Below are 288358 nucleotides of genomic sequence, written 5' to 3' on the forward strand. Positions count from 1 at the left end.
GGTAAATCCAGGCTACTGACCACCAGCAGTTTATCGGCTGCTGCATATTTTAGCTATATCAAACACACTTTCCATTTTCACAATTAAAAAGAGGCAATGAGTGCGTTCTGAATCACAAACTTTGTATTTTACTTTTAGTACTGCAGCTGCCCTTAAAAAGTCTGTACTGTTGCATGCTTTTTCAAGTAAACAATTAATATTACTATTATCCATCCATCAATGAGACTTCTGACAGTCAATGTGAGGAATCTTTCACTGAGCAAAGGATTATGGGTCAGAATGGCCAGAAAAGCATGCTGGCTTGCACACTGCAAAATCAGACCAGAAGAAGGAGAACATCCTGACATTTTTTGGCATACTGCATTCGACACACTATGTATTGAAACATACTAAATGTTAATAGTAAGGTAGAATGGGTATTGGAACACACAGAATGTTTTGTAGGTGGCCCTGAGAGCTCAATACACTGTCAATCTGGGAAACAAATAGACACAATGTAAGCAAATGAAGAAACATAAATGCGACAACACGTGAAGCATTGGGCCATAGATGTTGGATAAAGCTGACTGGGCCTACAAACATCAATTTGACGAAATATTTGACGCAGCATTTAGAAAAAGCTGCCAAAATCTTACCAAAGAAACAGTTTCCGGGGTACGATAAAAGGTAACGCACCGGCCTTTGTTTATGTTTGTGGCTTATGGAGTTAATGACATCTGTCAGTGCTGCTGGATAATCACCAAAAATGTAAGTTTTCTTGTTTGTTTGTTTTTAGTTTAGTTTTGTCCTAATTTAACATTGCTAGCACGCTAGGTTAACAACAGGTATCTACTGTAACACCTGAGGATGACTGCAGGAATGACGTTCAGAAACTTTTCTGCCATGACACTGCAGTGTTGTCAGAAGTAGAAAAATTAGATTAAAAATTAAATTGAAATATTAAATTTTGCCCACATGTATTCATTGACCAGAGATACCCACTCAGTTTGTCCATTAAAAGGCTTGCAGACATTATGTAGACTGCCTGTCAGACTGGAAAGTTTAATATTTAAAGAGTGACCAACTGGAGTAGTTCTAAGGGTGACTGTGTGATAGTTGAATCCTACTTTGCATCCTTTCTTTGGGGAAAAACACGCAACACCAGGTAGGTTTCCAGGGTGTCTACGGGTCCCCAAAAAGTCATTTAATAGTCTTAAATTTAAATGTATGAGGTCTTTACTACTACAAACATTTTATCTAATTGCATTTATCAACTTTGTTTTTGTTTTTTGTGAAAATGAGTGGAGCCTTTCAATGTAAAAGTTCACATCTCTAATGTTAAAAATCTATATTGCTGCCATTTTACTTAATACTTGGACTTCCTGTTGGCAAAATGTAGATTGACTTAACTCACTCTAATAACCATATTCCTAAATTACACCTACTTCTGCACAAGACCACATATACTACTTGCCTGCAATGCTTACCTGTGATGCTTGAATAAGTAAAACATGATTTTGTTTAAAAAAAAATCTGTCCTAAATTTGGTTCAAATGTGTCTTTAATGGGTCTTTAAAAGCATTAAATTCAACTGTCTGATACCTGTAGGCACCCTGACTACTCATTGATTGATTTCTCAGTAACAGGCCCAGGCAGCAGACACAGATTAATGACCCTTTTTTCCAGCTGTTGCTGTTGTATTTCTGCCTCCCATTGGGTGGCACTGTTTCTTGTGTATTCAAATTTAAATCCTTGATTTCTTGTCCAGGTCAAGCAGCTTCCTCACCTGACTTGTTTCAGTAACTTTAGCTGACAATGGCTCAGTATTTGGGTTCAACAGGCCGTGAGAAAAGAAAAGACACACAAGACATGAATGCATAGACGTTGATTTTAATGAAAATATTTTTTCTTCACAAATAAAGGATTGTATAATAAGAAGCTATAAAAATACCAGTGAAAGGAAAGCATAGAGTTAAACCTGTAGAAGGCTTATACATAGATATTCTTTTTTAAAAACACAGACATGAAACATATAAAACATAATTGGCCCAAATTCAGATTAAAGCTACTGTATAACAAACATAGGTCTGATTTCTGTTTGTTTGTTTGCAGCTATTCATTTCACTGTATTGACCTATTCAAGAATAACATTGCAACTCCATTTGTCCAGCAGTCATACAACACAATAAACTCTTATGTGGAAATCAAAGACATAAACAGGCTGGAGAAAAAGCAGTACCCACTCTACTTTCATTAACATGTCAGCGAAAACATCAATTCAGATGCCCTCAGGCAGCCTGCTTCAGGAGGTTCGCCTCAGTGTCTTGCAGGATTATCGCTTCCTTTGGTGGCTTTTTGGAGTTTCTCCCAGTTCCCCTGTGGTTAAAATAGAAAATGCAAATAGGCTATGGATAAATCTGTTTTCTCTCTCTGTCTGTCTTCTTCAAGTGTCTGCCTTTTTCCTGAGTGAACCATGATGATGGACTTAGTGTAAATGCCTGACCTAGAACCCACCTGTGTACTGTTTCTAAAATGTATTGTCGGCTACAAAAGGAATGCTTAGGGTGCAGATTTCAGGCTATGATTCCCTTAATTTAAAGGAATACTTGACCTGCAAAATTGTTATATCTATATCAGTTACTTACCGCATTTTATCTTGAATTCACAAATTTGTTTTTCTTGCGTGCCTCCAAGGTGATTGGAGAATCCAAAAAAGGCAAACATTCTTCATTAATGAAAGTAAACTGGGTCCATGTTTAACATCAGCAAAACTATATCTAAACATCCATTTACAAACTGTCACGCAACTTCTGCAGTAAAATCCAAGTTTCATTTATCCAGTTGTACACTCAGTACTTCTCAAACACATGCATTTTTGCCATAACATTAACATTAAAAATATGTCTGTACAAACTTAATTCAGAGCATCACACTCAGGTCTGCCACTCTCAGGCGAAAGTGCTTTATATCGTAATAAAAATGCATGTGTTTGGGAAGGACTGGCCATACGACTGGTTAAATGAGACCTGGATTATACTGCACGAGTTGTGTCAGTGTTTGCAAACAAATGCTTTAATCTAGTTTGACTGTTGTCAGACGCAATCCCCCTTTACATCAATTCCTGAAGGATGTTCACCTTTTTTGGATTCTCCTTTCAGAGTGGAGGCATGCAAGAAAAACAAAGTTTTCTTCACAAATTCATTATAAAACATGGTGAGTAAGTGGTCATTTTTATGGGTTAAGTATTCTTTTAATCTACCATTAGCTCTAGTTCCTGATGGGCTGCATATTATTTATGTTTTGATTTGGGGACAAGCAGAGAATATATGAAGAGGCACGTCAATTTTACCTCTCCTCCACGTCTTGTATTGTGTCAGGGAGGGGTGAGCCAAGTGTTTCAGGAAGAAACATTCCAGCCACTCCGCTGAGAATGGGAGCTCCTCCGTAGATTAAACCCGGTATCCAAGGTTGGTAGTCACCCAGGAGAAGCACCATAGGGGCCACCATGGCTCCTACACGAGCCATCATTGATACCCAGCCCATGCCATTCTGACTGAAAGACATGACAAAAAAAGAAAAAAAAACAGCCATAAGTACACTCATCCTTAAAACAGTGATTGGTGGTGATTGTAGTGTAGTATGAATACATAGGTAAACTGGTATAGGTTTAGAGAAGGGTTGGGAATCAGCAGAAGATACGATATCATCACCTTACTTAATTCACGATACAATATTATCACAATTTTAAAAATGTGCTAAAATGTAACGCGATATATGGCGATGTATTACTTTTTCAATAGGGGTGTAAATCACCTGCTTCATCACGATACGATATTATATCTATTTGTTTGGATGATGATACGATGTTTGCCGATATCACAAAGTCTGTCACGATACAATTTCGATTCGATTCGATTCAGGAGCCTGCGACCGATAGGACGCAATATCATATGCCCATCAAACACAATCATTTACATCAACTCACAAAAACAACTAGAATATGATTTGACCATTTTATTTCTGAGCTCTTCCAGATATCAGGCATTTAAATGAAAAACAGTATTCTTCTGTAACAAAAAATAATAAAAAATAGACCTATTCACTAAAATGGTGACACAGATGTGCTATGGGAATTTCAAAATAAAGATGTATCTTTAAGATGACGATATGGATCGATGTTTTCATTTTGCATCGATGTAATTGGATCATTAATCAATGAATCGATGTATCGATGTGGATCGATGTATCGTTACACCCTTATTTTTCAAATGTAAATAATGTCTCCAAACAGGACCTTTTTTTGCAATAAAATGTATCTAGTGGACTGAAAAAGCAATCAATTATATTATATTATTAGGCTACCTGAAGTTTAATTTGTATTGCTAATATTAATAATCTATATAATGTGTTACAATGCGATATTGCCAGACAAAAAATATCGCGATACTATGCTGTATCGATTTTTTCCCCACCCCTAGTTTAGAGGCCCCTCTTTGATTTACTAAAACCATTGCTGAAGATGAACAGTAGATACCACATCAGAATGGTCAAAATTGGACATTGAACTTTTTTTAAACACTAAATTGAAAAACTCAAGTAGACGTTTCACAGAAAAAGCTATAATTCAGTAAAGAACGCCCAACTATATAAGATGCTTAAACTGTTGGCATCACATCTCAGATAAAGATGCCTTCTTCACAGTCCCTGGAGCCTCCAGAAAATGGTATAGCAAGCAAAGACATGCAGTCAGCAGCGCTTCTGCTGCAACACATTCTGTGAACGGGAGAGGACAGCAAATAATCACCAGACAATGTGTAAATAACAGCTAAGGGCCAAAGTGATATTGATCAGATAATGAGCAGAACACGATGAGCTGCTGCTGCTTGTAGTAAAGTCCTAATAAATTCCACAAACACGAACTGAAAGACCTCAGATTTTTCGAAGACCTTGATATATTAGTCGTTTAAAGAACATTTGAAGGCAAAAATTTACGTGTTACAAAACAAGCATTAGAAAGTGGTCAGCGAGTTTCTAATGGTATCACTGTTTAGCCATGACATAATTTGGGTAGAAGGTCACTGTTTGAAACCATTAATCTTTATCTACCCATCTGACCTCTGACAATGAACTACAGACTAACAAAACACACATCACACAACCAACCTATTTCTGTCTCAACACAAAGTAAACTCAACTATGCCATGTCATTTGGACATTGACATCTGATTTCCTCAAACACAAACTCAAAACAAACTCACGGACACTCAGTTTTTGCCAAGTAAGACCTACCGAATGATGGTTGGGTACAGCTCTCCAGAGTAAAGGTAGCAGCAGTTGAAGGAGGCAGCGAGGCAACCTTTACCCATTACAGCCATACAGGTGCGCACAGTCTGTTTATCTGCACAGGAGTGGAACATGCATCAGATCACTGTGTTGTTTCAGCAGTATATTATTTAATTTGTATGCATGTGTTCTGGCAAGACTGTCCCCTCAAAAAACTGACCCCACAGGAGGTTTTTACAAGCAGCTGATTACAACCCATATTTACGTATATTGTTAGGCAGCGACCTTTAGTGGGCGAAATAATTATGATGGGGGCAAAAAAGCAAGTCAGGTGATGTGTATATAGTGTAAAGAGTGACAAAGTCTGGTTGAGGAGGAGGTCAGGGTGGATGGATTGGTCAAACAAACGCAGGACTTTGACTCAGGAAGACTGCTGTTTGTGTGCCAAAGAAAGCCAAAGTCAACATTCAGTGATTTTAACTTGTTTACATACGTTTATTTACGTAACCTACTTAAGTCTCATATGTAATGCAAGTTAACTTACGTACATAACTTAAGTTAAAAGATATACCTATTTTAACCCAAAGCATGATCTTTTCCTGAACCTAATTTTGGTGCCTAAACCAAATCAAACTGTGACTTTTTCACAACCTCAACCACATGTTTAAAACAGCAACAGATAGGGACTTTAGAAAACGCAACTGTGGGTCGTATGAAGACTCATTTATATGCCCTTTACATATATGTTAATTTTAAATGTTGTAAATGTCACTGCCCCTGTTCTTCCATGCATACTTTATGTTGGCATATATACATCGATTAGATGGCACTACAGGGCAGAATCAAACATTTTTGACACCACAAACAAGGCGGCATTGCAGGAAGTTGTAATAATGTACCTTTTAACTAAGGCAGCGGTGAACCGTGAGGCCAAAATACATCGCGACATATGAGCTGTGTCTCAGTTCAGGAGCTGCAGCCTTTGAAGGACACCGCCTTTGCGGTTAAAGAAAATGGCCACTTTAGAATGAAAATACAGACAGTCCTTACTGACCCTCATGCCGACAAGAAGTCCAGTGTAGTTTTTTAATCCACAAAACTCGTTCGGGGTATCAGAGGATAACAGCTAGCTGGAATAACAGCTACACTTGAAGTGCATGGAACCCACACTTTGAAAATGTAAATAAAACTCTGCTAATGCATGTCAAAAACCTCATGATGGCTTGTCTGTCGTAATCCAAGTGCCCTGAAGCCGTGGCATGCAAAATTGACTTGAAAAGACGTAATTTACTCAACTTTTATAGCATAAATTCTTGCCACGTCCTTTGAAGCCCGCATCAGCCAAACCGATCATTCTCTGAAATGGAATGGTCAGGTCTGCGGAGGATTTCCTGGTTGAATCACCAATTAGAGAGTAAGCTAGTAGGTTAGTTAGCCCCAAATCATAGACCCAGAGATTGGTATTACATATATATTGTTTTATTTGATACTTGAGGAGATGATTCGCCCCTGGAGACACCGCCGAAATAGTTCAGGCTGACGGAGGACTGTTTTCAGGTAAATTTGTTAAATTAAGATTGTTTAGGCTGTCTGCTTTTAGCTAATAGCAATGTTACCAACAGTTAACCGTTAGCTAGCTACTTAACAGCTGTTAGTTAACTTAACTTAAATAGTGCGCAATGCATCTTGGGACAGGCTTGGCCACGAAGGATTAATTTGTTGCATCCTCCAAAGGCCAGGAAAGAATTTCTGGGCCTTTGAAATAGGACAGCCTTGGTTGTGCCAATGTGACGCAGTCAGTCTTCAGATGCAGGCTTTGAAGGCTGCAGCCACTGATTTGAGACACAGCTATGGACAGACAGTTCTTTTCACTATATTAAACATTCGGCCCATTGTCTTGTCCTATTGTCATATCTCACTTGAACTACACTATGCTGCCCCCACCATTTTCGGTGGTTCTACTTTGTTTTGTCCGTATCTGTAAGCTTTTAGAAAATGTGCACAAATATGGATGAATGAACGCAGAGTACAGACAGAAGGCTCTGTCTGTGTCCGTATACATATCTAATGCTGAGCATAAATAAACCCTAAGAGGGTAGGGACAAATGACCTATGCAGTTGTATGGGTTGGAGAATTTGTTAGTTTTAACATACCATTAGGTACCAGTAGGTTGATCAAAATAGTGATTCCAGCGATGATTAGAGCACCACATTGTGATGGACGCCGGCCAATAAAACTCATAGACACAGTTATAACGACTTTAGCAGGAATGTCAACAGCTCCAAAGATCACTTGGATTAAGTAGATGTCCACCCCAAACTTTTGCAGATCCATAGCAAGACCATAGTAGGCAAAGCTCGTTGATAGCCTAAGGTATGTTAAAAAAAATATACATGGTGTCACTGCAGTTTTATAGAAGGCACTTAAAACTGTCATTTGGTTTTTCAAGAGCGGGACATGTACCAGACAGCACTGAGGCAGACTGTCATAGTTCTCATTACGGGTGTGCGAAACAGATCCAGGACAGAGTAGGACCCTTGTGTACAGGACATCTCTTTCTTCATGGACTCCTGTAGCATCTGTGTAAAAAGAGAGAGTTCTCTCAATTCAGATTTATTTTATACACAGTTATAAACCGAGATTGTGCAATGATACAAACCTGCCATGTTCCCTTACTTTAATGTCGATTTTATCTCCCTCATCGCTCCGTCCGTTAAATTTGGCCACACTTTTAAGGTTCTTGATGGCTTGTTCAGGCTTATTACTCAGAGCCAACCATCTTGAAGACTCGTGAAACCACCTGTGTGAGATGTTTGTTTAGTTTATAAGTGCAATAACTATATCTACTGCTGCTATATCTACTAAAACTTTAAGCATTATTCAGTTCTGGTTGCAACCTTAACTTCTATATGCATGTGAGTTCTTGGCATCTCACCATGCAATGAGGAAGAAGACATAGAAGGGCAAAGACACAGCCAGGGTTAACCACCTCCAGTCCCGGATATAGTAGGCAATGACTGCCAGGAGCAACTGTCCTACTGTGTAACAGTAACCCGTTATTGTTCCCACCACAGTTCGCACACGAGTCGGAATCCACTCGACAACTTGAAATGATAGGATCACAGAACAAGAGATATTTTATAGAATTTCATCAGCATGCATGCAGACTGCGTTGTTTCACACTGATTTTACGCTATCCAACTAAATATCTTACTGAGTGAGAAGGTGTTGAGGCCCAGGCCAGACAGAGCCATGCCACAACCAAAGCGGGACAGGCAGAAGAGGGAGAAGGAGGTCGAGAAAGCAGCACATGTTCCTGACACTGCCATCAGCAGGTTAGAAATGATCAGGAGCATGCGTCGACCATATCTAGGAGCCAGGTGGATTTGCAAAGAGTGAGGTCAGACTATTGAATAAGTTAATATTTTTGAACAATACTGTATTAAGAAGTGGCAAGTTGTCTTATGAGATATTCTGTCATGTTTAAAAGTTACATAGATTACTGACTGCACCAGCTAATTGCCTTATTAATGACAAAATTCTACTATAACTGTAAAATTAGTTAGGGTAAGATGAACGTTACCGGTCTGCAAGACCTCCAAAGACAAGGGCTCCCACAAGCACACCTCCCATGTAGACCGTTTGTCCCATTTCTTTCAAAGGCCGCAGATCACACACCAAGTGCCACTGATAAAAATGTAACAGAATTTAACACACATGACAGGGAAAAATATACACATGTGAGAAGAAAAAAGATATGTAGTCCTACATCAGATATGATTGTGGAACTCATCGCAGTCATATTATAGGACCATCCATCTGTGCATCCCTGCAGATGAGCATCCAAACCATCCTGAGTGTCTCCACCGGCCCCTGAACCAGAGGTCCCATTCTTAGCCAGAAGGTGCCACTGTGGAGCAACGTAACGCTGGCACCTGTGGGGCTTCCCATTCTGGTCTAGCGGCACTGTGACCAGCAGCATTTCCTCTGGGCTCAGCTGGGTCTGGGAGAGGTTTGTGTGCGCGCTGCAGAAGTGAGGAGGCACCGAGGCTACAAAGTTCTGCAGCAGGTTGTGACTGGCCATCATCAGGACGGGCACGCAGAGAAGGAACACATGCAGGATCTGGAAGCGTCCTGTGCCCCCCACCTGCTCTAGGAGGTCACCAAATGCCATAGTTTTGCACAACCAGAACTCCACAAGGTGACTTGATGTTTATGGCACTAGATCCTGTTGTTGTTTGGTTCCTTGATTCTTGGATGTGCAAAAACAAAAAGAGATGTTCTAGCCCCTGTTAAAATGTTGAAGAAAACATCAGTTGCAAAAAAAACTAAACAGTATTTTTGTTGTTAGAATTTAAAGGTGATAATAATACACAATTTGAAAGACTTACCTGCTGAATTAATCTTCTCTTATTTCATAAAATATCTACAAAATACAGTAAGAATGCTGGCTCGCAAAGTGTAGCACCTTCATTAAAGCAATTAAGATGATACCTTCAATTCAAATAAAATCCTGGCAAAGTGTTCCAGAAAGTGGTCCTTTTCAAAAAAGCACAACAACAAAAAAAAAAAAATCAAGAAGTGAAAGTCATCTCGTTGCTGCAGTGTGTTAAAGCGAGTAATCGGCTCTCAAAATTCCAACGGCTTTTCAGAACTTTGGATTATTAGAAGTGCAATGTAACCTCTTGAGGTATTAGCAGCTCGTTCACTGAACACTGAGGTAGAATGCTGAGTCCTTACTGTGCAGGAACAATGTCTGGTTGAAGGGTTTCAGTGCAAGTGAGCTCCAGCATCAAGAGTGGGCACATAACTATGCTGAGCTCTTTCCCTCTTAGCATCGAGACGCACTCCCTGCCCTTTATTGGTTACTTAATATGAAGGACAGGGTGATATAGGGTCTGTGTGTGAGTGTGTGTGAGTGAGTGTGTGTGTATTTGCATGCACACTTTTGCATACACATTTGAGGTCAGCCAAACTAAGTTGGTTTCATTAGTTTTCTTTGTCAGTTTTCAAATGTTTTATTTGTCCACAAATGAGTACAAATAGGTTTATTGGATTATTTTATTAATTTGCATTTTAACAAATAAGATTGTAATACTGGAGTTATGGATCGTAACAAAAGAGAGATAGAGACATAAATAAAAATTTAAAAAAGAAATTAAAAGAAACATAAAAAGAGAAAAAAATTCAAATAAAATAACTAATCGCATAAATAATAGTTCATAGGATACAACTAATAACTGATAAGTTCAAGTCAGAGGATACATCATACTAACATAGGTAACAACACACACATACACACACACACACACACACACACACACACACATTTCTCTTTACAATTAACACTTGAAATCATTAGGGCACTTTCAAATGTTAAGGTAACCTCTGTGTTTACCGTGTTCACATCCAGTCATCAGTTGTACTTTACTGCAAACCAAGTTGGCCATTAGCTGGCTCCCCCAGTTAGTTAGCTAGCACTGTTGAGACGCGAGTAATGCAACAAAAAAATTCCTTTGCATCCAATTTGAGCACACCACAACAGAAAGGTCAGTGGAAATATTGTATCTTGTATAGACCCTTTTACTGTTAGTAAACAATATGGTGTTTTTTGGTGGGCGGGGCTTAGCTGGAAGCAAAACCGTTTTCCACAGACATCAGTTAGCACTAGCTAGCAAGTTCTGTTGGCTTGTTTTAGACAATGGAAGAAGATTAGAAAGTTAGCATTTCGGAGAAATCCAATATTTCCCTCAGTACCTCCCCAGTTTCTGATTAGGTGGACATGATAACCTTTAAAACACATAGCGTTATTGTACAATAGTAAATACTTTTTCCGTAACCTGATATGAAGTGTGCACTGCGCATGCGAGCATTTTCGATGATCACCTCCGTCCAGTCCTTTCGTCTTATCGCATTTAACCATAGTGGTCCTCGTTTTTGTTGATGGGCAGTGGCGGCTGGTTTGTGATAAAATTTAAGTCTTGAGCTACGACTCCCTCTATTATGGCTCCCAGTAAGACCACATTTTAAGACGCCTATGTAGCCTACAGCCCTGTGGTGGCGAATCGAGTCTTGCTTCCAGCTAATGAAATGACATCATTGTTATGTCAGCCCTTACCCATTACTCCCGTTGTTCTTAAAAGATGTGAACTTGATTTTGTTCATTTTTCCATTCAGGATATTTAATTTACAAGATTCTTCCACTGGAGTTTTCTTGTTATCTTCCATCAGTTCCTTGTATTTTGTTTAATTGATGCTTCCCTTATTACTTGGAGCAAGTGAGAACCTTTCTTCATGATCTCTTACTCATACTGCAGTCGGACGAGGGGGGATTTAATTAGAGAAATGCCAAAAATATTTCTAATAGAATTTTTCCAGAAGCCTCTTATAGCTTAAGATCACTGGATTAAAGGTAAATGAGACATTCAGCCAATTAAAAAAAAAAAAAAAAAAAAAATCAGAAAGTAAGTGTTTAACACATACATTGCAAAAGATGCTGATAAAAAATTCACCATGAAATAACTCCATGACCTCCACTGCTCCTTGGTCACCTTTGTGAAGATTTTGCAGTAAATAAGTGACTATGTGACGACAGTTCAGTCATCAATAGCTGTAGGAGCTCTGGCTCAGTCACGTTTTCATTGCCTGAGCCTTATGAAACAGAGCCAAGAATAAATGGTAAAAGTACAGCAGAGTACTCCAATTATTTTTATTTCACTTTTATAATGTGAGCACATGTAGCTAAAATCAGAGACCATTCTGCCTGGTTTTGTGTCCTGATGATTAGCTTTGAGGAATGTGCGCTTGTGTAATGATCAGCATGAGATGTCAGGCTGAATGAAGCTGCAGCTGCACCAAAGCACAACAATAAACTTTCAGTTTTTTCAGCTGCGAGACTCTGATCGAGGAAAGCTTTATCTTTTTAAAGTCATTAAGTCATTAAAGTCAGTCTTTAGGATGTTTTGTAGTTTGAGCCCTGAAAGCACGGGTATTTGACAAAATATTTGAAAGACTGAAGTAAAGACACAGAATCACATACAGACCTTCAAGGGGCTCTTTTTTTGGTGAGATTTGTTCAACAGAGAAACAGTAAAGTTGAGGGTGAGTTCAATGTTTTACAGAGAAGGTCAAGACCATGACAATGCTCTGAAACCAGCTGATATCTGTCCATTCTGGATTTGAATGAGTAACCAAAAACAGGAGAGCAAACAAGATAGTAGATTCTAGTACCGAGATCAGGTGTTCTCTCATGCAGTGCTTTGTAAGGCTGTGAAAAAATCATGTAAGAGTAGCTGTGGACAGAAATCAGAGTAGTTTTTAAATGGTCAAATTGACACCACTGGAATGGCATTGCTTCACTCATTAATTACCTGTAGTTGAACTGGTTTGGGTACAGAGACATGTGCATAACTCATGTTATCATATCATTACAGGAGGAACTCCTGTTAAATAGAGTTATACTGCAAAAGAGTAATTTAACACCAGGCTGAACTGATGGCTGTCACTTTAATTAATCTCAGCTCTTTCCTAAATGTTGCTTTCAGGAGCTTTGTGAACTGATCTTAAGAGAAAACTCTTAGCTCGGAACTTTTAGCCCCATTTTGGCTTAGCTCTGACGTACATGGGTGTTTTTCAAAACATTTTTCCTCCTTTGTTAAAAAAAGCATTGCTTTAAAAAAAGAAATCTCCATCCAAATGAAAATGCAAGAACACAGCTGAAGTGCTGTCAAAAGCACCTGAAACCAAACAGCTGCTATGTCCTCCTGAGACCTAAACTTTTGTTTGGTATGCATTTTTAATTTCTCCTAGCTGTTTGGGATTAGAAGGACTCCATAAGTATATATATATATATATATAAAAAAAAAACATTGTCCCAATATCCTCAAACGAATACTTCCTAAAAACAGCGTCTTACCTTGTTACTGCCATATTAAACTACAAACATTATTAATCAAGAAACTGGTATCAATGATAAAATCTGATAAGGGTTTGTACTTTGTCCACTTTTGTGTCAGGATCGGATGCAGACTGACTTGGCAAAGATGGCTGCCATCCTGTTTATACATGAATTACTATATTGTGCTCCTACTACCACTAGGTGGCACAAAAAAGTGCCCACGAATGAGGACAACAGGTCTAAGTTAAATAGAATGAATTCCAGCTCCTCCTGGGCGACCCCAAGGCGTTCCCAGGCTGGATGAGATATGTAGTCCCTCTAGTGTATCCTTCCCCAGGGCCTCCTACGAATGGGACGTGCCCAGAACACCTCTAACAGGAGGCATCCTGATCAGATGCCCGAACCATCTCAGCTGACCCCTTTGGGTGCAAAGGAGCAGCAGCTCTACTCTGAGCTCCCTCTGGATGTCCGCGCTCCTCACCCTATCTCTAAGGCTGAGCCCAGCCACCCCACGGAGGAAACTCATATCGGCCTCTTGTATCCGCGGTCTCATTCTTTTCATTCTCTCATTCTCATTCAGTTGGAGTGCATGATGGTTTTGAAGCCGACTCTACTCCGAAAGCGCAAGGGCAACAAAGGCTTTCTTGCAGGCGTCCGTGTTTTTTTTCCGACTTGTCCACCATTGTCAACTAGAATGCAAAAACTGTTGTCAACTCAGAGGTGACGTCATTCCCACTTCCGACCTCTGAGTACAAAACGAACACCCCAATTGATGGACCAGTAAATCAAAAGCTTTGCCTTCCAGCTCAGCTCCCTCTCCACCATGACGCTCCGGTGCAGTGCCCGCATCACTGCAGAAGCCGCACCAAACCGCCGATCCATCTCTTGCTCCATCTCAAGTGAGGGAGCTCAAGTATCTCGGGGTTAGCATGCTAATATTTGTTATTCAGCACAAAACCCAGTACAACTAAAGGTGATGTGAATATCATTAGTTTTGCAGATATTTGGTCCTAAAACATAGTTTCAAAATGTGAATATATTAGAGGTGGGACGATTCATCAACGTCATCGATTATGGAAATACGTGGATGTGCAAAACCCATGTCGGCGCGCAGCAGTAAAGTAAGCTGGGGCCGATAAAAGCATGGATTCCTCCGGGGAACAAGCTGCAGCTAAAAAGCACGCCTACAAAGTGAAAATTTCTTCTCACAGGAGTATAAGTGTAGCGAACAGACACTTGAAGAGAAAGCATCTCAGAGCGCTTTGCTAAGATGGCAGCTAACAGCCCTGTCCTGTTTACATTTTGTCTCCATCCAGTCATGATATATTAGAATTATCAACACGCTGAATGTGTTTCTGTTTGTATTGCTCACTTAAACTTTGTGCACCACTGCTAACCTTATACCAGGCATCATCTGACGTTTGGATTTGTGTATTTTCTGTTTACTTCAACAGCCAATTGTTTCAGTGACTTTCCTTGCCCCACGCTGATGCAAAAATACATCGGCCAGCTATTATCTCAACTGCATAATACAATAGTGATCAAAGGAATCCATGTCATAAGCATTTAAAGTTTAAAATTAACACATAAAATCATTATTGATTATTGTTTATATTATCACAGCACAATAGTGATGTGGAAAACAATATGCTGCTATGGTAATTGTTTTAAAGAGAAGATGATTGAACAAAGTATTCAAATATGCATGAGACAAGTTTTTAGTTATTTAAGTGTTATATTAATCGAGTTGTTAAAAAACAATATTAAAAAAACAATTATTCTGACTAGTCGACTTGTCGAAAAAATAGTTGTTCTATGATTAATCAATAAAAAATTAATCGTTAGATGTAGTCCTGTAACATATCGACCTGATGATGCAGCTGCGAGACAAGAAGTTAAGGGATCACCAATTTTTCCGTATAATCTAGATAAACACAAAACTGGCGGAAAGAAAAGTCAATTTTCTGTTAATTTTTTTCCCACACCACCCACATCAGCACCAACATTTCCCTTCTGCTGATGCCTACTGAGCTGCAGACAAACCCATGCAGCTACAGTATTTTAAATTTGCAAGGAAGGGCCCTGTCACCTCCATTTCTCCAGAACCTGAGCCCCAAGACGCCTCTGCGTTAAGTAGCTGTCGGGTACTACGAATATTTTAGAGGTGAACTGCATTTTCCTGGCATATGTGGGCTCAGCTTACCAACACCCTCAACTCATAACATCGGACACATTCTTATGATAATGGACGTCAGTACCTTTTTTATCAGCAGACAGCCGTGAAGTGAAAAAAATTGTTTGGTGTGTCTCCGTTACTAAATTTCAGCTCTCTAGAGACTGAATACTAAAAGAGATTCCTTTAGGAATCCATTTACAGACTCACAAAGACTTTACAGTGCAGCAATGTGCTGTTTAAACAATTGAAGGCTATGGCTTCTTTTACCTCTGCAGTTATCTAAAGATGTCAGATGTTTGATGCGAGTTTGGACTTTAAACTCGCTAAACTGTCAGACAGGCCCTGAGGAGTTATCTTACCGTTTATTACACCAGTAAACCCTTGGTTAAACGCTGCAATCACGTTGAAAACAGTGAAACATTAAAACATCCTCTTGCTTCAACCCTCTTGCTCTGTTAATAGTTACAAACAAACACAAGTGAACACATAACACTTTGACCTTTTATCTCAAAGCAGAGGAATACTATAAATGTTGAGTTGGCAGTGCAGGTTCAAAAGTCTCTGTTAAATACCAAGAACTGTTTTGATATTTATCCACAAGCTAGATATGTGATGCTTCATCATTTGCTACTGAAAGACAGTCTGGTTTAAGAGTCTGTTACAAATCAGTCATTTATTTCTCAGTATTTGCAATCATTTACTTTAGTTCGAGTTTTCTTTGATGAAGCTTTGTGTCGTGCTGCATTCACATGCTCCTCAGGTGGTCCCATCTCCTGAGTAGGGAAGTCGATCTTCCGACTTTCATGTGTTTATGAGCTTTAAGTCATCAAGTGGAGACAACATGGAAGCTACAAAGAGGATGTGTTGTATTTTATTGCTCATAACAAGTTGAGAGCAGTTTAAAGCTGTAGATTATAAAGTGACTTTGCCCCAGATTTGTTCTTGCTGACCAGTGCTGATATGTGACTCTTCTAACTAATCTTGGTCACTCTACGTGAACAGCAACTAATAATTACAACCTAATACCATGTTACAAATTACATGTGAGCAGAATTTTGACATGCAATATGTGAATAATGAAACACTTTCATCCGCCATGTTTCTGCATATATGATGTCAACTCGCTGACTTTTCGCTGACTCCCAGAGTCTTTGTTTCAACTTGAGGGGGCATTTATGTGAACTAATTTTTCCCATTATTCCGACACCACAGGAATGCAGGGTTAGTTCAGGCAGAGCACCGAGGTCGCACTCATATTGGCTGTTCAGTCATACATGCTTCACAATCACTGGCTCGTTCTCAGCTGTGTGGCTAGCCATTCTAACCTGACACATCACACTTCATCTCCATTACTCTGCTCATTATCTCACGCCAACGCATTGTGTTGTTGACTTTATTAAGTCTATTAGGATTGATGTCATTGGGAGTTTTATAAGAGCTTAGTCATAAGAACTCCAACAGTCTGTGAAGGACTTCTTGGCAAACACAAAGAATACAGTAGTTCTGTATTTGGTGTAATAACAAAAGTACATGCCAAGGGCAGAGATTTTGTTTCAACATGACGGGGGCACATATGAAACAGAAAGTTTGGGGGTTCTCTGCAAAACAGCTAAACATTTTGAGGATTATTTTCCTGCATTCTGGTGAATTTTAATGTACCAATTAACATATTCTCACTCTGACCTTGTCACATATCAACATTTGGTCACTTTCCACGCTGACATGTGACGTGCAAGGTACCCTGGGTGTGCTGGTTGTTGATGTTCTGGGACGCAGTGTCAACTTCAGCCTGTTATAAGCGTTGTCTGTTTTCAAAGAACACTTCCGTTTTCACAGGAAATGTACAGTTTGCATTAGGGATAGACCGATATGGATTTTTTAGGGCCGATGCCGATACCGATTTTTTTCCATCACCCTTAGCCGATGACCGATTATGGACTGCCGATTTTCTTGAGCCAATATTTGGGGCCGATACTGCTTTTGCTCCCTCAATTTACATCAAAAAAATGACACCATGATAACAAATATTACAGGTCTCAAGTTTAAATAAGAAACATTTATTGAACAGTAAAAAATACTAAAACAAGATGGAAAGTTGAGGTAGAACAGGTAGAATATTATTATTATTATTATTATTATTATACATTCAAATAAAAAAAAGAGTTCAGTGCTCTTAAATCTTCCAGTAATGTCTTTATAAAATAAACAAATATTTAAGCTGAAGCATAAATAAAACAACAACTACTGTACACAGCAGGATTCGCTGCATGTGCACTGCAGGGTCTTCCGGCAACACAGAGCTGCCTGTGGATGCCTGTGTGTAAATCATGCCAGGGAAAAATAAATCCGTGAACCCACACGCGTATCGGCCGATGCCGATACAAGTAAAAAATTCAAATATCGGCCCGATATATCGGCCGGCCAATGTATCAGTCTATCCTTAGTTTGCATGCAGTCTCTTTCAAAATAAACACACTACGTCAGTCCAACACCGTGAATTGGCGTGCTTTTCCCTTTAACAACAAAAGCACATGGTTACATTTCACCAACACACACACGTGGTTGTGTTAAGAAAAAATGAACATGTCCTTACCGCAGCAGCTGCGGGTTTAAATCCAGCCTACGGCCCTTGCTGCATGTCATCAGCTCTCTCTCCCCCTTTAAAGCTTAGACTGTGTTATCTAATAAAGCCAAAAAAAAAATCTTAAAAAGAAGAGAAATAAAACAGAGTTTGGTTTTACAATCATACAGGAAGCAAACACCGGCCTCTTGGGTGAAAGCCGGTGGTTGTTGGATCCATCCACCGCCTCTCCCACTCGCCCTACTCGGACTTTTACCCCGTAACTTACATTGTTGTCCCGCTGCATTTCCCCCTGATGCCGCCAGGTGCCGTTACACAATAACAGCGTGAAAGGACAGCTTTTTTTGTCGTTGTCTGACACCGGAAGTCACTACCCAAGCGCCGATACTCAATGACTTCAGAGTGAGACTGAGTTGCAACAGTTTGTGCTTTTACTGCATCATTTGTGCTTTTACTGCATCATTTTTGTTGTATTTATTTTAAGTTTTGTCAAATAAAAGTCCTCTGATACTTCCATGTTTTTTTGTTTATCTTCTAAATATCGCATCCCCCCTGCCTGAAATCTGCGCCCATGGTTCATGCTCATTTCTGCAAGTCCAGCGTGTGTCAAAACAAAGGGGTTATCACTTCAATACTATCCTACATGTCTCCTATTTGCTATCTTTATTTGTTACTTGAGTTTAATTTATTTTTTTGAAGGAAAATTGACAAAAATTAACAAAAACAAAACAACACAAAAACAAAAATCAAAACAGCCCAGACTAAACAGAAGCACAGCGTCATCTTTGTGGTGGTCCTGAAATTAATGATTCAGAAGTCCATCAGCACAGCACACATTCTTAAAGTGTTTATCGAGTGACCCGATCAAAAGCAAATAAATTCGTCAAACATCCATTGTCTCGTTCCTATGACATGTTTACTCCTTTACACAAGACTAAAACTCATTCCAGGTAAGTAAACGCTTATGCATGTTGGCTACCATTAACTCAAATGACATTCTCTGTCATCAATTACACCCATCTTAGATCTTATGTAAACATGATCTGGTCCCTGATAGACAAAGCTGAACTGATTCAGGTGCAGGTACACCCAACCACACATTGTTTTAATTATCTCTCCCCAGAAAGGCAGAAGTAGAGGGCAGGCCCACACTGCACACACAAAGGTGCCCTTATGCCTTTTACATCTCCAGCACAAATGATTTTCTAGTGAACCCATCGTATGAAGACAAAATGATATTGATGAATTATCTTATAGTGTGTGAATTTTCCCTGAGCTCCTCTTGTAACCCAGCCTGCACTCAAAAAGATCTTTTCCCAAGAGTCCTTTTCAATGTTCAAATTCACATCCCTCCCGCCAGATGAGCCAGAGGTTCTCACAGTTGCCATATATTGCGTTAGCAGTTATCTTATAGCGTTTGCTATTATTATTATTATTATTATTATTATAAATTTTACACATACAGCAGTGAGGTCTGTGAGATCCCTAGCAATGAGGAAGAAAGCCAGTGTCAACAAAACATGAGGATTAAGAAATCACATTATTTCAGAAATTAAACGTCAGTGTTTTTTTTGGATAAAGCTCAATTTTATCCTTATTTATTTATCCTCAGTAAAGTGAATTTTAAAGTAAAGACTCTCTTTTTGTCTCTGTGGAGCTGTGTTAGTAATACAAACTACAGGTTTGACCATTTCTAAACCCCCTTCTCCTATTTTTTTTTTCTTTTCTATATATAAGACACATCTTCCAGAACCTTCCTGTATTACTCCAATGACGAAGTACCCTTCAATATATGGAATTCTGACTTGCAGATGTGGCTAGAGGGGGTGAGGGACGATTGGGAGAAGATTGCATGTTGTGTTAAATTGATGCCTCTGTTGAACACTCTTTTCTGCACTGGCTTGAGACAAACTTGATCTGTGAAAATATTTCCATCTTAAGAAGTACTTCTTCACGTAGTTTCCATCATTATTAACAGGGAGACATTGTGTTTGTGTGTCATGACAATCATCTATGTTTTACTGTCACCAAAGGAACCACTGAAGCATGAAACTAAGTCACAGGGTAGCAGGGCAGAGTGTCACCAGGTCTGGTTGGTTTTGTTCCACCTGCCTAAGGCAGCAAGAGCTCCCCCAATGGGCGACTTAAAGAAGTTATCACTCAAGCTGCTTTCTATCTGCAGCACACATGGGAGTGTTTCATTTCAGTCACTGGAAAGATTTCAAGATCTCTCACTAGCAGAGGTGTGTTTAAAAGTGTTTACAACAACTTCAAATAACCATAAATAATATCTGTATTACCATCAAAAATGTATTTTGCCAACCATGAATAACCTACTAGGTGACACTTGGGCTAATATGCACGTCATGATGCATTTTTCTGCCCCGGTGACCCTGATAAACATCTGTGCAAACAAAACATTTTCCATGTAATTTAACACAACGCCTGTTATTCATGGTGGCATTGTGATTGATTGTTTTGGAGTGAAGTCTCCTGGGTGGATACTGTACTGCGACAAAATGTCTGTGTGTTATCAGGACGTGCCCGTGATAACAGTCAGCATTCAGACTTACTTTAGTGCGTCTGACTGCGTCCTGTCACCAGTTCAGTGGATAAAGGTGGTGCCCTCACTGACACAGTGCCAAAGTCCTGTCCAAAGTCTGTGGCTGAACTGGGTCTCGTGTTGGTGTTGTCATCCTGGAACGGTGACCTTGTTGTTATCAAACACTCTTATCACTCTTTTTTGTTTTTGTTTGTGTTGCACCACTTCAATCTGATCTACAGTGTCCTGTTATTAGCTTGATTCAAAGCTACCTTCTTGGTACTTAGTCAACCCGGTCTCACTCTGAAGACGTCAAAATACGGCGCTTTGGCAGTGACTTGTGGCGTCAAACACTGATGAAAAAAGCCCTCCTTTAATGTTGGTGTGATAGGCATCCTTTCACCTATAGTTAAATGGCGTCAAGGGGAAACGCGGCAGGACAGCAACGAAAGTTAAGGCAGTGACTGTCACCCGAGAGAATGGTGTTCACGTCCCGAAAGATTATAAAGCCAAACCCTGTTCTTTTTTTCTAAACCCAACCACGTGTGTTAGTTGTTGAAAGAAAAAAAACATCAATTTGCAAAGAGACTATGTAAACACACAATTCATGTAACAGGCAGAACCTGACACTGCATCCCAGAACATCAACAACCAACGCACCCAGGTTACCTTTCACATCTTATCTGGTCGTGGAAAGTCCATGACCAAATGTCGATATGTGACGAGGTCAGAGTGACAATGTGTTGACATGTTGACCTTCCCAAGATTTCTTGCTGAATTTTTGCGACCTGTTAACCAACAGTTCTTAGCTGGTTTCAGAGGAGGGGAAACCATGATGTCACAATCTGTAACTGACATGCAGATAATAACTGCATTTTCTGTGCACATCACATTTTAGGATTACTTTGGTTACTTAAGTTTATGATGCTAATTTATGTCTTTACAGGATACCGTAGAAAGATATGTATTAGTAGCAGACTTACAGTATTAAGTTGTGTTGCTACGTATTGTGATTAATCCATTATCATAAATATCCCTTGAACTATTGTTTTATTTATATATTTCCATGTGTAACATTTAAGTTACTACTCAATGTCCCCTGAACTTAAGGGTAATTATAGTTCCTACCTGTCATTGTTTGCAGGGACAGGTGTGAGCGTAGCAGTCACCTCGGTTGCACACTGTCTTGCTGTATAGGTGTGAATTAAAGAAGATTATCTAAACACAAGGGAAATTGTAACCCACGTATTACCCACAGGCCAGGAGGGCTGGAGACTGAGAAAGTAGGGTTACAAGATAATGAGAAAAGGTTAATGTCTTACGTAGGCTTATATACATAAAATAGGTTGATCTGTATCTGAGGATTATGCAGATATGAAATGAGTGTTGACTTAACACTCAGCTCAGGCAGCCTGCAGCTTGGTCGCTGCTGTCCGCTGATCTGACCACAGATTTTCTGCTTCTTGAATCTCGCAAATTTAATTTAATTCTAAATGAGATCATAAAAAAAAAACAACAAAAAGCCTATCTTTGACTAACTGCATAATCACTTGCATTCGGGATAATTACAAATAATCGCTGATGAGGACGTGTTGCACAAGAGTAGTGAATTTGGCTTCACCTTGACAGATCATCCATCATCTGAGAACACAGTCAACAACAACCCCACACAACAGAGCAAAACATGTGGAGGTGTGCATTTGCACTGACATCACTGTTTCCTAAATTACAGGCTGACAGAGTGTATTCTGTTTTTCAAAAGTATATAATTACACTTTAAACATGTTATTTCCCCTTTTGATTTTTTTTTCACCCATCTGTTGATGCCGTCATCAACCAGCACTGACAAATATTGACCTTCCAAATATGGTAAAAGACCTGATTTAGGTCTTTTGCAGAGTCCAGAAGTGTACTGTCCTCACACCATGGCATTAGCCCAGATTAGCCTTTCCTTTATAGTCAATATACCCAGATTGGATTGCAAAAATATTAAAACCAAACTTTTGTTTGGTATGCATTTTCAATTTTTCCTAGCTATTTGAGATTAGTAGGACCTAATAAGTATAAAAAAACTAAACATTGTCAACGATAATAAGTAAATAAAGTCCCAATATCCTGAAATGAGACAACAATAAAGCTCTAATGTCCTCAAGGGAGAAGATGATAAAGTCCCAATGGCAATCACCTAGCTGATGAGAAATTCCCAATGTCTGCAAACGAGTATTTTCTTATTGACAGCATCTTACCTTTTTACTGTTGCTATAAGTGGTCGAATGTGTTTAGCATGTCAAGTGAGAAATGTTATTAATCATATATAAACAAGTTTCAATCATAAAATGTGATCAGGTTTTGGATCAGGATCAGCTGCAGACTGACTTGGCAGAGATGGCTGCCTTCTTGTTTTTACATGGATGAATGTATTGTGGTCTTACTATCATTACTTGGCACAAAAAAAGTGTCCATGAAGGAGGATTAGAGGTCTGAACTGAGCAGAATGACGTATAAGGTCCAGTTCACCCAAAATGTAATGTCCTTATACGAGGACACAAGGTCTTCGGAAGTTAAATGTACGTTTGATTATCAGAGTGCACTGAAGAGGGTTTTCAGGCTGTAGTTCAAATGGCCATTGCTTGAGTGTGATGATTGGAAGTGCAATTTTACCCAATAATAGTTTGATTTGCAACAAAATGTATTATGTGTATCTGTATTCTACAATACTTTATTAAATGACCTGAAAATACCCGGCTATCCCTGAAATAGAACACGACCAGCTGGAAGAAGTCACCCAGGCTGTCATGGTATTTAAGATAGATTTTATGCATAATGGGTCTGAGTGGAAATACAAGAGTTTCTGTTTTTTAATAAAAAAAAAATCACCAACAAATTCACAAAGCCCACCACAAAGCTCTTTTATCCACTTTATGGCAGCTACACAGCAGTTTCTAGTTGCAACAGCAGTTTTGTTAACACCAGTCTGTAACCTGGATAGTGTGAATCTGTAGGTATGAAGAATGTAAACTGAGCCGGAGCCAAGAGTGTGTGTGAGACACAATGTAGTCATACAGGAGGCATTTAATTCTAATCCCTTTTGGATGCAGGTTTGTGGGGGCTTTCACCAGACGCACATGGAGGTTCTTAAGGCATCCGTGTTATGATGGAAGCGGGGGAAGGCTTGGATGGTGGCTGTCATGTGGACAGTTTACAAGTTGCCGTCAGGGTTGGGGAGTTTCTCGAGCGTAGGCTCCATGCCCCAGATCTCACGAGCGTACTGGGCAATGGTGCGGTCACTGGAGAACTTGCCACATCCGGCGATGTTGTAGATCACCTTCTTGGTCCATTCCTTGGGGTTCTGAGGTGAAGATGAAAGTGATTGATAAGTGAGTAATAAGATGTGTGATTAAAAGGGATTAGCAGCACTGAGTCCCCTTCCATTAGCTGTGGTGCTCATAATATACCTACACTAATTAAGGTCTTACTATAAATGCAGGAGAGACTTCTATGAACCATGTGGCTTATGTGGCTCTTTAATGAACATACCTTGTAAAGAGCGTTGACTTTCTCCTGGCATTTAATATAGTCTTCATAGTCAGCAAAGACCTTAAATCTGTGCAGACAAGAATGCAATTAACTCACTGAAAAAAACAACAGATAGTGCAGTGTGAATGCATCTGTGTTTGTAAGTGCATGCATGTGTGTATTCTCATACTGAATGTTGGTGTGCATGCAAAAGGCTGCCAGTTGTTTTCTTTTTTTTTCCCCCCGCCCCAGCATGCAAGTTCATGCACGTTCTTATTTGTATGTGTGTACGCATGTGTGCGCCTCAGGCTGCTAATGTTAGATGTGTCTTTACCTGTCATGATGCATCAGCAAGTTGACAATTTCTTTAAACAGGTCAGGCTGCTTTGGGCTAAAGAAGCCTCCAGCAATCTGGTCAATAGCCTGTTTCAGCTCAGGCAGGCGGTTGTAGTAGTCCTCGGCGTGGTATCTAAGCAGGGCCGAAAATAAACAATACGCACGTTGAGAAAAAACAGAAGCACAAGGTTGTTGCTGTAGTAACTGGGTCATTAATAATGGAAGTGTAGTAGTCGGTGCCTGCACAGGTTCCCCAAGGCCACACCTTTTACTGTGGAAACCCTCAGCTTGAGTAAAAGAAAAAAAAACAACAGCACTTGGGAGTGTTGAAGTGATCATTATTGTGAGAGAGTGAAAAGGTGCTGGATAGTGAGAGCGCATGGAGCACAGTGAAGTCTTGACAGTTGGAGGGTCTTGGAGGTATTTCACCAAATGGATCTGACAGGTAGGTAACAGTGTGTTCTTGTACGCAAAGACATTCCATACTGTAGTGGCACAAATAAAAAGGCAGGGATGAGCCTTTTTCCCCGTCTCTGCTCCCTTTCATGTCCCCCTAAGGGATCAAGGTCAAACTGTTTCTGAGTTTGTGGAAAACATATTTGGGGACTGTGGAAAATGTGTGGTACAGAGGAAATATCACTCATTTTACCTGCAACAGAGGAGAGTATGTTCGAGGTAGAAGTAGAGATCAACTCAAGCCTTACCCGATCTTGTCCATTGCATCGACGTCATCCACCCTCATGCCGAAGATGAAAAGGTTGTCCTCGCCGGCCTCCTCTGCCATCTCAACGTTGGCTCCGTCCATGGTACCGATGGTAAGAGCACCGTTCAACATGAACTTCATGTTGCCGGTGCCAGAGGCCTCAGTGCCGGCTGTGGAGATCTGCTCTGACAGGTCAGCTGCGGGGATGGCTGAAAGATGACACAAGTAGAGGGTTGATGACTCTAATAAGCGTTTGTTGCATTTGTGTTTATGCTGCGTATCAAAAAAGTCCTTAACAGGATGAGAAATGTGATTTTGTAACTACCTCTCTCTGCCAGTGTGACTCTGTAGTTCTCCAAAAAGATAACTTTGAGGCGGTCTCCGACCACTGGATCATTGTTGACCACCTCTCCGATAGCAGTGATCAGCCGGATAATCATCTTGGCAGTGTGGTATCCAGGAGCAGCCTGCATGACAGGAGCAGTTTGAGAATGAGTTTGTGTTGTGACGGTGAATTTGCTTTTGAAGCCCAGTTGCATAAACTACATACCTTTCCTCCAATCATGATAGTTCTTGGGGTCCACTGCTTGTTGGGCTCCTTCTTGATGCCTGGCAGAGATATGAAGAGATTACAAGACCGAATCCGTTTGTTTGTGTGTGTGTGTGTTCAGGCTGTGACACAAACACAATGTGCCCTGAAATCATCTCAGTATTTGAATTGGAGAAAATGTGTGAGGCAGAAGACTAAAAATGTGCTCTCACGGTTATAGTAGGTGATGATGTGCAGACAGTTCAGCAGCTGTCTCTTGTATTCATGGATTCTCTTGACTTGAATGTCGAACATGGAGTTGGGGTTAATTTTCACCTTGTAGTGTTCCTCCAAGTGCATAGCAAACTTCATCTTGTTTTCCTACTTCATCAAAACATAGACTTAATTACATAAAGGTCAACAAGTTCTACTTCAGATTGTTGGTTATATCTATATAAAACACTCAGAAATCTGATCAAACTCTTCTGTGAGATACAAAGGGAAAACACACAACGACACTAGGAATGAAAACAACATATGCCACGTGTCAGAGAAAATAAACTCCCTGACATTTTCATACAAGCAGACTCCTGGTGCAGAGGCTGCAGTAAAAGCTGTTAATTGAGGTTGTGATATTGATCACAGAGCCCTGCAGATTGGCTCTGCTGCCATGTGAAATATCTGTGTATGTTATCATTAAAAGGCAAAGATTGCTTTGTGCTATCACCAGCTACAATAAAGCCCGGTTATCTATTCACACGCATCTCCAAACTGACACATAACTGTAACTAAGTTGATATAAAGTAATGCACAAATTACTTCACCTGCTTCACTTTGGCAATATCACGAATGAAAGCGTCATCATTCACAAACTTGCGGAGACCCTGCAGCTGGTCGAGGTCACGGATGAAGTCCTCACCAATCCTCTGATAGACAAAAATGACAAAAAATCAATAAATAAAAGGTATTTACAACGGTTTTTGGTGTGTGTGTTAAAACACAGCTAACCTCGGCGATGACCTCAGCCAGGCCGGGGTTGCACATGACCAGCCAGCGGCGAGGAGTGATACCGTTGGTCTTGTTTTGGAACTTATGTGGCTCCATTTCATAGAAGTCCTTGAAACTGCAGGCAGAGTGAAGCATCACATGAAATCACAGAGGCTGGGTGTGTATGAAACAGACACTACTACATTTACTACACAAACATTTACTGTATTTTGGTGGTTTCACCACTGTAGAGTGTTACAGGCGAATGAGTGTTTATTTTAGGGACGTACACAGTAGCTTTGAGGATGTCAGAGTGTATCTGGGCCACTCCGTTGACAGCATGGGCACCCACAATACACAAATGGGCCATGTTGATCCTCTTCTGTCCTCCTTCCTCAATGAGGGACATGCGGCGCATGCGATCGACATCACCAGGATACTTGGCAGCAACTCTCTGCAAAGTGGAAAAAAAAATCATGAGGCTAAAAATAGCTCATAAATTGGATTTTTTTAAAATCTTGCTGCTGAATCGTAGATTTCTCTTGTCACATATTAAAGTAGGCCAACACGGCAACTCTACAATCAATCAAATGAGCAGCAACAGGACAGTTTCCGTGAGTATGTAGGTAGATAAATAAAACCCAAGTGTTTTATTGAGCTACAGCTCATATAACCCACCCATAATTTCACGTCAGGAATATTTTGCTTTCCATTCAGCAGGAACGTGGGCCATCATGGAACTTAGCTCTGACAGATGTTGCAATTAAAAGCCAATAAAAGCCATTTTGTTTATGACTTACAACATTTAGGTCCTCGTGCTGATCTCTAAAGTCATTCCATGCATTTTAATAGGTTTTTCTGTAGTCGCTTACGACAGTCACAGCAATCTAAACATATGACTCGTAATCAAGAAAACATCAAATATCTGATTTCTAAATATTGTGCTGCTTCTATTTTTTTCTGCGTTTCTAGTCACATTTTTCTCTATACTTTTAAATGTAGTCCTCAACCAAATAAATTGATTGCACCAAGCTATGACATCATCCACCTTCCTTAACCTACATTAAGTACCTTTATCTCAACCAGGCAAATAAAGGTACAGAAAGCTTTTCTATTCCAAGACTTATTTCTATATTGGCACTTAAATACAGGGAACAGCATGTGCTTCCTCTGCTGCCATAAATACACATTGTAAGCAATGCATTATGGAAATGATTACATGTTGCAATGTGCAGTACCGACCTCCAGGTGGCGACGGTTGATCTCATAGATGATTTCCAGGTGACGAGGCAGCAGATGAGCAAACAGCTCGACTGGCCAGCGCTCCAGAGCTTCAGGAAGGACGGTGTGATTGGTGTAGGCACAGGTGCGCACACAGATGTCCCAGGCCTGGATACATATCAATATTTTAGCCTACTGTATGATGATGGTGGTAAATGGTTCAATAAAATGATGATGTCACAATCAAAAACACTGCAGCAGGAAGTAAGAAATGGTTTTAAGCACTAGAATAATTTCTAGATTTGAAAAATAGGTCTCTGAAGCTATGCACAGTATAGTGCTGCTCTTCCTCACCTTGTCCCATTCAAGTTTCTCCTCATCAACCAGAACCCTCATCAGCTCAGGGATAGCCATGGCTGGGTGAGTGTCATTCAGCTGGATGGCAACCTGAACATGCAGAACATTAACAAGTCAATACAGAATTAGAATACACCATATCGTTCTTTGTAGATACTGTTCATTTCAACTATTCTCCTAAGATACAATAAAACCCACCTACAACCTGTTCAACACACTGACAGAGGCAATTTAACAAAAGCACAGAGAGAACATCAGAGGGGAATCTTTTCATTTCTGACAGAAACTATTTTGTTGAGTTTTTCGCTTCACCTTGTCAGGCAGTTTGCTGAAGTCTGTGCGAGCAATCTCCCTGGAGCCAAACTTAGAGACCTTGAAACGACGGATGATGTCTTGCAGGGTGGCAGACACCACAAAGTACTCCTGCTTCAGACGGAGCTCCTTTCCTTCAAAGAACTGAGGATAAAGACACATATTTGTCTGTTTCTGCACTGCAGGCAAACATGAAGAGCTGTTTTATTCATTAAACATAGCCTCTTGCATATTAGTGACTTGCTTTCATGCATGGACATCAAAAATCTTTCTACTGTATTTTACTAAAATAATCACCCAAACCTAATGAAACACAAAATGGTGGCACCAGTAGCTTTATATATCTGTGGTATAATTATCATGCAATTCTGATCATTTTACTGTAGTATCAAACACCTGTATATGATATATATACCTGTATGCTAATACAGTTAATCAAAGTATTACATCTGTGCATTGAGTAAATGTTCCCACTAACAATTTTTTGAGATAATTATGGAAGTTGAATTTCCTGTTTGCACCAGAGTATCCTCAAAAATTCATGTTTTTTCCTCCCAAAAAAGTGATTTTTGTTTAAATTGTCATTTATTTAACCGCAAAAACAGTACAAGTGACCAGTGATATGTTGAAGACAATGTTTTGTTACCAATTAAGGTGATTTTTAAAAGACAGCTAAGGAAATATAACCTTTGCTCCGCCTACTGGCAACAGAAAAATTATTGTTTTAGTGGTACGGAGTGATTTTTAGAGCAGTGGTACATTATAATCATGGGTTGTTTTTTTTACCAAAGATTTGTGCAGTATATTAGCTATGACAATTTTATGACCGTATGATGACAACTAGCTAAAGCTTATGTGATTTTCCTCGCCTCATGCATTGCAGGGTCACCTTCCTGTTTGAATCTTGCCCTACCCACCTATGTAAAGTCACACCTTTGAGGGCATGCAATTTTGATTATGTGGTTTCACAGCGATGGTTTTTTGTTTTTTTTTTACTCATCAGGTGAGAAAATAAAATCTGTAGTTTAACTGTCCCATTTGACCTTATGTCCCAGTCACCCTTAATTCACCCTATATTTGTTGATCAAGGCAGTGGTTCTCAAATAGTGTGCCGTGGGATTCTGTGAACACCACACACTATTATTGCAATATTCAACTGGGCAAACTCTACCTAAAAAATGTAATTTACTTTAATTCAAAATTCTTCACAGGGAGCCTACTTGTCACTGTTTGCAATTGAGAATTATGCGTGTGTGACGAATCACATTATCTCACATTATTTCCCATTTAAATTGATGTGTTATTGGTGCTTTGATGTAACTTTAAAAACTTTCAAATGAATTCTTGAATCATTTTGTTAAATATTTCACAAGTAATGTTTGGTTGTTATTCTATGTTAGTCAATAAAGACAAAGACTTCTGTTGTGATAAGAGTGATCACACACCACCTAGGGGCTTTTATGCACAGATATACACGTGTGCACAGAAAGTTTGAAAACCATTGGATGAAGGTATGGTATATATATCTTTGGTTGCTGTTATTTATCATAACTCTATAATTTAAGGTGAGTGGTTGGATGTAAAAGTTTTGAAATAGGGTTTTTATTTGCCTCATCTTCATATTGGCAAGTGTCCAGTGTGGGGAAAACAACAGTGCGCATGCGTAAAGCCATTTGATGCCAGGTGTAACTGATTACCTGTTGCCCCGCTGCACTCTGATTGGCCATTTGCCAAGTCCTGATGTTATTGGCTCGTTGTTGGCAGACGTTAGCGTGCTATTTATTTTAAAGATGATAATTGCAGTCGAGATGAAACACCGCGGTGCCGACCACCGGATATTATTATAAACCAAACCTCTGTTAAAAATGATCTGATTTAATGAAGGGCAGTGCCAGCTCGCCAGAGAGGGTGCTTCCTGTGCGTCCCCTGTGTGTTATTTTTCGGTGGAGATGAAAAATAAAGACTGTCAGAAACTCGAGCATCTCTTTGAGAGGATGCAGCAGGACAACGCTGTGAAACTGGGCTTTTGGCAGCCATGTACAGGCAAGCTAAGGAAAACAGGTATGTGCTCTGTCACCTGTTTTCACCTGTGCAAAACTGCGTGGGACATGTGAAACAGCAGTCAACATTTGTATGTGGGACACGTGGGCAGTTAGCAGGCTAAAAATAGGCCCTGAATGGGACTGTTGCCAACCATGCCAACTGCCCACATGAGTAGGTTTACCCAAGTGGGCCCCTGGGAAGATGCCCATTTTTGGCCCATACCCACTTGGTGCCCAGGTAGCCCTGGCATTACCATGTGGTGCCTGCTTGGGCAAAGCCATCAGTATGGACAACTGGCGTGAGCCCAATATGGAGCCCATGGGCACTCCCATATGCAGTAGGACCATTTACTACCCACATGGGCCCCATATGCAAATGCTGGCTGGGGCATTATGTGAATAGAGTAGCAATAATCATAATGATAATTTTGTTTGCAGTATGCCTCTCTATAGTATCTGCCTTTGCAAGGCAACACTGTGTAAATTGTTCTTACATTGTTTTTGATTATAAAACTACACACTATGTGCAATTATACTGTACAGCTGTCAATATATACCCATACATATATTCAAATATACTTATTTTTTATATGTGCATAAGTGAAATGTGTATATAGTGTAAATAGTATTGGGTGTATAGTTGTGTCTTGATTTAGTGCTTTATATTTTTTCTAATTCTGATATATATCTTTTTGTATTTTATCTTTATTCTATAAGTAAGTACTTGCTTTTCTATCTGTGTTATTTGAGCTGCTGTTACATGTGAATTTCATTATGAATTTATCAATTGGTTAGTTAAAGCAGTCTATTAAAATAAAATACATAATGGGAAATTAATCTGTTAAATTACCAGACCTTGATTTGATGTCTTTAATGATGTTTAACAGAGAAAGGGCACATTAGAAAAAGTGAAACCTTCTGATTTTTATCAGTGAAATGTTTGTAGCCTATGTTGCATTTTGATGAGCTAATCACTCAATAGACTTACTGTTCGAGCATGTCTGTATTAATAGAAATACACAGTAGGATAGAGCAGCAGTGTGACACTGACTGAACCGAGTTCAAACAAAGTGGGAATATAAAGTCCACCGCTGCTCCTGCTCTCACTTGCTCAGACATAAATTACCAGGCCTGACGTGAGTTATAGCTGGAGCGAGATGGTTATCATCCAAATCCTCCTTCTTGAGCCTTCAGGGAGTCAGCACATGGTGGGCAGTTCTTATGTCAGCTATAAAAGACAGCTTCAGAGGAAGCTGAAGGGGCACACAGTGGTTCTAGCTGAAGATAAAGGGCACTAGTTGGGGTCCAAATTATGGAAATCCATCTTGAGTTAAGACAAGCCCTTCAGTCATAGAGGAGCCATACAGTCCACAGCTCCTATATACCTTTCAACACTCAGGTATTTCCTCTAATCCAGGTTTACATGTACATGGCCGTCCTATGAGTGCAGTTCTGGTGGATTAAAAGATAATGTAGTCATTATTCTTACGTTGTCGTTGGGGTACAGCACACGGGAAATGTTCTCAGCCAAGTTTCTGTCCAGAACAGCCTGGATGTAGCCACCAACATTGACTGTAAGAGGAAAAAAGACAATCTCCTTTCATTCGAAGTTATGTAGCAGCTGTTGCATGATTTCAAATGTTTGATCTGTGCCAGACACGTACAGTCTTTGAGGTTAAACTCGCAAGGCGCCTTCGCTGACCACAGCCTCATGGTGTTGACAACGTTGTTTCTGTATCCAGGGACAGGGGTGTCATATGGCAAAGCCAGCACTACCTGTCAGTACATCACAGGGAGAGACGTTAATATATCATCTCAGGAAGCATATATTACTCTTCTTATTACTTTAAATCACATCTTCACCTGTGTGTCAACCCATTTGACACCATCGGGGTGATGCTCGGTCCTGCCATAGAAGTGCACTGGACGCATGTACTCAGGACGTGCCTTCTCCCAGGGGTTGCCAAAGCGCAGCCAATCATCAGCCTCCTCAACCTGGATAATGACACATATTTTATATGGAGAGGAAAAAACACTCATTACTGGCTTCTGTGCTGGTCTAGACATAGCGAAAAATAATGAACCTGAGATCAGGAAAATGATAAAGGAAACTTATGCAGCAGGGGATTTAAGGTGAAAAGGAAATGGCAGCAGCTAGTCTTACTCACTGAGACAAGAACATAAAGCTTTACATTGTGTAAGTTTCTAACCTGCCAGCCGTTGATGATTTTCTGATTGAAGATACCGAATTCGTAGCGAATGCCGTAACCGTAGGCAGCCAGACCCAGTGAAGCCATGGAGTCCAGGAAACAGGCTGAGAGAAATCAATGTTTGACAAGCTCTTGTGTAAAACGATGCATTATTTAAGTCAGGGGTAAACGTAATTCGAATTAAACGAATTTGACGGGTGGAAAGATGTTTACCGGCAAGACGTCCTAGGCCACCATTTCCCAAACCAGCGTCTTCTTCCATGTCCTCCAGTTCCTCCATGTCCAGGCCCAACTACAGAGGACAAACAGGAAACAGTCATTTTGAGATGCTGCCACTTTTACAGTAATTGGATAAGGAAACTTCACAGTTATAAGAGGAATGAATGAAGCGCCTTCGTCTCACCTGGTACGTGGCCTCATCACAGGCGTTCTCCAGAGCGAGGTTCACCATGGTGTTTTGGAGGGTGCGGCCCATGTAGAACTCAAGGGAGAGGTAGTACACACGCTACAGTTGGGGATGAAGGGGCGAAATAATCAGTATCAGGCTTATACAGTCTTATGAAGACTATAACAGAGATATTTAAGGGTGTCATTGTGTGATTATTACAGACAGGTCCCCTGAAGTGTACAAATCTGTGACATCATACACCAGATGTCACACTAACATCCACCCCAGACTGTCAACGAATTCTTCAAGTTTAATTATTTAGCGTCATGGTTGGGAGCGCATAAAAATGTGCCACCTGAGCCTGTGTTTAGCCTTTGCCATTTAGTTGTTTTTTTCTCCGCTGACACGGAGGGGGCGGACACAGGCTGAGGAGGAGAGGCAGAGGAGAGGAGAGAGGAGAAGGGACTGGGGGACAGATTGCTTTGGGTGTTACATAACACCAACATTTTGGCCCGGGCAAAAATAGCTCCTGTAGAGGTCGCTGTAAAGGTCAGCCTGAGCCTGATACCCTTTCATTGTGGGGTTCATGTCTGGAGCGGAGTGGTTCAGATAGTGAAATAATAATGACTACAACTGACAGGGCCATATCACTGAGTAGCTAACAGGATCTCTTGAATTATATATGACTGCATGTTCCCAATCTTATCGGATTCAATCCTTCTTTCGTCTCATTATGCTGATTAGCTGGTTTTTTTATTCCGAGAATGCATATGAGCTATGTGGAAAATGAATCTTGTTGCAGTAACACTCACTTTGCAGTGTGTGATCTTACATTTCGTCCTGCCCTCAGATTTCTGTTCAGACCTTTAAGGGACTCACCTTTGACCTTTTCAGTCTGGAGCACCGGAACAAGGTGATACAGTTAGGAGGTCAGATGGTTTGTGAGTTAAAGGGTTGCAGCAAACCAACATCTGATCAAACAGTTTCTGAGAACGAGCTTAATGTGAGAAGTACACGTCCCCCTGCAGAGATTAATATGTAAGGGCTTTTGCACTTAAGTCACAGAACAATGACCCTTCGGAGAAAGCCGAGAGGTGCAAAGAAATTTTCTACCCATGTTAAGAAAAGAAAAATCTTCCTCTTTATTCAGCAGAGTTATTAATGATCTTGCAGGGAACATTTTTCCTGCTAAGTAAATGCAATTTTCCCTCTGCCTCTGAACTCTCTATTGTGATTACACACAGTTTTGTGTGACATTTACAGGCAATAATGTGGTGTGGTTTGCTGCTTTAGCTTAGTGACGCCAGCCTCCCCATTGTTGTTTTAAGGTTCTTTCTGTAGCTGTTGGTTACTAACGACGCAGTTGCTGAGATACGGCTTCTCTCATAGACTATGTGTCTGTTTATATATGAACTTGGACGCCCTCGGAGGCATGTGCTCCTATGACATACAGTAAGGGCTATGTGCTTTATGGTGATATGGGATGGGAACAGAAGGTCATGGGTAGGGGGTTAATGTTTCAACACACTATAAGAACGGCAGCATACCAGCAGAGTGCTAAGAAGCCCTGATGAAGTTTAAATGCCACGACCTTACACTGACATCAGGCTGTTCAAAGTACAGTGGAAGAATATAAATCCCTTGCTCTTATGAAAATAAGTCATGGCCTTTATTCTAAAATGTGTCAGATGTGCTGAGTTAGTTCATGAAACCGTATAAGAGTCAGGTTATGGCACAGAATTCTAATGAAAACAATGACCACTGTGTAGTGCTGGGCAGGCAGGGAGTTCACGATGCAACAGGCATCCATAAATGTCACCATAAAGGTGTGAACCAGTTCTTAGATGAAATATAGTCGCCTGTATTCCCCCTGTGCTGTGTGTGTGGAAAACTGTGATGGAGTACAAAATGTACTCTGTATCACAAATGCAAGATGTGACACTGTTTATGCTGTCAACAGAATTGCGCTTTAATTAATTTAAATCTATATATTCATGGAATTTCATATTTCTGAAAATCTTTCACTTGCACTTACTTTGGGATCTTTCTCATAGTAGTGCTGCTGGGTTCTGATCCACCTGCCAATCAAGTGGTCCCGCACAGTGTGGGCAAGAGCAAAGTAGTAATCCCTTCTGGTAGCCACATTTCTGTCCTTGACCAACGTAAAGTGGAGATGTCTGTTGAAATTCTGCTTCAACTCGGCAACGTTCTCAACGCCAGCGAGGCCTCGCACTGAAATCTGTTTCCTTCTGTCATGGTCAGACAAGGGCTTAGACATGGTGGCACGAGTTGTGGCAGCTCAGGGCTCCGACTCTGGCAGGATGTAAACAGTAAGACAGCCGGCACACACACACCAGGCCCAGACACACAGCAGGAGAGGCGCCCACACTACAGGCTCGAGTTCAGCTTTTTAAAGGCACGACTATGAATATTAAGGAGAGGGTGGAGCAGGTTGTATATATTAGGCAAAGGGTGGGTCATGTGTGGAGGATAGAGGTTGCCACTTTTTAATTATGTAACTCGTGACTAGCTGAGGGGCCCATCTTGGATTGAAGATGTAAGTGACAGCACTACATGGCATCATAGAGGATGATGGCTCATTCACAGTTTATGTATTCATCATTTTTCAGTCGTCACCTTCTGTGACCTGACCCACCAGTGGGGTCTGTGGGGAATTCATAGAAACATATAAAGTGGCCATTTTAGAGCATTTTGAAACACAAATCTTAGATCTTGGGTTCTCAAAGTTGAAAAAAGTACTAGAGCCAGTGCTACTAATACTGGCAATTTCTTCAGTTTATTCATTTATTTCATATATGTTGGCTGCCGATGTGTGGTTGCCTTTCGTAACACAGCAAGAAAATAAATAATATTTTTTCCTAATATGTGAGGGCATATTATATACTATATATTAATACATATAATGTAAATGACTAATCATTTCTAGCCAGCCTGATCAAAGCAGTGAGAACAATCTGTATCTTCTTACTCAGAAAATTTGTATTCTCTGCCACTCTTGTGTTTCACTGTTACATAAAGAATGAATGTGACATTTACCAAGCTGACAACCTACAGTGATTTGAGTAATCTGGCATTATTCATTATCATCATTAAAATAATGGCATGACATAAAATCTTGCCCGGTTGTGTAAAGCATTGTCTGATGCTGTAGAGAGAAACACATGCTGCTGATAATATCTGGCAGCTACAGTGGCTAACTTGTTTTTCTTCCCCATACTTGGCAGGGGTGTCTTGGCCAGCAGATGGTAACACTGTATTAGATTTTTAAAAATTGTATTTTGTTGCACCTAAAAAGCAAAGCACTGCACACGTCAGCTAATTCCCATATTGCAGGATGACACGTTATTTATAAGTGTCTGCATTAGAGGGCAGTTACAGGACGTATTTTGTTTTAGCGCTCCACACTGGATCAGGATGCACTTGTACCTTAGCCTGCTCTGAAACCCGAACAGCGGTACTGCAACGTTCCATGCTACTGTATCACTTTACAAGCACAGTAAGTAGCGGTAATGTAAGTAGTTATAAACCAGTGATCCAGAGTCTATGTAGATCACATCTGTTCAAGAGCCTGCAGCAATAACAGACACAAAAGCAGCTGCAGAAGAGCTACTTAAACCCGCTCTATTTTCAGTTATCACTGTAGCAAGCCAAACTATCATGAAGTCTTGACCTTCTATAAATAGTAACTCTGACCCAGTCCCAAAGGCCATGATATTTGAAAGGCATATCTTGTTAATGTCAGCAAGAGCCGGCAGACAACACTAGTATATTACTATGAATCGGATGGCGGCATAAGGGAGAGGGCGGTGTTTGCTGAGCTGTTCTCAGTGGGATGCAGTGCTCCACGCTTATCATTAAATTGTTAAAAAGGGGGGTTGTGCTTTTGGACTGAAATTGGTTAAAAGCTGGATGAAAGAGTGACTGTTACTTTAATGTCAAGATGTACGAGATTGCACTTTGCATAAATGTTGACAGGAAAAGTACTGGGAGTAACATCATCACGTCTCTCTAACCATTTGCCACTTTGTTGTATGATTGAATAAGATGCAAAGAAGGGTGGGGTGGGTGCAGAGGGTGGGGGGCGGGGATGGAGGGACAAAAGATGCTACTGTCAAACACCACAAGAGCTAAATAGAAATCAAATTGCCAGTGGTGGTTGAAGTGGTTGGCAGCGTTTGTGGCCGTTTCTGCATCATTTGAAGAATTTTTAGAACTTACACAGTATATAAATGCTGTCTACACCATTTCCTGTTATGTTTCCTTTTAATATTCCCGCATGCCAAATGACCCCCAGAACAGAGGAACCATCACACAACAGATGACAGAGATTGAAGCTGGCATGCCCCCGATTTGTCCATTATGATGAGCAAATTATGTTCTTACATGTCTACTGGCTGTTCTGTCAAATGGTACATCAAGCATTTCAAGACCACACTGAATGAATGCGCCGCCTGATGGAAACTGTGAGGGAAAAAAACAACAACAACAACAACAACAACAATAATATTCTTGATGTGGAGGCAAATTTTCAACAACAAACGGAGTTGGTACGACAGTCTAGCCACTGAGACACGTCCATGTGCCAGCACGCAACGTGACCAGCTTTTTCCTCGTTATTTTCTATATCTGCAGTATGTGTCTGTCTCGTCAGCCAACGCAGTTATTTATTATCTCTCTATCATGTAATCATGAAGACGCATGGAAGTTTGATTAATTTTAATTTTTACTCCTTGGAGAATATTAAGTCAATTAACTATGATGTTAATGAATGATCTGATTGCCCAACTGTAACCACAGTTATTAAGGCACCTGTGTTGTCAGGCAGGCATTACAAAAGGGTGTAGACGGCAATTGACTGATGCTGGCAGGTAAGAGCTTTGTAGGCTGGTGCACACTAGGATTTATGTGACAATTTACAGTTTCTCACTTTTTTCCCATCTTCAACATGTATGTTGTTTTGTGGCTATAAAAATAGATAGACAGTATGCATGTAAGCACAGCAGTGAAATATACGGAAGGAATAATGTGTTGATTGGTCTCTGTTGACATTTAAAGGGATAGTTCACCCCAAAATCGAAATACTTGTTCTTCCTCGTACCTGTAGTGCTATTTATCAATCTAGATTGTTTTGGTTTTAGTATTCAAGATAATCCACCCTTCGCTAGGTCCCGCCCCTGGACACAGACTGGCCAATCATAACATAGCATCGGGTCCAACAACAACACAGCTGTGCTCCATTGACTTTAATGCAATCTTTTTAGATTTCCTTCATGTTCGGGCTGGTTTTGTGAATTTGGAGCTAAATGTTGTGCCTGGGGCACGTCGTGTATTAATGATACTCGTTACCTGGAGAGGTTGGAAAAAGATATACGTTTCTTCCCTGTTCCAAAACCAAAATCAGACCCTGAAAAGTGTAGGGTTAGCTAGCTAGCTCCTGAAGATATAGCCTACTGAATGTATACACATGCTGCTTTTGCTATTTAATGATTATAACAGTGAAAAAAAGGCTGACCCTGCTGTACAGGAACCAGTGAAGGGAAGCAGGGAAACTTTGCTGATATTCAACCAGCTGTGCGTCATCGCATTGTGTGCAGATGAACGTTGTTTGACTACCTACAGAGATCCCTGCCCGTCTGGTGGTGGAGGTCAGTGTGCCAAACACTGCTCATCTGCACACACTGTGATGCCACACAGCTGGTTCAATATCAGCAAAGTTTCCCTTTATATTCATTGTCTTGTGTGGCGATCAGCAGTGATGTGGTGGTTCACTTTTACACTGTGATCTGTAGCCTATAGTTCGGCTTTAGCTTCTAACTATCTTTGTCTTTTTAACCTGTTGTTGCTGCTGAGTCAGTTTGACATCCTGGATATATCCTTCAAACACAGACTGTAGACCCCTCTGTCTGCTTCTCTCTGGAATCACTGTTTTATTTTTCCAAAAATATGATATTTCTTCAGGGAGTGCAGTTAGTTACAGTGTGGGCTCCATGCTTACTCTGACATCTTGTCAGACCATCACAAAGGGGCGGGACTTGGGCAAAAGGTCAATTCACAGACATTGCATTGCATTTGTTTTGAGCAGTTTCAACGTAGGAACCATTACCTTTCTACTGAACTACCCCCACCAATCACAGCACAGGGCAGAAAGAAGCTGGCATCTACTGCTAGCTCACCTAGCACCACTGAGCTAGCTAACATTACAGCCCAGCCGAGGAGGGCTCCATTAATGTTTACATCTCATACTGCCACGAGCACTAGCCTCTTGTCCATGAGTAGATGCACACCTCCTTCGACAGTATATTACACAGCATACTATGCTATGTTGTTATTAAAAGAAGTGAACGTTGAATTCAAGGCAAGAACATTGGTCCCCTGGGTGAAAGTCCTGTGCTTGTTCAACCCATACACGATTTATACTCCGTCACCTTGCTTCCCCCTCTGCTTCTATAATAATTACAGCCATAAGAGTGCACTGCCTCACATAAACATAAGTATAGGTCGTAATCAGCTTCTTGCACAGTTGAGAGCGGCCTGGCTTCCTTCTGTGCAGTGATTCGGTTGGCGAGTGTAGTTCGTTAAAAAGAAAATAGTTCCTACATGAAACTGCTCACAACAAGGTCTGTAAATTATTTGAGGACGTGGGTCCTGATTTATGTAAAGAGACACTGTTGTTGAGTGTTTAAAAGTTGTTGGTTTTTTTTGGCGTTTTGAGCAACACAAACAGAGTCATACGGCTCCATTATATTCAATAGAAGGCTGACGTCTCTACTGCTGTTATCTCCAGCACTCTGCAACTCACAGCAAAACAACCTAGACAGATGAGTCGCTCTACAGGTGAGAGGAAAAACATGTATTTTTGAATTTGAGATAAACAGTCCCTTTAAAACATCAAGATTAAACGTGCGTTGTGCAGAGGCATCTGGATCTTTTATTGATGTTGGCCATATACCTAACTGAGCCTTTAAAGCACATTTTAAAATATTTTTTGGGTTCTTTATTTATTGATCAGGCCCGTTGTTTTCTTTTCGCCACTGAACAACAAAAGCAGGGGAGATTTTTGTTCTTTTTCAATACTTCACTCTTCAGAATCTGAAGCTGACAGTACAGCAAAACCTCCCTTCACACAGCCATTAATGTATCTGAAAGCTGTCACGCAGAATAATGTGTTACATTTTCAGGTGCAATCTGCGTCTGGCACCTCCATGTCCTAAACATCATGTTGCACTGCATCCTTTTCATAAGCATTCGATTTTTTCCTCATTGATTTCTTTTTTCTTTCTTTCTTTCTTTCTTCTTTTTTTACCTCCTCTCAGTTCTTTGGGATTCTTGCATCTGGCTAGGGGGTGAATTCAGCTCTTTCCAGGTGAAGAAAGGAATTAATTTTTCATCTCAACAACATCAGCATTCAGGAGTCATGGGATTGGCTCCAGAGGAAGCAAAGCGTGAAAAAAATAGAAATGAGACTTGTCAGATTTATGTGAGATCCAGTAATAAACTAAAAGGTAGCACAGGACACGTGGTTCAGGGGAAATGTGCCAACACACTCTGAATAAGGTCAGATGGATATACAGACTGTGTGCCGGAGCCAGTTCAAACGTCCCTTTTTTATTTTAATGGTTTTTCTACATTCAGCAAAAACACCCCGCTGCTGTCCAAACATACACTGTACAGCAGCTAAGCAGACAAATAATTACATCTCAAGTTGATCTGGTTGTAATTTCTCTCTTGCCTCATTCACACATTGACTTCCAGGCATCCTCATTGTTACACACAGTCTGTTGGTTGGAAAGCTGTTTCGCCTCCATTGCCTGAAGGGAATGAGCATCTTTGTTTACATCTCACCAAAATTATGGACTTAAGGTATTACACCTACTACTTGGCACACATTCATTTTTGCACATGAGGCTGCGGCAAGCAATTGTTCCCCGGCCTGAGTGTGTTCTTATTATATTGTATTCCATTTAATTAAGTTACATAGTTAAAAAATACGTTCTACTAAAGTGTAAAATCGGAAATTGCTGAATTAAATTTCATGCACTGTGAAATCATTTATCTCCAGTTTCCCAGCAATGATTTCTAATAGTGACAGACAAGATAAGTATTATTGTTTTTTTGTGTGCAATACAATTTTATCTCTGATGGTAGGAAAAAAGGCATTTAATTGCATCCACACTGAACATTTCTGTTGTGTGGAGTTAAAAGGCTGCTGTGTTTGCAGAATACCAATCATCTGATTTGCATTGCCTTTCTTGATGGCAATGAATCACAGCACAGTTGGTTCAACGGGGACGCTGATAAGTTGCAGTTTACTCAGGTCATATGCTTTATTTTGCCTCCATGTGAACCTGTCAACATGGGGCCAACACAGGAGGAATACTGTCACCTGGTGGTACATCTGGTAACGTCACTGAAAACCACTAGCTTTGTTGTGCATCAAGTAGACTGGAGAGGAACAAACAGCACTAGTGAGTGCACCTAATGAGGAGTGAGGATTGTTAGCTTATTAAATATTTTGACTAATTAACTCGAGATGTATTAACTAATTAATGAGGATTTTACACATTAAGTTCAGTTGACTCATCACAAGGAGTGCCCACTTAGCCTGTGAAAACAGATGTCGAATGTTGTCTGTGACTCCGATAATAAATGCTCTAATAAATAGTCCTAACGATGAATGAATTCCATTATAGGAAGTGTAAGATAGTTCAGGACTAAAGATCAGGGTATCTCGGCCTCTGCTGCTTCCATTTTGACCATGCTGTGTTTAATCTTTCTCCTGTGAGTCCCCCAACGTTTTGAAAGTGCGATTTGAAATTGCTGGAGTACACCTTTAACACAGAGAGTTATCAGTGTATCTTGTATCATGATATTTTATAAAGCTTACCAGCAGTCAGTCATATTAGCAGATTTTTTTCTCATTTTTGCAAAGAAAAAAAAATTGATTTTCCTCTCAGTTACAAATAATTCTCTCACACATTTTGTGATGAAGTCAATTTTTGTAAAATACACACAAGGAAAATGTTCAATTGATATGAAGGGAACAGGTGAGAATTTGCAGGAAAGCATCAGACATCATTCTTTGACACCTTTTCAGAAGCAGAATCACTTTAATTGGCCAAGTATGTGTACACATAAAGAATTTGACTCGGTTAATTGCTTTACTAAGAGAATGATCACACCGACACACATTTTAACTTTTACCCGATTAGTCTTCAGGACGGTGTGGATGTGTAGACTGTGCTCGATGGACAGCTCCCTCACTCACCTGTTGCATCTGTTAAGGCAAGACAGACTGTCTGCTAGAAAAGATCTGTGTATAAAAACTATTTACAACAGCAAACACATTTTGGGGGAAATGTAATGTAGAGCAAATAATGTTTGCTATGAACATAATGAGGAAATGTTAATGTACCTGGCACGTCGCAAAAATGTTACTTAACATAACAACATATTTCACTTGATATCCACCAAAATAGGCAATTTTGCAGTACAGTGGTGACTCATAACTACAGCATTTTTTTTACTACCTTTTTGATTGACATTAACCAAAACCATGATCTTTCCCTAACCTTGACCAAATGCTTTTGTTGCCTAAGAGTCTTTTTTATTACGTTTTTAATTAAAGGTCCAGTGTGTAGGATTTAGGAACATCTACTGGTGGAAATGGAATATAATATTTATAAGTTTGTTTGCCCCCTAAGTGCAGTTTGTTTGGACAGGTGTGAACACAGCAATGGCACTCAGGTGCGCACAAAAACAATTGGACCGGGACGTTCTTGAAGAGGTGGTTTCCCAAACTCTGGTGTGGTTTGTTTGCGGTAAGAACGTGTTCCGACCTTGATCCGAACCAACTGCAGTCACATGACACATTGTTTGGGTTAAACATGAGCATGTTACAGTCCTGGAGGATTATTAATGTGCACCTCCTCCTGTACTGCCTTAATATGCACATTCAGCACATCCAATGCATCACAACATTGTTTTCTAGTTGGAGCCGCGCCTCGTTTTCAAACTGTATGGTTTGACTAAAATTAAACAATGACAGCAATATAGTCCACGATGAGCAGCGCTAAAATCAACCTGCGTAGTTGTCCCTCCATTGTGACATTAGAAAGTGTCACATTTATCTTGCAAGTGTACTCTTCTTCAACATTGTGTTTACTTCCTGGATTTCCCACATGGAAATTCTGACCAATCAACAACATCTTTCTTGCACTTGTAAATGCTGCCATGAGAACACAAACCAACTCTAGGCAATTATGCAACTGCGAAACAAAATGAGTCCCCGATTCGGACCAAAGCAAGCAAACTCTAGGTCTGAAAGCAGCCTAGGATCATGTTTTTGTTACCATAGAATGAGCCTTTTATATGTGAGTATGGAGCGGGTCCTCTTCCACTGAGTCGGCCCAGAATGATCAAACCAAACACTGGCTTCACATAGGGCCGTTTCAATTTTTGCATTTTGGTTCTGCAACCTCACCACTAGATGCCGCTAAATCTGACACGATGGACCTTAAAAATGTAACCCAAATCGTGAGATTTACTTAACCTTAACCAGAGTGATTTTGTTGCCTAAAAATCAGACAGGATTCTAAATTTAGATGTTACCCAGGGATTCTGGTGTTAAGGTCCTGCACTTTGTACGCCCACTATCCTTCATGCGAAGCCCACGCGGTACATGAAAACAGTGTTTTGTTCCCTGAAAGACACATCTCTGAACATAATCCAGGCATCAATTACATTGCTACAATAATGTTATTAAGAAAAAAATTAAGTAATGTGCAAATTTAATTTCTAGAAGACAGGGCTGAGCAGGACAATTTATATCTTCATCACTGTATTTCCAACATAGCTCCACCCATCTCTAACCTGGGGAAAGTTTTAATCAACCAGAAGCTGGGCCTTTTTGCACATCACCAACATAGTCCACCAATAACACACACTACCTATAAAATATAATAAGTTGCAACATTGGGGCCAGGTATACACTCTAGTATTTAAACTCTAGATTTTTGTTTTGCTCAATAGGCATTCCACAGCTGGTATTTTGACTATAGCATAGGTGCTACCAACAGTATTATGCAGCTGTATGAAATTCAGCCAGCATGAATCTTATTATTTTCACTGGTGCTTTTCCTATGATGTTAAAATGTCCTCAATGGAAAACAGCCTATTCTTTTTTAATTTTCATTTGTCTATAATTAAGTCCTATTATTATCATATATCATTGTTAAATGTATTTTCAGTGCAATGAGAGGAGCCAGTGCAAATAGTAAAATGAAACCTCAATAATTAATGTTTGATTACGTGCCATGTTATTAAGAGCTACAAATATATTCATAGTATGAGCGATACTGTACATTGGTATGACTTAAAACGTGATCTGCTACACAAATCCAACATTAACATGAATAAGTCATCAATATTCAACCCGTGTTCACCCATTCATCAATATTGCACGCTACTGTGAAGCAATTTATACAAACACAGATTAGCTTTTAGTCAGTTGGGTACTCCCAGACTTACTATGAGACCTTGTTTACTTGCACCGCACTTGTGCTGACTATATGTTATCTGGTTTGTTTTGAATATTAACTGCTTGATTATACTGAGCAAACTGCTTGAATTGCACAACAGAGCGTATCACAAGAAGTGCACAAGCCACAGGAATGTTGTGAGCCGGTGGACAAGTTATTCTTCAGACTCAAAAAGAATAACTTGCAGTTTGCTGCCGAATCCCAGAAAGCAGGTTCAATAACATGCATGCTTTACTTTAGTCCCCAGGGCTTTCTCATAATACGGATGTTGCTCAATATTTTATTGCAATTGTGGATGTGTATCTCGCCGCACAACAGATGAGCACCTCTATTTCCTCATGTAGGCCGCAGAGCTTCACTCTGCCTTAGACCAGAACAAAAATCAATAATTGCCTTAGACAGGTCACTAAAACACACACAACTGTTTGGTAAGGTGTTTTGGGGGCAGAAATACCACTGATGTTGACAATAAAAGTGTGTATTGGATGGAATATGATTGTATCCCAGAGGGAGGGACAAAAAGATAACAGCTCGGTGATATAATTATGATTTAGCGCATTGACGTAAAACACACATTTCTCTTGTACTTGTATTCTCTTTTCATTTGATGATGCTGCATTGCACAATAGATCTGCTGTGCAGGTTTTGTTTAGAAACACAACATATGACCAAAGGCCTCATATGAAGTAATAAGCCTAAGAGTCTACAGACATGCTCTGTAGGGCTGTAAGGCATGTTGTCTGATGCATGTTAGCATGCTACATTTGCTAATTAGACACAAAGTACAGCTGGGGCGGATGGGAATGTCATTAGTTTTGCAGCTATTTGGTCAAAAGCTGTAGTATTGAGCAAATTAAAATTTTAACGTGTCCTCATACAATAGTTCGAATGATATCTAACAAATTAGTGCCTAATGAATGCCATCATCACGCTATTTACTTGACTTAAAGTTATGTACTTAACACAAAATTACTTACAGTAAAACTTCAACTACAAGCCTAGTCCTGATTAAATGCCTTGTCCCTGTTACTAGCCTGGTGTGGCTACACATTTTGACAATTAAATGCCTGTCTCAGTTAGAGGCCTGGTCTGGTTGCCAAGCAGTTCATTTTTTTATAGAAGGTCTTGGGATATATGAAACCATGCTGTTGGCTATCTTGAATTATGTGTCCGTTCCTCGATTACCCTGTAAGTTACTCATATTCCTTTAGTCGTCCTCATATTAAAAGAATCAAAATGGTTCTATGCAAAAACTGTTTTAATAGGATAAAGTAGTGTCAAGTGGCGTTACTGTCTCTCTCTCGGATGCCTTGTCTGTCGGAGCTAGACCAAATGACTGATTTGTAATTGATTATATTATTTGAAGCCTAATTTTGATAGAAGTAATATTCATACTGGTTTGAATAAATAATTTGATTATATTTCCCGATCTTTGCTGAGCAACAGTTTTGTGTGAAGGGAAATAAAAGCCTATAAAAGCATATAGACGCCTGTCCCAAATATAAGCCTGTTGATTTCAGTGATTTAAGCAAATAATAGCCCGTGCTACTAATTGAAGTTTTACGGTAGGTTCAGTGTAGGCCAATAAAGTTACATAGGTTATGCTTAGGAAAAGAAACATGGTGACGATATACCTTAAAATAATTAAAGGTTTACTTGGTTCCACATGGGACATGACCATCAGTCTCCTGGGGGAAAGCCCTGTGTTTGTTTGCCTCCTTATGTGGAGTTTTGCACTTTGTACTACTTCCTTGTTTACTACCATCAGTGCATTGGTCACGTGATCACAGTCTTCCCAGCCTCAAAGTTTTTGCCCTGATGGGGGAAAAAGTGAGGACAGCAGAAAATTGAGGGACCACCAAAGGTACCAAGAATAATCCTCTGGGAAACATGAATGTCTGAACTAAATTCCATGGCAATCCATCCTGTAGTTGTTGAGCTATTTTGCTCCAAATGAAAAAAAAAAGTCAAGCTGTTAGGGAATTAGTAAAGTCAGTAGGAGTAATCCTCTGAGGACAATGAATGTCTGCACAAACTTTCACCCAATAATTGTTGAGATATTTCAGTCGGGACCAAAGTGGTGGACGAACTAATCATTAAACTCTTATAGAGCTGCATAGAGAGATCCATAGACCTGCACTGCTAGTGTGGCCAAAAAAGAGGGGACAGATGGCCAGAAAAGACAGAGAGTGCCTCACTTTTACATGAAGAGAAGTCTTTTAGAAAAAAGTTTCACTGTTCCCATATTGTGCATTGTTTTGTTTAACAGCTTGCTTAGGAAATCTACAAAAATACAGCAGAGGCTGTGTGTATAATTCAGGCAAAGCCACATGCTTAGAAAACACACCCATATTAACACAGGAAGTCGCTTGTGTTTTCCACATTTTCCCTGCAACATGCTGTATATGTGATAATTGCAGGCTAGGTGCAACAAAGTTGATATAGCAGCTTTACCAATTTCAGAGGCCTATGTGTCGGAGGTGTGGCCCTGATTTCATCTTTAGACTCCATTAACGACTAGTAAAGAGAGAAAACATTTGAAAATGTAGCATAACTAACCTCAAACTTACAATTCAAAGTGTGTACTGTACAGTAACTGCATAACACATTCTCTGTAGTCTGCACTGTCAAATTGCAATACAGAGAGAACAGTCACAGCTGAATCATTGTACAGATATTGAAATGCAAAAGGCTGAGGAGGGAGGCTTAAGGTAAGATAAGATGACCACGATGAAGACAGGAAATTCATAACCACTCGACCTCTGTGCTAAGTAGCAGCAGCAAACCATCCACGGACAGTTAACCTCTAAAATGTGTATGAACTTTACTCTTCAGAGGAGGATTTGAAACAATCAGCTCTCTGATGAGGACATTGTTTGGATTTCAGTACACCATCTCTGCTATGTGACCAGCAGGCAGATGGGCTGTGCACATGCTTTTAGTTTGGAAATTTCCTTATGGATGCTCGGCTGAATTTCTAATTTTGAGATTTTTGCTATTACTGTAATATTTTAGTTTTGAATATACCACAAAATAATGTCGAAATATTTCTACCCCTGTTTTCACAATATGCTCTTCTCTATCATATTGGAATGAAACACTTTAAATTCCCACCAGTGTTAAATTATAAACACTGGTGTTGATTTTTAGCAGTGAGGCTTTTGAAATGTGGCTGTAAAAGTATTCAACCCCATTTACTCGCTCAGGCTGAATTGTTTCACAGGCAAAAAACATTTCAGAACATTAATTTTTCATACCTCATCCTCAGATTCAAGATTGGTTTGATTTTATCTCTCTCGCGAGGAAGGCTTAGACCCATACTGGTTCACCTTAACAGGCTTTTAGAGGGTTTTGTACGGGTGAGTCAACTGTCACTGATAAGTCAAATATTCTACACTGACTGCACAGCGTATCCTACACACCAACATCCCTTTACTGCATCGACCTTGTACAGTATAAGACAGTGAATGTACAATGTTCTCAAAAGATAATACATTTGAAATGTTTCTGGATGGTTTAGTACCAAAATACATCAGTGACTGAACATCTCTCAGGGTTGTCTCAGGACATCTGGTAGAAGTCTGTTTCAGAGTCCAAACTAAACACTGAAAAGCAGCTCATATAAAGCTGGAACAATCATCCAAAACACACAATTCCCCCCAAACACGACCAGGTTCTACACACCTTATCTTGAACTCTTTTATTTCTGCATTTTTATCTCGCACATTTCTTTTTGAAATTAGTTTCCATTCTTCCTTTTCTGTGTGTTTTAAATCTTGTTTCCCATTTTATGCATTGCCCTGTGTGAATGAAATGTACTATATAAACAACCTTCACTTGCTTCATGAATAACTTAGAGTTTGAGCATGATTTACAGGAATAACAAATTTGCAGCGATGTTTGTTTGGTCATAAAATTTTACCATTTCAGATTTTACATTTCTACACTTTTTATCATTTCAAAAATCCGAAACATTAATTAAATTAAATTAAAATAAATTAAATGGATACTTTGCCAATTTTCAACCAAGTTTATGTGACCGTGGTGTGGGAAATGTGTGCAGATGAATGGTGTTTGGCTTCCTCCCATGCTGGTGTTGATTTATGCTGCCTTGTCGCACAATGCTACCGTAACAAAAATCGATAGTAGAGTCTCACTGCTCGATTGAAAAATAATTTCAAATAGGGGTACATGTACTGTAAGAATGGAAAGCAGTGTTTACATTAGTGGACAAATGTCAGCTTTTTGCCAGTATCACATGTAGTAATTCACTGATAGCATATCAAATAGCGTAGTATTGTGTGCTATATATGTATATGTGCTATATGTTGCCAAGACAACTTGAAAATAAATTCTTATTATGAAGACAGGATTTTAAGTACTGATGGATCTATTTATCCACCAAAGCCATACAGGCTCTGTCTCTTCAGAGCATAAGCCACAACCATTACAGTCACGGTCTTCCTCTTAGCGTTCTCGATGCAGTTAGGTGACGCCATCATGGATCACATTCTCCAGGAAGACATCCAACACACCACGGGTCTCCTCGTAGAACATACCAAAGATCAGCTTCACTCCACCACGGTGAACCAGATGGCGGAGAGCGGGTTTGGTGATCTATGGTGACGCTTGGTACAGCAAGTGTTTTTCCTCCATTGACTGTACCACCAAAACTGTGATTTGTCACTCTGTTCAATAGACTGCTTTTTCATTTCCTTTTAATTTGAGGTGTTTTATTGCAGTTGAAACGTAGGCTTTTATATGGTTATTTAAAACACATGTGCAGTAGTTGTTCTAAATGTCAGCTATTCTAAATGTCTGGAATATTAACAGCTGTATTGGACATTAAGAAAAAAAAAAGTGCAGCGTAGACACCGACTGGGAGCATATTTTGATACTTGAATATACAGTCAGGTCCATAATTATTTGGACAATGATACACTTGTCGTCATTTTGGCTCTGTACACCACCACAATGGGTTTTAAATGAAACAATGAATACCTGCTTAAAGTGCAGACTCTCAGCTTTCATTTAAGGCTTTTTTCAAAAATGTAGTATGAACCGTGTAGGAATTACAACCATTTCTTCACACAGTCCCCCGACTTTAAGGGCTCATAAGTATTTGGACAAACTAACATAATCATCAATTAAACAGTCAGTTTTAATACTTGGTTGCAAATCCTTTACAGTCAATGACTGCCTGAAGTGTTGGACACATAGGCATCATCAGATGCTGGGTTTCTTCCCTGGTGATGCTCTGCCAGCCCTTTACTGCAGCCGTCTGCACTTCCTGCTTGTGTTTTGGGTGTTTTGCCCTCAGTTTTGGCTTCAGCAAGAGAAACGCATGCTCAATTGGATTCAGGTCAGATGATATGACTTGTCCATTGCAGAACATTCCACTTCTTTGCCTTAAAAATGTCTTTGGTTGCTTTTGCAATGTGCTTCAGGTCAATGTCCAACTGCACTGTGAAGCATCATCCAATGAGTTTTGAAGCATTTGGTTGAATCTGAGCAGATAATGGTGCCCCAAACACTTCAGCTTTCATCCTGCTGCTCTTGTAAGCAAGACATGACTTCACTAGAATAAATACAGAGGGTTTATCACAAGATGCAAACCATTGGTTAGCCTTAAAAATGGAAGGCCAGATTAGAGTTTGTCAAAAACCATCTAAAAAGCCTGTACAGTTGTGGAACAGCATACTATGGACAGATAAAACAAAGATCAACTACCAGAATGATGGGAAGACAAGAGAAGGAAGAAGGGAAGGAACTGCTCATGATCCAAAGCACACCACCTCATCAGTGAAGCATGGTGGAGGTACTGTTATGTCATGGCCATGTATGGCTGCCAGTGGAACTGGTTCTCTTGTATTTATTGATGATGTGACTGCTGACAAGAGCAGCAGGATGAAAGCTGAAGTGTTTGGGGCACCATTATCTGCTCAGATTCAACCAAATGCTTCAAAACTCATTGGACGATGCTTCACAGTACAGTTGGACATTGACCTGAAGCATACTGCAAAAGCAACCAAAGACATTTTTAAGGCAAAGAAGTGGAATGTTCTGCAATGGTCAAGTCATATCATCTGACCTGAATCCAACTGAGCATGCGTTTCTCTTGCTGAAGCCAAAACTGAGGGCAAAACACCCAAAACACAAGCAGGAAGTGCAGATGGCTGCAGTAAAGGGCTGGCAGAGCATCACCAGGGAAGAAGCCCAGCATCTGATGATGCCTATGTGTCCAACACTTCAGGCAGTCATTGACTGTAAAGGATTTGCAACCAAGTATTAAAAGTGACTGTTTAATTGATGATTATGTTAGTTTGTCCAAATACTTATGAGTCCTTAAAGTCGGGGGACTGTGTGAAGAAATGGTTGTAATTCCTACACGGTTCATACTACATTTTTGAAAAAAGCCTTAAATGAAAGCTGAGAGTCTGCACTTTAAGCAGATCTTCATTGTTTCATTTAAAACCCATTGTGGTGGTGTACAGAGCCAAAATGACGACAACTGTATCATTGTCCAAATAATTATGGACCTGACTGTAATTACACCATTATTTGAGATTTCAGGTGTAGCATATTTTGATATCAATATCCTCTATTTAATAATGCTCCCATTACAGAATCATTTTATGTACACCACTACTCAGTCCATCTAAGAATGCACAGAACCATTGAGGAAGCACATATCAACAAAATGGCAGCAGCGCTAGAAACTCCCACCCTGGCTGTGAGTAGAAATCTGCAGGATGACAGCAAACTGCTCATTTCGCATCTTCAGTGACGCATTTCGAATCATCTAGTGGATTGCGGCTGGGGGACAGATGGGGATCTCTAGGAACTGGCAGCACTGGGGCGCCTTAACACCATTCGTCTACACACACTGCCTACACCGCGGTGACATAGACCTTGTTGTAAATTGGCAAAGTATCTCTTTAAGTGCTACAAATCTTAATGTCAGCATCCTCCTTGATCCCTTTCCTGTCTTTATTGTGGTAGGTGAGACCCAGGGGTAGCTACACTTCCTGTCTTTGTAACTCTGTGGGCCATTACAAATAGCACATCTCACTATTACAGTTATGTGTTGCTCTAACAAATACAAAAAACCTACATCACCTACCTGCTATTGGGATGATTGGAACTAGAGATACTATGTCATTTCTTTGTCAGAATTTCAAAGAATGTTCTAACGATATAGTTTCTGATGAAACTGATGTGGTTGTAATAAAGTTGAAACACAATATAAACTTGAAAACAACACAAATTTTCCCCTTTTCAGTTACACCCAATGAATAGGTAGGAACAGGGTGTCTACAGTTCCCTAAAAAGACTTAAATTGTCTTAAATTCAGGTTAAATATGTTCGGTCCCATTACTGCGAAAATTTCTCCAGCCTGACAGACCCAATGACTGTTTACAATCATCAGACAGACTGAAGAATTGCAAGAACTGACAGCAATGAGATTTTGTTGGTGCCGGACACTATAGGACACCACCCAGAGGTCCTGTGTTCATGCCTTAACAGGTCAGAGCCAAGTCCGGTCCAAGGAGGACCCACCGTGGATCGGTGGTACCTCTGGGGCACCAGCACGTCCCTCAAATGTTCAATCAGGTTGGGATCTGGGGTGTTTGGAGGTCAGGTCAACACCTTGAGCTCTTTGACACGTTCGTCGGGTCATTTCTGAGCAGTTTCTGTGGCGTGCCAGGACCCAAGGTTTCTCGCTGGAATATTGCAAGACGCTCAATATTATTGACTTCACCCGCCAGTGGTTTTAATGTTTTGGCTGATTGGTGTAGCCAATAGATAGATAGATAGATAGATAGATAGAAGAATGCATAAAGGGCTCTACATCATGGAGACACACCTTGTGGAAAAGGTTACAATTACAATTCACTGTACAAAAGATCCAGCACTGTGAGTCACTGAAGCATAATGGACTTGTCTTCATGGGGAAGTTTTTGAACATTACCTCACATGCTCAAGGACACTTAGGCAGCATTAGGAGAGGGCAGGGTGGGGCTGATGAACCCGCGTCTGTGTTACCTCCAGGTCCCCTCTTCTATCCGCCTTTTAAATGAGACGCCACTCCTATGTTGAGATGCTCCTTATAATCTGATAGCAGGCTATATATACCTGCTTTACTACCAAAGGTTACGATTGTGTGGTTAAACGCCGCTTAATCCTCCATGGCAACGCTGCTGTTAGTTTGATGGGGAGCAGGATTGGTCAACGGCAGCTGACCGCGCCCTCAACCCATATAAGCTACCTACCAAACTATTACCATCAAGTGTCGGGGGAATGACGGCTCTGCTGCTGCTGCTGCTGCTGCTGCCGCCGCTGCTGCTGCTCTCGGTGCGGCGGAGGAGAGAAAGCATCTTTGTCTGTACGGAGGAGCTGTGGGCTTCCCTGCCTGCCTGCCTCCATCGACACAGCAACATCTAAAAGATAAGAAGACTATCCTTTCTGAAGACAGAGGTCGCATATTCATCTGCCGCATTCATCTCTGCTCAATTTAGGATTTTTTCCCCCCTCCTTCCTCTTTTGTGCTTGTGTTTGCCTGGCTGGAATAATCAAACCCCTTCGCGCCGTATCCATGTGTCGGATCGCTGGATGATGCACAGGTAAATGACACCGCACACCTCCTACACAGAAACGACCTTATGGATAAGGTAATTAGCTTTAAAGCGTGCTGCGGTAGAAAGCTACAAGATAAGCCGAGCCGTATCTGTGTGTGTGTGTGTGTGTGTGTGTGTGTGTGTGTGTGTTTTTCAATGTCAGTGGTCCGGGATTGTTTGTATTCCAATTCGGGGGATGTTGGAGCTGCTGCTCACCAATTATTGACCCTTGTCTTGAGGTGTCTTTTGGAGATTTCACTTAATGCAGTCAGAGATAATCAGCTTTCAAACCAACCATCTTTGGTGTGAGTGTTTACAGTCAGTTGAGGTGGGTGGAGGAGAGGTATGGTTTCCAAATTCAACACGGTTGCGGATGAGGTCGCTTAATTGCGTGCCGGAAGACATGTCCTGTGGTTGGGGTTACAGCACCTACAGTGGTGGCTTTCCCTTTGAATAAAGGGCTGCAGCCCAGGCACAAATATGGAAACGAGACCTATTGTTTGATTCCGCCAGATGCCACATGCCGGCTCGGCTCTGGATTCATTTTTAATATATGTGAAAGTGAAGTTAAGGTGGTCTTTGAGTCATGCAGCATGCAGGGCCCTTGTCTCTGAGATGCTTGAGGTAGCCTATTTATTATTGAGAGGGATTTCATGTTCTGTGCCAAAGGATTGGGCAGTTTAAAGATAGGAGGCAGAGAGACAGACGCACAGAGGGAAACAGAAACAGTAGTTGAGTCAAGCAGATGCCACATCACCTGCAACAAAGGAGGCTTCGCCGTCTAAATATGATCCTTGAAATCAGGAGGGGGAAAGTTGTGACTGGGAAGGAAAAAGGTTTCCTACCTGTGTGATAAGATGATGCTTCTTAAAACCTGCAGCTCACTCTCCACGCCCCCATAGGAAGCTGCTGCTGCCTCCATACAGCAGATTATCTGGCACCAGTTCAGCAGGGTTGACCACTGAGGAGGTGGTGTGGTTTAAATTAAAGCTCCAAAACACAAAATGTTTTGAAAGAGACACAAATATCAGTCAGTCCTTCACAATCATTTGTAACACTGCATATTTTAAGTGGAGGGATGTGAATGAACAGCCGTCTTCAATCATTGTCTATTGTTCATGGATTGCATAAACTGGCGTGGACTTTTTATTATCATAATATCATTCAATTGTGTGTTTTGTTATCGTTATTATTATCATTGACTCTGTCTTGTTTTGTTGCTTGAAATGGAAATGAGTCCATGGGGGGAGGTGCCCAAGATTCTGAGCTGCACCCCTGCACATTTCGCATACACACTGCTGCCCTTCCTGCACCTCCTGTAAACCTATTTGCTTTGCAAATTCTTCTCCAACAGTAACACCGCACGTTTTGTCACTGACTTCTCTGAGTAGGGAAACCTCTGCATTCACAGGCAAAAGCACTACCAGCTCAGATTTCCTGTTCACCTGAATTAGGTGGCCACCTCTGCTTGGCTGTTGCTCGCTATCTTTCAGCACCCCACTTGTGGACAGCACACAAGTGTTGCGTCTCAGATCCGTTGCACGTTCTCTCATTACCACTCGCTGTTTGGCTGCACTCTTAAATCCCTGCCGGTTCAGCTGACAGACTCATTTGAATGCTGTTGCATTCTTTGGTAAGCCACTTGGTTTCCTAAACGAGAGCCACATTGACAACAAGGAAGTCATGGCTCGCAATGCTTAAAACACTAATGATATACTCATGCAATGCTGAGCAGGACTTTATGTGCATTATAGTGTTGTTATGGCGATATTTTTAGGCAGCAATACAACAGCAGGGTGTGTCACAGTCTTGGCTTTTTTTTTTTATTTCTTTCTTTCTATACTGCATTTTATTTTCCCTCGGTCATGCTTCAGTTATGCGTGCAGCTGAGTGTAATTCACGTTTATTTTTATTTCTCATCTGCTCTATTTTGACACAGGAAACGCCACTGCCAAGATTTTACTCACCACTTAGTATTTTTGGTGCCTTCAGTGCCATCTCCACCACACTCGTGTTGCTATGGTCTGACTCACAAGACATCTGTCTCCATCACTGCTTCCAGTGAGATTTAAGGGTTTGGGTAGAGTTAGCATTTCAAAAAAAGAAAATGGTGTCACAGCTGCCACGACAACAACAACTAATACATCACTACTAGTAATAAATAATATTACAAATAATTCTGTAGCTCTTACTAGAATGAAGCTGCATTACATTACTTTAATGATTGAAATTCTTTAAGCCTTTGTCTGGTAAAGCTGCACTTTTATATGAACCCTGCAGCTGCACAGAATGAAAAAGAAATAATATTTGGAATTAAGATATCTGGTACAAAGCACCAGCCAATATGCAAAGAGAGATGGATGATTGGATGACAGGAAGGCGGAGACTGCTTGAAATAACGACAGGGCAGGAGTTGACATGGTGTGTGTGTATGTGTGTCACAGCTCAATAGCTTCAGCATGCATGCTGGGGAAGTGGAAGGTTACAGATATTGTGTGGCATTGCGAATCGTGTCGCTTCCTCTCTATCATACCCCATCAAGGTCATATCCACAGACTGAAAGTGGTGGCCCTGGCCTTTTCCACTCCTGGCTCTGGCAGAGGAATGGGGCCCGCGGACCACTGCTGCTTCTAATCAGGGCTGACGCGTGACTCAGTTGCATGCCAGCTGCACAGCCAAACAGGGATTATGTCCCTGGATGGTGAAGACAAAAAAAAAAGGTCACTGTTGAGATCTTTGTCTCTCTACACCTTTGGCGAGTTTGGGTTATTTAATTATTTGTGCGTTGTTTCAAATGAAAACGAAATACTTAAATAACACACCATACCAGTCATATAGCTGGGAGCCTTATAGTCAGAGTTGTGGCACTGACGGCACACTGTTGGTTAAGTCACAATCTGGGTCATTGTGCCACTTGTTTTGTAGAGTAGATAGAAGGTTGTAAAAGAGTGTTAAAGTCCAGATATGGGCACCCACAGTTCTAGAAAAAAAAATCTGCATATACAGTGGCAACCGTTTCGGAATGCTTGATTGATATTGTTATATATCTGTGAAATAATAGTCAGTAAAATTGCCAGTTATTTTCACCACAGGTGGTGCAGTAGGTGGAATGAAGCGGAAGGTGGTCTATAATTTTCTGTAAGCAGAATGCTACTCAGCATTCAGCGCAGGTTGCTACATTGGAGCCTGTCATACCGGGAGACACAGTGACAGAAATGTTCTTTGAAAAGCTCAGCTGTGATTTATTAAATATGTGCATGACAAAAAGGTACCAGATCAAATTTCAGCTTGAGACAATGAGCCATTATGAAGAACGAACAGAGTTACTTGTGTATTTCTTTCACAGTTTTTCGCTTAACTTTAAATATCCTTTGTTATCTCAGTGGAGCAGGACAGTTCAGGAAGTAGAGTGAGGAGAAGAATGAGGAAACGTCAAACCTGTGATATTATGATTTCACACATAGGGCTGGGGGATAGAGAGAAAATAAAATATCACAGTATTTTTGACCAAATGCCTCGATATCAACATTGCAACGATATTGTAGGGTTGATTATTGGTGCTCTCACAAAATATTCACACGATGAGATTTTTGATATATGATCATCAATAATGTGGATATAATGAATAAAGCCTTGTTCTTTTTTTTAGCCATATCCAGATAGTATCCACATTGTTTTTAGGAGGTCTGGACAGTAAAACAAGAACACGTGAAATATGATTTTTGAAAATCTGATCCAAACCACAGTCTGAGGTGGTCTGAAATGTGATTCCAATCAGATTTCTAGATCAAGTTGTGTCTCAGTGCAGCTGCTTTGGCCGCTCAAATCGTATTTCAAAGTGTCTTTGAACACAACACACAATGACGACATCAAATCCAGAGTGACCGGCGTGCTGAGCAGATCCATGCTGCTACGAGCAGAACGCCAAATAAGACAACATGATGAACAACAGTCTGTGGACAGACTCCAAAATAAATTGTTTGCAGGGCAAAATGATGGACCTCTCTTTCTTTTGTTTCGGTGTTGGAAAGCCCCGTCACAAGCTATGAGCTGATGCCTTTGTTGTTACCAGAGTAACCCATGCAGATACAGTGATGATGTCTGGACACACAAATCCAAACTGATTAACTGCAAAAAACAGTGTGCATAATCTGTCTATAAGATCTGATTTGAGAAACAATGCCTGCAGTCTGAGCGTAGCCTTAGTGGGTACGCCGCAAGTCGCAACATCGGGGGCTGAAAAATGAAGCCGACACGGCAGTGCCAAATACTGCAGTTCCTTGAACAGCCACTTGAGGATGGCTCCAGAGGCGAGTCAATGCCGAAAGACCCTCCATGTTAAAATGCCCAGCTTTACAGCCGACATACACATGTTTACAGCCTGGTACAAAAAGGTTTTGGTGTCTATAGCTAATTTCTCCCTTCATGACAACTGTACAGAGGGTGAATTTTTATTTAACTCACCAGCTGACATTTTAAGGCTTAAAGTTATGCATAATTAAGGGTGAGTTACAGACTGTCTGCTGATAGTGTCTTCGGCTCCTCAGTCAGATCCACCCCTCGCTCCCCCACAGCACCAGCCTCTCGTCCAAATATGGTCACTTCTGGCTCCAAAAAAACCAAAATGGTGACGGCTGAATTGTGAAACTTGAGACTTCAAACGGGCTCCCATAAACCAATGGATGATGTCACGGTAGCTGCGTCCATTATTAGTTCACGGTAAAGCCAAATAAGACAAGAGCAGTCTGGTAAGCTCAGAAAATAACATCACTTTATTGTCATGCAGCCCGTAAGACCTGAAAAAGACAACACTTGCAAAAAATGACATTCAGAATCTAAGACCATGTCTAGTCTCATATCACATCACAATATAATATCGATATATTGCACAGCTCTACATATAATTGAGAGACTAGAGCATTAAGGGTCTTTCCATCAGGAATATTGGCATATTCTCTGCTGCTCAAGTGACTGTTACTATAGATAAAAGCTCATTTGGGTACAGCAGAAACAACAAGTGATGGTGAACTCCTCAGTCTCCGAATAGCTTCTATATTTTATTAAAAGGATATTGTAGACCAGTAATAACAAAGGAAAACAGAAATGAAGAAATGTAAGTGTTCATAATCACACAGTTTAACGTTGCGCAGCTCTGTTGTAATTCGACCCAAATAGCATACAGAATAATGAGTTCTTAGAGTGCAGATAAAAGCCCCTGAAGGTGATATTTCTAATAAGCATTCACTATTAAACTTAAGATACGTGACCCAGCAGTTAAAGAAAGTGGGGTTGTCTTTCTGCTCCGTTCAGGTGTCTCACACACTCCGAAGTGTTGCATTGCATTGCAAATGTAAGTATTTCAGCTCATCCATTGTTGTTACTGTGTGACAGCATGAGAAAAGGAAGCTGAAACTGCACTGTTAACCAAAATATGCCCAGGCAGCATAATCAGTGCCCTTAGAGATATAAAACACAGTATCACCCTGTCAGGATATACATTATGCAGTTACAGTGCTCAGAAGACGGCAACGCAACGAGGCCCAAATCTTACAACACAGCACTGATAGGGAAAATCTGTACAACTCTGTGTGCTCTAGTTACTGTATCATCTTGAATCTGCATTTTTACTTCAATACAAGCAGAGCTAAGCGATGTGCTGTAGGACTAGATACTGTCTGGGCTTCTGGCAGTGGTACAGTAACATCATGATATACTTTGTGTGTGTTTTTCTCATCCCAAAGGCTAAATTACAGCTAAGTGGCCCAAATTGGGGAGCTTAATTGACTGTGAAAGAACCAGTCTTTCCCAAAATATCACATTACTGTATATTGATATACTGTACAACAATATTTAAGGGGCAGTTCAACACCAAGTGAAAAATACATGTTTTTACTCTTACCTGTTGTGCTATTTATCAATCTTGATTATTGTGGTGTGAGTTGTCAAATGTTGGAGATATCGGCTGTAGAGATGTCTGCTTTCTCTCCAATGTAAGGGAACTAGAAGGCACTCAGCTTGTGGTGCTCAAATAATAAAAACTCTAAACATCTGAAAAATGTCTCAGAAATCATGACCTGGTTACTCAAGATACTCCCCAGACCTTGTTGTGAGCAGTTTCACATAGGAACTATTTTCTTTGTACTGAACTACACCTGCCAACTGTATCACTGCACAGAAAGAAGTGTGCATCTACTGCTAGCTCACCTAGCAACACAGAGCTAGCAAATGTTACATCTCAGCCAAAGAGGAAGCCATTAAAGTCGAGGTAAAGTAAAACCAGAGATTTCTTTCTTAACACATTTTACATGTAAGAAAAAACTGGGAACTATACAGCAGTGGTTCCCAACTGGTAGGTCACGGTCCGCAAGTGGGTCCCTGGTCCATGCTAAATGGACCACAAGTGACTCGCCAACGTGTCAAGTTTGTAAAAAGCACACTTTATTTTGAAGTACAGTGAATATCTGGCACAAAGCTTTTATTTTGAAGTGTTGTTACCTGCTGTAGAGTGAGTGACTAACAGACAGCTACTTGACAGAGACAGCAAACTAGCTCGGCCAATCACAATTATGATCCTGTGTGGAACGTGAACTAATGACTAATGAGATGTCTGGACCCTGTGGCTGGACCAGTTGGGAACGTCTGCTACACAGTATTGCTCACCATTTTCATGTGGGCAGGTTTTGGGCGGGCCTGAAATAATGGCTTGATGATGCATTGTAACAATCCGTAACATAACCCCTCCAGAAACTAACGTTAGAGCGCATTGATAGCATCAGTGTCATTTTGTTCCACCCCATGTTGGTAAGCAGTGAGTTTGGCATGTTCTACAAGCTCTTTAGGCTCTCTCAGGTGAATACATGAATAAACCACTCTGTTAAATGACATTGTTAAAAGAAGATGAGCAAAGTAGCTGTCAGGAACATACCTTACAGTCTTTCAGCCCAGTCAGGCAGTTGCTGCTCACTGCTGTGGGTGTGAACTTTGTGCTAATGTTAGCTGATGAATGAGCTGCGCAGCACCTCACTAGTATAGGGGTGTGTGTGCTCTATGCCATTGGTTAAGCTGCTAATGAGAGTCTGTTGTTTTGTGCCATCAGTGGCACAGACCCCAACGTTTCAGAGCAAAGAATACTGCGTATTTTTCATGACTTTGAAACCTAATTTTATATAGGCTACTCAGCAATATTTTTAATTATTTCATTAGGCTTGGTGGTCAAAAACACACATTTTTGTGATTTTACAAACTCAGAACACATTTTTATTTTTGCTTCACCTGGAATATAATGTCTACATTGCACCCTGTCATGAGCATGAACCTCACGTTCATGAGTAGATGCACACTTCCTGCTGTGCTGTGATGCAGTTGGCAGCTGTAGCTCGACAGTTCCCACATTAAACTGCCAACAACAAGGTCTGTGGATTATCTTCAGTAACCAGGTCATGATTTTTGGAAAGAGACGTTCCTGTTGAGTTTTTCAAATATATTTTTCGGGCGTTTGATAAGCCGATGGGCATCTTGTTCCATTATGTTGTAGAGAAGGCAGACATCTTTACGGCTGATATCTCCAACACTCAGCAACTCACATCAACTCAACTAGGCTGATAAAAAGCACTACTGGTAAGAGGAAAAATGTGTCTGTTTGATTCTGGGGTTTCCTTTTAAGGTATTTGATCGAGAGTGCTGTGATACTTGGGTGTCTCTAGTTTCATATTTGGTTTTGCCATCCCTAAATGCAAGTTGTGCTTTAGTAAATGAATGCCAGTTCAATAACAAACTGGATCATACTGCAGTATTCATAACACCGCAGTTAGCTTCTTTTATGGTGCATCAGTGTCATCTTTAAAGAAATGTGTGTATAAGCCGATTTCTTTTACTAAAACGCCGGTGACATAAGGAAGGTCAAACATTCACCTTTACTGACTGTCAGCCTGATAATACGCTTTATCTATATCACCTCAGCAGCCGCCAACTTTGGAAAAAAAAAACCTCGACCACAGTTTGGCCAGTTGAAACGTTTTGATTGAACTTTCATCAGATCTGTTGCCAGGGACTTCTGACGAGGCTGCTGAGGTCTTACACTATCTTAGTTGCAGAACGCTCAATGAATCTTTCTCTTTCATTCCAGACATTGCTCTCACCGGCGCAGGCATTCATCTTTTCGGTGGAAATATCCACGGGACTCTCACATGGGAGGCGTGTGAGGGTTCACGATGAAAGGTAGCTTGTGTGCAGGGGAAAAAATAAGAGCAAAAAAAATCTGGTCGGCCATTGTAAATTGTTGTAAGACTTGAGGTTAAAGGAGCCACAGTCCTGTGAGCATTCTCCCTTCTTATCATGTCACATTAAGGCGGATGGCAGATTTACGTGGACGCGATTGATCAGTGAGTGGCATATCAGGCTGGGCGTGGATCAAGAGATTTTTACCAGCTGCCTGGCTGTCCATCCATCACGCTGATCTCTGCCGTGCCTGAACCGGGCCTGTCACACTTAGATGGCCAACTGAGTGCAGCATAGGGGGATGGTGTGGTAAACACTGGGACAGTCATTTATTTCAATTCACTCTGTGTCTGCAGGCATCTCTCATGGGGAACAGATTCATGCTAATTCGTTATAGTATGCATCGGAAATCTCATCTAATACTGCATTGCAAAATCAATCTTATCCTTGCCCGGGGCTGCTCCATCTATAAAGGCGTTTGTCTCGTGTGTCCTACCTGTGTGAGGAGGCTCTGTGCCGTATCAGTGTCAGCATTCATTGGGTCTTAGTGGAGCTCTCTGATCCCGGCCAAGGAGCTGTTACCCAAGATTAACCCAGGCTGTTCTGTTGCATAGCTGCTGAAGAGGAGCTGTGTGTGTGTATGTGTGTGTTGATGTGTGTATGTGTGTGAAAAGAAGAGAATCAGAGAGAGTAGGATGCTTGCTCGCTCCCACTCTCCGTTTTGTCTGGTGGCATCCTCCTCAGGATGAGATGTGACAGCACTGGATGATCTAATCATGGATGTCATAGCATAGCTGCTTATTAACTGAGATTTCAAGGGCAAACATTTCCATCATTAGGAGTATACTGTATAGTTCTGAATGATGGCTGCTGCTAATGTCACTGAAGCACAGGAGGGACTAGTTGTCTCATTAAATTTTTGGTGCATACATTTTCAGAAGTGCCTTTACGAGGTGCTAATTTACAGAACACACAGTGATACGTAGTGTTCAACTAGAGGACACAGTCTTAGCTGCTATTTAAGCATTCTTTGAGAGTTGCGGTAGAGGGAACTGTCATTTGTAGTAAAGATCACTTGCTTTCATGATGGGTATGTTTTAGGGTATTTGCATATTCCGAGTCCTGAAGAGGCAGTCTGAAAGATGTGCAAATTTATGAAGTTTCACAGTAACAGAGGGGCTTCATTGATCTTTGATATGTGTACTGTAAATGTTAACTCCCCGCCAGTGTATGTCCTCTTTATTGCTTTTGGATTAGTGTATGTTTTGACAGTTTAAATTCAAATATAAAGAAAACCAACAACTGCACATCTCCTTTTGGGGTGTGTGTGTGTGTGTGTGTGTGTGTGTGTGTGTGTGTGTATGTAGTTGCTCGAGTTCATCTTTTAGAAGCTTCAGGGATCTCCCTGTGAGATGTTATCCCACATTACCTCTCTGTGAGCCGCAGCATACTGGTGTGAACTGACTTAACGAGCTTAATAAATGCTCTCAATGTATTTGATTTTGTCTTGTGAAGTTTTTTATTTTTTCCTTTGGCACCATACGCTAACCTCTGTTACATGATAAATGAGAAGAGCAAGCTTGTAATAATTAAAAACCACCTATCAACAAGAATCTCATTAATTTTTTATAATCTTTGATGATAGAAATTCACTGTGCTGTCTTTTTTTTCCACAGCCGTTCTGGTATCATGGCTTTATAGAAATTACAGTCAGTCAATCTGTCGGTCCAACACTTTGGTTTGGAGAGAAATATCTCAAACAGTAAAGTCATTTTTCAAACACAAAGAGGGCCAAGAATAAGAGATAGTTTTATATTCTCAGATGTGGGATTTGCTGTTTTTCATAGTCTAACATTCTAATAAATATTAGGTGTTGGACTGATATTTAATCAAGTCTCTTTGGGCTCTAGGTTATTTTGTGATGGGATTTTTGCACTAATGCCGTTTTTTTTTAAGACAAATCAATTAAAAGCACAATATGTAATTTTCTGCTACAAGGGGTCTCAATAAAGAAACAAAAACAAGAGATGGAGCAATGCCATCATAAGTGTCAGTTTATACTGTTTAGAATTCCTTCAGTGTCAGTCGTTTAGGAGGTTTTTACTGAGAGCCGAATTATCTGCAGAGGTTTCCTCCTCTCCAAAACAAATGGATCAGGTGAATAAACACGGGTAAAAACACTGAATAAAGCAGTGTCAGGTTAAAAATTAGTGTTTCTCCGATGCTGTTTGGCTCGCCGCAGAGGGGCTGCTAGCAGCTTAGCTAATGTGTGCTCACCTTTTCTGTGATGACTTGAGACGTTCAAGAGGTTTTGGTCTGGACACAAATTATCTGCAAAGGTCTCTTCCTTTCTAAAACAAACAGACCAGGTGATTTAATTAACCAAAATCTCAAAAGTATACAATAAAAAAATCAACTTAAAACTGGATGAATAGTTAATTTATGACAGCTTCAACCCTGACACATGCGCAAAGGGGATATGACACCACTGACAGGACACGGCGACCAAATGACACAGACTTGGTTAAAACAACCGATTTTTCTGGGTTTGAACATTGTTGGAAATGTTTGGGATAATGTAGGTACACAACTCAATACATTATATAAAACTGGTGTAGTCGCTTTAAGGCATTTTAAAATATTAAGTAACTACAGCCATAATTCTGGCATGAAAAAAGGCAACCTCCTTATTGATTTCAATGAGGCAAATCTGGCAGTGCAGCGGGGGTGCCAACACAGAGGGGTCTAGCAAAAAAGCTGAACTAAACACAGGACAACGTCATCTAGGGCTGCCCCCACACCAAGAATTTTCCTTGTCGACCATTAGTCAGCATTTATTGCCATTAGTCGACTAGTCGCCCGCATGTTTACCAAATTAATTTAATTATTAAATGATATATTTTGGGCGGGGTGTGAGAAAGAATAGTATCAGTAACATTGTCAACACTGTGCTACATTACAGAGAAATACAAAACTGTACTAATGAACCTTCATTAATATAGGCCTATATTTTATCTACAAGTGCACGTCACACACTGAGCGAGCCGCCTGTTAATGACGCTGTTGGCAAAGCAGTAATGATTGTGCTAAGAGGCTAATGGGCATGTAGCCCGATGTGTTATTAACTAGCCTGTGGAATAACCACAGGTGCCAGCCCTGGAAATTAGGGGCCGTACACATGTTGTCTTTAACCACCTGGAAAATGCAAGGTCGGGTGCTGGGTGCACTGTATAGCCTATTTACCTAAAATCCTGAGTGCAGAGCTGATCTTCTTCCAGGCGCTGTTTAGTGTGTAGACCTATCGTCTGTGGGACAGATGTAAAGCTCTGGGTAGCCCTGCACTAACATGATGAACTTTTCCGTGTTTATTAGCCTGAGTATTTACAGAAGAAGGGAAAAATACATGTCGGCTGTGATTGATTTGTAACCTGACTCCTGTCTGACTGCTGAGCGTGGCCTCTTCCTGTGTCTGTCCCTTCAAATTAAACTCCCACATGATCCAGTCATATAGATTTTGATTTGTTTGACAAGGTGCAGCTCCTAATAGAGATTCACATTTGTTTGTTTTCTCTTTCTGCAACTAAGCGACCAATGAAATCTTGCCGACTAATGACCTTTCTGGTCAGCTAACATTTGGTCGACTTTTAGGGGGCAGCCCTAATTAATTCTAAGAAACGCTATCGATTTTTAATTTATAGTTTATAGCCAAAGATTTGTGGCAGTGATTCATGTGTTGTGTTAAATCTCCTAGTCGCTAGATGTTCTATGTTGTTGTAGAGGAGTTGTAATCTTATCTTAAACCATTTGACTCTTCCACTACCTCATAACAACATATCCTGAGCATAAACACAAAGAAGATCAGCCTATCAGTCATAGTCATAGGGCGCACCGCTAGCTTCTAAAATTACATTAAACGAGCAATACATCACCTTGCTTACAGTATCGCAATAGATTGAATTGTAGCCCCTGTATCGGGATTCGCATTGTATCGCCAGATTCTTGTCAGTACTCAGCCCTATTAATAGCATTATATGCCACCGCACAGTGTTATCTGAAGAGCAACACACCCCCTACAGAGCAGCCCCATGTGTTGCGGGCTGATTTGGATCTGAACACCTGCAGAGACAGGAAGCATTTTCCTGATATATCAGCACACTATCATGAAAACATCAAATGCATTTATGAGGCTAAAAGATTTTCCCACTCATTCCTACTTTGGCTTACCTGTGTGAGATTGACAGCCTCTGACTTAATTGCGCTCCACGCCATCCTCTGCTCGTCCACACACATCACTCATGCCATTGTGCTGAAACAGAGTTGAGTGGGTGGCAAGCGGACAATGTCAGTCTTTTTTTTTTTCTTTTTTCTTTTTTTTTTATATATATATATAAATATATAGCCAAGACAAATAGTTCTGTTGAGTGGGGATCATGTTCTGTATGTAATAAAACACTGAAGCACGAGTGAATAAATTCAGTGTTGACGGTAGATATGCCTGTGCTGAGCTCTGTCTAATGATGTTTGGGAGCCTTTGTGCCTCAGCTGAGCCCCTGATAGCCACCACCCGACCTCCACCTCTGAGTGTGATAAGGGTTGTGCTCTGATCCTGCCGGACTGGACGGAGACTTTGATTATGGCAGGTTCATTTTGCAGCGCCCGACCATGAATGCTGCCTGCTGTCTTGTCACTTAAATCACTATTTTTTTTTTAGCTGTGGGAACTCGACCAACTTGCATCTCTGAGGAAAGCATTTCAAATGGCATTACAGCCACAGCTATGTAGCAAACAGATGTGCATGCATTTCATCCTTTACTACGCCTACAGTACATTTACGTTTAACTAATGAGGGTACTGTTTGCAGCACCATGTTTATGCTTGTAGCTAGTGTTACGTAGTTAGCTACCTAATTACCTGCTTGCTGGTTTGTGGAAAATGTCAGCTGTTACAGTGCCCTGTGTCACTGAGAAAATGGAAACTCCTGTTTTGTTGACATGCACTCACTGTTACGTATAGTATAGATGCTTTAAATTGGTTGTTCCGCCTGAAGTTCACACCACAGCTGCATATCTGCTCATATTTATCACACTTAAATCTACAGGTGCAGTAAAACCACTGTTTTTCTCTGTATCTGTGAGCTCTCTCTGCAAGACTAATTGGCAGTTTGTGAAGGAACAAACATACATAAATCAGCAGCACGACCATGACCACAAATGTTGCAAAAAACGGTTTACACAATTGTTATTGTTGAATATCTACAATTAAAACCAATAGCTTCAAAAAGGCTACTTTCATGTGACTGGTGAAAACAATTTGTGCAGCACACAGTGTGAAGAGAGTGCCAGTACAACATCTCATTTTCAGTACTACAGATATTGGAAGGGTTATACGTCTCTCTGTGTATTACGCAACGTATAAATCATCAGGAGAACAGCTGATGCAGAAATATGAGTTAACGGTCAAGGAGAGGATCAAGTGGATGATGAAGATGAGGATAATGTCGGCTGTGTGCTGATGATGAAGACTGCAGGCCTGATGGCAGGGGTGATGATGCTGCTGATGCAGATGTTGACGAGGCTGGTGATTATATCTCTTAAGCTTGCAGCTGAAATAAAAAGCATTCGACAAATCCAAACATGTGAAAATGATATGCAGAGAAAATCACGACTAAAAGCAAGTGTTTATAGCTAGGTAGGTATGATTTGTAATTTTACTGAGGCAAAGCTCTTGCTTCTGTGTGTGTTGGGGGGGGGGGGGGGGGGGTGTTTACAAATGTTTACAATTACAAATTATACCTCATACTTTTTCTCATTAATATTAAACCATGTTGTTCATTTGTGAAAAATGATTAATCTTTCATTAAACAGATGTAGAAACATATGGCACTGACCATGGGGCAAGATCCCATCAGGGTAGCGTCAAAACTTTCATCTTCTGTTAAACAATGACAATGTCCAGCTGCAAAACCCCCTACTGTACTCTGCTCCTACTGTATCAATTCATCATCACTGATGGAACAACTTGGCCAGCTCCCTCACCCCTACCTGCCAAAGACGGCACATTCACACCCAAAGAATAAATAGTAAATGCCATCTACGAGTAGTTAAAGTTTCAAGTCTCACACCAGCCACTATGCAGGAGTGCGTGCCCATCATAAAAGATTGAGCTATTCCAATGAAGCTGCCTCCAAAAAAAGACTGGGGACTGAGGAAAAAGTAGGAGCAATAAAATGTAAGATTCATAAAGCCAGGAGAAGAAGAGAGTGTTGTTTGCAACATGACATACATTTGAAGTTGGGACACTGTAATGCACTGTGGAAAATACCTCACGACAGCCACAGAGAGCCTGAAACTGTGCGGCAGATGCCCGCAGGAATCCTGAAACAACATCAGCGTGTTCTAATTACAACCTCTACCAAATAATCACGCTTGCCTACATGTCAGGTGTAAAGGTGGTAGTGTTTACTAGGTGAATCACAGCATACAACAGAAGCTGCGTGACAAAAAGTCAAGGTGACACATGTGAGGAGGAGTAGCATCACCTTGGTGTTTCATGTGCACACGGCTGGAAGGAAAAGTGGATCTGATAATTGGGTTGATAATTGGAATCCAAATTAAAAGCTGGCAATGTTTACACTTGTGTTGCACTCAATGAATGTGAAATGTATCAGTGCGCTATAACCTTTGTTGTTGATAGCTAGACAGGAAGACAAGATGCCAAAATAGTCTTGTTTTGCCAGATCTATTTTAACAATTTATTTTAGAGCTGTACCAGCGCTGGAGAAAGGTCTGGCTGGGTTGTTTGTATGTCTTTAAACCAATCACAATCGTCAGGGGTGGTGCTAAGCCCAGGATGCAGCAACTAAGCCCTTGCAAAATAATGTAGGGAGGGAACTAATTTTGATGGAAAATTTGTACGTGGGGAGGGAGGCCCTGGCATTATAATGGCTAAATTTTCGCAAAAGAAAACACCACATAAAACATTAAAATACCTTTTATCCATAGACTGAACAAGAAATATTGGATGTAGCGACCGTGATGTCACCCCTTGGTCTGTGGACACCCATTTTGAAGCCTTGAGTTTGGCACTTTGACTGTCACCATCTTGGATTTTGGAGCCAGAGGTGACCATATCTGGATGAGAGAGTGGAGCTGTGAAGGAGCAAGGGGTGGATCTGACTCACAAACTGTGGTGATGCCTTGCACACAGCCTGTCACTGAATGTAGCCATGCCCTTAGTTATGACTGTGAGCCCTAATAAAATTCAAACCGGTGGGTTATATAAAAATTTACCCCCTGTACTGTTGTCATGATTGTGGAAATTAGCTATAGAGACATAAAAAGAGTGATTTTTTTTTGTACCAGGCTGTAAACATGTTTATTTCTGCTATGAAGTTGGGCATTCCAACATGAAGGTCTATAGGGATTGACTGACTTCTGGGCCTCAAGTGGTCGTTCAAGGAGCTGCAGATTCTCGCACTTCCACATTGGCTTCATTTTTCAGCCCGGAGGTTCCTGCTTGATTTTAGCATGTAGGTTGCTAGTTCAGTGGTTGTAGATTCATATACAGCACTAAAATGAAGAGTGGAGTTTTTTCTATTTTTTTATTTAACCAGAAAAACCTTGAGATTAAAAAGCTTTTTTTCAAGTGTCTTGGCCAAGACAGCAGCATAAGCAACATAAACAAAATAAGATTCCTAAAAAGAAAAGCCAAAAAGGATGTTATTATTAGAAGGGAACCATAAAAACGCAAAAAAGGCAACTACACATGGTTACAAAGACCAGCTAAGACACACCGTGACATTGGCAAAGATCCTGCAACAGTGCTTTGAAACAGGAACCAATGAGTGCAACTTTATGTCCGTCTGCACAAGACTCCACATATAAGGAGCTGCATACATAAATGCTTCTCTGCCAAACTCCATAATGTACCCTCGCTACAGACAATAAAAACATGTTCTGATAGACAGATTTGGCTATGGCATTTTTAATAACACGCAGAGAGCAGAAGGGTCGGAGAATTCCGTCTGAAATAGGCCGCCAATGGCAGGGTTACATGCCCAGTCTACATCCTGTGAGTGAGACTAATTAAAAACAACAATAAAACTTTCTCGGGTTTAAGCTGTGCTTCAGACAAACTGGGGAATGATCATACAAACAGACTCTATTCAGACAGCTTGTCTTTTATTGATCAAAGATGAGGACATCCCTACAGAACTCCCAACCTGTGAGTGTGAGAGAAAAGAAACAAATCAACAAGCGACATCCTTGTCAAATTACAGTTAAGCACAAATGACAAATAACCTGAACTTACTGTTGTACACAAATATTGCAAATTACTTTAAAATGACCTTTAAAAGAGAGTAGAACTGCTATTTACCATGAAATCAAGGCAGGGTTCGAGTCAAACAATAATTTATTAACACAAGCTTTGCTTTTATCTGGAGAGTTGAGATTAAACAGATGATATTAAATTACAGTGGGTGTAATTACAAATGTCTCAAAAATGATATCAAAAATGATAGTTTAGTTTAGTTAGTTTATTTTATTTACTTTATTAATCCCCCTGAGGGGAAATTCAATGTTTTCACTCTTGCTTGTCAATTACACACAGGTCCGAAAGACACACACATGCACAAACAGGACCTATACATGCACAAAGTGGAGAGATGTCAGAGTGAGGGGGCTGCCCTTGGTGAGGCGCCCCGAGCGGTTGGGGGGTTCGGTGCCTTGCTCAAGGGCACCTCGGCAGTGCCCAGGAGGTGAACTGGCACCTCTCCAGCCACCAGTCCACGCTCCATATATTGGTCCGGACGGGGACTCGAACAGGCGACCCTCCGGTTCCCAACCCAAGTCCCTATGGACTGAGCTACTGCCAATAGTAGCTTTATTAATAGCCATGCTAGCATCGTGGCTCTAGGGATTGCAAAGTCTGTTGGTTGGTTGGGCTGTCCATCAGTTTGGTCTAGACCATTCTCGGAACCCATCGGCTGTATTCAGCGTCTGACTTCCGGCAGACGGCGATACAGCCTCTGGGGGCAGACCCCTGACTTTTTGTATATATAAGTAAATATGCTGAACCATTGCGATGGATTCAGATTTTGCAGTAACACCAGTTATATTCCGCCTCATTAGTTCACCGCACGGACTGTTTAACCTGGCAACAACTGCAGCTGGCTCAAATGTGATTGGTCAATATCACGTGGACTACAAACAGCCTACAACCGGAAACCAGGGCTCTTCCGCTCTTCTTCCGGAGGCAAGATCTCCGGGGTTTGCCTACAGACTCTACATTCACTGAATGTAGAGTCTGTATATAGAGACTAGGTCTAGACTGAAATAACTCCATAGTTTTTGGATGGATTGCCATTAAATTCTGTACAGACGTCCATGGTCTACAGAGGATGCTTCTGACTTTGGTGACTTTTCTCGTTGTGCCACCATGAGGGTGGCATTTGTGGGTTTTTTTGTAGCTCGAAGAAACAAAGAACATCAGGTTGTCATGGGATACAGTGTCACACTCTTCTCAACGGCATTTCTACACAATCCATTTTTCCCAAAATGTGTACATTTTTCTAGGGCAAGCCTTAAAATAAAAGTCTTTCCATACAGTATATTTCGTTTATAATCCCCAGCCTTTGGGCCAGTGTTGCAGTCATTTGCGAGTTATGGCTTTCTTGCTACTTGTATCTTTGATAAATATTTACCTTTGTGTGGGGAAAAAAAGGCTTCAGGTATTTTTCCTGAGTATGATATGGAAGATGAGTAGGAAAAAAATCCATTCCAATTATCTTAAGAGGCGTTTGTGGTTTTGAGTGAAATGTCTCAGCTATTTGAGAGATTGCCATGTAATTTGGTTCAGACATCCACGTCCCCATAAGGATGAATTACTATCACTTTTGTGATGTCGTACCTTTATATCTAGAGCTATTATCAGGTCAGATATTTAATTTGCCCAATATTTAGTTTTTGACTCCCATGGCAGTACCATCAGCCTCAGCTATATTGAGTTACTGTAGCCAGCATGCCAACACACGAAACTAAGATGATGAACATGGGAAACATTATACCTGTTTAACATCAGCATGTTACTGCTGTCACTGTGAGCATGTTTGCATGCTGACATTAGCATTTAGCTCAAATTACCACTGTGTTTAAGCACATCCTTGCAGAGCTGCTAGCATGGCTGCAGGCTCTTATCATGGCTGTTGATACATTAACATTAACAATACTGAAATATTTTGTTCAGCCTGGAAATAACTGCAGAGTCTACATGTTCTAATGATCTCTTAAATGTGGTGGGCGGTGGACGGCCACGATTCTTCACCTGCACACAGCATTACATTTTGCATGTAACAGCATGTATTCAAAATAAGGGCATCACAGACAGTGAGAACAAGTAGAGATACTGGGTGTAACTTGAAAGAGAGCAGTGGTAACATTCATTATCCAAACTTTTCTTCTGGATTCAGATCACACTTTAAAACCCAGGTGTAAAGGCACTTTACCTTTCATTCCGTTAACAGCTACATTTTTTCTGATGGAAAATCTCAGCTTTCAAACACAGTGCAATACTTTACAGCTTCATGACGTCTCCCTTTTTAGACTCACTTTTATACCAACCTGTAAGATTTTCCTATCACTCAAGGAAAACATTTCAACAAAATTATCCGCAGAGTAACTTGAATGTTGTGTCCTCCAAATTTAGAAGTCTTAAAAGCCTTGAGGCTGTATTCAGAGAAATCTGTGAAATTAGTCCACCTGGTTGATCTATCATGACATATTCTGCCTTGAAATGTGGTAGGGATGTCCCGATCCAGCTTTTTCACTTCCGATCCGATAACGATATTACAGCCTTGAGTTTTGGCCGATACCGATACCGATCCGATCCAAGCACGTATTATACATATTCACTTATTTTGTTGTCAGTCATGTTAGAAAAGGTTTGATCAAGCAAAGAACAACTACTTAATCAGGTTAGTTAGAATGATCCACAACAGTTGGTATGAGAAACTGACCTATTTATTGTTAACAGGGTTAAATAAACAAACTTTAAACTTGAACATTAACATTAAATAAAAAATATAGCTGGTTTGCTTTGGCTGCTTTGGCCCCTTAATAAATAGAAAATGAATCAACACAAGAAATCTTTAAAATGTCTAACACTGAAATTAAAATAGCAGCAAGACTCCACACACTTGTGCTTTGGCCCCCTAATAAATAAAAAATAGATTAACACCACAAGACATTGTTGACATTTAACAAACAATGCAGCCTTTCCTTTTCAGTTATTTTAGTAGTGTTTTTGTAGTCCATCCATGGCTCCAGTTTCACTAATTGTGCCCAAAACAATGCCATCAGTGCTCTTTACTTAAACAGTACGAGTGTAAACCAAATAAAAATATCACTCTCAAAAAACCAGAGCAGAAAACAAATAGTCAGTTAACTAAATTGACCGCTACTCTTCCTACCCTCTGTGTATCTGCCGTCTGCATGCTGGCCTGGTGGATTGATAGTAAGAGCTGGAGCGATCACTGGAATGGACTGCTTGAATCGCGGAGCGCTGGGCTGGCCGGAAAACCTGGCACGGAGTCCGTGAAAAACTGGATCGGAGTTCATGGATCGGCATTTTTCCATGCAGTCCGATCCGATGCCGATGCCCGTTTTTTGCTGATATCGGCAGCCGATACCGATCCGAATATCGGATCGGGACATCCCTAAAATGTGGACTTGTAGATGAATTGTAGAGGAGTAAATCCTGAGATGTGATGCAGCTTGTAATAATGTAGAAGACAAATCAGTCCAATGAGTTTAATTTATATTGTGCGGATAAGATTATGAAATTAAAACAAAACAAATAACAGCTTCTTGCAAATATGCAAACAGAGCTGGGCAAAAATAAAAAGTATCATTCAGTTTAATCATAACCCGATTTGATAATTATTTCTCAAAGATCTATCATCTAAATCACTGATTCCAAGCAAACTAATAAAAACTAGAGAAGTACACTCAGTAGAGTGCAGATCTCCACCAGGCATGGCGCGGCCACTCTAGACCAGTGGTTCCCAACTGGTCACCAGTCATGGGTTCCAGATTTTGCTCTAGTCATTAGTTTAAGATCCACACATTGAAATGCATTTAGTCTTGTCAATCATGCATTTGTCCATGTGGTCAAGCCAGTTTGCTGTCTCTGTTAAGCACCTGTCTGTTATTCACTCACTCTACAGCAGGAAACGGCACTTCAAAATAAAAGCTCTGTGCTGGAAATTTACTGTACCTCAAATTAAAGTGTGTTTTTTACAAACTTGAAACATTTGCCAGTCACTTGTGGTTCATTCAGAATGGACCCGTGACCTACTTTTGGACCACGACCCACCAGTAGGGAACCACTGCTGTAGAAAATGCACATGGAATTGTCCCTCCTGGCTTCCTTACAGACAAGATAACGGTGAAGATAACAAAAAAAATTGTATTTTTTCATCTTGTATTGTGCCTTACTTAAGTGGATCATAATATACTAGGTATTGAATTAATCTGCTGATTCCCTGGTTCAAAATTAGATCAAACTTTTCTATGGATGTCAGTTTTTTAACCAAGACATGGACCAATATGTTGCCTGCAACAGACAGCAAGACTTCTTGTTTTTAGTGGAGAAGCTTGCCAGAAATGCCTTTTGCTCTGTGCTTTTACTACCTGACCTTGTCGATGACTTATGGACCTCACCAGCTGGTTAGGAGGAGCGACGAGTCAGCAGTTAGTGACGGTATAAAACAGTAAATAAAATAGGTTTTTCAAAAAGTGTGAAGCGCAGCAAACACAAGAGATCTTTCAACATACAGTCATACATGTGCACACAAAATATTAGGCTTATTGTTCCAGTAGTTTACAAGATTAAGTGCTGACAGACAGATAAACACACACACACACACACACACACACACATACACATATAAGCACATACGCAGACACATAAGCAAATGCATGTTCCCCTCCAGGCTTATGCCTGGTGCATAACTAACAAAATTAGTTAAAGATGTATGAAGATATTTGTCTAATATGATTCATAACAGTTGAATGCAGTTTATTAGGCTACATTGCATTTTATATCTTGCATCCATCTGCTTATCTTGATATTTATTGATAGCAGAAAAACATAATTTTCTGTGCTGTGTTCACTCAGCCCAGTGTTCAAAGCATAACTTCAGCTCTGCTCTGGGTAAATTTACAGCCCTCATATTTTTTTGCGTAATTTAGATGGTAGAGGGAAAATAAGAGGTTGAATTCAAGTCTTGAGATAGAATTGCATTTAAGAAAACCCCTCTTCCAGGCTGGATTCACTAAGGAGTCGCTGGCATGGAGAACACAGACAGAATTTATTCCGACCTAAAACCCAGCAACAACAGCTCACTGAGGCTGCTTTTATAGGCGCCTAGTAAACAGTGTAAGAAGCTTCAGCTGGGCCAGACTGAGGTAGCAGCTTGTTAGAGTGATCCCACACAGCTGAGCAGCCTTCTGTGGCTCCGTCCTGGGTGCTGCAGGGTGGAGGGCGGGTGCTGTCCTTGTAACGGTGCTGTAGGTCCCCAGGCATTATCAGCGTCTGAGTGACAACCCCCTGCTGCCTTTCGCTCGATTATATTTGCATGCATATTCTATTTATAAACCCTACTTTCAAGGCAGCAGAAATCATGCTTAAATTGTTATTTTTTCAACTGACCAGAGCCTCCCTGAGCTTGTATATATATTATTTGTGAAATAAATTACAGTCTCAGTCAACTGTTTTTTCTATTCATTGTACATGCATGGTATATTGTTTATCCTCATATATTTTTATGCAGTTGTGTTATTGCACACACATAAAAGATAGACATGCTTTCATTCTTTAAGATGTAGGTAATATTTTGCTAAAATCATCAGTGAATCTGCTGTTTAATTTCTTAATTCACTGCTTTGTCTATATAGTAAAGAAATAGTGAAAACACTGCTTCCTTAAAGGAGCAGTTCGTAAGATTTAGGGAGGTTTTTGTCATCTAGCAGTGATGATTACAGATTTCAACCAGTTGAACTTCTCCTGATTAGAATTCTTTCAGTGTTTATCATTCAGGGCGTTTTTACTAGGAGCTGAATTATCTGCAGAGGTCCTCTCTCCATAGCAAACAGATCATTTATTTATTTATAATTTCATTTTTACAGGGACAGTGCGCATTAATAGACATTGCTGTGAACGTGCCACTGTTAGCCAATGGCTAATTTTCAACTGTGTTAAAATAGCCACTAAAACAGAAAGACATAAAAGCATGCAAACAATTAAAAGCATGAACAAAAACATGAATATGAAATAAGCAAACAGCATTTTAAAAGCACATGAAGCAGGCAATTCTACATGACAGATCATAGGCAATTAGCCAACAGACACAGTTATATACAAGATATAAAAATTTGCAGGCAAGAAACAGTTATGCACAAGACATAAACATTAACAAACAAAGCAATTAGACAACAAGACAGAAGCATTAGCAGACACCACACAGTCAGCAATAAAACAGTTTGAATTCATGCAATAAAATTATAAAGACAGGTATTAGAGCGAAGACTATACATAAACCTGACACACACAGATAGTTAGACAGACAGATGAGGACAGACAGTGAAGGCATGTGGAGGCTGTGTATGATGACATGCGTGGTTGCTTATTAGCCAGGTTTTCAGATTGTGTGAGCTGTATGTGGTTCTACATCTTAAATGTACTGGAAGTGTGTTACACATCTGGGAAGCGCTCACTGGAAAAGCTAACTGGCTGAATGAGCTTTTCCTCCTTAGGACCACAATGTCGCCAAGGGTTGTAGATCTGGTTAACCTGTCATTGTGAGTTTTACTGTATTATGTGCTAGACCATGAAGTGTTTTATAGATTAGGCAGGTGTCATGAAATTTAGACAAGTTTTCCCAGCTCAGGAGATCATACTTAGACAGTGCAATGATGACAGGTTTTGGGTTTGATATCTAAAACTTTAAGAGCCTGTTTATATACAGACTATAAAGATTTCAAGGTGGTATCACTGTTATGAGACCAGATAGTTGGACAGCATGTATTATGTGGATGAATCATGGCATGGAAATAGCAGCTTCAGATGTACGAATTGAATTTGACTTTTGCTAGAACATTTTTCACTTCCTTTTTTAAATGAGGGACGTGAATATGGCATTATACCATGGTATTTGGGGACTACTTAAAGCGTCTCACCTGATAAGTAGATAGAAAGTTTTGGAAAAGCAGTCACCCTTTTGGAACCACTTAGTGTCATGGACCATTGTTTCTGTAAGATCTGTGGCAGCCCCTTCAGTGTTTTTTTCCTGTACATATAGTACTGTGTCATCTGCATACATGTGTATGTCAACCCCAACATATGCTAATGGAAATATCATTTATGTGCAAGCTAAAGAGGAGTCCCAGAATAGAGCCATGTGGCACACCAACATCACAATTGAGAGTGGGTGACAATTTACACACTGGGCTCTATTTTCAAAGTAGGATTTGAACCAGCATAAGGTGTCAGAAGAATTAAATTTTGCCATTTTTGTCATTAGTATAGAATGATTTACAGTATCAAAGGCTTTCCTTCAATCTAGAAATACAGCTCCAACAACTCCCCCTTATCCAGTTTGGCTTTGATATTTTCTGCAAGAAAACAGTTTGCTGTTGAGGTGGACTGATGGATTCTGAAACCAAACTGCATGAGGTGTAGTGTAAAGGGGCTGCTGTCAAAATGAGCAATTAGTTGTTCTGCCAGACATTTCTCAACGACCTTGGTCAGAATTGGGAGAATGTTTATTGGCCTGTAATTGCTGACATTGGCAGTATCACCTGCCTTAAAGATGGGTGTAATTATGGCCATCTTCCAGACCCCAGGATGTCTCTTCTGATCATAAGACATATTAACGGTCTTGGTGATGGGAATATGAAGGTGACTCTTTGAACTTCTTAAAGAACATAGAGTTTAATCCAAACACTTCTGAGGCTTTTGAGTTTTTAGAGAGCCTAATAAACTCACATGCAAGTGTTTCTGAGATAGGTGTTGAGTTAATGTTTGGTGGGGCGTCGGTGGCTTAGTGGTAGAGCAGACGCCCCATGTACAAGGCTGTTGCCGCAGCGGCCCGGGTTTCACACCAGCCTGTGGCCCTTTGCTGCATGTCACTCCCTCTCTCTCTCTCCCCCTTCACGCTTGTCTGTCCTGTCAAATAAAGGCTAAAAATGCCCAGAAAATATCTTAAAAAGTTAATGTCTGGTTGTGCTTTACCCACAGGTGGGCCCAGTGCTTACATTCTGAGTTAAAGACTTCGCTTTATCATAAGTTTTCCCATAGGTTTTACCCTTTACTTTACTTACTTTATAAATGAAAACATTGGCTTTGACCTTTGTAATTTCTTGACCCTGCTCCTCAGCATAACAAACGTAAGTCTGTCAACAGCTAATTTAGACCTGATGGCAGTTTTGATTCTACTAACCTTTTCTTTCATGAATTTCCATATGTCCTTTTTGATGATTACAACAGGTTAAAACACTGAATAAAGCAGTTTCACATTACAAATCAGTGTTTCTCCAATGCTGTTTGACATGTGCGAGATGGACGGCTAGCCTAGTATTTGCTAAAGTATGCTCGCCGTTTTTCTCTGATACCTTACCTTTCAGACATTCAGGAGATTTTACCAGGGGCAGAGTAATCCACAGAGGTCTCTTCTTCTCCAAAACAAACGGACAAGATGATTGAAACCGCTAAAAACCACTGAATAAACAGTTTCATGTTAAAAAATCAGTGTTTTTCTGACACTGTTAGTCATGGAGGGGATTCTTATTTTGGTGGCTGACACAAAAATGTAATCCAGTCAGGAACACTTTAGTAAAAGAAAACTTTATTTCCACTGGCAGTATTATATTTGGCAGTATGGCTCTGTTCTGGGACCCCTCTGTCTTTGCTCAGGCCTATGCAGAAAGCCTTATCCACGCACCTATGTGAAAAGCCCAAGGCAGAGAGAGAACACCTCTCTGCCCTTCTGCATGCCTACGTGGAAAGCCTGAGGCAGAGAAAGCACACCTCCCTGCCCTTCCATGCGACTATGTGGAAAGCCTAAGGCAGGGAGAGCAGCAGCAAAGACCCTCCAGGAACAGAACAGAACCAGCATCAATGACAAATAGAAATCACACTGATAAGTCAGACACAACATGAAAAGAAGGAGCTGGGGTGGAGACAGGTTGCAAAGCAGCTTGCAGAGGAAGCAGCAACAGTAGGCAGGCCAGAGCAGTGAATGGGATACGCCAACTGGTTGCATAGAAAAGAATCATGTGATCTATCAGCTGACTCCCTTCCATCAATCAGCTGCTCCATCACTTGATCAGGCTGTTTGAGATCAGCTGATATAGCTGGGATGTGAGCTGAGCTTGACATCGTGTCCTGCCTCACCCAATACTATGCTCAGTTTGGCCCTATCTAGGGCCAGTCTTTGTTTGCCCGCTCCCTTTGTAAATGTAAATGGTTCATACCCCTTATTTTTAGGTGATTATACATTACAGAAAATGTATACTTATATTTAATTCCTGCCAATATATCACCCCTAAATCCTATGCATAGGGCCTTTAAGCGTAAGGCAATATCTCCAAGTCGCTTGTTTTGACGAATCACCTGCCCAAAACCCAAAGAACATTAGATTAACATCATATAAGACATTGACTTCCCTGAAAAAATACATAAATAAATAATTGGTGATCAAAATAGTTTTTTAGATAATCAATGAATGGACTTGTCTTTGCAGCTCCAGGGTATATGTGTAGTAGGCTGTTCTGCTTAGTCAGTACCTTGGCTCAAATCAATCTGTTAACTCCTTCAGAAATATTTTTAATTCAATCAGGCTGCTATATTGCTCCTCATTCCTTTCACTGATAACCAAATTATCATAGAATTACATGCAAACTCCTGCTGGTTGTGTGACCTAGTGTGATGACAGAATATGATGTGTAGGAGGAAAAAGAAGGTGGGGATTAGTGCAGTACCCAGAGAAGGCATATTTGGCACATCCCTTAAGGCAAACAAACTGTGACCTGCAAGTGAGATATCAGATCACATTTATGGCATCAAGCTGCTTCACCCTGATTTTATCTCTGTGTTGGTGTTGATGGCTTTAAAAGTCTTGATGGGCTTATACCAGGCATGTCTATCTATCTGTTTATCAGTCTTTTTATCTAATAGTCCATCTGTCCATCTAGCTATCTGTGTGTCGATTGTATTTATCTAATCTGGGTACAGATCAACAATGCAATACACGTACAATCGACCATGATGAAAAAAGCATAGTCTGTCACTTTGAAAGGTGGTCGAAAAGATTATTGGCATTCTTGCTGTACTTCATTGCAGTTTCTGCAAAGTCTGAAATATGCAAATCTTTAATACAAGTGACAGTTTTTTCTATCGGAGGCCAAAATGTTTGGACTTACGGTTTGATGGAGCATTGAAAATCTCCTGGTCACTCCCTTTGTCTGCCATGCATCAGTGCCTCTCAGTGTGCTGACCCAGGGTCTCCTGGAGGCGAACAACCTGAATAAACCAAGTGTTTACAGAGTTACTCAACTACATTCATAATAAATATCATTAGGTCTGTTATTCTAAATACACTGTATGTAATTTCTGCAGCTAGTGGTCTCTAAATCAAAACCATGGATGTATAAAGAGAACTTGGCACAGCATGGGAGGTTGGGCCCCGTTCATTCCTATGAAAGTTGCTCATTGGTGCATGACGCCAAAAAAAGTTCAACTTCCAGAGTATAAAATTCCCTAGACCTTCTGCATATTGGGCCCACAGAGCAAGGGCACTAGAGACTTTGCCGGCTGAGCAGCTAAGGTCCAGTTTGGCGATCCAATAACTTGAAAGAGAATAATTGAATCCTTTCGAAATATTATTTAACCAGATGGATCAAATCTCTCTGGTGAAATGAGTCATTGTGTTGGGCTTGTGATGCTCATAAAAATAATTGCACTGATTTACAGATGTCCATTTCACAGTGCAAGTCTATGGGGAAAAGTCTTCATGGGCCCCATGACGTCACAAGACAAGTTGTAATTCCACTGTTTGGCCAGTACGTCAAATTGGCGTCAAAGCCCAGCACTGTCTCTGGGGGTGTGATCAACAAATGACAAAAGACTGACTCTGATGATGTTGTCGCATGGGATCATGGGAGTTGGTGTTTTCGTTGTTAAACAACCACCACTGCTGATGATAATCATGTTTTCAGATGAGTTAATACATTCAAATTCTAGTCACGTTACATTTCGTTACATTTATTGATTTCATTCTAATGAACGAGCTGCAAGTAATGTTACCATATGTAACCTTAACCCGCTAACTTGCCATTAGATGAAACGACCACAAATGCAGCTATGTAGCTAACGCTGTGGGGCACATTCAACCGTGGGGTAGCCCAGTGCTGTTATCTGTCAAAAACAATCATACTATAAATACAGTTAATGAGCATGTTGAATGTTGTTACATTAACGTTTAACGTGGGCATTGGTTTGATCAATATTGAAATGTCATATCAGAAAAATTAGGTCTCAGCTGGATTGCTGTGTTGCAAAATGGCATGCATTCACTCATTTTCCGCTTATCCTCTTGAGGGTCACAGGGAGGCTGGAGCCTATCCCAGCTGACATTGGGTGAGAGGCAAGGTACACCCTGGACGGGTCGCCAGACTATCCCAGGGCTGACGTATAGCGACAGACAACCATTCACACTCACATTCACACCTACGGGCAATCTTAGAGTGCATGTCTTTGGACTGTGGGAGGAAGCCGGAGTACCCGAAGAAAACCCACACTAACATGTGGAGAACATGCAAACTCTGCAATATAGGGCCTCCCTAACTCCAGGGTTCGAACAAGGAACCCTCTTGCTGTGAGACAACAGTGCTAACCACTACACACACCATTGTGCTTCCTAAATGGCATGCAGTCAATTAAAATAATATTCTGTGTGGCAGAAAAAATTAGGGGTCGGAATCACCAGAAAATCCACGATACAATATTATCACGATACTTAAGTCATGATTCAATATTATTGCGATTTTAAATATGTTGCAATATGAGGCGTCGGTGGCTTAGTGGTAGAGCAGACGCCCCATGTACAAGGCTGTTGCTGCAGCGGCCCGGGGTTGACTCCAGCCTGTGGCCCTTTGCTGCATGTCACTCCCTCTCTCTCTCCCCCTTTCACACTTGTCTGTCCTATCCATTAAAGGCTGAAAATGCCCCAAAAATATCTTAAAAAAAATATGTTGCAATATGCTGAGTATTACGATATAATATAGTTTTCAGTCTGTTCTTCTCACTTCCCATTTTTGCAGCAGTAAAATCTATCTAGTGAACTGAAAAAGCAATTGATTATATTATTGTAGTAGGCTACCCAAAGTTTAATTTGTATTGCTAATATTGATAATTTATTAATAAAAAAAAATGATACTAGGCACTGTGTGACGATATGATATTGCCACACAAAAATATTGCAGTACTGTGCTGTGTTTATTTTTTACCCCACACCCTAGAGAAAAAGCTGTATTACTGCTATTGAGTGAAATTCTGTGACATTGTATGATTAATAGTGACATATCATCTGGAGTTTTCCATGTTTCCTGAGAAGTCAAAGCAACTAGAGGGAGTCAAGGTGATATGACACCATTGACAGGTTACCTTGAATAAAATGACAGATTTCACTGGGTTCGAACATTGTTGGAAGCATTTTGTATAATGTCAGTTCACAACCTAGTAAAGTATGTAATATAGGTCCAGTCTTTTTTTTAGAAATTTAAATGTGGAAATGTTACACTATACCCTTAAAGGTTCATGACTAACCATCTTTGTACTCTGTCCATAGAGCAGAAAATTGTGGATGTAGTTACTGGAAGTGAGATGTACCCTACTGTCTCCTGAGGAGCACAGATTAAACATGAAGTAAATAAATTCTGGACTGATTTGGAGCCAGGATCATGTTTCACAAGCCATCCCCTATTCTGAATTATCAGCAGGCCTCTGGACTCTCACATGCCCTTTACACTACAAAAATAAACACTCCAAAAACCATGCATGTAAGTGTGGCTCTGGGTTATTTGAAGAAATCAATTCCCAGTTATGCTCCATAATTAGTGAAACATGCAACTAGACAGATTCATAAATGATTCATTATGAGCCCGCAAACAAAGCAAAACAGTTTGTTTTTTGTTTTTTTTTTTGTCTTTGTCAGCTCCATCGTTAATGAAAGCATGAGCTTAAAAATGTTGAGGCAGTAAAAAGAGAAATTGATCTTAAAAATTAGATTAAAAAGAAGCATTTGATCTCAGAGACAAAGTTCCAAGGCAGCAAACCTTAACCATGATATCTTTAATCTCTAATCCAATATTTCCATCAAAGAAATCATCCCTTTGTATGTAGGGCATGACCATCTTTGTTCCATACAAGACCAAATTAGATTTAATTTTTAAGTGGCTAATTAAAAGTGTGTATCAATATTACAGTCATTGTTTCCATCTGTGATTAATAGTAATATCAAGTTCTTTTCTTATTTGACATGAGATGTGTTTCAAAGATTCAACAGACTGTACTATTTGTCTGTGTTGTCTCACTCAGAAGACACCTCTGTAAATGGCACAAAGGGCTGTGTTCTTAAAAGGCATACAACAGAACTATATGACAGCGAGCATGCCTCCAGTACTATAAACACATAAAGGTAAAGCACTACAGACTGTTTAAAGTTTACTGATTGGCCATGATGTCACAATCACGTCTGACCAAACAAATTCAAAAATAATTCAACGGCATAGTCTCACAGTAAAATCTGCATTAGGTCCTGATCACACAGAAAGCGTTTTAGCAGCTGGAGGCGCCATTTTGTAATTGTTTTTAATGAGATTTTTTTTTTTGCCTGTGGGTTTTGCGTTGCCACGTGCCTCACATTTCTGTGTTCTAGGCGCATGGTGTTTTTGCTGGAGAGCTCTGAACTCCTCAAGTTAAAAAAAACCCCTTCAACTCAAAATGGAAAACTGCCCAGTGTCATCTCTTTTTTTTAATCATCTCTTTTCCCATTGTCCAATTGGATGATTTGAGAGGCGGGCCTTCTGTGGTTGTCACGACAGCAGGTTTACAGTTGGTGGTAGCGGTTGCTGGATACCCAGAGTTATATGGCCCAAGGATTGACAGCAGGTTGTCAAACTGCCCCTGAGTCATCCTAAAATTGGCCTGGAAACGGCCATCATGGAGGAGAAGCTCATGGACCAAGTGGTGTTAATCCCTGTGATCCACCATCTTTATTAGAGTCTCATGCACCCACATAGATCTCAGTTTCCCTGTGCCTGACAAACTATTTGCTGACAGCCTCTCACTCTCAACCAGAGCTACAGCAAGTTACCCTCTGCCATAGCATTTGAGGAACTAGATACTAATTACTGTCAAATTGTTTACATGGGAAGGTTAGACTAAGGTCAGTCTGTGGTTGCCTGGCAACAATAAAAAGGCGCAGCAAGCATCTTTTTTTTCACTTGTGGCATTCAACAACAAAAAAGGCAGCGCGGCGCACTTCAAGTTTTCTTTATGATCGGGGCCTAAAGCAGTATTTATAATAAAGTAACATGAAATCAAATGTTTGCTGTGAGTGGTATGTTTGTATCGCTAAACCCAACAGAAATAATTGCCACGTGCTGCAGCTCTCTGCAGTGTTTTCTGCTTTTATCTTATTGTTTTGAATGGTTGAGTCTCATTGCTCTCATCAGCACTCACCATGAACCTATAGACAAAGATTTTACTGAAACCCTAAACTTGAAAGTAAACCAGTTTAGAAAACCACTTTTCTTTAGTATATGTGGAAAATGTTTACCAAGTGAGCTCAAAGTTAGTAAGATAGTGCATAAATTGTACACTGGGGAAAAAACAAAAGTCAGTCCATAAGGCATCATAGAAAATTCAGGGGGAGATCAGAGCATTCTCAACAACAACAAAACTGGGACGGCTTTGCTTCTATAGGAAGTTTATTATAATTTTCAAGAGCTGTGTTTCACCGTAGAGGTGGACAGTAAAGGTTATTTCTGTATTATATCATAGATACATCAGTAGAGATGTGTACTTACCTTGGCAACTAACATCCCAAAACCATGGCCTGTTTTGCTTCCAGCATCCCTCAGACTGTGAGCACTAAGGCTGAGGGGGTAAAGGATTACAGACGTGAGGTGGGAAGTCGTTACCTGCAGAACAACTTTTACTCAATGCATAGACCCATGACAGACTCATGCCTCAAGTAGATTGGGCGTGCATATTGAGCACAGTTTTCCTTACGTTCCCTCCTATAGGCCTATTGGAATTGCTTTTATAGTCTTGCAGGCTCCATTTAGAGAATGATGAGGTATTCAACCTCCACTGGTCCTCTAATAGGAAAATTGATGAGTGGAAAGAATAGACCTAAACAGCTGGTGAACAGTAAGCATGTGGTACATTGGGTACAAATGCTGCATTTCTTTACAATGTAAGCTCAGAACCTGCAGAAACTGCTACAAGACAGAGGACCTTGAGCTTTGTCTCCTATACAGACTCAAACAGCACACTGCAAAATGCCTCTGCAACAAAACCTTAAAGACCTCATACATGATTTAATCCAGCAGGTATTATATTCAAACATAAGATGTGTACTGTAACTGCCACAGCAGCCGTGGAAGAAGTATTCAGATCTTTGACTTAAGTCAAAATAGCATTACTACATTGTAAAAATACTCTGTTACAAGTAAAAGTCCTCAATTCGACACCCTACTCAAGTAAAAGTACACAAGTATTATGATTAAAGTACTCAAAGCACCGCAAGTAAAAGTACTCATTATGCAGAATGGCCCATTTCAAATTTACATATATTATATAACTGGATTATAATTATTGATGCATGAATGTAGCCTTGGAAGCAGACAAATCTTTGAGCTCATGCTTAATTTGCTCTGGCAGATGCGTCTGTCCTCCCTCCCATTCACACAGAGTTCCAGTGGGTGGTTGGGCCAATCACAATCTTTCATTTAATATGGTACGTGTTTAAAACGATGATCGGCAACTTGCGGAGCCCTCACTGAAATGTAATGACGTCATTTTTGGCTCATGCGCCCTCATGCAGGGGACACTAGCATAAACCGATTGCTTAGTAAAGAGGGTCGCCGTTGAGTCATTTTCAAAACCAACCAAGATGGCCACTGCAGATGATGTGGAACTTTCTGTTGAAGCACTCGTTTCAAATTCTGATGGCAAAAACGGCAGCACTCATTCACACACATATTTACGCTACACCATCACAGTTCATCTCTGCACGCTGTAGTCTGTTTACATTTGTCCATCGTTCAGTGCTACACCACGTTTCGTTGCTCTTGGTTGGTTGCAGGTCTATCCAAATTCATCCAGAGACAATTTGATCTACACTGCTGATAACGCTCCTTGAAAACTGCAAATTAATCAAGAGGTTCCAAACTAATTTACACTGTGATTTGGTCTGGTGATGTCAGGCTACAATGAATACATATGTTCATCACTTTAATGTTGCAGCTGATAAAGGCAGAGCTAATTTGAACTACTTCATATTCCTCTGGGTGTCTTTACCTACCTATAACCTATAATATATCATAAGTTATTAGCTGATTTTAATTTTGCATTAATAATCTAAATCTGCAAAGTAACTGAAGCTGTCAGATAAAAAAGGTACAATATTTGCCTCTAAAATGTAAGAGTGGAAGTATAACATAGCATAAATGGAAACACTCCTGTAAAAGTATCTCATAATGGTACTGTAAGAAGTATTGTACTGCTGTAAAGATGGCACTTTCATAAAACCTGGCTGTCCATGCAGTAAAAAGCGGCAAATACTGTATAAACTGGTCCTACAGAACCAGAGGAAACAGAGGAAAAGAGCTGTGGCCTTTGCCTTTGCTCTGAAGGTAGGAAACCTTCAACTACCACAATGCACAGCCCTGTACCAGATCAATGAACTCTCCCGCTGGTGGGTGATGTAGTGCAAACTCAACTATTTGACACAATGGAGACCAGCTGATAACAAAGGATCTTGTATTACAGTTAAATGATGAGCTAAAGCAGTGGTTCTCAAATTTTGTGCAGTGGGATTCATGATAACCACACATTGTTATTACAATTTTCAACTGGGCCGATACAAAAAGTTATGAATGAATTTTAAATTGATTGAATCAGTATGCTGTGCGCTCTGACTATTTGTTTCTGTCCAGGCATGAGAGTTATAAGTGTGTGACACATCAATGGGGTGATAACATTTAAAAGGAGAAAGCTGTGAGTGGGGCAATGGATTGCTTATTGTGCATAAATTACAGCAAAGCACCAGCGAAGACGACCTACCACTGTCAGTAGACAGTATCACGAAAGCTACCCGTCTTATTTTTCTTATTCCTATTGTCTAGTGTCATGATAGGAGTGATAGATAGTGATATCCCACTAACCCACATAGGAGCTACTGTGCACAGATATAAATACAGGTGTGCCTTGACATTTTAGCTCGCCCTTTAGTGTGCCCTGAACACAAAAAGTTGGTAAACCACTGAGCTAAAACATGTATCTGAAAACACTTCAGGCGAGAAATAGGCAATGCAGTACCACAATCTTGGTTTGTATCTAATCAGCGCTGCCTAGTTTTAACGTTTGATTGGTGTTTGATCTGAGTTTGAGAAATAGACAGACAGGTCTGTCTCTTGATCTGCCTCTATACTCTTTGTGTATGTGGTGTCCATGGGTTGGGAGGGGAGCAGGGAGATCTTGGCACTTGTTAGATAGATGGAAGTTTACCATAGTTAATTTGCACATACTGCCCACATTGTTATGACACAAAGCTGGTTGAAAATAGGTAAAGTATCCCTTTAAGTACAGCACTGGAGTAAATGTACGTAGTTACATTTTACCACTGTGCCGCAGTATCACATCCTGCAGAAACACTATCACTGTGATGCTGCATGCACAGTCCATTACAACAGTTCATTATTGCAAATATCTGTCAGATCTGTCAAGCGCTCTCACCACAATCGAGTGAGTTTGTCATTTCATCCACAGTCCACTTCCTGTTTTGCTCCCTCACCTGTTTATCCACTTGATTTTACCGAGCAATACTTTAAGAACGCTCACTGTGTTCACTGAAACGTTGCTGAGTATCACATCACGGTCCCTGTTGTTCGGCGTCAGCCATGGATTAAAGCGAAAAGTGTTCACTCCCATTTCCTGCAGCGTCGAGTCTGTGTGATTTCCTGCACATGCACAATCAGTAACTGTTGAACCTCCGGCCCCTCTGTCCTTCCCCAGGGTAGCAGGTTGGCTCTTAGGAGCTCATTCATGCTGAATCACTTCAGCAGGGTAATGCTGCTTCTGAACGGACAGATCCTGAAAATGTTCCATTTAAGAGAAAATATTGATTGAGCGCAGAAAGTTGGATGGTTGAAATGGTATTAGGTGGAGAGCCCTCCACTCTCACTTTTTCAGCGGCCAGTTGTTAAGGTACCATATATTCAACTGTAAGGGCTATGCCTCCCTTTTGACACAGCACTTACTTGGAGCCGCTGTTCCTTGTAGAGGAACAGTAGCTGTGACGTCCTCACATATCTTTCATAGATTAAACATTTCATATCTGATCCTCATGTTTTGTAATTAAATGTGTGCCCCTGAAGCACAGTTACCTAGTACTTACAGCAGCACTGGCATATCTTACCCTTGCCTCTGTTGCACTGGATACATAAAACTGTGTTGTTATTGTATCTGGGTGGTATTTTCACAATCACCAATATGCATTTCATTTTACAATACAAACCAGGGCTGCCCCCAAGCAAGAATTTTCCTAGTCCACCAATAGTCGTCATTTAGGGCCATTGTCGACTAGCCGCCCGCATGTTTACAATATTATGTTAATTATTAAGTTGTATATTTTGGGCGGGGCAACACAATGGTTTGAGTTGAAGGTGTGAGAAAGAATAGTATCAGTAACATTGTTAACACTGTGCTACATTACAGAGAAATACAAAACCGTACTAATGAACCTTCATTAATATAGGTCTATATTTTATCTACAAGTGCACGTCACACACTGAGCGAGCCGCCTGTTAATGACGCTGTCGGCAAAGCAGTAATGATTGTGCTTACTTACATAGAGTTTACATATCACCTTGGGTTTGTCCTTCACCTTCTCAAAATGATCCCACACTTTGGATTTCCTGCCTGACATCTTGTTAACTAGCCTGTGGAATAACCGCAGGTACCAGCCCTGTAAATAAGGGGCTGCACACATGCTGCATCTTCAACAGCCTGGAAAACATAAGGTCGGGCACTGGGTGCTACTCTTGTGCCTTTTTGTAACCGCTTTCAAGAGTGCGGCGGTAGGTTGCGGCTGAGGTTGCTAAGCAGTCTTAACAAGCACAGTATCACAACCTATTTACCTGAAATCCTGAGTACAGAGCTGACTTTCTTCCAGGCGCTGTTTATAAGTGTGTAGGTCTATCATCCGTGGGACAGATGTAAAGCTCTGGGTAGCCCTGCACTAACATGATCAACTTTTCTGTATTCATCAGACTGAATATTTACAGAAGAAGGGAAAGATATCTGTTGGCTGTGATTGGTTTGTAACGCGACTCCTGTCTGACTGCTGAGCATGGCCTCTTCTTGTGTCTGTCCCTTCAAATTAAATTCACACATGGTCCAGTCATATAGGTTTTGATTTATTTTGACAAGGGACAGCTCCTAATAGAGATTTACGTTTGTTTTTTCTGATTTTTTTTTTTCATCAGCGACCAATGAATTCTTGCCGAAGAATGACCTTTTTGGTCGTTTTGTCGACTATTAATACAAACAACGAATCATAGTTCTCATGTATGATATAAAGATTCATATATCTTGAATAGAGTAAAGAACATACAATAGCACTAGCTGAGATGTAAAAATACATGATGGTATAAAAGGTGTACTATGGTGCAGCAGTGTAACAGTGACTATAGCACTACAGTATGTGTCCTCTTGCAGGTGTATTGGTAATTGTATCAACATTGTGCGGTGTCATTGTACTTGGTACATAACTATGATATGGGTATGTCATGTTATTTGTATGCCCATGTATGCAGCTGTTTACAGTCATAACACAATCTGCATTCTTGCGGTGTGTGATGTCACTGTACACCAATAGGCCTGAAAATTGCTGTATTAGGTAAACTACTGTATTTGTGTCATTTTTGTGGTATTAAGCAGATAAGGCAGTAAAATATGGGCCAAGCGAAAAATCTACTGCTGTGTTCTGCAGCGTTAAGCAACAACTAGGCCAACCGACCTGCTAAATTCATATTTTCAGGTCTTTCTCACTGGTAGAAGATACACAGCAGTGTGTAAGGAGGGGCTGGCGGGGTTGGAGCAGGCCCCCAGTGATATCAGATTAATTGGCCACCCCTGGTGTATTCCCACACACCACCACCACCACCACCACCACCACCTTATTCTGACCATGATGGGTAATTGGCCTGTTGTTTGTAATGATGAAACAGCGTGTTACCTAGTGAGAAAAGCCATTAAACGTTGAGGAGACAGTGTTTTATTTTACAATAACAAGTGTAACTGTAAACACCTTACTTACAACTGTTTGATCAATGGTGAGTCCTGTGTGGAGAGGGGAGCAGCTGATGTAGGATCCACACACAGCAGAGGACCCCAGTTTGAGCTCTCTATCATATTTCGTTGGATTGTTGGTGCTAACTATTAAAGAAACGTAATGCATTATCATTTCAGTAAACCATCCCGTCAAAGCCTGAACACATCAAAATTGTTGTAGACAGTGCAACATTTTCCTTTTCCTTTCTGTAGTGATGGATTTCGGGTGGGCTTTGTAAGCTGCAAAATGTCAATTTCAGCAGTGCAACTGCGATATAAATTCCCTATTACAGTCTGAATGTTAGGAGGGGTTAGAAGCCAACATTTCCTCCCAAAATCCCACGACAATGCCTACTTAAGCTCAAGATGTTTGCTGCATCAGGTTAAAGGTTTTTTACAAGTGCAGAGAAGCAACATTGCCCGAGTAGCATCACAATGCCTATTGGAAAACAGGCCTTTGTATGTTAAATCTGCCCTGTGTGTGTGTGTTAGCCTAATAGTCTAATAATATCTCTCTGAGATATTCAGAGAGTTAGTGAAACTGATATAAACAACAACAACAAAAAAGAAAAGCTACACCAGGAGTGGGTGATGACTACCGGAAATGTGGGGGATGTCAAAGACAAAAACAAAAATAAATACAGAAGAATAAATGATACAAACAAAACACTAGAGTTTTCAGTGGATTTAATCAGTCTGTGTGGCCCCCTGGTCATCTGCGCAATTTCTTGTTTTGGTAATTAGAACTTATTCATGTCGGCTTTTAAACAAATCCAGGCGGCAGGCTGTGCTGGGTCATGGATGCGTTGTTTAGCATTTAGGCTCGCTGACTCAGCATGTGGTTCATATGTCTGTGTAATAGTAAACATAAATGATAATACTGTATATTTCACACTTTGAAATGGGCCCTGTTTCATCTGGTGTCAGCTCATTGTGACTGAAAATAAACTTGACCTTAAGCTTTCCCAGCAATGCAAATCCAGTGACTGTAAATACAGTTGGCCATAACTTAGAGTGTTCTTAGCATATTATAAGTGGTATATTATTAATCATTAGCAGTACAGTGCTGTTATAAGCACTCTCTTAATGAGCATCTTAATGGGAGTTTCTGCAAAACAGTTATCATGTGGCGAGGCCATGAAATTGAAAGCACCGCATGCCTCCCCGTCTTCTCACGTACAAAAATACTAATATTTCTTTTAAAATCTAAATGAAAGCGAGCTGAAGTCGACCACTTCTATCTACAGCTGCAACAACTTCTGAGAAGCATTTCACACACCGTACCTGACCCTGGCAAATTGCAATTCATCCTGTGAAGAGGGTGTCAGTTTTTTATGACCTTCCAGGATACAGCTATTCCCATGATAACCCTGTCTATCACAAGGGTTTTCTCCTAGCCTGGAGCTTTCTGATACTTTGAGGAGAAACTTTGATTTATTTGCTGTGATGCACTCTTTCTTGCGACATCTACCTTTTGCGAATAAACCCAACTGTGGCAGTCCCTCATCAGCAGGAGGCTGTAATTCCCTGCAGACTCAAACACATATTATATTTCTCTCTGTGGCAGAGATGAAATTGGGCCAAACTTGCATGAAATGCCTCTGCTCCTAGTTGAGAAAGGCCTATAAATGAGAGGGAACTCGGTGTAACGTAACATAAAGACTATTTCTTGCTTCCAGACAAATTAGCTCTCTTTTTTTGCAGGTTATTGCAAACCCCAGAGCTTTAACTTGACGTCGTATTTACAGCGGTGTGTATTTATTGTAGACTGAATGATTGAATCGGAGTGGATCAATACCTTGTATGTAAACTGCTACACTATCTGTATTCCTTTCTCTTTTCCAGGAGACGGGGTGACATTGGAACATTTTGTGAATGTTAACAGCAGAAAGCTCAACATTCACTATATGTTCTCTGTTGTAAATCAAACATGTTGCGAGTTTGATCAGATGCATTGTACGCAGTATAAAGGCATCCCCGGGATCTACAGTGTTGTTCCCACTCTTTTGTGCAAATTGGCTGTAATAGATTACAGCTGCTGATTTTGTTTCTGATCACTTAATTGGATCACACAATGGTATAGCTCTTTTATGTGTTTTTAATAGGTTTTGGACGGCAGTGGAGTTCTTTGGCACAGAGGCGTAAGCTATAACAAGCTGGGGCTTTATAGACAGTATTGGTTTTGCTCTCTGGAGGGAAATTGTTGGTAATAATGTAAAGATAAATAAATGCCACCATCATCCTCCCAATACAAATTTTGTCCCTTAGAATATGTGTAGCTTCCACAGGATGAGTGGCCACCAGTTGTAGTTTGTAGCCTCTGTAAATGGTAATAATGAGCCTGGGCAGGTTCCCATTTCAGCCGAAGACTGATGCATAACTTTGTGTCCTCAGGGCCGGGAGGTGCACCCTCTTTTGTTATCACAAAGTATTGGATTTTCTGTTTGTTGTTTGTTTGTTTGTTTATAACACAGACCTCTTCCTTTTCATCACTCCCAGCCTCTGGCCTGCATGTGTTGTTCAGCTGTAATGTCTTAGCTTGATCCCAGGAAGCGCGGAGGGCTTAAGGGGCTCAACATCACTGAAGTTAGTGAGGCCATGGATTGTACCAAAACATCTGTGGGGGTGCTTACAAATCACACTGTTTTCCACCAGCTTTTGGAAAGCAGCGCCGGTCTCAGCACACCAGCGAGACCCTCTGTTTGCTTTTCTGCCTGGATGCTAAGACACGAGGTGGGGAGCCAGGATTGAGATGCTTCTTGGCCCGAGTATCGTGTCGAGGGCCTGTTGCTGGAATCTCCAGCCTGCAGCCAAGATCTTAATGATAAGCAGCAGTCAACAACAAGTTGCTGGAAATGACCTATAAAAATGTGAACCGCTGCTAACTGCTGAATTCCTCATAACAATTAAACCTCTAACACGCTCATTTCCATATTTCCCCCCTCTGACATTTTAATGATTTGTTCAATTTTGTAATTAATTTTCCAAGTCATTCATAATGACTGTAGATTATTTATCCTTTTTTTGTACAATCAATTGTTGGTAATCTTTGCAGCTATTCATCACACACTCTTCTTTTATGTCGTAGGATGTTGGGAGGCTGAGAAGAATGGAGGCTGCACCTAAGCTGTGTGCCTAGCTAACCCATGGAGAACTGACAGGAACAGTGCTGGATGGAGGCCAAGACACTGGATGGCGAAGACGAGGAAGCACACAGTATTGTGGATCACTTGTGTCGTTTGTTCTCTTTTCTCAGCCGATCCAAAGTAGATGCAAAGTATTCTGCAATGTGCCTCATTTGTTCACTCTGTCACGTGTCGCCCATGGAGAGATGGCAAAAAGAATCAGGATAGACTGTCAAGGCTAAAGAAAATCATTTACTGCATGCAGGAGTTGCAGTCTTATCTCTGCACATTTTAGGCTGATAACAAAAGAAGTGTAGACACTAGATAACATTTCCTGCTCACAGCTCTGTTGGATTCATATGAATTAGAGACCACAGGGGAGACAGTTGTTGTAGATAGTAACCATCATGGGCAGGTGCAGAGGCAAGGCTTCCTGCTTACTATTTTTAGCTGGGCTGGTGCTAACAGGAATAGCTTTGGAATATGAGGGGGTTCCTGGTCAGTGGACACGCTACGGCCAGTGGGATGCCAAAGCAACAGGTGAGCTCAGCTTTATTCTGAAAACCAACATCAGCAAAGCCCTGGTGCTCTATCTGGACGACGGAGGGAACTGCGACTTCCTGGAGCTCCTGATCGCAGATGGGAGGCTCCAAATGCGCTTCACCATCCACTGTGCCGAACCAGCCTCCCTGCACACAGAGACACGAGTCAGCGACCTGCGCTGGCACAGAGTCCTTCTCACCCGAAATTACAGAGAGACCCGACTGGTGGTGGACAACGAGGAGAAAGTGGCCGAGGTGAAGTCCAAGAGAAAAGAGATGGTAGTGGCCAGTGACCTCTACGTCGGGGGAATCTCGCCGGATGTCCGTCTATCTGCCCTGACATCCAGCACTGTAAAATACGAGCCACCATTCCAGGGCCTTATAGCCAATTTGAAGCTGGGGGAGGCGCTACCATTGCTGTTGGATGGCCAAGCTGTTCATAGTGATTTGGAGTACATATGTGACATACACTCTCCGTGCAGCAACAAAGGCATGTGCTCTGTCAGCCAAGGAGAGGTCCTCTGTGACTGTATCAATACCAGCTACAGGGGAAGGTACTGCCATGAAGGTAAGAATCTATCCATCTGTTTGTAGCATTAGTATTTTTGCTGCATGACCCTAGGGACAGAGACTTGATTTTAGTAGTTAAATGTGTTGCTTTCTGTTAATATAATTCACCGAATTCTCTCACCTTTTGTCACACTGGTGACAAAAGAGAATTGCGATACAGGATTTTCTTCAATTAACTGTGTTGTCCTCTATGAATTGTTCATCACATGGCTTTTTTGTAATGCTAATGTACTTCTGCTGAAAATATTTGCCCTCCTTATGATCAGCATCAGCGCACAAATGGTTAAAAGCCCTTATTAATATACCATTTTAAGCATATGGTCTAAACCCTCATTAGGCTCCAGAAAATAATCAATAAAGCCCACTTTAAAGCGATCCAGGTCAAAGTATACCACAGCAGTACTAAAAGGCTGCTTGGGTGTGTGAGTCCAGCTCTCTCAGCAATTATCTTCACGAGTCATAAAGGATAACAGCTTCCTAATGTGACAGATGTTTGCATGTTTTCAACACAGAGAAATTTAACGGGCTCCCAAATGGGTGTCATTTTCTATTTCTGGAGAGTCTAAATAACAGTAAGGACATAACTTGGCATTTTAAAGGGGACCTATTATGCTCATTTGAAAGGTTCATAGGCTGCTTGTATTTTGGGTTTCTACTGGAACATGTTTCTATGCTGTAATGGTCAAAAAAAGCTGCATCACCTGCATTTACCCTCTGTCTGAAATGCTCTGTTTTAGAGCCTGTCTTTTTAAGCCCCCTTCCTGAAAAAGCACAGTCTGCTCTGATTGGTCAGCATTTCAGGGTCTTCCATGTCCAGATCTTCACAACAAGGCATGTTCCAGCAGGATTATGATCCCAAATCAGGGAGAAATTAACAGAAACATCAACAAACATGATTACACGTTTCCCTGAGGCAAGCGTGTAGCTACATGTAGCAGTGTCATTGCAATGACTGTTGCGATGTATAGTGACACTTTCTACCGTGAAAAATCACCAATAAAACATGCAACATACAATCAAACATGTCCCAGTAGGAATCTAATGCAAAATCCATAAGAAATAACCAACATCTGGGATCAAGATTACATTTTTCCTTGAAGTTAGCATGTAGCTACATGTAGCAGTGTAAGCTACATAAGGCACAGTGTGCCTGGAGCAATGGAGAAATCCGTCCTGAGCTGATGTCATCTTGTCTTTAAAATACAAAAAACAGGTAGAATCAACATTCAGAATGGTCTGAAGCCTGAGGTTTTGGCTCGCGGGGAATACTTTTACATAGCTTTACCTCATTATTTGAAACTTTGGCCACATTCGACGTTCTAACATTATGACACGGGAAGCATGATAATTCCCCTTTCAAGTGAGCTTTGAAACTCCTTGTTATGCATAAAAAAATGGAAATAAGTGATGAACTATAAATCTTTTACACTTTGCCAAAAGGTTTTCCTCTTATTATGACGTTTGGTTTGGGAGCTTGACAGCTTTCCTCCACGAGGTCAGGGGGTTAAGGAGGTTATGTTCCTGGCCAAAAAGACACGGACATCCTGGCAGGAGTTCCTTCGTTTAAAAAGTGGACTCACAACCTGCAAGCCAAACACTCTTTTTATTGCATGCATTAGAACAGCTTACTGCTGAGCCGTACATCATTAAATTAACCACTTATACAGTCTTAAATCAGAACCTGTGACCTTTAGTAAGTATGCCTTATTGCAAGGTAATGAATGCAAGCAACATTCACTGGCAAACCATTGAAAGATATCTAACATGCACTGGAGATTAACTGTGATACAATACCACTATGTTAATGCTACAGCTAAACTGACACAGCAAATGACCGAACTCACAGGATAATACCTGTGTCCGTCAGCGTGCATGTCTTGGCATGGAAAGAAGCAGCAAGGTCAAGCAAAGCAACATTAAATATGTCTGTTTGTCTTTATTCTCCTGCAGCTGTCCAGAAAGAAGTAGAAGGTAAGACAATGCATAATATGCTGAGCATAATGATGCTTATAGTTTGTTTTTTCGTGATGCTGTTATTTGCAAAGGCTATTACCACAGCATCAGTGTGCGTGTGTGTGTGAGAGTGTGTTTCGGTTATTATCAGGTTGTTATTGTCGGTTTGGACTGCAGTTCTGACATCCAACAAATTAAGCTGAAAGGAGATATACTATCACTGGTCACGAGGTCACTATGGGAAAAGCGCTTAATGTGCTGAATGCTCATTGTATATAAAGTCAGTGTGCACAAGGTGACTGGAGAGGTCTGCAGAGTGCGTGGGTGTTGCTCAATATGGGGAGCATTCATATATTGCATCACAGAAAAAAATGACTGTACAGACATGCTTTGTTTCATTATTTATAACTCCTGTATTGTTCCTCTCTCTGAAGCGCACATTTTCCTCATCTAAACTACTGTTTAATGTTAAGGTTTACTAAGTCATCATGCCATTTTATGCCATTATGCTCTAAGGTCAATATGTGGATTACACTCAAACGTGGTGGCATCCTCTGGCATAACATGGCTGATTGCTGGGGCCTTGACATTCATTAAATTGCAATATCATTTGCACAACGATGTTCTTCTTTTATAGGTGCATTTAAAATTACTTTCTTAAGAGGAACAAATCTGCTTTGGCAGGAAAAGAGACATTTCTCTCGTTATTGGCAGCATTTTAAGGTACGGCGATTAAACAGGATTGGTTTCTAATGAGGTGCACATACTGAACGTGAAATGAAGATTGAAAGCAAGGAGGGAAATTTGTTTAGTCGGCATCAGAGCGAGACATCCATCTCCCCCAGTAAGGACTGCTGGTTCTGGTGAAAGGGCAGCCAACAGGCTCAGGAGACCAGCGCAATGTGCACTGAACCACTGCACATTATAAATCACTGTTACAGACTCAAAATGCACCGACCCATGCACACCTGCTCTGCGAAATCCTGCCTGTGACACCTACGTTTGGCGTACGACAGCAAAAATACATATATTGCAAAATGTTATTGTCTTCATGTATAGAGCCTTTGCAGGGTGCAAGCAGAAAGAGTGGCTTTTATGACAGCGGAGAAAAAATTAACATCACTGGTTTACATGATATTACAGCAGCTGTAGTATTTTGTGAAAGATGACACATGTTCTTGGTATAGATTCTGTGTTTAAAACAGCACATAAGTAAGACTTAGTGACTGTGGTATATGGTTGTACGCTTCAGTAACAGTTAATAGGTTTCATCTCGGCACTATTTCCAAAAACAAGCATTAATCATTCTTAATAAGAGCAAAGATGGCATGGCTCTGCTCACAGCAAAAAGGCAGGCATTATTAAATGACATGCTGCAAAGAGAGCACATCAGAATGTTTATTGGATTAAAGCTTGACATGGAGACAATCCCCAATGCAGAACGCATGAAAACAACAATGACAACAGCAAAATCACTCTCACCAGATGCCTTTTTTTCCTATCCTTCATACAACTCCATGTGCTATTCGCCAGCAAGTCTTTGATGTCCTTGCAGCGACGGAAATAGACGAGTCTATGCGTTAGCTCCTCTCCCCAGAGAAGGCAAAGATGGTAACCCGTATGCTATATTTGGTTTTGGCTGTGGGTTTTAAGTGGTGCGGGAATTATCTTTATTTGTCTGAGGAACTGCTTTAAGGCAGTAAACCTCGGGAACAGCAGGTGAGTCTTCTGAGTTGTTCATCCACAGTATGCAGCACGTGGGCTCCCGGAGATCTGTGCGGACAAAGGCCATGGTGGGGCATGCTCTAATGCCAAAAGAGTGCAGCGTCCTCTGATGTTTTGTGTGGAAAAAAAACAGGTCTGTGAAAGAGAGATAAGGACAGCCACCTCACAAGGATACAGAAGAGAGAGAAATATCTCCAACATATAGGAAAAACCTCACACAACACACACGTGTCGAGTGCAAACACATTGTTTTGTTGGTTCTTTTTCCTTCAGGTTTTCATGTGTAAGCACACAGCGATGAAGCGATGACACACTAAGAAGTACAGGGATAACAAATAAGTATAGAAATCTTCCAAAGAAAGGACACAGCTGGTCCTGGTGGGCTTGCATCTTTCAGCAGCAGTGACCTTGGTCTAATCCCTCATTACAACAGGCTCCATAATACTGTACTTTTCACGGAAAAACAAATTTGGCAAATCCTAATCCTCGTGCAATGGCTCTTTCTTCTTAGATGCTCGCTAATTAATGTCACAATAATGACTGAGAGGTCCCTCCACATCTGCATTTGTTTTTTTTCTCCCCACTATATTTGTTTAATTAAAGTTACTTAGATAGCAGTGTTTGCCTTGTTGGAAGTTCTTCCAAAAGTTCACACTGTCATAAGCGATTAGAAAAAATGAAATCAAGATGCATTTAGCTGCTTAAGTAGGCCCACTGACTCTCTTTCTCAATTTTATTCACAATAAATATTTGTACCATATAATTTTTATAAATCATGGTAGAGTTGCAGTGGCTATACTTTTAAAAAAAACTTAAGATAACTGCAAAAGGAAAAAATGATTTTAAACTTTGATGTAAGGGTTAAATCTGTGGATAAAAAGGAGGATAGGAGGTTAAAAAAGGTCAACTAGGGGTGTAACGGTTCTGAAAAAGAGACCTAAACTGTGACGCAATTGCCCATGTGTCGCGGTCCCGTCTTCCGTGTTGTGAATCCACCACCACCACTCTCACACACACACACACACGTCACGAGGCGGAGCTCTCACAGTGTTTGCCACATATTGAATGTCAACATTGAGCACCACATATTCATTTAGACATTTTTTTTAACTATTTAAAATGGGAAAAATCATATTCACCGGTTTTTCCAACAAATGAAACAAGCTGCGTTCTCATGGGAACTGCACGCATGCTGGTGTTGTGAAATACATTCTCTTCAGCGTCTGACTTCCGGCAGACGGCAATACAGCCTCTGGGGGCAGACTCACGATTTTTTGGCATTCTGGTTTGATTTGGGCGGAGGAGGCGAATTTCCGTTTCCAATTTCTGTTTATATAAGTAAATATGCTGAACCATTGCGATGGATTCAGAGTTTGCAGTGACGCCAATTATGTTCCGCCTTGTTAGTTCACGGCACGGACTGTTTAACCTGACAACAACTGCAGCCCGCTCAAAAGTGATTGGTCAGTATCACACGGACTACAAACAGCCTACAACCGGAAACCAGGGCTCTTCCGCTCTTCTTCCAGAGGCAAGATCTCCGGGGTTTGCCTACAGACTCTACATTCACTGAATGTAGAGTCTGTATATAGAGACTACGTGAAATATGACAGCTACAGTAGTTTGGAAAACAGTGGTATGTGGCACGTTAATTGATCAATTAACTGTTTATCAGATCACACAACGGGCACTTTGAAATCAGTAGATGTTGATTTAGTAAAACCCAGATTTTTTGCCCCCCGTTTTTTGTTATTCAACCCTGTTCCCAAAAACTAAAGAAAAAAAAACAGGTATGAACAAAACCATATCTCAAAAAACTAGGTATAAACCAAAACCGTGAATATGGAGAATTGTTACACCCCTATCAACAAACTATCATGAGGAAACGCATGTTTTATTATTAATATAGTGCATTAATATAATACTTAAAACAAGTAATTTAATTCATGCTGGCATGGCATTACTCTTAAGAATATTATCATACTTAAATACTGTATTTGTCTGTAATCTCCATCATTCTGGTTTCAAACCAGCACCAGCATCATTATTCAGACTGTTACCAGTACTGCAATATATTTAAAGGTTTGAAAACACAGAGTCAATTCATTATGGATTCACTAAATGTCAGCAGATGTACTGTAGAGGACTAAAGGCATATTTCAGTACAGCAAACAGATTACTATAAACGATTGCTGTTCTCAGTCCCTTACGGAGTATCATGCTGAAATGATCAATAACATCATATCCACAAGGTAAATCAGCCAATTTACACCTTCCAAAACGCTCCAGCTGGAACAGGGCTTCATTTTTATTTATTCCAAAAACTGCTGGAACGTTAGATGAAGAGGCAAAAGGTTCATAAATGCAACATGCTTACATTTTAATAAAAAGAGCTTCCATCCACTGGTTATAAATTTTTCTTTGCACTGAAACCCTTCTTATACTGCCTCTTATCTAAAAATAGAAAACTGGTAGATTATAAGGCGGTTTAAATTCATACAGGCTCCCCGTTCCAATGGGACTCTACAGGTCTAGCCAGTTATCTCTGCATTTCCACACACTGAGATTTGGATGTAAGACTCGGCCAAGTAGGATGAGCACATTCAATGGGTGGCTGCCCCTATACAAGGGCAGCAACAACACCACTCCTCATCCACTTTTCTTTAACTCCTCCAATGACAACTACATAGTCACAGAAGTCTTTGTTGGCTGAGGCGCTTTTTAAGTGCTGCCTGCCCTCGCCTGTTTTGGTCACCAGCATCAGTCTCCATTAGTCAGGGATGGATTAGTCAGGATGCGGGTCAGTTTTTTCTCGCCCCAGTGCTCGACAAAAATCAGAAGTGTGTGGAGTCATCATAGCTGTGAATCCTTTGGGTCAAAGCTCCTTTCTGCGGCTCCACAGAAATCACCAGAGTGAAGGGTTAGGCCGGCCATTCCCCACTCGACAAAGCGATGGCCTCTGGCTTTGTGACCGCTTCTTCTTATTAGTTGGATAATAGGAAACCTACCTCTCCACCTCCACACACAGAGAAAAGACAAAGAAATGGAAAAAGATTTTCGCAGATATTCCTCCTGCTGTCTCCGCTGGTGGTGGCTTACAACTGGGTGCTGCTGGGTGTTATCTTTGTCACTGTTAATGATAAACAAGCTTCCCTTTTAGCCCCTTGCTGCCACTGCCATGTGATAGTTGTGCTGAGTGATGTGCTGTGTCTTTCATAGCAGAGGGATGGGCAGAGGATAGAGATGCCAGAAGAAGGGGAGCTCAGGTATAGGTCTGGAGAGAATGAAATCACCTCAGAGGTGATGAGTGGAAAGGAGATGTACCATAACACTGTTTATGCCTTGTTTATACATGTTCATATGTTGGCTTGTTGTGTAGAATGCAGAGCCACAGTGGGGGTGCGCACAGCAGCTCTTTGTCTGCTGCGTAGACAGGGTTGTGGTTGAATCCTGTCTAAGCAGAGGCTCAGTCACAGGCTTTGCAATGACACACTGTATCAAAAGCCTACGTGTTGGCAGGCAAGGACCCTCCCAGGGGTAATCATGTCCATTCCACACTGAGATCTGCAGCACGAACAGCCTTGTGCGACGGAACGTGTGGAGGAGATTTGTGTCGACCGGCTCCTTCGTAAGATTTTTACCTAATGACTGAATGGGGACTTGAACTGTGAGTAAGTGACTTGCTGCTGTCTTAGAGTGCTGATGCACTGATGAGAGCTGTTTGTGTTGGCTGGCACAGTGGGGCTCATGTACTCAGCAGAAGTGTTGCATTGTGTCATCCCCATCTCCTTTTTGGCAAGAGGAGCAGCTGAGGTATGCCATATAATTTCTGGCTGGACTATTGAGATATTTGTCTGTGTTTCTCTCTGTCTGTGCCGAGCACGGGACACACCGTAGGAGTGCGAGACTGAAGCTTTGATCGCCGCACTGAGCGCAGGTCGTCACCTGCAACTGCTCAGCAATATCATGTGATTGATAGGCTGCAGTGTATTTTCAGTTTGCTTCTATAGATTTACACTCTTAGAAATAAAGGGGCTAACTACAACCATGTAGGCTTCTTTGGCTTGTCTTATAGGCGCACCCTTTGGGGTTATACCTAAAACCATCTGTGAAAGGTTCCACCATGAACCCAAGGAAACTATGAAAGGTCAGTAACAGCAGTCGGATTTTACATTGTCGAAGACTTCGGTGCCACTTCTGTTGGAGTTTCCAAACAGATCATGGCTCTGTCCGTCATTGTGGGAGAAGAATGGGACTGCAATCTCCGAGTTAGTTAGTTGTCACAAACAAAACAAAAAAGATATGATGGGTAACAGTGTGATTTGCCGTGCCTGACCCCTTCACTTCAATGGAAGTGGCACCAAAGTCTGGCTCCAGTACAAAATTGGAACGCTGTCACTGATGGCATGACCTTTCCTTCAGGACCTTTCTACCTTCTAAGGCTTTTCAAAGCCCATAGATCTGATTAGTGAATCATGGTTGTACACAGGTTAGCCTGTGGCCAAGAGAACCACATCAGCAGCCTTGGGCTTCACGAGGCTCTTTGATGGCCAGGGTTGATGTTTTTCCAGTGCATCCCACAACAGTCAGATTACAATCAGGATTTTGGGTAACGGAGATTTTGGAAATCACTACTACTGCTACAGCCTTTACTATTTCAATGGTGCAGTAGGTTTAGGAACTGAAATTCAGTTCTAAAACAGAACTGGATACAAAAATGGGTCATACTTGATACCCATTAAAAAAGAATTTTAGCAGACCATTTGGTACTTTATGGCATGAAATGATGGTTAAGATATCCACTATGGCAGAACACAAGTTAAGCCCAGTTCAGACCAATGATTTGCGACGAGACGAAACCGTTTGAGAACATCGCAGAGAGAAGTTGCAGTGATGTGAACTGCCTGTCTGAGCTCGACTCAAGACGGCTGATGGTGTCACCTGCAACTCAGCTGGTCAAATCACTGGCAGCTGGTTTTATAACGTGAGGCTGGTCACTTGTTTCTACAGCCAGTCAGCCTGTAGTGAAGTCCGCCAGTCAAGTCAAGATGGCCGCTTGCTTGCTGCAGGGGTGCTCCATCCCCATTGAGCCCTCTGTTTCCATCCTCACATGTGCCGGTGTCAGACGGTGGGTCGCTATACACACACACATTTTCATTGGCTAAATAATTGCAGCTGGTTATTAATATTATTGTGGCGTATAGCTTATGAATACAGTCCTTCTGATGCTCGTTTTGTTCATGTTTTTCGCCATTTCATCTCTGCTACGAACGCAACTGTAGCCAGTATCACACTATCACTATCCTCATTCGTATTTTAAGAAGTTACAAATTTTATTCAGCCACAAAATAAGCCTGAAAAGCTGCAAACAGAATGGAGGTACAGAGAGTTGTTGCATAGAGATGATGCGCCATCTCATCTAGTTGCATTGGTGTGAACCAGCAGGTTTTTAGAGCGTTACAGAACAGCACATTGCAAGTAGTTGCATGTTTTAACTCATCGCACATCTTTGGTCTGAACTCGGCTTTAAATGAATAAAGTGAAATTCTAGATACATCTACATTTAAAAATACCATTTGAAACATGGGGAAATATCTGACTATTTGATGGTGAGTTCTTTTAACACCCATGCTTTCAACAGTTCTTAAAGAAGTCTTTATTCCACAGAGGTTTCCTTGGAAGAAAAGGGTTCTTAACCCTTTTAAACCCGGATTTCTTGTGCTGCGTTCAGATGCCGTTCATAGGCCTTTAAAATATCCCAACAAACTGGTTTGGTGTCGACAGAAAATATAGTGTTATCAGAAAATTATCAAAAAAAAACAAAAACAAAAACAGGAAAATGTCATGTTCTAATTCTATATTTAAAATTATGTCACAGAAAATAAATATAGATATTACTTAGTTTAACTGATTGCAATTTTTTTCAGGTATTTTTTTTTTTTTTTTACTTTTTTGTTGCTTGTTTTCTGGTGATTTTCTATTTTTTGTTTTACTTTTCTTTGTTGCTTATATTCAGATAATTTTGTGGGTTTTTTTTCTCCTTTTTTTTTATTTTTTGCTAATTTTTAGGTAATTTACTTGTTTGTTTTTGTTTTGTTTTTTACTTTACCTTTTCTGGCTTGTTTTTGGGTAATTTCTTAGTTATTAAAGTATAAATACAATATATATGTTTTTTTAAAAAATCAAGCCAATTCACTCAGGTTTTAAAGGGTTAAAGAAACCTCGTGAAGAAAGGGTTCTTTGTGAGGTTTCTTTAACCCTTTAAAACCTGAGTGAATTGGCTTGATTTTTTAAAAAAACATATATATTGTATTTATACTTTAATACATTTTCCTGTTTTTGAGGTCGTTCCTTGAACCATAAGCTTCAAGGTACGACCTCAGCCATTCAGGAAGAACCCTTTTGTAACCCTTATTTCTAAGAGTGTATTGTTGCTTTTCTTTTGGTTCCCAATATAAGTATTGCAATGCTGTATACTCATCAGCAGTCTAAGAATGCTTCAAGTTGCATTTAGTTTGGAGTACACTCTTTGTCTTACTGTGCAAGAGTGTTACACCGTTAAGTCCTGCATGTGTTGGCCAGTGCAGTTAGCCTCTGTGTTCAGCACAGCAACCGCGGTGCCGCCCCAACAGAATATGGAGGTGGGATGTAGCATTTTTGTCTTGGCTGACCTGCTTTATGATAGCTTTTAGTCAGCAAGGCTTTAACGCAGTGCAGCACCAAGTTGCAGCTCCATTCTGCTTTTCTTTTTTTCTTTTTGAGAATTAAAGCATTTAGGTACAGCAGATCATAAGTGGCTGACCTGTTACATGATGTCATTACATCAGTGTTCCACCACCTAAACCTATTGAGCTCCATTAGATGGTGAATCCTCTGTGAAATGGAGTGATGGCTGCTAAAGATTAAGTGGATAAGGAATGGTGTAATTTCTGCCCTTTTATACAGTAAAGCGCTGCCATATTGAATGTTTAATAGGGTCAAAGGGATTGGCCGGACACTTACATGCAAATATCACTGCATAGAGATGAGTGGCTAAGCCTATAGAGTCCTTTAAAAGAACTAGTGTTACCAACGTACTTAAAAATGATTACATAAAGTAGGATTTCTGTATATCTGATACATCTCGAACGCTGTCTACATCAAGTAAACATACAGTATGTGTTCCATTTCGAAAAAAGCATCTTTGTGAGCAACTACCTATCAGGGTTGCACCGATCAAGATGTTTTTTTCTCTCCTTGCCTTCCCTCTCCTCCCTTGAGATGTTTGTCTGTTTTTAGTTTGATTTCCCCTTTATATTTAAGTTTGAACTTTGACATCCGTACCTTCCCCAGGATGTCTGTCACAAACTGCAGTCCAACATTGTGACAATGCTTTTGTTCTCCCGAACCTCTTTATGAACTTCCTGTTTTCGTATCCTTTTTTCTGTTCTTTCCCTCAAGGTCTGGCGCACCTGATGTTAAACCGCCAAGGTATGGGGTCTATTGGTTTTGCTTTTCCTTCCCAGCCACCTGATCATTTCCCCTTCCCCTGAAATCATTTTAGTTGACTGTGCTGCACTAATATTTCCTCTCCTCTTTTTCCATATACTTGCCTATTCGTTTTTGCTTCCTGTCATGTTATGCTCACTACTCACTCAATCTTTGTCCGTCAAACCCTTGTCCTGACCACTGACTGAGCTACTGGAACATCACCTTTGACCTCTGCAGTTTTTCGCCAAGGTAATGCATCTATGCTCATAGCATCTCTTCGGTTTGGTTTCATGGTGTTTTCAAAGGAAAAAAAAACAACAGTTGTCAAAAATAAAGAATAAAGGTATTTCATGCCAAAGATGTCTCACAGGTCCGCACAGAGAGCAGTTTATTGACTCTTCCTGTTAAAAAAATAAGGAGTGTACACAAACATCCTGGGTTATCAGAGGGATTTCTTTTTATTTTTTTTTGCATTCTCAAGGCTATTGTATACAAAACTTTGATTTTCATAAAGTTACATGGTGATTTTTCAAATGTGTGATCATTTGGTTGCTTATAACCATTTATCAGCGTGCTGCAAATACCATTCCCTTGCAGCAATGTGTTGAATGTTCATATAAGCACCGATTCAAGAAAATACAAGGTTTGCCAGTAAACAAAGAAGAGTCATGAAGAGACACAACCGTGATGTTCTGTTCTTCAGAAAAAAGTCATTTTTGCACACTCTGTTTTAAACTCAAGTACTGGTGCTGAAAAACATCTGAATTATAGTCAAGCTGCATTAACGTGATGTAAAACCTTGGAGGAAAAACATTCAGTATTCTCCATGCAATAATAGGTAAAGCACTTGGACATTAGAGCAAAAGGGCATTTTGACTGGAAAGTACAGGTGCCACTGACCTGCATGAAGTCTGCTGTATTTATGCTCCCTGTTTTCTGCCACATTATTGTGAGATTCAGACAAAGGTTACCATCTTGTCTCCATGGCAATCAGTGTTGTCTCTAAACATACAGACTCGGCTTTAATGACCCACTCTGACGGCGTGATACACTGCACATCAGCAAAATGTTACTCGGAGTATTAGATGAAATATTTTCTCACATGAACATCTGACACTTTTTTCCTTTAAACTACTGAACATATTTGTTTGTTTACAGCTCCTGTTTTAGTGACTTTAACAGGTTCATAGAAACTCATTCATAAGGAGATTCTGTTTTTATGTTCAACCCAGTCGTTGCTGAAAATGTTCTATATGTATTCCCATAAGACATCGTTATAATTGCCCTGCTGATGTACAGTAAACAGGCTTTGTATATCAGAGTGTGTGGCAGTACCCTGGGTGTTCTCATACATGTCCTGGTGTAGTACTGATAACACTAATATTGGGGTCATTTACAGTAGATGAAAAGGCTTAAGCGAACACTTCACAGTATGATTACACCAGTTTTTCACCCACTATAAATGGTGCCGCTTGAGGCTATACGTGACTGTAACATCATAGATTAAGGTCTGGATTCTTCTGGCTTTGGGACAAACTTGTTCATGTACAGAAGTAGTAATCGGTCTTTACAAGGCTAAAAGATAATGTTCAATTTCAGCTCCTAGGTTAAATGATGGGTATGCTGACAGAACAGTGCAGTTGGATGCCGACACCGCCTCAGCAAAGACTGAGGTTGTCTGCTGTGTTAGAATAATACTGCGGTATGAAATATTTAGTCATACAGTAACTGTGTCCCAGAGGCCAAACACAGTGTGATCTGTCATGAAATTAGGCCTAAATGTAATTGCTCCATTTCATGCATCAATAGGAAGAAGAAGTTGGTAATTGATTGTGGAATGAGGATTTATAGAAATAAGCCTCCGAGCAACACTCAGGCGTAACACAGTAACGATTAGTGACAAAGGAAAGTGCATCTGACTTCATGGGATATACATGAGGCATCAAAGTTTTATTCAGTGATGTTGTGACAAACGTTTTTTATTAACTTTGACAATATTCCAGCTTTAGCCTGAGGGGACACTCAGGGGAGTAGTCGTCTGATTTGATCTGATTTATTTGACCACGAATAATCCCAATCAAACATACACCACAGTCGCCCTCCTCACACTTTATAAATGAATCAAAAGCTTTTCTCAGGAAATTCAGAAGTGGCTGCTTGTGTATGTGCTCCAGTCCAAGAATGCTTTGCTAGCGTGCACACACAGATGCGCAGTAAGCGGTGAGATTATTCAGGCACAGGTGTAGCTTCACTGACTGCCTAGAGTGCTTATGCACATCCCTGCCTCCAGACCAACGGTAAACTGCTGCCCCGCTATCCACATGCCCACACTGCCTCGCTTATGTTTGGGTGCAACCAGCCGACAACTGACTCCTCCGCCCCCCGAGCAGGAGACGGAGTCAGCAACTGCCATCTGGGCCCGGGGCTTTTGGACCACTAGAAATTAATCAGATGTAAAGCTTAATATTAATGAGCGATCCACATGTTGGCATTTTCATGAGGTGCAGCCACTGCAGCATAGCATAATTGCAACAGAGACTGGAACAGGTGGGCTAATACGAAGTAGTAGCAGATAATTTCTTCCCACCTGATGGCAAGACCCTCTTCCTCTACAGTGTTTGATGTGCATCATGCTGTGACACATAGCAGCTAATATATAGCTTTAAGCAGTACCTTTACAGATAATCCTGTTTGGACATGGGCATGGGGGTAACACGGGCTGCTGTAAGTTATTTTAAAGTTAACTTCTTCAATGTTCAAGTGGCACCCAGGATGCTGTAGATCCCTCCATATTTTGTATTCCTCCATATTAGCTGCACACGTCATTGGATTGGCCATGAACAGAGCCCCAAGGACTCACCAGTATGAGTATCCTGAATTTAGAGGGATGGGGTGCAGATTGGATGATGTATAGTAAGACAGTGAGAGGGGGAGAGGAGGCACAGAGCAGCAGAATGTGACAATGAGAAGAGTAGCAGGAGAGGCATGCAGAGATTGTTGGCGCTGCCATTGTATTCTGCTGAGCTATTGTTTTCTGTCAATACGGGTGCATTTGCATGGAGAGATGGTTCGGCGCTATTGTCTTATAGCTGCAGCCAAGGTAGAAGGTTGATGGCTTTGCCCCCAGTCAGCTGCAACATGCATAAAGTGCTGAACTGCTCCAACAGCATCTCTTAGGTGGTGTACTGACTGCAGCCAGTGTCTCTGATGGCATTTCCTCTGAGTTAGAGCCAAAGTCTATCTGGTTTCAGAGCAAACACAGCCAGTATTGCCTCTTTCACAAGCTGGTAAACATTGTTGCTGCAGACAATGGGCCACCTCTTAGGTAAGCAGGAAAGCACAGATAGAGCCCGCTGCCTTTCTAGCCACCCACACACTTCCAATCCACACGTCTGCTAGTGACGTCTTTATTGAGGGCTGGGAATGACAGATGCACAGGATATGATGCAGATCCTCTGGACTGATATCTACTAAGAAAACTTCTTAGGGGTTAGGCTAGCTGTGCCTGTGATATTATTAACTGCACGTGTATTGTAAGCACTTAGCTAAATTAGGCCACAGAACTCCTGTTGCCCCACAATCATTTTTTTCTCTGCACTTGTGCTCAGGTTTACATTTCACCTACAACATCTGTCTAATGCCAAACATTCACATTTAGGCTCCATAACAGTAGCTGAACAAGTTGCTGTCTGCTCAGTAGTTGAGTAAGTACACTGCTCAAACAATAGAGACTAATGGGACCACTGATCCTGTTGGCTTAAATTGGCCCCGGAGTTCAAAAGCCGACATTTACTGTACAAACAAACATAGGCTTAAGGGACAGCTTATCCTTCCAGCTCAAAACAGCTTGTTCAGTAGCTTTGACGCTGTGTCTTTCAAACAAGCAAGGGAAGAGGTGCCTATACTGGCTTGAAACAGCACATACAAGAGTTCAAGAACTGTGTTATACAATAGTTAACATCACCCCTGTGGTTCAATGTAAATGATCACAGCTACAGCACAGAAATCATGAAGTCTGCTGGATTTCAATATTGTTAAGTTGTTGTCAGAATGGGTTGAGTACATGTGTGCGAGGCCTCCGTGAAGTTTTATTATTCAGTATACAATAGGGCTGAGGCAGATCCCACAGGACGAGTCTGCAAAATCACAATACAACATTTTACACAAAGCTGTATGACCTTTTGTCACTGTGGTGTCGGATTCAGTTTTTTAAGAGTGCTGCTTTCTCCACTCTGTCTATCTATCTATCTATCTATCTATCTACTCTACCTATCTACTCTAAATATCTACCCTACCTATCTACCCTATCTATCTACCCACCCTATCTACCTACTCATCTACCCTACCTATCTACTCTATCTGCCCTATCTATCTACTCTATCTACCCTACCTATCTACTCTATTTGCCCTATCTATTTACTCTATCTACCTTATCTACCCTATCTGTCTACCCTATCTACCCTAAATATCTACCCTACCTATCTACTCTATCTGCCCTATCTATCTACTCTATCTACCCTATCTACTCTATCTGCCCTATCTATCTACTCTATCTACCCTATCTACTCTATCTGCCCTATCTATTTACTCTATCTACCTTATCTACCCTATCTATCTACCCTACCTATCTACCCTAAATATCTACCCTACCTATCTACTCTATCTGCCCTATCTATCTACTCTATCTACCTTATCTACCCTATCTGTCTACCCTATCTACCCTACCTATCTACTCTATCTGCCCTATCTATCTACTCTATCTACCTTATCTACCCTATCTGTCTACCCTATCTACCCTACCTATCTACCCTAAATATCTACTCTATCTACCCTATCTACTCTATCTGCCCTATCTATTTACTCTATCTACCTTATCTACCCTATCTGTCTACCCTATCTACCCTACCTATCTACCCTAAATATCTACTCTATCTGCCCTATCTATCTACTCTATCTACCCTACCTATCTACTCTATCTGCCCGATCTATTTACTCTATCTACCTTATCTACCCTATCTGTCTACCCTAAATATCTACCCTACCTATCTACTCTATCTACCCTATCTATTTACTCTATCTACCTTATCTACCCTATCTGTCTACCCTAAATATCTACCCTACCTATCTACTCTATCTGCCCTATCTATCTACTCTATCTACCCTACCTATCTACTCTATCTACCCTATCTATTTACTCTATCTACCTTATCTACCCTATCTGTCTACCCTATCTACCCTACCTATCTACCCTAAATATCTATCCTACCTATCTACTCTATCTGCCCTATCTATCTACTCTATCTACCCTACCTATCTACTCTATCTGCCCTATCTATCTACTCTATCTACCCTACCTATCTACTCTATCTGCCCTATCTATCTACTCTATCTACCCTACCTATCTACTGTATCTACCCTATCTATTTACTCTATCTACCTTATCTACCCTATCTGTCTACCCTAAATATCTACCCTACCTATCTACTCTATCTACCCTATCTATCTACTCTATCTACCCTACCTATCTACTCTATCTACCCTATCTATTTACTCTATCTACCTTATCTACCCTATCTGTCTACCCTATCTACCCTACCTATCTACCCTAAATATCTATCCTACCTATCTACTCTATCTGCCCTATCTATCTACTCTATCTACCCTACCTATCTACTCTATCTACCCTATCTATTTACTCTATCTACCTTATCTACCCTATCTGTCTACCCTATCTACCCTACCTATCTACCCTAAATATCTATCCTACCTATCTACTCTATCTGCCCTATCTATCTACTCTATCTACCCTACCTATCTACTCTATCTGCCCTATCTATCTACTCTATCTACCCTACCTATCTACTCTATCTGCCCTATCTATCTACTCTATCTACCCTACCTATCTACTCTATCTGCCCTATCTATCTACTCTATCTACCCTACCTATCTACTGTATCTACCCTATCTATTTACTCTATCTACCTTATCTACCCTATCTGTCTACCCTAAATATCTACCCTACCTATCTACTCTATCTGCCCTATCTATCTAATCTATCTACCCTACCTATCTACTCTATCTACCCTATCTATTTACTCTATCTACCTTATCTACCCTATCTGTCTACCCTATCTACCCTACCTATCTACCCTAAATATCTATCCTACCTATCTACTCTATCTGCCCTATCTATCTACTCTATCTACCCTACCTATCTACTCTATCTACCCTATCTATTTACTCTATCTACCTTATCTACCCTATCTGTCTACCCTATCTACCCTACCTATCTACCCTAAATATCTATCCTACCTATCTACTCTATCTGCCCTATCTATCTACTCTATCTACCCTACCTATCTACTCTATCTGCCCTATCTATCTACTCTATCTACCCTACCTATCTACTCTATCTGCCCTATCTATCTACTCTATCTACCCTACCTATCTACTCTATCTGCCCTATCTATCTACTCTATCTACCCTACCTATCTACTCTATCTGCCCTATCTATCTACTCTATCTACCCTACCTATCTACCATATCTATCAATGAAAGTTGGGGAAACTGTTTGAGCCATCAGTTATTTCCATTCATTTAACATCCTCACTGGAAATTCTTTGAACTGAGGGTGAGAATTAGAGGTTGACACATTTATATTGGTATTTTTGAAATGTCACTGTTGAATAAAGGATAAGGCTGGCATTATTCTATGTTTTTCTTATCGTCAACAGATATTATGAAAACACCCAAAAAACAACGTATTAGCCTGTCTCTTAATGCTTTGCAACTTCCTTACCCTGTTTATGATCCATTTTTTTCTACTGAAGCTCTTTAACAACAGGTCCTGAATATATATTTTACATTTTTAAAAGCCAAGTAATTCTTTAAACAGCTGGGCACTGTAGTTTTTATCAAACTTTACTCAAATAGGAGTAATTTGTGTATTTCTTGGGGACTCATTTCAGCTGCAGATTTGGTGTGCTAGTGAGCATAAACATCACCAACACTAGTATGTGGGCTTGACTGACTACGGTGCTCATGTTCATCGTAATAACCTTGTGAGACCTGGACTTTTGTTTGCTATGCATCTTTAATTTCTCCTGGCTATTTGGGATTAGTAGTACCCGATAAGTATAAAAAACAAACATTGTCAACAGTAATTAAGTCCTAGTGTCCTCAAATGAGACAACAATAAAGTCCCAATGTCTTCAAAAGAGTACTTTCTAATTAACAGCGTCTTAGCTTGTTACTGTTGCTAAAATTGGTCAAATTTGTTGCCATATCAAAGTACAAACATTATTAATCACAAATAAATGAGGTTCAAAAACACAGTGTGATCAGGTCTTGGACCTTGGCCACTGCAGGGATCGGCTGCAGACTGATTTGGCAGAGATGGCCGCCATCTTATTTTTACATGAATTACTGTATTGTGCTCTCACTACCACTAGATGGTACAAAAAAGTGTCCACAAACAAGGACAACAGGTCTGAGTTGAGTAGAATGAAGTATAAGGTCAAGTAAACCCAAAATATGATGTCCTCATATAAGGACACAAGGTCTCAGGAGGATATAGGAACGTATCGCCCATTGTGATGTTGTGGATCACGCATATGATTTTATAGTGGTCTGCAGTAAACAGGAGGAAGCTACACAAGGCTCTCGCTGCACAGACAGTAGGATCAGTGTATTGTTGGTTTTGGTCTTTTCATGGGATTTGTTGACAATCAGAAAAATAAAGAATATCACTTGAATTATCCTTTGCATGCAAACACGCAACATGCATCCTCCATTTGTCCATCAGAACGTACAGTGATTTTGTAGCATATGTGAATAGCTCCACAAATGCGTATCTGTTCTGTTCAAGATAGTTTTGGTGATAGACAAATATTTGTCAGAAAATACTGCACTGTCTTTTCTACTCATTTTAGTCTTGTTTTGCTCACCAAGGCCTTAGCTATCTCAACATGTCACTAAAGAAGTGGATATACTGCTGTAGATGAGTCAAACTTGGGCCTGAAAACTGAAACAATTATCTAAGATGTTTCTCCTCCCCTCTTAGGGCAGGAGGAGTCAGTGGCCACCTTCAAAGGCAATGAGTTCTTCAGCTACAACCTGTCCCAGACTCCCATTCAGAGCAGTTTGGATGAGATCACACTGTCCTTCCGTACCCTGCAAAGGAACGGCCTGCTGCTTCACACGGGGAGGTCAGCCGATTATGTCAACCTGTCCCTAAGGAACGGGGCTCTGTGGCTGGTCATCAATCTGGGCTCCGGTGCTTTTGAGGCCCTGGTGGAACCGGCCAAAGGGAAGTTCAATGACAACGTCTGGCATGACGTTAGAGTGACGCGCAACCTCCGCCAGGTGTGTATACATCCACCAGCTGTGGCTTGCATGCATCTTGCTTGTATCTTTAAGATTCACTTAATGAATACATACATTTAAATCCAGGTAATACCAGTCTCACACAAACAGAGTTTAGATACTATATTCCACTATCACTGTCAACACTAACAAAGCCTGTTGGCTTCTGTTGAATGTTTAATATTTCTGCTCTGCTGGACTCCCTATCTCCCATTTTCCACATTCTGATAGATATTACAAGCTCTTATTAGGTCATTGCCCTCTTTGTCATGAAATAAATTGCTTTGGTGGAAATCACTGAGTCCTTTTATAATAAGGCAAGTTAGTTTTTTTTCTGCACCCACAAGAATGCTGTAAAGGTCTTTATGCCTTATTGAAAGAAAGACTCAACTCATACAGCAATATCCATCACATTCATGTATCCTGCGGCACTGATGAAATCTCTGCAGTCTGGCCTTTTTTTCCTACAGTAATTGTCACACAGATTTTAGATCACAATCGACTCCACTCAAACATAAAGCCAAAAACAAATGCAACTTTGCAGCAGTGTCAGAGAGGTCAGGGAAGGAATGAGCAGAGCGTTTATATAATGAATACAGTCATTCCATGTGTCCAATATTGTGCTGCTGTACCTACTGTACTGTGCTCCGGCCAAGTACATTTCAGCCCTAAGGTTTCATATTCATTAACGTTGTCCACTGGACAAAGCACAGTGCTGAATTCCCAAACTAATTTACAGGCTGCCAAGATGTGTCTGTGCTACATTAAATGTTACCCAGCTGGCACTCTTCTTTGACTGCAGTCATTCTGCAATTAGTCCAATAATACAGTACATTAAAGCTCCACTAATCAATGTTTTTTATATTAACACTGAATAAATGTGCAATGTGAAAGGAGGTGCTTGGATAAACCCACAGATAATTACTCATATCTGCAGGTCTATGGAGTGTTTTAGCTCACAAATTTTGTTTTGTAATGTAGTTAAAGACACCTCCAAATACTAATGTTGCTCATTTTCTGATAACTATTTGCCAGTGCCTGCCAGCTTGTAGTGGGGTTTATGCCACTTTAAACCTGCAATAAGCTACGTTTATCACCTGTTTAAGGGACAGTTCACCCCAAAATTGAAAATACGTACTTTTCCTTTTACCTGTGATGCTGTTTGTCAGTCTAGTTTGGTTTGTTGTGAGTTGCTGAGTGTTGGATATATCGGCTGTAGAGATGTCTGCCTTTTCTCCAATATAATGGAACTAGATAGCACTCAGCTTGTGGTGCTCAAAGTGCCAAAAAATACATTTCAAAAACTAAACAGCAATGTCCCTTTCCAGAAATCATGGCCCGGTTATATATAAGATAATCCACAGGCCTTGTTGTGAGCAGTAGGAACTATCTTTCTTTCTTTCTACAAGCCGAGTGCCATCAGTGGGACTTCTCAACAGTCATGTGCTGGCCTGGCTCGGCTTGGCTTGGTTTGGGCCCTCAGCCCAGCGCAGCAGGGATTTGCATTTCCATTTCAATAGGGCTACCTTGTTGTAGGTGTGTCTTTAGCTAATGATGGCTTGTCTTGAGTGATGACGTTTAAAAGCAGCAGGCTGATCCATGGCTAAAGTCCACTGTTAGTTTTGCTGCGTGTCTTTTTCCACAGCAGGGCAGGTGCAGTTACAGCCTGTTGTCTGCAGCTCTTCATCATCATCTCACTGTGGCTAATTCTGCCTTTACTCTTCCTCCTTGCCCTATTATTAAATTTGTCTTTATTGAAGAGAAGCTGCTAACGAAGCTCCACTAATTCACATTATTATTCACATTACATTTCCTGTAGATTCTTCACAATAAAAGTCCCGTTATTTTGTTGTGAAAAAACTTTTACTGTGAAGCAGCAAAATAAGGAGGTTTTCGAGCAGCAACTTCACACAACTTCTAATACGGCTGATAGCGAACATGAAACAGTAAAATAAAGCAGATATCTAAAGTAAAAACATGACACAGAACAGAAACTAAACTTCAAATCACGGAGATTTAGTTAGAAGCAACAAAAATACTGAGAGCCAATCTCTCTAGCAGGGTCGTAGGCTGCGGTCAGCAAGACATCACCGCTACCCACTTTAGGGTGGCTACTTCGTAGGAGGTCCATATTTACTGTAGCACAGCTCAGTGTGACACGGCGTGTTTTAACTGATAATGGAATCGCAAATTGGTGCGGCATGGCTTGACTCGGCGTGGCCAAAAGTGACAGCGGAAAAGGCCCACTAATGCCATTATATTTGAGAGCAGGCAGACATCCCTATGGCTAATATCATCAACACTCAGCAATTCGCACCAAAACAATCTAGACTGATAAAAAGCATCACAGGTAAGAGGAAAAATATGTATTTTTGATTGTGGGGTCACCTGTCACTTTAGGTTGATATGGGAGAACAAATGCAGTTGCTTATTTACACATCCAGTAGTGTCAGAGCAACTCTATCATTCCTTTGGAGTTGTGTCTCTGGCCATCTGAGAAATGTAGGTCTAATTTTGACTCTGTTGTAGCTCTGTTTTTGGTCTCCTCCAACTCCTGAAAGAAAATATCTGTCCCTTTAGAAGCTAAATGCTCTGCTTTTGTAAGGTTTCCATCCAAATGTTGCTTGAATTCTAACTTTTTTTTTTTCTCCCAGAAAATCTCCAAAAGTAAATGCAAATTTATGCACAGATTTCCATCTGCTGTTATGCTAATATTCAGAGCTGGATCTCTGAGATAAGCAGCAGGTAGCGCTAACTTTCCAGTAAGGTGCCATTGTAGCACTGCAGAAGAGGGTGCGACAAGATAGCATAATTAAAAGAGTGTCAAATTGTGGAAAAAATGTAGAAAATGAGATAAAATTATGGTGTTAATGTTTGTTTCATGCATTAATTTGAACAACGTTACAGTGTCACGGCTCCAAACAGATCTGGTGTTTTCATCTGCTTCTGTTGTTTTTGTCACTTTAGTAGAGCAGAAGCTTCAGTGGCTGCTTAAATCACATGCCACATGTACATGATTAATTGGTTTGTTTGTATTGTACTTTGTTGCAGTTTGCAATACAGAAACTTCACTAGACTGGCCAAGCGTTGAGGGTTTTTTTGTTTGTTGTTTTATTCCATGCTGCTTGCAAACTGGAAATGTGCTTAAAACACATGGATGGAAATGCACCTTGTGTTGCAGCCCTGTCTATGACATTTGTATATTACTAAATAGCATTCATAATTACATTGTGGTGACAGTGTAATTGCAGGTTGAATTATGTTCACAAATAACATTTCTTTGAGTTAATATATGCCACATTTATGTAGCTAAAGCACTGGACTCGCAGGGAGGTGATTAGAGAGGATGTCGACAGAACGTCTGAGACACCAGATTCATGGGTTCATGCCCAGACTCCTGTCTTTGGTTAAGGCACCAAATGCATTGCTCAGAGAGCTTAATCTTCAGAAAAGATTAAGATTCCGGTTAAATGTTAGTAGATTTTAGTGGAAAACAAAATATGTTGTCAGTATACATTTTGCTGATAGATTCAGACCAAATTTGTGACTTGCCAGGTACATTAATTGGCAACATTTCCTCATTTTGCTACACCATTTTATTTCTGCACTGCATTTCCCTCAAAAACAAATTTGCTGCTGCAAATTAGTTGTATATAAATGTAATATCTAGGTGTCAGGGCAGTGTGTTCACCAGCTAGCTGCTCTCTGTGTCTGTTTGCTGTTTGGTGCTGAGCAGGTAGTGTACAGTGGCTTTTTAGAGTGTTTTTGCTGAAAACAGCAAACAACATTTTACCCCCTAATATCACTTCTCGAAAAAGTCACAAATTGGCACATACTGGGGGAGTGTGTACAATATGTCGAGGCACACAAATTGTATCAACTCAAGCAGAGCTCCTTTTAGCCGAGGTGCAATGTAATATTCTTACCTTAGAAGTGCATTTAAAAAAACACTACAGGAGACAAGTCATACCACTGAGCCCAACAAGATCCCTGTGGATCATTTCTAGCACTATATTGAAACCTTTCGGAAATTGGGCTTCTGAAAGCAAAAAAGTCCTCACAATTTTGTGCCAAATAAAGTGATCACTTAGTCAATTTACCTGAACCATAACTAAACTAAATATGTTTCTCTACAATGAGCTTTGCCACGCGCAATGCATTTTAATGTTTGATTTCTTTGCTAAAGTAGGACTCATTTTGTATCTAACTCTCTCATCATCACCAATATATTCTGAACCTGTCACATTAAGCTGCATATAAAGTTGCATCCTCCTCCACATCTATTTCCTTACCCCGGTTTCCAGAAGAGCGGCAATCCAATGCTTACAACGTCACTTATGCTTTCAGCCATGCATTTGATCCCTGTGTAAATTGCTTTCCCTTCAGATAAGTTACCCCACTGACATGTAGATAGGGGGAACTGTAACTCCCAAGAGAGTGCTGGTGGAAACATTTTATTAGATCCGGTGGTGCTTTTCAGGCTAGAATTCCTCCTATTACTATCTCCCCCTCCATCTGTCGTTTCTGTTACTGTTGTGGGCAAGCTGATTGGTGCTTATTCTCTCGCCTTTTCTGACCCTAATTAATCACGCAGGCACCTATTCATGAGCCTGAACTGCACATACAATATACTCACATACATGCATATTCATCGATGTACGTATTTAGCTTCTCTAACATAATATATATGTCATAAATATATTTTCCCATTAGTCATCTCAGTGTAACAGCTGCTGTGTGGAAATCCAGGAAAAATTATGAGGAAAGGTCAGTCTCAAAATGTAGCAGCCCAGACTGGAACCTGAATATTATCCTGCTGTGTGCTTCTAATTACTGATGTTTTTGCCTAAATCACTAATTAGCATCACCTGGGATTTTGAAATGCCATTCAGGCAACTATCTGGGGTGTCATGATGTGGTGTAATGCTCATTATTAGAAGCTGGTGAGGCTTTTCTGGGTGTTGCAGAGTGGAAGAGAAGGCAGCATCAATCAGTTTTCAGGCATGAAAGCACTCTGGTTTTCTGATGTGCAGTATCATCAACCCACAGTCAAGCCCCGGTATTGTCCACTGTCTAAGCCAGAGATACTGAGGGCTTCACCACGAGATAGACAGAAATCAATACCTGCCAGTACTAGTGAATGGTGAGGCAGGACCTTGTTTTATAGACCTGACACCTGAACACACCCTGTCAGGTCATTCTTTTGTCTCTTATCCTTTCGCTTTCAGTATACCAGCCATTTTACAGAACAGACACCACACATTTCACAAAGTGAAGTTCCGGAGATACAGCTCAGGGATTTAAAAAATCAAATCACTTGATCATAGCTCCCACATTTTAAATGATTTGTTTTGTGTATGCTAACTGAGACCTGGCAGGGTTGTTATGATCAGTATGTTCTGAACAAGGCCACACCACTTCACTGCTTTTACCTATAAGTATTTCACAGCTGGTAAAATGTTCTTTTTATAAAACTGGGCTGTCTATGCAGTAGAGAGACACAAATACATTTGACGTTGGTGCTTCATGACCAGAGTCAAAGGGTTGTCACATTCGAGTTTGCTGAAGAGGTAGAAAATCTACAACTACCAGAATGCACTGTGGCACACCAGACCAATAAACACTTCCGCTGGTAGATGACCTAGTGCGAGCTTGTCCGTTTTGACGCAGAAAACAATATGGCTGCTGGCTGGTAACAAACAAGTTAAACAGTAAATTAAAATATGTTTCTGAAAACATTTTAGGCAAGAAATAGGCAGCACAGAAACAGAATCTTGGTTGATATTTGTTCAGCACTGCTTGGTTTTAGGTTACTCTAACTTGCTTGTAGGTAGGCTCCAGCTCTAGCACCCCCCACGCAATCTTGAACCACAATACACAGTTAAGGAGAATGAATGAATGCTTACTGTTTGATGGCAGTTTTTCAAAGTTCGTTTTTACAATACGCTTTCTCTGTGTGAGTTGTAATCTGAGCTTATCTGTTCTTTGTTGTGGCAGCCGGACCGCACGCACATGCATGTTAGTATGATTAACGTAGCTAATCACTGCTGCCCTGCACTGTGCTCATACAGCAGTTACCGCTGATAATGTTGTTTCAACCCACGGTGGCAGGACAGTATCCTCGTGGAAGTGTAAGAGCCCCCACAACCACCATGTTAACCCTGTCAGCAACACTTAACATTGTCAGCAGTGTTAGTGCTGTTAGCACCATTAGCACGGCTAGCACTGTGAACCCCGCAATTTCAGCCACTTTCATGTATGCTTGTGACGTCAGAGGCTCTGAATGTCGTTTATACTGATAATAACAACAAATTTACAACAAAAATACAAAGTGCTTCACAATAGATATATGTGAATATTAAAGCTAATAAACATGTTTAAGATATAGAACAGGATAAAATGGTATAATAACTAAATAAATAAATAAATAAATAAATAATAAATACCATGTAACACCTATTAATGCTCATTTTTCTTAATTTAATTCTCAAAAATGTCTTAATCAAAATTAAAATTCTAAATAAAAGATCTATATGTATCTGTATCAAACACTATTAATCATTAAATGTGTACTGTAAAAGACAACTAAACTGTGTACTGAACATACAGGGGCTGTTTATTTGATAACTGAGAGCACTTTCCTCTCCCCTACATATGATTTGGTCTTTGATACATGACCACTGGCTTGATTTTGACAAAGTGTTTTATTAATGACATCTTTTCACTCAAGCTCTGCATTTATAAAATGATGTGTGTGACTGGCCTGAGACATGAGAACAATTAGTTGCAGTGTTGAACATGCATGTCCCCTGCCTCGTAGAAGCACTCATTTTTCATTTTAAGTCAATCCATCACAGGAAGTACAGTATATTAATTAGCTTTTCGTAGCAGATTTTCTTAGAAAATGATTTTCTTTGCCATCACAAAGAAAGCATAATTGTTTTCACTTATTACCCCAAAGTGGGAGCTGGTACATTTGTGCAGGAATACATATTAACTGTAGGCTTATTGTCATGGCAACAAGCATATCATTTCTTCTCCTATAGCCCTATTCAGTCATTCATTTCCTTTGTCTCTGTGTACTGATGAGACTGATAGGAGAATAATCTTGTTTTGTTGCTGTCAATGCACAAGCATCGTGGCTTGCCATCTTGATATCTTTAATCTCAAATTAATTGAGTACACTGTAGCATTCATATTGCTTTGGAGCCGAAATATCAGTGGAAGGAATATTTATGGTATATTGACTCCACTGCAATCTTGCTAATATATCAGAAACAGGGATCATCTGAGATTAGTGAACCCTTCAAAGCTGTTCTTGTAATTGCCTTCAAGAACCAACATTAAGGCAAGCTCAACTAGAATCAGGAAATGAGGCATGAAATAATTAGGACAGTTCTTTCTGTCTGACTTAAAAATCTCCATGTCTTGTCATTTATTTCCTCCCACATCGGCTCCTCTGTAGGTGACGATCTTGGTGGATGGGATTCTCACCACCACCGGCTACACTCAGGAGGACTACACCATGCTGGGCTCTGATGATCTCTTCTACATAGGGGGCAGCCTAAACACAGCCGACCTGCCAGGCTCCCCGGTCAGCAACAACTTCCTGGGCTGTCTAAAAGATGTGAGTACAGCTTGACCTCTGTCCCAGCAGAGGACTGGAAACACAATCCTACCCCTCTTAGATAGCACTCCCCTTTCCTATAAGCAGAGCATGTTCTGCGTATAGAAAATCACCCCTCACATTCGTATTGATTCTCCTGTTGTAGGATGTTTGAAGGAGAAACATTCAGCCGCATATGCGCTGCTCACAGCATATGCATTTATAGATTGCTGTGGGAATCCCTTTGAGGATGTAGCACTAATATACAGAAGAAACAGATGCATCTTCTTATGTTCATTCCTGAAACATAGTCTGAACTTTTCATTGCTGTTTTCCAAATTTTTAAAGCTTTTTAACTCCGGCCTGTACCTGTCACACTGATTATCTCGAGCAAGCAAGTTAAGATCATGTACTCAGCATTAGAATTAATATAGACAAAGCAGTGAATAATTGATTAATGCCCAATTTCAGCCTGGGCTTACAATTTTTTTATGAAGTGAGCATACTCATGAAAAGCAAATGACGTGCTATGTGCATTAAAAGTGAGAGGAATGCTTTCCCTCACCAAGGACAGATTAGGAGGAGACATGACTAAAACAGGCAGCAGAAAGTAGCATAAGCGTCAGGGCTGCAAATCGTATATATATTTTCTTGGGGTCAATACCCAGCTCAAACAAATGAGTTTTCTTCTGGCAGAGACACTTACGTCAAAGGATATAAGACCATTTATACCATAAATGCTTATAAACTGTTATTAGGCTCCGCTCTTGATCCCCATTAAATCCAGCTGCATGGGATTCAGCAGGGAGTACAATGCACTAAGGACAGAACAGACACATCACTTAGAGGATACACAAAATGCACAAGGCAAATAGGGTGGAAATAGCCTGACTAAGCTAGTAACAGCAGCAATGAGATGGCGCAAAGTAGAGACCAGCAGCAGCTTCTTCACTGTATGTGTGAGAGTGAGAAATTGGCAGATTATAAATACTGACATATAGTCTTCTTTAAAGTAGATTAATGACTTATTTGAATATTGTTGGAGATTGTGCGCCTGACTTAAGTGCTCTGCCAGAACTATCATGAAAAGATTTGTTTTTCAGTTTCAAATTTTCTTGCTGGAGTCGGAAAAAAGCTCCTTCACTTGCCAAGTCCTAACCACAAAGCATCCACTTTTTGCAGACACACAAAAACAGCATTTATGGTGAAGAGCTGAAATCTTCACACTGCTGTATTTGTGTCCACAACAAGTAATCTGTGTTTCAAAGTTAAGTCGTGTCTTATAAATAAAGACGTTACTGACAAACTCTTCCTCTGTGAGTTTTAGTTACGCTGGGCTTTGGGGATGGGAATGTCGTTCGGTCCACCACTTCGGTCCAGACTGAAATATCTCGGCAACTTTCAGAATGGATTGCCATGAAATTTGGACAAACATGAATGGTTCCCCAAGGATGAGTCATACAGACTTTGATCCCCTGAATGTTTCCTTTGGTTTATGTGTGCCAGATACCTGCAAAACCTGCTGTGCTTTATGTTAAGTTCTGTTAACAACATTTAGCATGCTAACAGGCCAAACTAAGATAGTGAACCTGGCAAATATTACCTGCTAAACATTGGCAGGTTAGCATCAGTGGTGGGTAGAGTAAACAGAAACGATACTTAAGTAAAAGTAGCGTTAATTTATAACATCATTGACTCAAATAGAAGGAAAAGTAATCATAAAAGTAACAACAGCAGTAGGAGTAAAAAAATATCTAATAAAAAACTACTCAAGTAGTGAGTGACTTCATTAGATGCAATGTGTACCGTTCAAACAGGTCCCCAACGGGTAATAACTGATGTGAAGTGCATGTTATATGTCATGAAAGTGTATCCAGAACCAGATAAATGAGAAAATACGTAGGGATGCACGATGATATCGGCACATCATCAGTATTGGCCGATTTCAGCTTTAAAATGAATCAACCAGCATGCTTTTTCTTATTTTGCACAATGAATGAATATTACATACATTAAAAAATATTCTATTTCATGTCTCCATCTGCTGGTGGGCCATCAGGATAAGTGTATGCGTGCATAATATTGTGTTAATTCCACTACAGAAGAGGAATGATGATCACTAAAAGTAGCTTGGGGAAAAAAGTGGAGATACATCAATACTGGTATCGGTTATCGGCCAAATAAGATCTTTTATATCGGCATATCAGATATTGGCATTATCGTGCATCCCTAAAACTATGTGCAGTTTAAAGGGATAATTTGGGTCTTTGGAAGTGGGGTTGTAAAAGGTACTTATCCATAGTCAGTCATAGTCAGCCATTTGAAAAATCTATATTGGTGGAATTTAGTAAATCTCCGTTACTTTGCCGTCAGACAGCAGTTTCCATCGCGGAACTAAAGCTGTTTTATTGCTGTGTTCAAGCCACCAGACTCCATTGAGAAAAACAATAATTTAACATCTTTGAACACAGGAGCTGCTGGTCTACTGTTGTTTTGATCAGTGAGTTAGTTTGTGTTATTGTGTGACTGTGGTGTTAGTCTGGATTCACCAGAATCACACAATAGCACAGACAAACTAAGTGATGGAGGCAGGGGTAGACCTGCAGCTCCAGTGTTCAGCAAGCTGAAATGACTGTTTTTTTAATGAAGTCTGGTGGCTTTGATGAGAGCATACATGAGGAACTGAAGCCACTAACAGCTTCCTGTCATAATGGACTGTCTGTGTCACGGTGAAGTGGTGAAAATGTCTGATATATATCGAACACCTAAACTTTTATTGTCTTTTTGGTGAGTAAAACATGTTTGCAGCTGCCCTCGTCCACACCAGTGCACAAAAGCACCATATAAATGCAGTCCTTTACTGTAGGCAATATACTGACTATGGATAAGAATCCAAACTATCTCTTTATCCTATTCAACTCCTATAAACAAAGCAGCAGGAAAAAAAAACTTTGTGTGTGTGTCTTCATAAACCTCTGTTCCACCTGTGGTGCTATGATTGTCTAGTAGCTTATCTCTCGCTGTTGGACAGTCGCTGTCATGCGTGTCAGCTCAGCTGTATATTAAAATGATTTACGGCTAAGCGTTTCAGTAAAAGCAGCAAGATGTGTGTGGCCCAATGTGATAGAGTAGAATAAATACATATATTTTAGCGCAAATGTACTTGAGTAAGAATAAGAAGTATTCTGCAAAACAACTAGTGTCAGAAGTAAAATATAAGTAAATATGACACATCACCACTGGTGAGCATGTTAGCACTCTGATATTAGCATTTTGCTCAAAGCACTGTGTGCCAAAGGACAGCCTCAGACAGCTGCTCCATGTTGTTTAAACAAGTTTAGGCTATTGATTTCCACTGTGAATCTCATAGTCCACACAGTCTACAGATGTGTAATTTTGTCCAATAACTTTGCAGTACAGGCACATTTAAACTGAACATGAATTTGTTGTAGTCTTAATAAAGTAGGCATGACATCAACATTTCAAAGCACTCAAGCGTTAACTGAATGATTTTTAAATGGAGTGTCTCTGCAGCGTGAATACACTGAATTGAAAATTAGATGTTATTTATGGACAGGTTATTGTCCCAGCACCCTGCCAATGCTGCAGCCCCCGCTCTGTGGGCGGTGCGGCTGGTGGTGGTGTTGAGACCTACTACTGCTGCGTGGAGTCGCACAGATGTACTGTAGGCATGCAGGGAGAGTGTGACGCGATAAAGAGTCATGAAGACGGAATCACAAACCCCGAAAAGTCCCAGTAATGAGGGTGAGCGGTGGCAGAGGCTGATCAAATGGGATCAGCCTCTGCCTGGAGATCCAGGAGGCAGGTTCACAGATGGGTCAGTCAAAGCCTGAGCTCTGTAGTTTGATGATGAAGTGCAGGAACAAAGCTCTGCAGTGAATGGGAAGAATTCAAACATACATATTCATCTTAATCCATGCGGGAAAGAAAAGCAACTAAAATATTTATTGTATAAGCAGTGCATCTATTTAGGGGGATATCTGTCTTATTTTACTGAGTGTAGAGAGTTTGGGCCATGACTAATCTCTTAAGACATTACATGATAATAAATGTGAGTGCTGCTGGGGAGAGGCCATCAGGTTCATCAGGTACAGGAAAACTAATGGCCACTTGCAGACGGATGTCACGACTACAACAACTAGCAGGGAGAGATGAATTTGTCTTTGAAGTCACCGGCTTATTGGTCTGCAGCATGTGTGCCCACAGGATATCCCACACTGCATCATTAGGTCCCTCTAATGCTTCAAAGATTGTACCCAATTTGGTTATGAAGAATGTGCTCACACGGCTGTTAGCAGCAGAGAAGGTCTCCATTCTCAGTCTGCTGTTATTCTTCACCACTTGAGCATAAAAGACATGAGGCCTTTGTCAATTGACACTGGGGGAGCTTTATTCTTGTGTTTCGGGATACTCTGTAATCCTTGTCACATACAACAGGCGTCTGAATTGGTGAAATAGGATTCCACTTCCTGTATTGTCCTTTGGCTTATGTAATAGCTCTGCAGAGGTCACAGTGTGCCTTTGGCGTTGCTAGTTGTAAACAATGTCCGTATGTGACTGCTAACACACCGTTCCCGCTTTGTGAACGTGTCCTGATTGACTGTCTTCCCATTTAAAAATTGCCTGTTACACTCATTTCTCGATGGTCAGTTTCACCATCTGATTGCACTGCTTAATTAGTCACACTGAAGGCAGTGTGAAGTGTGATATTGGCTCAAATTGCCTCTCAGCTCTGCTGTTAGTCCTCTGTGCAGTGTGGTGTGTCACCTCAGGCAGTGACTGGTCGCAGAGTGATGTGACAGATAACAGTGGGCTCGGGGTGACTTACAGCTGATACAGAATGAGACAAGGACTGTTGTCTCCCGCTGTGCATATTGATGAACCTGCACTGAAAGTAGAAAATAATACAATAATGGCGCAGAGCAGACCGCACTGGCACGCTATTAAAGTACGCTCCCAGTATAAACAGGGTATATTGTGTGTAGTGTAAGTAAATATATTTGAAAAGGCTTTTGTACTTCTCTCTGTTTCCTGTGATTGATCTGAAATCTCAAATCAATAGCCAGACATTCCTCAAAGACAGAGGGAGGTCTTTTGTATATTCACTGCAGCCGGAGAGTATAATCAGATTTTTCCACTGCTGTTTATCTGCATCATGAGCTCAGCACTCAAGTTTATGCCCTCTTACATTTACTATATTCACCTTTTTGAAATATAAATTGCATTTTTGTGTTTGTAAAAGATGGAGTCCGCCTCTCTCCACCACCCACCATCTCTGCTTGGACTTGATCTCTCTCACTTTACTTTGTATAAACACATATAATTGTCATTGTGTAGGTGCTGTGTCTGTGATTCCTCCCCCCCTGAATTTAAGATTATTCCACTGTCAGACGTGAGTGAGTCAGCTAAATGTCTAAAATGTAAATGTTTGCATTTGCATCTAAATCTAAATGCATTTACCGAATTTTTTTAAAAGCATCTCCGCTCCTGCTGCCTCCTTCTTATTTTTTCTTTTCACGACAGGTTTTGTAGTTAATGAAGTAATTTTATGGTAAACTCGAAAACATCCAGATCAAAAACCAGACAGTGTTGGTATGGTGAGCTTTTGATTTTGAGTACCTGTAAAACGCAGTGCGTTCAGTTGTACATATCTCCTCTGTATCTACGTGGACACACGGTCAGGAACAATCTCAGGCAGACAAAGTGTGATTCATTTTCTTTTATTAATGCATCAAGCACCTCTACATCCGTTTAATTAAAGGTGCCAGTGTATTGGAGCAGACTATGGAAATGAAATCATTGGGACATTTTCCATCAGAGCTTTGAGTTCAGGGATGATTCAGCTTGTTTTCTGCTGCGTGTCCTCGCGATTATGCCGTGTCATATCGATTCTAATACTTATTGATGAGTAATATTCAACCCTTGCACCGAATTCATTGCTCTTCCCAGCTGTCACCTCACCGCAACATCTCTCTCATTTATTAGGTGGTCTACAAGAATAATGAGTTTAGACTGGAGCTGTCACGACTGGCTGAACAGCGAGACCCAAAGATCAGTATCCATGGTGACCTGATATTCAGCTGCGAGGATGTGGAAGCCCTGGAGCCGGTCACCTTCGACACGCCGTCTGCCTACTTGACATTGCCCAGGTGGAACACAAAGAAGACGGGCGCCATATCTTTTGACTTCCGCACCACAGAGCCCGTCGGCCTGCTGCTGTTCAGCCACGGCAGCCTGCAGGGCACGCAGCCCGACAGGAAGCCCAGGGCCGATTTCTTCGCCATAGAGCTGCTGGATGGGTTTCTCTACCTGGTCATGGATATGGGCTCTGGCAGCATCAAGATGAGAGCCAGTAACAAGAGGCTCGACGATGGCGAGTGGTGCCATGTGGACTTCCAGAGGAGAGGGCGCAACGGTAAGAGAATTATATTTGTGAAGGCAGGGGAAGCCTTCTGTCTGCTTCTGTTACTGTGCTCCTCCAGTTTTAGCTGTGAAGCAGAAAAGGTTCCAAGCTGTGAAACCACCATATGCCAGCATGGATTCAGTCACATTGGCACGCTCTTACTTTTTATTCACTGCAGTAAAACATGCATGCACATTAGGTTTTAATTACAATGATATTTTCCCTTGCTATAATCTATGTATGACATTTTGAAATCTGTGTTAACCTATTTCACAAGTGGCCAATTATACAGGCACCCACCTCAAATTGGGCCTTATTAGTACAATCCAAATGTCTGCCTTATTAGTAGAATCCAAAATACACACAGTTCCTTCTATTTCTTCCTACTCATTTCTATAAATAAATTTCCTTCCTTCTCAAGCAGGGCAATGTGACAATGCAGATTTGTCATTTGTAATTCTTCACTTTTCCAGAGCAAGTTTTAGTTTCGGCTCCTGCTTCTGCTCACACAGTCAACTCCCGAGGACTGGCAGTACAGTTTCTTAATCCACACTCTTTTAAAACAAGCGCAGACTAATGTCCACTCCCTCAATCTCACAGTTTGTTCTCACTTCTCACTTAGCACAGCCCACACACACCTGTCTTGATTTTCTGTAACAAAAACATTGTGCAAGTACAAATTGACTCACTGCCCGCCCTACAGGCTTTATCTCGGTGAACAGCCAGAGCATCCCCTTTTCTGCTAACGAGGGCAGTGAGATCCTTGACCTAGACGGAGACATGTATCTCGGAGGTTTACCTGAAGACCGCCAAGCCCTCATGCTCCCCCCTGAGGTATGGACCGCCTCCCTCAGCCTTGGCTACGTGGGCTGTGTGAGGGACCTCTTTATTGACGGGCAGAGCCGGAACCTGTGGAGGCTGGCCGAGGTTCAGAGCGCCACAGGTGTCAGCAGCTTCTGCACCAGGGAGACTCATGTCAGGTGCGCCAGAGACACGTGTGCCAACGGCGGACACTGCAGAGAAGGCTGGAACCGCCACATTTGTGACTGCAATGGTACTGGCTATCTCGGGCCCAGCTGCGAGAAGGGTAAGAGTCTCTGAAACAGATGATGGTGGATGGGGAGGATAAGTGATTTCAAAATGCTGCTGCAAAGCTTTTAACACACTTTGGCCTGTATTTTATTTATTAACTTAGCTGTGTAGTGGCTGGAAAGTGCCTGCATAGATGGGAAAAATGTAGATACAAAGAAAACTCATTATCAGACCCTACTGCTCAGCCCTTCCAAATAATAATAATTTGATTTGCAATAGCAGTACGATCATCTACATACTGTATAATGTCATACCTATTCAAATGAGTTTCTGATTCAAATCAGAGTAACCTTCCACGTCCACAAAGCAGTCTAGGTGACAGTCAAAGGACAAAATGCATATTTTTTAATGTAAGCCATAGTAAATTACAGTATTTTCCTACAGTGTAATGATTCATTAATGAATTGTCGGTATCATAAGGCCAGTGCTATGAGTGTTTCATTAGAAATGCAGTGGTGCCTCGGTACGGTGATTCGGCCTGAATCACTTTGCATTTACCATGCAGATGGTTTTCTCACAGAGAGGCCAAATTACGCAGATCCATTGGCAGCTAATAGTATGAGGGATATATGAAAATCCCTCTTGTATTGCACTATGATGGGTATAAATCCTTCAGAAATTTGATTGCTGCTGTAATCTCACCGCTGTCTTTGCATGCTCCAGGCTTTTTCTGCCATCTGGTGCGACTGATGAAAACTGCAATCTAAAATGATATCATGCCGCACCTGAGATAAGCTCAAATAGATTTCAGGTTTCATTCCATAAATGCCACTTTGTGTTTTTAATTTAGTGTTGTTGAACCCCTTGGGGGTTCAATGTCTGCTTCCTCTTCCTGAAAACCACAGAGGCCACCATGGTGAGCTATGACGGCAGCATGTATCTGAAGGTGGTGCTGCCAAGGACGCTGCACACAGAGGCCGAGGACGTGTCCCTCCGCTTCATGTCCCAGAGGGCCTTTGGCCTGCTGATGGCCACCACATCGCAGCAGTCGGCGGACACCCTGCGTCTGGAGCTGGACGGAGGCAGAGTGAAACTCACTGTGAACCTGGGTAATGCTGCTGCGGCAAATGCGAGCAGATAATACCAGTTGACCTTTCAGGACGTGTCACCAAGCTAGAGTTCTCATGACATTAGTTTTGTCTCAGACTCTCTCATTCCCATCTTCATACACTGTAACTACAGTTGCTTAAAATTATCATTGACTGCATGTTGCTATAATTTATTTGCAATTTTCCAGAGACCTGTGGTGTCAGATTATTTCAGTGTAGGTCAGTTTAACTGGATATTATTGAATGCAATTATGAGTGGTCAGTTTCATAACATTTAAACAAATATAGTGATAACGATGAAATGTGGACATATGGGATGGTCCTGGATGAAGTTACGGAAAATCATTTTCAACAGTTTCTATTTTAGCCAAATATACTTTGGTTTGCTCAAAGCAGAAATGAAAGAACATCTTAATGAACTAACTGATGGTGTAAATCATCTTATCAGCTGTATTTTAGAAAGAGATCATTTGGAGTTTAAAAAGCGCTTCATCTATGGATGGGATTTAAATTAATACTTTGACCTTTTAGGAAATTAGCTTTTTGACTTCCTGGCAGAGAGTTAGAGGAGGAGATCGACAAGACTGTCGTATCCATCAATAAAAGATAAGCCAGCAGAGAGTTTGCTTAGCACAAGGACTGGAAACCAGGCGAAACAGTGAGCCTGGTTCTGTCCTATGTTCACAAAACTCACCCACTGCTACACGTGACGCTTAGTAATTAATGTTCTTTTTCTGTACAAAAACTGAAGTGTAAAAATGACAATTCCTTCTTTTATGAGGGGTTATGTATCAGACAATTTCTTGGCCATGCACAGTAACTTCCTGGAATCTATGCTGGTTGCCTGGCAACCGCTCAGAGCCAAGAAATAGTTCAATACATAGCCCCCTGTAATACAGCAAATTGGCGTATTTACTCTCAGTAGCTGGCTGTGGCTCCATATTTGACGAACATCTGAGGGTGTTTTCACATATAGTCCTTTTTAAACAAACTGAACTCAGTCCTCTTTAAGTGCACCGAAAAGTGGACCAACAGAAAAAGGACTCAGTTCTCTTTCTGGTCAACTTCAGCTCTGATGGGGCCTCAGTCCTCTTTCTGTTCACTTTATTGACACAGTTTTGTTTTTACTTTTAGTGCGGTTATGAAGCCCCTCACTTTTAAATGAACTTAAAATTGGAGTAAACCTTGGTGTTTCTGTGCTGTAGACTGTTGCCGTTTGATGTATTCCACATTCAACATCTGGAGACGTGCAGTATCTTCCATGTCTTGCGTCATTGCAAGCGTTACAGGCCGACATGGTTTCGTCTGTTTTTTAGGCGTCCCAGTGCAACAGCGTGTGATCTAGAGGGCTAAATACAATGACAAAGAGCAAAGTGAACCTGGAGTGCTTTGTGTTCACAAGGCACAGGTCAATTTAACCCCACCATTAACCTGAGGGGAACCGAACTCAGACCACCTTGGGAGATGGTCTGAGTTTGGTTCGCTTCAGAGGGGTCTGAGATCTTGGAGTGTTCACCGCTCTGAGTCCGTTTGAAAGGGCTGAAAAGGACCAAGCGTGAAAACACCCTTACTCTCTTCCAGGGTTTACTGTAGACATTGTGTTTATGTAGTAACCTGTGTATCTTAACCACTCGCACACTTTTGCTTCTTGGGCGTCACAAAATGTGTATATTTATCCAATAAGAGATGTATCATCGTATCTTTTCAACATAATAGTACAAAACTGAACAACTGATGTGAAACAAATGAAGAACACGTCTTCTGAATTATAAAATCAATCTTTGGAAAACATTTTGGAGATTTTTTTTAAAAAGAAAAAGCAATGATAAAAGGGGTTTAAGCAACTGTAGATGTGTATGTATCTTCTGCCTCTCTCTTTCTCTTTCTCCTGCTCTCTTTCTCAGTTCATCCAGTGGTCAGGTCCCATCTGACCGTCTCGGCTCTTTCAGCCCTTCAATGGCTTGTCTGCAGTTCAAGGAGAAGGCAGTCAGAGACCAGATCCATCATTACGCTGAGATATTACCACTTAGACCGCTCACGCCGTAGATGCGGCCATTGTCGTTCCCCCTCCCTCCACATTTACTGGCCTGTCCAGTTTAGAGCCGCTTCACTGAACAGAGCGTGCCAGTGATGGACACACACACTCGCACACATGCACACACCTGCAGCAGAAAGTCACTCTGGTCTCTGGCTGTCTGTATCCACTGCTCTGTGATGGTTGACAGCTTGAGAGCACTCCTCAGCCACATGACTTACACCAATATATTCATGGATGAAATTGGTTTCATTATTCAGGACATGCAAATGGTGAGCGGGTGAATCTATTCTGAGGCCGAAAATGTGAATACTGCAGATGGATTTAGGAGATATTAGCATGATAAACAGTTAGCAAAGCATCATATTTGTGCTGGTGTCATTATTTTCACGGTGTAAGGTTCACTGTGGCTGCAGGTTGTGCAAATCGCCCTTTTCCTCTGGATTTAACTTGGAAAATAGTTTATTACCATCAGGCCAGCCTGCAGAACAAGCAGGAGGCCGTATCATTTCAGTTAACCGCACTCTGAGTTTAAGAGTGAAGACAGATCAAGGTTTGGGCTTTGGAGTAGAGGTGCATCGGTACAATAGGTCAAATTATTAAGTTTAACTCATACCACTAAAACTTATTATGTTACACATTCATGACCTTTTCAGTATTATTTAGTGAAATAAATCAATCACGTTGATGTCTTATCACTTATGAATGCATGTAGGCTCTCCCAAACATAAATTATACAAGAGGCTATACAGCTGAAGAGAACTGAGATGGTTTCATCTCACAGGAAATGAGACATTTATTGCAAATTTTGCATGGTCCCAGTAACTGCTTGACCTTAAAACTGGGGTTAGCAGAAATCTGGAAAGGAAAATACAGGAATACACACCCTCCCCCTGCAGCTCTCCCCTCTCTGTTCGAGCCCCTCCCACCAGGCGACCATCGCTATATGCACATGCTTCATACAGAAACTCAGGGTTCCCCACACATTCATTATTTAATCTTATTTCATTGTAGAGTTGTATGCAATGCATTCGCTCAGCCCCTCCTTGCCCCCCTTACTGTCTCTCTATTGGACTACATATATGACAAGAATTAGCTAGCTAGCCACCCTAGCATCCCTTTGCCTTGCTCCCAACTGCTGTGAACTCCAGCTTGGGGCATGGAGCTTCAGTCAGCAGCTGTAGTAGCTCGAATTCAGCCATCACAAACCCCCCAGCGTCGGGAGTGACTGCAGGCTGCCTAGAAAACCGCAGCAACAGAAAGTTTGCAGATCCAGCAGGGAGTCAGGGCTGCCCGGTCCCCAGAAGTTTGGGTTTGCACTACCTGGATTTGGGATGCTGCAGCTGCTGATCCATCGGGTCCGTCTCCGGAGCTGCTGCCAGCTCTCCTCCCGGTAAAGTGGTCGGTAGCAGCGGGCAGAGAGGTGGACACACTGTGATTTGAGGTTCAAGCTAATGTTAGCTACATTAACATGAACTTAAATGACTGTATTATGAATTACTTGTGTTAAAGACGTGAGCTTTGGCTGCGCTTAGAAGTAGGCTAAACTATACCCACATTTTCAGTCCATCTCTGGCACTTTCATTGTCAGACTCTCTTATTGTTAAGGTCGTCTTCCTTTTTGGGGTTGCTTTGCAGCGTAGGTAGTTGTTGCCAATGCTGGAATAGCAACTTTCTCTGCAGGATTCTCAGCTATTGTATCAGGCTTTCACAGAAGGGGCTTGCACATGCATCTGCATTAGTAGAACAACTAATAGGAACACCCTGGGAACACTTTGCTCCCAGGAATTTGGCCCTGTGACTGGCCAGAATCTCCCGTCATAGACTAGATTTTCGAAAGCCCAGTCTAGTCCTCTCAGACCACTTGAATTACAATACGCTCAAACTAAATTATGGGATTTTTGCCCAGTGATGCCGAAATTAAACCGCCTACCCGAGCTTTAAACACTGCTCAGTAGCCACTCTAACTTGTTTTCTGAAGTTAATTCATTAGGCTCCTTTGGTTGATTAAGATGGTTTATTCTGTTTCACGTGTTGAAATCTTCAACCGAATCAAGCACAGGTTCCTCTTTTGTTATCTGCTTCAGACAATTTTCCTCACAGCGGTGCGTGTTTGCTGTATTACCCCAAAGCAGGTGTCAGTAAAACTATCAGTCCCAGTATCTGCAGACGGTTGAATGTAAGCAGCCACATCCGAGCCAATACCGATGCTAAAAATAATACTGGTGCACCTCCACTTTTACGGTCAATAAAACTCTTATTGATCCCGACTTTGATCTGGTCTATTGTACTCCCAGCAGTGCCAGACACATGCTGATCCTTTCACTCACTGTTCCTTTTTCTAATGTTATGTACACTACAGGGAGGAAAGTGGCGGTTTAGACTCTCGAGGCTGTCCCCGGATGGTGGGCTCTGAAAAGCACTGAACTGTCTGCAGAATGTACCTTGAAGGATGTGAAATATTCTCCTCTTTTGTGCTGTTTCTTTTTTTCTTTTAATCTCACCATCTCACTCTCTCTCTCACCAGATTGTATCAGGATAGACTGTAATCTCAGTAAGTGTCTCCTATGATTATTTACTGTACCATGATTTAGAGAACATGCACTGTGGTGTAATCATATGCCTCTTGCTCTATTCCCTTGTGAAACAGAACATAATTAATTTCTTCTGCCCCCCAATTCCCCGTGTTTACTGTTGCTGTTAGGCTGCTCACAAGCATCATTACAAAGATAAGACCGAGAATGAGACTTCACTGTGCAGTTGAATATAATTGGATCTTTTCTACACCCGTGAAGTCCGCGTTTTAGCAACAATTCAAATGACACATTTTCTCATTATTGCAATGTAATAATCTTGTAATCAAAAGTAGCTAGATCTGACGTACAGTCGCCGGCTGTTGTGCTGACAATGAGTCCGTCATTCATTTGCTTGTGACCAATTTGTTCACATCGGCTGATAATTGGGCACAGTTCAAGTACAATCAGCAATTATCTGCAATGAGAAAAGCAGCTCTCAGCCTCACTTTAGACAATTAAAAAAGTGCAATCTAGTTAGCCAGATATGCGATCGACAGATGAAACAGGCCCGTCATCTATCAAGCAAAAATGTTTGTGCTTAAATGTTAAAACAAGTTAGAGAGAGTACAGTTTGTTGCAGCTTTTTCATTTTAGGAGAGTACATTTGTTGGAACATTTCCTTTTTAATGTGAATTAAATCACCAGCTGTCAGTTTTTCATGGCAGTATTTCAATAAAATATGTGTCTGAGTGGAACTACTCATTATACATCAATAGACGTGATATCTTGCTTTGTGATACCCCAAAGATTTTAACTGTAAGAGAACTGCAAGGGTGTACATGAAAGAAAAAAAACATCCTAACTGCTTGTCCTAACTTAAGTTAAGTTTCAAAGAAACAAAAAAAAACCCTATCTTCCTGTTACAGAAGCAATTCCTTAAGTCATGGCTGTGTCCTTTCTTATCGCATATCTCCTCGCTTATCTTAACTTAATATGCCCTAACTATATAGTCTGTGCGGAGTTTGCATGTACTCCCTGTGTCAGCGTGGGTTTTCTCTGGGTTCTCCAGCTTCCTCCCATAGTGCAAAGACATGCATGTTAGGTTGCTGGTGACTCTAAATTGGCCGTAGGTGTGAATGTGAGCATGAATGGTTGTCTGTTTCTCTCTGTGTCAGTAGAGGAGAGGAAGTTTAGTCGTTGTTTTACATATGTAGACAGACAGACAGACAGACAGACATTTATTTTTTAGTGTCATCATATGGTTAGAATAGCCTTTCAATCTTTATATTTCAGTGTTCATATTGTTCCCCATTTTCACTGTCACTGCTATACAGACCTAACAATAGTGCTGCTGCCTTTATTGGCAGCTATTCTGAATTTAGGACAGGGTCAGTGCCAGGGGTCAGCACCTCCATTTGTCCAAAGGCCAGACTTTTTCTAAGCAGACACTTTCAGGGCAGGACTTTCGATAAATATGGTAAGGTAAGGTAAGATAATACAATTATTTTAACGATAGATTAAAAATAAATGAAACCGTACACTAAGTAAGAGCAGGTGAAAACATTTGAAGGAAATGTTAAATAAAAGCATGTTGAAAAAAGAAGTTAGATGAGAGCTTTGAGTTTGTGCCCATTGTTGCATGAAAATATGCAATTCATTTACAAAAGACAGAAATTGGTTTCTGCTTCACTTGTCTGATTTGTACTGCCCAACCAGCAAAAATATGGGTTAATTAACCACCTGAATCTGACCCGACCTGCAGTCTGCCAGCTTTATGCATAATAGTTGCACAATTGTCAGGACTGAGGAGTGACACAAGGACAGGGACACAGACTGAGCACTGTGGCATCTGTGTGTGTGAGAGAAAGAGGGAGAAAGTGACCAAGAGAGAGGGAGAGAAGGTGGAAGGTGGACTATTGTGTGCAATGTTTCTGTAATAATTATTAACCTATGATATTTCCAAGTAATACCCAAACCTGCCCCGGGAGCTGTGGGTTGATAATAAGCTAATAATAAGCTAACAGGTGGATTTATAAAGCACCTGCAAATCAAATGCACATAGCCTGTTTCGGGTTTGTCAATTGTTCCTTACAAAAATACTTCCCTCACAATTGTTTTGGGGGTTACTTCAATATAAGAAGAAGAAAAAAAATCTTGATATGATAAATCCCAGGGTGCAATTTTTCCTCCTCAGTTTTTATGAATTGATAATATTCTGACTTTGGTGGCCCTATGTGGCCTGCTGGCCGTTGGTTGTCGATCGCAGGTCTACATTACCCTAACTAAGGATTCCTTACTCAGGGAAATCCCTTAGGATGGTTCTGTAAAAGCTAAATTTCTGTTCTAAGACAAGATTTTTTCCTGCATGCAGTTAGGAAACATGTTTTTGCAAAACAAAAAATCCTAGATGTCACCCTAAACTGAGATGAGATAGGATCTGAGACGGAGGAAGTTTCTGTAATGAGGCCTCTACACCATATGTGCTATACAATGCAGGCAGAACAAGCTGGATGACCCCGCTGTATAAAATCCCTCAACGTGACAAACGACTTGATTTAAAAAAATGACTGAGACGACAAATGATCAAATCCATCGTCGTGAGCCATGGGGTATTTAAATGAGCGAACATAATCCCATTGATTAAAAGGCCGATCTTCCTCTGTATCAACAGGATTGATTTTCTGGTGTTCTATACTCCTGTGAAATGAATCAGTACTTTAGGATTGTGCCGCGGTGTTGTTTGAATTCATGATGCAGATTGCTGCTCTCACCTGATAGTGAGAGACAGGCAATTTAAGTTTTGGTTCAGACTGAAGCAGTAGGAGAAATAGATAAAAGCTATTGGCAGTGGAGAGGTGAACGGCTCTCTGATATAGATCATCCAATACAGAGGAGGCTTATGAATGCTTATAAAAGTTATCACTATAATCGAGTGCCGGCTGAAAGCTTGTTTCCACCCCTCATGTATGAATAATTCCTGGGTTCTCTGAAATAAAACATTGAACTGTTCGTGTTCAATTTCTCTATGATTTGCAGCCTGAATATCGGTTATTATATTGTATTTATACTCACCTGACATGAAAGGAGCCCACTGCAACAACTGTTTGTGTACTCTTAAACATATTTTAACATTTAAGTGTGCACAATAGAAAAATCAATAACCTACAGTCTGTTCAGTAATTTTGTCTCATGTTAATGTATTGATCTGAGATGCTGATGTAATGGCTATACAGCAAAGGGAACAGTTTTACTGTTGCAGCAGATTTACGGCACATGTGAGCCTAAGCAACAGTCCATTATATTTAATGGATTACATTGTTTTTCTCTGATCGAGGTGAGTAGTGTGTGTGTGTGCATTCATGGGTGTGTGGATGGTTGAAGTGGCAGGAGTGAGGTGTGCATGCACTGTGAATAGACTAGTCCTATGACCCACCTTGCAGGATGGCAATTTAAAGGCATTTTTAAAAGGTTTATAGAAAGTCAAATATGCAGGTAAACAATTATGGGACTAGCGAAGACAATATGTTGAACGTGGCTGTGTATCCTTTATTGCCTCAGATATCTTCCCAAGTGTTCACCCTCTCCACCAGCAGATGGCATTGCATCACCATGCACAGCCCACAGAAATCATTCACTGTATGTGCATCTCTTTGTGTGCAAAATGAACCGTTTTCCTGATCAATTATGCTGTATGTATGCAACACCAGTGACCTCTGAAGAGCTTAATACTGCAGATGTGATGATGGATGGCTTCTTAATGGATTTCATGGTTGATAACAGACAGTGGAGCCAAATTTTAAATTGCAGAATTATCTGCCTAAATGATTTAAACGATCATCATTTAGTGAGCGATATCATTGGGTGGAATTACACTTTGCACTTTGTACTCATTGTGAATTTTAAATGTCCTTGTTCTTGACCACCTTAAAGGATTATCTTACAACTTGATTCAGATTTCTCAGGTGAGGGTTTTTGCCAGTATTTCTGAAGGAATCAAAGAGACAGCCCATCTGCAGCAGCTGCTTGGAAGCTGTCAGTGGGAGGGTAGTAGTTGCGAGAACAAATGTTGCTGCAGTGCTCTTGATTAATTCTTCCCGAATATAGGGAATAATGGTACACAACACACTTTTGAAATGAGGCATTTGTCCTACAAAATTACAGAATTACCATAACATGCTTTGATTAACACTCACATCCTGCGTTCAAAGTCTCGGCTCACTCATAATGCTGACCTGTATAACTGCGCCATGCCTTTGAAGTTATCCTTGTTTGAAAATATGACTCAAATTCAATTTTAACTGAGGATCAAACTGGACAAAATAGACCCTTTACATGTGCAGCTTGCTCTCGAGCCTCTGGAAGCTGAGCTTGTGAAGCGAAGGCACTTTGAAAGGAGCCCACATTTCAAAGGGTTTACAGTCAGATGTCTGTGTGAATACATATTATATTCCACCATTTTACTACCCACTGCAGTGTTGGAGATAGATCACTATCACTGATATCAAACACAGGCTGCGCAGTCAGTTTTACTAGGTGTGCTTCATTTTTATTTACTGAGACAAAATTCTTTATGACCCCACTTTCAAATCAAATACTGCCACAACAAATAACACTATTACATGTACAGATAATAGTAGATGTTTTCATTTAAGGAGTACTGCACAGATTTAGCATCAGATTAGCAGAACCAGGGATATTTTCTCATTTATTCCACACATTGTCCTTTCTTATCAAAGCCTATATTACCCACAGTGCAACTTGAAAGCCAGCAGTTAGGTCAGAGATAAGCTTGGTCTCACAGATATACATGAAATGACCATAACCTTATAACACTGTATTACGTGATGGTGGCATGTAATGTTTTAAATTAATGTGCCAGCACCACAAAAACAACGCCAACTGAAAGTCAATTAGGATTCTTTGTTGTGGTGAACACACGAATTCTGTGCTTTAACAACGTCATATAATGGGCAGTAGTTAATGTTACAACCCCACAGGTAGTATATAGAGTGAGAAAGTTTGCAAAGGAAGGTGGTTGGGGTGGTGTATGGTCGCAAGGTTTTTACTTCTGAGGACTGAAGGCAACAAGTACTAGCTAATTAGAGGGAGAGTAAGGTCAGTCATGCCTTCAGCGTACAAGTCAAACAAACACAAGACTTTCACCCACGAGACATGACATGGGGACCACTCATTGTTTAGACGGCCCAAAATTCCAAAGCCCCACTAGTCCAGAAGGTGGTTCTACAACAGCCCATTTTTCTGGGCCTATAGCTCGGAAGTCCCGTACACACTCCCTACAATTAGACAATCCAATCGGCAAAAAAAATATTGCACTGTAAAACAACAGATTTTTGTAAAAACGGATACATTACATTTGTACATTACCACTATATGTAGAAATTTAACATTTGTTGACAACACTGTGGTTAACATGTGGTTAGGTTTAAGTAAAAAAAAACACTTGGTAATAGAAAAAGATTATGTGTTGGCTTAAAACATCCACGTTTGGTGGCACAGTGCTGCTGGAAAATCAGGGACAGGCTCATAAGGAACACCCAGGTTCAGTGGCTCAAATGCTAATGACAAATGCCACAAATGGTTGGTAAAACCTCCAGGGTCTGTAGCTCAAACGCCACTGGGAAATCTTGCGAAGGGTCAGTAGAAACATCAAGAATCTGTGGTTCAAACACTGCTGGGAAACTGAAACTAATTGCAATTTCAAAGCAGTGGGGGTTTGTTTTGGGAGAAACAGGCTGTCGGAGAAATGGGCTTTCAGTTCAATGGGTCGTTTTTCAGACAAATGGGGGCTTACAATTTTGGACCCTTGGATGGCAATGGCATGGCACCCACAACATTAGGTTGCATACTTGCGTCAAGTACATAATAAATGTACAGTTCGTGCCACCACCACATATTATGGTGTTAAGAGGTCATGGTCCTTTCACTTATTTCTTTGAGATCAGGTCGTTGAAGATTGATGTAGTGGCTAAGGTAGCCTTGAGCAGAGACTTAAAGGAGCTATATGTAAGAAATATAAAGCAAATAGTCATAAAATCCTCCTAATATGTCACAGAGACTAAGGATTAATGTTCATATAACATACTGATCTCACTGACAACAATAGTACAGCCAGAATATTCGCATTTTAAAAATTTTTTTACGTACCACAAATCATGTTTATGTTTTGAATTTGTGTTTTGGCCTGTTGCGCCGCCCACCGCCGTCTACCAGTCACGCAGTCAGTAGAGTCTCAGCATCAGTTACAGTTACGACTGAGCTACAGCAGCACGGCAAGCAGCATTAACAGTGTCCCGGTACATAGTATTAGCAGCCGGCTCCTCCGCTGTATCCCGGCAGAAGCGTTAGCAGCAGAGAAGCCGGACTTGCTCTAACGGTCCGCTGGAAAACCAACGATCAAGGACGCGGCGACGTGGCCCTGCCACGGCAGATGCCCGTGGGCAAACAAATCAGTCCCCAGCGTGCTGCTGTCCAGCAACCTCGAATCTGTAGGGGGGCGGACACGACTCGCGACAGTATTTTGAATTTGAGTGCAGTAACCATTTTGGCCACATTCTTACATACAGCGCCTTTAAACATTGCGTACACAAAAAACAAGGCCTAAAAGAGGTGTACGCCACTTCACATGCAAAATTTGTGATCTATAAAACAGACTTGATAGGAGAAACTTTGTTGCTTATGCTTATGCTTATGAACATTTTAGATATAGGAAATTGTTGACACAGATGGTGACATAGGAGCCTGATTGTACAAATTGTCAGATAGTTTTTGGCACACACCATTTTTGGCTTTTGTCTGCACGTACATTTTTAGTATGGATACTACGCACTTCTTTTTGACTCCACAACCCCAGTTTTTTTTTTTTTTCAAACTTATAATCTTCAGCAACAACAGATGCTGACTCAAGTGACATCACCTGAGGCAAATTATAAGATTTGGTGCAGCTCCCTCTGAAACCACAAAGCGTTATACACCTTTTTTCCCATGTGCAGTAACATGAGTACTCCCCAGTCAGACCTGCAAACAGACTTTCAATGGCTGACATTAGATGGCGGGGAGCTCCCCTCTGAGAAGCACAGATAAGATGAATCGTCCTCTCTATCCGGCATTCCACTATCTCCGTTTTCATTACAGCAAATCTTGTCTGTACCTCTGTTTTGCGATAGAGATTTACAAGATAAACATTTCTGTTTTTGTGTTGGACATGACTCCAGCGAGCGGTTTGTTTTTCATTATCTAAGTTAATCCGTCAAATATAGAGGGAGCAGGATTTGATGCAATTGATCTGTCTGGTGTGTGTAGTCGATATTCAGCAGGTGGATGGTGGTATCATGCGGTGTGCTGTAAAGACACTTGATATGCAGCCCTGGTCAAACTCTCCAGTCGCAGTTTTATTTCCCCGAGGATGAAACAGTGCAGTGTTCGGAAACCAGTTGATGTTTTCCATTTATTGCCCTCTGTACGTCCCCTGTAATTCTCCTACACCCTGAGCTCAATTAGACAGACAAACCCCTAAAGGCGCAGTCAGCTTAGGCATGGCCAATTAGTTTCCCAAGCGATGTCAGAACTCCTTTGAACTGCCGTGTCGGCCTGTTGCATAGGCACTGATTTGGGATGACGGTGCTGCAGTGGCAAGCTTCTGCACTGTGACCTATTTTGAAACCAACGAAAAAGGCAGAGGATAGTGCAGAAATCCTGAAACTTGGAAGCTGTATGTTTGAGCCAAGCCTCTAGATAATACATGTTTCCCCAGTAGACATCAATCAAACAACCCGATGAAGAAAAAGCATGCGTCATGCTTTTTCAGTACAGAAATCATTTTACACATGTCGGCCATTCAACCTGCATAATAGGAGCTACCACTGCAGTTCCTTTGTTTCATTCCTCCTTTAACTGTGTGTTGAGTGAGAGCATATTCCTGGTTGCAGGTAAATGTTGACAGCTGTGTGTGTGAGTGGTTTGGAAGTGAATGAATATATGCACCCTGAATAGAGAGAGCTTCATGTGAAAAGAGTGTACACTGAGCTGATGTGGTATGATTGTCACTTGACGCTTTCCTCCTCTTAGGCAAGGGACCAGAGGTACTCCTGGTAGGCGAGAAGCTGAATGATAATGAGTGGCACACAGTGAAGGTGGTGCGGCGTGGGAAGAATTTGCAGCTCTCTGTGGACAATGTGACAGTGGAAGGTACGTAGTAGGAATAAGGGAGCTTTGCTTACAAAGGTGATATTGAAAGGTTTTTGCAAATGAAGCTGCATGTTTTGTTCCTTAGGCCACATGACTGGCGCCCACACCCGCCTGGAATTCAATAACATCGAGACGGGGATCATGACAGAGCGGCGTTTCATCTCTGTGATGCCTTCCAACTTCATCGGCCATCTGCAAGCTCTCTCCTTCAACGGGATGCTGTATCTGGACCAGTGCAAGAACGGAGACATCTCGTACTGCGAGCTAAATGCTCGATTCGGCATGAGGCACATTGTGGCCAATCCTGTAACTTTTCAAACCCAAGCCAGCTACTTGGCCTTCTCCACCTTGCAGGCTTATGCCTCCATGCACCTTTTCTTCCAGTTCAAGACCACCACTCCTGACGGCCTGATACTTTACAACTCTGGAGATGGTAGTGACTTCATTGTGGTGGAGCTGGTCAAAGGGTAAGTGCTGCGGTGTGTGGACTGAGCTGTAATCTGCATACAGGTCAAGGCTGAGGGAAGATAGAAGGGGCTATTTGGGACAGGAACAAACTATTTATATCTACTTAGTTTTGTACTGGTATAGCCATTTCTTTTAGTGTAACAACATTTGTCTTGAAAAGCTGAAGGCACAGTATGGTAGTCAGGACGGTTCAGTCAAACTGCATATCAAAAACACTTTGCAAATTCAACAAGCACAGGTGCATTAACAGAAAACACAAATGCAAAAGCTGCAATGAAAGTGAGCATCAACAGATGTTGATTAAGAAATGGCCGACTATTGTTTCAATCAGGAAAGACAAGAGAGCGAATTGAAGATAATATTTAATACAGAATATGAGTGTACAGATTGACAGATGATTTGTGTTGATTAAGATTTAACAAAAGTCTTTGGCGCTTGGACACCAGAGGGAGATATTTTGTGATTGAGGGACATCTGAGCGGCAGCAGGATAAATCCCCCCATGGAGTCCAGACACTGGTGGTGGTGGTGGTGGTGGCTGTATGCACACAATCGGGACAAACTACTTTATAACATTACAAACATTACTGAACTTTGACCCTCTTGCTTTTATATTCGTTACCTTGGAAATAAAACAAACACCACTCACCGAATTCGCTAGAGATGGAGATCTACCTGGAGAGCTCTGCTGTTGTTACTTTGCAATGTATGTAGTTAAAGTAGATTGTAGATTCTAATATATTATATTTGCAACAGTAAAATTAAATCTGCATTTCTCTGTCACTCTCATTTTCATAGTTATGTCCTTGTCTTGTTTGAAATATTTATGAATATTTTGTTCACTTAAACAATCAATATTCTTATTATTACTATTCGACTGGTCATTAGTTACTTGAGTGCATTGTTATCCATCATTGCAGCCTCTGACAACTGTCAAGGTGACATCTGTTTGCAGCTCAGTCGATGTGACGTATTGTCTGCTGTGCAGAGGATTGTGGGTCAGAATAGCCAGAAAAGCATGCTGGCTTGCAGACTGCAAAATCAGACTGGATGTAGTAGAACATCCGGGTATTTTTCGCATACTGAATTTGACATATTATGTATTGGGACATACTAAATCTTTTTCTGGCATACTAGATAGTATGGCAATATGGGTATTGGAAAGCACAGAAAGAGTCTCCATTTTTCTTGTTCACGATAACTGGTAGATTTGAATGGACTATACTGCTGCTGCTCTCTCTACCTTAGGCTTTCCATGTAGGCACATGGAAGGGCAGGTAGGTTTGCATATCTGCCTCAGGCTAACCTCATTTGCACATGGAAGGGCAGAGAGGTGTGTGGAAGAGGCTTTCTGCATAGGCCTGAGGAAAGACAGAGGGGCCCCAGAACAGAGCCATACCGCCAAATATAATTCAGCAGATGGAAAGCTTTCTGAAATTTGATTGTGGAGAATCTAACCGAGCTAATGATGTGTGGCATGTCCATAGTGACAAAAGTTAAAACATTTATATATGTAGGCGCAATGCTAAGCTAAGCTATTTAGAACTAGCTCAAGTGGATCACCGGTTCTCCAGTAGGTTTTAAGGGCCTATTAAATGTTAATATTTAATATTTTACTTGCATCTCAAACAGGCAAGAACTTTACTCTTCCATAGGTAAAGTAGTCCACTGGTCCTGTCATAGTAGTGGGCCCGTTTCATTGTCAGCATCTGTTGGCGCTTCCTCAATTGTTGCTTTTGCATTTGTGTTTTCTGTCAGTGCACTTGTCTTTTTCTAAATTTGCAGAGCGTTTTTTATATGCAGTGCATCATAGTTGTATCGGCCACTGTAGAATGGTGCTTTTCTACTTTCTTCTTTCTTGGGCTCCAAATTACTTAATTGTGATTCATATCTTCACTCCATCAGCCTCCGGCACTGTAGAGAGACACAAAATAGCTTTAAAATCATTTGTTCATCATAAATAATTTTGTAAAAGGGAAAGGTGCAGATCAAGGAAGCACCAGCGCAAAAAACAATAGTTGCCCTTATCACAGTGCCAGGGTCATTCTCACCATCAACAAACATGTTCCAAATGTTTTATTCATTGTAAATAATTTTTTGTTGCAGAGAGAATAGAAGAGAAAGGTTGTCGAAACAGAACAAGCAAAGCAACGACTGTAGCTTCCCACTGTCAAACCTTGCACAGACTCTCTCTCAGTATAAGCAATTAGTCAGCAGGAGGCCTTGTTCAGCTCTGGAGCCTGCAGCAGAAGCTTGCACAGACAACACAGACGAAAAATGGCTTCCAACACTTCTGTCATAGTTTCCAGGCTGCTCAGTGTTTTGTGTGAAGTGTAGCAGCTTTGTCATGGATGCTGCTTAACTTTGATTCAGATTAGATTTAGTTTTTTTGGCAATGTGTGTTGATCAAGTTTAATTTCAACACGATGACTTGCCTCCAGCCTTGCCGTGTGTGTTTAAATTCATTCACTGTTATTTATATGTACATCAGCAGAGTACATTTCTGACTATGAGCCTATCATAACACAGACTGATAGACAGCAGTGCACTTAGATACATGGGTAGAATAGTTTGAAACATGCGACAGTATAATCACATAACAGCATATGGTGCATTGAGATATGATGTTATATAAGAGATACTGAATGGAAACATCTGCATTGTCCTGCAGGTACATTCATTATGTCTTTGACTTGGGAAATGGGCCGTCGCTTATGAAGGGGAACTCTGACAAGCCTCTTAGTGACAACCAGTGGCACAACGTAATGATCTCCCGTGACAACAACAATGTGCACATCCTTAAGATTGATTCCCACACTGTCACCCAACACGCCAGTGGAGCACGCAACCTGGATTTAAAAGGTAACTTATCCTAGTAATTTGCACAATTTAATGTTCAACATAAGGAGGAGGTGATGACCACAATATTTAATGATGAAAAAATACTCTTTATAGTAAATCTCAATCCTCTTTTGTTGTTTTGTTTGAATATCACAGTAATGAGAAAACAGACTGTCTGTCGTCTATCTGCGAGAGTTCAAAGAGACAGTTCACCCCTATATCTAAAATACATATCTGCATCTATTCATGGACGACCGGCTCGTGCTCCTGGCAACACAAGAAGTATACATTAATGCTGCCCCCTCAGCTGAGCCTTAACATTAGCTACCTTATTGGTGCTAGGGGAGCGAGCTTCCTCTGTGCGGTGATACAGTTTGTGGGTGTAGTTTGGTAGAAAGAAAATAGTTCCCATGTGACACTGCTCACAACAAGGTCTGTGGATTATCTTGAGTAACCGTCATGATTCCTGGATCGAGACACTGCTAGTCATCCAGTTTCATTATATTCAAGAGAAGGCAGACATCTCTACGGCAGGTATCTCCACCTTGGCAACTCACACCAAAACAATCTCAACGGATAAATAGAACTATAGGTTATAGTAAAAATATGCATTTTGATTTTGGAGTGAACGGTCCCTTTCACATGTTTAGCATGCACCAAGAACCAGAATTGATAAGCGGGAAACAATCAGCAGCTTTTAAAATGGTGGAGTCGGTGTTATGATCTGGGGACTGATTTCTAAATTAAATCTTTGCGAAATTTATTTTTACAGACACATGTTATTTCCATTTTATGTCTGTTGAGGTCACTGGGGTACGTTATATATAGAGGTGTTTCCAACATGTTTGTCTTTCCCATAGATTAGGGGTTGAGAATACTAGACACCTCTGTATATCATTCAGCCCGCTATAACACCACCACTAACGATGACCTCAGTGCTAAAACACATAATTGAATTAACACCTCTATGGCAGTGTTAATAACTGAACATTAAAGGCCTCATAAAAGTAGACTCTGTGGCAGAACAGTAGATAGCATTAGATAGGATGTTCCTAATAAAGAGTGTTTATGCTTACATTTGCACTACACCCTTATACATCCTCAGCACTTTGGAGTTGTTTTCGTTTCCAGCAATGTCATAATTATAATTTTTTTTAATTACTTCCAATAACTAAAAAAAAAAAGTTTGCTTCTCCAGAAGAATATCATGAAGATTGTTGTCAGACAATAAAATTAGGCTTTCCATTACATAACAGACATTTGAAAGATAATAACAAAATGCGATGATAATAATAATAATAGAAATAATAATGTTGTAAATGAATAAATAAAAAGTTAATTAATTAAAAAACAAAAAACAAGAATATTGATATAATTTTTTTATTAATAGAACTTAGAAATAATAATTAATAAAAAAAAGAATTATTAAAAATAAAATAAAATAAAGTCTATCTGTTTTTAAAGGGTTCCCATATATCCATGCCATACTTTAATTATTTCTACATTTAGTCAAACTCAAAAAGAACAATTAGGTATTGAAATGACAGGTAGTTGAGTCAACTGCAAAGGACCACTTAAATTTACACCCAGTTATTTATTCATTTACGGATTATTTTTGTCCTTCACCATGCTCGATCTCTGTGCAGCCAGCCTGTTTTAGAACATTCACCAAGATGTGCTTGGTCGTGGCAAATGAAGTGATTATATCTTGATTGACATCTGTATTATCCCACAGGGGAACTGTACATTGGCGGCGTTGGGAAGAGCATGTACAGCAGCCTGCCCAGGTTAATAGCATCCCGAGAAGGATACAAGGGCTGCCTGGCATCCGTGGACCTGAACGGAAGACTCCCCGACCTGCTGGCCGATGCCCTCCACAAGGTTGGAGAGGTGGAGCACAGCTGTGGAGGTGAGGCCGGTAACATGCTGGGCAGTTATTAAAACACCTGTAATCTGATTTCCTTCCATTTCCAACTGATGTCAGAGCAGAGACGAAACACAGAGGAGCTCAGTGAGTCACCGCTCACCGAAACTAATTACACCGCATTTGTTACGGTATTAAACAGCTATATCAAATGCTCCATTGTGATTGGCCGGTGAACACAATCTGTGGTTTTATTATGTCTGATTATACACGCTAACATATAATAACATCACTCTGCAGTCAAGAAGTCCAGCTGCTGGGGTGTCGGTAGCGTAGTGGATAGTGCCGGCGCCCCATGTAAAGAGGTGATGCATCGCTGCAGCGGTTGCGAGTTCGACTCCAGCTTGCAACCCTTTGCTGCATGTTGTCCCCCCCCCCTCTCTCTCTCTCTCTCTCTCTCTCTCTCTCTCTCCCCCATTTCTCACACTGTCCTGTCCATTAAAGGCAAAACGCCCAGAAAAATAATCTTTAAAAAAAAAAATGTCCAGCTGCTTTTGTTGAGTTCTGTTCGAGCAAATAAGCACTCAGTAAAGCACAGAGTTTTGCCATGACTTAATAATCTCCCCAGGCAGCCATCGCTTCCCAGGAAACATTGCACAGGTTATGACAGAGTAGTTACATAAGTGCAAAGTTTGGCTTGAGGGTGACTCTTGGGTAAAGGTCATGGAGCCTCCACAATCAATAGATGTCTTCCTCTGTGGAGCACGACTGAGCAAAGTCAACGAACGACACTATGAGTTATCAGTGAGGAGATTTGATGATCAGCAGAGGATTGCTGCCTGATAGTGTCTCCAAATGAATACAAAAATGTATTAATAATTAGTAACCAGTAATCAGTTGCAAAATGCAAAAGCTGGTTAAACAACTTTCTTAACTGCCTTGTTTAAATTGCTATTATTATCTTACTGAACCTCCTTTACTGAAAAGCTTGTAGGATACATTCACATACAAGTGATAAAATCAGTTCACATTAATATTTTCTGTCAATATCCGCAGTCTAATTTTGCAGTGATGACTCCATTTATTCATTTTGGATGACAGTGGAGATGCATGAACAAAATGGTGAGAATGCACCTGGTAAATCTGTTGTCAACACCCTGCAGGTCCCAGCACCACCTGCACAGAGGACTCCTGCCTCCACCAGGGAGTGTGTCTGCAGCTGTGGGAGGGCTTCTCCTGTGACTGCACCATGACCACCTACGGGGGGCCGTTCTGCAGTGACCGTAAGTGCAGGTGTTTTACGCCTGAGTGGGCCGAATGGTGGGGGAAGTTTGAGTATTTGACTGCTCTCTACAGGGCAACTTATGATACTGATCGGATACAACAACCGAGTGACTGGTCGAAAACTGCAAAAATATCCATAAAATAAGATTTTTGTTTTGAACACCACAAGCTGAGTGCCATCAAGCAGCAACCTCTGAGGCTGAGAAATGAAGCCATTGCGGAAGTGCCAAAAACTGTAGTTCATTAAATGGCCACTTGAGGCTGGCTCCAAAACAGAGTAAGTCCCCACAGATCCTCATGTTAAAATACCCAACTGTACAGCAGAAATAAACATGTTTACAGCCTGGTACAAAAACATTTTTGGTCTCTATAGCTAATTTCAGCATTCATGTGACCTGTGTGGAGGGTGATTTATTTTAGAACTCACCCATTCACTTTCTATTAAGGCCTAAAGTTAGGCATATTTAAGGACAAAGCCACTTGATTGAAAGGCTGTTTGTGAAGTGTTGCTAGAACCACCCTCGCTCCTCCACAGCTCTACCCTCTCATCCAAATATGGTCACTTCTGGCTCCAAAAAAAACAAGACGGCAACAGACAAAATGCCAAACTCAAGGCTTCAGAATAGCAGTCCAAAAACCAATAGGTGACGACCCAGTAGCTGTATCCATTATTTATACTGTACAGTCTCTGAGTGCCACCTAGTTCTATTTTATTCAAGAGAAGGTAGACATCTCCACAGCCGATATCTCCAACACTTTGCAACTCACACCAAAAAAATCTAGACTTAAAAACAGCACTACAGATAAGAGCAAAAATGTGTTTTTGATTTGGGGGTGAACTCTGTCTTTTTAAAGGCTGTATCAATGAGTGACAACAGATGTAATTGTAGGTGGCACAAAATTGTGCCCTCTCAGAGTCACTCACAGTGGGTGTTTGTGCTCAGTGGTTACTGGTTCGCCAGTCTGTCACATGTGTTGGGAAAAGTAATGTATCCCCAAAAGTTGAACTGTGGAGAAAATAAGACAAAGTGCTTTAGTTTATCTTCAGAGAAATGCATTTTTCAGCTTATCTAACTCAGTTGTTCCCGACCTTTTTGGCTTGTGGACATCTGAGATAAAACAGTGTCAACTTGTGGCCTCCAAGAAAAACTTTTTTGTTCTTTGAATATTTCTTTTGAAGGATTTTAGAGCATTAGAGGGGTGAAGTTATGCAGTATTTTACAATCAAAAGTGGAAAAAAATCAGAAAAAAAGATAAACAATGTAAACAAAATTCCATGTACCTGAAATATGTATTTCTTTCGTATTCCTTTAATCATCTGGTGGACGTTTCAGATGATCCCTTATAGCTACAAAACCACACAACAGTGACATAACTTCAGTAGGAGTGCACGTAATGCTCTCTGTGATTGCAAGTAAATGTTCTCAGTTTATTAAAATGAAACCAGTTGCTGCCTCGAAGGTAGGAAACCATTCTAAAGACTCATGGTTTGCTATGGAATATAATCAACTGTGATGCAACATAGAAGTGTTTATAGACAATGGGGGAAGCATGCAAAAATTCTACTAAAATAGTCCCTTAAAACCAATGATAATAATACAAATCATTAATGACTTACTGCTGAGTTTGTGTGGTTTGACTGCCATCTTGTTTTTAGAAACAAAGATGGAATATGATGGGAAACATCTACCTGTCTTATCTGAGCCTTTCATTTTCAAATACTGACATAAATCATCTAAGAAGAGCATTTACATATATGTGAATACATGGTGATGTAATACATCTCCAACTTGAGGAATTAATTGCACGCTAATTGTGCATGACACGTTGATATCACCGCAAAAAAAACTCCTGTCTGATTGCTCCTTCTGCCATAAAGAGCCCTCCATGTCCAAAATAATAGACCCGACTTTTACCAGAAGCTTTTCACACTTATAATAGCAAGAGATTAACATTAAGCTTATTGGTCCAGTGGTCACGGCAAGTTAAGCTTCATTTGCTGCAGAGTCATTTAGAAGAACTGCAAGAATTGTGCCTTTGTGGTAATCATTATTGAAATGTGCTGTTATGCAGTATTGTTTTAAGAGAGTAAGGAGCATTAAACTCTGTGGGGGGGGCTATTTGAAGATAATTTGGTGCTAACAGTGTGTGTAAAAAGTCATGTTTGCAGAAAAAAGATATCTGACGTTTATTATAAAGTGTATGTATTTCCATATGTGAGGAGGATCTAAATATTTTAAGACAACACACCTCATCATTGAGCTCTATGAGGACATTTATTTGGCTGTGAACACTGATTACAATTAGATAATTCAGGAAGTTAAGACACAAAAAAAGTACTTTCTAGATTAGATATACAATATTTACTTGCCGGCAGTTAGCTTGTTATCAAAAAGCTGCTTTCCTCCTCCATTAGTTCCAACAAGTTAAGTCTCGTTAATCTGTTTGCTTCCGATGTTACAAGCTTACACACACAGCCAAATGTGCCTGCCGCTGTAATGTATTGATCTAACCTGAAAATCAATAGTTTGTCCTCTGTAGTCTTTATCTATTATGTCCCTTACTGTCCCGAGGCTGTGCACACGGATAAAATGTACCATACAGTGTTCAAGCTGCCTTTAGCATTCTGCAAGAGCAGGAGGGCAATGCTATGGACGAAACAGGAGAGCTGCTCTAGTTTACAGTTCTAATAAATTCTGGTGATAACTTAGCTACTGCATCTCAAAAAAGGAAGAGTACAATATAATCTGGAGGAGTAAAAAGAAAATGCTACAGCAGAACTTTGTATCAGTGTAGATGGGACTAAGCAAATTACAATTTCAGAAAACTGTCCATGACAGGTAAACCCTGTTAGTGCTGCTCCAATAAAAACAAGCCACATACTTTAAGAGGTCTTCCAGTCTTGGATGATTCAATACATAGATTTTCAAAACTTTGCCCACTTTTTGATCACAAACATTTGCAGACGCTGAGTTTTTTTTTTACACTGTTCATGTTTGTTTCCACACAGTAAATAATTCCTGTCAGTGGTGTTTTGTCAAAGCAAAACAAGAAACAAAAAAACATGCTGATCTTTATTAAACTTGATAATGGCTCCCCTTGAGAGAGATTACATGTTAGTATGCAGTTGTTCAACCCCAGTCCTATTTGATTTTCTATATTTTCTCTAATTGCAGCTAGTTTGATGCGCATCACATCATCTGAGCCTGAATTTCAAACGGCCGCCTAAGGCTAAACCTTCACAGCATGCTTCCTGACAAGTGTTGCAGACATGAATGTATGTACAGTAATATTTTGGTGCAAGATCTAGCTGTTTGAAGGATATTGAATACATATCTTGTCCATTTCGATGATGCAACGGGATGATTCCATCAACGCATGTTTTATATACCAACGTTTTAGAGAGGAGCTGCCAACAAATGTTTTAAAGTTTTCAGATTTTATGCCCTATAAATTATCTGTGTTCACTTACCAAAACACCCTAGGAAAGATACTTGTAAGATTGCAGGACCATGCTTTAGGAGCTGTATATGTCTTTCAGAACATTCGTGTAGCAATTATTTACCATGTAAAGATATAGTGGGTTAATGGCGTCCTGAGCAGAAAATGAAGTCATGCTGTTTGATGTTGTGGTAGCTGTTCCAGCTGCATGCATGTAAGTGCATGAGTGTATCCCACTGGCTAGCTCATCACTGCCACTCTGCACTGTGGGACAGTGGTGTCGCGGGTGCGTAGCATCCACCCTCCAGTTTCTTCCCTGGTTAACATTGTTAGCTCTGTTAGCACTGTTTATTGAGTTAGCACCGTTAGCTGCTAGCTGCCAGCGAGGCCACCTCCATATTGAGAACCATGTGCAGACTATCCCGTCCCAGACCCTGAATGATTAAGCCATTCTCATCCCCTCAAATAAAACAAAACACTTTGTCACACCTACTCTGGTCTCTCATAGTGATGTTATGGGCACCATTTAGCCTCTCTATAGCCCTGTTTCCACTGAGCAGAACGGTACGGTACAGTTCAGTGCGCTTTTTTTCCCATTTCCACTGTGAAAAGTTGTGGATGGTACTGATGGAACCGTTCCGTACCGTCCCCATTTTTGGTCCCCCCTCTGCAGGGGTACCTAGCACACAGATCTGGTACTAAAAGGTGGAGCTGTGAACACTGCAGTCCGTTGATTGGTCAGTAGAGGACAGCTCATGTAACCACTGTTAAGAGCATTATTAGTAAACTGTAACTATGTAATTCACTGGGCCGACTGCTGGCAACTTTTAAGGTGGAATGTTAACTTGTAATGTTACTCAGTGCATGAGTTGACGATGTGAATCCATCAGCACACCTTAAATTTGACTGTGACCGGTTTGACCATCACTTTAGTTTTTATATGATATACATTTTTAATAATGAGTGGATCTTGAAGTGTTTATATATATTAATTTCAACCGGGTTAGGTGAACGGCATGTATTCTAATATGTATCTTTTCTGTGGGCTCCGGCAACACTAAACCCCCAAGTTTGCCTGAGAAGGACTAAAGGCACAAACCCGCTATTTTTAAATATCCCAAGGAGAGAGAGAGACTCTCACTGCAGCCTGTTTTATTTTGTTCTGAAAATGTCGACGTGCAGCCTCGTTCTGTAGACAATAAACGAAGCACAGACTTCCATCTGTGTCACCGGTGATGAGGAAACACAGTGAGTGCTGGACGGAGCAGTGAGCGACAACAACTCTGCCCACATTTAAGAGAACTGTCTACGGTGGAAACACTAAGGTCTAGGTACCATGTCTGAGGGGTTACTTTTGGTTCCAAAGGTACCATACCGAAAGTGTTTGGTGGAAACGGGGCTTATGTGATGCACTGCTAAAAACACACGTGGCTAATGTTGCGAAACGGTCACCGTTTGGTTTAGGCAACAAAACTACTTGGTTAGGTTTTGAAAAGGAGATCATCGACACTGATGTTTGGTTTCAACAAAGAGCACTAACTGTGGTCTCCTGGGGGAATGTCTTGTTTTCTTTGACCCATCCACCTCCCCTCCCTCGCACCTTAAGTGGACTTTCTCACTCTTTGTACTACATCAGTTGCTCTCAACTACAGGGTGCCTTTAGATATTACAAGCCAAGGGGTGTGACAGAGCATTGGTTTTTGATGACCTGGGGATGTGAGCAGGCTGGAATCATAGCTCTGAATGTGCATACAGCTCCTTTAGAATAGAATGATCTCCTCTCTTTCAAGTGTAGGGGGGACTCAGGAATGTATTCCTGCATTTACACGACTATTATTGAACAATTAGCAGAAAAAAATAACATTTTCATTAAATTCATTGCAGCATATTTGGTTTTCATCCAGCAGCATTCAGGAAGGACTCTCAATCACGCGGGTGGTAAATGGCATCGCCGGCCGATATCAAAGGTCAAACCAATACATCAGTCCAACGCGGAGGAAATAACAAACCTCATGCTTCACGTTGAGCCATCATCAAAGTCATTAAAACAAATGGAGAATGTGACAGTAGTGTGAAAACACAAACAAATATGTAGGCAGGACAATGGTTTTGTAACCATCAGTATTAGTTGGTACAGCCTGTCTCATCCATGCCACAATCTGCTGCTTTGTTTTGCTCGCCAACACTAAAGCCTAACAAACAATCTATTCCTCCCACCTCTGTCTTCTTCTTTTATGTCTTTGTGCCAGTCCCGAAGGTCAGCCAAGTTTTCCAAGAATTAAAAAGAAAGGAGGTTGTTGTACTTTTGTGTTTTGACTGTCTGGCTATCGTTCAAAATCACAACCTTAGACGAAACAAAGCAGACGTGTGGAAGCTTATCAAGCAGCTGAGATTCCTCAGTTGGTTTGTTCCTCGGTACATTTATATTCATATACAGAAAGCAATTTACCAAGTATGCCACAAACATCTGTGCTAATTACCTGCAGGTCATCGTTTCATCACCAAAGTCACAGAGATATACTATAATGATGTTCTGTGCTCAATTTTTAGCGCTTCTTTTTGTAAACATATGGAGAGTGTAATTATTAGTTAACCTCTGCAGCTACAGATGATTATTTTGACATATTCATTATCTGCGTGTGTGTGTGTGTGGGGGGGGGGGTTGCAAATGTGTATGTGTTGGTGTATCTTTCTGACTGTGTACGTATTTCCAAGCAAATGTCAATACTGTTCCTGTCATAACAAAATATACAACATGGCACGGCTATTTCACTTAACTCCCATTTAGCCCATAAAAAACAGCGACAACTGTGACAAATGTATTGCAACACAGTGCTAAAAGGCACAATGGGCAACCGCTGATTTTAACTGAATGTGACACAACTGCTCCCGCGTCTTTTTCTCGGCTCATCCTCTATGTCCTCCCACCCCATCCTGACCATGTGAGTCCACATATGTGCCCCACACATTTGACAAACATATGAAATTCCACCTGACATGGCTCTACTTAACCACAGTGTTAACACCTATCAGCTATCTGCAGAGTGGAATCCACCGCCACCATCAATTTGTAAGTCAACATTTCCTTTGAATTGTTTAATACCCATGGAACTGAGGCAGACTGTAAATTGAGCCTGTAGCCTCCAGGCATGCAGGCAAGGTACGGTAACACGGCACTAGACAGCAGCTGTCTTCCCTTCTTGTTTTGTATGGCAGTTAGCAAGCATTGTATCTAGCTTTCATTTTATCTGTGCCAAAACTACAATGATTTTCCATTTCCTCAAAGGAGCTGGATGAAGTTTGTATTATCAAAGGATTCTACACTGTAAAACATGCAGAGGCTTTATGTAAACCTCTATCTGAACATTTGTAAGATAAAGCAAACTGTAGTCCACTTTTAGATATCTCCTCTAGGTTACAAATATAAGAAAGTTTTAAAGGATAATTTTATTGTTTGTGGAAATATTATAGGTGCATCCTGTAGATCTACAACCAAGTCTGAATGTATCAAGCGCCGAAAAATGCCGACTGTTGTAATGTACTGTAGAGTGTGACAAAACTGAGCTCAATCAAATCCCAGTTTCCCTTTGACCTTCATTTCAGTTGGAGTCATTCACGATTAGGAGTGTCCCAAAGGCCACAAGTATAATCCAGGATAGAGGTTCAGACTTGATCTCGTGCCCCGGGATTGAGGCTCAAGAAAACATGTTGCTGTTTGTAACATGGGGTGTGCCTGAGATAGACTTATGAGACACTTCTCAGTGTGGGCAGTATAAAGTCAATGGTCTGGAAGATAAACAGTATGGCAACCTAAATATATCTTTAGGGAAAAAAGCAGGACCTCTTTGCATTTGTATCCACTCTCTGACATATTCAACAGATTGCAATTTGCTCTCATTTACATGTTAGAGGTGTATACAGATTTTGTAATCACAGCATATGCTTTGTTGCTTTGTAAATTCATTCAATGCGAATAAATTGGGAGTCTTGCTGTGAACATGTGTAAGGATATATAACTGTATATATATGTAAGGATTTGTGATTAGGAATTGTTGCTATTAAAGAGGTCATATTGTGTCTGAAAGGTCATGTACGAAGGAGTGGAGGTGGAAGCAGGTGCCTCCCACAGCAGCATTCATTTCCCAGTCCCAACCACTCAAACATCAAATCCAAAGTTCACGCAAAATGGTCCATTAATTGAGCCTTTGAAAACCTGGATGGCAGCCCGTAGTAATAATCATCTAAATTCTTTGAGCCAAGCTTCTTGGTAATATTGAATGTTCAACAACTTAGGTCCTCGATATCTGAGTGCACTCCATGCATGCAGGAGTTCGTCTCTGACCTTTTGTTGATTCTCTGCAATTAACTTCAGGGGGTTCAAGTCCAAGTCCTGACAGAGCTCGGCCGCTTGGATGCTTAATATCATATAATGATTTCCCACCTATCACTACACTACATCCTGCACACCAGCTGCATATAGAACTGATTTATATTTCCATCAGCCGCTTAATGCAGGCAGAGAGTTACTGTTATCATGAAAAGGTCTACTTTAATGTTGGTGGCTCATTTCACCTTATTAACGCCCACTCTGAGGTGGCTTTAGTGTGCATCTGTAGCAACACCTCTGAGGGCAATTAAAATATTTTGTGACAGGCAGTAGTTGGTCCTGCTATTTTTCATGTCTTTTCAAACAAAGACATTGTAGGATCCCCGGCTCTTCCTGTTTAGGAAGCGACAAGCAGCTGAACCTCAGAGTCGTCTCTTGATAAGTGAAAATAGATAGACATTCACAGAGAGAAGCTTTCAGACTGATTACAGTAGTGGACTCCATCAAGGTCAATTACCTTTAATAACTACGGGAAAGTGCCTCTAATTTATCTTCATGATTTCAGTCAACATGATTGCACCAGTGCTATATAATACTGAAGTAAATGAATGTATTCCATTTTGAGTCAGTATACAGACATTTTATGGTTTAGGTTAGCTCTGATTTCAAGTTGTGAGATCCACAGTAAATGCTGATCTTTGTACATGCAGCTACTTTTCAGTTTTTGTAATTTATTCAGACTTAATGTTCTTGGTGAGATGTCTGTGCTAAAGAGTGAGGTAGATTCAAGCCCATTTAACAGCTTGTGGTAGACTCTCCAGGGAGTACAGAGCACTGCACACTGCATGCTGGGGTAAGCGATGGATAATCTCCAACCAACGGGACATGATTTGGTATCAGAGCATTCTGGTTTCCCTTTGTAGTCTGTTTACAGTCCAGGTAGTATTGACCAATCATGTCTGAGTGGGCTTTAGTTGCATGCAGGTAAACAGAGTTGGGCAATGTCCTCTGGAATGGCATATGACAATGTTCATGGTGAAACATGCTACTGGACAATGACATCATTATATCCTGGCCTAAGTACTAACAACTTGGTCAGATCGCTGCTGAACCAGAACCCATATTTATATAACCTTACCAGTGCATTTAAAAAACAAAACAATGCAGTATGCCCAGCAAATGTAAGCAGCATAATTGTGGCAACAAACTTGGTTGCCAAACAGGGTACCACTTCACCTATCCTACAGCATACAAGTCATCTCAACACATTCTCACCCCAACCTTATCACGTACTGATGTTTTGTCATGGACTTTCCACGTCCAGATACGACATGAAAGGTACCCTGGGTGCGTTGGTTGTTGACGTTCTGGGACACCATGTCAAGTTGTGCCTGTTACACACGTTGTCTTCTTAAAAAATAAACTTTACGGTTTACACACAGTCTCTTTCAAAATAAATGTGCTACGTCAGTACAACAGTGAGAATTGATGTTTTTTATCCTCCAACAACTAACCCTTGGTTCGGTTTAAGCAACAAAATCATATGCTTGGGTTTAGGAAAAAAGAACAGGGTTTGGCTTTATAATCTTACGGAATCCAAACACCACTCTAACCGGTGAAGGTCAGTGTTTGTTGGACCCATCCACCACCACTCCCATCCGCACTACATGTACATTTGCTGCCTTAACTTTAGTTCTTGTCCTGCTGGATGTCCCCCTTACGCCGCTGAGCACCATTACACTATAACGGCGACCAGCTGCGCATCATGCTGATGTTGAAGGACAGCCTTTTCCATCAGTATCTGACGCCAGAAGTCACTGCCCAAGCATAGGATTTTGACGACATCGGAGTGAGACCGGGTTGTTCATCTAGTAGATAAGTCAGAATTGTTACTTTTTAAGCATACATAGAATGCCATGTTGGTGTGCACCGGAGGGGCCGAGCTTTTAAACCATGATGTCGGGCTCAGTGGTCGATGACTGACAGTCATTGGCAATGGACGATGGCATCGGCCATGCATAGTAGCATGATCCATCAGCCAAACCCTGGAAAACAGTCCGTGTGGACTGCAAAAGAGGGTGAGCGCATTGGCTGAAATGCAATCTCAAAACCCATCGGCTGTTGTCTGACAATTATGTAGCTTTAGCTTCCTTTTAGATGTTTCTGTCTCAAGTTGCTATGAAAGAGGCAGTGATGCCTGCATAACCCTTATCTGGATGGATGGATGGATGGATGGATGGATGGATGGATGGATGGATGGATGGATGGATACAGGGATGGATGGGTGGATGGATACATGGATACATGGATGGATACAATGATGGATGGATAACTCGAGATATAAAGCTGATTTTCTGTTCAAAACAACATTTGGCACAGTTAATTTATGCATTTAGAAATCCTCTATACACAGCACCATTTTCTAGACATCTTATGGAGCTAGCTGTTAGGATTTTCCATTAGTTGCCATCACCATCACCTCAGCCACCTGGCTTTGTCAGCTTTGTTCAACACAGAGACAGTGCATCCCAGAAATGATAATCTCTGCCAAATCTCTGCTCTGTGTGAGTCATATGGATACTCAGAGCCCAAAACTGCTGGCGCAGCTCCCCACTGCTACATCATGAAGGTAGAAAAGCTTGAGCACTGTGTAATTGACTGGTAGAGCTTACAGGGTGAATATAAAAGTGAACCAGTGATTTACGGGAAGCCTTGCTTTAATCTTTGTAATTCTTTGCAGAATAAAACTCGTGCAGACTTATCCTCCTGTGAAATACACCACAGGTCAATGCCTGACCACGCACTGCCTTTTAACAGCTTTTTAGCCTTTTAGGCATAAGTGGAAGACTTTTGACATTTACATAGATGTGAAAAGAAGTCAAGCACCTGAGGGGATAATGCCCCCTTTGACTTATTTTGGCTCCTCTGTCCTCGCAGTTTCTCACATTAAAAAACATCTTTGTTCTCTTATGTGTTGTGTATTGAGGGTTTTTAAGGGGTTTTCTCTGAAGGGCAGTATCATGCCATGTCAGGAATTACTGGGCAGATACCAAAAACACGAGTAACCAACAGGATGTTACCAGTTTTCACAGAAGGGCCATCAGCAATCAGACCAGATGAATTTTTCAATCTATTCAGCAATGTTTAATAGAATTTTTGAGAGATTCATAGTGACACTGACACACTGACTCATATTGTTTATTAAGCTGTTAAGGAATGAATGTAGTTGCATTTGCAGAGAAAAACTGACGATGCTGTTTTACCAACTGTGCGCATAAGAATTTGAATAGACGCTGAACAAGAGATTTGAGTTCATATGACCCAATTATTTTTGATAAATAGCAATGGTAGGTAGGACACACAAACAGAGGATGGGATTACTGAAATAGCTTGCTTCCACCGATTGACTCAACTGAAACCATCACATTTACTGCTATTTGTGGCTGGTATTTAACAGAGGGTAGATGTGCTAGCCGCTCAAACACAAGACAGTCAGAGAGGACAACACATTAGATCTCATCCACTTGAGAATTCCTCTCCTCCAAATGTCAGAGGATGGCATTAAAAGAAATGAGAAATGATTAGATCAAATAATCATTGCTAGATTAAATATGGAGTGTCACCTCAGACCATGTGAAGTCATGCAACAAAATACGTGTTGCATAAACCTAATCACCAGAATAAATGTTGGCATTGTACGTTTCTGCAAACCACAGATGGAACATTTCAGTTGTTGCTAGGGCAACAGCTTTGGTCCCTGTTTACTTCCTATCAGCTACTGCATTAACAAGCATTCCAACAGGAAATATACTTGGACCTATTTAGAATTGTTGACACTTTATGATTCTTTTCATCTCAACAATGCTGTGGATAACGTGTGGTTAGTTTTAGGCACAACAACCACTTGATCATGGTTAGACAAAGTCCTTGTATATAAATGACCACTTTTCATTGCACTATCCTGACAGGAAGGCGGCACGGTGCTGTAGTGATTAGCATTATTGCCTCACAAGAGGGTTTCTGACTCAGACCCCGGGGTGGTGGAGCCCTTCTGTGCAGAGTTTACATGTTCTCTCCATGTCAGCGTGGGTTTCTCCAGGTGCTCCAGTTCCCCATAGGTGTGAGTGTGAATGGTTGTCTGTCTCTATGTGTCAGCCCTGCGATAGTCTGGCAACCTGTCCAGGGTGTACCCGGCCCCTTGCCCAATGTCAGCTGGGATAGGCTCCAGCCCCCACATGACCCCCAACAGGATAAGTGGTTATGAAAATGCAGCCACTCTTCATGGCACTATCCTGTAAGGAAGTGTAGAAATGTCTCAGTAAAAAGCAACCATTTCTCATGGCACTATCCCTGGTGGAAACAGCAACTAGTAGCTAAAACACACCCACGTTTAGAGGCTAAAAAGCGATGACTCACTAAAAAAACAACCGGTTTTGTTGTTTGTTGGTCTCAAACAGAGGTCTGCAGCTTGCCAGGCATCTCACCTAGGTGTCACACCATCCACTGTCCCCTCCACTTCCAGATAACAAAGTCAGCTTGTGTACTACATCACTTTAGAAACGTTGATATGAGACATATAAATCGTACAGATGTAACGTATCCGTGGTTTGCACAAAACTACAATGCCAATTCCCATGCTGCTACCAGGGAATTTTGGCCATGGTTGAATTTTGCTGCTAATCTAATTCATGTTCTTCCTCCCTGTGAGTTCCTGAAATGAGTTTTATTTGCACTTGTCTGTGCGAAATTAGTAGTTTGGTTGATAGTAATTAATTACTGGTATGATGGTGTAATCATAGCCATTCAAAGTTTCACTGTTTCATAATAAGAAATCATGAACAGAAATAAACAAGATGTCATTCTCTAATTATACCAGTGGCACTTACTCCAAATACTTCTTTTCCTTTTTCCAGTTTTAGTATTCAGTATACATTATCTCTTCAGTGTGGAGATCAAACTGATGGTAAATATTTGACTTATATTGTTAATTTGATCAGTGATGTTGCAGCTGAGTAGCATTAGTTGGTCCGATAGTATCTCGACACATTTTCTCTCTACTCAGATTTTGTTATCAGACTCAATGGCATGCGAAAGACACCGAGTTTCAGTTTCTACTTTTAGCTCCATTGGCGAAACACAGTGTCATAATCAGGGCAGAGGAAATACATGATTTGCCTTTTCAAAACCTGCATGAGGCTACCTCCGAGATGCAATTAGAGCCTTTCACACCACCAAGTATTCCTAATAGAGCCCTCACAAAGTCACTCACAGTGTGTGCACTGCCGTCTGATCGCAGTCTCTCCCATCCCCGATGTTTTGTTGTTTAGATAGCAATGTTCTCCTCTGTCGCTGCCCCACGGGTATTCCAAACAGAAAACTGTGACTGAATGGATTTCTGTTCAGCTGCAAATGTTTGAAGTGCTCATGTTTTTGATCACCTTAGTATATTATTGTTCAGAAAAATATTGCATATGTTACTTTGACACACTTAAGTGTTACACCCTACTGTTTTTGTGTTACACTGTGGGTTTCTTTTATATCGCACTTTCTACCCCACATTAAAAAGTGGAAGCAAGACACTGGAGTCAGACATTACATCACTGCTTGTATTGGAACAGTGTGCAGCAAGGTGAATATTTTCTAGATAGCAGCAAAGACAAAATCAGTGAATGTTTTTTTTTTTTTTACTTCCCTGGGGTTAAAGCTGTGATGAGCGATTTTGACATGCTGCTGTTCTGCTGAAAGCAGGTAATATAGCTGCATGAGGCTGCAAACAGGACTGTTAATTCACAATGGGATCCATAGTAGTAGTAACCCACTTGACTGAGTTATCTAATACAGAGACTATAGAGACAGTCACACACTGAGCACCACGTCCACTGGGGGAGAAAAGAATCAGCGCCATAATGTGCAACCAACCATTATTGTTTTATTCTACTGATGTATATATTGTAGTGAAATTATCACACTTACAGCTTCAGCACAGTGACGATATATATTTTATTTTGATATCTTGTTTGTTTTAATCTTAAGTACTCGTGTTAAACATTGTAGCAAACTGCACATTTCATTTCTATCTTATTTTATTGCTTTATTTTTATATAGCAATTTCATAGTTCTCTATTCTTTACAGCAGAGCAGCTGTAACGAATCATAAGCCCTTTTTAAATAGGAATTGTGCAAATTTGTCGGAATGCCCAGTCAGTCTTCGTTCAGCATTGGCAGTATAAAACCAAAATCAGGGAGTGCAGCCTACCTACTTTTGTTCATACAGAATGCGCCTTTTTCGGGGCAATGGGGGGCATGTAGCTCAGCATGTGGCGTAAACAGTGACGTGGGAGGGAAGCTGCGGCTGGTCAGTCCTTCGGAGATTCTCTCGTAAGTTGGCCCGTCGTTCACCATTCCTGTCACTTGAGGATTAATGGCCCTCTGCTTGGGAGGGCAAGGAGGGCGCGTAATTCCTTGTCTCCCCAGTTGCTCATCTTTACAGTGTCTGTCAGGTTTGCGTTTCCCTCTTGCTACTAGCTGCTCATTCCTGCTATCAGCTGTTTCCTGTTTATCCACCGCCAGTGGGTCAGATGTGCGGCGTCATCAACAGCTCCTCCCACAAGTCTTCAACAGCCCCTCCCGTGGCAGAAGGCCGCCTCGTTCTTTTTAAACCAATACGTCTACCCTACGAGGCGGAAAATTGGGCACCTCGGATCAACTCGCCAATCCGGCTCTGTGTGTCTAAACACTCACAGGTTGCCGGCAAAACGGCCCAACATTCGCCAAAAAATCTGGCATCTCCTCACCATGCTTATCATTTTATTTAAGCTAACAAAGATCAAAACCAGGCCTTGCATAGTGTAGTTAGCATCAACCTCTACACTGTGTTTGGCCACATTAGCAGCTGTAACTTATTTATGAGTGTTAGGATCCCACAGGTTTCTTCATCCCACCCAGCAGCAGCTTTTAGGTATTTTTCTGTTGTTTGCTAGCAGATGGATGTGACAAGGAGGCACCTTCACGCAGTACAAAGTCATTGGCAAGCCTTGAATTGTTTTCCACTCTGGTGCGAACGGGACTTAATTACTCTCTGTCTCTATTGGAGCTTTAAAGTATGATAGGAGTAGTATTCCCCCATACATTTAAAATCACATTTGTCAACATTAAGTGCCCATGTTTATCTCTTATAGTACATAGTACATTTGTTCAGTACAGTTGAAGATGAAACACAACCATATAACAACAAATATGGCACAGACATTAAAGGTCGTTGTGAACTTTGGTTTGTCACACATTGGTTAATCTGTCGAACAGTTTGTTTTTTATTTATAAGGAGCATTACTGTGCAGCTTCACAGAGCCGTTAGCGTGGCTGTTAACTCCTCTTCGTCTTGTTATTTTCAGGGTTAAGACTGAAGTTGTATCTTTGACTGCAAACAGGGTTAAGTACCCAGTGCTTTAATGCTCTCATTATTAGCCTCTTCACAAATAAACTCACTATTTAAAGCCACTAGACATTACTTCCCTGACCTCCCGCAACCTTTGGGTAAAGTGTCACGGATCAGGATAATTTAATGCAAGCTGATAGCTCATTAGAATGCAAACAGACACGGGCTGTGCTAAGCTATGCTTAACAGATTGGAAAATACAAGCCACACTGCCAGTTTCACTCAGACATGCGACAGGTTATTTCATGATTAGTTATGGTCTCTTATGACTCACCCTGCAAACACTGACTGCTGGAGAGGGAGTTCAATCTTCTGCCAATGTCACACTGACTAACAGAGTTAGGAGAAATATCCAAACCTTTTATAATACACACTTCCCTCACTCTGGCCCACCAAGGACTTCAAACCGCAGTTACATTGTCTGAGATTGGGAGTTACAGGATGCAATCTAACATCACTGCAGCTATTTTTTAGTTCCACAACAGCAGGCTGGCCACAGTTGTTTACTTGCACACTCATTTATGATATTGGCTTCTGTCTGTATCCTATTCTAGTGTGTGAACAATATTAACTCTTAAAGGAGCTCTATACAGTATTCACAGCATTAATATAGCAGCAAACAACTATTTGCTATGTAAAGATATAGTGGTGCAATGGCATCCTGAGCAGAGAATGAAAGTTGCACGTCCTCTGTGTGAGCTCTCAACTTGTCAAAAACCGATCCTTAGTCAGTGGCTCTTATCATCAGACTAGACGCATAGAGGCACCCTTCAGCGGCGGTATGAGGCTCATCAAGCGGCGGCATTTTTTGGTGCTCCAAGTTACTACCATAGTATCAAGAGCAGGACAGTTTGCATAGGGTGAGGGGGAGGGGTAGTGGATGGGTCGAACAAACTGACTTTCACCTCACCTTTGAGCCCGCAGTTTGTGTCCCCATGCAAAACCAAAAGTCAGTTATTTGAATAACAATATGGTGAACTAATATATGTAGCATGCTATGCTAGTGACATATGTCCCCTGACGTTACATTACATTAGTAGCAAACATACTTATTTTAAGCCATACCATGTTTGTTTTTTTCTGGAACCTAACCACTACCTAAACCGGAGAAAGTAAATCTAAAAACAAAGTGTTTTATCAACATTTTAAGTTTATTTACTTTTATTTTGAAAAGACACAATGCATGTAACGAGTGTAAAGTGACACTCCATCCCTAAGTGTCCAGAATGAATGCAGGAGACGTACCTAGTACCTCATATTTTGATGTATAGGGCCACCAACCTGGTATTTGACGAGTTGGAAGTGAGAATGTGTTGGTGTAATCATCCGAGCTTCTCTGTTTTTTGTTGTGTCAGACGGTCTGGCAGACGGTTAATGCAGATGTGTATCCTAGTGGCTAGCTAATCGCCCCTGGTCTGCACTGCACTCTTATGGTGGTTACCACTAATATCTGGACATCATTGTCATGCAAGCTTAACACAGACCCTCCGGTCCCCACAGTTTACCATTAGCTTTGTCAGCACTGTTGCCATTGTTAGCACTGTTCAAGCTGTTAGCTCTGTTAGCTGCTAACAGTGCCTCAGCCACCTCCATGTTGAGAGCAAGCCCCCAGGAACAGTGCAAGGCTATGAAGACAATTTTACATAGTGGCCAAAAGTGGAATTTTACCACACCCGGGTCCGTCAGGCGATGCCATGAGGCCCAAAAAGACTCTTTGCCATAGACTTACATTGGGAAAAAGATGTCTGTATATCAGTGAATAGATTTTTGTTAGCATCGCAACACCCACGAAATGACCCCCTTCAGTATTGGGATGTGATTCATTCGGCCCAGTAACAATTTAGAAATATAGATTAGCCACATGATTAAATAATTTTACCCCCATTTAAGTTAGCAAAGCGCTAAAATGGATGTCAGCTGCTTGGTTGGTGGAAGTTGATTGCTTGGCGGGTGTAGGTCTGTAATGCGCTTGCTGTATTGGCCTCACAATGCTCACAAAGGATCCAGGTAATTTCATACCATGGAAATAGAGCTTTTTTGGGCCCTGCTTCCAATGCTGTATCCAGGTCTCTTAATACATCATTGGCTTAGAGTCGTGTGCAGACAAACGCTGAATCAAAGATGCACTCTGAATATTGTATAGAGCTCCTTTAAATACTGTTTATCTCAGATGCCTGGGTATGCCAGATGCATAGGGGATTTCATTTACTCAAAGTATCGCTGAGCTAACAGCACGTGGTAATTACACTGCCTACATTTTCTGCAGAGACACTCCATTACTGTATATACATCTAAGAGTTCCAACCTGTCAGTCGGACTAACACTTTCCGCCATAACGGCAACCATTTCTCAGCTTTCTGTAAAGCATATGATGCTCGTTTGGTGAAAGATCTTTCCGTAGTCTAAGATCGCAGTTTAGTATCAGTGGTTGTGTATTTATCTAATATATCCTGTCACTCCTAACATGAGAAATTCACCCACGGATGAATTATTGTTTTTATTCTTATCATAGACACACATATTGCCATAAGCAGGTAAATACAATAAGATTTAACTTTGGCTGTTGTTGGATACCCTAAGTGCGTTGGTATCCTTGTATGGATAAATAAAATACACTTGACTGTTCAGATAAATCAATCCTGTCCCTGGTCTAATTTTTCTATATATAAGGCTTTTTCAATAACGCTAAACCACTTCACCTAGGAGACTCCATCTCTGCTGAGCAGATGTTTTATTGCCATGAAACCGACACACTGAGTGAGAGCTCTCATTAAAGTCATATTCATTTTGTGCCTATGATTTGAGTGTCATTTTCACACGTCATATTAAATGCCTACATTGTTTAAAGTAACTGACTGTATTCAGTTGTCAACATCTTCAACAGCTCCTTCAAGCAGAAAAGACTTATATTATGATCGCATTGCGCCGATGAGAATACCTCACAGCGCTTTTGCATTTAAACACAGCATCGTGCTTTCAGTGGGTTTCAGGGAGTTCTGTAATTACCAAGTGAAAACAGTAATCATAATCAAATTATAATTTAAAACTATACTGACACTCGCCTTCCTTCTCTTATAAGCTCTGGATATAGTTGTGGAATTTTAAGTATGCATTAAACAATGTTAAGTCCGCAGCAGTGCAACAACAGGGGTGCTATTCACATAAAAGTGAAAAAGCTCTTCTTCTCTCAAATTAATTTTGTAATTTATAAAAAATATATACATATGCAAGCAATAGCAAGTTCATAACAAGACACAGCAATTTAGGCTACCGGCTCAGAGATGCCCCAGAAAAGATGTGCCTCTGGTTGGAAAGCGATTTTCACTATTTCCTAGCTGAGATTATGTGAATTAATAATGTAGAACTTGATTACTGGTTTATGACACAGTTACAATAAGTCTTGGTTAGCCCATATGGTTTGCCGAGTATTTGCTATTTTCACCATTGTATACTAGTGTTCTATCTATCCATCTATCTTTATATCTCTCTATCATTCTGTCCATACATCCGACTATGTATTCATATGTAAGGCAGTGGCTGTGGGAAAGTGGCAGCAAAAATCCCAAACAACTATAGTTTTATCCCAAACACAAATACAGACAGAGATATATTCTCCCAGCTTCGTATCACTTTATGTGTCAGAGGTAGATTGAGGGGAAAGCCTCTGTAGCAGCATCATAAGTGAACAATAAAAGTGAAAGATTCCCTTAAAAGAGCTACCAGAAAGGCTGTATACCAGCCTGAAATAGCCTTGGTGTGATGACCGATTTAAACAGCCATAGGCAGTTTCAGACTCCATAATAACAAAGATAAGAGCTGGTCATAAGGCTGCATCTGCAGCAAGAACAGAGAGTCATATCCATAGAGGATCCATTTGCATCAGAGAGGGGAGTTTCTTTTTATAATAATAGGCAATTTGTTAAAGAGGATATTTAGAAATAATATTCATATGAATGCTATTTATTGAAAGAATGCAATTTTAAAATTGCTTTGTCACTAACTAAAGAAGTAACAGCAATCATAATATGCCTGCAGGTGAAATAACTAAGAGCACATATAATTACGGCAATAAATGGTGTAAAAGTGGGGTCAGAGCTCGCCAAGAGGCTCGGTGCTTCTGCACACAAGTGCTGTGGGTGTGTAGAGATAGAGATAAAGATAAAGTCTAAATTGTCTCACATTGGCAGTTAGTGCCTCTGTTCATTCTCTCATTTCCAGGATGATTTGTCTCTGAGGCACTGTCCAGTTTTGGGACTAACATTATGCAAGGCTTGATTACCAAGTGGACAGCTCCCACCCTGCTCTGACTGTCCCTCTGTGCCCCACTCTGCATGGGAACATGGTGGGATTCACTTGACACCCAGACCACGCAGCAGCTGAGCCTCAGATGAATGCTAGTCTATGCCGGCTCCCGAGGGGGGGGGGGGGGGGGGGGGGGGGCTTCCTAGTCCCTACTGCAGGGGCTGTGTGAGAGGAGAAAGGTTACATTCAGTTTACATCATAAAGGCTAGACGCACACACAGAGGCCTTCAGATTCAGAGACTGCCGTACTCTGGCTTCATTTCTGTTTTTCTGTCACCCTAACACTCACAGACACAGTGACACACTCACTTATACATCATTCACTCGCTGCAAAGTCACAGCATTCACTCTGTTCGGAGCGTTATAAAATTATAAGCCACTGTAATGAAGAATTTAGGAAGAGAGAGTGCATGCAATGTGGCTATGTCATTGTGGTTGTCTACACAACAGTTTGGCAAGTCTGCATCTCCATCACTTCATTTTGAACTCGACATGACATCAGCAACAACTGGCAGTATATATGTAAGTCTGTTCATCAACTTTATAACCATAATAATTGTTTAGTTGGATTATGCATGTAATATACAGGATTTCTCCTCTAAAAGGATTTAACATGTACTACTGCAGAGATCAATTCAATTTCAATTTCAATTTTATTTATAAAGCCCAATAACACAAATTCCAATTTGCCTCGCAGGGCTTTACAGCATACGACATCCCTCTGTCCTTTGGACCCTCACAGCGGATAAGGAAAAACTCCCCAAAAAACCCTTTAACGGGGAAAAAAAACGGTAGAAACCTCAGGAAGAGCAACTGAGGAGGGATCCCTCTTCCAGGACGGACAGACATGCAATAGATGTCGTACAGAACAGATCAGCATAATAAATTAACAGTAATCCGTATGATCCGAGATAAATGCAATTCAGTCAGAAACACTTTAGTTAAAGAAAACTTCCATTTGCAGTATTATATTTGGCGCTATGGCTCTGTTCTGGGGCCTCTCTGCCTTTCCTCAGGCCTATTCAGAAAACCTCTTCCACATGCCTACGTGGAAAGCCTGAAGCAGAGAGAGCACACGCTCTGCCCTTCCATGTGCAAATGAGGGAAGCCTGAGGCAGAGAGAGCAAACCTCCCTGCCCTTCCATGCACCTACATGGAAAGCCTTAGATAGGGGGAGCAGCAGCAAAGACCCCATGGGAACAGAAAAGAGCCAGCATCAATGACAAGCAATGACACTGATATGTGAGACACAGCATGAATGAGATTTGCCAATTGGTTGCATAGAAAGGAATCATGTGATCTATCAGCTGACTCCCTTCCATCAATTGGCTGCTCCATCACTTGATTGGGCTGTTTGAGATCAGCTGATGTAGCTGGGATGTGAGCTGAGCTTGACATCGTGTCCTGCCTGAACTAATGCTGTTCTTAATTTTTGTATAATTTGTCAGCTGTAAAACCGGTCAGGCCCTCAAGTTTTCTCTTTCTTTAAATCAGAATTAGGAAGTTAATGTTAATTGAGAAATGTAATGGCCATAGAATAATGACACCATTAGCATTTGGACTGGTTCCATATAAGCCTCACTTTCACTATGCAATTCACTGCCAGCGGCTGCGATCTCCTGGGAAAGCCACAAAGGAAGTGCATCAAACACTCCACAACCAAAACAGGAAGAGGATAGTTTTGTTTTAGACAGGAACTATTTGCAGCTCTCTCCATTTACCAAGTATCAATGAGTTACTGTCCCCAGTAGTGGATATGGCAGATGGTGGAACAACCAAAGTACCTGATGTGGAAAACATAATGCAGCATGTCCTGTGTTGTTGGTAGTTGCTACACTCTTAGGACAGTGGAATCCAGGTGTGGTTACAACAGTTTTATTATTATAGGTTTTTAGTTAGTTTGTTTGTTTGTTTTCAGTTCAGTTTAGTTTCAGTTAGATTCCATAGAGGGTTTGCTTGTTTCAGTTTCATTTTTATGGTTTAAAAATGTTTATTTTTCACTTAGTTTTTGATTAATTTCAGAAGTTTTATATTTATTTTATTATAATATGGAGGGTATTTGTCAGAGGCAAGATTTTAAAGGTTCAGAATAGGTATTGCAAAACAAACACACAACTTTGTGAAAGCAACTGACTCACAGTCATGTAGACATCTCAGCCACAATAAACCTGTGCACCAGGGCCTCCTCATGCTTGCTGTGTTGACAAATTTAACCAAATTGTCAAAGATTAAAACTAAAGACACTTCCTGCATATTTTATTTTTAATTTTCCCTTGTTTTTTTCTGAAGTCTACTCTAGACTTAAGACTGGGGGGCTGGGGAATTTAAAAATTAAAAGCCAGATCATGTGTACTAGCAGGGATGCACTGTCAGGAGAGGCAAACCAAGCAAATGTTTAGGGGCCCCACGGCAGCATTATAAAAAAAGGGACACTGATGGCCAATATTATGGCCACATTTTGCAAGTACAACTAGAAGCCCACTTAAACTTCACATAAAGGCACCATACAGTGCACTCGCTCTGCCCCAGAAAATGCTTAAAGGGCCCCTTCGACCTTATGACAGCTGGATACCATTAGGGCACTCAGCTATCTACCTATAAATGTCATACATACAAAGTTAGGTTGAACCATCAGTGCAACCATCAGGGCCTCAATGGGCTTCTTTGCCTGGGGCCCCCCAGAATCTAGGATTGCCACTGTGCCACTTGCCTCACAGCAAGACGGTTCCTGGTTTGAACCCAGGGTGGGGGAGCCCTTCTGTGCGGAGTTTGCATGTTCTCCCTGTGTCAGTGGGGTTTTCTCTGGGTGCTCCAGCTTCCTCCCACAGTCCAAAGACATGCAGGTTAACTGGTGGCTCTAAATTGTCTGTAGGTGTGAATGTGAGTGTGAATGGTTGTCTGTCTCTATGTGTCAGCCCTGTGATAGTCTGGTGACCTGTCCAGGGTCTACCCTGCATCTCGCCCAGTGTCAGCCCCCCCCCCCCCCCAATCCCCAACAGGATTAGCGGTTAGGGAAAATGAATGACTGTAATGAAAACCAAACTGCATCACTAACAATGATCAAATTAAATCTAACAGAAAAATGACCAACACATTAAATACATACAGGGTTAATGTCTAATCAGCCAATTATAGCTCTTCTTTGTAGCTGTGTTTGCAGTGGTGATACTTTGCCATAGACATGTAATTAAAGTAATGCACTTATGTAAGTTATTTATATAAAGAAAAATGTTGTTACAATTGCATGATGGTACATTTAGTACCATAAAGATTTGTTTTCCTGATCCGCCTGGTGCAAGTGTCACCTTGGATTATTGCTGTACGTACTGACTCACAAGCACAAAAACAGCCTCACATGCAGTCGATACGAAGGGCTTGGTATACCACGAACTGCAGACTATACATCACTCCAGATACACTTCATCATAAGATGGATTTCTATACTTGAGGTCACAACCGTCGTCTTTTCCCTCCAGCCACAGCAACTGGCTGCTGTCTTCAGCTGCTGAAGCTGCCTCTGTGGCCTGATAAAAGCCCAAGTACTAATCCTTCACTTTCCCCAGCCCACTTCTGTAACCTATTAAAACTCACAATCCATATGAAATTGACATTCAGCAGATTAGTTTATGGAAACAGGGCATAACAAGGCACTCAAACGACTGCAGTGTTGTGCATAACAGTAATAGTCAAAGCCATTGTAACTAACACATGTAATTAGTAGACGTGTAGATAAATAAAGGGTTTTACATGCGTGACTAACAAGGTCCTTTAAGTGCGTGTGACGAGCCGACGCTGTTTGTTCCTTACAGACTGTTTACTTATGTGTAAATTCATTTTAAAAATCTAGCTTTTGATCTCAAATTCACAACAGAACTTGAAATAATTCTATTTATGTTCATTTCAGCAAATCCAAGGCAACAGAAGTTTATTTATATAGCACACACTTCACTACAAGTAAACTCAGCATGCTTCACGTTAATGTGCCCGTGTAAAGACTCACCCACACAAAGGCATTCTGAGGCAATCTGGCCCAATATTACCACTTATTTATTATGATTTATTACTATTACTGCAACAAAAAGACCAAATATCCACTATCATGGGTCAGTAGGAAGTCAGTGTGTTTGTCAGTTTGTGTAATATTCTACAGTCAGTGTGCAGTAGTGCTCCCTCATGTAAGACTTGCAACCCCACTAACTGTATCTGCACGTACACAAGCTGGAGTTAATTTACAACCGAGTAATACTGTGTGTGGGCTGGATAATTTTTTTTCTTTGCATTTGATATATGTGCTTTTGCAAATGTGCTGGTGATCTCTCTCTGTTCCTATATCTCTCTCTCGCACACACGCTCACAAACAAACTCTTCACTCCCGGCCTTTTTATTTCTCTCTGTCTACCTCTTCTCTTTGTCACCTCCTCTCTATTCCTGGCTCACTCTGTGGTCATTGTACAACAAAGCACCCGTCTCTGCATGCTCAGCAAAAGAAAAACCTTTACATTTTCTTCTTTGCTCCCAATTCAATTTGATAGATTGTTCACTCACTTTGCTGTATGTTCAATGAATAATAAAAAGATCTGCTCGCTAAGGATCCTTCAGCGGAGTCACATACTGTCCCTTATACATTTTGCATCATATGCAACTGTAAAGCAGATACTTACATATGAATGACACATGTATGCATTTTTTCCCCATTTGATGTGAGTCTATATTCAGTCTTCAATACACAGTGGGCCCTATTGTTGTTTGGGCAGTGATACAATACTTAAAGCTATCCTAAAGCCAGTTGGGTTTATGAACAGTATAGATAGCAGCTTTTATTAGCCAATCAAATCATTTATTCAATAAATGCATTAGACCCCAGGAAGAATAGCTGCTGCAATGCAAAAGCTAATGGGCATCTGAATAAACAAACAAACAAAAACATTTAATGCCACATGACAGGTATAAAGGCTAGAGTCGGGGCTGTTTGTAAGTGTTTGGGAAAAAATCCCTTTTAAAATGTTCTTCTTTAGTAGCATAGATAATTTTGGTGCTGATATATTCAGTGTCTGAAGTACTAACATGCACCTCTCACACACCTAACAGTGAGGAATATTACAGTAAGCTGATCTGTGCACATTGCAGTGAGACTCGACTCAACTCACACCAGGATGTCGCGTATCATAACGATCAACAAGGGACACGTGTGTGTCTAATTTTACCTCGGTGTGAGCTACCACATTATGAACTTAATATTTTACCCTGCTAGGAAAAATCATAAATTATTCTACCTTTTGTAGAAAGCAGTTACATATGTATGGCTCTTCTATTGTGCTTGAACAACAAGCAAAAGTGACATGCAGTGACCGAAAGACTTTCACACCTCAACTCTGTGATTTGTTTGGTGAGTTAATTAACCATGGATCAGGATCAGCTCTCTGAAGCCGTCCCTCACCCAAAATAAACAGACACTGTGATAAAAACAGTAAATAAACAATAAAACAGGTTAAACGTGCCACACACACCTCTGCCAAGGCTGCATAATCCTTTAAATCTGTTATTAATATTAAACATGTTTGCTAATTTTCATCTGGAACCAGATCTGCAGCAAAGGTTTTTGTTAGGTGGTTGCAAATGGTGTCAGGGGTGTTTGTCAGGGTAAGGCTTCATGGTTGCTAACTACACTCACCGGCCACTATATTAGATACACCTTGCTAGTACCAGGTTGGACTTCCTTTGCCTTTAGAATTGCCTTAATTCTTGGTGGCATGGATTCAACAAGGTGCTGGAAACATTCCTCAGAGATTTTGGTCCATATTGACATGATAGCATTACTCAGTTGCTGCAGATTTGTCGGCTGCACATCCATGATACTAATCTCCTGTTCCACCACATCCCAAAGGTGCTCCATTGGACTGAGATCTGGTGACTGTGGAGGCCATTGGAGTACAGTGAACTCATTGTCATGTTCAAGAAACCAGTTTGAGATGATTTGAGCTTTGTGAAATGGTGCGTTATCCTGCTGGAAGTAGCCATCAGAAGATGGGTACACTGTGGTCATAAAGGGATGGACACGGTCAGCAACAATACTCAGGTAGGCTGTGGTGTTTAAACCATGCTCAGTTGGTACTCAGGGGCCCAAAGTGTGCCAAGAAAATATCCCCCACACCATTACACCACCACCACCAGCCTGAACCGTTGATACAAGGCAGGATGGATCCATGCTTTCATGTTGTTTACACCAAATTCTGACCCTACCATCTGAATGTCGCAGCAGAAATCCAGACTCATCAGACCAGACAACGTTTTCCAATCTTATATTGTCCAGTTTTGGTGAGCCTGTGTGAATTGTAGCCTCAGTTTCCTGTTGTTAGCTGACAGGAGTGGCACCTGGTGTGGTCTTCTGCTGCTGTAGCCCATCTGCTTCAAGGTTCAATGTGTTGTTGGTTCAGAGATGGTCTTCTGGTTATTTGAGTTACTGTTGCCTTTCTATCATCTTGAACCAGTCTGGCAATTCTCCTCTGACCTCTGGCATCAACAAGGCATTTTCGCTCAGGGAGCTGCCGCTCACTGGATATTTTCTCTTTTTTGGACCATCCTCTGTAAACCCTAGAGATGGTTGTGAAATACTCAGACAAGCCCGTCTGACACCAACAACCACGTTCAAAGTCACTTAAATCACCTTTCTCTCTCATTCTGATGCTCACTTTGAACTTCAGCAGGTCGTCTTGACCATGTCTACATACCTAAATGCATTGAGTTGCTGCCACGTGACTGGCTGATTAGTTATTTGTGTTAACAAGCAGTTGAATAGGTGTACCTAATATAGTGGCCAATGAATGTATGTTATGATTGTTTTTAGGTGGTTGCTAGAGTGTTTTTAGGGAATACTTTTAGAGAGAACTGTAGTTCATTTTCCCTCTTTAGTATCAAGTTTGGGGCAGCCCTTCATTTTTACATACCCTACATGCAAACATGGAAAAGGGTGAGGGTGGACAGGGTAAGGGTGGGACGCTGGAATAAGACTATGAACACTTCAGCACCACGGAGAGAGACTCACAGAGAGACTAGCAGTACATTTCAATAATAGTTTAATAAGCCATCATTTACTTCCCCTCTGCACTTCTACTGGGGGGAAGTTAAGTGATGTTAAGTGAGATACAACTTATAATTACTGAAGACACTGATTAACTGACTCGATGATCACACATTGCAATCATTGATTCATAGTAACTGCAATGTCAGTTAGACAATGTTTTTCATGAGTCATCATTGCATAGTATTAGTGGAGTCTGCAGATAATGGCAGGTGGATCCATTTTTAATCTTCCACTCCCCTTGGACCCTGTCTCCTTGCTCATTGAGTGGCTCCTCACAAGAGCTATGGTGTTATGTAATATCAAGTGCTTAGGGGAAGTAGAGAAAGACATTACAAATCACTATTGAAATGCACCGTAGGGCTGTGTCCAAAATCGTCCCTTGTTTGCTACCTATTGTACAACATTTACCCCCTGTGATTTTATTCAAGTGCACAATTTCTCAGTGTGACATTTTTTCTTGTGTCAGTGGCCGCATGGACTTTCTGCTAACAATCCAATGTACCGCATTTGATGGATGTGAAATTTACAATTGTGTAACATTACAGCGGTAAAGGATGATGCAAGATGACAAAGTTTCCACAAATATCTATTTCCTGCCCATTTTACAGTAAACTACAGAGATTTTATGATTGAGGGGACATTGAAAGAGTGAAAACTTGGCAAACTTGGTTCAGAGCCAACTTCAGATAGACACTCTCATCAAGATGGATTGTAAGTTAATGAAACCCGGGGAAAATGTCCAGATAGTCAGTAAAGGACTAACAAATAAATTGCATTGAGATAGGTATAGACGGGGTGGATGACGACCCATTCGTCATGCCTCAACCTGAAAAAAATGTTCAGGCTTAGGATTTTTTATTTGCTCACCCCTGTTGTTTGTAAATACAACATCCAAACTTGGCCCCCCCACCCTACACTGCATGTACATACCAACCCATTCTCACTCCGACATCGTCACGTATCAACGTTTGGTCATTGACTTTTCACATCCAGATACAACTTGCAAGGTACCCTGAATGCATTAGTTGTTGACCATCTCAGACACCATGTCAACTTCTGCCTGTTACATGCATTTTCTTCTTTCAAAATACACTTATGTTTTCACAGGAAATTTACCGTTTACATCCAGACTCTTTCGAAATATGTGGTTGGGTTTAGGCAACAAGAGCATGTGGTATAGGTTTAGGAAAAAGGGTTTGGCTTCATAATCTTAGGGGACACAAACACCGCTCTCCTGGTTGAAAGTCAGTGTTTGTTGGACCCATCCACCACCCGTCTACCAGCCCCACTCTGACTTTTGCCACCTTAGCTTTCATTCTTGTACCTTACCTTAACCTACCTGTCCAAAAGAAAAAAGGCCAACTCCGTGTTGCCCTTTATTTCCATCCTCTCCTTCAGTGCTCATTAGCGAAAGTGAAAATGAGAGCCAACCCAAGATTCAGTCTTGTTTTGGAACTTTGTCTGCTTGATGTTTTGTTTCTTCAGTGCTGTGTCTGCAGTGTTTTTTAGCTACCTCTTAGATATATACTGCTTACGATCTCATCGCTACCTTTTTCAGAAGTTCCAACCTCACTTGCATGCTGTTATTGGCTGGGGGCAACACACCCATAAACATCGCAAAATAATAAGAAATTAGAAAATACAGGTAAAGGGCAGAGTCTCCGCAGATAAATACACAATCAAACACTTCTAGTGGGTCATAAGTGATGATTGAGAAGAATCACTTTTGTATGAGTCCATGCATTTTTTTGTCTGTTTTGTTTTGTTTTTACAAAAAACCTTGAATTCTCACAGTTTATTACAGCAAACTACAAGGAACATCGTGTACAGTATTGAACCAAACCTAATTACGTGTTCCATTGTCCGTGAACTCACTTTCCACCTTTCAGTGTTTTATGAGATATGCTGCTAACAAAACAGAACAAAAAACAAAACCTTGGCACAAGGACTAATAAAACAAGTTAATTTATATTACAGGAAAAATAGAAAATATCTATTCAGCTAATTAGTCATAATAAGGCCATTTATTGCAAAGCTGCAATAAATGACCCATTAACAGTTTGCTTGGGGGTAAAGCTAAACGGCCTTGTATAAATACAGTAAGGTGTGGGTACAGTAAGTATGCTGGGACGTCGTGTGCAGGTCCTTGTAAGTTATTTTAAAAAAAAGACATTTTTTAAAAACTATTTCAAAACATGATTTGAGCACATATAAGGAGTCTCAAACAGAAGTAAAAAAGAAAATTAAGTGTAGTATATTTGGACACGGCAATCAAAACAATTATTATTCACAATAGGCATCTGGCAAAAGATTGCTTTCATCCAAAAGTGATTTATGACATCATCAAGCATCTTCTTGTGACTTTTTTTTTTTTTTTTCATCCTAAGTAGCTACTTCAGTGAGATGAGATGGCAGCACAGCTTTTCACAGTGATGGCTGACCTACTGATTTCTAAAATCTCTAGTGTGAGAATATCACACATAATCATTCATGAGGGGAATCATTAATGTATGAAGTATCATTGTGTAGTGTCTTGCGAGGAAAAGAGATTCTAGAAAGACATTAAAAAGGCAAGAACTCATGTGGTGCCCAAATTTCCATGAGAGTGGCAATAAAATCAAGGATCTGGATAGAGTGAATATAGAGTTAAATGTACACACAAATTAAATGTGTGCAAAACAAATGGTCAGTTTCTTAAAGGGATGCTTTGATGATTGTAAACCAGCTTTGTATCATAAGAATGTGGGTAACTGTGGTAAACTTCCCTTTGTCTTGCTAGCTCCCTGATCTCCACGCTCATCTTTCAGCACAGATCCACTGGATGATGTGGTTTGCATTATCCAGCGGATTTTCACTAGCTCTAGGGCTGTTGCTTGAACAATAGATTGCACTTCCGCCTTCGTATTCCCACCATCACGTTCACAAAGAGTGTAGACAAGGATCAAAAGAGAGACCTACCCCACTCGCTTTCTCTCAAACTCACATCAAATCAGATCAAACTCTAAATCTAGGCAGTGCGGATCAAATATAAACATAGATTCTGTTACTGAGTTGCCTATTTCTTGCCTAAAATGTCTTCAGAAACATATTTTAGTGCACTGTTTGGCTGTATTGCAAGAATTTGCAAACAGAAAATGGACGCCATACTGTTTCCTATACAGTGAAACCAGAGGCTGAAAATACTGCGATCAAATGATAGCGCTGATCAAATGTGAACCAAGATTCCATTACTGAATTGCCAATTTCTCACCTAAAATGTCTTCAGAAACATATTTTAGTGCACTGTTTGGCTGTAATTCCAGATTGTTAGTCACCAGCTGTCCACCATATTGTTTCCTGTGTCAAAACGGACAGCATTTATTAGTTCCATGCAGTACAGTGCATTCTGGTAGTTGAAAGTTTTCTAGCAAAAGCAAATATCACAGCCCTTTTCTCTGTTTTCTCTGGTCATGTAGCACCGATGTCTAAAGCATTTGTGTCTTTCTACTGCAGTAGAGAGTTCTAGTTTTAAGAAGAGACCATCCTTCCAGCAGTGAAATATATAGTCACCTATAGCCTATATTGAGGCATGTTTGCAAAGCTTGGTAATTGTAGTTCAGCATGAAGTATCATCATTTTAAGGAGTTGAAGTCTTTCGTACAAATGCCCGTGACAATTTGCAGTCATAGCAACAGTAAAATCCATCTTGCATTTCTGCTGGTGCTTTCTTTAATGTTGAAATAATGAGCGAGACAAGCAGATCGACGCAGGCCAATAACAAAGACAGGGCTTCCTCTACGGCCAACTGTCCTGCTGATGCTGTTTCAGGCTCATCAAAATTAGACTCCAGAGTGAAGAGAAGAAAACACCTCAGCCAAGCAAAAATTGTATTGTCCTGTGTGGTGACGGCCCACTGCCGTCTCAGCCCCTGGCTCAGGTGATTTTCCTTTATTTTCATGGCTAGACTGTGGACGGTGGGAGAGGTAGACAGTTCATGCTGCTCCTGTCACACACTCATGTCTTTTGCATCAGTCCAAAACCCAGAACATTCATAAATTGTAGCTGTTCATATTCAGGAGCCTGTATTCCTCATGTTGGGGGGGCTTTCTCTGCATGGTAAGCATCGCTGCTGCTCTTTTTTTCCAGGAGACATGCTGAGGCTAGTAAGCTGAACTAAACAAGCAAATGGAATCTATTTTTGCCGGCGCCATGTGCAGCCAGCAATATGCAACCTACTGTCACATGCAGTGTCTTTTCAGTGGAGAGTGCACACAGGCTGCCAAGACACCCAAGTTGCTAAAAAGGAAAAAAAAAAAAAAGTGGAAAATCATGTTTAATCAAGGCGTGAATCTGGAGGAGAAAATGCTGTGTGAGTAAAGCATCCAGAGGCTCTCCTTTAACCACTGAACTCTGAACCTTTTTGTTTAGCTAGATGTGCGTGGCCTCCTTTAGAAATCTGAAATCTTCATGATTTTTATAACAGCTGTCAGCTCTACATGCAACATGATAATAATAATAAAAACTATTAAATTGTGAGCTCTTCTGCTTCTGCTTCTGTTCTGCTTAATCATTTTCTGATGATTCTACTAGCTATATAGTTTACACATACACTGCTATGTGTCGGTGGAGCCACTGTGCACTCAAGTGCCTTCATATTTTTCACTCTCTCCTTCCCCTCCACCGTCTAAGCCAGGCTTATTTTAGGTGTTGTCGTTTTTAGCCTAATGAAATCAACCAAACATCACAACTGCAGGCCATGCCTTTCAGAGGATGCTCGCATTATGAGTAATTAATCTGAAAGTGCTATGATTAATCCTGCTACTTTACCCCCTGGGGCGAGACTGGATGTCTGTGAAAAATCTTCTCTCACAAATCCTCCTGAGAACAAACAGTGCACATTTAGGTTTCTTAAGTCTTTAAAACGCTGTACACGTCTTCTCGCATCACATCAATTGCAAGTTTGCAGGCCCCTTGACTTGAATTTTTTTTTTCCCCCCAACAAAGAAATTTAAACATTTTCTGCTCATGGTTTCCAAACTATATATTATTCCATACATGCAAAATAATTTGATTATGCAAATGCATAGAGATCTGCCAAACTGAGTGGAGGAAAACGGTTTAAAATAGCCTGTAGGAAAATATAAAAATGCAAATCAAAGGTTTATTGGACTGGAACTGCAGGAGTAGCTGATATAGGACAGTTATTCTATGTTGAAAATGCAGGGGAAGCAAAGTGGAATTCAATTAAGACTACAGCTCATCCTCAAATATATCATCACACATCATCAAACGCGTATTTGATGTGTATCCTATGAGGTTTATCTAGGTGTGTGTTAACAGGGAAAGCTGCGTGGGATGTCAAAGTTACCGAATAACCAAGGACAACACAAGGTTACAATCCCCCAGCCTCCTCCCTCTGTGTTGTCCAGATAGCATGGCTTTCATCATGTTGAGCAACCCTCAAGCACGTAAATTGATTAATGCAAGCCTTTCATTCTAGACAGCTCACACCAAGATATCATCGCCGCCTAGAAAGATGCTCACATGCTGGAGAGCCTGACAGTCCAAGTCACCGGCTATAAATCATCCCACTCCTAACTTCTCGTACCCAGTTGTCACTTTGAATGAAATACGGTTCTATTTGGACATGATTGTGTGTAAGTTAGAAAGGATTCCTAGTTTAAATTGTCATGACTGCCCTTATGTTCGCTGCGTAAAACTGGCTGCAGCTTTGACAGTGGAAATAAAACTGACTCTCCCCCCACTGGAGGATTATTCTCAATGCTTGTCATTGCGTTTCCACACCAAATAATCATTACCGTAAATGTGTCTACGTGTTTTAGCCAGGAAGTGCTCTGCATCATCACTATGGTTTGTTTGATTAAGCTGGTGTGCACTTTCCCGGCATTAAGATTTACTGAGCAACATATAGAAGAGGAAACGCATAAAGGATTTAAATCTCCCTGTGACTCAGATTGGACAGATGCAGGGAAAAAAAACACACAGCTTGTTCCAATTTATTTATGTTCATAACACCACTAGGGCACTTGCCATTCCAGAGTCTTGTGCACTCACCCCGCCTGTGTTCTTTGTTGTTCAATCAGTACCCCCCCCCCCCCCCCCCCCCCGGTTCCACGCACCCTCCTCCCCCACCCCCACTTGAGTAATGGCCTGCATCGCCTTCTTGTCACTATGAGAGGTGGTGCTGCGTGGCTTGCCTCTGTCCTCCTGTTTCCATGCGTGTCCTTTCAACCGACTAGGCAATCCCAGCTGATATCTCTATCGACCGCGATTTAGCTGATATCGCTGCAGTCTCCCCCTTCCTCTCCCTTTACTTCTCCCACCCTGCAATCCCTCTTCCCTCGCTGCTTCTCCCATCTCCCCTACCTCCAACCCCTCCCCACTTTCCATTTCTGATAATGTGTTCATCCTCTCAAGTGTCAATATACTCCCAATTCATCTTGCCATCACATTTCCCCACCTCAAAAACACGAGCAGCTCCGAAACTGTCAGAATACCTCTGAACTCCGATCAGTCATAGCTAGGAATAAGTTCTGCATGGTTAAGTAGCATGAGAGCAGAGAGAGCTCTCTAACAGAGGGGTGACTTGTATACAGATATGAGGTGAACACATCAGGCAGAGGGGGGAAATGATTTGTAGTGTTAAAATGGCAAAGGTGTGCAATGCAATGCTGGGGAAAAGAGGGGCTTTGGATGCAAGGCAAACTGGATTACACACCATGTAGCCTATAGCTTCCTCAGCCTAATGTAGTGAGCTATCATCTTGACAGGTATTTGTGTTTCTATCATTCAAGCCTATTGTAGCTCTCGAGTCTTTATGTTATACAGCACGTCCATATCAATCCCCTCGTGTTCATTCTGTAACAGCTCTGACAGCTCACCTAAATCAGGCTCCTCCTCTGCAGTATGATTCCTACGTGTTACTGCCAGGACCTGCAAGCCAGTGCGCTGTGAATCTGTAGCATGTATTTATTCACACAACCCATTTTCTTGCCTCACTATATCCCTGTGTGTTTGCGCCGTGGCTGCCTGTTTTCTCTTTCGCTGTCTCTTCCTGTCTCTCCCTCCCTCCTGCTATCTCACCCACCCTTTCTCCCCCCTTCCCCACCCACCCTCACTCATTTGCTCACAGACTCTCTTTCTCAGACGCACACACACGCACACAAACACACACAGAGGCACATGCTGTGCCTCGCTGGATCAGAGCCTCCTGACTACAGTATGCCTTCAGAAGAGCTCCTTTATCTCGCATTCATTAGACCAAAACTCCAAACCGAGGTTGCTGCTGCTGGGGTCCTGATTGTCCTGGAATTTCACCCTTCCGGGATTCATTATGATACGACGGTGCTTTTTAATTAGCATAATTTTTGCTGCAGCAGTCCAAGGCAACATCTCAGTGTCTGCCAGCCCAGCCATCTCATCTGAGGAGAATCACCTTCCCTCCTCCAGAGACAGACGCATGCAGCTGTCACATTAACTGTCTCTCAGTCGGCGGCAGTACAGCAGATCTGGACGAGGTAACGGGAGAGGAGAAAGGAGGAGAAAAAAAAAAGGAGCAGCAGTGAGGGGAATGCAGCAGTAGTCTTTACTGCATGAGACTGAGCAGGTGGAGCAGGAGGGAAGGATCATACGTTCATTTGAAATAGAAACACTCGTGTGGATCTCTGCCACGCCAGAGGTTGCCGTTCGCTGGATTTTCTGCGTCTGTGAGAGAGTGAATGAGGAGCTACTGAGAAATTATTTATTTATTTTCTGGAATTTCTCCTTTACCGCGCTGCTGCAGATACTGCTCCCTCTCTCCCCCTCCTTCTCTCCCTCTCTTTCGCTCTCTCTCTCTCTCTCACCGCCCCCCCCCCCCTCCCTATCTCTGTTCTCTTCCCTTTCCCTGGCTAAAGGGGAACAAAAGCGCTGGTTCCTGCATCACCCTTTATCGTTGCATCTTCACTTGCGCGTATTTTTATCTCCTTGTCCTTTTTGCCTAATGAAATGATCCAGTTTCCCACAGAAGCGTGTTATGTCTTCTGCAGCGGTGGAGGGGCACTCTTCTTAGTGGGCAGGCTCAGCTGCCCTAAAGCTCTACCTGTGGGCGATGGAGACTCTTATCAGAATTCTTGTCACATGAAGCTCTGCCCTGCCACTTTTCATGCCTGAATATCATGGTTGAGCAGCATGCCTGCTTGAGATCACGGGTGGATTCATTCTCCATTCTTTATTTGGATGTGTATCTTTTCTGCATCTTGGATACACTCGGCTCACTTTCTGAAAAATGTGCTTTGGGATGGTTTTCAATGAGGTTTTAACGCTGGCTTTTCTGTGCAGTAGACATCTTGTCATGGCAAAAAATAGATAAGTTGGTCGCTGTTCAGTTTCTTCCACAAGAACATTAATTGGATTTTGACTGCTTTCTCTAAATCCATTTTTTTTTCTCACAAAGTCAAGGGATATTTTTCCACCATCAACCCAACTAAGGAATTATGAAAGAAATGGGCCCAGATTGTCACTGAAATGCCCTGTGGTCTTAAAGCTGAACTGTCAGAGACCAAAGCTCGGCCAAGTTGTCTGTCCTGGGCCCATGAGGATATAATATACATGGGTAGACTCTTAGCAGCCACCTCTGTGCTCGGACAGCGGAGCAGCTGGTCATGCTGTAGCCTAGGCATGGGCCTAAGTTATTGCTCGAGACTAGCCTTCTGGTTCGCCTTGCTTACTGTACTCCCAATCCAGACTGGAACAGCACGTGTGTCTTCTAGTCTCAGCACCACGCACCATGTCCACCATTTTCACAATAAGCATGGCACGGTTCCTATTGCCATCAACAGGATGCCTTTTCTTACCAGAGGGGGCCATGGTAAGACAAATCCCTCCAAAATTCTCAGCTTGCTGTTTGCTGTCTCCCTGATGCATCATTCTGCTCTGATTTTAAGAGTTTGGCATGAGCATGTTTTTGCTATTTGACATTTTAGAAGTAAAAGTGGGTTTATTTGTTCCAGTATATTGGTGGCACCATTGGTGGCTCTCTTGTGACACACAGAGGGATAATGAGTCCCTCACTAACTCTGGATTTGCTGCAGCCCCTGTGCATCATTAAACTCCTTTATCTAGTCATCAGCATCAGTAGTTGTTGCCCTTTCCCCATGCTCCTTTTCAAGACGCTCCAGCACCAGTGGAGCTGGGTTTATTTTGCAAATGCACATCAATGCCGTGATGAATCATAATTGCAAATCTCTTAATCTTTTTCCACGAGGTTCTTGTTCATTTAAGCAGCGTAATGCACCCCCTGTAATGGAGCGGGTTTTGTGTCAAAGGTGATTGCTACAGTATCACTGTAATTAGTGGCGCGTCACAACAGGCGTAAAGCGATTACATGTACATAGAGTGAGAAATGAAAAACAGATCTCTTTTTCTGTTTTTCTTGGCTGCTTAAAATATTGAACAATCATGACATGGTTTACAGCAGCGATTTTATTCAATTTCTTATAAAACCTGTCGTGATAATATGTTCTATATTGTGCAATATCAACTGAGGGATATAAAGTATTGACCCATCCTCAATAATCTACATCAAATTGGCCACGCTACTTGAATTGGCTCCCTCAAAGCGCTGACACCAAAGTCATTGCTGCCTTTTATTTGCACTTTGAAATTTCTGTCCAAAGACTCTTTTTTTACGCTCTATATAAAGAGGCCCGGTGGATTTGTAGTGTCTTTTTCACCGCAGCAGTTTTGTCAGTTACAAAAGGGCTAAAAATGTGATGAATTACATCTGCGCTATTATAGCCATATCATTCTGGACCAGGCTTTTACAGGCACGGCACCGCCTGTGATCAAACAGACCTATAAAAAAAAAAAAACACTTCAAAGAACTCGCTGATAAATTTTCAATTACCTCTACTGTAGATGTTGTACTGTAAGTTGTTCTGAAGTATATGCTTCAGAGCAAGAAATTCAATTTACTGGAACATAAATGATACAGACAGTACTTAAGATTCACAAGTCATGTCCACACTGCCATAACGCTCTGTGTTGCATATGCAGAATGCTTAACATTGATTGACATAATGTTCTGAGTTGTGTAACCATTATCTCAGAAGCATAAACCATTTAAATGATAAATCCAGCTTTACTGAATTTATTGTCACAAACACCAAAAATCATGTCAACAGAACAGTTTTGGATACTTGCTTTAATACAACAGATAAGCGTGTGCATGTGTGTGTGTGTGTGTGTGTATGTGTGTGCTGAGGCTAGCCAAAGACTTCTGGAGGCCCCTGGGCTATGGCTATTTATAGGCCACCTACCCTGCTGCAATGCCTCGCACTCCTCATCCTAAACACAGTTTATTGCATGTATTATTACAGTATACTGGTTACAGGAGAGGGCACACTCTTAGAGAGGCTGGTGTAAATAATAAGCACAAAATAATCTCGGTATAGGAATGAAGAGTCATCCAGGTCATAGAACAGCAAGTAGTGAAATAACGGGATCACTCAGCGGTGATTTAGTGTTTAATTAGAGGTATTCAAGTCATGAGAGAATGCCAGGTCTTTAGAGCTGCAATGATTAGTTGATTAATTGATTAGTCAATTGCTGGAAAATGAATCAGCAAACATTTTGATTGCTTATTAATTGTTGAAGGGGTTTTCAAGTAATTTTAAGTGAAAATGCCAACCATTGTCTGGTTTCTGCTTCTCCAGTGTGAATATTTGCTGATTTTTTTCAGTTTTATATCATTGTAAATATAATATCTTTGGGGTCTTGACCATTAGTTGAACAAAACAAGCAGTTTGAGAACATTACCTTGGATTCTGAGGAAGTGAGATGGGCATTTTTTGCTACTTTTTGACATTTTGTATTAAATTTAAAAAAAAGAATAATTGAGAAAATGATCTGCAGATTAATTGAAAATGAAAGTAATTGTTTCAGCCCTACATTTTCTACAAGAAATTGCAATGCTACAGCGTCCAGGAAGGGACATGGAGGGGGGGAAAAAATCAAAGGTTGAACACAAATATTTATTTTTGTGTGATCTTGCAAATCATTTTCATTCAGGACAATGTACTTCAGGGTCAGTTCAGCACCATGGAAACAACCACAACAATGGAGTGCACACAAACATGTGAGAGGTTCATAGAATTTTATTTTGAGATCAGCCTCAATTATAAAGACAATAAATCTGTGTTTGGCAGTAGGCACAGTTTTAAGAGATGTGACACACATCTGAGAATATTTAGCCCAAGGTGACACTCTCATCACAAAGCGTTCTCTGACCTCGTGGTATCTGTTGTTTTTTAAACCTACTTTAGATAAAACTATGCCAAAGTAAACCCCAGCAGCGGGTGTCAGGGTGGGCTGGTGGCCTGCAGTAGCATTATCAAACCTGTGTAAGGGCAGCAACAGAAAGTTTTCCCCTAATCTGAAAAAATGCACATTTTTTTCTCAATCTTTAATGGTTTCCCCTTCTTTCATTTGCTATTGGTGCATAAAAATATATCAAAGTATACTTTTGTGTTATTTATTCTTCAACATAATGACACACGACACCTATACTTTGTGTAAAAATAGTAATGACATAAGATTTCTGATGAAAATCACCTGAGGTCTGATGAAAAAAGCCCCAAGTTTACATTTCATTATTACAGACTTCTATCGTAGCTCAAACTTTGACAGTTTAATGGAAAAATGTGTGCAGTAGCAACACACATCAAGATAATTGCTTCAAAATTCTACCCTGATCACAAAACCTGCAGCATGTTTTCAGTTAATTTTGCTCTACACAATTTAATCATTGTATCTGGGTTGTGATGAATAAGAAATGATGTTTTCGTGTGCCAAGCAAAATACCCTACATGGGTGCACCAGATATTAAAAAGACATTATTAAGAATGTTAACACATTGACTGAAGGATTTCTCCTATCAGGGGAAGCCAAATCCCAACTTGAGGCTTATTATGTAACTAACGTGCTTACTGTCTTCCTCAGTTCAAATTCCGACCCTGCAGTGCCTTGATAACTCGGAAGGGTTTTTGATTCTGTGTAACCTTCATTAACTAGTTGTGGACATGCTTCTTAGATGCCGTGTTGTTTTGAAGCATGTTTTATGCAGCGTTTTTTTTTTTTTTTTTTTTTTAAACTAACCCCAGAACAACTACACTGCAAGAGAGTTCGCCAATATTATGACCCTCAGTGCTAGAGACCTTGTATGCTCTCAGCTAGAATGCAAGGATTGCACTGAAGCTGACCCCTCATCACACCCGCATGTTCAACACACTCAGTGAAAATCTGCTGCACTTCATTCTCCAGGGCCCCCATGTTGGTGTAAGAACTGTCTGGCTGTGGCAAGGCAATGAGCAGCTAATGCTTCCAGAGAGATGTCTCAAGTGGAGGAAATGGTTTAGCGAGCTTCTTTCAAAGATGATATCTCTGGGCTCAATTCAATATTCATGTAGGGGAAAGCCTGCTATCCTAAGATCAATGCATTAAGTGTAAAATGCAGTGCTTGTCCAGCAGTTGGACAAAATGCAATGTTTATATCTCTGAGCTGCATGAGGAGAAAGCGAAAGGGACAGGGGCATCGAAAGGTCTATCAGAGAGGGCTCAATTCCCTCGAGGTCACATATTACATTACCCTCAAGGATGATAGTGAGGCAGGCCCGAATACACACCCATACACTTACACGTATAATCACACACAAGCAATAAAAACAAACTTAACAGAAATCTCTCTCTCCCATAGCATGCGGGTTTTGTTCAGGTTCTGCTTGTGAATTTGATAACTGATATTATTATATTATCATCACGGCTGTAACTGAATACAGATGTGTTGATTGCGGCTTGTCATTTTGAGGTTTTGCCAATGCGTTGAGGTTGAAACAAGTGGACAAGGCAAAGGACAGCATGTAAGAGCAGAAATCAGAGACCAATGTGACCACGGCTCCGCTCTAGATCTGCAGCAAAGCAGAACAAACAAGGGAATGGAAACTGGAGAGGAGAGAGCATTCGCTATAATAGATAAAAGATAAACTGAGACAGGAAGGAAATGCAAGGGCTGCATTTTTAGCAAAATAGCCAGTGGTGGAAGAAGTGCTCAGATCCATTACTCAAGTAAAAGCATAGACGTAGATTTCGGGGGGAATGCATGGGACACATCCCTCTCAATATTTAGAATATGTGCATATGCCCCCCCCCTCCCCCCCCCCCCCCAAAAAAAAAAAACCCCACATGAAATTAGCAGAGGGTTTTATTTTGACCAAATTAAACACATTTACACAATAAATCAATTCAGGAAAAGCACAAATTGGTGCATAAAAATTCACCAGAATGTAGACAATAAGTGTTTGATGCTTAAAATTTTCTGGTGGAGCACCTCAAACCGCTGTTTTATGTGTACCCCCCGTAATGTTGAAAGGAAACCTACGCCAACAGAACTGTAAAACAAAAACTTCAATAGAAAATACTTGTTAAGTGAAAGTACAGGCGTTTTATCAAAATGTACTTAAGGTATCGAAAGTAAAAGTACTTGTCATGCAAAAAAAGGTCCCTTGTGATTTATATGTTAAAAGAACTCAACAAGGTCACAGAGAACAAAGTGGAGGTGCTCACCACTAGTTCAGTTCTGGAGGTGATGTTTTTATGTGTCACGATCATGAACAATCAGCACTTTAATTAGCGTGGTCTTCAGTATGGTTACAGATCTACCTAACCTGCAGTGTCGTGTAAACCTTCCCACATGGAACCTTTCAAACAGGCACAAAGTAATCTTTAAATTAACATTAAAGGACCGATTCGGGGTTCATCGCATGAGGAATACATGGACACCAGCACAGAGAAGACTTTCATCGTGGTCTATTTAAAGAAGTACGGGCGTGTGACAGAGCGTCATGTTTTTTTCAGTAAGCACATTATAGAGTACATTGCCCCTGCTGTACCATTATACTGTATTGTAAGTCTCTGCTTCCATGTCAGACTTCTGGATATTATTCTGACTCTCTTGTGAAGGAGTGCAGTAATCTCATTCTTCCCCATTTTAAGAGAATGTATTAAAGCTACAGTAGAGAGATTTTAATGTAAATTTGCAGCCATTTCACTATCATGAAGTGGGGCTGCAAGAGAGAACCTTCTACTATAAATATAACCTCATGTTTTTCATCAAATCCTGACGTCTCTGAGCAAAGAAGAGATGAGCCAACAGCAGAATGTATAAATGGCTTGTAAACAGAGCAGCAGAAGTGCTCCACCAACAATGATTGCACCTGCTGCAAAATGATTTCTAGGAATCGTCTATAGCCATTGGGAAGACAAAATGTAGGTCTGAGGATTGTGCAGTGAAATCATTTTACAGTATTTTAGGGTATTGAAGGCCTCAAAGTTGGCAAGAAAATAATCCCTGGTTGTAATTTGGTTTTACTGGAATGCAGAACAGCATCAGGTGTTTCTTTGTTTCCAGTATTGAAGTAATGCAGAGGTGCCTATCACTATACAGCATTGCATGTATTTTTCAGGATCTCAGAAGTCAGATATGTCATTGAATGTAAAGCCTTGTCAATATAAAAGCTGTAATCGTTAATATTTCAGTCCAAGAAGATCTTGCAACCCCTGTGGTTACCATGATAACAGCAAGTGCAGTTTAACATGACAGCAAACGCTCCTTGAGAAATTACCTTGTCAAAAATACAACAGAAGAACAATGGGTGTAACTGTTTACAGCCCAGTCAAACAAAATCACACATTGTTTTTTTTAGATGCATTTTTGATTAATTATTGTTTTAATGTGCAAGAGTAGAAAAATGCTCAGTCTGAATAAGAAGTAACATAAAAGAAAACTCCACCGTTTTTGCATAGCACTCCTAAAACATTGCAAGGCTCATAATGAACCATTTTTAAAAGAATATCAAAATCTGATGCGGCAGAAGCAGAGATATCGTCTTTCTTATTCCACACATTTATCTTCTTTGTCAAAACCTGCTGCCAACACTACCCACAATGCAACTCTACCACCAAGTTAGCAGCAGCTAATGTAGCCTCAAGCCCCTAGCCCTAAGAAGAGATGAGGTGCCGGCGACAAAGTCCTGGTAAACTCGTTTCTTTCTGACTCCACACCCCCATATTTTTTTTTTCATAAACTTGTAGTCTTCAGACTTAACTGATGTTTAATTTATCAGATTTCGCACAGCTCCCTCCGGAGCCACAAAAGGCTTCATACAGCTTTTAACATGCATAGTAGTACTTCACTGTAAACAGACTTTGATGTGTAAAATCTGTGGAGTTCTGGTACGGCGATAAGGAAATGACCAGTAAATAATGAGGCTGATATCAATGAGATAAAATTACACTGGATTACATGCTGCATCATTTCCTGTTAATTCCATAGGCGTGCAACGACAACTTGAATCCAGAGCGGGAATGGCGGACCCCGCCACCAACAATGAAAACTACTATATATTGAGCTAATCACTGAATGTAAATTAATTGAATGGCTATTGAAGGAACAATGACAAGGACAGTATCAAAAACCGGGCTTCATTTCATAAAAAAAAATTAATTTAATTTTTTAATTTTATATACTTTATTAATCCCCAAGGGGAAATTCAATTTTTTCACTCTATTGTCGATTGCACACAGGTCCGAACACACACATGCACAAACAGGACCTATACATGCACCAAGTGGAGAGATGTCAGAGTGGGGCTGCCCATGACAGGCGCTCCGAGCGGTTGGGGGGTTCGGTGCCTTGCTCAAGGGCACCTTGGCAGTGCCCAGGAGGTGAACTGGCATGTCTCCAGCTACCAGTCCATGCTCCCCATTTTTTTGATAAAAATCCTAAGGATTATAACTTTAAATGCAATTAATTGTTGTTATACAACTCTGTTTTTTTTGCAGATGGGAATATAAAACAGACAGATTTTAGCAAAGACACCTAACATTACCTTACAAATATTTCAGTAAGAACTTTATAAAATCCGAAAAGATGTAAAAATAAAGGCCACGAGTATTTATTTATTTATTTATTTGGATCCCCGTTAGTCACCACCAAGGTAGCAACTACTCTTCCTGGGGTCCATACAAGCAAACATTATATCTTAGAGGAAAACAAATATACAGTATAATTAAAAATTCAAGGCAAAAAGGAACAAAATACAACCAAAAAACAAGAAAACTACAAAACAAAAATTAACAAAACAAAACAAAAACAAACAGATATGTCATGGAAGCTATTCTGGTGCATTTATGGGGAAAAATCTTTGCGACTTTCGCTATAGGAGGAAGCAATGCAGCATTTCAGAGGTGCATTTGAGTTCAGTTTCACCATGACCCAAATCATCTGAAAGTTGAGTGGGAGAAAACCTTAACATTATTATAGAAGGAGGGGGTCGTTTGAGGCGCTCTGAGCTGCAGACGTTCAATTTGAGAACTGACAGTCTGAATACGTCTTGCTGATCGGAGCAGAGACAGCAATTCAACCGTAATACAGCTGCAGTCTACATGCGCCCGCTACATCTGCGGTTATTTAAGATTCACGAGATTCTCGGTCTGGCTTTTAATTGATCAAACTCAATTGATGTGATTGATTGCGCTGAGATATTGAGCACTAAGTATGTGATGCCACTTTTTAAGTTGACCAACATATTTTAACTTGAGGACCGTATGTGCTCTCTGTCAGGCTTTAGGCTGCACCATTCATTTTCATCATTTCACTGAGCTGCATTTAATAGACCATGGAAGAAGTGTGCCTCAGATGCCATAAGTCAGACGACAAATTCAGACTTAATATCTCTCCATAACTCTCCATTTCTGCAAAACTGCTCACAATGTTGAGATTTATGTGAGTTCATATTCTTAGTTAAACAGTTGAGTTTTTTCAGTAAAGTGTCCTTGCTGAACTGTATTTGCCTCCACAACATATTGTATACTGTGCTGCCCTTAAATTCCTCTGTCAGAAATGTTGATTGACTGTGAAAAACCTTGTGTGTATACAAATATAGGTGCAATCAAACATAAATATACATTTGCTGTGCTAATGTGGTTGATAATCACCAGAAATAGTGTTGAAATTGCTATAAGAGCATGAGTAATTGACAGTTTGTTCCGCTGCTTTGTGTTCATAATGTAACAGCCAATACTAGTTGCCATTTGTGAGTCATGATTAGTAATAATATGAGAGCTAATACTCACTCACTCACTCAGGCCACAGGAATTGTCCGATTTCCTACGACAGGAAGCACAGGGGAGGGCGCGTTCACATCTAAACTGCTATGTTGTGATGCAAATCATCACCAGCGTCTCAGTGTATTTTGCAAGTCCTATGAGCATGTTGCCTCGTCTCTTGCGTATTCAGCTGGCTGAGAGCACAAATGAAAAGGACAGGATGTTTGAGTGGGTAGCATGCATCTTGGCACAAAGAATCTATACTGCTACATTTGTTGTGTAGAGATCTTAAGACACAACAGCCAATCATGGCCTCTCTATAGCAGTTTCTGAGCTGCATTTACCCCAACACGCCTGTAAAATGCACAATATGATTCTGCTGACCTTTGTAATGTACTAAAACAACAAAAAGCCTTTAATATGCTTACAGTTTATTTTTACAGTGAATATTCTATTGCACCGCCTATATAATATTCATGAATAATATGGTAATCAGAAGAGTATAACAATGCCTGTGTACAGTATAATTAATTATCAAGGTTCCTGACTAATGATGATGTGATATACAGCACACATTGCAGTTGAGAATCTCCAAGGGAGCCTTATTATTCGAGCACAGATGCATTGGATGGCCGTGAGAGACAGGCAGAGCGCTCCCGGGAGATTTTTCGGCAGTGAGAAAGGAGAGCTGCTTCAAGGAAGAGGACCGTGATGTTTATAGTAATAATCTTAACAAGACTGATTTACTGCCTCCTTTATTTGACGCAGGTCTACCACAGAGAGACGAGCAGAGATAGCAGGAGACAGACGAGGGAGGCAGAAAGGTGTAATGAAATGCTTTAACGTTATGACTAATGCAGGAGTTACTGCTGTCTATAGACAGACGCTTGCGTGATTTCCTGCAGGTGCATTAGTACTCCATATTTCATGATGCACATAACGAGGGTGCGTGTAACCTCTTCTCCACCCTTTGACTTTCTCTTTGTCTCCTCATATTCCCACAGCACTGCACAAAGCATTACAGCTCACATGTCCATTAGCTGTGTGTAGGGAGGGGTTTCCTTGACGAGGGAAAATGTCATACATTGGAAGAAATCATTTTCTAAATTCTCAACAGTGTTTACAGCCTGGTAATAACTGTCATAAAACAGTGTTTGGGCAATGGTCCTTGGCATCAGATACGCACACAAATAGGGCTGTACTCAAATATTCGGATATTCGAATATTCGTTTCTATGGGTAGGTATTTGTTATGAAAATTTGGTATTCGATATTCATTTTTTTATTTACTTTTTTTTAACGTAATTTTTTTGGTGCTAAATGTAGTCTTTGTTTTTGGTAAATGTAGGTTATCAATAAAAATCAAAACTTTTAAAGTGCATTGTTAAAAATGTGAAAATATAGTATAGCCTACCAACTGAGCTTGTGTGCACGGCACACTTGAGCGCATCCGTCTGAGGCTGTGGATCAATGCCAAGTTTTACCACTTTATCACTATTCCCTCTAACTTGTAGCTGTTTTTTCGTTATCTTTTGAATTTAATATGAATTATGGAACCGTTTTTGTCAACGTTTGTTTCCCCCGTTTTGTACAATAAATTATTGTTTAAAGTTTCAACAAGTTCCTTTTGGAGTGCGTGACACAAGCGTGTTTTGAAAACGACTGTCACCTGCTCAACGCATCAGTACCTTCAGATGACATGACAGTAATAGATTATAGATTAATAGATTATAATAATAATGTCAGAATATAATTTACAGACCGATTTAACAGATGATCACTGCTGCCCGACCCGCAGGTCCATTTGCGGGTTGACCGGTAACCCCGCAAATAGACCTGCGGGTGCATCACTACTCAGCTCAGTCTATAAGGCTGTACACAACAGTAAGGCTATAGACATTATATTGTATTCAGGCCGGCAGAACCAGCAGCGCATCGGCTCTACAGTGCATGGCACTGCTGATTAACCATTTTATTGCAGCACAGAGTGTCTGCCAGCAACCAATTACTTGCAGAGGTTTGAGAGCAAAGATCCGGTCACCACTGTACAAAACTCCACAATAAAATTAGGTACGAAAAAACTCCGGAGTTATTTTGTCACGTCAGTTGTAAGTTGACTGACGTGACTAATATCAAGATCTTTTCCTAACTGTAACCAAGTAATTTGGTTGACTATCCACCTTATTCCTGAGGGCACTACTGTAGAAATAATTAAGCTAAGCTAGTTAGTCCCATATACTGTCTGTGGTTAGGCCCAGTGGCTACTCTTGGTGGCTAACCGCCAACGCTGGTTCTTTTCAAAAGTAATTTGCCTTCAGTTTAGCAAAAACTGATTTATTTTTTAACAAATATTTAACTAATGTTAACATAGCATTTTCTAAAATGTCTTTGCGGAGCTCTGGTACTTGTTGCAATAACTAATAACCAGTCTGAGCTATATTTTTGTCTTCAGCAACAATATATAACCAGAACAAAAGGGGATTGTTCCTGCTGCCAAAGGTACCATTGATATGAGAAATAAAACCACATAGGAGTTTCACGAAAAAGTATTAAATCAGAATTTGCAGAAGAGAATGACACGTAGACTGACAGGTCCATCACTCAAAGTCAGTGCATGATATTCCTGTCTTTTCTCATCTGACTTCATCGAAATTTGATGAGTAGGGAAGAAATCACATTAGAATTTATGCTGCGTTCATGTTACATTAAAGTTACTGTAACTGCGAGTTTCCAACTTGTAAGTAAAGTTCACGCCACCTATAAATAGGAATTACAACTGAGACACTTTTTCAGCAACTGGGAAAGATTTTTCAGAAAGCTCAAATACTTGACTTTGTACGTACCAACATGAAAGTCCCTAAAAATCAATCAAATATTGTAAGCGCCATTTATCAGTGATAAGTTTGTTTATCGTTAGGTGGTATGACTTGCTACAATACAGAGAGAAATATATATTAGTGTAATGTTAGAGAGGGTGTTGAATATGTGAGGTTACTTTGTTCCTGTATATTTTGACCTGATTTCCTGATATGTGACAAATGAACAGGAAGTGAAGCCTTTATTGTGAAACGTTCAGGTTTGAGAAAAGAAACAGAAACGGCGGAGCAACATTTATAATGTATTCCAGTCTAATCCAGTACATAGACTGATAGCCAAGGTCCCAGGTTCATACTTGTATTTTGGGTTCCTACTGGAACGTGTTTACATTCTTTAAAGGTCCAGTGTGTAAGATTTAGGAGGATATATTTGCAGAAACTGAATATAAAAGAATAAGTGTGTTTTCTTTAGTGTATAATCACCTGAAAATAAGAATCATTGTGTTTTTGTTACCATAGAATGAGCTGTTTATATCTACATAGGGAGCGCGTCATCATCTACGTACATTGCCATGTTGCATCATCATGTTTCTACAGTAGCCCGGAACAGACAACCCAAACACTGGCTCTAGATAGGGCCCAACCTATCACCTTTTTGCTCTGTAGTTAGCAGCCCCTACACAATGAGCCTCATCAGAAAAACAGATTTTTTTCACCTGAAACTTCTTTATTCAGTGCTTTTACAGGTTTTAATTACCAGGTCTGTTTGTTTTGGTAAAGACCTCCTGAACAATGAACACTGAAGGAATTCTAACTAGAAGTTTTAGCTGTTTGAAATCTGCAATCATGCCACTAAATCCCCCTAAATTTTACACAATGGAGCTTTAATGGTTGTGGTTTTGTACCATCCATGCAGTATTTCAATCAGCACATAACCAACTCTGTAATCATACAACAATTTTGATAAAGTGAATGCTCACAAGTTGTTAATATGGGAATCTTTCCCATCTCTGCCATCCATCTACAATGATGTGAACACATTATCACATGTGAAATCATGTGAAACAGATTTCATGACCTCATTTTCCATATGTAACATGTTAAAAATTCATGTGTGCCTTTTTTTTGTAACCTGCATGTCAATAGCTTAGTTACGGTCAAAATGATCCAGTTTTGACATTTTCCCTCACTGTGTTGCTGGATGAAATGTGTGTAATGATCTATCAGGACCAGGTTTCAGGCATCCAAAATTGGGCACAAAGAGTTCACAAGGTTTGAGTCTCCTGAGCATCCAATTTAAATTGGTGTTCCAAGGCTATATTGCACAGTGAAATTTGAAATGAGGCCTGATGTAAAATTGGGCCTCCAAATGAGGTGATTGGCCACATCATGGCTTGCCTGCTTTTTTTTTGGGGGGGGGGGGGGGGGGGGGGGTTTCACAAGAACAAACAAAGCTAGAAATCATGAAGGGCTGTACTGTATAATGAAATGCAGTGTTAAAGCCTGTGTGAAGCTTAATGTTTGTGGGGACTGTTGTAGTTTGTGATGTAGTGCTATATTAGAACATACATTATCAGCAGAAATGATAGTATGTGATACAAGAATTGATTAGATTGTACATGGGTTCATTATGTTGTGCCCAAAAATCCCTTACTCATCTGTGTAGAAAGCAAAGACATCAACTTTCTCAAATGGAAAGAAAAGTGATTTCATTGAGCTGAAATGACGGCAGACTAAGGAGCCAGATGCAGATAACTTTTACTGAAAGGAAGAATAAAACCACTCACTGAGACTCCTTGATGTAATCACAGTAATGCCACCAACTCACATTTGACTACAAATCCCAGACATGAATTAGGATTACCTCGCTAGGAAATAATTTGAAACAAACGCTGTCCTTTTAATTAAAGTCATAGTAAGTACAAGGTGTTTCTAGGTCTTTCGAGTAAATGCTCAAGAAAGCATCCAGTCAGCAGTACAATCCCGTCAATAAGAAAACTGTGTGGTAAGTGCCCATTACACCGAGCAGAAGAGTACTCAAGTCTTCATACACAGGTGAAATTGAGGCTACAATTTTACCTCAAGTGTTTTTCTGTTCTTCACTTAAGAGATTCGGGTATTGAAAAATATCAGTTGTAAAACAACACTTAGGTTTCAGGTTCCCAGAATAACATGTTTTTGCGGTGTAGTATTAAAGGTAATTGTTGTTTCTTCTGTAACGTAATGGCTACGCATCTGTCGTGCCAAGATGTTTTTATCTGAGGCAGGCAGTTGGTTTCTCTATTTGCTGGTGTATAACAGCTGCAGTCCGAACTCCTCGAAAAGAGCATTCACCCCTGAGAAAACGAACGAAGATTTGACTCAACTTGAACTTGCATGGACTGTATGAAATGGATTATAGCTCTAAATTTTGCTGCTCTGGCACAAATGAAAGAATTTTGCTAATTCATATTTAATGAACAATCTGGGGTGACTGAGGGGTTAGGAAGAAATCATAAAACATTGTGAAAGGTTGTGTGTGATTTACAAGCTGATCGGAAAATGGATTTTACAGCAAGCCTGCATGGATTTTCTCAGGTATCTCAGCAATTCCAGCAAGACTTGTACATGAAGAATTAACACCAACCTGCCTCATCTATCTCGAGGAGATCAGAATCTTTCAGAGGCCAGATGAATAACTTGCATAAATAAAAGTTCAACACTATTGCTTTGCTATTCACCTGCTAGATACTGTATGAGGGAGAATTTATTTTTAAATCGCCACTTAACATTAACAGCTCACCTTTTCACATTTATAATAAAGTGAATTGGACAGTCAAAGGTAACATCAATATGTATCCTATGTAGGGCTGGACAATATATCGATATTATACTGTTATCGTGATATGAGACTAGATATCGTCTTCGATTGTAAAAGTGTTGTCTTTTCCTGGTTTTAAAAGCTGCATTACATTAAAGTGATTTGATTTTTGGATTTTACCAGACTGTTATGTCCTCCTGACACCCTGTGTCCTCATAGAAGGACATTGCATTTTGGGTTTACTGGACCTTATACTTCATTCTACCTAACTTAGGCCTGTTGTCCTCATTCGTGGACACTTTTGCGTGCCATCTAGTGGCAGTAAGACCATAATACATCAATCTATGTAAAAACAAGATGGCAGCCATCTCTGCAAAGTCAGTCTGCAGCTGACCCTGACACAAACGTGGACAACGTACAAAACCTGATCACATTTGATGGTTGAAATGTGTTTATGATTAATAATGTTTGCACGTTGTATGTTGTAGGTAGCTAAGCTAAGCTAAGCTAAGACACTGTTAATTAGAAAGTACAAGTTTGAAGACATTGAGACTTTATGATAGTTTGACATTGAGAGTTTATTATCATCATTATATTTTATCATTATTATCATCACGTTACAATGTTTAGTTTTTACCTTAACAGGTCCTACTGATCCCAAACAGCTAGGAGAAATTAGAAATGCGAACCATACAAAAGTTCGGGTCTCAGGAGGCTGTTATATCCACATTACTAATGTTACTTAAAAATGCCATTGTATAAATATTTTGTGGAAGCACTAACAGTCAGTATTGTCCCAATATTGTTAGAGGTATTTGGTCAGAAATATCATGATACTTGAATTTCGCCATATTGGTCAGCCCTTATCCTGTGCATCTGTCACATAGATGGTGCATCTGTCTGTATCAGCGACAAGGAAGGTACAGGAACAAGACATGTAAACAAGTGCAATGGCGCAGCCAAGGGGTGGCCGGAGGGGGCCACAGCCAACCTAAACAAATGTGACATAATTGAAAATAATTGGAGGCCTTGGTGGCTGTTTTAAAATTAGAAACCAAAGTCTATCTGTATGGAATTCCTTAACTCTTATATTGACATAGTTTTCAACTAACCTACATACTTACACAGCATAAACAAATTCCTGAAATTCAGTTATGACCTTTGGTTTTGGTGCCACCCCAAGATTGTCAGTAGCCCCATTAACCCATTTCTATTCCAAGGTCATCAAATACCAATGCATTGTCACGCACAGGACACCTTTTTGTGTGTCTATGTAACACACAGATGAAACACATTGTAACTTCTGGTTAATGTTGTGTGATGGTCACAGTTAGGTTTAGGCAATAAAACTACTTGGTTAGGTTTAGGTTTGTTAGGTAATGTCACATAACAACACATCCTCACTCCAACCTCGTCACATATTAACGTGCTTGGTCATGGACTTTCTACGTCCATATACGATGTGAAAGGTACCCTGGGTGCGTTGGTTTTTGACGTTCTGGGACACTGTGTCAAGTTGTCTTCCTTTAAAATACACTTACATTTTCACAGGAAATTTAACATATACATACAGTGTCTTTCAAAATAAATGCACTACGTTGGTATGACACTGCAAATTGACGTGTTTTTTTTTCCTTCAACAACAAAAGCATGTGGTTAGGTTTAGGAAAGAAGAACAGGGTTTGGCTCTAGAATATTACAGGATGTGGACACCACTCTCTCGGACGAAAGTCAGTACCCTTCCTACCTGCCCCACTAGGACTTTCATCGCCTTAACTTTTGTCCTTGTCCCACTGTGTTTCCCCCACACGCTGCAGGGCACTGTTAAACTATAACGGCAACCGGCCGGCTACTATGCTGACGTTAAAGGACGCCTTTTTTCGTCAGTGTCTGACGCCGCTAGTCACTGCCCAAGTGCCGGATTTTGGCGACTTCTGAGTGAGACCAGGCTCCTCGTAACATAAATATGTCACGTATGCGGCATCAGTGTGCAACAGACTGTATGTAAATTGCATAATGTTACATTAAATTGACATTGACTTTTGGTTTCACATGGGATATGGTGAACACCCTGCACTTGTGTAGCACTTTTCTGACCACTCAAAGGGCTTTAACACTACATGTCACTTTCACCATGGTTACTCAGTAACCATTCACTTGCACACTGATGGAACAGCCATCAGGAGCAATTCTGGGTTCAGTATCTTGCCCAGGAATTACTCGACATGTGGACTGGAGGAGCTTGGGATTGAACCACCAATCTTCCGATTCCAACCCACTCTGCCTCTGAGCTATAACCGATATGAGCTGTGAACTCCTGGATGAAAGTTTTGTTCTGTTTTGACACTTCCACCTCCCCTCCACTCTTCCCTACATGGACTTTCTCACTCTATATACATCAGTTGCTCTCTGTGTTAAGTATTGCCACGGGTGGGTTTACACTGGAGTTAGTTGAACCCAGTGTGTCTTATAAAGATGCCAAAGGCTGCCTTTGGCATCAATATCACACACTGAGGGGTGTGACAAGGCGGTATTTGACACCCACAGAATGACAACAGGCTGGGCCACCCCTAGGAAAAATTCCTGGGGGTGCCACTAAACAAGTGTGGGCGCCCTCATAAAATGTAAAGTGCCAATACAATAGTTGAGTAAGTGCTGCAATTAAAGCAAATGATGTTTGATGTTGAGATGAAGTAAGTCGGATGAAGAGAGCGGGCGGATGATAATTTAAGTAAATGATAGAAACTCAAGTGCCTCGTCTGATTTTGTAGTACATGTGACCCTCAAAGAGACGTACATTATGTGCTCATTGACCTGAGAGGAAAGCACTGGTGCTTTTTATGATGGGTAATGTAAAATCCTGTTGATAAAAAAATACTGCACTTTTGCAAAGCACTTTTGCTCTATTCTGTAAAAAAAATTGCAGGGCATAGTACTGCCCTCATTTTTGGATGTCCACAGTGTCGGGTCCAGCCTCAGTAATCTGCTGAGAGAGCCATATGGAGCTGTGATAAAACTGTTTACAGCTCTGTATGTAAAGATTCATCATACTTTGTAAATTAGGCTGCTTAACTGTGATTTAAGAGTAGAGCGAACCTCCTTAATAAATCTTCCCCCCCTGCTTTCCTGGTTTCTCTCTGCCTACTGCATTATTTTGTAAAATGACTTACACTGTCCGTGCATGGCAGTGGGAGGAATCTAAATCTCATCTCAGGGATGGTACTTAAAAAAACTAAAAATAACAATACCTAATAAAGTCTTTCTGTCTCTGTTTCCAGCTGGGACCACGTACATTTTTGGGAAAGGGGGGGCTCTCATCACATTCACCTGGGCCCCCAATGAGAGGCCGAGCACTCGAGCCGACCGGTTAGCCGTGGGCTTCAGCACTCAGCAGAGGGATGCCATCTTGGTGCGAGTGGAGAGCACCCACGGGCTCGGAGACTATCTTCAGCTGCACATAGTGAGTATGGCAAGCAGAATTTGGGGCTTAAAGCATAAATGTCACTATTCATACGATCCAAGGCAGTCCTAATGTATGAATATCTGTGCTCATTCCTTTTCTGGTTTTCAAATCCAGTCACTGTGAAGCTGCCTACATTTCCAAAATTCAAAGGTGCATAGATGATAAATGTAAGACTGATGACAAAGAGACATTGTCACATATGTTTTGCCATACATTCTGGTGTCTCGCTCACAATGGACTTATATAAACTGCATCCACAAGCTTAAAATCATGTTTTGAGCATTAGAAAGCAAACATCAGTCTCTATACAACAAGACACAAATTGCCCTTAGTAGCACTTATGGCCAGTCCTGTTGTGCTATATTACTCTCTGAATGTGAACCCAAAGAAGCATCATATTTATTATTGTAAATGCAGTTAAAAAAAAAACAAACAAACTTAGACCTCGTAAAAATCAGGACAATATAAAGTGGGCAGCTAAGTGGAACAGGGGAAACTAGTCCACTCGTTCTGCAAACACAAGATAACAAACAGATCATTTTCTACCAATTGTTTAGTGAGCAACATTAATGAGCAACATTTTCCAGTGTCTGGAAGTCAGCAGCTGATGACAAGCATGGAAAACCCTTTTTAAAAAAATGGTGGAAACAAACAGCACAAATTAAAAAAAAAGAAAAGAAAAAGAAAAAATACATGTCTTCAGTGATGTTCACATGGCTGCGTAGCAATTTGGGCTCGTACAACTAAAGCAGGATTTAAAGTTGTGCAGCAGACCTTATGCTGTAGCCTACGCTGTGGTGAGCATTTATAGCCTACTTATGCGGTGGCGTGTCTGTGTCACTCTGCAGTTACAACTCTAAAGCACTGGTTGGTGACAGGGTTTCTGTGAAGTTGATTCAAAACACACTCAAAACACACTTTAAACATGGCTTAATAGAGACCATTTCAAACACAAGTACACAAATTGGCTTCACTATAACTCACAGCATTCACAGACCAACACTTGTCTTTATCCGGACACATTTTCCCCACAAATACAACATGCTAACGTTATTAGCACAAGCTTATGGCATTGTACATTGTATAAATTAGCCTAACAGCTAGCAATCTTTTCCTCTTCTCATATAAAACCAGGGACAACAGCAACATTTAACAAAGGTAGCAGTAGATAGTTTGGCTCCATTACAACTCACAAGGTTCACTGACAAAACAACTGTCTTATACTAAACATATTTTTCAAACAAATACAACATGCTAACGTTATTAGCACAAGCCTATGGCATTTTACATTGTGTAAATTAGCCTAGCGACGAGCGGAGATTTACTTTACTCAAATGAAGCCAGGATAAATCCTGATGTATAAATCCTTGTGGATAAATCACACACAAGACTTAAAACACTATTTTGTGGAGGCTTTATTGTCTCCACAATTTGAGGATATGTTCTCCAGAGATATACTGAAGCATATTTGCACAAAAAGGTTTGTTGGTAGAGTGCTGTTGCTCCAATCTTGATTAAATTAAATAAAAAAGACATGAATATAAATAAACCTTTTATGGTCTATTTTTAAGTTAAGTTTTAACATTAACTGTGCCATTATTCTAAACTTGGCTTAGTGTTTGTCACAGCTTGTATGATTCACTGATTAATGGCATCTGAGTCCAAACACTGAGATAAAATAGGAACAAATAAATTGAGCCCACAAGAAGGAGATACAATAGAGCATGAGTCAGTAGGCTAAGAAATGCTTTCTGGTGATAAACACGTGTGTCTGTCGGTGGAACCAAGTGACTCCTCAGCAGCTGCCAGCAACTGTGTCTTTTCTAGAGGGAAATCAGCCTTTTTAGCATGTAGCCACAGGACAGATGTGCCATGATGAAGACCAGAGGGGAGATCTGTCAAATGTCTGCGTGTGGTGTAATAATTAAAATCACACCTGTTGTCAAAGCACAGGACAGAAATCGCAACTGGAGTTAGACCCTTATTCGCAGACACTTTGTTGTAACCACCAAAAAATGGTTCATGAATGAATCACAGATCCTGTCCTCAAAAGCAGAACATTTCCTGCAGATAATATTCATGAATTATTCCAAGCTGCACTGAAACATTCAACTATTTCAAAACCTCGTAATGGCATGAAAAAAGGAGTTTTCCAAATGTATGTTGGGGAAATCTACTAAGAGTATATATTTTACACAGACACACACAAACACACACACATACGTATCTGATAAAGAGGTGGTTCATCTCTTCATAATTGTTCTCATTACTTTTTATAGCACATTGGGTGTTGCTGTTGCCATGATGAATCAGATGGTTATTCAAATGTGTAAAACATAAAATTTTAACAAATCATTTATAATGTATTCCTGCTCAAACCAGTATAGACAGATAGACAGATAGATAGATAGGTAGATAGATAGATAGATAGATAGATAGATAGGTAGATAGATAGATATTAAAGGTCCCATATTAGGCTCATTTTCAGGTTCATACTTTTATTTTGGGTTTCTACTAGAACATGTTTAAATGCTTGAATGTTCAAAAAAACACATTATTTTTCTCATACTGTCTGCTTAAATATACCTGTATGCACCCTCTGTCTGAAACGCTTCGTTTTAGCACCTGTCTCTTTAAGCTCCTCTTCCGAAAAAGCCCTGTCTGCTCTGATTGGTCAGAGTTTCCAGGTCTTTCCACAGTTGCACTCTTGGTGTCTCTGCACTGACATTGAAGCCAGGGAAGTGACTGTAACAACACTGTGGTGGCACTTTCCATCATTATAGATAGAATCACAGTGTCTGTTTGAATAGTTACTTCTGGGTAGAAATTACCCGTCATGTACAGTGCTGAACTAACGTAATCTCATTTGTTTAGTTTTAGCCACCTAAACAAAGGCCCACTTAAAAAATCAATATCACTTTAAGTGTACACTATATTTGGAATATTTTTACTGCTTTACCTTGCCATCAGACAGCCATTAACTGATGGGGAATTCATGCCATTATCTTAAAGCCACCAGACTCAGTTGACAAAAACAGTAATTTTACTTTACAGCATCAATCAGTTAGTGTGGTAGGTAAAGCAGTGGAAATATTCCAAATATAGCGTACACTTGGTTCCTTAGGGAGCTAAAATATGTTTTCCAGCGGCCCCTCACCACAACAGTAGATTGTTTTGCTTCTGTGCCAGTAGATTTGGGTATCAAAGACGCTAGCACAGCAACACAGTACATAGGCACAGCAAAAATTTCAGACAGGTTGACTCACCAAACATTACATTTATAGCTGAAAATGTCAACAGAAATAAACAAGTTTTCTGATTTCTCATATCCCCGCAAAGGAAATCAGTTGCGAGTTTTCTACCTGGAAGTCGTTATTGTTGTTTGCGCTACATCATGATGATTCAGTCTACAGACAGTTTCACTGGAGTTGCACTGCTGGGCAAGAGATTGAGTCCATGTTTATTTATGTGTGTATGTTATTCACATACACTGCAAAACATTTCAACAGGAAATACAAAGTGACCCACTTAGACTGTTAATGTTTCAAGTTTGAAATGGTATATATTGTATACAAATCAGCAAATCCTAGGATAGCTAAAATAATTACTTTCTCCACTCTCCCTGTGATTGGCTGATGCTCATTGCCTTTATTGGTTGGACTAGTTAGGGCTAGTCAAGAGTGGGATTGGTCAGGGTTAGGGTAAGAATGTCAGGGTGAGCCAATCGGAGACAGAGTAAGGCAGGGTAAATCCTAATTTATACTTGGGAGCTTGGACACTTTTGAAGAGTGTTGCTCGACAGAAATGATGTATTTTCAACAGAAAAAGTGTCTTTTTTTTTTTTTTTTTGATGTCACTGATATCATCATATTTTGTTGCTCAATGTGATGGGTAGTATCATTATTATCACCAAGGAGACAGTAGTTTTAAAGCCGCCGTGTCAGCAGCAGCCCCTGGGGAGCAGGGCCGGCCAAACTACCTTCGCCAGACCGACTGACAGCAGACATTTACTGAACCAAAATAGTTTTCATGTCAGTGTCATGGGAGGAAAACAACAGTGTTTGTATTTATTGAATCATTGATTCTAGTGAGTGAGGGGATTCTGTTGCTCACAGACAGACAGGGGGCTAATGAATCAATGAATATAAGGTTAATAAGATAACACACATATACGGCTGGATAATTTTGTGATTTAAACAACTGTCTGTGCAGTTCCAAACAGTGACAGAAATAGACTAAGACTATAAAAAAATACAGGGGGTCTTTGGTTACCATGGAGACAGCTGAAACCTTTCACCCAAGCATAAATTGAAAACGCCACAGAACTGTCGAGTTTCTGTCAAGCGTCAATCTTCAAAAGCATCAAGCGCCCAAGCATAAATAATCCTTAAGGCAGGCAATTCCTTCGCTATCCCAGGATTCGCAAATTCGCATATGCTATAGCTGTGACATCACAACATCTTGGAGTTCCTGACGGCTCGTTTAAAGGCATAGTTGCTGTTGTATGAACGAGGACATGGACATTTGGCTTTTTATAGAATGAGACTTTTACCTAACATTCAGTTCATTGCGTTTACTATGTCAAGTTAGTGTTTTATGATAGTTAACTGTGGCTTTCATGCTAAGGTAGTATGATATGGATACTAATATTCAGTTTTAAAACAGAAGGCTGAAACATATTGTGTAGCATTCAACAAGCACTGGTTGTATTTTTCTGAGAGTCTGGCTGCTGCATTTATCAGTCACTAGACATGTTTGGTACAAATATCCTCCCCTGGATGTTTTTCAAACTGTCTCATTTAAATTGTATTTCCAGTTTTTAAAGTGTGAAACTGACCTTGCCAGCTTTGGACTGTTGCTAGTAAATGCAAAGACTGCTGCCTGCGTGCAAAGCCAGCTGAAAAGATTTTTTTTTTCCAAGCATCTGCCAAGTCCTTGCACCCTGACAGATTGCTTACTTTGACACGTTATTACTGCTCAGCGGAGGGGAATCAAAAAGAGTTCAGAGGGTTTTGAGGTTGTCTTTTTTGGTCTCTCTAACTAAGCTTCATAAAACTGCACCTTCTTGTTTTGTGGAGACCCAAGTTGTCATTTCATGTAGTTCATTTATGTGTATTATTAATTCCACATTTTATCAGTCCGCTTCCTTCCTCTGCTCGCCCCGTTCAAGAAGAGAAAGGCTGTGAAAACTGGGTGAAGACAGAGAGAAGCGGTGCACTGGTCAAAATAACACCGGCCACAGGAGAGAGTTGAATATTGTGAAGGAAACAAATGATATGTGAGTTTTATGTGCTACATGGATTTGGGGCTTTCAAGCGAGGAGCCTCAGAGCAGAATTCACTTCTTATAATTTTCCTTAGATATTAAGCTTTCTGCACAAAACCACAAGATGAGGAATGATCACATTGGAACTTCATTAAGCATCATGAATCATACAATTAAGGGTTCAAACTCCTCCTTAATAAACTGCTTTAAAAGTCATAATAAATGTGGGCGCCTTGTAATCATCCGAGCACTTTCATTGCATTTGAAATGCTCTTGATTAACACATATGACAATCAGTGTTTGATCAAAGTGCATTGTAGGCCTAATCCCCATTTTTGAGGTATTGTATTTCCTTTATGTTCGCTCCATGCATAACGTCAAGTAATTGTATGGTATGGAAAAGAAGGTACAGTAGAATTAGATAATTGCGTAAGCACTCCGTTTGCCTTGCTCCATTAACATATTTGACGTAGCTTATCACTTACAGTAAACATATAATCCTTCTAAAAGATGATTTATGATTTCTTATGTCTCAGAAAGACACTGACTCATTCGGCAAACATGCAACATAAATCTATATTAATTTTAGCTCAGTGTAAAGTGACTACACATACCCATGATGCTCTGCTCGTCTGCCTGAATGCCGCATTTTTATTACTTCTGATTTATTAAATCCGAGCTCTACTGAGTGAAAAATGAAGCTGAATTTAGCAGAAGACCTCAGTCTTGTTAGTCATATGAAGTAGTAGTAATATGAATAACTCTATAGGCTTTCATTTTTATATGATATGAAAGAAATACAGTAAAACACTCTCAGCCTAATTTGATGTGTAAACAAACCCTGCACCCAGCCATCTGTGAGATATATGTGGGCTTTCAGGTGTGCACTTTTACCATGAACAAGATAGCTGGTAGTATCAATAGAGTGTACAGCGATATCCAAGGATGAAGTTTAAGGCAGGACGGCGGGGTCAGCACTCCAGCGTTGTTAATAGATAGCAGTTTAGCCAAAAAATGGTCCCTGGCGTCCTTGCTGAGTTTGTCTTGGAATAGTGTTTGCTCAGTTTGCTCCTGTTTCTGCAGTTTGATAATTTAATGGGTTGGATGACGTAGTCGTGCTGTCAACTGTACTGCTCACTGTAGCCACACCTTCAAAAGGGCGCCTCAGCAACGTCACATATAGTACAGACATGCACTGATACTCAACTTGCGGCCTGTGAGCCAAATATTGGGTGCTGGGTGGCCTGCTGAACATTTTTTAATTTACGATGGGAAGAAACTGATTCACACTGGAAATGGTTTTTTGTACTTTGCGGCACGGTGGTGCAGTAGTTAGCAGTGTTGCTTCATAGCAAAAGGGTTTCCTGTTCGAACCCAGGTTGGGGGATTCGAGTTTGCATGTTCTACTCATGTAAGCATGGGTTTTCTCTGGGTACTCCGGCTTCCTCCCACATTCCAAAAACATGCAGGCTAGGTTAACTGGTGACTCTAAATTGCCCGTAGGTGTGAATGTGAGCATGAATGGTTGTCTGTCTCTGTGTGTCAGCTCTGTGATAGTCTGGCGACCTGTCCAGGGTGTACCCCGCCTCTCGCCTGTCAGCTGGGATAGGCTCCAGCACCCTGCGACCCCCAACAGAATAAGCAGCTATGGAAAATGAAAGAAGAGTGCATAATAAGCATCAGAGCTTGTTTATATGTTAATTATTAATGGGTGTTTTTTTGTAGTTGTTGTTGTTTGGCCCCTGGCCTCCTGTCATTTTACAAAACTGGCCCCTGGTGCAAAGCAAGTTGAGCATCCCTGGATTACAACAATCAAGATGAAAAGTCACATTAGTCCACCTCTCGATAGATCATTTAGAAAAGATTAAAGCTGCAAATATAGCATCTGATCGTTGCTACTTATAATGCTTCATTAAAACAGCAAAAAGAATAAACATCACTTGTACAGATTGCCGCATTAAAATGGTCACATGGATAATGGAAACTGTATCTTTGTGGATGGCACATACACGAGCTTCAAAGACTAATTATAGAAGAAACAAACCATATTCACCAGAGAGCACATTAGGCTAAAGCTACTTTCAAATGGTTGTGTTTTTAATGAGTGACTAAACAAAAACAGAGGATTCATCGTACAAAAATGATGATTTGGCTGAACCTTGGTGATGCCATGGGTTGATTTCTAATGTGTTTTTTGAATAGGAAAGTCTTTTTAATAAATATTCAGCTTCATACTACACAAGAATGGAAATGCTTTACACAATATTCATAAATGTGTATATTTCACGATGGCACTTTTTAAGGCAGAGCTCAACCTGCCTTCTGCATGTGCTCCTCCACACGCATGTGCATTCCTCATTACAAATTTATGATAGCTAAGTTAGGCACCAGACTGTGTGCTGTGGTTACTAAATATCATAACTATGAAAGAATGCTCATTTTGTGATTGCAATCAGCGTTTTTCCCACAGCTGAAATAAATTTAACTGTTCTAACTAGATACTTTCAGATGGAACTCATTTCAGAGAAAATAGGTGCTTTTGATCATTTGGGAAATGTGTAACGGTTCAAAGGAATTAGAAAACAGCTCACATTATGGAGCAGTTTGAAGTTTTTTTCCATTATTTATAACGATCTGTCATTTCCATCCAGTAATCTCCTTTTAAAGAAGAAAGCAATAGACGCTTGTTTCCAGCTCGGGATTAAAAAAGCACTTTACAGTTGTTTTTATTTACTAGGTTCCTTTTATGTTATGCTGTGCTGAGTGTGATGAAGAGGCACTTTATCGTATGGGAATAGGAAAGATAAGAAGTCACTGAATTCCCAAGGAGATGCAAGCTCCCACCTGGGTCTGAGAAGGCTCCGATAAAGAGTCGAGTAAACCTATCCAATGCAGTGAAAGACAGTTTGGTGGCAACAAACTGAGACAGACGAATATGCTTGTCTTCTTAAAAGAATCATGATCTGTCCACTCTGTGCTCGCTTTAAAAATGTATCAGGTGGCAGCGTGTCCCATCATAGAGGAATCGTCAGTTCCACAGTGCTTTTGGTTTTCTTTTTCATCTCATCAAAATTTAATCCTGATAATAATGCATCCTTATAATAATCAATCCTTTCCCCTCGATATGAATTAGAGGAAGCTGCTGAGAATTGAGAGCCCACAGTGAAAGCTCCACTGGGAACAGAAAATGCATTCTCCATCAGAGCTGATGTCTAAACAGCTAGGTGGGCGACTGCGTTGCTTTTCATGAGGGTATGGCTGACTAGCTTTATACCCCAAACACATGGGCATTAAGAAAAAAGTGACCTGGAAAGGCCAAGCTTTTGTTTACTAAAACTGGGCTGCAGCAGTGTTGCTTTGCCAGCTGTCAGAAGGTGCTCTGGGGCTGTTTTGAAATCATGCTGTAAGACCGAGTAAGCAAAATAGAAGCAACTCTTTTGTTGAAGAGTGTTCTGGCCCTGGAGACGTTAATTGCTGTCCAGAGGACATGCGCTGTATTTGACCTGAGGCCGCATTACCCTGTAGTTGCCTAATAATTATTTCTTGGGGAAGGTGATTAAACCAAACTAATAGCGCTGCATGTGCAGAATATAAGTAAGCAAAGAACACAAGAGATTTCTAATGGACAATATAAGGAATATAATGTGTATAAAAAAGGTGATAATATATTTATTCTCGACATAGATTTGTATAATAAAATGTGACTTGGGAGTCTAACACCATGCTGATTCCCACAAACCTTCACTAACACTGACTTTAATTAACTCAAAGCTCCATAGTGAGTAACTGTGAGTGGGTAGACATTTGTCATGAAGGGGTTTCATCTTCTTTTAGACTTGTGTGAATCTGATTATGTAGCCATAGTTCATGCACCATAAATCAGTTGCACATTGCCTCCTCCTGGGTTCATGACAACATTCCGGTGATTACAGAATTTACAGACAATCCTGAAGAGCCATCGACCTGCCGCTGACCTTCAGTATAAAGGCTCTGTTTGCAGATAGAGCTCCTTTATATGAAATAAGTTGAAAGTTGATTTCTCAAGCTTAAAATTATATTATTAATGGTACGTTCAAGGTCATAGAGGACACTTCACACTTCGGTACTTAACACCAACTGTGTCAGCATGAATAATTATTTCACATTCAAAAGGTTTCCAGAAGGATTTTACATATGATTAGGGGCTGAGAGCAAAGCTCTGAGACAGGTTTTACATACCACAATAGCAGCCACCATCAAGGGAAGAAAAGAAGCATTTCTGTCTACATATTTGAATTTCAGTTCTTTCACTCAGTAATGCAATATTAAAAGTATGAGAGAAAGGGAGCAATCAGTTATATTTAATAGCACAAGAAATGCGGCATTGAAGTCGGTCAGTTCTGACAGGAAAGCCAGGGAATCCAAAGGTAATGCAAGACCCACCTCGGGAGATATTTATGTCTGTAAGGCCAGTAAATATTATGTACACCGTGTGCCATGCAGGACCAGTAGTCTGCAGGATTTCATTTCAATAAAACACTATACCAGCCAATTTCATTGTTTACTTTCTCTCCCCTCTCCAGTTAAAGGTGTGATATAGTGCAGCCAGCTGCGGGAGGAGAGGTTGTCTGAAAAAAACCCTGCAGACTCCAGGCACAGCTGAATGATATGGGGGAGGTGACACAGCCTGAAAGTCGCGTATTATTAATATTATGTAATGGTAATGAAGTTTTACTGAGGTGCACAAGGTGCTATTGTGCATGTGAGGCATTCACTGCATAAGCATTTAACTGCCTGTTAAATCAGTGCCAATGAATAGGGCTGCAACAACAATTATTATCATTGTCGATCAATCTGTTGATTATTTTCTTGACTAATCGTTTAGCTGTTTGGTCTATAAAATGTCAGAAAACGATGGCAATAATGTCAGTCAGCATTTCCCAAAGCCCAAAGATGATGTCCTCAAATGTCTTGTTTTGTCTGCAACCCAAATATATTTAATTTGTTGTCATAGAAGAGTAAAGAAACCAGGACATATTCACATTTAAGAAGCTGGAATCAGAGAATTTTGACTTTTTTCCTTTAATCGTGCAGCTCTACTAATGAATTACCCTGTATTGTTGTTCGTCAACCTTTACTGTTATACCTAACCATCAGGCTGACAACATGTATTCTGTTTCACACTGTAATCACTGATGAGCCTTCCACACCATGTTGTTTGTTAAGTTATTATTGCAGTCTAACAGTTTGTAGTTACGAGAGTTAAAGTGTAATGTTGGGCTCCTCTGCAGATTCATGTGCCGTTTCTCCCAATGTCTCCACACATTAATTAGCACTTTGACCTTGTGTTGAATTTAGAAAGTCTGCGAGGCAGCGAATGTACAAAGGCCAGACAGGCACAGAGACCCCCACACGGTTTGTTTCCAATGTTTCTTATTAGTGCCACCCAAAGGCTGGCTCGAGATGCAGCTTTGATCTTTGAGGAAGGTTGGCAGGAGCAGGGAGAGGCTGACAGGAAGAGAAGTTGGTCAACTAGAAGAGAAGCAGAAGGATTCTGTCAGGAGTGATCCACATCAGGAAACCTGAGCCGACTGCTGAGGGAGAACGATGCTGAAGCCTTAAGAAAGAACTAAACATACCGTCCGTGTCACAAAAGATCCACTTTTACCACTTAAGCGAGGTTTCCGACTCGACAGCCCTGAAGTAGACAGAAACTCTATACTCTGCGCACTTTGAGTGAATATGATATGAAATATTTTCAATTCACAACATTTGTCATCTGTTTAATGTGTCACGCGCGTTCTTTTTCACCTGCAGGATCAAGGAAAAATTGGTGTCATCTTCAATGTGGGGACGGATGACATCACCATCGATGAGCCTGCTGTCATAGTAAATGACGGCAAGTACCATGTAGTGCGCTTCACACGCAGTGGTGGCAATGCCACTCTCCAGGTGGACAACCATCCAGTCATTGAGCGTTATCCACCAGGTAAGACTGATGGGGCAAACTATGTGGTCATATTATACGCAGAGAGATGGCATGGAGCATCTGGATTAGCGAGAGAGGATTGCATGTCTGCCTATCAAACATAAATCCTCGAATGAGCTCTTGTGAAATGTACTGTTTGCAAAAAAAAACTGATTGGCAATTTACCCAGTGGCTCATTTTAATTCAGCTTCCCCATCTAGTTATTTCATCGCTCTGTAAGCTATCTATTAAGTTGCCGCACACATACAACTGGACATGCCATATTGCATAAACAATATAATAATCTGAGATTAATACATTTGCCTCGAGCTGCCTCGCTGAGTATATCTAGCAATGAAAGAATTTTCATCAGCCGCTGTCCTTTTTTTGCAGTCAGTTTGGCAGACAGGTGGGGAAGGATGTGGCAGATGAGAGATCTTAATTTAGAGTAAATTAAAGCAGCATCTTTCCTCACAAATTGGCTTTTCATTTTCTAGACGTTTCCAAAAAGATGTAACACCTTAAGTATAAGTCTAAAATCATATTTATCTCTTTGTTATTTATCTGCCAACATCTGGTCCAGGTCATAAGAAACAGTGTTAACTAACTAGTCTGAATATGTTACTATAAATAGAACATGTGATGTTGATGTCAGTGTTAGATTTTTTGGACAGGGCCGCCATGTTCCAAGGATCGCGCTGTGTTAGTGCGCCTGCTACAGTGGTAAAGCAACAGTATTTGGAGAAGCTAATCATGATAAACAACATAGGTCCATATGACTTGGCAGCTCGAGCCTGGATCACAGACACCGATGCATCACCTCCACTCACATACCTATACATTGGTGATACAGATAGCAGCACACATCCTTGGAACATGGCGGCCCGCCCCACATGGCGTGACGTCAGCTTCACATTCTCTATTCAGCCGATAAATTCTTGTTGACATTAACATTTTTGTAGTGAACGTGCTTACATTTACATTCATCTGTCCACTGGTGAACACTAACAAGGTGACCTTTCCATGATGTCTGTTTTGCATAAACAGATTGATGGATTTGGCTGAATTTACACTGTATTCAGTCTGCTGAAGGGCTCAGCTCTATAATGACAGATTCATGTATGTGTTTTACATTTCAGTGTTATGTTGTGATTGGTGTCCAGGTTACTGTCAGATGCTATCACGTTCAATGATGCACATGGACATAAATATAATGAATCACCCCGCCTGAGGCTTAAAGTGTTACTGGCGGTATCTTGGTGTATATTCCAGGTTTCATTACTTCCTGAGGAACATATGAAATTATCAATTCCATACTTGGAAATTGTGCTGATACGTTTTATCCTGACTTATAGCTTCAGATAATTCAAATACATTGGCATTCCATATTAAATGCTGACTAGGGCTGCATAGAAAGAAAGGCGGACAAACAAAATGAAGACTATACAAATACACAGGGAGAAGATGCATCTTGCACACACAGATTTTCACTGTCCACAAGGTTTAAAGTTCACCCACCTTTGTACACAAATGCCTAATATACACATAGACAACAAAAGTAAACATACATAATGTGATCACGACCGGCTGCGCTTTAACCTGCTCTGAACCAATCAACCAATTAACCTTATTTAGAACAGGTGCACCAGCTGGCGTAGCGGGAGGAAACCAAGTCCTCTCACTGCCTCCAGCTGGTGCTCAAAGCGCACAGGCACATGCCACAGTCACACATAAATCAAAAAACTGACGGCCATGTGTGTAATGTATACACTCTATGTCGTCTTTGTTGACGAAAGCACAGCAGCCATCAGCTATAAAAGGGAGTGTATGTTGCGCAGGTGACAATAAAGAGTATAAGGAAACAAAGCTGATCTTTTTTCTTTAAAGGGACATCAAACATATAAAATATAATATCCTCTGTGATTTGTTTGCGGCAAAAATACAAGGGCACTCTCAGCAGCTCTCCAAAGGCTCAATGAATGCTTCACTTATTTTAAAGCCTGCTGTATATTAAAGCTTACAGTAAATGCAGTCTCAGTAAGCTTCCCTTTAATTGTCATGCACCGTCATGTACTGTGGCTGCATTTCCATGTTGCGCTGTAATCCTAATCCTTTTTATCCATTCATTGTCCAACAACATGGTTCGCTTTCAACTGTTTTTTATTTCGTTATTCGTTCTTATGTATTTATTTACATTTTTTTTGTTCATAAAATGTGGGTTAAAGCATGTTTTCAGATATACGACATGGCGTTCCATGCACCATACCCATGTAATTATTCATAAATAGTGTCAGCAAGAATTTACTAGTAAAGTCAGAACCTTGTGGCTGATGATTGACAGAATATCTTCAGTGCTAGATCGTTACAAGATCGAATGAAAAGTATTCATGGCATTAATATTAACTGGGCAATTCAAAGTGTTGGAGTTTGTATCAAACAGTATATTTCTCTTAGTAGTTTTCATAAATTACTCTTCTGTGTTTGCATGTGTTGAATAGAGAGTTGAAGTCCTGCCCCACGTGAGAGCAGCTGCTTTCCTATCAGTCCTGATTCCACAATGTAGTTTTGCAGAGAAATGATCTTTCCAAAACCTGAAATGAGTTATTGGTGTCAGGTCTAAATGTTTATCAACTACATGACTTATTGATTAAGTGTGGAAATCTTGTATGAAGACAACTACAGCTCCCATGAGTTTTTCATACAGACATGCAGTGCCACACCAAGCACATTTGGCACCCTAGGTAAGCCCCTGTTTCCACTGCAAACAGTGCCCTTAAATGTGGGCGGGGTCGTTGTCACTCACTGCTCCGTCCAGCACTCACTGAATTTCCTCATTACCGGTGACACAGATGGAAGTCTGCACCTAGGTTATCGTCCATGGAACAAGACTGTACGTCGACATTTTCAGAACAAAATAAAACAGGCTGCAGTGAGAGTCTCTCTCCATGGGATATTTAAAAATAGTGGGTTTGTGCATTTAGTCAGCTCAGGGGTTTAGCGTTGCTGGAGCCCAATGCTTCGCAACGTTTTTTTTTTTTTTTTCTCCGAGTGAGGATTAGAATATATGCAGTTCACATAACCTGACCGAAATTAGTATAAATAAACGCTTGAAGATCCACTCATCACTGTGTGTATGTCGTATAAAAACTAAAGTGATGGTCAAAGTTGTCACAGTGAAATTTAAGGTGTGCTGATGGATTCATGCATCAACTCATGCATTTAGTAACATAACAAGTTAGCATTCCACCTTAAAAGTTGCCGGCAGTCGGCCCAGTGAATTAAGTTTTTTTTTTCTCAGACTGCAGCTGCTGCAAGAGGCAGCAAAACATCCTTTCATTTTATAGTTACAGTAATAAAACTCTTCGCAGTATGACCAGTGGTTCATGAGCTTCAAAACCAATCACAACTCAGCCCTGAGCAGAGTGACCGTCCTCTACTGACCAATCAACAGACTGCAGTGTTCACAGCTCCACCTTTTAGTACCAGATCTGTGTGCTAGCTACCCCAACAGAGGGGGGACCAAAACTAGGGACAGAACAGAACGGTTCCATTGGTACCATCCACAACTTTTCACAGTGGAAAATATACCAAACTGAACTAAACCGTACTGCTTGGTGGAAATGGGGCTACAGATAACCATTGACACTCACATTCACACCTACGGGCAGTTTAGAGTCACCAATTAACCTGCATGTCTTTGGATTGTGGGAGAAAGCCGGAGTACCCGGAGAAAACCCATGCTTACACGGAGTGAACATGCAAACTCCGCACAGAGGGGCTCCCCCACCCCAGGGTTTGAGCCCCCCACCCCGGGTTAGAACCAGGAACTCTCTTGCTGTGAGGCAACAATGCTAACCACTGCACCACAGACAATAAGAGAATAAGATATTTGCAATTCTGAAAATTTCATCTTCTTGTTTTTGTACTGCACACTGGATGGATTTTGCCTTTTCATTTTTTCTTACAGTAATGCCATCCACATACACTCCACTACAAGGTTTCCCTTATGTTCGATGTTTTGAATGTCCAAAAAAAAAAAAAACTAATCCTCTAGGCTGCTGCCTGTGTTGCCTATAGGAAGATCTGCCACTGTAGACATGCTGTCAATATCTCATGGGAGCTGCAGGGGAAAAAAGCACTATATATTTTTCAGTATGTTCTAAAAATACACTGTTGAACAGAAGTGGGGTGAGACTTCGGCTCTCTATGATGACTCCAGTCAAATATAAAGGCTAATATCTGTTCTCTGCTGTAGATACAGAATGTGTATCACTGTCTAAATGCAACTGTTTTCCTGACTGTCTTTGTTGAAGTGGCTGATTTTCATAATGCTTTCTTGTGTTTACCTGAATTAACCTCTTTTTATACAGTGCATAAAATCATTTTTACATAACTGTAACACTTGTAATTGGAATTTCCTGAAGATTATGCTTTGCTTAAAAAATAGCTAAATAACTCTAACTAGTGTAGCACATTATAAATAGCCTAAACGTTACTCTAATTAACATTAACGCTGTAATAACTAGATGACACCAAGTAAAGCACAAGTTTCTTTTAACTCACAGCTGGGTTAAAATTGATAACTTGTTAAACCTGTTAGCCATTATAACTCTGTTTCTAACCATGTGATCTTTCAGCTTGCAGACTTTAACCTTTAATCTGTCTCTCCAAATTCTTTGAAGGACACTATGATAATGAACGACTGGCTATTGCTAGACAAAGAATCCCATACAGACTTGGTCGGGTAGTTGACGAGTGGCTACTCGATAAAGGTAAAAATTAATTGATTAATTAATTAATCCTTGAAATAACTAGTAAATAACCTCCCCCCATGAGAGGTGCAGTGCCAGAAGATAAGGGCGACAAGGAAGTTACCCACATGTATGCATCCGTTTTAATTGGACTCTCTATCGGCTGTAAATTTTGACGAGTGCAGTAAATCTTCAAGTGGAACTCAAATGAAGTGTCAAACTAAACGGGTGTAGTGCCATTTATTCTTTGTCATCCTTACACCTTGTGGGAAAGCTGCACCTTAACAACGATTTTAAACCAATTCACTAAAAACACATAACCCTTGTCTAACCCTCTATCGTCCCTCTTAACCACTGTGTGTAATTAGATACTGTGTGTAATTATTCTTCATAAAATATCATTAAAATGCTGTGTAACATTTTCATAAACACCAATGAAACTAACATGTGACATAAGTTGATTCGGGTCTCGTTCCTCCTAAACTGAACATTTTAAAATATGTAACTCCTGGGTGTGACCGCACCAAATTCCCTTTCCTGTTCCCTGCAACCTTGTACTGCCTTACAACGACCACGTCAGACTCCAGAGCTGAAGTTTTTTTTTTGCTGCGACAAAACAGTCCTGACAGGCTGTTAAAGTAGATCACTGTTTGCAGCCAATAACTTTGCTAATAAGTATTCTCCAGAGATGGGCCCATTACTGCAGTCCTCCTCCTCTGATGTAACACACTGCTTATCAGTGAGGCTGCTGACAATGGTGCTGTTAGATATCATTGCCCCTTTCAGGAGGTGAAACAATTAGAGCAGGAGAAGCCCAGAGCAGAACATGTATCAATGGACTAATGGCTGAAGAAGTCAGTGAAGGGAGGTGGTGTTTGGCTTTTATTGTCATTAAGCTTTACACAGTCTGAGGCATAGTCAGACTGCCATTTTAATAATTCGCCCATCTCTTCAAAAAGCAGCCATAAGATTCACATCCTTGCACCATCTGTTGTGGAGTTAAGAGATAAATAAATATCCTGGAAAAACATCTGCTCATTTCTCCCCGCTGATGAATAAAGAAACACTCTCTGGTCAGTCTCTGTTGTTTTAGATGAATCTGTTTATTAAAGTACTTGTACCAGGACACAGGCTCCACGCATCAGATGCTGCACAGAGTAAGCTTGCTAAGCCCCCTCACCAGTAGCTTTGTTATACCATGGGCGGATTATGAGATAATGGGCCCCCTGGGCACAGACATATGAAAGGACCCACCACCTCGCCTCCACAGGACTGTAAACACACACAGACTTTGTGGTGATTGGCTTCTTTTTTTGGTTGTAGTCATCTTGTGTCTTTTTTGGTCATTTTCGTAGTTATTTTGTGTCTTTTTGTTGTCAAGATGTGTTTATGTGTGTTTGTCTGCTACTCTTGTGGTTATTTTGTGTCTCTTTGAGGTAAATTTGTGTCTTTTTTTGGTCATTTTGTGTCTCTGTTGTCATTTTGTGTCTGTTTGTGTTTGTTATGTCCTTTTGGGTTCATTTTTTCGTCTCTTCATAGTCATTTTGTGTCTTTTTTGGTCATTTTGTGTCTCTGGTTGTTTTGTCCATTTTACAGTTATTTCTCTTTGTTGTCCTGTAATTGTCCTTATGTGTCTATTTCTCGCAGTTTTGCCCATTTTGTAGTCATTTTGTGCCTCTTGATTGTCATTTTGTTATCTTTTTTTGTCGTTTTGTGTCTCTTTTTGGTTGTTATGCCCCTTTTTGTAGATATTTTGTGTCTCTTTATAGCCATTTTGTGTCGTTTTGGTAGTTTTGCATCTCTCTGTCATCATTTTGTGTCTCTTTGTGTTTGTTATGTCTCTTTATAGCAATTTTGTGTCTTTTGAGGTTGTCTTTTTGGTTGTTTTGTCCCTCTTTATAGTTATTTTGTATCTCTTCATGGTTGTTTTGTATCTGTATGAGGTTATTGTGTGTTTTTTAAAGTATTTTTGTCTTTTTTGGTTGTTATGTGTCTATTTTTGGTTGTTTTGCCCCTTTTTCTAAGCATTTTGTGTCTCCTCATAGTTATTTTGTTGTCTTTTTTTGGTTGTTTTGCATCTATCTTTGGTTGTTTCTTTCCTTTTGTAGTTATTTTCTGTTTCTTTTCATGTCTACCTTAAGGTGATATTGTGGGTTTTTTTAAGTTAATTTTTTTGTCACTTATGGTTGTCTTGTGTGTCTTTGTAATCATTTTGGTTGTTTTGTTGTCTATTTTTGGTTGTTTTGCCCATTATTGTTATTTTGTGTCTCTCTGTCATCATTTTGTGTTTCATTGTGTTTGTTATGCCCCTTTTGTAGTCATTTTGTGTCTTTGTAATCATTTTGTGTCTATTTTGGGTTGTTTTGCCCCTTTTGTGGTCTTTCTGTGTCTCTTCCTAGTCAGTACATGTTAATTTGAGTGACATTTTGCAGATAGAGGCCAGGGGTAGCCCTGACACTTTGGGCCCCTGGGTCTGTGCCCAGTAGGCCAGTTCATTAATCCATCCATGAGTTATACCAAAGCTGCCATGAGAACAAGGTTATACAGAGGGCTGTCTTCTTAGCTATCTCGTCTTTCTTAAACAACAAAAAACAGTCAGAACCAGTTCCCAACAAGCATATCTCAAGAAACTGAGTCACCCCAGGGTCTTCTAATCTTAACGACTGGAGTCTGAACCGTCTCTCATGTCAAAGGTTGCTTTAGAGTTATTCAACACATGAATTAACAGTAATCCATCATATGCATTTCTGTAATTTTTTAGCACACTTATAGACAGTTTGCTAACCACAGTGATAATTCAAAATATCTCTGTCCTATAAAACACCTAAATAGGCACCTAAATATATAACCCTCCTCTGGTGGTTGTAATCTGCATGTTTAAAGTCTAAATCATAAACTTGCTGCTAACTAACCTTCCCCCTTTTAAAGTCAACATCTAATTACGTTTAAATAAATTACTAAGTATTAATGTTATGATCACTAAAGCCCACCTGGTTCAAATGATGTCCCTGTGCAAGCTCTCCCATATGACTTCTGTATGTCTGCTCCACCATTCTCTCCCTTCCTCCGCCTCTTTCTTCCTCTTCGTCTCTGTCTAACTTTAGGGAGACAGTTGACCATCTTTAACAGCCAGGCAGCCATTAAAATTGGCGGTCATGACAAGGGTCGGCCCTTCCAGGGTCAGATTTCAGGGCTCTACTACAACGGTCTCCAGGTGCTCAAACTGGCAGCAGAAAATGATCCCAGCGTACAGGTGGAGGGGAACCTGCGTCTTGTCGGGGACTCGCTCTCCGTCTTGACCACCGACACCACCTCTGCCACCCCGCTGGCAGTGTCTGATATGTCTACCACAATAATGGAAACCACCACCACCATGGCCACCACCACCACCCGCAGGCAGCGGTCACCCAGCTTGAGGGAGAGCATCTCAAAGGTCAGAGAGAATGTTAAGTTATATTTGAAGAGAACTGGATGCTAAGTTACTGACAGTGGGAGGTTAATTGGTTTAAAACTTAGATGAGGGTTGTTTCACTTTTCCAGGAGGTAAAAGTGATGGGATTTTAAAACAGTTAAGTAACAGAGAGTAATAACAACATCTAGTGTTAGCAATCAAAGTATATAACGAAGGTTACGACATTGTAACCCTAGTTTTATTGGCACAGGTGGAGCCCTCCTCTAGATTCTATCTATAATACTTACTCGCCTACACCCACTGATATTTGCATAAATGTAGCTGGCCAATCAGGACATGCCTACCCAAATATGCATGGTGCCCACAGTATAAAGGAGGCTAATGATGCTGTCAGCTATACTACACCCTTTCCAGTGAGCAGTGTAGGGATGACACTCCCCCTAGGTAGAGGGCTCTTCTTGTGCTGATAAAACAATGGTTACAACATTATAACCTTTGTTCTATCTTACACAGGCCCCGCCCTCTACTGGTCTTTAAGGGTACAGTGGCAGTGGGTGAATGAGCGCCCTGTCACGATATAACATCGACCCAGCCACACTGATCCTGACAGCTGCACCCTAGGCCGTCACATCGAAGAAGTAGAGAGGCCCAGCCAACCTAGGTGGTAGGCAACCGAACTGGGTGGAGCAATGGGCTAACTCTGCAGGGGTCAAAAGACAAGCAATAGACACCTTGCACACCACTTTTCCTGAGTCATCAAGGAGCAGATGTATCAGTGGGCAAATCACTGTCGTTGGAGATATCAGGACAAGCAGACAGCATCATACGCGTCTTTATATCCTATGAGCTCCACACGTATTTGGGTAGGCACGTCCTAATTGGTCGGGTATGTTCATGCAGATTTCAGTGGGCAAATGCAATAATAAACAACAATAATCAAAAAATTAAAATGCATTAAGAACTTAAGAGAGAAAAAGAGAAAAAGAGAAATTAAAAAAAAAGTGCCACCTGTCTTTTTTTGTAGAAACCATGCTAAATGTTTTAAATTTGAATTTGGTCGCAGCGGTCATGATCAGTGTGGCTAGGTTGATAGTATATAGCGACAGGGTGCTCATTCATCAGGCTCCACCCACTGTACCCTTAAAGACCAGTAGAGGACAGAGCCTGTGAGAGATAGAACAAAGGTTACGATATTGTAACCCTAGTTCTATTAGCACTGGTGGAGCCCTCTACTTTGGGGCAGTGTCACCCTATTGTTGCTCGCTGAAGAGGTTGTAGGATAGCTGATGGCATCATTAGCCTTCTTATACTGTGAGCACCGTGCGTATTTTGTTTGGCATGTCCTCAATTTTATTTTTTTTTTAATTCCTAAATGTGTTTACAGTGATCTATTGCTTATATATTTTAGAGCACCCTTAATGGTCTCAACTGATATTCACCTTTTATTTATCAGTTCAATTGTCATTCTCCTCAAAAGTGCAAAATTGTGATTAATACAGAACAAAAATTGAATGATTTTTTTTTTCTTTATGTGTATCTCACCAAAAAAATTGAACCCTGGGATTAGTAGCATACGTAGCACAAGAGAAAACTCTTGTATTAAACTTTCTGTAGAGGTAATAACAAGCCTGGATCCCCGACGTTAATTCTACCCCAATGTCACTTTTCATATTCTGCTCATAGTTGGATTATTTACATTCATGTATTCATGTTAACACGAACATTGAGATTGAACTACAGCCTATCACATAACCACAATCACACATCACATAACCAGAGACAATCAGAAATAACTGTGATTCAAATGTTCCTCTTAACACAAGTAATGGCCATGGCCCCTTAACTTTGGAAAAAGGAAAACTTTTTATCAGAAGTAAAAAAAAAAAAAAAAAAAAGTAAATTTAAAAAATCCTTGAATTAGCTACTTTTTCTGATTTTGAATTTATTCAGATTTGAAAAGTGGAGACTCAGAGGAAAATGAAATCTGATGTGTATTGTGCAGGGGCTGAATTGAACATGAGCACTCTTTGGAAGGAAAGTTATTTTATTTTATTTGTTAAATCAAGAAAGATGTTGCTGTTAAAGCTTGAAATAAAAACCGACCACATAGTCTCAAGCAGCAATTACCTCTTTAGATATGCATATGATCACCACTGGAGACTGAAAGGATGATAGCTTTTAATTATATCTCTGTATAATGCATCAAATCTCAAGGGTCGAAATTTATGCTTTTCATACAGTATGTGGTTCCTGTTAAATATACTTGTAAAAAGTGATGATGATAATAATACAATGAAACTATTAAAATCACATTCCTATTACTGACTAATGTATTATGCATATGTGAAATGTCACATGCTGTAATTGTCAGAATAAAATGTCACATAAATCCAATAAATAGTTTTAAGTATATCTTCTGACAACAGGTTTGGTCCTATGTATCTGATTTTGAATTCATCACATAATTCATTTTATTTGCTAGGATAATAATAACATTCATGCTTCAGTATATTTTTGAACTCGCACAGCTATGCAAAAAAGGCTTTTTATTGAATACATCTGAATTTCACACATCGAGCAGTCACAATACTGCATCCAGACTGGTGAACATTACCAGCCACCATTTCAAATGAGTTGATTTTAATCCAAACGCTGCAAACCTGCCAAATTGGCTGGATTTCAGCACTTGTACTCGGAGTCCTGAGGTTTCAAAGAAAAATCCCCCTGCCTCCCTATTAAAAATACAGAGTGCATTTTTCATTACATTGTCTCTCGTCCAGTCCCCCTAAAATTGCCTTCTCTGTACTTTCAATTTATCCACATAATCCATTTGTGAACCATGTATTCCCCGCTCTGCTCAGGTATTCTGAGTCCACCGCGCAACCTAAAATCCAATTTAAACATATTCACTGATTTAGCATATAAGAATTTGTTTTTGCAATATTAATATAAACAATTTGCAAAGAGCAAATTATATAGAATTAAATTAAAACATGTACAACATTTAGCCTGCTGAGAATTGCCTCTCCATCAGCAGCACTTTGTTTGTAAACACATAGTCAGCCACGGGGGTGAAGGATAAAAAGCAGCTGCATATGGGCACATTTTGGATATGTAGTCTTACGAGTGTTGCTCCGAGCAAAAACACTGAAATGGTACAGTGCTGCATGCTGCAGTTTTCCTCAAATAGGACAGTCAGCAGTCACAGTCAAATGTGTTGACTTTATATTTGTTCATTTTCTCCATTTTCCTTTCAGCCGCAGAACTCTGATGATATTTTGGTGGCCTCAGCTGAGTGTCCAAGTGATGATGAGGACCTGGAAGAGTGTGAGCCAGGAACAGGTGGGTCAGCTATGGCAAAAAAAAAAAAAAAGATGGGAGTACAGCTCTCATCCTCCGAGACTATAGATAAAACACACCGACTTCAGGCAGCCATTTTCATATTTCCAATTCTCCCTTTTAAGTTCTTTGTCAAACAGCTGTCACCATTTGGATAGTTGTTACTCAACTAACGTCAGCTCACCCCGTGTATTAGCTTTTAAGTCATGTCTGTAATTCAGCAAATTGGCTGGAGGAAAATCTTTGTGAGCAGTACCGCAGTCATTAGGCGTGGAACACAGTAGACAGTAGCTCACGCTTGTGACAGAAACAAGCGGTGGAACTTAGGAAGGAGTCTGCCCTTATTATGGCTGCCTCAATTATTAATATGACCTTATCAGAATTGTTTGTTGTTGACTGGCCCTGCAAAGTGTGACTTAAATAATGATGAAAGAGAACCAACTGGCCATAAAAGAAGAAAGAAACTCTGCAGACTGAAATACTCCTCCACGACCAGGAGACATTCTGACCTCAGACTCAGATTAGAGTCAAATGTCAATGCATGGCATATACCAACCCTGTCTCCTAGAAATTATGTTTGTAGGTTACAAAACTGCTCTCTTAATTACATTGCTGTGGCAGAGTAATCGCTGCCTGGATTATTTTCAGAGGCAATGTTTCTCTCAGGTAATGAAACATGACATTCATGTAGAGGCTTCAGAGGGAGGTAGTTGGGGAAGATGGTGGGTGCAGACTCCTGTCTTTAGGCAACAAAAGCACTTTGGTTAAAGGGTAACTACACCCATTTTCAAAATTCATCCATGTTTTTTCTTTGGTCTAAAACCATCCAAACATATTATTAAACATAAACAGCTCCCAAATCCAAAAACTAGAGTGCTAAAACTCAAATTAGAAGTACAATGTCTGGAGCTGCTTCATAGAGAATGAGTGGTGAAAGATAGACAACACTGAGAGCACCCAGGGGAATGTTCTGAGTATATGGGTCCATTTTCTGTTTCAGCATTGAGAACGCTACAATAGAATAAAGCTCATTTAGGTATAAAAAAAGAAAACAAACTGTGGGTCCATATAATCCATCTCCCATTCATTGTCTATGGAGCAGCTCCAGACTTTATAACCTATGACATCACAAGTTTGAGACTTCTTTCTCTGGTTTCTGGCTTTGAGAGAGTAACTCATGTTTACAACGTTTGATGGACATTTCCTTGGTCATAGAAATAACATAATTGAATTTTTAATTTAGGTGGTGTTTGACTGTTCACTAAGTCCTGCCTCCACACTCAGACTGGTTAATGATAATGTAGCGGCCGGCTCAGACCAGGATCCGACAACAACACAGCTGTGCTCCATTGACTCTAATGCAATCATTTCAGATTTCCTTCATTATCAGGCTGGTTTTGTGGATTTGGAGCTAAATGTTGTGCCTGGGGCACGTTGTGTATTAATGATAGTGTAGGATTAGCTAGCTGGCTACTGAAGATATAGCCTACTGAATGTATACACATGCTGCTTTTGCTTTCTAATGATTATAACAGTGAAAAAAAGACCGGTCCTGCTGTACAGGAACCAGTGAAGGGAAGCAGGGAAACTTCGCTGATATTCAACCAGCTGTGGGTCATCACAGTGTGTGCAGATGAATGTTGTTTGACTACCTCCAGAGATCCCTTCCCGTCTGGTGGTGGAGGTCCGAGTGCCAAACACACACTGCGATGCCACACAGCTGGTTCAATATCAGCAAAGTTACAAACTATCTTTGTCTTTTTAACCTGTTGTTGCTGCTGAGTCAGTTTGACATCCTGGATATGTCCTTCAAACACAGACTGTAGACCCCTCTGTCTACTTCTCTCTGGAATCACTGTTTCATTTTTCCAAAAATATGATAGTAATTCTTCAGGGAGTGCAGTTAGTTACAGAGAGGACTCCATGCTTACTCTGACAGCTTGTCGAACTATCTCAAAGGGGCGGGGCTTAGTGAAAGGTCAATTACATTGTAATAAAGAATGTATTAATAACAAAGACTCTTGTCTTAAGTTTAGGCAACAAATGCACTTTGGTTAAAGGTAGGGAAAGATCGTGATTTTGGTTATATGTTAATGAAAAGGTAATAATACTTAGTTGATACATTAAGCATCAACATTTTTGCAACTTGCCAGGTACATTAATCAGCAACATTCCCCCTTTTTGTTAATGTAAATGTAATATCCCCAGGCTTTTGTTTCCCTCAAAATGTATCTGCTATTTCAAATTAGTTTTGCATAGACGTTAAATCTAGGAGAGAGGGCTGCATATACAGGAGAATATATCATATATACAGTGAAATGTATTGGATGTTCATTTAGTGAGGAATCTATATCCAAATAGAGATTAAGGATACACTGGACAAAACTGGTTGCTTTTAGTAAACCACAGTATTTCATGTGTGACTCCTACATAAAATAACCTGTCTGTGATTTCTCTTGTCACCCCTCCACCCCTGCCTGCAGATGTGCATACAGCAGAATGGCTATTTAATTTACTGTTCTTTTGTTTGTTATGTGCTCTGTGTGTTATATGCTCTTCATTCAGCTGCCGCCTTTCATGGGTCACCTTGTATGTTTGTGTCTACATGTGAGCTCTTTAATGTTCTTGCTGTATTATATTTGAACAATATTACACATTCTTAATGCGTACACCCACACACTGATTTCAGTCGAGAACGGCATTCGTCGTTCAAGAATGGTGGTTTTAATTTGTTTTGCTCTTCTTGTGCCAAATGTTGTAAATAATCTTGATTAAAGAAGTCGGCATAATATGTGTGATCACTCTGAATAATACCACTGATTATCCAGCTAATATTAGTTAAATTCCTCAGTAATATTCCACATAATGATCAGATTGTGCCTCTATTTAAATGAGTGCAACTTTTCAGCCAGATTTCAAATTTCAGTGCTGTTCTAATTTAGGATCCCCTACCTTTTCTGTTTCCTTTCTAGGAGGTGAATTAGTGTTGCCTATTATAACAGTGGATTCCCTTGAGCCCCCATCCATCGCCACCCGTTACCCCGTCATCCCTCCTCCCCCAACCCTCCTATCCCCACTCGAAACCACCAAAGAGTCCCTGATACTCCCTCCTCACCCTTCCTGCCCCCCGGACCAGGAGGACTGCGGTGACCCTGTGGAGGTCTCGGCCTTCGGCTCTGGGGAGATGACGGAATCAGATGACGAGGACTTTTACAATAATAACTCCCCCATGGTCACTGACAGGACAGTCCTTCCTCCACCTCCCACCGATGGTGAGGGTGGAGTCCAGAAACCCCGCCCCCTACCTCCTTATGTTCCCACCACCAACCCTGACCAGCTCCACATCCCTGCAGGCAAAATGAACACCCGTGACCAGGTGCTTCTGCCCCCTGCTCCTCCATCCTCCCGAAACACACCAGGACTAACTTACCCCCCCAATTTTCCCCATGTGCCCACAGCCAACCCCACAGCCTCTGATGATAAGAGCCAACCCGGTGCCGTGGAGGTGATCAGGGAGTCCAGTAGCACCACGGGGATGGTGGTTGGTATTGTGGCTGCTGCTGCTCTCTGCATTCTTATCCTCCTCTATGCCATGTACAAGTACCGCAACCGGGACGAGGGCTCCTACCAGACAGACCAGAGCCACAATTTTGCCAACAATTCCACTGTGGAGGGCAACGGAGCAGTGGTCAAAGACAAAAGCACAGCAACGGCCTCTGTGGCTAAGGCAATCACAAAGGGCAAAAAGAACAAAGACAAGGAATATTATGTCTGAGAAGGAGGGAAGTGTGGACTGAGACAAGAGGATGCTTTCGTTTCGCTCTCCGATTTTGTCAGGTCGACCATCAGAGAAATCTCACAGGCCACAAAATAAACAACTGCACAAAGCAAAGCTTGCATTTAACGATTGCATTCTCCTCAAAAGTCAAGGTTGCCCAGCTCCTATTCGTGATAAAATCCTCATCTACAGCACAAGATCTGACTCATTCTGTGGGTCACGATGTGCACTCAGTCTGCATTCACCAATTCTTTGTTAGTGTGTCATTTTTTTATGTTTTCAACAAGCTAGGAAGAGGCATACACACTTTGGCTTTGTATATAGCATGGTACAGTGAAGGAAGTGCTGAGAACATCCGGACAGATTTGCCTAAATGTTTTCTTTGTACTTCTTTGTAACGCTCTATCTCAAGTCTCAATGTCCCCATTATGATATATGAGGCAGAACAGGCCAGTTATTGAATTTTTATGGTAGATAAGCAGAGAGCCACTCCAGTAATTCTGACTACACTCGGAATGAAAGCCCTTATATTTGGATAAGACATCATCTCTGCAGCCACCGTGTTACGTTATGTGGTTTTAAAACTCCTCAGTCACTCTGCCTCTGTCCACAAGAAATGGTATTATGTTGCCGGTGCAGCATCATGAATGAAGCATGAAATTTAGCTCTCCTGGAGAAAAAGACAGCAGTTTAAAGGGATTGTTAAATCACTCAACATACTCCAGCCAGTGAACCTTATAGTATGACGGATTTATGTGAGATATCACAATCAGTTGGCCATGCCATTCCAAGTAGGGGTAATTGTGAACAATCAGTCTACACCAGTGAAGGTATTTCTCTGTAAACATTGCTTGTATGTACATATAGAGGTTAGCAAGATTGAAAAAGCATTGTGTACACAGGGGAACAGGTATGGAGAAGAATAAACATCCGAGATGCTCTGCCCCCCCACACACACACATTTTCACAACGACATCAAAACCGCTGCCGCCCGAACTTCACAGGAATTGGGGGGAACACAGAATCATATTTTGGGAAGTTTTTCTTCCTGGAGAGGGAGATACAACCCGCCTCACCAGAGGCTGGCTCACTCTTGATCTCTTCTTTTCTCAAAACTGTCATGGGATAATTCAAAAGCACACAGAAAATGTAAACATATCTTTGAGACATAGATATTCCTTGTAAAGCAGCCAAACATGTATTGTTTTTTTCTATCAGTTACTAAAAGACTATTCTATGAGATGAATAATTGAAGGTTTGTGAATTGTATTGATATTTCTCTGATATTTCGATGTATCTTGTTACCACTCCTCTTAACACGTTACATTTTAGATTGCCTTTTACTTAAATCCAGACAAAAAGCACACTTTCCTCCAATAGCCGCAAATATCTTTGAGTTTTTGCATTATTTACGGTTCCGATTATGCAGAGAAAACACAAGGATGGAACAAACAAATGTTTTTGTTTTGTTGCATTGTGCATTTTATATGTGCTGAATCTGTTACTCAATGGATCTGATAATATAAAGCCATTTTCTCTGTTGAGTTATGTCTACATTTACTTATTCATGCTCTGTGATTTCCTGTTATTTTTTTATGAAAGTGCCATTCAACATGAGCTGCTCAGCGCTCAGAAAATATTCCATTCCTCACTCATTGCTATTGTATAGTGTTAATGTGAAATGGATCTTAATATGTGTACAGAACGTGGATAAAGATGAAAATACACTTGATTATATACTTTGTACACACCTGTGTTGTGTGTTGCTTTTTGTAGATTCACAAAGGAAATGCACTTTATTTGCCATGTATTATAGAATACCAACATCATAGGGCATACACACTGAAAATTATGTACACTGAACAAAAGTAGAACACTTTTACTTTTGCTCACACTGTTCATGAGCTGAAATCAAAGATCTAGGACTTTTTTTGTGCACACAATAGGCTTACTACTCTCAAACTTGGTTCACAAATACATTGAAATCAGTGTCAGTGAGCATTTTGCCAGCATAATCAACAGTCTATCCCCTTGAAAGTTGTGGTATATCGAGGTGGTGATTAAACAGCGTGATTACAGGTGTGCCTTTGGATGGTCACAATTAAAGACCGCTATAAAATGTGTGTTTTTTTTACTCAGCTGAAGGCCACAGATGTTGCAAGTTTCAAGGGAGCAAGCCACTGGCATGCTGATTGCAGAAATGTCCACCAGAGCCGGTTAATTCAATTTTCATTTCACTACCATAAGCCACCTCTAATGTAATTTCAGAGAATTTGGCAGTACATACAACCGGTCCGGTGAGCCAGCCCAGGACCGCCACATCTGTCTTCTTCATCTGCAAGATTGTTTGGGACCAGCTACTAAGATGAGCTTCCATAAGATAAAGAGAAAAGAAAAATCTTTGGTTGTGAAAACCAGTTATTGCATCAGCTGTTCAGGTAGCTTGTTGCAGATGATGTTGTAGGTAAAGAAGCCGGTGAGCCGATTGGATGTACTGCCGAACTCTCCAGAATGACACTGGAGATGGCTCACAAATTTGTTTAAATCCATGTTAGTGGGCACTTTGCCAGCATAATCCATCCACTTGACAGGTGTGGCATTTCAAGGTGCTGATTATAAAACATTATTATTGCACAGGTGTGCCTTGGGCCAGTCACAATTAAAGACCACTGTAAAATGTAAAGCGTAATCACACAACACAATGCCACATTTGTCGCAAGTTTTGAGGGGGTGTGCTACTGGCATGCTGACTGCAGGGATGTCCACCAGAGCTGTTGCCTGTGAACTGAGTGTTCATTTCACTACCATAAGCCATCTCCAGTGTCATTCCTGAGAGTTTGGCAGTACATCCAATCGGCTCACCGGTTTCTTCACCTACAACATCATCTGAGACCAGCTGCCTGAACCAAAACACCAAAGATTTTCTGCACAAACTGTCAGACACCATCTCATTGGCTGGGCCCAAACAGTCTTGCAGGTGAAGAAGCCAGATGTGGAGGTCCTGGATGTACTGCCAAATTATCTGAAATGACATTGGGGATGGCGAATGGTAGTGATATGATCATTCAGTTCACAGGCAACAGCTCTGGTGGACATCCCTGCAATCACATGCCAATGGCAAAATTTGTGACAAATGTTGGCATTGTGTTGTGTCATTAAACTTTACATTTCAAAGTGATCTTTTATTGTGACTGGCCCAAGGCTCACCTGTGCAATAATAATGGTTTTTAATCAGCACTTTGAAATGTCACACGTGTCAAGTGGATAGATTATGTTGGCAAAGTGCCCACTAACACGGATTTAAACAAATTTGCGAATTATATTTGTGAGAGCTAAACCTTTTGTGTGCACAGAAAAAGATCTTCTTAGATCTTTTATTTTAATTCATAAAAATAACAGCAAAAACAAAGGTGTTGCATTTATTTTTTGTCCATTGTAGTTTCAAGGTCAGGGGAATTCAGAGTGAACTGATTTCATGTGACAATTATGATAAACGTCAGGGTGCACAGCCACAATTTTTCTAATATTAATGGATCGTACTAATCCATCTACCAGTGATTAAGCTTTGGGAGTTGTGAATCTTTTGGGATGAAAGACACACAATGAACAACAAAGTCATTTTACAAAGGCCACACTTTGCTAACAAGATAAGTTAACATGTTTAACATGAAGAAGTGGCGTTTCACACAAATTGCAGGTCATGATGTGTTTTAAAAACGTGTCTTACACTTGAGTTTCATCATTATCTGCTCTCTCTCTTCTCCCTCTTTTTCTCGCTCAGGCACTGCGTAGTTCTGGTGTGTTAGTGATGCCTGGATGTCCATTATTTATCATAAAATGAAATGTTTAAGTGTTTTCTCTGCAGCTTACACCTCCTGCTGCTGTTTAGTTCAGGTATCTATTATGAATATGATGAATCCATCATTAAAATGGCACAAAATGCTTAAAAAAAACATATTAATCTATTTGAACCCTGTTATTAGTGGAAGTTAATGAGGTGGGTGTATCACTAAGTAAATGGGTTGTTGCCAAGGAGGAAGTGGGAATACTCCTCTATATATTCCAATGGCTTTCTGGCTGATAGGGGAGTATAATGTAAACTGCCATAAAAAGGTGGGTATACCTCATACCTTTGTATATTCTCAGCGACACCACTGCCTGTTAGAGCCACTGGTGATTCATACCAGAGTGTGAGAGCTACAGCTCTAGCTCATGGCCTTTGTTGAAAGTGGCATCTCTGGAGTAGCTTGGCCTAGGCTTGGAAACTACAACTTTTCAACAGTGGTGTAGTTTAAACGATGTGGGCGTCTGCCAGGCAGAGAGTGTCTTAACGAAAGATGCTATCACATTGCATTATGGGACGTGAAGGAGCCAGTGTTTTGGGGGCTTGGTCCGTATTAAGAGACTAAAAATCAGGGTGTCTCTGCCTCTGCTGCACCAGTCTTGGTCATTCTATATTTTCCATCTGTGTCTTACAGATTTATTAAAGAGCAAAATGGTTGGAGTACTCCATTAATATGTAGAGCATGTCTAGGTGCTGTACTGCATATTGAATACCAGCCATCACAGAGTGACATACGATTCGTTTAATGATGTCGACGGTGTTCTGTGTCAGTTTTTCCATAATTGTCGAGTACATGTTAACAGCATTTGCATTCTTAACAGCAGAAATTGTGTCAACTGTATGAATCAAGACACCATGATCTAATTATCCAGAAGTATTGATGTGAATTTATTAGTCCTGTCCTCCAGGTTGCTTTGCATCTTGATTATATCCAGTAAAAAAATAAGCATTCTGCATACCATCTTAAACTGTCTCTTAGATAAAAAAAACAATCATCTGTATGCTTGTCAGCAGGAACACATTCTGTGTTGTGTGACTACCCCCTGCTGAGAACACAAGGAACTGAAAGACAGAGAGAAAGGTTAACTCAAGAGGTCCACACATCACTGAGCACCAGAGTGATGTGATGTATAGGCTCTAGTTGCCCTCACTAAAGTGGCCATCATTTATTCTGCAAGAGCAGATGAGGTTTATCACAAAAGACAAGAATTTAGAGGGATTGCATTTCAAGCCAGCAGGGTCACCCGTCCCATTAGCCTGTTTGTGTCGAGACTGATGGGGAACACTCCTGTGGGCTAAGTGAGGTGTGGTGTCAGTGCACGTCTAGAGTAGGTGACGTCTGATCTGTGCTGACATTGGGTATCAAGGAGGGTGGTTGCAGGATACCATAAGCCACTGCTGAGCATCGCTGAGATGTCATGAGCCTAATTCAACAAAACAGCTATGACAAGAGAAGCCCAAATGACAACCGCTATGTCACATCCACTCTGACATACCTCTGCTCCCCTAACATCCAAACCAGGTTTTCTTCACACTGTAAGTATTTGCCCTCAAGTTTGTCCTTATTTCTGAGGTTTTGCTCAACATCGCTATTTGTAAACTATGCTTCAGATTCAGTGTTGTCACAAACACATGGTAACTCAAGATATTTACTCAAGTACTTAAGTGAAACTTTGTGGCACTCTACTTAAGTATTTCCATTTATGCTGCTTTATACTTCTACACTACATTCTATATGGAAATATTGTCGTACGTTTATTTGACAGCTTGCAGATGCAATTTGTTAATGCAAAATATCAATCTAACTAATTAATTATGATATATAGTTATTAGGCTACCCTATTTGAACTTAGCCCCACTTTAACCAGCTTCAAAATTGAAGTGATGGACAAACTAATGCAACAACAACAATTATTATTAAGTGATATTAATGGATTTTTTTGCACAGTTGTTTTTGTTAGTTAAGTATATTTCGATGCTAATACATGTGTACTTTTGCATACGTATCAGAAATCAGCAATCAGAAATACTTTATTGATCCCAGAGAGGAAATTATGATTCATTACAGTTGTTCAGATATAAAGAATGGAGAACTGTAAGAAGAAAGAATAAGAATATGAAATCAAAGTGTGTAAATATGAGGCAATAAAAAAAGTAGAAATTAAATGTGTATTAAAATAAAAATAATAAAATGTGCATTATGCTACTGTGTTTAACACTAGTAGTTAAGATATAAAAATTAAAATATTAAAATATATATCATCATTGTGCTGAGGCTGTAAGTGTGAAAATTCAACTACAATATATACATCGGTAGAATGAAATAACAATAGAATTAGAGTGACATAACAAGTATGTGCACTTATGTGCATTGTATGTGGTATTAATATATACATTCAAGTAAGGTTTTGAATGTTTTACTTGGAGCAACATTCTTACACTGTGGTATGACTACTTTTATTAAACTAAAAGATCAGGATATATTCCCTGAACATTCAGTAACGACCTCCCAGCATCATCAAACCTATACTGTGCTTTCAGTCAAGTTTTTGAGAACAGCATCTTTTCACTGTGTTTCACGGCTTCTTGTCTGATTCTGACTCTTGACTGCTGCTTCAGGAGAGAAGGAGAACACTGTTAAGTTCCCACAGCTAAGAGGTCAGCTCATGTACTGCTTTCTTTTCTTTGTCCATACATCTCTGTAGGATGATGTGCTCTACACGAAAATAACAGAGAGGCCATACACACAGCATGCTGGAGAGCCTCAGCAGAAATGTGTCTCTCTGTTTGTCTGTGGTTTACACTTACCAAAGCTCAGTGGGGAAATTTGGACTGGCTTACACAAGAAATGGGAAGTGTTGCACATGCCTTCGTAAGTCTGGTTTTTGTTTGAGTGAAAACAAGCAGCACAGCAACAACAAATAGTCTGAGTAAATGTTCTAATTTTATTATAATTCCTTCCCCTGTGTAAAACTGTCAAAACCCACAGAGGATGGGGCCAAGATGGTGAAGGCGGTTTGAGTTTATCTGTGGTCAATAACCCCCAGTTACACAAAGACTGGAGCTGCATACATTAACACAATGTCACTATCTTTGACACAATTTTATCTTTAAAATAACTGACTATATAAAAATAGTAAGTTATTACTGTTGCTGAATGATGCCTCACACAGGCAGGTCAGGTTCTGGACACCTTGCATTTACACTGGCCTGGATTTTCAAAATATAAGTTCCCAGATGGTAAAGGGAAATTAACAAGGAACCCTGGACAATGCTTGATTTTCAAAGTAAAAGTCCACAGTTTGTTATATTATCAGATTTAAAGTTGTTGTTTTTTTTTAAAATTGAAAACAGTCTTCATATCTTTAATCCACTCCTCTTTGAAATTCTATTCTACATACTATTATTTACAAACTTCATTTAAGCTTTTAACAAGTTAAAAAAAGGTAAACTTCTAATTGCACTTCCTGTACATTTTATAATCGACTACTACTTCTGCATAATTTCAGCTACCAAAACCATTCAAATAACAATATATTATGTTCTTAAGACATTTCTAGTTGTATTCAGTTTATTACTTCAAATCGCAAAACATTTCTTATTCCAGCCTTTTCAGCTGATTTCAATCTTTGACAGTATTACAGTTAAGTTTCCAGATTTTGCAGCAACATATTTCAGCTCGTAGCTTCTTTAGGTTATGCAGTTCAGCTTTCAGTTTAACAGTTTTACATTGTAGCTTCCAGGTTTGTCAGTATTGTCATCAGTGCATTCACACTTTAAATCTTTCAGGCAAAATCTTGCATATCTCTGCATTTTCAGCAATACTTTCAGATTCTCTTCAGCTGTCAGCATCCACATGCATTTTCTGCAGGAAATTCTTGTTCTAGTTTATTTAATAGTTTCACATACTCTGAAGTTATTAAAGCAGCATTTTCTATAAAACATCTATGAACCAGATATGAATCTTGTCACAGGCAGGTCAGGGTCAGATAATTCATAAAAACAGTCCTAGTTGTGCTGGACACCTTACATCTACACTGGCATGGATTTTCAAAATAAAAGCCCCCAATGGTAAAAAGGGACACTGAACAAGGTTGGATTTTCAAAATAAAAGCCCATAGATTGTAATATAATCAGATTTAAAGCTTTTTTTAATTGAAAACAATCTTCTAATCTTAAATACACTCCACTTTAAAGTTCTACTACTCTACATACTGTTATTTACAGACCTCATTCAAGCTTTAAACAGGAAAAAGAAATTCTACTTCTCTTGTACATTTTTCGATTGACTACTACTTCTGCATACTTTCAGCTACCAAAACCATTCAAATGTCAAAACATTGTGCTCTTAAAAGACATTGCTATTTGTATTCAACTTTTTAAAACTTTTTATGCAAAGCATGTCTCATTTCAGCCTTTTCGTTAATTTGAACCTTTGGCAGTATTACAGTTAAGCTTTCACCTTTTCTAGCAATGTATGACAGCTCTAGCTTCTTAAAGTAATGCAAGTCAGCTTCCATTTTAACAGTTTTACATTGTAGCCTCCAGATTTTTCAGCATTTTAGCCAATGCATTCAAGTTTTCATATCTTATCTTAGTTTAGCTTTCATATCATATGACATTGAAATGTGCAAATTGTTGCATATTTCTGCATTTTCAGAAATGCATTTGGATTTATTTATTTTTACATTGCTCAGTAACAGTTATTACAAAACTCAGCAGCACGTGTGCTGATGAGGACCAGAGAGAGAGCACACATTACGCCAGTTTTAAGGTCTCTGCATTGGCTTCCTGTGTGCTTCAGAACTGATTTTAAGATCATTTTATTGGTTTATGAAGCTCTTCATGGTCTTAGTCCTACCTATTTATCAGATTTGCTTTTATTCGTTCGTATGAACCCTCCAGAACCCACAGGTCTTCTGGTAGTGGCCTTTAAATCAAATCCAAAGTTAGAACAAAAACCCACAGTAAGGCATCATTTCATAACTATGGTCCACATCTGTGGAACAGCCTGCTTGAAGACCTGAGGGCTGCAGAGAGTGCTGATGCTTTTAAAAGCAAACTAAAGACCTATTGAACTTCATGTTTTTTATTTTGTATTTATTATTATTGTCTATTCATCTGTTTTCTGGCTGGCATATCCTTCTATTTTCTCACTGTTTTTATTTCTTTTAATTTATTTATCTACTTATTTATTGACTTTAAAATTGTTTTTATACTGCCTCTGGTGTTTCCCCACTTATGACAGCGTTTCCTCAGTTTCTCAGCTAGTCTTTGCTTCATGTGTGAGTTTGTATGTGTTTGTGTGTGTGTAAGGGTGGGGGCAGGGGTGGAAGGTATTGTTTTATTGTTTTTATTGTGTGAAGCACTTTGAGTTGCATTCTGTGTGTATGAAAAGGGCTATATTTAAATAAAGTTTGATTGATTGATTAAATGATATTTCAACTGTAAGCATCCTGTCAGCATAATTTCTGCAGGAAATTCTTTTTCTAGTTTATTTGTTTATTTATTTTATTTTATTTTATTTAATAGTGTCACACACTCCGAAGTTATTTAAGCAGTATTTTCTTTAAAAGCATATATGAAACAGATATGAACCATGTCACAGAATAATTGGGATATTTTGATCCATTTTAAATAAAAGATGAAAAAAAAAGCCCTCCCCATGACGTCATTGCACACGGCCAATCAGCGCCATGGGAATCTCTCTCTCCCTCGCTTGATCGCTCTTTGTGCGTGCGTGCATGCGTATGTCCGTGCGTGTGTGTCAACTAGTTGTTAGCTAGCGCTAGCTACCCAGTTAGCTAGCTTGTTGAAACATTTTAACATAGGCACCGTTTATGCCAACAAACAGCTGCCGTTCACCATGAGAGAGGGCCTCCGCTCCCGCTACATGCCTGGCAGCCTTTAACGCCAAAGAGGATGAAGGGACTGTGACAAAACAATGATAAGTTAGCCAACGCCAACAAAAAGTAAGCTACAGTTTTTGGACAGGCGCTTGCCTTGCTCGCTAGCATCCTGAGAAGGAAAGCTCTGAGATTTTGCAAGGACTGGATGCGGAAGGAGGATATGAGGCAAACTGGACAACTAATGCTAATTGTAAGCTCTACTCCAAATGTGGAAAACATTTCACTGTGAGCACCATTATCAGATCTATCAAGCTAACATTAGCCAGTGACGAGCAACTAACACTCACCTAGCTATCAACGGTTAAGCTAACTTGTTGTTGTAGGCTGGCGTTACATTTACCCAGCTAACGATAGGGACATTACCCAGCTTGAAATGCTGATATATGCGGCCTAGCATTAGCCGGTAACTAGCGTCAAACAGTCTAATGATGTTTAACGTTTGTCAGCCTGTTTGCTGTTGCTGCTGTCGATTATGTTTTTATATTCGCCGAGGTGATTGAAGGCGTTGGTGGTTGAACAGGTCGAATTTTGTGGATCATAAATGCACAGAGATATTCGTTAGCTAGGCTAAATGGTCTGCTAGCTTGCTAATGTCAATCGGAAAACTTAATCTAGCTGGCACAGCATTGGCTTGAACATGAGAATATGTGGTTTTAAGCTCTGTCATTCTGTCTGTAGTCTGGTAGATATATCAACCATCTTATGTAGTTTCCCTGTGACTTTGGCTTGGTTAGGAGATAAACTTTATTCAATTCAATCACTGTCACGTTTGTGTCAGGTAAAGTCATTCTCACCTGAGCTGTTAGTGATCAGTTAAGAAGTCTACAACTCTACTGTGATAGCTGGTCAAATAATTATACTGGGAGCTAAGGTAATAGATATTAATGATAATGTTTGACTCAACAAGTATAAGCCCATTTACCTTGTGATCTGTTGCTAAATTAATTCATAATCAGCTAGAAATCAAGAGAAACTACAGTTTCATAAACATCATGTGGAATATAAGGAAGTACTTGAATCAAAACAAACTCAAAAGACACTTTAAGGTGCTTATCTCCACATAGATATGTGCATGTTGACAGCTGACAGATTTCTACCACAACATTCAGACTTACTGTGTGATTTACAGTGTAATTTCATGAATGGGTTGTTGCTTAGCATTCCTGTTTTCCCACTGAGTGCGATGTATTAAAATGTAGCTACATATGAGATACAAACCAGTTTTGATCTTTCTTACAGATGAATGTTTTCTCATACATTCAGTGGGTTACCAATGTGCCAAAAAGTCACTCTCCTGATTACCCAGCAAGGATTAGGCTAGAGTGTGGCAACGTCAGTGCAGGGAGAGAGCACGTACTGGCACAAGAATATGCAAGGACTTTTGACCTCAACTGAAGTGTACATATCCAAGACACAGAACTATTGTCCTTGATGAAACAGTCTTGGTTAACCTGCCATCCCCAATGGAAGTGCCATCGTAGACACAAGTTACTGTGGCTCGAACTGCTGCACAGTTTTTTGAGCTACAGCCTCGAAGGAAGCATTTCAGCTTCTGGTTGAACTCGAAGGTGGAGATGGGTTCCCAAGCTCTTCAGATACTGCGGCAGGGTGTGTGGGCTTCGCTCACAGGAGGCTGGTATGTGGACCCACATCAGAGCACGTTCTCCAACTGCTTCCACCTCTACCTTTGGATATTTCTTCTGGCCTTCCCCTTTTTGCTGTACATGGTAAGCACGTTTTCACAGCAGGTTAATTGCAAGTTAACCACATAAATGAAGGAACCACTAAATTCAGGCACACATCCCTAAAAAAACAATTTTTGCACAGTACATAGTTGACACGTAGCATTACCTAATATTTAGTTCTCTTAACTATACAAACTGTACGAGGGAATACACAAACATTCAGAATCAAACACCTGCTCCAATACTGCAGCATTTAAAAAAGAAGTGGCATTTAATGGAAAACTAAACAGTCTTGATGTTGTTTTTGCTGCCATCATTCCTATGAGTTGGGTCAACATTCAGCCATCAGCTTCACGATAAGATCTTGATGACAGCAGAACATAGGAATCCAATAGAGCAAGCAGCACAAGACAGGTTCAGAACACATCCCCAGTTAACCCAGTCAGTAGAAGTGAAAATGAAAGGGAGTGCATCAAAATGTACTTTTAATGGTGTGCATGCAGAACAGCAGTAATTGAGGAAGATCATAGTAGTTGCACTAGGAAAGTCTGCAAGATCTTATGTACATTCACAGCTGACAGTGTGGTTAATAACTTTATCATTTGCCTCCTAGTAAAGTGTTAAAGTGTTGTAAATGTGGTAAAACTGTAAAGTTATTTAAAATCAGCTGAATATATGTGGTTTCCCTATGCAATCCACTGTGTTGCATAGTTGCTGTGTGGTGGTAGATAGGAATGGCCAATCTTCATTAATAAGACCCTTGTTAAAATGTGTGTGTGTGTGTGTATATATATATATATATATATATATATATATATATATATATATATATATATATATATATATGTATATATATATATATATATATGTATGTATATATATATATATATATATATATATATGTATATATAATAACCTTTTAAAGTAATACTTCAACCCCCAAATGACCATTTCTATATAAATTACTGCCAGTGTGTCAAGTTGTTTTCATGATGAAAGCTTTGTTTTTCTCCCATAGGGGGTCCATGTTTAACAGCAGCAAAATTATATCAAAACACCCGTTTACAAACTCTCACACAACGCATGCAATATAATCCAAGTCTCATTTATCCAGTTGTATGCTCAGTCCCTCCCAAACCCATGCATTTGAACATTAGGGCTGCCACGATTAGTCGACTAATCGATGACTAATCGACTATTAAAATAATCGGTGACTATTTTAGTAGTCGACTAATCGGTTTGAGTAATTTTTCATAGAAAAGTACTATAAAAGTACCCCAAAATACTCTTACTGCAGCTTCTTACATTCAAATATTGGCAGCTTTACACACTCTCCTGTGACGGTGAACTAAAACTCTTTGGCGTGAGTACAAAACAAGACATTAGATGACGTAATTTTGGGGTTAGGGCGATACAGACCAACATTTTTCAACATTTTAACACATTTTTCGATGAAATGATTAGTCGACTAATCGAAGAAATAATCGACAGATTAGTCGACAATGAAAATAATCGTTAGTGGCAGCCCTATTGAACATACTGTTCTGTGAAATGTATGTATACTCTCTTCAGAGCCAGACTTCATTGTCAAAAAGCAATTTTACCTCACAGAACAAGGGAGCAGCTTGTCTACTGCTGCCGCGATCAGTTACTTTGTTTTATTGTGTGACCTTGGTGTTTTAAAGGGTAAGTTTGGATTCACAAAGTCACACAATAACACAAACTACCAATTGAGACAGTGGTAGACCGGCAGCTCTCATTCTCAGCATAGTAAAACCACTGTTTTTGTCAGTGGAGTTTGAAGAGGGCATATCTAAGTTTCACTTTTAGTTCATTTTAAATAGTAAGGTTTGAAAGGAAGTTTGCTTTCATTATACTTTGTACATAACACTGTGTTTAATTTGATGTCTTTTCTGGGATTTTCTGGGTTTGCCAGCCATTGTGAAATAAATCCTGACACTCACTCCTTGAAGTGGACTGCAGTGTTTTATTTATGCATTTAGCCTCAGTTGCTGTCTTTGTCTTTTTCCACTCCCTCTCAGGCTCTTCCTCCTAGCTTGGTGGTTGCAGGTGTGTACTCTGCTGTAGTGGCAGTCTTCTTCACAGCCATTAAGGTGGTGAACTACCGGCTCCATGCTATGTTCGACCTTGGGGAGATTGTAGAGAAGAAGCAGGCTTCACTCACAGCCGAAGCCCCAAAGACAGAGGAGGGAGATGAAGGTTCAGGTGCCCATGATGGGAATCAGCACAGGTAAGAGGATGCTCTCTGACAGATTTTGGAGCACAGTTATGAACTCATAATGCTGCGACATGCTGAATCCTTTTCATTTTCTGTATGTGTCACTTCTTCACAGGGATAGTCATGTTGGTGTAGAGATGACAGTGTTTCGGAAGGTCAACTCAACACCCCCGGTGCGCTGTAGCTCCCAGCACTCTCTGTTTGGATTGAACCAGGTGTCGGTGAGGATTACCATATTTTGTAGTAGCATGCAGTCTTTGTTCTTCTCCCTCTATTGTTGTCATGGCCTTGTTAATATATATATCTATAATTTAATGGTTTTAATGCACTGACTGATTTTTTTTTTTTTTTTTGGTCTGTTTTTTAAATTGTCTTCATTATGAAGGAGTTCTTGCCCCAGCTGGAGGATTCAGGAGGCACTAAGGGTAAGTACTTTACATCGTTGTTTTCATACTGCAACCCTGTATTGACAGGTTTTTACTGTCCTTACAAAATTAGATTAAAGTGCCAGTTTCTTGGTAGTTTAGCCTGTGTTAGAAATACACTGTGTTTGAGTGAATTCTTTTCTTTTACCTCAGATATCAAAGAGCTAATGCGAGAACAAGGAAGCAATAATGTGATTGTTACATCAGCTCACCGAGACATCCTACGCCAGAGGTCCCAGGACACCATCAGTAAGTTTGCTTCTAGTCAGAGACCAAAAAACCAGCATCATAAACACTGAGCACTGTTTAATCCTACCTGTATGGAAACAAGTCACACTCAGGAGAAAAGACTACAATACTGTAGAAATTTCAATTGAAAGCAGGTTCTTAATAATGTAGGATGAATGGTTGTGCATCCATTCCATACCAACAGCTGTGAGTCTGTGTTAAAGCCTTCCAAAGTGCATTTGAATCGAGCTTTGATGCATTTTAATCTGATTTTTGTCTGTCTCTCTGTACAGGAGCTCCCAGTGTGGTCCAGTCCTGCATTGCTGCTGCCCTGGGAGGAGATTTCCCAGGTCTCATGGGAGTATCTGGAATGTCAGCTGGATTTGGAGAACCTGGAGACTGCTTGTCTATCCCCCCTTCACCCTCTAGTCAAGAAGATGGAGGTGAGAAAGAACAGTTGCAGGAAGTGGAGGAGTTACCAGAACAACTGTCTCAACAGAGTCCCGAGGACAATGGGTTGGGGGCTTATTCACCCCTCGGCCCCTCTGCTGAGTCTGAGAGCCTTGGGGATACTCCCCTTAGCCCCCTTATAAAAAGCAGCTTAAGTGAGGAGCTGAGTGAAAATCTCCTGGGTTTGGGCCTTGACCCTGTGGCGTTTGCACCTGGGACTGAGCACCCAGGCAGCCGCAGTGGGGTAGCACTAGCTGCTGGATCCACGGACAGCTGTTTCAGTGCAGGTGGAGCCACCACAGACCGTGAGACGCTAAGCACGGTTAGCAGTTACCGCAGTGAAAAAACAGATTCCACTCAGCTGGAAAGTCCTTCATTCAGCCAGCCACGGCCTGCAGATGGACAGGCGCCTGCCTCAGCACCAGCGATAGGCTCTAACATCCCCGAGCCCTCAGAGGATCCAGCAGGACAGGGAGGCAGTGATACTGACAACCTGTCAGACAGTGTGCTACTGCGCTCCCCTTCCAAAGAATTCTCCCTCAGCCAGGGGCTAGACAGGACACTTGTTGAAGGAGAGGATTTGTCCCCTGTACCCTGTGATATTGCACAGCCCCGTCCTCTCCAGAACTCTTCCCCTTCGAGTAGTGGCCACTCAGAGGTTTGTGATTTAGACAGAAATGTCCAAGTTCCTCCTCTACCCCCACCTCGGCAGGCCAATTCAGTGCCCTCAGGGCTGGCCCTGGGTCTCGTTTGCTCTGAGCCTGCTTTGCCCATATCCTCTACCCCCTTTTTACTGTCTGAACAGCCTGCTCTACAAACCCAGCAGGTTGTGCGCCCTAAAGACTTAAAGCTGCTGCGGGCCAGCGGCAGTAGTGTGGGGCACAGGCCTGGCCGAAGGAAAGCACCACGACGGCGAGCTGGAGCAGGAAGTAGTAGTTTTGACTGTGGCTCTTACAGGCGTCACCACAATCATAGACAACACAGAGATTACATCCCAGTGCGCAACCGACTGGGCGCCAAGGCTTACAGTGAAAGTTTGTTTGAGGACTCCAGCGACGAGGACGACGGCAGTGACATGAGCGCTGGGTCCAGTCTGGGCTCTCAGCGCCGGTACAGCTCGGATGACGACGACGACGATGACGACTCAAGTTCCTCTACCTCCTGCTACTCCCCGGACCTTGCTAACACTGGCATTACATCCCCGCTCCCCCCTGCTGCTCAACTGCCCACTCCAAGGGAAGGGGATTTACCTGAAACTGCTGGCCCCTCTCATTCTCGCGCTGCTCAGCGCTCTTCTAGCACTGCGAGTGCTAAGACTCACGCAAGAGTGCTAAGTATGGATGGGGCAGGTGGAAGCCAGAGCAACACAGCGGCTTTGCCTTCTACTCTGCTTACAATGCCCTCCACCTCCACCCCTGCACCTCGCACTCTCACCATCTCTAAGTCTGATCTTGAAGCTCGCACCATCCATACTGACGGCTTCCCTGGAACTCATCATCATCGACTAGATTCTCTCGGGGGCTCTTGGACTGGCAACCAGATGGGCTGGAGGGCAGAGGAGCTGGTTGAAGAGGGAGCGGTGGGAGGAGGTGAGTTGGAAAAAAACCTTATAGTCAGTGTCTGTATTAACTTCTGAGTTTTCAGTGCATGTGATGGCAGAATCCTGCGATGTTTCCAGTATGCTCAGATAGTTAAGAAAAGTATCGAGGCTTAGGAGTCCCAAATATGAAGCCAAGATGTGAGGCATCCAGAGATAAGAGTCTGGCTGATATTGTTGACTGTAAATCATTTATTTTACATAATAGAATGTTCCCTATTATTTTATTTTGCCTACAAACAAGTTTGTCTGCACATATTAATAGCTGAAAAGGGTTGACCATAAACACATAAGCTTTAAGTTGGTAACGATTAATATCTAGTGAAAATTGTGATAAAACTGTTTCAAAATTCAAATTAAACACAAATTCAGTAGTGACAACTAAAGAAAGATCATATTTACAGAAGCATAAACATTGCTGACACAAAATCACACTGAATGGAATTCGCTGCATGACACAGACCCTGACTCTAAACAAATTAACAAGAGTGTAATTTAGCGTCAGTCTCCTTTCAAAGTTAGTCTGAGTCACAAACATGAAAGTAAACATTTCGCTGACTGACCTTAAATCAGTGCTGAATAACTTCCATGATTATGACTCATATTGGTAGTTCACCAAACTGATTAGATGGAGCTGCCTGCCTACTAAAATATTATTTGTATTTTTGTAATGTTTTGGCAACAGAGACAAACATTTCCTGTTACATCACAACATGCAAGCTTTCTGAGCCTTTTTGTCTGGAATGGTAGAGAACAGTGAATTTAACACACAATGCCAGGAAGAGCACTTTTAATTACTAAACAGCCTTGTAGTTGTGGCCAAAAGCCGCATTAATGCCTCACTTTATAAACAAAAAAAAGCTGAAATGGTGACAGCCTTGAGAGGTTTGCTGTCTTTGGCACAATTAGGGTGTTGCGTTGCTGAAGAGCGGTGCTGGGCAGTAAGCTTTGCTGTGCTGAATCAGACCATGTTTGGTTTTAATGTGAGAAAAAAGAAATCACAATTCTTTTGTCTACTGTCTTGGCCTCACCACTGAACTGAAGGCAGGAGAAATAAAACTAACTAAGGCTGTGCCGCCAACACAATACAGGTAACTTTTTGTCCTGACCTTCCCCTTTAACCTCACCACCATGCTAGACTCTACCAGGAGCTTGCATTGCTCGGGGCGACGCTGCCTGTGATTTCACTGGAACACAAGTCTTTGTAGTGATCCAAGCAAAGCACCATGTAGGAAGTCGTTTCTATGAACTATGACTTCTCCTGAGTGGTGCTTGTCCAATTATGTCTAATTAAGTCAGAATATGCTTCAAGAGTTGGCACAAGTGCCACTGCTCATATAAGCAATAACCCTAATTTAAGCACCTATTGGCTTGTTTACAAGACAGACATTGTTTGTTGTGTAACAAATTGACTTTGCCCTCTAAGCCTCTGTTTGTTGTTGCTACTCTTGTAATGATGAATTGTGACATTCAAAGGTTTATTTTAATCGCTTTTCTGACAATTAGGAAAAGATAACAGATAAGTGCAAGTAAAAAAGATCAACTGGAAAAAATGCATACTGTAAAAAATGGATGTGTTATTGGTGCTTTTGATGCAATTTAAAAAAAGTTTAAAATGAATTCTTGAATCATTTTGTAAAATATTTCATGAGTAATAGTTGGTTGTCAATTGTTGTTTGATATTAGTAAATAAAAAGAAATATGTATGTCATGTTAAGAGTAATAACACACCTCATAGAGGCTATTGTGCACAGATACAAATACAGGTGTGCCTTCAGATTTTGGCTTGCCCCTTGGTATGCCTTGGGCACAAAAAGTTTGAAACCACTGCTTAGGCCTCAGATGACAGAGACATTAGGCGTTGTTGGACCGCAATATGTTCCTAGAACTACAAAAACAGTTCCTTCACTCCCGAAGCGCCTTTTGGCCCAAATTAAGTCAATGGGACTCTTCCAGGATACAATGCAGATAATGAAAGTTACAGGAAACTTAATTTAGGATTTCTTTCATATCTATATGTAAGAATACATAAAACACATGCTATTGCATACAGCTGTGCATTGGCTTCATGATCACATTCATAAACTAAGTACAGCACGTCCACTTTTTTGCCACAATATTTTTATTTATTTTTCAGCATTATAAGATACAGCCTCTTTTCATTCATACAATGTTTGCAAACATAAAGGCCTGCTGCATTATCACAAAAAAACAACAAAAAAACATACTTAACACACACACAAAAAAAAAACAGTCATGCTCCTGTTCAAGCCAGTAAAAGTCTCCAAATGGCATGTCTCAAAATAGTACTTATAAAATGGAGTATATTTATTGTGTCATATTTCAAATCCAGATGTCTAGAAAAAAAAATTTGCAAAACAGAATGATTTGAAAAGAAATTATAAACTTAAACTGCATCGTCCATGGAACCTACTCACTCACGTCATCTGATAAATCTAAATCCTTTACGTAATCTATGAAGGGTCCCCATATAAATTCAAACACATGCTGTTTGGCCTTAATATCTAACTTATTCTCTCTAATGGGAGACTTGAAAACATCTGTCTTGTCCACTGAGTAATACTTGGTCTATAAATCCCTTTCCATAATAATGCTATACATTTTTTTGCATTGAGCAAGCTGAGATCTATAAATGCTCGTTCATATTTACTGTAATTATGTTTCTTTGGATATAAGCCCAAGAGGAAAAGTCTAGGATCCAGTAAAATTTGTTTTGAAATTACCTTCTCTATCACAACTCTCTTCCCAGAACATGTTACGTCCACTTTTAATTACCCATTTGAGCACAGACAGGGCAGAAACTGAAAATACGTTTGCTAATTCATCTTCATCTGTTTGTTTTGACAAAACATCAACCTGATATTTGCAGACAGGTGGCGAGGTAGAGTTAGCAATGCGGCAGAATCCACACACTGTTCACTCAACTTCCACAGCTTCGCATCCTGTAGCCAGAAATCACATCTCTTCATAAACAAATGTGTTTTTTTTCCAGTGTCTCCCCCAGTCATACGCAATCTCTAAATTAGCTACAAGATAGTCAGAGCCAGCTAACCATCCCAAGTGACAACAGTCACAGTCAGACAACAGACTTTTGCTATTCACATCACAGTTTACAGATAAAACACTGCATGCACATAACATTTAGCTCAACAGTGCAAATTAATTAAAAAGGCACAAATTTAGCTTTTTTTTAAAGTTTTCCTTCAAGGCCAGAATACAGAAAGACACTAAAACAACAACGACAAAGTAGGGCCACAAATAAATGTGTGTCCAACATCATAACAGTGTCAGGACCCAGGATGATCGAACCAGAATAAAAATGTACCGAAATAAAACAGTAGAATAAATCAGAATTTAAAAAATCCTTTAGAATCTGACTCTAAACCAAAACTGGACTATTTTTAAATTGCTTGATCAAAAGTGTATATATTCATGTCAGGGTTTCTAGCAGACACCTCTACTAAAATGAGAGGAAATAAATATTGATGAAAAATAATGTTAAGGTTTAAGAGCACTGCCACCTGCTGCCTCCACTTAACAGTTTCCTGGGAAAACCCTGAATATTTAAATCAATTATTTTGTCTCTTCTAGCTTATTCTTTTTACAATGCAGCTGACCGTCAACATTAATGCATCGTTAAGCCATATTCTTACAGTTAACAAGGACTTAGTGGGGGCTGCCATGCTTGGATAAATGTAGAGGAAGCAGAGTTTGATTAATAGTTTTCCTGAGTTTAGTACATAAAGTCACACAATGTCTCACTAATGAGTAATTCAGTGTGCTTGTTTGTCAATGTCTGCTTTGCATAACTGCTTTCTAAAAGCACATGTTACCGTGGCTAAAATAAAGTCCAGCAATGGGCAAGTGTTGGATGGCTTGTGTCTTGTGCATTGACACTGTAATGTAAACCATTGCATTGATGTAACTGATAACTCTTCTCCAGCCATGGCTCCAGAGGATGGGGGCAAACATGACTCGGTCAGCAGTGTTAAGAGGACCCAGGCCATCCGCAGGAGACACAATGCTGGGAGCAACCCTACACCGCCCCCGTCCACCATGGGATCCCCTCCCAGGTTAGTCCATTAAGCAGAACGGGCTGATGCTTTGTCTTAACTGTGCCTTCATTTGCCCCAGTCTCTACCAAGTCTACAGTACTCCAGGCTATCAGCAACTTTACAGTATGATGAATGTAAGAATTAGTAATCCTAATTAAATTTGCTTCTGTGTTTTAGGGGAAATATTTCTTCGGATTTGCCATAAAATTAATATTCTCAGCAAGTTTTTGGAGTAATGAATAATAAAATATTAATTGAAACTACCACTAAGGGGCCGTGCCAGCCTCAGCAGGACTGATAGAGTGTAGGCTCAGCACTGGCAAATTACATTTTGAAGCTAATGTTAAGACATTGTTATTCAACACGTTATGTGGTTTTGTTCCTGTAGCCTTCAGGACCTCCAGCGGGCTCGGACCTCCTCTCATTCACGGACCCGCACGCTTCCCTCAGCCTTTCAGTTCGCCTCCTCACTCCTACTGCCCCGCAGTGGCATTCATGAGGCCTCCACCTTCGACGACACATCAGAGGGGGCAGTGCACTATTTCTACGACGAGAGCGGTGAGTTAGTGGTGTTAAGAGTTCAACACATTGGGATGTACTTATTAACTTTGGCGTTTAGCGTTAAATAAAAAGGATGATACTTCTCTCATGTCTTTCCTTTAAATAAAGATGCAGCCAGGAAACTGTTAGCTTAGCTTAATGGCTGGACACTGGGAGAAATCGAACCTGGCTCTGTCCAAAGACTAGGGCTGGGTGTCATTTACGATACCAGTACCAATACCTGTTAACTGTTACCAATACCAATAGAGTACTTCACTTGATACCCATAATAAGAATGGAGTGTTGTGTAGAATTGCCATATTGCTAAATGTTTTGGTGGCGTCTCTGCACGCTGAACTGCCAACTCTGTCAATACACTGCAGTTGACTTCACCACATGACAGACTGTATGGGTTGTAGCTGCTGCTGCTGTGGGAGTTTAAGCTCTAAGTTGTGAGCATCTGCCTGGCCACACACACACACAGTGACAGGTCTGTTAGCGTCACACAGCTACCCAGCAGTTATCAATTGGTTTAACAACAGAGTCGAAATGTTTCTGGGCCAGAGTTAGGTTTTTGGAACAGTTAAACGGCCTGTTTTGGATGTTAGCGTTGCTGCTGTGTTAGCTTGTGCTAACTGGGCAGACTCGCAGTGACTTCTGGAATCTTGTCACCATAAGGTTATCAGGCAACCAACCTACAAAAGTCAAGCTGTTCCTTTCGGTGACAATTGTCGGCATATGTGCTTTCCTTTAAAAATAGGCTTTTACTATCAAATGATGGGTGAAGTTTCTCACATCTTTTCTAGGGCAGGAAAAAGTAGAGGTAAATTAAAAAACAGCTTCAAACTACAGACATAATACAACATCAGAAATTGAAACAAAATTCATGGGAAGATGCCAAATGCCTAAAATTAAAAGGACCAATTTGTTTTTATAATTTAATACTCAAGATTGCCTCTGTCTCCTGTTTTTAGTTTATTCTGTTATGTGTTGAGTTTATGCAGTCAAATTAAAATTGGTGAAGTGGACACAAACGCAACACAAATGCATCATTAGTTTTCCAAATGTGTCTGTGGAGTATTTCCTGTTGAAATGATTTCATTTCAGTTTTCTGTCTGTTGTGTAACAGGTGTGAAGAGGTCCTACACATTTGGACCTGCTGGAGGCGGTTATGAGGACCCAGTTCAGTAAGTTATAGTTTTTATTACCAGATGGCCCTTTTTTGTAGACTATAAGAGTTAATTTATTGTCAGATAGTCATGATTAAAAGCTGCAATTAATGTCATTATATTTCATGCTTGCAGGGAAAGGGAAAGAGAGAGACAGTCCCAGTCCTCGAGCTTCACCTCCACTGAGGTCCAGGAAGGGGCACCAGTCCTGTCCATGCTCCAGCCCAGACCTGTTGTTTTACAGGGCATGCAGGTGCGCAGGGTGCCTCTGGAAATGCCTGAGGTTAGCAGTCTTTGATGTTTGATGTGGCAGATTATTCCAAGCTTAATATCATGTAAATAGGTTGGGTCTCTCTTTACCTCAGAGGAAACTATCACAGATTGTTCTTGTTGTTTTTTCTTCTGAATTCATTTCTAACGGCTCACCTCCTCTCTAGTTCGATCTGGATCACGAGTCTCTACAAGAGTCCCAGGAAAACACTCTGATGATTGAGGAGAAAGCCAAACCTAAACAGTACTATCGCTTTTGGGTGCTGCCCAGGAAGTGGCTGAGGGTTCGATATGATCGATTGGCTCTTCTGGCCTTATTGGACAGGTACGCCAGCCTGTCGGAGTAGAGGAGAGCTGATATGCCTCTGTTGGTCCCTTGTTCTCTGAAACAAACCAAAGCTTTAAGTTGTGTGTTTGCATGTCCAGTAGTTTGGCTATCTATATCAAACACTGTGATATTTATGTAGAAAGCAGTGAAACGGTGGGGTTAAAACATTGTTGAGTTACGCAAATATCAATTTCTCTGCATTCTGTTGCCAGGAACCGCCGCGTGGGAGAGAACGTGTTTGCTGTGGTGCTGGCCAGTCTGGTGGCCTTCTTGGGGTTTCTACTGCTGCTCCAGGGCTTTTTCAGGGACATCTGGGTCTTCCAATTCTGCCTGGTCATTGCCAGCTGCCAGTACTCTTTACTGAAGGTACTGTACCTCTTAAACATTATTTTATTGTTTATTGATCTTAAGCTGGGCAGAGACTGTACAGATTTATTGATTTTACTATATGTTTAAATCACCCATTGTTGTGCAACCAAAATGTACAACTTCTGTGCTTACACTGTCTGGTTTGATCAAGACTACAGTAGGCACCATAGGTAACATACTGCTCCAATAATATTAACTTAGGGCTGCAATGATTTATCGACCGAACACTGGTATTGACTGATATTCACCTTGTTGACTGCCATCAGCCTATCAGCAAAAAAGATTACTTTCACCGATTGCAATGGCTGATGTGTTACTGTAATGTCACATCAGCCTTGTGCAGGTTAAAATACAGGGCTTGAAACTAACGGCATCCCAGCACCTCAGTGACAATAGAAAGCATGTTTTGGACAAACAGAGATCTCAACGGGGACGCCTTCGGGACAGAAGAATGCAATGAACTCCATATTGACGCATTGGGGGTTGCCCTGAGTTTCATTATGATGCATTAAAGCTCTGTTCAGTGAGAGTATGTGGTGATGGTAAATTATGAAGTTATCACAATGTGTTCAAATGATATCTTGTAAAATTTAGTTTTTGGCAAAAAAAAAAAAAATCTAATACAGTTGTTTAAAGGAGAAATTTATTGGAACAGCAATATGAAATAGATATTACAGAGAGCGTTATGGTATATAAACATAGTGGAAAGGCTTTTTAAAGTTAAATGTAATTCAGTAAAGGTATACATAGTATTGATAAAACACAGAACCAGTAAGGACAAAAAGACAACCCCCCCACCCATCAACACAGGGACAAACGGAGAAAGCCAGACCTGTCAAAGGAAATCTTATAGAGAAGAAAGAGAAAAAATGGAGAAAAAAAAATTAAAAAAGGGAAAAATTACAATTTTTCAGGTTCCATATTTGCCACAAAAGTTAAAAATGGTTGGGAAGTGGCAAAGAACCTTACAGCTGATCCTTAAATAAAACAACAGATTTTCTCCAATTGTAAATGATACATAACATCCTTGATCTAATGTCCATATGTTGGAGATGAAGAGTCCTTCCACTGACACAGGATGAGCCCTCTGGCCAGAAGCAATCAGAAAGGGACAGTGGCTACGGTTACATGATGACTTCTCATTCGGAATGAAATAAATCTGAATGAAATCATTCGGAATTAAAGTCTTTCCAGGTAGTTTACATGGGAAATATTCATTCCGAATGAGGGTTTACATGGGAGATCAGTTCAGTCACCTTTATTCAGGTCTGCGCAAGGTTTGGGTCAGGGAAGGTTTCTGATTGGATAGGGGGCGGGGCGGATGTTACGTGTTTACGTTTACTGGAAGAAAACACTAGTCCTCGCTCCGGATAACAAGATGTTTGACGATGCCGTTCTTAGTGCGTTTTTCGGGCGTGTTTTGCTTATATTCTTGAAGCAGCAGTACGACAACGACCTTGTTCTGCTAATGCTTCATCTGTTGAGGAGGAGAAGGGAGGTAGAAGGTCGAAGAAGGGAGATAGAAGACCGTGCTGTGGCGAATGGAAACCGGTGAGTGCAACAAGTCTGACTGCTCTATCTCAGTCTGTTGCTATGCAGCCCTTTGCTATGCAGGCTATATACGTCATCGCGCCAGAAGGGCAAGGAAACGAGCATGCGCAGAAAGACCGGAATGAATTTAAAGAAGTATGAGTGTATACATGCACACAAAATTCTTTCATTCGGAATGACAAACGGAATAAACCACCCCCTTTAATCGGATTTAATTTTCAATCGGAATGGCCGTTTACATGACCACTTTTAATCGGAATAGCCTTTCATTCCGATTAAAAGTGGAATTAAACTGTGCATGTAAACGTACTGAGTGTCTGCTCGGGCTCCACTTAAGTTAACATCTGTATGATTGAATGTGTGCTCATTCAAACAGTGTAATGAAGCACGGGATGACGTTAAAAGAGGTCACTTGTAGTTTGTAATGAAGATTCTTTGTTTTCCTTCACAAAAGGGGAAAAATAGCAATAAAAACAAAATAACAAAAAAAAGTATCTCCTTTGGACAAATTTTTATTTTAAACATAGGTGTTGGCCCAGAATATCACAATCTGTGGACCCCTATATTCATTTTGGCTCACTTCAGTTTATAACAGATCCTCTGACGGTGGGACATCTGAGTGTGTATCTGCTCAAACTGTGGCCAAGCAAAATTCTGTATATGCCAGGAATCCATCTGATCACCCAACAGCCAGATTGTTTGAGTAATTAATCGGGCTTTGTTTGAACTGAACATCAAACTACAAACAATCTGGCTTAAATTCTGCTCCAATTAGTTTGAGACGAGCGATTCGAGGTTAATCCGTACAGTCCTCCCAGCTTTAAAGAGTTAAATGTGTCTTTTCCATACAGTATTTCAGCCACACAGTATAAGAATGTGTCCAATACAATATAGGCAACAATTTGTGTTGAGCATCTGTGAAACCTGTGAAGCTTAAATTCCCTGCCTCTTTGTTTCAGAGTGTACAACCAGATGCAGCCTCTCCCATGCACGTGAGTACTGGTTACACTTTTATCTGCCAAATAACCCTCAAGCACACAGCCTTGTTATTGTTGTGTAATTGTGGCTCATCTTTTTGTTTCGTTTTTTAACAGGGCCATAACTGGATCATCGTGTACAGTCGGCCCGTCTACTTCTGCTTGTGTTGTGTGATGATCTGGATTTTTGACCTATCTGGGCGCTCTGGCAGCCTGCAACCCTTCTCCCTCTATGGTGTCACCTTCTTCTCTGCACATTTCCTGCTCTGCGTCAGGGATATGCTCATCGGTTAGTTTTTACACCTGACTCTTCACATCAGTACTGTACGAGGTGTTCAGGTCAACACAATACCTCTCTATATTTGATAGTGGAGTGGTAATTTCATAGAAGAATATTACTGAACAGCAGTACATGTTCATTATAGCACTGCTAAAACTCCACAAAGTTTAAAACCACAAGTCCCTCGCATGCATACTGCAGACAGATTATTTTTTAAAGTTGACACAGTTAATGGATCCAGTTGTTTTGTGTGTGTGCGCTTTATTTCCAGCAGCTTCACATTTCCTTTTTAACTTTTTTTTCTTCTTTTTTTATGTGTGTCTTTTCTCTCCAACAGTGTTTGCCTTGTGTTTCCCGGTCATTTTCCTGTTTGGGTTGCTACCTCAGGTCAACACTTTTGTAATGTGTCTGCTGGAGCAGATCGACATGCACATTTTCGGTGGAACTGGTAAGAACATGTCTACACACACAGGTTAATGTGTTGAAGAGAGAGAGAAATGTTACAGCATCTTAAGGGAGTGTGTGTTTATAGTGTTTTTATCTGTCAGAAAAGGGATGGCACGGCGCTTTTTTTTCCCAGCTCTGAGCGCTTGTTATGCCTCTGCGCAGGCGATAGCTGTCCTGGAGGCATTATGTTTATAGATTGTCCGTCTGTCCCATTCTCGTGAACACGATATCTCAGGAGTGCCTTTAGGGAATTTCTTTAACCATGGCACAAACATAAATTTGACATGAAAGGTCTGCACTGTAGAGCCGATGCGCTGCTGGTTCTACCGGCCTGAAGAATATAATGTCTATAGCCTTACTGTTGTGTACAGCCTTTATAGACTGAGCTGGGGGAAACAAACGTTGACAAAAACGGTTCCATAATTCATATTAAATTCAAAAGATAACGAAACAACAGCTACAAGTTAGAGGGAATAGTGATAAAGTGGTAAAACTTGGCATTGATCCACAGCCTCAGACGGATGCGCTCAAGCGTGCCGTGTGCACAAGCTCAGTTATAGGCTATACTATATTTTCACATTTTTAACAATGCACTTTAAAAGTTTTGATTTTTATTGATAACCTACATTTACCAACAACAAAAAGACTACATTTAGCACCAAAAAAATATGTAAAAAAATATTGAAATAAACAAATATTGAATACCATAGAAACGAATATTCGAATATCCGAATATCCGGGTACAGCCCTAGAAATATCTTTGAGTTTTGCACGCACATCTACTTGGACTCATCATAATGTGGTGGTCAAAGGTCACTGTAACTTCACAAAACATGTTTTTGGCCACAGCTCAAGAATTCAAACGCTAATCATGAAAAAAATTCACACAAATGTCCAATAGGATAAAATGATGAAGTAATAACATGTTATATCAAAAACGTCAAAGGTCAGCTTCACTGTGACATCATAATATTCTGCAAAAACACTTTTCTGGCCATTATTTAATGTCATATCTCAGGAACAGAAGGGGAGACATTTGTTCACATACTGAAGTGGTGAAATTAATCTTGGGTGTCCACCTTGAAACTGTGCTGATTGTACAGATCTTCTGAGCTGCTGGGTAGGGGAGGATGTGTGTGATGCATCTAGGTTTTACAGACATGAATGTAAACTGTAACCACAACCTGACGGGTTCACTGAAGCATACATCCATATTGTGGTAATTCTAGCTTGATAAGGCACTGCTCGTGGGTTTTGTTTCTATGACAACAACATCTTGACATTAACATTAGCTCGGTATCTAATGTTAATGCTGCGTTTACTGCACAGCTTAGAACAAGCTCACAACACGTGCAGTGATAAAAGCACATCACTCACCAGCAACATTTAGTGTCCCGCTGGTCTGTGCCCACAAATGGGCTTCGCTGTCTTTGTTGTGAGAGTTTTCGAATGACATATCATACAGCATGGGATAGAAAGTAAAGGAGCGACATTGACGACACCAGTGCCTTTAGGAAAACTTGACAGATTTTCAGCTAGAAGTGCTCAAAGTGGCCGCACAAAAAAGTCAAGTGCTCTCGAAAGGGACGCTGGGTGCAGTGTCTTTTCTCAAGGCGTCCACACGCAGTCGCGTACGCTTTCTCCTCATAGGCAACAATGGGAGAAAAGACACTGTGCCGTGTGGACACTTTCCCCTCATAGTATTAGTTCAGAAACTGCACGATTATTTATGTTTTGTTTCAAATCTTCTGTGTCTCTTTCTGCAGCCACTACCAGCCCCCTCTCATCTCTGTTCAGCCTCATACGCAGCATGTTGGTGGCTGCTCTGCTGTATGGATTTTGCCTCGGTGCCATCAACGTAAGTGCAACAGAGGCACTCTACATAAAAGTGGAGGTGTTTCACTGTTTTTTTTTTTTTGTTTTTTTTTTCTGTTTCAGTGATTCTGAACGGAGTAGGACTGATGTGTACAGACCTAAATTTACCTTTGTTTTGTTTGCTTTTATTTTTTGTAACATTAGGCACCGTGGGGGGAAGCCCATGTGCCAGTACTGTTCTCTGTGTTTTGTGGCCTACTCCTGGCCTTATCCTACCACCTCAGCCGCCAAAGCAGCGACCCCACCATCCTGTGGTCAGTATTTTGTGTTTCACATTGTCAGTAATGGTCTTTGATATCACTGGAAATTAGTTTTTTATGCCCATGATAGATTGATAACAATTACACGTATCTGTAGGGATGGAGAAGCTAAATTATTATAGGCTTAGTATTGATAAGCTCTAATATTACAGGTTCTGCTCTCAGTATTAGAGAAATAGAAATCAATCCTATTTATTTAGGTTACAAAAAAAGATGTCTGCCTCTCTAACATGCACATGCACACACAGACACATACACTGCTCTTAGTGTCAGTGACAGAGAAAACTAAATGCTCAGTTGTTTAGATACACTTCCCCAGAGTCGATGCTGTCAATGGTCTTTGCCACAAGCGCAACAGGTCTTGTGCATGTAAGGGCGGAAACACGAGCAATCTTTGAAAACATCTAGTGAAAGTTCATCACATGCAGGTGGAGAAGCAGACAGTTTTTGTCTGCCTAGCTCTTAGTTTATCTGTTGTTGCTCCACCCCTCTCAGCTATTTTATGTATGCTAGCAGCCAGGAGCCCACACAGCATGAACTTAATTATCATTGGTTAACAATTAAAAATAACCATTTGCCAGCTATTTTTTAGCTCTAAATATGGGTTAATTAATAAATTCTGTTTAAAACTATCAATTAAATTAAAGAGTGCTCATATATTTATAGTTCATATGAGAAAATAAAGCAATGTCAAATCTGTTCTTCATTGGTTTAGATTTTTTCTCCTTAAAAAACTCAGAAAAAGAACCAATAAGAGCACTGTTAAAGTACTGAATCGATAAGCAGTAAGAGTAGTATTACCATTAACATCCTAACAGTACCCCCCCTATGTTTCTGTGTCAAGTCTATAAGCACACCTGCAGCTACAACTCCAAACATGAAATGCAGTATTACACACTATGCTTCAATGTCTGATTAAGAGTCTGATATTTAATGTCAAGCCTGTTTTTGTTTTACTACATTTTCCTCCTTAATCTTGAAGTAGTGTCTCATGGCTTGTCAACACAGGAGGTTACTCAGCTGAGTTCTTTTAAATGTGTATCTTCAGTGATTATATAATTGGCTCTGAGCGCTGCCAAAACACCAGTGACCTACACACAGAAGTGTGCCTTCTGACAAGCTGCTTTCACTACGCAGCCTGCAAGGTCTTTGATGTTACACCTCAGCTTTTTGTTGCGCCTCTCACGTTTCCTTTTTGCATTTTTTTACCTCTTACATCAGGTCACTCGTCCGGTCAAAATTATTCCCTGAGTTAGAGAACCGAATACCAGAAGAACCCCCTGTTGAGATCAAGGACCCTCTTCCCGAGAAGCTGCGTAACTCTGTGGTAAACATCACTGTGCACTTGCCCACGCAGACCTCAGTTGGACAGTTTCACTTTTGATTTCATGGTGTCAGTCATTTTACAGTCTTGTGCCTTCTCGCTGTCTCTTTGTAGAAAGAGATTCTTCATTCAGACCTCGTCATGTGTCCCCTCATGGCTGTGATTACCTTCGCCATCAGTGCCAGCACAGTGTTCATCGCTCTTCAAGTTAGTTGGCGCAGAGTTTATAATCCTGTTCTTACAGCACAGTTCTTATTTTAGCTATCAGGTTTTTCCTGCTAATTTTTCTCTCTTTTTTGCTCTTTGTCCACAGCCTCCTCTCAGCTACGTCCTGTACATCCTGGCCGGAGTCGTAGGCTTCATTACACACTATCTCCTGCCTCAGCTCCGCAAGCAGCTGCCATGGTTCTGCCTGGCTCACCCTGTGCTCCGCTCCAGAGAGTACAGTCAGTTTGAGGTCCGAGGTGAGTTTCTGATTGCTCTTTTATCTTTGTTCACACAGACAGAAAGAAACACGGGGAAGTATCTTTAAAAGTGTAAGAAGGAAACCTTTTATATGAACAACTGGAACTTTGTAAGTATCTCCACTGGAAAAAGCTACAGAGTCAATTTAAAAACTACGATTTCTAGTCGAAATGCTCTAGAGAAAAACACCTCAGCCCTCTCTAGGTGAGCGATTAAAACTAAAAGAGCTACATTAGAGCTTTATTTATTTTATCTCAAGGCATTTTTGTGAGTGTTAAATAACTTCACACTACATACATGATAAATAGAAGGACATCCACCTGTACATCTTCCTTCCAGGCATCGTATTTTCAGCAGATCCATTTCCAGTACTTGAAATGCTGGGGATCTCAGAAATAGTACATCATAACCACCCATTGTGTAAACATCTTGTAAAACATTTTCAGTTTATTTTCTGCTAGATTTATTTTACAGCTGCGAGAAGCTTAAGGGGAAACACAAGGGGAACGCAAGTGGTGGACTGTGGTTTTCCTCAACAAGTGTGTAAAATCGCTTTGTTTTCCGTTCGCTTCCAGATGCTGCTCAGTTGATGTGGTTCGAGAAGCTGTATGCGTGGTTGCAGTGTGTGGAGAAATATTTCATCTACCCAGCTGTGGTGCTTAATTCGCTAACAACAGAAGCCCAAAGTGTTGGCCAGTACCATAAAGAGCGGGACATCTAGTAAGCTTTTTCCTCATTCTGTCTCCAAACTGTTTCACACCTATATATTATACTGTTCTCCATCTCTGCTCCTCGGGAATATGTGCTGTTAGCTGTGTGTGTTGGAACTGTGGAACGTAAAATTAATAGACACACTGAACCACTCCCAGGTGTATTGCTACCTGCAGGTTGTGCCCAGTAGCATCAGATACATATAATATATTCTCAGACGTTTTAACTTATAGTCCAGCCAATCTGTACAGTAGTCTGTGTAAAGGCAAATACATTTTCATGTCATCCTTTACTCTATGGTTTTATGGTTTTAGCTGTTAATGTCAGTATGGGTCACTGATTTCTTCTCTTTCTTGACCCCCCCCCCCCCCCCCCCCCAGCAGCCGAGCCCTTTTCATCTCAGTAGCGGGCATGAAGTTGCTGCGTTCATCCTTCTGTGCCCCGTCGCAGCAGTACGTCACGCTGTGCTTCACCACGCTTTTCTTCCACTTTGACTACCCACACTTCTCGGAGACCTTCCTAATAGACTACTACTTCATGTCCATTCTCTTCAGCAAGGTTAGGATCGCACACCCTGTTATCTCAGAATTGTGATATTAATAAATTATTCAGTTTTATTCTAGTCCAGCAGCAGCATTTTTTCACATTGGCTTAATGTAACTTCAGGGGAACTGTGGTCTTTTTCAACCTGGTCCTCATTAAACCGTGTTTTTGTGTCTACATGACTAATGGGAACAAGAAGTTTTTAAATTGGTCCAGCATTGAAAGAGAGCACTGCGGCCGAGAAATGGGCTGTAGTGTAATTGCTTGTCAATGTACAGCCATTAAAAGTGCTTTTGTTTTTTACCATTGACGGGCTCAGGTGTTATTTAAAGTGTCTGACAGCATTATGGAAAGGATTTTATAAAAAAAAAAAAAAAATGAAATGTAGGGCTGGGCAATATGGAGGAAATCAAATATATTTTTGACCAAATACCTCTGTCAGTATTTCGACAATATTGCAGGGTTGACTTTTTGTGCTTCACAATGTCATATTTTGATGAATACTCATCAGTAATGTGGGTATAATCACTAGGTGAATAAAAGAAATAATGGAACAGCTAGAACGGTCTGGTAAGTTTAGAAATTGACGTCACTTTACTGTAATGCAGAATTTAAAACCAGGAGAAGGCACTCACAATATAACAAAATCTAAGACTGTATCTAATCTCATATCACAATTTTGAGAAAATATTGATCTGTTGCTCAGCTCAGATGTTTTTCTTGATCTTTTGCTTGTTTGAGGCTGTTTGTTCATGTGTGTGTGTGTGTGTGTAACCCAAGTCTCGCTTAGGGAGAAGTCTTGTTCTGAAATCTCACTGACTTTTTCCACATTATCAAAACCAGCTACATTTTCAGCCATGACACTCCAACACAACACACTCTTCCCGTCACTCCCCTCTCAGACTCTCACTAACATTTGCTCCATTTTCTTCCTGCAACAAGTCACCTCTCATGAGATTTCCAAACGATACTCCTCCTTGAGTGAGACATGGTTTAATGCAATAACAAACAGATCAGAACACGCGAAAGTAAAAGGAAAACACCTTATTCCTCTGTACGGTCCTTTCCATATTGCTGTCAGACACATATTATGATAATCTTAGCCTGTCACTGACTGGATGTACAATGAAGGTGCTCTATTATACCATGTGGCTACATTGCAGCCTGTTTCATGGCTGCCAGCTGAAGAACTCTCTTTAAATACTGGAGCATTTGTAAAAACATGGGAACAAAGGTTCCAGATTGAGACATATCAAAGTTTCCCATTAACACCAGAATGAAAAGCAGAATGTTACTGCTCTCCCTGGTTGAAAGACCACATAGTGTCTGTGTAGTGTTATGAATACAATTGTGAATGTGTTGTTGTTGTTTTTTTGACCCTGTGTAACCTGCATTTATTATTATTATAAAAACATGGGAAGAAGGCAATGACCAACAAAGAAGAAATGACCCAAAAAATTAGCAAGAAATTACTATAATAGAAAATTATTTCATATAAATATGCTGTAGTTTTTCCTAGCTTTTTTCTTTTCTTTTTTTTTTTATAATTTTATTTTATTTTTTCATTTTATTTTATTTTTTTGCAATTTGTGGGGCATTTCTTACAAAGTCTGCTCACTGACTTAAACTTAAAAAATCACAAATCGCACCAATTTTCTCAAGGTTCAAATGTTTAAATACTTGTGAAAGACGTCTGAAAGCAGCACAAGAAAAGTGATGTCACTCCAGGTTTTTAAAGGGTTAATTTATTTGTCCTTTGACTTCTCAGATGTGGGACCTGCTGTACAAGCTGCGCTTTGTGTTGACTTACATCGCCCCGTGGCAGATCACCTGGGGTTCAGCCTTCCACGCCTTCGCTCAACCCTTTGCAGTGCCCCGTATCCTTCAGTGTCTTTGGTTTTTATGTCGCTAATTATGTAGAGCTGACTTCACTGTATTACAGTCTAAGACAACAGACATATCCTTAACTTACTGATTCTACAGACTCTGCTGTACTTTTTGTCCAGGCCATTTTTTCTGCCATCTTTTCCACCCCTCTCAATCCTGTCCTGGGCAGTGCTGTGTTCGTCACCTCGTACACCAGACCTGTAAAATTCTGGGAGAGAGACTACAAGTATGTGTTTGGGAAAAGAAATCTGTACAAAATGTGAAATTGCTTTTCATAAAGGCCAAATATAAAGTGTCTTCGTTCAGTTCTAATGCTAGTTTGTCATGTTTGCAGCACCAAGCGTGTCGATCATTCCAACACCAGACTTGCCACACAGTTAGACCGCAACCCAGGTATGCCATGACACTTTCTCACCATCTAATTATCTCCATTTGAATCATATTTATTTTCGATCTGTTGCTATGGTGACTGTCTTTTCTTCTCCTAAAGGTGCCGACGACAACAACCTGAACTCGATTTTCTACGAGCACCTGACACGCTCCCTGCAGCACAGCCTTTGTGGAGACCTGCTGCTCGGCCGCTGGGGCAACTACACCACAGGCGACTGCTTCATCCTCGCCTCAGACTACCTCAACGCTCTGGTGCACATCATCGAGATCGGCAACGGCCTGGTCACCTTCCAGCTGAGGGGTCTGGAGTTCAGAGGTCAGCAGCAGGGGACGATGGGGGCTGACAGTGTTTGCAGCTTATAGAAGGAGCTTAGTTTGAGTTGTTTACCTGCTGTTTTGAATGTGTCACTTGAGTACCTGTCAAGTGTTCTTGCAGAATAGCATTTATTTATAGAGATCAGGCCGCTGCAGCTCAGTCAATAGTATTCATGTTCAAAGTGGCAGCTGGTAAGGTAAAGCTCCTGTACACCTTAAAAAACATGCCATAGAAATCTAACAACCCCTAACTGGTCATTTTTATTCAATGTTTTTTGTTCTTACAGTGTATTTTTAGTCTTGTGAAGGTAAAGACCAGTTTCATGGCTGCGGATTTACTTAAAGGTTGTTTAAGGAAGATAGATGTGTCGATGTCTCATGTGTCAGAGATTGACAGGTACATACAGGAAAGCTCGTCATCCTCATCTGCTTCACGTCTGTTCAGGCACCTACTGTCAGCAGAGGGAGGTAGAGGCCATCACAGAGGGGGTCGAGGAGGATGAGGGCTGCTGCTGCTGTGAACCCGGTCACCTTCCTCACATGTTGTCGTTCAATGCTGCATTTGGGCAGCGCTGGCTGGCCTGGGAGGTGGCTGCCACCAAGTATGTACTAGAGGGCTACAGTATCAGCGACAACAATGCAGCGTCCATGTTGCAAGTATTCGACCTTCGCAAGATCCTCATCACATACTATGTCAAGGTAAGACATTGATCAAAGGAGTTCGTACTTTATAAGCCAACTTTTCTGTATGTCCACACTTTGAAAGTGTCTGTTTACATGTCCCATTGCTGTAATAATGTCCTGTTCACATTGTTTTTACATATACTGTAGCTTCATTTAGTTCAGGTTATGGTTTGATCAGTCACAGATGGACTGTGGACAACTTTCTAATTTTGAAGCTCCAATAGCAGCGTGAAATGTGCATACACCTTGCTTCCAAGCCTTCTTTGCAGTCAGACTGTGGTATTCAAAAGATAACTGCAGTTGTAGCCCGTGACCTTGACGTTAAAAGCGTGATGCATGAATATTTTCGGGTCATGTGTTTGTGCCCTTGAACAGAGCATCATCTACTATGTGAGTCGATCTGCTAAAATGGAAGAGTGGCTGACTAATGAGACGATTCAGGAGGCTCTACGACCTTGTCTCGGGCCTAACTACGTAGACAGCGACCCTACCTTCAACCTGAACATCGACGAGGACTACGACCACAGGGCCTCCGGCATCACACTTTCCTCATTCTGCATGGTGTACCTCGACTGGATTCAGTATTGCAACAGCAGGCGTCAAACGGTTAGACTCTCCACAACATTTATACTAGAATCCCTCTGTTATCTTTCTTTGTCTCTACTAGTACATATCCATATTTTGATCCTTGGCTGAGCTGTAGCCAAAGTTAGCTTCCACTTATTTGTCAAAGAAAAGCAATTAAAAACCAAATACAACATTACTCTCGAAATGAAGAAACCAGTTGGAACCTTTTGAAACTGAATACAGAGAAGTGGGAATGTGAGAAAGGTAAAGAGAGAAATTTAGAGGCGTTTCTCAACATCTATTGATGAAACTTTAAACGCTATTAAATTAAGGGCTTGTTATCAGAATCAGTATTTGAAACTTAAGAAGTCTTTTGTAGAACAAAAAATATACAATATGTCATCATTTATCCTAACTTTTGTTTTGTGTCGTAGCCGGTGACATGTGAAAGAGATTCTCCACTTGTCAACCTCTGTTTTGGGCTGTGCATCCTGGGAAGACGAGCTCTGGGCACGGCTTCCCACAGCATGTCTGCAAGGTAAGGCCATACTACCCTGTCTCTCACTGAAGCTAATACCACCCCGTTACCACCCAATATCCAGGAGTTGTTGTTGTTTGTCTGTTTGACAGCTTGGAGCCGTTTCTCTATGGCCTCCATGCACTCTTCAAGGGGGACTTTCGCATCACGTCTCCCAGAGATGAATGGGTGTTTGCAGATATGGACCTGCTGAACCGCGTTGTGGCACCAGGAGTGCGGATGTCCCTCAAATTGCATCAGGTAGCACTTCTAACAGAAGAAGAAAACGAGCCCTGAGGTTAGGATAATGACAGTTTTTGTCCCTGAGCTGAGACCAACCCTGTATTCTCCGTTTCCTCCAGGACCACTTCACATCTCCGGATGAGTATGAGGACCCTATGGTTCTTTATGACGCCATCACTGCCAATGAGGAGAAGATGCTGATATCACACGAGGGCGACCCCGTTTGGCGCAGTGCTATTCTAGCAAACATGCCTTCACTGCTGGCGCTGCGGCACATCATGGATGACGGCAGTGACGAGTACAAGATCATCATGCTTAATAAGAGGTTCCTCAGCTTCAGAGTCATCAAGGTCACAGCTCTTACTCTTTATTAAGTATCTTCTCTGGCTTGTTTAGTTGATAATTTTTGTATTGGTTTATTTGTTGTTGAATCTATTAACATGCCGGTGGCAGCCATTATGTTCCCAGGCTGTCTGTTCAACCCTCTGTCCCATTCTCATAAATGAAATATCTCAGAAATGTCTGGGGGGAATTTCTTTATATTTCCACAAACATGACCTTTGACTCCATGAACTGATAGATTTTTGTGGTTAAAGGTTAGCATGTATTCAGCCATAACTCAAGAATTGACACGCTAATTATAACAAAATTTTTACACAAATGTCTAATAGGATAAAATGATAAAGTGATGAAAAAAATGTATATCCAAAAGGTCAAAGGTCAACTTCACAGCGACATCATAATGCCATTATTCAACATCAGGAACAGAAGGGGAGACATTTAGTCAGATATCTAATTGATTACTCTAATCTGGGCTGTCCACCTTTTAAACTACGCTGATTGTATAGAGCTCATGTGCTGGTGGGTTAAAGATGTGTTTGAAACATCCATGTTTCAGCAAAAAAATACACTTAATACCTTTTTGTTAAATTCCCTCAAAGTCTTCACTACATGTATTACATAAGTCTTGACAGACAGGGATGTAAACTGCAACTTGACTGTTTGGCAGAAGCATACAATCGCGAGGCAGTAATTCTAGTCTTTCCATGAAATTGTAGGGTTGTGCCCGACTCAGTTGGATCACATTTGGTTGTTCCTTTTTTTTCATGTAGAGTTTGAGAGTTTGAATGGGATTTGCACGACATTTAAGGGGACAGTGGCGCTCGTGATGTAGTAAACATGCCGAGTTAGTCCTCTGAGCTAATGCATTCTAACTATGCTGACGACGGATCAGAAATGTGATCAAACAAAAGCCAGAGACTGTATTGTATTAGGTAACTGTGACCTGTAAATTCATCACTTCTAGGAGGCAGAAGGCAGATAGTAACGTTATCTCTAAGCCTGAGTGGGCAAAGCCTCTCTTCCTCCAGGCAGCTACCTCCATCTCACACAGACTCCCCCTGGGTCTAGGTCCACAGCTGCCTGTACCAGAGAGCAGCGTGAAAGTGAGGAGTACTCACTCTGCAGCTAAATCTGGAGACCAAACCATCACCAGAAGTACACTGACTGACCAAAAAAACCCTAAAAATATGACTTTTTGACTTGAAGAATCTCATTTGACTGAGATGATGATTCGACTTGTTGACTTTCAGGGGGTCCTTTGAAATTCAGTTGCTTTATGTCCAGGATGCTTTTCCTACCCTGAACCAGATAAAAGCTGCCTTGTTAATATTCAGCCTGCCCACCTCTGCACTGTACTGACCTCCTTGTGCTGCCCCCTACAGGTGAACAGAGAGTGTGTGCGTGGGCTGTGGGCGGGGCAACAGCAGGAGCTGGTTTTCCTGCGCAACCGTAACCCAGAGCGCGGCAGCATTCAAAACGCCAAACAGGCCCTGAGGAATATGATCAACTCCTCATGTGACCAGCCCATCGGCTACCCCATCTACGTGTCCCCTCTTACCACCTCATACGCCGGGGGGCACAGCCAGCTCCGGTCTGTGTGGGGAGGACCTGTCAGCCCACACAACATTTACACCTGGCTCATCAGCAGCTGGGACAGGTACACAGTCTAAACTTCACGTGATAAATGTGCACATAAGTCCTTCGGGGACAGTGATGCTAGTGTGATCATCATCAATCTAATATATGTGTCTCTGCAGGCTTCAGAAAGGTTGTGGTGCTGGCTGTAACAGCGGAGGAAACATTGAGGACTCAGACTGTGGAGGCGGCTCCGCCTCCATCTCCACCAACCCAGCCGTTCACACCACCCAGAGTACCCCAGCCTCCAGCCTCCCCCAACCACACATAACCACTGTCCAGCCCTCCATGGGTAAGACTGGAACCAACCACTGTTTGTGCTGTAACAAACCTTAATAGTGACAAAGTTATTCTAGATTGCTAAAATAGTTGGCGTGTCCTGTTGTTCTTTTGTTTTACGTTGATGTCATAATAGTCTGTTCAGAACATTCAACCGGACATTGAGATTGTGTACATTTCTTAGGAGCAATTCATGCCTTGCCTTCGCATGGCTGGACTGTAAGCTGAGTAATTGTTTTTCTGACCTTTTTAATAATGTTAAAATGAATAAATAAGATGGCTTTCCTCCCTTCCTTCCAGGTACAGACAACCCTGTAGGTCCAACCCAGAGCTGGCCCCACCACCCCCAACCTCTCCCATTAGCTCTGCTCAGCCAATCAGAGGGCAGGATGGAGGCAGGATTGCTCACATCCCTACAGCGTACATCCTCCATCCAGGGGCTCCTGGGCCAGCAGCTGTCCAGCTCCCAGCTTTCCTTCAGTGGCTCTGTGGCTCCACCTCCTCTGCCAGGCCCAGAGCGCTTCTGCCCAGCCAGCCTCTTGGAGAACTCGGGGCACAGAGCAGGCCAGCGGGCTGGCCTCGGACAGGGCGGCGGACTACACTATGAGAGCCACTTTGGCAAGTGGAGTTTTTCAGGCAGAAAGGGCTTTAACGGACCAGCTGCAGTGGAGGGGGAAGGATTAACAGTCCAGACCATACGCACACAGGTGAGGAGGCTGCTGGTATTTTATTTGATGACCTTTTTTTAAGTCTGTATGGAAAGTATTTTTAGATGTTTAGACAAAACATAAACACCATAGAGAACACTGTGTGGGGGCACGCCAGTCGAGAATTCATGAGTCCAAATGTTAAATGTCCTTTTATTGTCCACAGACACTATTCTTCTGAAATAAAGACAGTCCATGTCGTCCATTTTCTGAGGAATATTGCTCCTCTAGACCTCAGAGAAAAAGTCATATTTTCAATTATAAAGATCTCCTTGATTAAGTCCATCCATTCTTTAAGGCCTGGAGGCTCAGATTTGTACCAGTTCTCTGTAATCGCTTTCTTGCCGGCAACAAATAGTATTTTACACAGATACCAATCTTTTTTATTAATCACATCTGCCCTTAGTAGTCTCTGTTCCTCTTATTAGTTGTGAAGTAAAAAATTAAAAAAAAAAAAACATAAAATATTCACATTCAAGAAGCTGGAATCAGAGAATTTGAATTTTAAAAAAAACTTTAACTGTTAAATCCATTGTCAAATTAGTTGGCGAGTCATTTATTAGTTGACAACTAGTCGTTTAATCGTTGCAGCTCTACCTCTGTTATATGGACAGTAACCAGCATTATTAATATCATACCTACTGAATTGTTAATGCATGTTTTATTTAAAGCAGTCAACTGATTCATGATAAAAACTGCAAGACAGCTTGCATGTGGTCTACATCATTTTGTTTCATTGACTCTTTATAAGCAGCATTAGGTGGGCTTTTCATTTCCTGTTTGGCCAGTAGAGACATGTTGGTTCTGACAAATTGTTGGAGGGATCACGTGTGTGTATAACCAGTCAAAAATATGCAGGTGCAAGACAAACTATTTAACCGCAGGGCACAAAGGAGGTCCGCACGCTGTAAATAAATAGTTTATTTCTCTTTTTCTCTTTGCAAAGCAACGTCACGATCTACAACATCCTAGTCAGGCAAAAACACGGATAAATTGTTAGTCGTGTTTTTCAGAGGACGTGTTGATATTCTTGGATAACCATGTTTTTTTTTCTTCAAATCTTTTCCAGCCTACTCCTCCTGCCCCCCTACAAGAGGTCAGTCTGACACAAGATCCTCTGGGAGCTACTCAGACGTTGGATCCCACCCTGCTGTCCGCAGGGGACCCCCCCATTCCCCGAGAGGAATCCACAGAGCTGCCTTTACTTGAGCACCTGCGCTGAGTCTGCACTGGGAGACCCCGAGTGACACGCTCTGCAGTGAAAGCACACCGCGGTCGAATCTGGACCGGGCCCACCCCGCCCACACCAGACTCATTCCACCTTCTGGACTCATTCCATCAACCCCTCATCTAAATAACTCAGTGCAAAGCTAGAACGGCCCACTGCAATACCGGATGGATTTGGTTATGTACACGTTACCCTCTCCTTCTCAGCCAAAGGAGTGAAACATCTGATAGCATGCTGAACTGATGCACGTCAGATCATTTAAATGATTTCAGCCAACCTGTTTATTCCAAAGTCAGCTTTCATCCCGTTGATAGACTCATTCTTAACTTTGTTTTCTGACAAAGGCACTCGGTGTCTCTATGGACAGCCTTTGGGTTGTACTGTAACAGTAGTGACAGGCCAGAAAGGCCAGTGCAATTATAAGGGATATTTTGCTGAGGATTGATTATTTTTCTATACTGGAGAATAGAGAATTGCCTCTGACTTTCTCTCACTTGATATCTGCAGCAGCAGTTGTTTTTTTTGTTTGTTTTTTGCATAACCAATCGAAAAAAAAAAAAAAAAAAAAGATCCTACAGTACGTTGCTGTATGTGCAGGGGAATGATTTGCGGAAACCATGATAAGCCTTGTTTTATTTCTCCCCATTTTACCATCCTCACCGGACCTACAGTTACGTGTCAAACAATATTCAAAAAGTACATATTGACCAATTTTATGAGCCTCCGCTGCTTCTTCTTTTTCCCTGCACATTATACATATTCAAGTAAAACAAAACCACACCCCACCAAAACATCATCTTTGTCCTCTGGCCTGTTTCCCTCAGAGGTGCCTGACTACATCAACACTCAACAGTTCTGTCTCGGAGCAAGTTTCAGGGAAAAAACAAACTCCCTTCCATCCCAGCCAACATGTGGTGCTTTAACCGCTAGTTTACAGTCTATTTAGGCCTGGACTCCTGAATCTGACTAGCAACACGGAGATATGGGATGACTTCAGACAGAGCTGGCAGCCATGGATTAGGATCAAGCGGAGGGCGATTCCAATCTGTGAAAATTGTGTTGATCACAAACCTACAAACTGGGAGTGTTAGAGATTTAACGCCTTTTTTTTTTTTTTTTTTGGGTGAGTGGAATGTCCTTTTTTTATTTGACTTGAAGAATCTCATGTTCTTCGGTGTGTAAGGTGCACCAGGTTTTTCTTTGGATGACTGATCAACGATGCCCTCTCTGATCAGATCCACTCAGCTCATGACTTTCTCAATAGAAGGGACCCAGGCTGCTTTGTGTGGGGAGCTGTGTTTTCTTTGCCTGCAGTATGGCCCCTCCCGTTACTATACTACTGCTTCTGCATCTCCTGCTACTACTAATATACCCACTACTACTGCTGTTCCTACAACAGTCGAATCCAGCGTTTTAGTTGGAAACAAAGTTGAATAAATACTGAAAGCAAAGGTGGAATATTTATTTGATTAATATTGTCTTACAGATATCTTTAACGGGGTTTGTCAATATGGTGTGATGATGTATCAAATTGGAAATCTGCCTTCTAACTGCACCCCCACCCCTCCCTCAATTTGTTTGGTGTCATCACATTTGTATCATCTCACCAATGGCTGTCTTTTTTTTTTAAGTGAGTAATATAACTGGAAGTATTCCTGAGAAGTCACTTTAAGTTGGTTTCTTTCCCACTCCTGCACTCTCTTGTTTTTTCCACCACTGTGAAAATTAAAAACACTGATTGAGGGTTCAAGTAGATCACGTTCAAAAGAAGCTGGCATTCCGACCAAATTCAGCCCCATACATGTTTCTGCAAGCCGGGTGGCTTTGTAACCACGTGCTGTCTGCGATGGTTGAATGATTCTGAAATAACCTTGTGCTACAGCGTTAGTCGTCGTGACTGGAGAGTGCCTCGTATGCTAGTTTTCTCACCAAATTATCGCCGTGTTCCCCTTTAGGAAACTTGAAAGGAGGCCAGCGTTCTCAGGGTCTATAATGGGAAAGAAATTGACTTCTTCTGCGGGAAGACTTTTTGTTGAAAAGGAAGAAACATGAAAAGGGGATACAAGAGTTAGTGTCACGGTGACGAAACATTTAGGGTCACACTGACGTTGCAAACGACGCCAGGGTTTTACAGCGTTCTGCTCTCTCTGGGTTAAACATGTTCTGTACACTGCATGCTGTTAAAGCCACATATTTGTGAAATCACTTTGTCTCTGCAGCGCTGTTTATTTTGTCCCCGTACAGCATCTGAGCAGTTTGAAGCTTTTTTTTTTCCTTCCTTTTTTAAAAATCTTTTTAGCAGCCCTGATGTTTCTGTCAGTCTTGGCTGCGAAGAAGCTGCGACAGGTGCAAAATGCGTCAGTATCCCTCTCAAAACACGTTGGTAACTCCCTCGACTCAGGAAAAACAGAGACTTTCTGATCAGTGCTGTTTTCTGTTTTTCTTTTCTCCTCATTCTTCTTGTATCCAAAGCAACAGGGAGTAATATTTGTTTGTTTTTCTAGTTTTTCTTTGCTGGGAGTGTGGAAAGCACAAGTTAACGGACAGACCTGGGTGTCAATAAAAAAGGGATTTCTTAATCTCTGAAATTATGTACAGCATGTTTCGTATATAAATATATATTTAAAATATAAATCTATTTTATTATTATTGGATTTTGGGTTCTTTTACATTTAAGACACTATGTTGAGGTTTAGGGGAGGGACTCTTGTGTTTACCTATCAGAGGGGAGAGCTGAGTGAAGAGAGGCACTCTTCACGTTGAAATGTGCAGTTTGGGAAGAATCAATTAAAACTTCTTTTGCACAAGATGTATCATACACCATCCCACTTTGTTATTGTTTTATTATTTTAGTTATTTTGGGAGGGGGGTCTTTTATTTAAGAACTTTAAGTCAATGTTCAATGTTCTGTACAGTTTTTTATGTGATTTTTTTTTTCTCCTCCTATTTAAATTAAAGGTTTTTGTGTCATCGTTTGCAAATCAACTGCTGTGAGTGTTTTCTTTCCCTTGTTTTATCTGATGAATATTGAGACTTGCATGGCTGGCATGAATTTGCACTTATTTTGAAATGATAAAAATTGCGATGTTAAACACTGCAGTTGTGCTGCAGTGTTGTATGCTCAAGACAGGAAGAAAAATCTGGTTAAAAGCCATGAAGTAGTTTAGCAAGCAATTAACCTTTCTTACCTCTGAGTTAACAGTAATTAGGCTGCCACTGATGCAGACATGCAAGCATTGAAATGCTTCCAGGGTGTCCGCAGGGTCTTAAAGTATGCAAATTTGATAACTCATGGAGTGAACATTTAGGGCCTTAAAAAGTATTAAAGATGTAAATGCCATTTTCTGAGGTAGTACATGTTGTAACCTGTTTACAATATGTACAGTATACATTTGTCCACACAGTCCAACAATTAATCATTGTTGAAGCATGAAGTGGGATTCTGCTAAATTCTGAAAAAGAGAACTATTTAACCACTGATTGACCCGCTAACTGACTGGTCCCTAACACCATGCTGCTGAAGTACTTAGATAATGGGAAAATGCATATGAGTTGTTCTACTGTGTCAGAATACCTGTTTTATTCAAATGATAAAGTGAACAAAATATTTTTTGGGTCCTTTTTGTGGCATCCTGTACTGTGACTTTTTCATGACTTATTTCATGTCATTTTCATGGCATATTAAACTATAACGTATTTGATCATAATTTGAATGCCATACTATACTATGACATTTTTATCATATTTTGGATGCCATACTATACTATGACATTTTTATCATATTTTGGATGCCATACTATACTATGACATTTTTATCATATTTTGGAGGTCATACTATACTATTATGTTTTTTTCATATTTTGGATGCCATACTATACTATGACATTTTTATCATATTTTGGAGGTCATACTATACTATTATGTTTTTTCCATATTTTGGATGTCATACTATACTATGACATTTTTATCATATTTTGGAGGTCATACTATACTATGACATTTTTATCATATTTTGGAGGTCATACTATACTATGACATTTTTATCATATTTTGGAGGTCATACTATACTGACATTTTTATCATATTTTGGCTGCCATATTATACTATGAAATTTTTTATCATATTTTGGAAGTCATACTATACTATGAAATTTTTTATCATATTTTGGAAGTCATACTATACTATGACATTTTTATCATATTTTGGAGGTCATACTATACTATGACATTTTTATCATATTTTGGAAGTCATACTATACTGACATTTTTATCATATTTTGGCTGCCATACTATACTATGACATTTTTATCATATTTTGGCTGCCATATTATACTATGAAATTTTTTATCATATTTTGGAAGTCATACTATACTATGACATTTTTATCATATTTTGAATGCCATACTATACTATGATGTTTTTTTCATATTTTGGAGGTCATACTATACTATGACATTTTTATCATATTTTGGCTGCCATACTATACTGACATTTTTATCATATTTTGGAGGTCATACTATACTATTATGTTTTTATCATATTTTGGAGGTCATACTATACTATGACATTTTTTTCCATCATATTTTGATGTCATACTATACTATGATGTTTTTGTCATATTTTGGATGCCATACTATACCATGATGTTTTTATCATATGTTGGAGGTCATACTATACTATGACGTTTTTATCATATTTTGGAGGTCATACTATACTATGACGTTTTCATCATATTTTGGATACCATACTATGCTGTGATATTTTTATCATATTTTGAATGCAATATTATACTGTGACATTTTGAACATATTTTGGAGGTCATACTATACTATGACGTTTTTATCACATTTTGGATGACATAGTGTACTATGAAGTTTTTATCGTATTTTGGATGCCATACCATACTGTGATGTCTTTATCATATTTTGGAGGTCATACTATACTATGACGTTTTTATCATATTTTTGATGCCATACTATACTATGACATTTTTGTCATATTTTGGAGGTCACACTATACTGTGATGTTTTTATCATATTTTGGATGCCATACTTGATGTTTTATCATACTATAATACTATAATATGATGTTTTTATCATATTTTGGAGGTCCTGCTATACTATGACATTTTTATCATATTTTGGAGGTCATACTATACTATGACGTTTTTTTCATATTTTCGATGTCATACTATACTATGACGTTTTTATCATATTTTTGATGCCATACTATACTATGACATTTTTGTCATATTTTGGAGGTCACACTATACTATGATGTTTTTATCATATTTTGGATGCCATACTTGATGTTTTATCATACTATAATACTATAATATGATGTTTTTATCATATTTTGGAGGTCCTGCTATACTATGACATTTTTATCATATTTTGGAGGTCATACTATACTATGACGTTTTTTTCATATTTTGGAGGTCATACTATACTATGATGTTTTCATCATATTTTGAAGGTTACACTATACTATGACGTTTTTATCATAGTTTCGAGGTCATACTATACCAAGACATTTTTATTATATTGTCAATGCCATACTATAATCGTATGTTTTCATAATATTTTCATATTTTGGATGTCATACTATACTATGATGTTTTTATCATATTTTGGATGTCATACTATAATATGATGTTTTTTTCATATTTTCGAGGTCATACTATAATATGATGTTTTCATCATATTTTGGAGGTCACACTATACTATGACGTTTTTATCATATTTTGGAGGTCATACTATACTATGATGTTTTCATCATATTTTGAAGGTCACACTATACTGTGACGTTTTTATCATATTTTGGAGGTCATACTATACCAAGACATTTTTATTATATTGTTAATGCCATACTATAATTGTATGTTTTCATAATATTTTCATATTTTGGACGCCATACTATACTGTGCCGTTTTTATGTTCTTTTAAATACCATACTATACTATGACATTTTTGTATTGCATGTTATACTGTGGTCTGAAATTTTTTTCGAAAGGCATTAAATTTAACTTTGGGATTTCAGTATATATCTTTAATCCAGGAAAAATCAATAAAGCAACAGCAGAAAGGCATAAAATGTTTAGTCTCACTTCTACAGATTTGTAATTTGTGCTGTTTTCTCTCTGTTGGCAGAGGGATGTCTTCTCTCTCACAGTGAAAACAGACATGAGAGGCTTCTTCATTCTGTTCCTTCTTGACCTTAAGCTCTTTCTCCACAGCACGTCAAACTGATTCTGTGGGTCAGCAGCCTTATGCTTCACCTCACCAGCCTCAAGCTCCTTCCTGGTCTACTGTGTAGTTTTCTCTTCAGGCTGTACATCTGCAACAGCATTTATGGCTGTGCAGTTCTTGTGATCAAGATCCAGTACTAATTAATGTGCTGTCACAAGAGTGTGCTTATCCAGATAGGTATTTTATTTCAGATTTGAGATGTGAATACAACTATAGTAAACCACACTGTGCGCTGGTTTGGACTGTTTGTGCTTCTTCAAATATAAAGATTATGTCTGATTTCTGACCAAAATGGACAGAGTATACATTGGAGATATTTTTCAGTTTTAAGATCAGATGAATTCAAAGTTGAGGTTAAGGTGCATGTATTAGGGTTTGATGTAAGGGTTTTTGTACTGATGTCTGATAAGGGCAGGATAATAAAAGTACACATGGAAGCTTGTGTTTCAGTGCATTTCTGGATAAATGATTGAAACCAGGGGATCCCGAGTGGCCTGTTTTTATCATGAAAGTTTAATGGTCTCCCGATTCTGAGGAGGCAGCTTGAAAGTATAAATAAAACACCACACCTTTTTGAAACTTGGGCATTTATTTCAAAATGTGTGATGCTGTACAGTAGGTAGAGTAGTATGCAGGGAGCACTGGCTACACCATAAAAAAATCTGTTATCTAATTAAAACAAGAGTCTTGGAGGTCTTTGTTTGAGACCCAAGTAGGAGCCTTTCTGTTTTTTAAAAATTCCTGTAGATGTTGAGAAATCAAACAAACGAGCGCTTCATCAGAGACGGAGTATAGCGTATCTCATTGTAACACTCGTCCTCATCATCTTCTTTCCCCTCCGTCCACCTCCCATCCTGTCCTGTGCGATGGAGCCACAGCACGAGGACCAGCAGCACCAGCAGCACCAAGCTCATGGACAAGGTGAGCAGCACACCCTGCAGTATACCTGAGGAACTGTCTGGGGCTGCAGAGGAAGACAAAACAGTCGTCATAAAATGAAGATCAATCATGTAGTCGCAGTGAAAAACAAACAAGACTGCAGGTCAACAAAGAGGCACTTGCTGGAGTAGATGGACAGGTTGACGTAGCAGTTTTCTGTTCCCAGGAGGTTAGTGGCAGAGCAGCGATAGAGGCCAGACGTCTGAGATGATACATTGACAATCTGGACAAAGCCTGACAGATCTCCTGAGAGAAAGAAGACACAGTCACATTAATCAGATGCTTAAAGGAGCAGTCCAACAATTTTATACATGAAGTTCAGTTTATTCAGAACTTAGCCTGTATCATGTCTTCTGTGGTCCTGGCGAAGCTTTGTGAAGTTTAATAAAATAACCCTGATGATGTCATAGTGCTGTCACTGATGTTATCTTGGCTTGGGCTTGATTTTAACTATTTTAACTATTTTTAAAGCCTGTGATACAAATTGGAGATGTCGGGTTTTATAGATGTTTAAGATGTGTAGGCAGGGGATCAAATAAAATACTGTCCAGTTGCATTATGGGAAATGTAGGATCAAACCAGTTTTCTTTTGAGTTAATCCATTCAAGGGACTAAAGAATTCCAGGATATCTCAGCTTCTGCTGCTGCAATTTTAACCATTCTTCTTAAAATAGTCTCTTGTGAGTCCCTTAATTTTAAAGAAGTAGTACAAACCTAAATCGCTGGAATGCCCCTTTAACCGTCTTTTGGACACTGCCACTATGAAATACTTACATTCCCAATATCCTCCTTGAATTTTTCCTTGAGTAGCTCCGTGTTTTATTGTCTTAAGTGATTAAGTCCTAGCGTGGTGAACACTTCTCTTCAGTAGCCTTCAAAATAAAAATAACGACCTCCATGCAAGATGACTATGATTCTGTGAAAGGGTCCTTTGAGTGCAATAATGTGTGTGTGTGTGTGTGTGTGTGTGTGTGTGTGTGTGTGTGTGTGTGTGGCACTGACCCTCCATGTTGATGGGAAGTGCAATTTCCTCTGGATTCAGTTTATCCCAGCGGATCTCCGGAGTGGGGACGCCCTCCACCACCGAGCAGGACAGCGTGACACTTCCTCCCATATCGATATCTCCATCCCACTGACACACAGGCAGCGAAGGTGGCTCTGCAAAAATAATCAGTGAATGAGTTTGTAAAAGGATCCAACGCAGTTTACAAATAGATGCTAACATTTCGGTGTAAGGCCGACTTGCACATCAGACCAGAACTAAAAATTCAGCTCATAGTTTTTCCCATTAAAATGATGTTATGTCTTCAAAACTAGTCATATTTCTCTACAAGTAGTTTTGAATTATGTGAGTAAGTCAGTCACATCTGGAAGGGAAGTTAATTGGAAAGATGGGATGTAAAGGTTAGCAGTGTATTTCATCCATGGTGTAATGTTAGTTATGAGCTGTAGGGAAGGTTTTATGTACTGCTACTCAGGTAAGGATTACCAACAGGCCTGTAAATGTATATATTGGGAGACTATCCGTGTTATTGGCCAATATTAGATTTAAAAAACAATGTCACATCTATCCCTTATAATTTCAGTATTCAGCGAGTTTTGGAACTGGTATTTTTGTGAAATATTATTTGAGAGTGTGTCACTAAACTGTAAAATTAACAGAATAATACTAACAAAGTATTAACAAGACTAAGAGTCTACAGCGACTCTCTGAGGATAACATCATGCTAACACTCACAATGGAAACATTAACATGGTGATGTTTAGCAGGTTTAATGCCTGCCATGTTCACGATTTTAGTGTAGAAAGTTAACATGCTAACATTTGCTAATTAGCACTAAAGTAAAGCTTAAACCAAAGCATTCGACCTGATGATGCACAGTTGTTGAAGCATTTTGCTTAAAAAACACAAATCTTAACCTCATGGTGACGCTAGAGGAAAAGTCAGAGGATCAAAAAAGAATACATCCTCTGAATGAATGTCTGCAAAAAAATTGTGGCAATCCATCCAATAGTTGTTGAAGAATTTTGTACCAAAGTTTTGAAACATTTTTACTATAATTAAGTCACACTACTAGCATGGCTAAAACTAGGGGTGGGGGAGAAAAAACATACAGCATAGTACTGCAATACACGGATGCCAAGGATATAAATTATACATTTTTGCAAATACACATTTTAGTTCAACTTTTGGTAATAGAATAATAAAATCAATTGCTTTTTTGGCCCACTAGATGGTGCTGATGTTTTTTTTTACTGGTGAGGTCAGCTGTGGTCTCAGTCAGCAACATTTGGCATTTGGCAAGTTCATTAAAACAAAGATGGAGGCACTGGAGAAAGAAATCAGAAATGTGCCCTCGGTGTTTACATTAAACGTCTGGACTTATTTTGCATTTTTAACACGTAAGGAAATGAGGACTTGGATATGACACATGAGATTTGCAAGCAGTGTCATATGAGAATAAAATAGAGGGAATACTACGAACATGAGGGCTCAAGTTAATTAATTAGGAAATTCTGAGTACAGCAGGAAGGGTGGCATTAACTCCTGTCACCTGAAATTTAAAGTCAGTGGATTCAAACGTGACTATAACAGCACATTAACTGGCGACTTCTGTTCTCCAAACTAGAGCACTACATGAAAGTCGCACCGGAACAACCATTGCAGACCTCCTGCAAAATGCAGCACAAGAATAGAGGCTTCCATTCAGTTAGCAGGATGCCTCACGCTCTTAATCAGACCAAGCAGAGGGCATTAAATCTGCCAACAGTTTGTCAGGTGTATGCAACATTTCTGACAGGTTTTATGACAGTGTTGGTCAGTCTGTCTGCTTTGCATCACATTTTGTTGCAATAAAAAATGATTGAAGTCAGATAAACAGACTGAGAACTTTATCTTATGAGGTAAAACTGATGTTAAGAAAAGTTTTCCTCTGGGGAAATAATTTGCAGTTGTAAAAAAAGGTAATAAATTGCAATATATCACAATATAATTTATCACAATACTCAGCATATAGCAATATATCACAATGATATTGTGTTGTGACACAAGTATCATGATAATAACGTATCATGGGTCCTCTGGTGATTCCAACCCCGTCTTTAACCTGCTTGATTATCTCAACCTGTTTGGCGTCAATCTGTTCTATAAAAATGCACACCAATAATGTCTGACACAGAAACATGAGTATCAGACTACAAAAAATATATTGATGCATCCCTAATTCACAGTATATTAAATGGTGATTGCTGCACATGTGCCACTTAACTGGCTTACTCTAACAGAACTGGACATATACATATGTGACACACTAACCCAGAACACTGAGCTCCAGCTCTCCTATGCCGGGGTCTGCCGTCTCTGGTGGGTTATTGACCATGCAGCGGTAAGTGCCAGCATCTGATACACGTGTGTCATTCAGGACGATATCTGCACTCCAGGGAATACCTGCAGATGGTTAACATGAACGAATTGCTTTAATCCCAACTTCAATTTCTCAGTTAGAAAATAAATGACAAAAATACAGTTGTTTTTAAGAACTGTCCTCGAGAAGCAAATTAAAAATCATTTCACTGGTCTTACCTGTAAAACCCACTCTACCGATGAGGGAAGGGTCTTCAATCACCTGTCCATGATCATACGTTATCACCTGCAAGAAAGAGCAGCCATTAATAAGTAGTTTGAGGCCATAAAAATATGGATATGCTTCAGATGCTATTACTTTTATCAGCACCTGCGATGATGTGTAAGTGGTAGAAGAGATTTTAAAAAATATATAGGCTAAAAACCAAACTCTCCTTATTTCCATCACAGCAGGTTCAATTTTTCAGAGCAGTGTGTTTGACCAGCTGAAATATCTAATTGATTTGTAAGGTTGCTGCTGTGACAAAGTCTGTCAGAGGTCTGTGTGTGCTGGTGTTTGGATTCAGACCTGTATTGGTGTTTCTGGACTGGAGGAGGGAGCCAGAGTCCAGATAACGTTGAGTCTGGAGAGAGGGCTGGAAGTGAAGAAGGAGCAGGGCAGGATGACAACATCCCCTCGAACCACCTCGAGATTGGATTCCCTCATGGTTACTCTGAGTGCAACTGTGACGATTAACATGGTGGGAAAGGACAAACAAAAATGAGACAAGTCGTGTCAGTCACATGATACAAGAGACATTTCATTTAGAATTGGAATTTTATTTCGGTCTGCAAATAGAAATAAGAACATCATGTATTAATCTACAAATTCTTTAACAAACTTTTAACATAAAGTCACCTCTCAAAGCATTTTGACTTTCTCTCTTTTGAAACAACTTTTGGAAACTTTCATGTAATAATTGTTTTGGTTTTTTTTGCTCCATGCATAATTTAAGATGTTTTAAAGCTGACTAAATCTTCAAATTTAAGAGTCTTTAGTTTAATAAATAATGATTTGTTGGTTCTCTGTATGAGGTTTTGCTCATAATTCTTATGGCTGTCTTTTGAAGTATGAAATTTGTATTTGTATTATGTGTATTTCCCCACACTTCATCACAATAATTATTGTATGGCAGAATAAACGAAGAGTATAAGATGTATATTGAGGCTTGATTTAGAGGATCTTTAACTTTATATAATATTGCAGTTGACTTTGAAATTTTGGCTTTAATATCATTTATGTATGGCGTCCAGTGTAGTTTATTATCCATTACAACGCCTAGAAATTTCATTTCTGATCAATTTCAACTTTATTTATCACAGGTTTGCTGTTTGAGTTGGCTACACAATTACCAAAAACTATAAATTTGGTTTTACTTAAGTTCAGTGTATTAGAATCAAACGATCTCTTTAGCATTTCAAATTCTTTCCCCATTGCATCCAAACGTTGTTTTAAATTCTTACTATAAAATAATGTTGTGTCATCTGCAAATAATATAACTTAATTTTTTGGAAACCCCACATATATTATTAATACACAAAATAAACAACAATGGCCCTGAGAATGAGCCTTGGGGAACACCGCAGGTGATCTTTAATAGGTGTGAATTTATGTGTACATATGAAACCTGTTCTCCATGTAACTGCTTAATCAAGAAAGTGCTACCCCTCTAATTCCATATTTTTGTAGTTTCTCTGCTGATAAATTGTGGTCGGCTGTATCAAATGCTTTTTTTAAGATCCAAGAATACACCCACTGCATATTCTTTATTTTCTATTGCTGCTGCTATTCCCTCCAAACACTCCATAAGTGCAAAAGCAGTTGTTTAATTGCCTCTAAAACCAAATTGCTGTTCATGCAGCATCTTGTGTTTAGTGATAAAACCATCAAGTCTTTAAGGAGTTATGTCTTAATTCCTATCATATTTTATTCTGCTTTTCACTCTCTAGTTTCCCTGTTGACATGCAGACTGCCCTGCTCCTCCCCTCTTCTCCTTCATTACTGAAATAATGAACCCCACCCCACCCCTCCTCCTCTCCGTCATCCCCAGGCCTTTTGTGTGTGTGTGTGTGGGAATTCAGCGTGCATATTAGTTTGTTAATTACACTTGACAGCTTTGAGGGTGAGCCAAACCGATCACAGACTGAGGGGAACAACAGCGCACTTCACTGGGATGTGTTCATGAACATACTGTCAATTCACCACATTGTCTCAATGTAGAGCACCAGCTTCCAAAACGTCAGTCCATAGAGACTCTTTCAAATCAAAGCTCACTCAGCATGAGAAACAGGCTTCATTTGATATATGTACAATATTAGAAAAGAGCTGCTTTTTATTCTTTTGTTTTTAATTAAAAATTAAGGAATAAGTGCACTAAATACAAATGTGATCTTTAGTTAATGAGTTTGATGAAGCTCTTTAGTCTTTTATATGATTAAAGCCATTTTTGCTAGTTGGAAGTTTACTTAAAAAAAATAATAAAAAAAAAAACATAGGCAACCTCACAGTCAAAGTCATATCTGTCCAGAAACTCCTGGGCGTACAGTTAAATCATGTCAGTGTACTTTTAACACCATATCTCAGTACTGTAGGTCGACACTGTACACCTTAAGGGTCTGCCATCTCTGCATTTAAATTAAAATAACAAAATTAATGAGTGTACCAAAAGTCCAGTGAAGAATTACAGACATGAAGCAGCCATTCTTCTCACTTCTCAGATCCCCCAAACACTTGAAGCTACAGCAATGTGTACAAAATTACCAATATTTCTCATCTTGTCCTCCTGAAACTGTGTCACAGCTTCAGACGGCACACAGGCCTACTCACCATTCTCCAGAGCAGTGAAACACACACACAGGGTCCAGAGCATCCATCTTCCAGAAGAGCCCATAGCTGAGAGGAAACACACAGAGGCAGCCCTCTCTCCCCCTGTGTACAAGCTGGTCGCCAAAAAAACTAGGCATGCATGATTAATCTATTGAGCGGTGCACCCAACCCCACCCGCCTCTGTTTTCACTCTCACTTTATTCTCTGGGTCTCGTCACCCCTTGTTGTTTGTTGGTTAAACTGAAGTTGTCAGATAAGGATTTTTTATTAGGTCCCATTAACTGCACAAGTCTGGACTCACTGTGGTGGGAGCCACACTGGGTCAGCTCGTAGTCTAATTACTTAGTCTAACGTAAATGACTGAAGCTGCTCCATAGAAAACATCACCTATTAAACATAAAGCCCATAATGCTGCAGGGTCTCTCAGTAGGTGGTGCACAGCAGCTAGCTTTGGTTGGAACAAATGCATTTTACAGCATTTTCTTTAGTCAGTAGATTCTTTGACTGAAAGATAAAATAATTCAGATGTTTATCCGTGGCATATTAAAGGGACAGTTCACCCCAAATCAAATACATACATTTTTTCTCGTAACTGTAGTGCTGTTTATGAGTCAAGATTGTTTTGGTGTGAGTTGTCAAGTGATGGAGATGTCAGCCGTAGACATGCCTGCCTTCTCGCCAATATAATGGAACTAGATGGCACTCGGCTTGTGGTGCTCAAAGCGCCAAAAAAAAACAACTTTGAAAAACAGCAATGTCTCTTTTCAGAAATCATGACCCGGTTACTCAAAATAATTCACAGACCTTGTTGTGAGCAGTTTCATGTAGGAACTATTTTCTTTCTACCAAACTACACCTGCCAATGTATCACTGTGCAGGCTGTTTTCATAAATTGTTTGTACGTTTTCCTACAAAAAGCAATACACCCAAATTTGTACATATCTCATGTAATTACGAGCCAGTAGTTCATGCATAACCCACAATGTGCTGATGGGGGTAAATGAGGAAGTGGTCCCGAGCGTTCTGTAAGGAGGCAGGTTGGAGTGGTGGATGGATCACAAATCACAGGACTTTCCCTCAGAGATGGATGTTTGGAACTTTATGAACTTTGAGTCATTTTAAGGTACATCTTCACCATGTCTCTTTTCCCTAACCCTACCCACAGTAACTCTACTTGCCTAAATCTAACTTTATGTTAATTACATAACTCTACATTAAGGATGTGACGTCATTCGCAGGGCGCTAATTCATTCATACCAATATCATACAAACTGTTGTATGAGGATACCTTGCTCACCTAGCAACACTGAGCTAGCTAACATTACAGCTCATTAGAGGACGTCTCGAATTGTCACGAGCACCAGCTTCTCATCCATGAGTAGATGCACGCTTCCTTCTGCACAGTGATACAGTTGGCAGGTGTAGTTTGGTAGAAAGAAAATAGTTCCTACATGAAACTGCTCACAACAAGGTCTGTGGATTATTTTGAGTAACCAGGTCATGATATCCGGTAAGAGACATTGCTGTTGAGTTTTTCAAATGTATTTTTTTGGCGCTTTGAGCACCGCAAGCCGAGTGCCATCTAGTTCAATTATGTTAAAGAGAAGGCAGACGTCTCTACGGCCGATATCTTCAACACTCTGCAACTCACACCAAAACAATCTAGACTGATAAATAGCACTACAGGTAACAGGCAAAATATGATTTTTTAATTTGATTTTGGGGTTACTTTTAAAATGTAGCGTAACAGTAGCACAGTAGAGAGGAGAGGCTGAGTGACGTCAGTTACATAGCAATATCTAAAGTTAGTTAACATTAGCCGGCATAAGCTTATGAATTCAACTTTTTTTAAGAGGACAATTGTGTTATTTCTTTTTACAAAAGCTAAATTGTCTTGCTTCAAAGATGGGAATTATTTATGGACCAGTACAGAAAACTGACAGAAAAATGAATCTATAAAAAATTCATTGAACTGAGTAATTTGTTGTCATTGCTAAACATGTTCTGATTACAGCTTCTCAAGGATTTGATGCTTTCATCTATTTTATATTATTGTTAATTCAGTATCTTAGGCTTGTGATGGGCAATTGGTGCCCTCATCCTCTTTAAAAGGTATTCCATAGACTACACAACTAATCATTTCGTACAAAAAAGTCATTGATTAGCCAATGAGGAATATGATGAATGTACTTATTTCTAGACAGTGTATTACCTTCAGCTCATGACAGTCAGCATGCCCCCAGTTTAGAATAGCAGGAGTCCCACCAGGGAACAACAGTATTATATTGCTGTTGATGGGGGTTGAAAAATGTTTTTAGCCACCTTAAAAGAGGCTCACCAAAAAAAACAAAAAAAACCAACAACATCAGTCTAAGGGGACACTATATTGTGGGTGTTCTTCACGGCTTTACCTTGCCGTCACACAGCCCTTTTCTTTGGCACGACACTTTCTCAACTGTAACACTTCTGTATTACTGTGCCGCCACTGCCACGCACTGTACTGCTCTGCAGCTCAGCTGTTTGGGTCAAGCTGTCAGCGGTTTATGGACGAAAATGAGTGATTATGACAGCAGCAACAAAATGCCATTCACTGTGAACACAAGAGGATACCTTTATGAACCACAGTATATGGAGGAAAAACTTTTGCAGAGGGGGATTGAACAGTCAAAGACAGAGAGAGGAGCAACTTCTGTGGAAGCTGGAGGCCAATAAGAGCACAAGTTACCTGATGGTGCAGATGTGTGAACTGTAAATGATGCTGATGGACCCAGAGAGCCGCTGCTGCCATTAGTGGGACTTGCTTGCAACACAACTTTCGGATCCTTCTGACTCAGAGGATGCCAGTCTGCATCACCAACCATCCTGAGTCCCCTGCCTCACTGAATGCCTTTGTCTTTTTTACCTTTCTTAATTTTCCAAAGACAATTTCCAAAGACCATAAGTACCTGACGACAGGTTGTCTTCACAGTATGTTTTTTGGATGTCAGTACATGTTATTGTATAATAACTGTTTGTTAGACAAACTGTGTTTCACAGGCATATCAACATATTACTGTTAGCTGTGTGTAGAGGCAAAACTAAACTGGAATAACAGCGAGAGGAGAATTGATGTCCAAATTGAGTGCAACTAGCCATAGCTGTGAAGATCAGTGTCAACTGTCAACAGAATGCGGTGAAATGTTTGTGGTGAGTGGGGACTTTCTTTGTTTAAACAGCCTGTAAAAACACAAGCACGACCCATGTTTGAAATACTGGCATTAAGTAAAGTTTCTTTTACATCTGATGTTGCAACAGCACTTTCTTACCCAAACAGATACAGTGCGTGGTAGCGGCAGCGCAGTAATATGGAAGTTTCTAATGAGAAAATGTAGTCCATCCATCCATCCATCCATCCATCCATTTTCATCCTCTTATCCGAGGCCAGGTCCCAGGGGCAGCAGGGCGAGCAAAGCACCCCAGACGTCCCTCTCCCCAGCAACGCTTTCCAGCTTCTCCTGAGGGACCCCAAGGCGTTCCCAGGCCAGATGAGATATGTAATCCCTCCAGTGTGTTCTGGGTCTGCTTGGGGCCTCCTACCAGTTGGACGTGCCTGAAACACTTCCAGCAGGAGGCGCCCAGGACGCATCCTGATCAGAAGCCCGAACCACCTCAACTGCCCCCTTTCGAAGCGAAGGAGCAGCAGCTCTACTCCGAGCTTCCTCCAGATGTCCGAGCTCCTTACCCTACCTCTAAGGCTGAGCCCAGCCACGCCACGGAGGAAACTGATTTCGGCTGCTTGTATCTGCCATCTCATTCTTTCAGTCACTACCCAGAGCTCATGACCGTAGTTGAGGGCTGGGACGTAGATGGACCAGTAAATCGAAAGCTTTGCCTTCCAGCTCAGCTCCCTCTTCACCACCATGGATGGGCAGAGCGCCTGCATCACTGCAGAAGCCACACCAAACCGCCGATCCATCTCACGCTCCATTCTACCCTGCCTCTGAGGGTAGAAAATGAAGTGTCAAAGAAAAGGGCTGTCTGATGGCGAGGTGAAGTGGTGAGAAAATCCTCAATGGAGCGTCCACTTAGACTGATGATTTTTTTCTAATGATGTTTAGGTGTGCCTCTTTCAAAATGGCTAAAAAACATTTTGATATCAACCCCCATCAATGGCAATGCAATGCTGTGCTTCCCTGGTGGGGCTCCTGCCTGCTATTCCAAACTTGGGGCACGCAGACGTCATCTTCTGAAGGTAATACACTGACTTAATACAAGTACCTCATATGACCCCAAACTAACCCTTCAAGCCTTCATCTATCACTTCTATTTTTTTTTCCTAAAATTTGTAGCCTGGGTCACCGAACCCTGTAGAGTCCCAGATCAGCTCTTTCGTTCTTGAAAAAAAAAGGTTGTTTGCACTTATCTTCTGCGAAGTGATTCATGGATTCAAGGCAGTTAGAGATTCGAGGTTGTCACTGGTGTGAGGAAATGTTCAAAGATTAGTTTCTGACACTTGCAGCAAGTCATCCAGTGATAAGGCCATCATCTAAGTTATGACCTATGGGCTAAACAAAATGCCGTCATGGCTTTTTTTTGATGGATTTGCATAAAATGTGTTAGTTATTCATGACCCACATAAGTCGATCTGTCTGCCAAGTCCTCCAGTGATCGGCCAAATATGTTCCAGTTTAGTGCTCTCCCACCAGTCTCAACCAAATGGCACATGCTGAAATTTCAGCCAGTGAACCTATAAAGCAGATTTAATGAGCTTCATACGGGGACACAAGGAAATCATTTTACACAAATGAGCATCCTGATGATTTGGGGAGTTTCTTAATGACTTAACAGTCGTAGAGTTATACATGGCTTACTGGCAACCGTGGTCCACTAATGCTATTTACCCAACCAAATTAGTTCCTAATTAGATGAGTGCCAGAGCAGAAAGGCCAGGAAATGAAATATTTTTGACAAATAAAAATGGAAAAAAATTAAACAGCTTAGGATGAAAAATAGACAAGAAGAAAGGGTGAGGTGAGAGCCGCACAGCAACATGTGACCTTTTCAATTCTGACCTTTAATTATGACACCTCAATGAGGCTCGTTGTTTTGACTCCTGTCATCTTTATCTTTTCTGTCTTTAATTGTAAGCACACGTTACTATGGTGATTTTACATGCTGCCGATATGAAAAAGATTAAGACAGTGCTTCCATGTGACAATTCTCAAACACGGAAATGTTAATGAATCTGGAGGCAGTCTGAGCCTATTTTCAGGTACTGTGGATTTGTTATTGTGTGTGTGGGACTGCATGAATCAGCGGTGACAGCTCTCCCAGTTATTGGGAAAATACAAGGACAGGGAGGTTGACTGCAGGCTCAGAGCTTTACTTAATCCATTTGGTACGCAGCACGAATCAAAACGTCTGGAACAGGTCAGTGGTTTATTTGACTCCTTTTTAAATATTTGTTTTTACAAATTTTCAAAAGGTTTCCTGTGATCACACTGTATATTCTGTAGTTTCTGCTCCTAACTGCTTCAATTTGGGCTCTTACAATGAGCCAGATTATAAAAACCCAGACCAAAATACATACAGCACAAGACTGACTTCTCCCAATTTATTCAGATAACAAATAACATCCGGCACCAGCTTTGTGCGTTTCAGCAGTGAAATACAGAAAATTCCAAAGGTAAGTGTTTTACTCTGACACTAGAAAATAAAACATCCTTGCCGAAGAGAGAGGATTGGCAAACCCGTTGAGTACTTGCTTTGAGAGTGTGTATCATCATTCAGGACTGTACAGATATTAAACTATACGGTGAGGCGTCATTACAGCTTGGTTATTTCAAACCAAACAGCTCACCACCATATACAGTATATACAGCACTGTGTTCATCCCACAGTGGAGGATGTACACACTGGAGCATCAACCCAGAGAAAACACACTGAATATTTCAATTTTGTGCGTGTGTGTGTGGCGACAAAACAGGGACAGGTTTGTGTGTGTAGATCTCAGTGTTTCAAAGTTGATTCACATCTACCTATTA

The 288358-nt window shown here is 40.6% G+C and overlaps 6 protein-coding genes across 16 annotated transcripts in view; 2 read left to right on the forward strand and 4 right to left on the reverse strand.

The window, feature by feature from the left end:
- Positions 1-1853: 1853 nt before the first annotated feature.
- On the reverse strand, positions 1854-10126 carry slc22a6l (solute carrier family 22 member 6, like). The gene is made up of 11 exons (XM_033649660.2): positions 9655-10126; positions 9033-9552; positions 8847-8950; positions 8478-8632; positions 8199-8367; positions 7940-8063; positions 7727-7842; positions 7417-7631; positions 5269-5377; positions 3329-3532; positions 1854-2355 (listed from the first exon to the last, which is right to left on the reverse strand). The coding sequence occupies exons 2-11, from the start codon at positions 9435-9437 to the stop codon at positions 2268-2270; spliced, it is 1689 nt and encodes a 562-aa protein (XP_033505551.1). The 5' UTR covers positions 9438-9552; positions 9655-10126; the 3' UTR covers positions 1854-2267.
- Positions 10127-23255: 13129 nt separating this feature from the next.
- On the reverse strand, positions 23256-35460 carry pygma (phosphorylase, glycogen, muscle A). The gene is made up of 20 exons (XM_033643745.2): positions 35096-35460; positions 33076-33177; positions 32886-32964; positions 32673-32776; positions 32326-32457; positions 32127-32238; positions 31952-32034; positions 28421-28564; positions 28106-28198; positions 27773-27919; positions 26821-26984; positions 26552-26666; positions 26368-26469; positions 25777-25924; positions 25565-25623; positions 25340-25481; positions 25016-25223; positions 24310-24444; positions 23997-24063; positions 23256-23808 (listed from the first exon to the last, which is right to left on the reverse strand). The coding sequence occupies exons 1-20, from the start codon at positions 35336-35338 to the stop codon at positions 23659-23661; spliced, it is 2529 nt and encodes an 842-aa protein (XP_033499636.2). The 5' UTR covers positions 35339-35460; the 3' UTR covers positions 23256-23658.
- Positions 35461-52977: 17517 nt separating this feature from the next.
- Positions 52978-230309, forward strand: LOC117262266 (neurexin-2-like). 9 transcript variants are annotated; one of them, XM_033635109.2, is made up of 22 exons: positions 52978-53242; positions 93222-94368; positions 96321-96341; positions 105489-105518; positions 105756-105767; positions 113581-113882; positions 121348-121509; positions 127495-127924; positions 128616-128999; positions 129850-130053; positions 134616-134642; positions 142690-142809; positions 142895-143276; positions 145948-146138; positions 147853-148026; positions 149145-149264; positions 201887-202068; positions 213133-213304; positions 217966-218055; positions 221139-221467; positions 224704-224788; positions 227758-230309. In XM_033635109.2, the coding sequence occupies exons 2-22, from the start codon at positions 93666-93668 to the stop codon at positions 228558-228560; spliced, it is 4923 nt and encodes a 1640-aa protein (XP_033491000.2). In that variant the 5' UTR covers positions 52978-53242; positions 93222-93665; the 3' UTR covers positions 228561-230309. The 9 variants fall into 9 exon arrangements, with proteins under 9 accessions (XP_033491000.2, XP_033491035.2, XP_033491017.2 ...); XM_033635144.2 differs by lacking the exon at positions 217966-218055; XM_033635126.2 differs by lacking the exon at positions 134616-134642.
- A 7832-nt stretch (positions 230310-238141) lies between these two features.
- On the forward strand, positions 238142-269707 carry LOC117266899 (pecanex-like protein 3). Of its 3 annotated transcripts, none has more exons than XM_033642318.2 (36): positions 238142-238506; positions 239556-240043; positions 242044-242252; positions 242356-242461; positions 242626-242665; positions 242819-242914; positions 243187-244932; positions 248905-249034; positions 249405-249574; positions 250686-250743; positions 250861-251008; positions 251163-251320; positions 251536-251689; positions 254203-254235; positions 254338-254509; positions 254838-254948; positions 256714-256805; positions 256967-257076; positions 258304-258409; positions 258521-258613; positions 258720-258870; positions 259447-259591; positions 259963-260140; positions 261894-262002; positions 262109-262238; positions 262347-262405; positions 262503-262718; positions 263163-263416; positions 263777-264007; positions 264403-264506; positions 264599-264746; positions 264848-265078; positions 266453-266727; positions 266828-266997; positions 267285-267691; positions 268761-269707. In XM_033642318.2, the coding sequence occupies exons 2-36, from the start codon at positions 239891-239893 to the stop codon at positions 268911-268913; spliced, it is 6846 nt and encodes a 2281-aa protein (XP_033498209.1). In that variant the 5' UTR covers positions 238142-238506; positions 239556-239890; the 3' UTR covers positions 268914-269707. The 3 variants fall into 3 exon arrangements, with proteins under 3 accessions (XP_033498209.1, XP_033498222.1, XP_078028573.1); XM_033642331.2 differs by having other exon boundaries at positions 259966-260140; XM_078172447.1 differs by having other exon boundaries at positions 250861-250978.
- A 6035-nt stretch (positions 269708-275742) lies between these two features.
- Positions 275743-282456, reverse strand: LOC117246225 (immunoglobulin superfamily member 11). The gene is made up of 7 exons (XM_033610038.2): positions 282336-282456; positions 280038-280192; positions 279689-279755; positions 279422-279553; positions 277108-277263; positions 276229-276351; positions 275743-276130 (listed from the first exon to the last, which is right to left on the reverse strand). Exons 1-7 carry the CDS (start codon positions 282397-282399, stop codon positions 275925-275927), a joined length of 903 nt encoding a protein of 300 aa, XP_033465929.1. The 5' UTR covers positions 282400-282456; the 3' UTR covers positions 275743-275924.
- Positions 282457-287914: 5458 nt separating this feature from the next.
- dlat (dihydrolipoamide S-acetyltransferase (E2 component of pyruvate dehydrogenase complex)) overlaps positions 287915-288358 on the reverse strand; it is a 13839-nt gene continuing 13395 nt past the window's right edge. The window contains exon 14 of the mRNA XM_033648730.2: positions 287915-288358. This exon is cut by the window's right edge and continues 630 nt beyond it. The gene's annotated coding sequence lies outside the window, so the exon portion shown is untranslated.

Source organism: Epinephelus lanceolatus, chromosome 11 (genome assembly GCF_041903045.1).
Source record: "Epinephelus lanceolatus isolate andai-2023 chromosome 11, ASM4190304v1, whole genome shotgun sequence".
In the NCBI taxonomy this organism is placed as follows: Eukaryota; Metazoa; Chordata; class Actinopteri; order Perciformes; family Serranidae; genus Epinephelus; species Epinephelus lanceolatus.

Coding starts and splice junctions, on each gene's coding strand:
- slc22a6l (XM_033649660.2), bottom strand. CDS start 9,437: ATGGCATTTGGTGACCTCCTAGAGCAGGTGGGGGGCACAGGACGCTTC. Junction 8,951..9,032: donor GTTCCACAATCATATCTGAT/GTAGGACTACAT, acceptor CATTTTTATCAG/TGGCACTTGGTGTGTGATCT. Junction 2,356..3,328: donor ATACAAGACGTGGAGGAGAG/GTAAAATTGACG, acceptor TTTTAACCACAG/GGGAACTGGGAGAAACTCCA.
- pygma (XM_033643745.2), bottom strand. CDS start 35,338: ATGTCTAAGCCCTTGTCTGACCATGACAGAAGGAAACAGATTTCAGTG. Junction 32,965..33,075: donor GTGATGAGGCCACGTACCAG/GTGAGACGAAGG, acceptor TGTCCTCTGTAG/TTGGGCCTGGACATGGAGGA. Junction 23,809..23,996: donor AAGTCAACGCTCTTTACAAG/GTATGTTCATTA, acceptor TCTTCACCTCAG/AACCCCAAGGAATGGACCAA.
- LOC117262266 (XM_033635109.2), top strand. CDS start 93,666: ATGGGCAGGTGCAGAGGCAAGGCTTCCTGCTTACTATTTTTAGCTGGG. Junction 142,810..142,894: donor GGACAATGTGACAGTGGAAG/GTACGTAGTAGG, acceptor TTTGTTCCTTAG/GCCACATGACTGGCGCCCAC. Junction 221,468..224,703: donor TGAGGGAGAGCATCTCAAAG/GTCAGAGAGAAT, acceptor TTTTCCTTTCAG/CCGCAGAACTCTGATGATAT.
- LOC117266899 (XM_033642318.2), top strand. CDS start 239,891: ATGGGTTCCCAAGCTCTTCAGATACTGCGGCAGGGTGTGTGGGCTTCG. Junction 251,690..254,202: donor GCCAGTACTCTTTACTGAAG/GTACTGTACCTC, acceptor TCTTTGTTTCAG/AGTGTACAACCAGATGCAGC. Junction 266,998..267,284: donor CACTGTCCAGCCCTCCATGG/GTAAGACTGGAA, acceptor CCTTCCTTCCAG/GTACAGACAACCCTGTAGGT.
- LOC117246225 (XM_033610038.2), bottom strand. CDS start 282,399: ATGGGCTCTTCTGGAAGATGGATGCTCTGGACCCTGTGTGTGTGTTTC. Junction 280,193..282,335: donor TTTCACTGCTCTGGAGAATG/GTGAGTAGGCCT, acceptor TAATCGTCACAG/TTGCACTCAGAGTAACCATG. Junction 277,264..279,421: donor GCTGGAGCTCAGTGTTCTGG/GTTAGTGTGTCA, acceptor TTATTTTTGCAG/AGCCACCTTCGCTGCCTGTG.